At 37.1% G+C, this 288,358-nt stretch overlaps 8 protein-coding genes and 1 long non-coding RNA gene across 9 annotated transcripts in view; all 9 read left to right on the top strand.

Moving 5' to 3' along the window:
* Nucleotides 1-108,918, top strand: part of cacna1bb (calcium channel, voltage-dependent, N type, alpha 1B subunit, b) — a 336,559-nt gene extending 227,641 nt beyond the window's left edge. The window contains exons 28-50 of the mRNA XM_059357455.1: nt 4,690-4,786; nt 9,867-10,027; nt 10,211-10,348; nt 15,401-15,602; nt 18,557-18,721; nt 47,595-47,705; nt 49,982-50,065; nt 55,892-56,008; nt 56,709-56,774; nt 59,474-59,565; nt 61,421-61,571; nt 62,522-62,649; nt 69,957-70,053; nt 81,968-82,073; nt 82,200-82,307; nt 84,659-84,768; nt 85,773-85,963; nt 86,650-86,782; nt 87,572-87,682; nt 92,262-92,300; nt 96,383-96,623; nt 105,349-105,569; nt 108,150-108,918. Of these exons, the coding sequence (XP_059213438.1) occupies nt 4,690-4,786; nt 9,867-10,027; nt 10,211-10,348; nt 15,401-15,602; nt 18,557-18,721; nt 47,595-47,705; nt 49,982-50,065; nt 55,892-56,008; nt 56,709-56,774; nt 59,474-59,565; nt 61,421-61,571; nt 62,522-62,649; nt 69,957-70,053; nt 81,968-82,073; nt 82,200-82,307; nt 84,659-84,768; nt 85,773-85,963; nt 86,650-86,782; nt 87,572-87,682; nt 92,262-92,300; nt 96,383-96,623; nt 105,349-105,569; nt 108,150-108,689 (3,409 nt within the window). The 3' untranslated portion in view covers nt 108,690-108,918. The remainder of the gene's footprint in view (nt 1-4,689; nt 4,787-9,866; nt 10,028-10,210; nt 10,349-15,400; nt 15,603-18,556; nt 18,722-47,594; nt 47,706-49,981; nt 50,066-55,891; nt 56,009-56,708; nt 56,775-59,473; nt 59,566-61,420; nt 61,572-62,521; nt 62,650-69,956; nt 70,054-81,967; nt 82,074-82,199; nt 82,308-84,658; nt 84,769-85,772; nt 85,964-86,649; nt 86,783-87,571; nt 87,683-92,261; nt 92,301-96,382; nt 96,624-105,348; nt 105,570-108,149) is intronic.
* On the top strand, nt 21,009-22,715 carry LOC131992069 (tripartite motif-containing protein 16-like). Its single transcript, XM_059357449.1, has one exon. It carries the CDS (start codon nt 21,027-21,029, stop codon nt 22,713-22,715), a length of 1,689 nt encoding a protein of 562 aa, XP_059213432.1. The 5' UTR covers nt 21,009-21,026.
* Nucleotides 24,535-26,715, top strand: LOC131992065 (tripartite motif-containing protein 16-like). The gene has a single exon (XM_059357445.1). The coding sequence runs from the start codon at nt 24,917-24,919 to the stop codon at nt 26,660-26,662; it is 1,746 nt and encodes a 581-aa protein (XP_059213428.1). The 5' UTR covers nt 24,535-24,916; the 3' UTR covers nt 26,663-26,715.
* Nucleotides 37,687-39,466, top strand: LOC131992066 (tripartite motif-containing protein 16-like). Its single transcript, XM_059357446.1, has one exon. It carries the CDS (start codon nt 37,687-37,689, stop codon nt 39,373-39,375), a length of 1,689 nt encoding a protein of 562 aa, XP_059213429.1. The 3' UTR covers nt 39,376-39,466.
* An 8,318-nt stretch (nt 108,919-117,236) lies between the features above and the next one.
* LOC131992895 (collagen alpha-3(V) chain-like) lies at nt 117,237-172,698 on the top strand. The gene is made up of 6 exons (XM_059358606.1): nt 117,237-117,645; nt 161,973-162,120; nt 163,156-163,314; nt 166,228-166,420; nt 171,287-171,421; nt 172,582-172,698. The coding sequence occupies exons 1-6, from the start codon at nt 117,510-117,512 to the stop codon at nt 172,696-172,698; spliced, it is 888 nt and encodes a 295-aa protein (XP_059214589.1). The 5' UTR covers nt 117,237-117,509.
* LOC131992894 (uncharacterized) lies at nt 172,458-205,590 on the top strand. Its single transcript, XM_059358605.1, has 3 exons — nt 172,458-172,662; nt 203,175-203,759; nt 205,459-205,590. Exons 2-3 carry the CDS (start codon nt 203,178-203,180, stop codon nt 205,588-205,590), a joined length of 714 nt encoding a protein of 237 aa, XP_059214588.1. The 5' UTR covers nt 172,458-172,662; nt 203,175-203,177.
* Nucleotides 205,591-210,269: 4,679 nt separating this feature from the next.
* Nucleotides 210,270-214,274, top strand: LOC131992547 (uncharacterized). Its single transcript, XR_009396223.1, has 3 exons — nt 210,270-210,360; nt 214,079-214,117; nt 214,220-214,274. It is a non-coding gene; the product is annotated as an uncharacterized LOC131992547 (long non-coding RNA).
* A 433-nt stretch (nt 214,275-214,707) lies between these two features.
* On the top strand, nt 214,708-271,717 carry si:ch211-196i2.1 (collagen alpha-1(I) chain). Its single transcript, XM_059358603.1, has 46 exons — nt 214,708-214,722; nt 218,984-219,091; nt 219,187-219,240; nt 220,809-220,862; nt 221,030-221,074; nt 223,048-223,101; nt 224,044-224,088; nt 224,185-224,238; nt 226,080-226,124; nt 226,218-226,271; nt 226,367-226,411; nt 227,228-227,281; nt 228,950-228,955; nt 229,070-229,123; nt 229,268-229,375; nt 230,010-230,063; nt 231,447-231,500; nt 231,634-231,678; nt 237,324-237,443; nt 238,907-238,960; nt 240,619-240,672; nt 240,778-240,831; nt 241,723-241,776; nt 247,418-247,462; nt 248,317-248,361; nt 249,891-250,002; nt 250,143-250,330; nt 251,835-251,888; nt 258,317-258,424; nt 261,093-261,146; nt 261,673-261,780; nt 262,210-262,263; nt 262,400-262,453; nt 263,327-263,380; nt 263,476-263,529; nt 264,555-264,662; nt 265,429-265,482; nt 265,607-265,660; nt 266,518-266,571; nt 267,287-267,340; nt 268,545-268,598; nt 268,715-268,768; nt 268,938-268,991; nt 269,684-269,737; nt 271,152-271,205; nt 271,703-271,717. Exons 1-46 carry the CDS (start codon nt 214,708-214,710, stop codon nt 271,715-271,717), a joined length of 2,823 nt encoding a protein of 940 aa, XP_059214586.1.
* Nucleotides 271,718-271,960: 243 nt separating this feature from the next.
* LOC131992533 (collagen alpha-2(I) chain-like) lies at nt 271,961-284,519 on the top strand. The gene is made up of 9 exons (XM_059358143.1): nt 271,961-272,010; nt 274,107-274,124; nt 275,341-275,394; nt 276,137-276,199; nt 276,330-276,495; nt 277,543-277,652; nt 281,146-281,226; nt 282,692-282,874; nt 283,897-284,519. The coding sequence occupies exons 1-9, from the start codon at nt 271,996-271,998 to the stop codon at nt 284,044-284,046; spliced, it is 840 nt and encodes a 279-aa protein (XP_059214126.1). The 5' UTR covers nt 271,961-271,995; the 3' UTR covers nt 284,047-284,519.
* The last annotated feature ends 3,839 nt before the right edge of the window (nt 284,520-288,358 follow it).

Genomic DNA, 288,358 nt, shown 5'->3' with positions numbered 1-288,358 from the left:
TCAGAAATGACCTTGTGCTTTACAAATAAAATGTATTATTAATATTATTATTATTATTATTATTATTATTATTATTATTATTATTATTATTATACTTTGTTTCAAATCATTACTTTAGCTGTAAGAGGGGTCAAACACTCATATATTTAACATATTTAACATGTTTATGTATCATTTTGTCACACATACAGTGTATCTGGAAGGTATTCACAGCACGTCACTTTTTCCACATTTTATTATTATTATTATTATTTGAGTATATGTGTAACTATGTTTGTCTTATTTTGAAGGTTTAACTTTAAAAGAGTTGTTAGAATCACCAGATTACATTTAAAAAATCACATATTTTAACATCTGAGACTTATTAGAGCCACAAAATAATAATTTCCATTGGAAAAAAACACCAATTTAACAAAATAGGATAGTTTTTTATTCAAAAAGTAAAAAATGAAAAGAAAAAATGAGGATGTATGATGATCAAAAACAAGTTGATAGAGGAAAACCTGCAATACTGAATGATGAAATTAATTTATTGCAAAGATATAGAATATAAAAACTAAAAAGTCGGGTCACTTTAGACCATGTTGTGCATCAAAGGGTTAAAATAGAGTCCAGGTGTGTGTGTGTGTGTGTGTGTGTGTGTGTGTGTGTGTGTGTGACAGGTACTTTAGTTTCTTCATTATTTCCCAGAAAGCAGCCGACACCCTATTTTCATGGAACTTTCAAGGACAATTTGGTCCCAATCGTTGGGAAATTATCCTCCATTACATGACTGATTTATTTGAGTTTATAAGGAAATGAGCAGTTAAATAGAAAACAGAAGAGCTCAGCTGGGTGGAGTTTATATTTCTACTGTATTTTCTGGAGGAATCAGTTCTGTAACCTAATGTTCAGTGGTCATTAGAAACTTGATTCTCTGTTTGTTGTGTTTAGAAGATTTAACTAAGTGGCTTTTAGCACCAACAGGAAGTTTATACGCCTTTTTATTCTTGTTTACAGTAAAACCAGCAGGAGATTTAAAGTCTCAGTGTTATTAGTCATTTTTTAAACAATGGTTCTTGTGAACTTGTGAAATGACTCCACTAAAGTAAAAGTGCAAAAGTATCAGCATCACAATGTACTTAAAGTATCAAAAGTAAAAGCACTCGTTATGCAGATCATTATGGTCCCACTCAGATTGTTTTATATATTTAAAATATATTATAAGAATATTATTATTGATGCAATTATGTAAGCAGCAGTTTTAACCACTAAATATGTGGTTTAATGTAATAAAATGTCTATAGATAGATAGATCGATGGAAAAGGGTCCTATGTGCCCCATTGTTGTGACTTCAACTTTTACTCATTATTTTGACTATTTTCTCGTTATTTTTTACTTTTTTCGTGATTTCGACTTTTTTTTCTCATTTTGAATAATTTCTCATTATTTTGACGATTTTCTCGTTATTTCATGATTTCAATTTTTTTTTTGTCATTTTGACTATTTTCTCGTTATTTCGACTTTTTTTCGTGATTTCAACTTTTTTTGTCATTTTGACTTTCTTCTCGTGACTTCAACTTTTTCTCATTATTTTGATGATTTTCTCGTCAATTTGACTTTTTTGTAATTTCGACTTTTTTTCACATATCGAATCATTTTTAGTGACTTCGACTTTTTTCATTATTTTGACTATTTTGTCGTTATTTTGACTTTTTCTCGTGACTTCAACTTTTTTTCATTATTTTGACTATTTTCTCAGTATTTTGACTTTTTTCGTGATTCCGACTTTTTTTTTCTCATTTCGAATCACTTCTCGTGACTTCGACTTTTTCTCATTATTTTGATGATTTTCTCGTTATTTTGCCTTTTTTTCTCGTGACTTCAACCGTTTTCTTTTCATAGGACCCTTTTTGGGAAAAACAGGGGAAAAGGGTCCTATGTTCCCCCATGCATGCTAACGTTAGCTTAGGGTTAGCTTTTTCCTTCCTTACATGACCCCTAGAGACCTGTAAAACACAACTAAATGCAGTTCTTACAATCCTTTTTTTTTTTTTTAAAGCCTGTGGGTGTATTTTTAATTTCTCCAGTTTGGATGAAGAGCAGTGTTTTTACAGGAGGAGTTGTTTTTGTCCCCTGAGGATGAACAGAGTGGTCGGTCTCTAACTCCTCATGCTGCTGTAAGAAACAGCCGGGGCCCCCAGGGGCCACGAACAGGGCTTTGTCCTTCTCCACATCCTTCACACATGAAATTATTGCTCTGCACACACACACACACACACACACAGATAAATACACACGCTAACACTTTACAATAACCAACTAAATTATGTTTTTAAATGGTTTATAAACCAATTATTAACTGTTTTACAAAGTGCTACACATATTTAATCTTTAAATGTTTTCAACCAATTTCTTAAATGTATATGAATCATTTCAAAAGCATTAACATACGTAATATGGTGTTAAGAATTTTATAATAAGTGCAATTAAAACTATTAAATGTACAGTTAGATCTGCATTTATTATTTATTTTATTTATTGTATAATCTATACCTATATATACTGCATTTTTATACAATTCATTCCTGTATATATTGCAATATGATTCACAATTACTGCTTAATGCACTTCTGGTTAGATGCTATCTGCATTTCGTTGTTTTGTACTTGTGACATGTGCAAAGACAATAAAGTTGAATCTAATCTAATCTAATCTAAATTAAACTATTAATTTAAATGTAATTGTTAATGGTAAAGTAACTACAAACTTACATTAATACACCATCTATTAGCCATTTATAAATGATTTAGTTAGTTAAACATTAATAAATTATGTATTTACCGTTCTAAATGGCCTATATATGGTTTATAAATGATGATTAAACATTAATAAACTATCTGTTTACCATTTATAAATGGTGGTTATTGTTAAGTGTTACCATAAACACTCTTATTTTGTACTTCTCAGATGTTTTAGAAGTCAAGAAGAACCAAATGAGAAAGCCTTTTAATGGAGAGTGACAGCCACATTGTGTGTCCGTGTGACGGATTAATTAGGAGAGCGTCTCCGACTGTCCTTGGCCAATGTCAGTGTGTGAGTGAATGATGGCTCAGCTGTATGTCATTAGCATAACAGCTAGTTTATAAACCCCCACACCCTCCTCCCACTCTGTGACCAGTTAACAAAACCTGCAGCGTCTGCAATGACTGACAGCAGTGGTTCCTGCAAAGAAGCTGCGCCCTCGACGGGCCTGATTCTTTGTGCTTTTAGTTTGAAATGTCTGCATGTTATTCTCCAGAAGCAGCATGGAGGCCTGTTGTGGGGGCTGACTTGTAGAAAAAAGGTCTTCAGTAGGTTAAAAAACAAAAAGAAGCAAAACCACAGTGGAAAATGTATCTCAGGTTAACATCCTGTATTAATAATTAGTAATAAACAAGTGTTTATAGTTAAATGATCTAATGGTTGAAGAAGAGATGAGTTTAGAAGGTTGGAATGAAAGAAAGGTAGAAAACAAGGGAGGAAAATTAGATTAAATACAAGAAGGATAGAAGGAAAGGGATGGAAATGATGGAAGGATGGATGGATGGAGGGAAGGGAGAAAGGATGGATGGATGGATGGATGGATGAAGGAGGGAAAGACAGGACGGATGACACGATGGAAAAAGGTGAGAGGGGAGGAGAGAGATGGATGGAAAAGACGAATGGAAAGAGAGATGAAATGGAAGCATGGCAGAAAGATGGAAATAATGGAGGAAGGAGGGGAGAAAGGGAGAATGGATGGATGGATTTATGAATAATTGGATGGATGGATGGATGGATAAATGGATGGATGAATAATTGGATAAATGGATGAATAAATGGATGGATAAATGGATGGATGGATGGATGGATGGATGGATAAATGGATGGGTGGATGAATAATTGGATAAATGGATGAATAAATGGATGGATAAATGGATGGATGGATGGATGAAGGAGGGAAAGACAGGAGGGATGACATGATGGAAAAAGGTAAGAAAGGAGGAGAGAGATGAAATGGAGGAATGGCAGAATGATGGAAATAATGGAAGGAAGGAAGGAAGGAAGGAAGGAAGGAAGGAAGGAAGGAAGGAAGGAAGGATGGATGGATGGAAAGAGGGATCACATGGAAAAAGGATGGAATGAAAGGGATGGAAATGATGGAAAGAAAGAAGGAAGGAAGGAAGAAAAGAAGGGTTGAAATGGAACAAGAAGGAAAGAAAGAGGGATCAAAGAGTGGAAGAAGGGAGGAAGGAAGGAAAGAAAGAGATCAAACAATAGAAGAAGTAAGGAAGGAAAAGGGAAGGACTGAAAAGCTTAAGGGAATGAATAGATGGAAGAGAAGATAGAGGGACATAAAAATAAAAAGGAATGTAAGAATAGCTAAAAAAACAGATAAATAAAAGGAAGGAAGGGAAGAAAACCTGTCCTTATTTATATTATCAGAGTAAAAGTACTGTGGTTCCTCTGAATAAATGAACGTTCCTTTACTGCCCCATGCTTCTGTAGAACAACATGAACTCACCTGCATGTTCTCTACTAACAGAACATAAAGAACCATTGACAGTAACAGTTTACCTGCTAGCTGCTAGCTGCTAGCTGCTCGTGTTCCTGGACGACTGGATGGAAGGTTTACATGGTGTCACAACGCCACATCACCACACTAACTGTCCTCTCAATCTGCACAGAGGGACCAAAGGCAAGGACATCAACACCATCAAGTCCCTGAGGGTCCTCAGAGTCCTGCGGCCACTCAAGACCATTAAACGCCTCCCCAAGCTCAAGGTACAGTAATCCAATCTGTCAGTCAGCCAGTGCATTATGAGAAAAAAACAAAAACAGAGCAGCTGGAGCCACATCCGGTGTCAGTCACACAATATCATGAGTCAAATGCATTTATAGGAAACCAAGGAGGAATGGATCCAGCTGATTTACATTTAACCCTTTGGAGTTTGGGGCTATTCTGTTGGTTTTTGACTCCTTTTTTTCATTCTGCCTATATAAACGACTTAAGAAATGTTCACCCTGCCATGCTGGTATTATTGTTTTCAGCACAACCTCGCCTATATGACCTGATTACTATTTTTTGAACACAAAAACACACACAAAAAATACAAAAAACACACCAAAAAACATAAAAAAACACAATAAAATGACAAAAAAACACATAAAAAATGACAAAAACACACAAAAATGCACAAGAAAACATAAATTGCAAAAAAAACATAAAAAATGACAAAAACCACACAAAAATGCACAACAAAACACACAAAATTGCAAAAAAAACACACAAAAAAACATTAGACACAAAAGACTGCATTAAAAAAACCATTGAAATGCTGAATGCACACTGCAGAATTTGAAATAATCTCTGCAAAAACTTAATTTAAGATTATAAAATCATGTTACACTTGGTCAAGGTGGTTTTTATCTTTGCTGAAGGATCATGGAAACTTCTCGAAAAGCCAGAACTTTATAGAGGGAAGCTGACCGCACTGCTTTCTGGCGCTTTCGTGGACTCCAGAGGGTTAAAACAGTTATGTTTTAGATTATATATAAATCTAGCTCTCTTAGGAAATATTTCAGCTGTTTGACCTCTGGTGCTGCTTTGAATTGCAGAGAGACGGGAGAAGTTAAAGTCGCACAAATTGGATGTAAGTGACTGAAAATTGCTTCCTTTGCTGCAGTAGTTTTCTGCGCAGGGAGGCTTATTGACAGCCTGCATCTCCCAGAACATACAGTCGTCAAAAGACAAGAACACAAAAGGCAGATAAAATCATTGCGAGGTGTGGAAGGTGGCTCTGAAAAGTTTCTAGCTGCTTCTTTGTAGTTGGCATGGATTCACAGGAGGTGCAATTAATTTTAATGAAAGCAGGGCCAGAGGGGAAAACAGTGTCAAATTATAAATAGTGTGGCGGCATAGCTTAATATATCATACCAGTTGTTCTTTTTGTGGTAAAAGCACCAAATTTGGCAGAAGTGTTGATAAATATATTGGGAACAAAACTGGATATTGGGCCATCAAAAACTCAGACCCTGGTTCCCGTGGCAGCCATTTTTTTTAAATAGGCTCACTTTTTCAGCGTATTACGTCAACTTCCTGATATGATATCCTGGCATGATTTTTACCAACGGATTCCTTAGATCTTTTTTCATAAGATAGTTTCATAAGATAGATATGATGATAAAATGAAGCGGACAGAACATCAGAACGCCAACGAGTCCATTTATTACAATAACATGCAGAGGAGATCTCAACATTTTGTTGCATTTTCTTTAATTTGTTATTGTTTTAAATTGTCAAAAAACATATTTTCACTTGAACTTTTCTGTGATTAATATTTATGGTGTTGTAACCATGGTAACAGCAGCTTGGAGGCCCGGGTTCTATCTACTTGTAACAGCTGGCCGCCATTTTGAAAAAAAATTGGCGGCCATGGTCGTCAGAATGTCAATATGCGATGGTCCAAATATTTCCAAATATTTTAAGCTATATATGTACCATATTTGGTGCTTTTATCATAAGAAGAACAATAGGAGGAGCTGGACGTTGTGGCTCGGGAGACGGGCGCCTGGAATGCCCTTCTTAGCCTGCTGCCCCCGCGACCCGGCCCTGGATAAGCGGAGGAGAATGGATGGATAATGGCTTGAGACATTAGAGAGGGCGTGGCCTGAGACTTTAGAGAGGGTGTGGCCTGAGACTTTAGAGGGGGCGTGGCCTGAGACTTTAGAGAGGGCGTGGCCTGAGACGTTAGAGTGGGCGTGGCCTGAGACGTTAGAGTGGGCGTGGCCTGAGACTTTTGGACACTTTTCCCCCCTAGTTGAAACACGACTATAGCTTTACGATAAAAACTCCCCAGGCTTGTGTGAATAATAATCTCTTCGTGGATTGTGACCCCTCATCAAGGCAAAACCTTTCACTGTTTGTACTGGTGCAGAAGAGACAGCTTCCCTCTGGTGCATGAAGGCAACTGATCATCCAAAAGTAATGGATCTGACAAAAGATGAAAGATCTGATTGGAGTAGTAGAAAGGAGATGATTGAGACGGATCGGAGCTGACAGACAGGCAGCAACTCTTCTCGGATACTTGTCCGGAGTGGTTTGACGGACAGGCTGGTGGAGGAAGGGAGAAATATGCTCCGTCCTCCTCCTGCTGGAGACAAAAGCCTTGATGGCGATCATTCATGCAGAAGAATATTCATCGGTTAGATTGCATACATGTCAGGTTAGATAGACAGAACACTCAATCTCACAGAGAGATCCGAGCTCACGCTGACAGGAGAAAACAACCAGTGACAGGCAGCCAGACTGAGAGGCGGACCTGGTGTAAAGGTGTGTTCATGTACTCTGTCGGCATTGATTTGGCAGTGTGCAGGTCGTAAGCTGTCATAAGCTCATGATGTAAAAGCTTTTTCAGTCAGGGACAAAACCTTTTAACCAGAAACTTGCACAGCAGCTGCAACACCATATCACATCAGAGACCACTTCCCTTATATCTCGTCTAGCTCCTGTTATTTCCACCTGAGAAATATCAGCAAAGTGAGAAAAGTAATTTAAAATGCTGAACGTGAGATGCTTCTATATGCCTTCATCTCATCCCGTATCGACTACTGTAACTCACTGTTCTCCTCACTCAGTATGTCCGCTTTAAACTGTCTACAGTCAATTCAAAATTACTTACATCTGGCACTGTATCGTGGACCAGACTGATCTTTAAAACTTCGCCTTCATTTTGATCTCAACTATGCATCTGTTGTCAGGCCAGGCTCAATTCAGGACTCAGACGCAGAGCAGGTGAAGTTAAAGTATTTTTATTTAAGAAGGCAGCAGAGATAATCCTCAAAGAGTGAAAACAAAGTGGCTATAAAACTCCTGAATCTGAGCTGTGAACTAAACGAAGAAAGAAAAGTCGCTCCAAAGGAGGAAAAACACTGAAAACCTATCTACACTAATAAACTACTTGATAAATGCTAATCTAAGAATGGGGAATAATATATAACTCTCAAGGGAAAAAATAAAAATAAAAAAACTCCAACAAACAAAAGGTGCTCCAAAAGGGAGGGACCAACCTGAAAGGGTAAATAAGGAAATCTACAAAACAGGGCCCCAGCACTAACAGTTTGAGGACCATGTTGAGATTGGTCCGTTTATTATTATAACGGCAAATTAATGGCCTTTTTGAGGGCTTTATCATATTCCAAAACACACCAAACTTGGCACAAAATTCAATCCCATTGACAATTTACGTATTTAGTTAGTTTGAGAAATGGGCGTGGCTAAATGACCTACTAGCGCCCCCTAGAATTTAGCCCCTAAAACAGGTTTGTCGTAGAGACACGAAATTTGGTTCATCCATGTGTCATTGGAAGACGCACCAAAAAGTCTCAAGAAGCCATACCCAAAAATGAACAGGAAGTCGGCCATCTTGGGTCAAAAATGGTGTTTTAGACATTTTTCGCCATTTCCGTGCCGCATACTTTAATGAACTCATCCTACAGATTTAATCTGATCAGCTTCAGACTTGTTCAGTACCATCACAAGGCCTTTGACATAAACCTTTGGTTATTTTTCCATCTGCGATGTAGAAACTAAATTACTCAGATATTTTGGTGTCATGAATATCCAGTCAGCACGGCTTTGTTCATTGGTGTTATTCTCCATTTGAGCTTACTCATAGGTTATGCAATAGGTTAAGCACACAATGTAATCTACCATCTGTTGCACTTAGAAAAGGTGAAACTTTGAATCAAAATAATATTTATCAATATATATTTCACCTTGTTTGAATGAAAATTTGAGTTTCAAAGAAAGTTATTGGCAGCCCTCATTTAAAGAAAAGGTACATACATGCATCATGGGAAGATGCACCAAAAAGTCTCAAGAAGCCATACCCAAAAACGAACAGGAAGTCGGCCATCTTGGATCAAATATGGCGTTTTAGACATTTTCGCCATTTCCACGCCGCATACTTTAACATACTCCTCCTACAGATTTAATCCGATCAACTTCAGACTTGTTCAGTACCATCAAAAGGCCTTTGACATCAAAACGTATTAAAAGCTTTGCAGACTGTCACACTATGGGGGCGTGGCATGGCGGCAAAATATGGCGTTTTGGCATAAACCACAAGACTGTATAACTTGACCATACATTGTCCAATCTGCCTCAAACTTGTCATGCATGATGATGGTCCATCACTGAACAGTTCTACTTAACAATATTTCATAAAGTCCCCCCTTTTTTGATTAGCCATACCCCCTTTTCCCAACTAATGAACCGTTTGTCATAGAGATCTGCAGGGTTTGCTATAAGGGCGTGGCTACCTTGTGATTGACAAAAAAATGGGGCTATCACTAGTCAAGTCAACAAAATCAAACTAACAAATTATGTTTAATGTTTAATTGAATGCTACCACAATCACAAACTGAACACACTTTTTCTTTTCTTTTTTACGTCTCCAAACAGCTTTATCCTTGTTGGTTATTTTTCCATCTGCTGTGTAGAAACTAAATTACTCAGATACTTTGGTGTCATGAATATCCAGTCAGCACAGCTTTACTCATTAGTGTTATTCTCCATTTGAGCCTACTCAGAGGTTATGCAATAGGTTAAGCTGGACCACAATGTAATCTACCATCTGTTGCACTGAGAAAAGGTGAAACTTTGACTCAAAATAATATTTATTTATACGTATTTCACCTTGTTTGAATGAAAATTTGAGTTTCAAAGAAAGTTATTGGCAGCCCTCATTAAAAAAAATAAAAATAAAATGTATCTCTGTATAATAACTGGCTTCCTGCGAATTAAGAGATGTACATTAATTAGTAGCTTACATTTATTCACCTCTGTGTGTATGTTTTGCAGGCGGTATTCGACTGTGTTGTGAACTCTCTGAAGAACGTTCTGAACATCCTCATCGTCTACATCCTCTTCATGTTCATCTTCGCCGTCATCGCTGTGCAGCTCTTTAAGGGCAAATTCTTCTACTGCACAGACGAGTCCAAAGGTCTGGAGAAAGACTGCAGGTACAAGCATAATTAAACTATTTTCTGAAAATGTCTTCATCCATCATTTAACTGACTTTTCTTAGACTCCACTACATTCAGCCATGGTAGTTTCCATGTGGTGACACACAAATTTATACTGAACTTCTCAGCCTCTCCTTTTTGATGTTCTAGTTTATATCCCTGGTTCTGTTTCTGTCTCAGGGGTCAGTTTCTGGACTATGAAAAGGATGGCGTGGAAGCTCAGCCCAGAGAGTGGAAGAAGTACGAGTTCCACTACGATAACGTTCTCTGGGCCTTCCTGACGCTCTTCACCGTGTCCACCGGAGAGGGCTGGCCACTGTAAGTCACAACTCAGGAACCTTATATATACAATGCCACTTTTAAGTCAGCTCTATAGACCCCTTTTCAGCCGATGTCACAAAATGGGGAGCATGTCTATGTTCCCCTCTTTGTATGAGACTGGGGAAAATAGGACCCTTTTTCCCCGCTTTTCCCAAAAAAAGGTCCTATGTTCCCCGGTCTGTTACTTTTTCCACCAATTGCTGCCAAATTCCATGGCAAATAGGCCTATGTAGGCCTACGGGCTGTTTGACACGCATATGCAAATAACCCAACCCTACCCTAACCCTAACCACACAACAGTGGGTAACATAGGACCGTTTTTCAGAAAAAGGGTCCTATGTTACCTGGCATGTATTGCTACAGGGGAACATAGGACCTTTTTGTGGAAAAATGGGGAACATAAGACCTTTTTTCTAAAAAAGGGTCCTATGCTCCCCGGGCGGGGGAACATAGGTCCCGGGGAACATAGGGATGACCCCACAAAATGTTGCATGCACATTCTGGCATCAGAAGTGTTGTTGTTCTCCAGTCGTTCTGACTGACAAAGAAGCATTTTAAAGCATTTACAAACTGTTCCCAGCATCAACATGTCTGGTTGTTGCGTATACGGTTGTACGAATAACTTTTCCACCGCTGGACTAAAGTTTTATATGATTCCAAAAGGATCACGACCATTTCAGATCAACCAGCGGCTTCTGTGGCTGCAGGAGATTAAATGTGACGACTGGATGAGGACATAATCATTGGACTCTAGTAGTCCTGATGTTGTGCCTTCTGTGTTTATGTACACAAAACAACAAAGCCTCTAGAGTCCAGTGACGCCTCGCCTGCAAATAAAACACAAGTACGTTTGTTTAGCTTAGCAGGCTATTAGTCAAATGCTAGCTTATCAAACTTTAGCTGCATTTGATGACTATTCTACATAGAACAGACAATCACTCCTGTAAACAAAGCTTCCCGTTAAACCAAAGAGTAGATAAATAACTTGACCTGATATAAAGTGGGTGTATTTCTGATTATTTCCTCATTCCAGTCCACACGTTTAGTCACCTGCCTCAGACGTCGCCAGTTGCTCTGAAATGGTGGTGAGCCTGTCGGGATCCTATAAAACTTTATTCCAGCAGTGGAATAGCAATTTGTACAACCATATATGCAACAACCAGACATGTTGATGCTGGGAACAGTTTGTAAATGCTTCTAAATGCTTCTTTGTCAGTCAGAACGACTGGAGAACAACAACACTTCTGTTGCCAGAACGTTCTACGTCATCATTGTGCACAAAAGAGTAAAAGGTTCTATCAGTGCATTTTTAACTTTGTGGATTTAACCTGGCTACTTGTTTCTGGTAAAGTAAATGCTTTGATTTTGCTCTTCTGTTTGCTCCTGGTATTTGCTGTATTTTTGCTGGCTTTACCTTAGATTTTGGCTCGTCTTTGTTTTGGTTATTGAGGCTAATTGACCTGTTAAGAGCTGTTGTTCTCTAGTTTCTGTGCGAGTGGAAAAACCTAAAAATTGTAAGTCACTTTCGACAAAGGCGTCAGCTAAATGACATGTAATGCAATGTAATATAGATTCATATATATGGGTAATTTATTGGTTAAAAAAATGCCACAATACATATCTAAAGTAGTGTTAAATGCCAGTGTTGGAGTAGCTGAAGTATTATGGAATTATTTATCACCTTTCATGTTAATACTTCATTCAGTGACTTGCAGTGAAATGCAAATGAAGTGAAACACCTGGAGGCTGATGGTAGAGTGTAGATTAAACCCAACTGATTTCTCCCAGGAACAATTACTGTGCATTCTCTAAAGATGCAATCAAGGCGCTTTACATTGATGCCTGAACGACAGTACCACTGGCAGGTTTATCATCATCATCATCATCATCATCATTATTATTGTCTCTGTCAAGGACTGTTGATGGATGTTCATTATTTCATTCATTGCATTTATCTGACAATGAAAAGTTGATTGTTAGACTGACTAAACTTGTCATGATCATCTAAAATCACACACTGCAAATCACGTAGTGACAGCACAGGAACACCACAATCACAAGATTCATTTTACACTTAAATATACATTTTATATACTTTCTGAATGCCCCTAAGAGCCTACTTTATTATGTTTTGTTTCTGTAATTAGAGTCTATCATTTTAATTGGAGTTAACATGTTTTTCCATTTTTCCATTAGCTCTGTGTTTCTGTTACCGCTAGGTGAGGTTACCGCTAGGCGAGGTTACAGCTAGATGAGATTACCGCTAGGTGAGGTTACTGCTAGGTGAGGTTACCGCTAGGTGAGGCTACCGCTAGGTGAGGTTACCGCCAGGTGAGGTTACCGCCAGGTGAGGTTACCGCTAGGTGAGGTTACCTCTAGGCGAGGCTACCGCTAGGTGAAGTTACCGCTAGGTGAGGTTACCGCTAGGTGAGGTTAGAGCTAGGTGAGGTTACCACTATGTGATGTTACCGCTATGTGACGTTTCCTCTAGGTGAGGTTACCACAAGGTGAGGTTACCGCTAGGTGAGGTTACCGCTAGGTGAGGTTACCGCTAGGCGAAGTTACCGCTAGGTGAGGTTACCGCTAGGTGAAGTTACTGCTAGGTGAGGTTACCGCTAGGTGAAGTTACCGCTAGGTGAGGTTACAGCTAGGTGAAGTTACCGCTAGGTGAGGTTACCGCGAGGTGAGGTTACCGCGAGGTGAGGTTACCGCGAGGTGAAGTTACCGCTAGGTGAGGTTACAGCTAGGTGAGGTTACCTCTAGGTGAGGTTACCGCTAGGTGAGGTTACCGCGAGGTGAAGTTACCGCTAGGTGAGGTTACAGCTAGGTGAGGTTACCTCTAGGTGAGGTTACCGCTAGGTGAGGTTACCGCGAGGTGAAGTTACCGCTAGGTGAGGTTACCGCTAGGTGAGGTTACCGCTAGGTGAGGTTACCGCTAGGTGAAGTTACCACTAGGTGAGGTTACCGCTAGGTAGATCAGATCAGATCTCTACAATTCATTTAGCTGCTAGATAAATTAATTGTAGATTAATTTAGATAAATGTAGTCGAGTAAAAAGTATTAGTAAAATAGTATTAGTATTAGTATAGTAAAGTATTGTTACTATTAAATTACTATTAGTAATATTCTAGATATATTATTAGATTATTTGTATTGATGCATTTATGTAATAAGTGTTTTAATTCCCTCAAGAAAGGGCTCAATTTAACTACTCAATAAATTGTTATGAGGTTTAATTTTAAAAGAAAAACATCATAATTTTAAATCATACTAAACTAAACTAAAGCTGTAAAAAGTAAAAAGTAAAAAAGTACAATATTTGCCTAAAAATATAGTGAAGTAGAAGTATAAAGTTTCATAAAATGGAAATACTCAAGTAAAGTACAAGTACCTCAAAATTGTACTTAAGTACAGTACTTGAGTAAATGTACTTAGTTACTTTCCACCATTGCAATCAAACTTAATAAAATCTGAACTATCCCTTTCACTTCTACAGACTCTGGAGGTTTGTACTTGATGTTGCCGCTCTTCTCATCATTGTTATTTGTAGGACACAGCTTAAAAGTTACAAAGTGCTTTGCACACAGCAGCAAATTATAAACCAACTGAGGGAAAGTGTGCAGACAGTGCTCAACAAGTTTGTGTCTGTGTGTGTCAAGCACTTGCTGATTTCACAGCAGGAGAGTGGTGAGGCCTCATTAATTGACTGGAGGCACCTGTTATAACACCTGTTATAATCTGTGAGCCCACAGCAGCAGCACCAAACCCTCTGCTGAGGCAGCTCCACTCATTTAGCCTTTTATAAATATCCTCTGTGAGAAATGTCTACAGGCTGCAGGTTGTTGGGATATTTAAGGACCGGTTCCCAATCTGATTGTTATTTCATCAAGAGGGCTTGATTCCACTTCCAGGATTTATTTCAGTGAGTTTCAGGGTAAAGTGGGGTGAAGGTAGAGGTGAGCTGCTTTTCTGCTTTTCTTTTGTTAGAAGTGATGTCATAGACTGTGTAGGTCTAGAGCAGGGGTCTCAAACTCAAATTACCTGGGGGCTGCTGGAGGCAGTATAAAAAAAAAAAGACACAAAATTACAAAAAAAAAGACATAAAATTACAAAAAAGACACAACGTTACTAAAAAAAAGACACAAAATTATAAAAAAAAGACACAAAATTACAAAAAAGACACACAATGACAAAAAAGACCCAAAATGACAAAAAAAGACATAAAAATGACTAAAAAAACACTTAAAAAAAAAAAAAAAACCTTTTCAAAACTTGGACATGTGCCCTAACAGGCTTAGACAAGAGTAAACTAGAGTGCGAGATGTGAAAAAATAAAACTTTATCATAGAGCTAAACCAAATACATCACGGAAAGGTCTTGGTCTGGAGAGTAACATATATCAATTTCAAGGTTCTATAATATTCTTGCTTTGAGATATTGACCTTTGAACCTTAACCCTGGGGCATATTTGAAGGATTATAACTAAGGGACAAAAAGGGTTACAGACATGAGACCTACTGTTATAGAAAGGTGTTGACATGGACTATAATGTGAGCATAGTCACTAAGGGGTGGGGGTGGGGGGGCTTTAGGATATGCTGAAAAAATAAAAAATTCCCAATGAACAAGACAATATTTAAAGTCTGATGCCAAAAATGTGATTGACATCCCCTCAACCCCCTGGAAAGCCACTAATTAAGTATTTCCAACTTCCAATTTTAGCTTTTCAAATGTGAGTGTGAGGCTTTTCTTGGTTGTACATTAAGTTTATTTAAAAGTTTGGGGTTTTGGCATTGTTTCAAAATATCTGAAAATGTGTCATTGTGATATGTGTTTTCCTTGTTCTCTGTTTGTTTGTTCTCTGATGTTTTTTTAGACCAAACAGTTAATAGATCAAGAAAATCAACAGATGAATCAGTAATGAAAATAATAGTTAGTTACAGTGCTACTATGGAATAGTTGATTACATAATGTTAAGAGTGAATTTATTATTATTATAACGTGTTCCTCAGGTTGTTTCAGCCTCTTTCCTCCTTATCCTTCCTCTCAGGGTCTTGAAACATTCTGTGGACGCCACTTACGAGGACCAGGGTCCCAGCCCTGGCTTCCGCATGGAGACATCCATCTTTTATGTGGTCTACTTCGTGGTGTTCCCTTTCTTCTTTGTCAACATATTTGTGGCTTTGATCATCATCACGTTCCAGGAGCAGGGAGACAAGGCCATGTCGGAGTGCAGCCTGGAGAAGAACGAGGTGAGGGAGTGGTGCAAAGTGATGCATTATCTTTGTTTTAGTCCTGGAAAAAACAATGACCTGTCTCTTCTCCCCTATATATACACTCAAAAAAAAGACACAAAATGACCAGAAAAGACACAAAATGACCAAAAAAAGACACAAAATGACCAGAAAAGACACAAAATGACAAGAAAAGACACAAAATTACCAAATAAGACACAAAATGACCAACAAAAAGACACAAAATGACCAAAAAAGGACACAAAATGACCAGAAAAGACACAAAATGACCAAAAAAAGACACAAAATGACCAAAAAAGGACACAAAATGACCAAAAAAAGACACAAAATGACCAAAAAGACACAAAATGACCAAAAAAAGACACAAAATGACCAGAAAAGACACAAAATGACCAAAAAAGACACAAAATGACAAAATAGACACAAAATGACCAAAAAAAGACACAAAATGACCAGAAAAGACACAAAATGACCAAAAAAGACACAAAATGACAAAATAGACACAAAATGACCAAAAAAAGACACAAAATGACCAAAAAAAGACACAAAATGACCAAAAAAACCCACAAAATGACCAGAAAAGACAAAATTACCAGAAAAGACACAAAATGACCAAAAAAAACCCACAAAATGACCAGAAAAGACAAAATTACCAGAAAAGACACAAAATTACCCAAAAAAAAGACACAAAATTACCAGAAAATACACAAAATTACAATAACACAATAACCTCCCTCCTCTCCCCTATATACAACAAGAACACATCCGATCTGCAGAGGCACTCTTTTCTGAAAATGTTTGTCTCTTGCATCACAGATGCTTTCTTCATTAGAAAACAGAGCACACGCTGATCCACTTCTAAACATTCACTTCCAGGCAAATCATATCTAACATGACGTACAATTCCCTCAAACAGAACAAAGCACTAAAAGAGAAAGCAGTGGGATTTATCTTCTCCGCTCTCTCTTCATCTCCACTTCACACAGACTTTGTTAAAATCATGCTGTTTTTTTTGTCGGTAACGTATTGGCCGGTGATCAGAGAGTTTGTAGTTTCATCTTTTGATTTTGCAAAACGCTATGAAAAGTCCTCATGTGGCAGCTGTCTTTCATGTTTTTTAATTTTGATTCCCCTGCACTTCTTCTATGAAGAAGAACAGTGTGAAGTTCCTGCATCAGAGAGGATTCATCCACAGTGTGTTTGTTTTGTTGTAGAAAATCTTTGTAATAAAGTATCAAATTAATGGAAGGTTTTTGATCAAATCAAAGATGGCGGAAAATCCAATATGGCCGAAAAAACCCATTGAGGATGCATTGAGTGGTCTGCTGTTAAATTATTACAATATTGGGGAATTATTACATTATCAGGACTTGTGAAATGAAGGCTTACCTGATAATGTAATAACCTCCCATTAATGTTATATTTTATCACATTATTGTAAAAAAAAAAGTGTATTACATTATTGGGAAATGCACTTTATTACATTATCGGGGTTATTACATTATCTGGAATTTATTACATTATCAGGTTCTACAGTATTCCCTATAAATTTAGTTCGAAAATATGGTTTCTATGTGTTTATAGGGGTTACAAGTGATTAAGCACCTTGCTGACAACATTTATTATTGTAAAAGCAAAACTATAAAGCCTTAATTTGTGTGTAATATATATACATTTAGCTGCTACTTCTGTTACATGATACGCAAATGGATTATATATATATATATATATATATATATATATATATAGATGGTCGCCATATAAAGTCTATGAGAACCAATATAACTTCCAAGCCACTTAGAAGGTCAATCTGAGTGTCAAAATCTAAATTTTTTGTGTCAAAAAATAATTTAAAGCTATTGAGAATATCACTAGATGACTCACTGTAAATAATTTGTTGATCAAGATCTGACATGAGATGAAAGCATTCCCTTAATTTTTTTGAGCAGTGTACATGGCAGCTAATCTGCACTCTCCCATGAACATAGACTCCAAACATTTTGAGCTCAGGATTCCCTGCTGCGGCACTTGCAGACCTACCAGTCTGGGTGAAAATGAACATATCTATTTGATCAAATAATCATGATAGTGATATTCTCAATAGCTTTAAATGATTTCTTGACCCAGAAAATGTAGATTTAGACACCCAGATTGACCTTCTAAGTGGCTTAGAAAATATAGAATTCCTCATTGACTTTATATGGCTGCCATCTCCGATCCACAATCTTGATGAAGTGGCTCCTACAAAAAATTTAAACCTATGGGGATAGAGTATGTGGAAAAAATGTGGTGCTTTTGTCCGGCGTGTCCAACATGATCTCACAGGAATCCGTGAAATAGCCACGGATTTGCTTAACTCAAAATCCATGGAATAGCCACGGAATCACTCAAATTTCCATGAAACTGACACGGATTTCGCTACAATGCAAATTAATGACAGTCATATCCCGTGGCTATTCCAACATACAAAGTGATTATGTACATTCACTGAGTGAATATTTAGAAAATAAAACATATATTTCTCGCTAAAAATGTGATCAAAATCCATTTTTATGCAGAAACTAAGTCAAAATATTGACTTTTTCACTAAAAATGAGAGAACTGTCCGCCATGTTTTTTGTTCTGACCGCCGGAACCTTGAAAGTCACGTGACTTGGAACAAACCAATAGCCACGGGATATGACTGTCATTAACCTGCATTGTAGCGAAATCCGTGTCAGTTTCACGGAAATTTGAGTTATTCCGTGGCTATTTCACGGATTCCTGTGAGACCAGGTTCGGCATGTCCCCTTTATTTGGCTAAGCCGTCTGACTAATATGCTCAGCTTGTGAGATCCAGATTTCTGTGTGTTTATCAAAACATGTTTGACGCATATCTAAACCGTTATATGTCTGATATTTTAAGACATCTTCAAATTAATTCATGACAGTTTTGTCTCCTCATCAAACAGAGGGCTTGTATCGACTTTGCCATCAACGCCAGGCCGCTGACGAGATACATGCCAGAGAACAAGCAGTCCTTCCAGTACAAGATGTGGAAGTTTGTGGTGTCGCCTCCGTTCGAGTACGCCATCATGACTCTAATCGCTCTCAACACAGTCGTGCTGATGATGAAGGTCAGTGATTCCTCCCGCTAACGACGCTAAACGCCAGTTCCTCTCAGATCCCTCTCAGCCAGACAGAAAGTAGTGCATTGGCTCTGTGATTCTTCAGTTCCCAACATGATGCAGCACACTGTTGAAATGTTAAAGAAGATTTGTTAAAATCATGCTGGTTTTTTTGTCGGTAACGTATTGGCCGGTGATCAGAGAGTTTGTAGTTTCATCTTTTGATTTTGCAAAACGCTATGAAAAATCCTCATGTGGCAGCTGTCTTTCATGTTTTCTAATTTTGATTTCCCTGCACTTCTATGAAGAAGAACAGTGTGAAGTTCCTGCATCAGAGAGGATTCATCCACACAAAATGACCAAAAAAAGACACAAAATGACCAGAAAACACACAAAATGACCAAAAAAGACACAAATTGACCACAAAATGATCTAAAAAAGACACAAAATGACCAAAAAAGACACAAAATTACCCAAAAAACCCACAAAATTACCAGAAAACACACAAGTTGACCACACAATGGTCATTAATCCCATTAATGTTATACTTTATTACATTATTGGTAAAAAGTGTATTACATTATTGGGAAATGCACTTTAGTACATTGTCGTGCTGATGATGAAGGTCAGTGATTCCTCCCGCTAACGACGCTAAACGCCAGTTCCTCTCAGATCCCTCTCAGCCAGAGAGAAAGTAGTGCATTGGCTCTGTGATTCTTCAGTTCCCAACATGATGCAGCACACTGTTGAAATATTAAAGAAGATTTTTAGCAGCAGTTTCCATAAATCTGTAGCATTTAATAATTTATTTCTTAAGGCAGAGATGCAATTACAACAACAACGCTGCTCTGGCCTTGAGACTTGGTCCACAATGAAAAAAATCAAACCCCACCACCGTCTCACTGCTGTGACACTGCTGCCAAACAGTGCTCGCTGCTCGCTGCTATCAGAGGGAAGTGCTCGTGTCTTGGCAGTTCCATTATTCATCTCAGAGGAGAAAATCTCTGACGGGATGGAAGAGCCAGTTTGAGTGATGCAAGCTGGTGCCAGAGAGGAGCTCTGATCGTCTGGTGTTTGCAGTTTCATTTACATAATCTAACAATATCTCTGATTTTAATCTCTTTGTCAGATTATGATCATAAAAATGTGAAAAGTTATTTAAGGAAATGGTTTGAAAGGAGGTTCAGATAAGCTGCTACAGTGTGATTTTGTGGTTGAAATCAGGTTCAAAACTAAACCATTTTTAGTATATTTTCAAAAGTCACAATAATAATAATAATAATAATAATATAAATCCTATTGAACCTGCATTTGTTTCCCACATTGAAAATTTAAGTAACATGTCAGTCACTCAGGCACATATTGTTAAAGGAAGAATAGTATACAGACATATTTAAAGTGCCAAAAATAAACATTATTTAATCAGATAAAAAATTGACTTCCAAAGTTTAAACCACGTACATTCCAAAAAAGTTGGGACGCTGTGAAAAATGGAAATAAAACAGAATGCCATAATATGCTAATTATTTTATTATATATATATTCAAATGAAGACCGTACAAAGATATTTAATGTAACACCGTTCATACTCAATAACATTCATTTTTGTGAATATATATGTAAATGTATACTTATTCTGAAGTTGATGCCAGTAACACAGCATTTCAAAACAGTTGGTAAAGGAGGAAGTTGTGGAAAACTCTAAAAACACCTGGAACATTCCACAGGTGAACCGGTTCTCTGGTAACATGTGATGTTATCATGAGTTGGTTTTAAAGAGGCAGCAAGTAAAAATGGGGCAAAGTTCAACACTCAACTGTCAAAGAACAAAATGTTTCAACCCACAATTCAGAGAACCCTGAAAAATCTCTGCAGATAAGGGGCAAAGCCAAAAAACCAACACTTGATGTCTATGACTTTCGATCCTTCAGGCAGTACTGCATTAAAGACCAACATGATTAAATAAAGGACTTTTAACTATTTAAAAAACTTCTTTATCTACGAAGACATACAAACTGTCCGACTTGACTGCAGCTTTTTGTCACCCCTTACTGCCTTCCTCTTCAGGCGAGGTGCAGTTCATGTGGAACGTTAACTGCACCCACTGGAATGTGTCAAAACCTAAAAAACCCTCATTCCTCTCCCTGCTCTACAGTACAGCCACTCCCACTCAGTCCACTGCTTCCTCCACCCATTACATAGCTAAATGTTTACGGATGGGTGTAACCAACATGTCATGAAAGGAAAAGTTCCCAGCTCCTTATCTGTATGAGTAAGTGAAACTATTTGACATTCACTGTCTCTGAGAGGTGAAATGGCGCAGCGAGGAATTCAGATGGAGAAGGAAAAAGTCTGCTGTGCGATTTGTTTGGATTTACTGAAGGATCCAGTGGGGATTCCCTGTGGACACAGCTACTGTATGAACTATATTAAAAGACACTGGGATGAAGAGGATCAGAGGACAATCCCCAGTTGTCCTCAGTGCAGACAGATCTTCGGATCGAGGCCTGTCCTGAAGAAAAACACCATGTTGGCAGATTTAGTGGAGCTACTAAAGAAGACTGGTCTCCAAGCTGCTCCAGCTGACCACTGCTATGCTGGACCTGAAGATGTGGGATGTGATGTCTGCACTGGGAGAAAGCTGAAAGCTCTCAAGTCCTGTGAGCAGTGTCTGGTCTCTTACTGTGAGCAACACCTCCAGCCTCACTATGAATCCCCTGCCTTTGCAAAACACAAGCTGGTTGACCCCTCCAAGAAGCTTAAGGAGAACGTCTGTACTCGCCACAATGAGGTGATGAAGATTTTCTGCCGCACTGATCAGAAGTGTATCTGTTATCTGTGTTCCATGGATGAACATAAAGGCCACAGAACAGTTTCAGCTGCAGCAGAACGGACTAAAAGGCAGAAAGACTTCGGGGTGAGTCAACAAAAGATCCAGCAGAGAATGCAGAAGAGAGAGAAAGATGTAAAGCTTCTTCAGCAGGAGATGAAGACTCTCAATCATTCTGCTGATAAAGCTGTGGAGGACAGTGAGAAGATCTTCACAGATCTGATCCGTCTCATTGAGAAAAGAAGCTCTGATGTGAAGCAGCAGATCAGATCTAAGCAGCAAACTGAAGTCAGACGAGTCAAAGAGCTTCAGGAGGAGCTGGAGGAGGAGATCTCTGATCTGAGGAGGAATGGCATCGAACTGGAACAACTCACACACACAGAGGATAACATCCAGTTTCTACAGAACTGCCCCTCACTGTCAAATCTCACAGATTCTAAAGACTCATCCATCATCAATATCCATCCTGCACGACACTTTGAGGATGTGAATGCAGTTGTGGCAGAGATCAGAGACAAACTACAGGACATTCTTAGTGAGTCGTGGACCAAGACATCACTGATGAAGACTCAAGTGGATGTTTTCCTGCCGCAGGCAGAGCCCAGGTCCAGAGCTGATTTCTTACAATATTCATGTCGAATAACGTTAGCTCCAAACACAGCAAACACAGAGATGTCATTATCTAAAGGGAACAGAAAAGCAACAATGATGCATTCTGAAAATGCAGGAAGTGTAGTTATGGCACTGAATTTAGCCTGTCCTGAACCACTTTCACGAGACTACCTCTGCAGGTTTCAGGTTCTGAGCAGAGAGAGTTTGACTGGAAGATGTTACTGGGAGGTGGAGTGGAGCGGGCGTTTTCTTTCAGTAGCAGTCACATACCCACCAATCAGAAGAGCAGGATACCAAAGTGTATTTGGGACCAATGACAAGTCTTGGGCATTATGCTATTTGAACAGCCGTTATGAGTTGACACATAACAACATCACAATTTTAGTCTCTGGTCCATACTCCTCCACAGTGGGAGTGTACCTGGATCACAGTGCAGGTATTCTGTCCTTCTACAGCGTCTCTAAAACCATGACCCTCATCCACAGAGTCCAGACCAAATTCACTCAGCCCCTCTATGCTGGAATTTTTGTAGGTTATGGAAGCACAGGTGAGCTCAAGTAGAAAGAAGTGACTAAGTGGATAGGTGAGATTCTGTTTTGCATCTAAAAATGTTTTTTCCTCAAAATGTACCTCTTATTCTATGCTGTACCACTAATTGTGACTATATTCTATATTTGATTATCTGGATATTGTTTGTTTTAGTAAGTTTTGGTTAGAATGTATGAAATCACAGTATATTGTTAAAATATCTAAAAAATATAATTATCATATTTAATTGAATAATTGCTAGTTAAATCTCTAATTAAAATGTCCTGATCTTTATATTGATAGTGGTTGATTTTTCCCTCACAGTGATAATGTATTGAATTTACAGACTGTTTTAGTAAATGAAGGATTGAACCACTCCTGTACAAAGATGTACTAATTGTATGTAAACAAAATCAGTTAATAAATTAGATTCCTGCTTGGAATGAATGGCATATTCCTTGTTAGTTTATTTCAAAAACTCTTTGTGGGCTGATGGAGAAAAGAAAAGACGGTTTGTGCACTTGATTAATAAAGATTTTTTTTCACTCAGTCTGAAAAGCAGGGACTGTAGTGTACAGTGCACTGGACTGTTACTTGAAAAAATAAAGAGATGAAAAGACTACAAAACAGAAATACAAGAGGGGAAAAGCAGCAGCTCATCCTACAGTGACACTGATTTTATCACTTCATTGCATCGGTTAAAATGAAGATTGAAAGATTAAAAACATCATGACAGTCAGCATCACATGGTTGTAATAACATCTGCACTAAAACATTCCACAGATAACTTTGGTCATGATGAACAATAAACCAGTCCTGTGACTACTTTTACCATTGTCAACATAGTAATCTATCTGCACCGGATGGTGAGATAATGAGTAAAACAAAGAATCAACAGGCTACAATGGAGGTGAATTAAATGTCCACAGATCTCAGTAAAGTGTTTTAACAGGTACTATTTTTCAGTTTAGTCTATTTCCTTGCTCCTACAAAATATTTTAACTGTGTACTGTGGATCATCCGTAGTTAAAGGGACATTTTATGAAAGGAAATACAGCTAAATTCAATAATATAATTTATTACATCAGGAGAAAAAAGTTCACCACTGTAAACTTCCATACCATAAAAGAAGTCAGCATCCCAAATATTTGTGCAGTATATATGTAGCCCTAAATAAGATGATATCCTTTTTTTTAAAGTTAATTTATGTTTCACAAAACACCGACATTTCTCATTATTTATTGAGGCAGCAATCATCATACTGTTTATTTACTTATTTATGAGCTGAGACGGTGAGGTTGTTTGGCGGGAAGGACAGGAATAGCTGGGTATCATCGGCGTAACAGTGGTATGAGAAACCATGATTGCGGATGATTGCACCAAGTGGAGTGGTGTAAATTGAAAAGAGAAGGGGACCTAGCACTGACCCTTGAGGCACGCCTTTGGATAACATGATTGACCAGCTGCTTCAGCCACAGACGGTGATTCTGTTAAGGCAACAGCACAATAGGTTTCTACTTCAATATTCATTAAGTGGAGCACTCTTCCAAAGGGCAGAATTGGGGAATCTTGTTTCTTTTATTAAAGCCTAAGAGAATAAATTACAGGTTGTTGTGGCTTGTCCTGGCTGGTGTGGGAGGAGTTTAGCTGTTTGCTTCTGGAACAAATTTGTGTTATCTTTGACATACATCTTAATGTGTTCAAAGTTCAACTACTGTGAGATTTTATTGGTTTGTTTATTCATCATTCAACGTGAATGATCTATTGAAAAGGAAAAAAATACTTAGTGACTTTCTCATCCAGAGTTTCATGGATAAATTGCACACAGCATCATATTTTTTAAACAAGAATCACATGGATCTTTCCTGTTGTTGTATAATAGCTACAGGTTACTCTACTGATAATGGAGCACCCTAAACTGAAACCTAGATAAGTCACACAGCTTTTGCAAGCAGACTGACCTGTTTTTCTGAAAGGATAGGGTGTGGACACGATGGAAATATTTATCTTTGCAATGAGTTGAAACTGTTTCCTGAGCGAGAAAAAAGCAATATGATCTTTGCTCAATGTTGTAAAAAGGGGCTATAAACACATTCCAAGTCCAAACTATTCATCGCATAGGAATAAACCAAAGTATGATCTGATAAGCGCCTCTATCTTTTTCTCATAAATGCACTGAAAGTCATTCAGTTGACTTATTTCAGTCCAGACATTCACTGTCTCTGAGAGGTGAAATGGCTCAGCGAGGAATTCAGATGGAGGAGGAAAAACTCTGCTGTTCAATCTGTCTGGATCGACTGAAGGATCCAGTGACTATTCCCTGTGGACACAGCTACTGTATGAGCTGTATTAAAAGTCACTGGGATACTGAGGATCAGAAGAAAGTTTACAGCTGTCCTCAATGCAGACAAACCTTTGGATCGAGGCCTGTCCTGAAGAAAAACACCATGTTGGCAGATTTAGTGGAGGAACTGAAGAAAACTGGTCTCCAACCTGTTCGTGCAGACTACTGCTTTGCTGGACCTGAAGATGTGGGATGTGATGTCTGCACTGGGAGAAAGCTGAAAGCTATCAAGTCCTGTGAGCAGTGTCTGGTCTCTTACTGTGAGCAACACCTCCAGCCTCACTATGAATCCCCTGCCTTTGAAAAACACAAGCTGGTCGACCTCTCCAAGAAGCTTCAGGAGAACATCTGTACTCGTCACAAAGAGGTGATGAAGATTTTCTGCCGCACTGATCAGCAGCTAATCTGTTATCTGTGCTCCATGGATGAACATAAAGGCCACAGAACAGTGACAGCAGCAGCAGAACGGGCTGAGAGGCAGAAAGAGGCTGGATTGAGTCAAATAAAAATCCAGCAGAGAATCCAGAACAGAGAGAAAAATGTGAAGCTTCTTCAGCAGGAGATGAAGGCTCTCAATCACTATGCTGATAAAGCTGTGGAGGACAATGAGAAGATGTTCAGAGATCTGATCCGTCTCATTAAGGAAAGAAGCTCCGATGTGAAGCAGCAGATCAGATCTCAGCAGAAAACTGAAGTCAGTCGAGTCAAAGAGCTTCAGGAGGAGCTGGAGGAGGAGATTTCTGATCTGAGGAGGAAATGCATCAAACTGGAACAACTGAAACGCACAGAGGATGACACCAACTTTCTTCTTCAATATCCCTCTCTGACACATTTTCGTGAATCCACAGACTTACCCAGTTCAAAAAGCACTCCACTGCAACACTTTGATGATGTGGCTGCAGCTGTGTCAGAGGCCAGAGACAAAATTGAGGAAATTCTTCGTGAGGAATGGACCAAAATCTCACATGCATTGACCAACGTGGATGTCTTTCTGCCAGAAGCAGAGCCAGAGACCAGAGAGGATTTATTAAAATATTCACAAAGAATTACATTGGATCCAAACACAGCAAACAGAAAGCTGTTGTTATCCAAGGGGAACAGAAAAGCATCAAACACAGGGAAAAAACATGTCTACTCCAGTCACCCAGACAGATTTATGAAAAGGTCCCAAGTCCTGAGTAATGAGAGTCTGACTGGACGTCATTACTGGGAGGTCAAGAGGAGTGGGATAGGAATGTATTTAGCTGTCGCATACAAGGATATTAGCAGAATAGGTTCAGAAAGTGAATTTGGAGTGAATGACAAGTCTTGGGCTTTGGAATGTGTAGGGTTTGCATTTGAATTCAGTCATGACAACATCAAAACTTCAGTCTCTGGTCCTGAGTCTGACACAATGGGAGTGTACCTGGATCACAGGGCAGGTATCCTGTCCTTCTACAGCGTCTCTGAAACCATGACCCTCCTCCACAGAGTCCAGACCACATTTACTCAGCCTCTCTATGCTGGACTCAGGGCCGATCATTTTTTGGGTGTGGGATCATCCGGAGAGTTTTGTGAGCCAAAAGACAAAATCAACGAAAGATTCTGTTGTGAGTTTGTTAATATAGGGTTCTCCAACTGCTCAACCAATGTTTGATCCCAATCAATGCTCATATACGTAACTAGAGGATTTTTGTCTTTTGTTCAGAAATAGACAAAGAGTTAAAAACTGAGAAATGATCTAAAATATAAAGGCAAAGTGTTAATGCTGAAACAACAAATCATTTTTAGGGATTAGGTTTTTCTGTTTTCTCGTTTATATATCTGTGTTGTTCTAAAAGAATGGGCAGACAGTCAGAAGGGAATTTACAATACTTTCATTTGTGGACACAGAATGTTTTTTTTTAAATATCACAATCTCCTTGTTAGATCATAGGCTTTCTGTAGATAAATAACTTTACTTGTATAACAAATCAGATTCCTTTACCATGTTAAGCAAGATTTACTGATTTTTTATATGAACAAAATCAACAAATAAAGTTTAATTTTTTGAGTACAATGACTACGGTATCCCTGTATGTTTATTCCAGGAACTATCATTATTAGCTACAGAAGAAAATAGGAGTATAAGTATAACTTAAAGCATTTGCCCACAGAACATACAATTAGCCAAATATAGACAAGAAACCAACAATATTTATGTTGCTTTATAGCAATACGTGTTAATTGTTCATAATAAAGCATACATATAATTACATAAAGTCAAGTATCATATATTTTTCTTTACCAGTGAAATTATGTGTTGTCCAACTTTAGTGTAAAGGATTGTGATGTTTATTGCAACTACAGACTGGTGACTGACAGAAAGAGCCTAAGTATTGCACTTTTTATTGTTTTTATTTTATGTGCAGTCGGCACAAAAATAATATGAGTATGTAGAACACTGGACTCACAGACCCAACAAAGTCTCTAGTCAGGTATGTGGTAGCAGTTTGCATCCTCTGAATGAGTGGTTACTGTTTGCCATAAAACAGACACAAGAATGAACTATGCATTTTTAAAGCAGGAAGTACCATGATGAATAAACACGGTTCTGAACAGCACAGACTGTAGTGTAGTGTAGAATACATTGGACTGTTACTTGGAAACATAAAAGAGGTGTAAAGACTACAAAACAGAAATACAAGAGGGGAAAAGCAGCAGCTCATCCTACACTGACACTGACTTTCTGCATCAGTTAAAATAAAGATTGAAAGATTAAAAACTGCATGACAGTCAGTGTCAAGTGGTTGTTATAACATCTGCACAAAAACATTCCACGGATAACTTTAGTCATGACGAACAATAAACCAGTCCTGTGACTACTTTTACCATTATAAACATAGTTATCTATCTGCACCGGCTGGTGAGATAATGAGTAAAACAAAGAATCAACAGGCTACAATGGAGGTGAATTAAATGTCCACAGATCTCAGTAAATGGTTTGAACAGGGACTATTTTTTTTGCTTAGTCTATTTCCTTGTTCCTACTAAATCTGTTAACGGTGTTCTGTGGATTATCCAGATTTATTACAATTTATTGCATGAGGAGAAAAAAGTTCACCACTGTAAACTTCCATACCATAAAAGAAGTCAGCATCCCAAATATTTGTGCAGTATATATGTAACCATAAATAAGATGATATCCTTTTTTTAAGTTAACTTATGTGCCACAAAACACTGACATTTGTCATTGTTTATTGAGGCAGCAATCATAATACTGTTTATTTACTTATTCATGAGCTGAGACGGTGAGGTTGTTTGGCGGGAAGGACAGGAATAGCTGGGTATCATCGGCGTAACAGTTGTATGATAAACCATGATTGCAGATGATTGCACCAAGTGGAGTGGTGTAAATTGAAAAGAGAAGGGGACCTAGCACTGACCCTTGAGGCACACCTTTGGATAAGACGATTGACCATCTGCTTCAGCCCCACACGGTGATTCTGTTAAGGCGACAGCACAATCAGTTTCTACTTCAATATTCATTAAGTGGAGAACTATTCCAAAGGGCAGAATTGGAGAACCTTGTTTCTTTTATTAAAGCCTGAGAGAATAATTTACAGGTTGTCGTGGCTTGTCGTGGCTGGTTTGGGAGGAGTTTAGCTGTTTGCTTCTGGAACAACTTTGTTTTATCTTTGACATACATCTTAATGTGTTCAAAGTTCAACTACTGTTAGGTTTTATTCATTTGTTTATTCATTAACGTGAATGATCTATTGAAAAAGAAAAAAATACTTAGTGACTTTCTCATCCAGAGTTTCATGTGTAAATAGCACACAGCAGCATATTTTTTAAAGGAGAATCATTTGGATCTTTCCTGTTGTTGTATAATAGCTACAGGTCACTCTACTGATAATGGAGCACCCTAAACTGAAACCTAGATAAGTCACACAGCTTTTACAAGCAGACTGACCTGTTTTTCTGAAAGGATAGGGTGTGGACACGATGGAAATATTGATCTGCGCAGTGAGTTGAAGCTGTATACTGAGCGAGAAAAAAGCAATATGATCTTTGCTCAATGTTGTAAAAAGGGGCTATAAACACACATTCCAAGTCCAAACTATTCAACGCATAGGAAGAAACCAAAGTGTGATCTGATAAGCGTCTCTATCTTGTTCTCATAAATGCACTGAAAGTCATTCAGTCGACTTATTTCAGTCCAGACATTCACTGTCTCTGAGAGGTGAAATGGCGCAGCGACGAATTCAGATGGAAGAGGGAAAAGTCTGCTGTTCGATCTGTCTGGATCGACTGAAGGATCCAGTGACGATTCCCTGTGGACACAGTTACTGTATGAACTGTATTAAAAGACACTGGGATGAAGAGAACCAGAGGACAATCCCCAGCTGTCCTCAGTGCAGACAGATCTTCGGATTGAGGCCTGTCCTGGTGAAAAACACCATGTTGGCAGATTTAGTGGAGGAACTGAAGAAGACTGGTCTCCTACCTGTTCGTGCTGACCACTGCTATGCTGGACCTGAAGATGTGGGATGTGATGTCTGTACCGGGAGAAAGCTGAAAGCTCTCAAGTCCTGTGAGCAGTGTCTCGTCTCTTACTGTGAACAACACCTCCAGCCTCATTATGAATCCCCTGCCTTCGAAAAACACAAGTTGGTCAGTCCCTCCAAGAAAATTCAGGAGAACGTCTGTACTCGCCACAACGAGGTGATGAAGATTTTCTGCCGCACTGATCAGAAGTGTATCTGTTATCTTTGCTCCATGGAAGAACACGAAGGCCACAACACAGTGACAGCTGCAGTAGAACGGGCTGAGTGGCAGAAAGACCTCGAGGTGAGTCAACAAAAGATCCAGCAGAGAATCAAGAACAGAGAGAAAGATGTGAAGCTTCTTCAGCAGGAGGTGAAGGATCTCAATCATTCTGCTGATAAAGCTGTGGAGGACAGTGAGAAGATCTTCACAGATCTGATCCGTCTCATTGAGAAAAGAAGCTCTGATGTGAAGCAGCAGATCAAATCTAAACAGACAACTGAAGTAAGTCGAGTCAAAGAGCTTCAGGAGGAGCTGGAGGAGGAGATCTCTCATCTGAGGAGGAAAGACATCGAATTGGAACAACTGAAACGCACAGAGGATGACACCAAGTTTCTACTTCGATACCCCTCTCCGACACATATTCGTGAATCCAGAGACTTACCCAGTTCCACCGGCGGTCCTCTGCGATACTTTGATGATGTGGCTGAAGCTGTGTCAGAGGCCAGAGACAAACTTGAGGAAATTCTTGGTGAGGAATGGACCATGATCTCACATGCGTTGATCAACGTGGATGTGTTTCTGCCTGAAGCAGAACCAAGGACCAGAGGTGAATTTTTAAAATATTCACACAGAATTACACTGGATCCAAACACAGCAAATAGAAAGCTGTTGTTATCTGAGGGGGACAGAAAAGCAACAAACACAGGGAAAAAACAGTTGTACTCTAGTCACCCAGACAGATTTATGAACAGGTCCCAAGTCCTCAGTAATAAGAGTCTGACTGGACGTCATTACTGGGAGGTCAAATCGAGTGGGATTGGAGTGTATGTAGCTGTCGCATACAAAGATATCAGCAGAATAGGAGCAGAAAGTGAATTTGGAATGAATGACAAGTCTTGGGCTTTCCAATGTTTAGGGCCTGATCATAGATTGAGTCATGACAACTATACAACTCCAGTCTCTGGTTGTCAGTCTGACACAGTGGGAGTGTACCTGGATCACAGGGCAGGTATCATGTGCTTCTATAGCGTCTCTGAAACCATGACCCTCCTCCATAGAGTCCAGACCACGTTCACTCAGCCTCTTTATGCTGGACTCAGGGCCTATAGTCTTTTGGGTTTGGGATCATCTGCAGAGTTTTGTGAGCCAAAAGACAAAATCAACTAAATATTCCATTAATTGAGAGTTCTCCAACTGCTATACCAATGTTTGATCCTCATCACTGCTCATGTATCCAACTAGAGGATTTTTGTCAGAATAGATAAATTCAAGTTAAAAACTAAGAAATGATTTAAAAGATAAAGACAATTTAAGTAATGATTAATGCTGAAAAAACAAATCATTTTTAGGGATTAGGTTTTTCTGTTTTCTAGTTTATATATCTGTGATTTTCTAAAAGAATGGGCAAACAGCCAGAAGGGGATTTACAATACTTTCATTTGTGGACACAAAATGTTTTTAAATCACACATATAAATATCATTACCAGTCAAAAGTTTGGACACACCTTCTCATTCAATGGCTTTTATTTATTTTTCATATTTTCAACATTGTAGACACTGAAGTCATCAAAACTGTGAAAGAACACATGGAATTATGTAGTTAACAGAAAAGTTAAAAGAAAAGTGATGTACAAATCAGCATATGTTTAATATTTTAGATTGGAGCCACCTTTTGTTTTGATGACAGCTTTGCACACTTCTGTTATTCTCTCAGTCAGATTCATGAGGTGTTCACCTGGATTGTTTTCAGTTAACAGGTGTGTCTAAAAACCATGGAATTAGAAGGTGTGTCCAAACTTTTGACTGGTAGTGTATATTCAAATGAAAACTCTACACAGATGATATATTTAATGTTTCACCATTCACACTCAACATTCATATTTCATTTTTGTAATGTACTTATTCTGAATTTGATGCAAGTAACATACTTCAAAACAGTTGGTACAGGAGCAAGTTGGAATAAAGGAATATTCCACAGGTAAACCGGTTCACTGGTTATGGTATCATGACTGTGTTTTAAAGAGGCAGCAAGTAAAAATGGGTTTAGGTGAAACACTTTGTGAAAAACTGCAAGGGACAACAAGAACAACATTTTTAACCCACAATTGCAAGGAATTTGGGGATTTTTAAAAAATGTATTGTTAATTTATTTTATCTACAATCAACATAATTTATTCTATTCAAGATTCAGATAATCCTGAAAAATCTCTGCAGGGCAAAACCGAAAATCAACACTGGGTGTCCGTGATCTTTTATCCCAAGGCGGTACAGCATTAAAAAACAACAGGATCTTATAAAGAACATTATGACATGTGCTCAGAAACACTTTAAAAACTGTTGTAAACACAATTAATTTCTGCATCTCCAAATGCAAGTAAAGACTTGCAGTGTGAAAACCATGTGTTATAAACAATATCCAGACATGCAAACTGTCTGACTTGACTGCAGCTTTTTGTCACCGCTTACTGCATATTACTGCTTACTGCTGTATTGTTCATATGAAATGGGCAGAACAACATGTTGACTCACTTTAGCCACTCCTAGTTAAAGTGACCACTCCTGGTTAAAGTGAGTCAACATGTTGGCTCACTTTAACCACTCCTAATTAGATTGACCGCTCCTGATTAAAGTGAGTCAAAACCTGAAAAACCCTCCTTCCACTCCCTGGTTTACGGTACAGCCGCTCCCACTCAGTCCCCTGCTTCCTCCACCCATTACAGAGCTACACGTATATAGATGGGTGTTACCAACATGTCATGAAAGGACAAGTTCCCAGCTCCTTACCTGTATGAGTAAGTAAAGCAATTTGACATTCACTGTCTCTGAGAGGTGAAATGGCACAGCGAGGAATTCAGATGGAGGAGGAAAAACTCTGCTGTTCGATTTGTTTGGATTTACTGAAGGATCCAGTGACGATTCCCTGTGGACACAGTTACTGTAAGAACTGTATTAAAAGACACTGGGATGGAGAGGATCAGAAGGAGGTTTACAGTTGTCCTCAGTGCAGACAAACCTTTGGATCGAGGCCTGTCCTGAAGAAAAACACCATAATAGGAGATTTAGTGGAGGAACTGAAGAAGACTGGTCTCCAACCTGTTCGTGCTGATCCCACCTACCCTGAAGATGTGGGATGTGATGTCTGCACTGGGAGTAAGCTGAAAGCCATCAAGTCCTGTCAGCAATGTCTGGTCTCTTACTGTGAGCAGCACCTCCAGCCTCACTATAAATCCCCTGCCTTTAAAAAACACAAGCTGGTCGATCCCTCCAAGAAGCTTCAGGAGAACATCTGTACTCGTCACAATGAGGTGATGAAGATTTTCTGCCGCACTGATCAGCAGCTAATCTGTTATCTGTGTTCCATGGAAGAACATAAAGGCCACAACACAGTGACAGCTGCAGCAGAACGGACTGAGAGGCAGAAAGAGGTTGGGGTGAGTCAACAAAAGATCCAGCAGAGAATCCACAACAGAGAGAAAGATGTAAAGCTTCTTCAGCAGGAAATGAAGGCTCTCAATCACTCTGCTGATAAAGCTGTGGAGGACAGTGAGAAGATCCTCACAGATCTGATCCATCTTATTGAGAAAAGAAGCTCTGATGTGAAGCAGCAGATCAGATCTCAGCAGAAAACTGAAGTCAGTCGAGTCAAAGAGCTTCAGAAGGAGCTGGAGGAGGAGATCTCTGATCTGAGGAGGAAAGGCATCGAATTGGAACAACTGAAACGCACAGAGGATGACACCACGTTTCTACTTCAATACCCCTCTCTGACACATATTCATGAATCCACAGGCTTACCCAGTTCCACCAAGGCTCCACTGCGATACTTTGATGATGTGGCTGCAGCTGTGTCAGAGGCCAGAGACAAACTTGAGGAAATTCTTGGTGAGGAATGGACCAAGATCTCACATGCATTGACCAGCGTGGATGTGTTTCTGACAGAAGCAGAGCCAAAGACGAGAGGTGAATTTTTAAAATATTCACAAAGAATTACATTGGATCCAAACACAGCAAACAGAAAGCTGTTGTTATCCGAGGGGAACAGAAAAGCAACAAACACAGGGAAAAAACATGTCTACTCCAGTCACCCAGACAGATTTATGAACAGGTCCCAAGTCCTGAGTAATGAGAGTCTGACTGGACGTCATTACTGGGAGGTCGACGCAAGTCAGTTTGGAGTTTATTCTGTCGCATACAAGAATATTAGCAGAGTAGGAACAGAAAGTGAATTTGGAATGAATGACAAGTCTTGGGCTTTGGAATGTAGCGGGCCTAATTACACATTTAGTCATAACAACATCCAAACTAGATTCTCTAGTCCTAAGTCTGACACAGTGGGAGTGTACCTGGATCACAGGGCAGGTATTCTGTCCTTCTACAGGATCTCTGAAACCATGACCCTCCTCCACAGAGTCCAGACCAGATTCACTCAGCCTCTCTATGCTGGAGCCAGGGCCTATCGTCTTTTGGGTTTTGGATCGTCTGCAGAGTTTTATGAGACAAAAGATGAAATTAACTAAATATTCTGTTGTGAGTTTGTTAATTGAGGGTTCTCAAACTGCTCTACTTCTGTCTTTCGTTCAGATATAGATAAAGAGTTAAAAACTGAGAAATGTTATAAAAGATAAAGACAATTTAAGTAAGGGTTAATGCAGAAACAACAAATCATTTTTAGGGAATAGGTTTTTCTGTTTTCTAGTTTATATATCTGTGATTTTCTAAAATAATTGGCAAACAGCCAGAAGGGAATTTACAATACTTTCATTTGTGGACACAGAATGTTTTTTAAATCACAAATATAAATACCACAATTTCCTTGTTAGAATATAGGCTTTCTGTACATGAATACCTTTACTTGTATAATTAATGTATTTACAATATTAAGCAAGAATTACTGATTGAACAAAATCAACGAATAAAGTAAATTTTTTTGAGTGCAATGACTGGGGTATCATTATTAGCTACACAAGAAAATATGAGTATGGTTATAACTAAAGGCATTTGCCCACAGAACATACAATTTGACAAAACATACAGAAGAAACCAACAATCTTTATGTTGCTCTATAGCAATATGTGTTAATTGTTTATAATAAAGCATACCTATAATTACATTAAGTCAAGTATCATATATTTTTCTTTACCAGTGAAATGATGTGTTTTCCAACTTTAGTGTAAAGGATTGTGATGTTTATTGCAACTACATATTGGTGGCTGACAGAAAGATCCTCAGTAGTGCACTTTTTTAATGTATTTATTTTATGTGCAGTCGGCACAAAAAGAATGTGATTATGTAGAACACTGGACTCACAGACCCAACAAAGTCTCTCAGGTATGTGGTAGCAGTTTGCATCCTCTGAATGAGTGGTTACTGTTTGCCATAAAACAGACACAAGAATGAACTATGCATGTTTAAAGCAGGAAGTACCATGATGAACAAACACAGTGCTGAACAGCACAGACTGTAGTGTAGTGTACAATACATTGGACTGTTACTTGGAAAAATAAAAGAGGTGTAAAGACTACAAAACATAAATACAAGAGGGTAAAAGCAGCAGCTCATCCTACACTGACACTGACTTTCTGCATCAGTTAAAATAAAGATTGAAAGATTAAAAACTGCATGACAGTCAGTGTCAAGTGGTTGTGATAACATCTGCACTAAAACATTCCACAGATAACTTTAGTCATGACGAACAATAAACCAGTCCTGTGACTACATTTGCCATTATAAACATAGTTATCTATCTGCACCGGCTGGTGAGATAATGAGTAAAACAAAGAATCAACAGGCTACAATGGAGGTGAATTAAATGTCCACAGATCTCAGTCAATGGTTTGAACAGGGACTATTTTTTTGCTTAGTCTATTTCCTTGTTCCTACTGAATCTGTTAATGGTGTTCTGTGGATTATCCAGATTTATTACAATTTATTGCATGAGGAGAAAAAAGTTCACCACTGTAAACTTCCATACCATAAAATAAGTCAGCATCCCAAATATTTGTGCAGTATATATGTAACCATAAATAAGATGATAACCTTTTTTTAAGTTAACTTATGTACCACAAAACACTGACATTTGTCATTGTTTATTGAGGCAGCAATCATAATACTGTTTATTTACTTATTCATGAGCTGAGACGGTGAGGTTGTTTGGCTTGAAGGACAGGAATAGCTGGGTATCATCGGCGTAAGAGTGGTATGATAAACCATGATTGCAGATGATTGCACCAAGTGGAGTGGTGTAACTTGAAAAGAGAAGGGGACCTAGCACTGACCCTTGAGGCACACCTTTGGATAAGACGATTGACCAGCTGCTCCAGCCACACACGGTGATTCTGTTAAGGCGACAGCACAATCAGTTTCTACTTCAATATTCATTAAGTGGAGCACTATTCCAAAGGGCCGAATTGGAGAATCTTGTTTCTTTTATTAAAGCCTGAGATAATAATTTACAGGTTGTCATGGCTTGTCGTGGCTGGTGTGGGAGGAGTTTAGCTGTTTGCTTCTGAAACAACTTTGTCTTATCTTTGACATACATCTTAATGTGTTCAAAGTTCAACTACTGTGAGATTTTATTGGTTTGTTTATTCATTAAAGTGAATGATCTATTGAAAAGAAAAAAAATAATTAGTGACTTTCTCATCCAGAGTTTCATGTATAAATTGCACACAGCAGCATATTTTTTAAAAGAGAATCACATGGATATTTCCTGTTGTTGTATAATAGCTACAGGTCACTCTACTGATAATGAAGCACCCTAAACTGAAACCTAGATAAGTCACACAGCTATTGCAAGCAGACTGACCTGTTTTTCTGGGAATCATCGACGTAACAGTGGTATGAGAAACCGTGATTGTGGATTATTGCACCAAGTGGAGTGGTGTAAATTGAAAAGAGAAGGGGACCTAGCACTGACCCTTGAGGCACACCTATGGATAAGATGATTTACCAGCTGGTTCAGCCACACACGGTGATTCTGTTAAGGCAGGCATGTCTAAACTATTCCACAAAGGGCCGTGTGGCTGCAGGTTTTCGTTCCAACCAAGCAGCAGCACACCACACTTGACTCACTTAATCAACTGATCTCAGTCTTCAGACAGTTGATTGGTAAAACTGTGTGCCTTTGCTTGGTTGAAACGAAAACCTGCAGCCACACGGCCCTTTGTTGAATAGTTTGGACATGCCTGTGTTAAGGCGACAGCACAATCAGTTTCTACTTCAATATTCATTAAGTGGAGCACTATTCCAAAAGGCAGAATTGGAGAACCTTGTTTCTTTTATTAAAGCCTGAGAGAATAATTTACAGGTTGTCGTGGCTTGTCGTGGCTGGTTTGGGAGGAGTTTAGCTGTTTGCTTCTGGAACAACTTTGTTTTATCTTTGACATACATCTTAATGTGTTCAAAGTTCAACTACTGTTAGGTTTTATTCATTTGTTTATTCATTAACGTGAATGATCTATTGAAAAAGAAAAAAATACTTAGTGACTTTCTCATCCAGAGTTTCATGTGTAAATTGCACACAGCAGCATATTTTTTAAAGGAGAATCATTTGGATCTTTCCTGTTGTTGTATAATAGCTACAGGTCACTCTACTGATAATGGAGCACCCTAAACTGAAACCTAGATAAGTCACACAGCTTTTACAAGCAGACTGACCTGTTTTTCTGAAAGGATAGGGTGTGGACACGATGGAAATATTGATCTGCGCAGTGAGTTGAAGCTGTATACTGAGCGAGAAAAAAGCAATATGGTCTTTGCTCAATGTTGTAAAAAGGGGCTATAAACACACATTCCAAGTCCAAACTATTCAACGCATAGGAAGAAACCAAAGTGTGATCTGATAAGCGTCTCTATCTTGTTCTCATAAATGCACTGAAAGTCATTCAGTCGACTTATTTCAGTCCAGACATTCACTGTCTCTGAGAGGTGAAATGGCGCGGCGACGAATTCAGATGGAAGAGGGAAAAGTCTGCTGTTCGATCTGTCTGGATCGACTGAAGGATCCAGTGACGATTCCCTGTGGACACAGTTACTGTATGAACTGTATTAAAAGACACTGGGATGAAGAGAACCAGAGGACAATCCCCAGCTGTCCTCAGTGCAGACAGATCTTCGGATTGAGGCCTGTCCTGGTGAAAAACACCATGTTGGCAGATTTAGTGGAGGAACTGAAGAAGACTGGTCTCCTACCTGTTCGTGCTGACCACTGCTATGCTGGACCTGAAGATGTGGGATGTGATGTCTGTACCGGGAGAAAGCTGAAAGCTCTCAAGTCCTGTGAGCAGTGTCTCGTCTCTTACTGTGAACAACACCTCCAGCCTCATTATGAATCCCCTGCCTTCGAAAAACACAAGTTGGTCAGTCCCTCCAAGAAAATTCAGGAGAACGTCTGTACTCGCCACAACGAGGTGATGAAGATTTTCTGCCGCACTGATCAGAAGTGTATCTGTTATCTTTGCTCCATGGAAGAACACGAAGGCCACAACACAGTGACAGCTGCAGTAGAACGGGCTGAGTGGCAGAAAGACCTCGAGGTGAGTCAACAAAAGATCCAGCAGAGAATCAAGAACAGAGAGAAAGATGTGAAGCTTCTTCAGCAGGAGGTGAAGGATCTCAATCATTCTGCTGATAAAGCTGTGGAGGACAGTGAGAAGATCTTCACAGATCTGATCCGTCTCATTGAGAAAAGAAGCTCTGATGTGAAGCAGCAGATCAAATCTAAACAGACAACTGAAGTAAGTCGAGTCAAAGAGCTTCAGGAGGAGCTGGAGGAGGAGATCTCTCATCTGAGGAGGAAAGACATCGAATTGGAACAACTGAAACGCACAGAGGATGACACCAAGTTTCTACTTCGATACCCCTCTCCGACACATATTCGTGAATCCAGAGACTTACCCAGTTCCACCGGCGGTCCTCTGCGATACTTTGATGATGTGGCTGAAGCTGTGTCAGAGGCCAGAGACAAACTTGAGGAAATTCTTGGTGAGGAATGGACCATGATCTCACATGCGTTGATCAACGTGGATGTGTTTCTGCCTGAAGCAGAACCAAGGACCAGAGGTGAATTTTTAAAATATTCACACAGAATTACACTGGATCCAAACACAGCAAATAGAAAGCTGTTGTTATCTGAGGGGGACAGAAAAGCATTAAACACAGGGAAAAAACAGTTGTACTCTAGTCACCCAGACAGATTTATGAACAGGTCCCAAGTCCTCAGTAATAAGAGTCTGACTGGACGTCATTACTGGGAGGTCAAATCGAGTGGGATTGGAGTGTATGTAGCTGTCGCATACAAAGATATCAGCAGAATAGGAGCAGAAAGTGAATTTGGAATGAATGACAAGTCTTGGGCTTTCCAATGTTTAGGGCCTGATCATAGATTGAGTCATGACAACTATACAACTCCAGTCTCTGGTTGTCAGTCTGACACAGTGGGAGTGTACCTGGATCACAGGGCAGGTATCATGTGCTTCTATAGCGTCTCTGAAACCATGACCCTCCTCCATAGAGTCCAGACCACGTTCACTCAGCCTCTTTATGCTGGACTCAGGGCCTATAGTCTTTTGGGTTTGGGATCATCTGCAGAGTTTTGTGAGCCAAAAGACAAAATCAACTAAATATTCCATTAATTGAGAGTTCTCCAACTGCTATACCAATGTTTGATCCTCATCACTGCTCATGTATCCAACTAGAGGATTTTTGTCAGAATAGATAAATTCAAGTTAAAAACTAAGAAATTATTTAAAAGATAAAGACAATTTAAGTAATGATTAATGCTGAAAAAACAAATAATTTCTAGGGATTAGGTTTTTCTGTTTTCTAGTTTAAATATCTGTGATTTTCTAAAATAATGGGCAAACAGCCAGAAGGGAATTTACAATACTTTCATTTGTGGACACAGAATGTTTTTTAAATCACACATATAAATATCATTTCCAGTCAAAAGTTTGGACACACCTTCTCATTCAATGGCTTTTATTTATTTTTCATATTTTCAACATTGTAGACACTGAAGTCATCAAAACTGTGAAAGAACACATGGAATTATGTAGTTAACAGAAAAGTTAAAAGAAAAGTGATGTACAAATCAGCATATGTTTAATATTTTAGATTGGAGTCACCTTTTGTTTTGATGACAGTTCTGCACACTTCTGTTATTCTCTCAGTCAGATTCATGAGGTGTTCACCTGGATTGTTTTCAGTTAACAGGTGTGTCTAAAAACCATGGAATAAGAAGGTGTGTCCAAACTTTTGACTGGTAGTGTATATTCAAATGAAAACTCTTATCAGATGATATATTTAATGTTTCACCATTCACACTCAACATTCATATTTCATTTTTGTAATACACTTATTCTGAATTTGATGCAAGTAACATATTTCAAAACAGTTGGTACAGGAGCAAGTTGGAATAAAGGAATATTCCACAGGTAAACCGGTTCACTGGTTATGGTATCATAACTGTGTTTTAAAGAGGCAGCAAGTAAAAACGGGCCGAGGTTAAACATTTTGTGAAAAACTGCAAGGGACAACAAGAACAACATTTTTAACCCACAATTGCAAGGAATTTGGGGATTTAAAAAAATGTATTGTTAATTTATTTTATCTACAATCAATAACATAATTTATTCTATTCAAGATTCAGATAATCCTGAAAAATCTCTGCAGGGTAAAACCGAAAATCAACACTGGATGTCCGTGATCTTTTATCCCAAGGCGGCACTGTATTAAAAAACAACAGGATCTTATAAAGAACATTATGACATGTGATCAGAAACACTTTAAAAACTGTTATAAACACAATTAATTTCTGCATCTCCAAATGCAAGTAAAGACTTGCAGTGTGAAAACGATGTGTTATAAACAATATCCAGACATGCAAACTGTCTGACTTGACTGCAGCTTTTTGTCTTCGCTTACTGCCTTCCTCTACAGGCAAGGTATTGTTCATATGAAATGGGCAGAACAACATGTTGACTCACTTTAGCCACTCCTAGTTAAAGTGACCACTCCTGGTTAAAGTGAGTCAACATGTTGGCTCACTTTAACCACTCCTAATTAGATTGACCGCTCCTGATTAAAGTGAGTCAAAACCTGAAAAACCCTCCTTCCACTCCCTGGTTTACGGTACAGCCGCTCCCACTCAGTCCCCTGCTTCCTCCACCCATTACAGAGCTACACGTATATAGATGGGTGTTACCAACATGTCATGAAAGGACAAGTTCCCAGCTCCTTACCTGTATGAGTAAGTAAAGCAATTTGACATTCACTGTCTCTGAGAGGTGAAATGGCACAGCGAGGAATTCAGATGGAGGAGGAAAAACTCTGCTGTTCGATTTGTTTGGATTTACTGAAGGATCCAGTGACGATTCCCTGTGGACACAGCTACTGTAAGAACTGTATTAAAAGACACTGGGATGGAGAGGATCAGAAGGAGGTTTACAGCTGTCCTCAGTGCAGACAGACCTTTGGATTGAGGCCTGTCCTGAAGAAAAACACCATAATAGGAGATTTAGTGGAGGAATTGAAGAAGACTGGTCTCCAACCTGTTCGTGCTGATCCCACCTACCCTGAAGATGTGGGATGTGATGTCTGCACTGGGAGTAAGCTGAAAGCTATCAAGTCCTGTCAGCAGTGTCTGGTCTCTTACTGTGAGCAGCACCTCCAGCCTCACTATGAATCCCCTGCCTTTAAAAAACACAAGCTGGTCGACCCCTCCAAGAAGCTTCAGGAGAACATCTGTACTCGTCACAATGAGGTGATGAAGATTTTCTGCCGCACTGATCAGCTGCTAATCTGTTATCTTTGCTCCATGGAAGAACATAAAGGCCACAACACAGTGACAGCTGCAGCAGAACGGACTGAGAGGCAGAAAGAGGTCGGGGTGAGTCAACAAAAGATCCAGCAGAGAATCAAGAACAGAGAGAAAGATGTGAGGCTGCTTCAGCAAGAGTTGAAGGCTCTCGATCACTATGCTGATAAAGCTGTGGGGGACAGTGAGAAGATCTTTAGAGATCTGATCCGTCTCATTGAGAAAAGAAGCTCTGATGTGAAGCAGCAGATCAGATCTAAGCAGAAAACTGAAGTCAGTCGAGTGAAAGAGCTTCAGGAGAAGCTGGAGGAGGAGATCTCTGATCTGAGGAGGAAAGGCATCGAACTGGAACAACTGAAATGCACAGAGGATGACGCCAAGTTTCTGCTTCAATACCCCCCTCTGACACGTATTCGTGAATCCACGGACTTTCCCAGTTCAACCAGCGGTCCTCTGCGATACTTTGAGGATGTTACTGCAGCTGTGTCAGAGGCCAGAGACAAACTTGAGGAAATTCTTGGTGAGGAATGGACCAAGATCTCACATGCGTTGACCAACGTGGATGTGTTTCTGCCAGGAGCAGAGCCAAAGACCAGAGGTGAATTTTTAAAATATTCACAAAGAATTACATTGGATCCAAACACAGCAAACCCACAGCTGTTGTTATCCGAGGGGAACAGAAAAGCAACAAACAGGGGGAAAAAACAGTTGTACTCTAGTCACCCAGACAGATTTATGAACAGGTCCCAAGTCCTGAGTAATGAGAGTCTGACTGGACGTCATTACTGGGAGGTCAAGGGGAATGGGTTAAGAATGTCTGTAGCTGTTGCATACAAGGATATTAGCAGAATAGGAGCAGAAAGTGAATTTGGAATGAATGACAAGTCTTGGGCTTTCCAATGTTTAGGGCCTGATTATAGATTGAGTCATGACAACTATACAACTCCAGTCTCTGGTCGTCAGTCCGACACAGTGGGAGTGTACCTGGATCACAGGGCAGGTATCATGTGCTTCTATAGCGTCTCTGACACCATGACCCTCCTCCACAGAGTCCAGACCACATTCACTCAGCCCCTCTATGCTGGACTCAGGGCTTATAGTCTTTTGGGTTTGGGATCATCTGCAGAGTTTTGTGAGCCAAAAGACAAAATCAACTAAAGATTCTGTTGTGAGTTTGATCCCAATCACTGCTCATATACGTTAGAGGATTTTTGTCTTTTGTTCAGAAATACATAAAGAGTTAAAAACTGAGATTTGATTTAAAAGATAAAGACAATTTAAGTAAGTGTTAATGCTGAATAGGGGTGGGCGATATGGCCCTAAAAGATTATCATGATATTTCAGGGTATTTTTGCCATAACAATAATCTAGACGATACTAAAAAATACTGAAAAATATATCAAAAAGGATTTTTAAGTCTGTATAAATAAATATAAATCATACAAGAAAATAAAAATCAATCATAAATCTAAATTAAGTGTAAATTGCAAACCTCAACAGTTGCCAAATACAAAAAAAATGCTCTTGAGTTGGATTAGCAAATAATAAAAATAACCATCCAGGGGGTACATTTTGTACATTTTATTGCACAATTTGATCAACTTTGAGAGTGTGAGCAAATGTGAAATGTGAGCAAATGTGAGCAAACACATGGAGCAGCCAGATAGTGTAGAAAAATAGCTGGCTAGGGGTATTTTTTTTTTTTTCATAAAAGCTATTACTATTTCATCAGATACACTGATCTTAATCATTGCATATTTTAATTAATTGTTGTAAAGGAGAATAAGGGTTCTTGTATGTTTTATTTAATTGATCTTATTTTGACAGTCTTCTTGTAAATTCTGTGGTGGATGCTGTGCTCTTATTTTTAATACCTTTATAGCTTTCTGTGATTAAAACAACTTTAATTGTTGGCTAATCTTAGCTCCCGGCTAAGGAACGGCATAATGCAGCAGTGTGTTTGGACCGTTTGGTCCTCTGACAGGCCCGGACAGGTTGATAGGATAGGATTTGACTGGTAGGTTCAATGCAAAATAACTTTATATAATGAATAGTGTGAATAAACTTTCAGTAGGTTGAAATGTGACGTTAGTGCAGCACATGAGACTCTGGAGCTCCACAGTCTAGCTCATTAATGGAAATTCTTACACCACTACGGCAACAAGTAGGAATGTTGCCAATATCATGATATGCATTTTTTTTTACTCATAAAAAAATATACCGGCATAATCGTGAACGATATGGCTCACCCCAAACAACAAATCATTTTTAGGGACAAGGTTTTCCTGTTTTCTAGTTTATATATCTGTGTTTTTCTAAAATAATGGGCAAATAGCCAGAAGGGAATTTACAATACTTTCATTTGTGGACACAGAATGTTATTTTTTGTAAATACCTTTACTTGTATAATGAATCAGATTCCTTTACCATGTTAAGCAAGACTTACTGATTTTCTACATGAACAGAAGCAACAAATAAAGTTTAAACTTTTCAGTACAATGACTACGGTATCGTTGTGTGTTTATTCTAGGAACTATCATTATTAGCTACAGAAGTAGAATAGAAGAAATAATCATGATGCTTTGTAGCAATACTTGTTAATTCTTCATAAGTCAAGTATCATAATATTTTTTTCATTTACCAAGTGTGTGTTTTTCCCAAGTTTACTGTAAATGATTGTGGTGTTTATTGCAACAGCAGATTGGTGACTGACAGAAATATTTTATGTGCAGTCGGCACAAAAAGAATGTGATTGTGTGGAACACTGGACTCACAGACCCAAAAGTCCTAAAAGTCTCTGGTGAAGTATGTGGTATCAGTTTGCAACCTCAGATTGGTTTCTGACTGCCATAAAACAGACATGAGAATAAACTATGCATGTTTAAAGCAGAAAGTACCATAATTAAATGAACAAAAGGCTAGAATGGGTGTGTACCTGTCTGTGCTCTATGATTGCATGATTACTCATCACTCAGACAATGAGAGGTGGCTGCCTTGGAGTGAAAATATGCAGAAAAAAATCCCCAGGATGCAGCAAATGAAGTGCTTAAGGCTACAAATATCCAGACCCCCTGCTGCGTATGTGTCCCTCCAGATATTGGACTCATGCTCTTGCTATGACCTCAAAAATAATTGTACCAAAACATATACCAGGGGATGTGTGTGTGATGCACAACATATTAACACCTCTTCTAATGCAAAAAAAATGATCCTCATTCATTCCCTTCATGTTATTTAATGCTGCTATGTGTTTCTGTGCTCTATCTTTTGATATCAACTTAGTATATGATTGAATATTCCAAGTATGCTTTGAATATCTTGTTTTTGATAACAGCAGATCATTATTTCCATTTGCCTGTCATACTTTATGAAGAAAAACAGTTTTTGTATTATTACATAGCTAACTACTTGGCTAACAACTTAGCCAAGAAGTTAGCTAAGTAGTTAGCCTAGCAAGCTACTTAGCCAATAAGTTAGCTAAGTAGTTAGCTAAGTAGTGTGAAGGAAATTTGGTACTTCCTGTCATGGTGGTACAAGAAGTAGGCGGCGACCTACTTGATATTCAAGACACAAGGCCTTGTGGGAACTCACTAGGGCCTTTACTCTGATAACACCATTACTGAGGGGAACATGTAGACCAGGGGGCTCTGTCCTGATGTGATGTATAGGGCAGGAAGATAGGGCCGCATTGAGTCTTGCTGAAAAGCCAATGCTGAAAAATGCAACAGTCATAAGTCAAGCGGTGTACGGGACTTTGTTATATTGTAAAATAGCCATTCGGAATTGTGCGGTGTATGGAATACGAATGTGCGAATAAAACTTGCTGAACAGAGTATAGAGTGCTTTGTGTTTGACCAGCTCACCCATTAATTGAGTGCAGTTGTTAAAATTGCCATGACAGTAGTTAGCTTAGCAAGCTACTTAGCCAAGAAGTTAGCTAAGTAGTTAGCTTTGCAAGCTACTTCGCCAAGAAGTTAGCTAATTAGTTAGCTTAGCAAGCTACTTAGCTAAAAAATAGATACGGGTCATTTTTGACCCATGTTGTGCATTAGAAGAGTAGTGACACAAAAATATTTTGTTTAAAAAAAATAATAAAGTAAAACATAAAATTAGGATGTATGATGATCAAAAACAAACTAATTGAGGAAAGCCTGGAATACTGAATGATGAAAATAATTTATTGCAAAGATATAGAACATAAAAACTCATACATATCGGGTCACTTTAGAGCCATGTTGTGCATCAAAGGGTTAGTGGGGGCAATAGTGTGTTGAAAATAATAAGATGATGCTGAATAATGACAAGGGGCTAACCCCCAGATCTTCAATAATGCTAAAATCAGTCTGGTTGTAGCTTAAACTGTAAACAGAAGGATTGCACCCGACCTGTGACTTGTGAATAGTTAAATCCAGTTATACCAGATAGTTTTTTGACAGACCAAACATTTTGCCCATGTTTATGATCAGATGGTTTATCCCTTATTATAACTGATGCAACTGTGAAACTTAATTTTTTTCATGTTGACACGAGCAGAGGACTTAAAAAGTGCATTAAAAACACAAACTGGTGCACAAAAAATCCCCAGAATGCAGGAAATTAAGTATTTGACACTGACAATCTCCTGGGGGAGGACCCCAAGACCCCTGCCACATTTTTTTATCCTCCACAATGTTGAGTCTGCTGGCAAGGACTCCCTTTTTTTCCACAGTAAAGGGGGCAACCCAAGCCCTGAGCTCTCACATTGGATGCTGAGATTGGGCCAGAGATTGGATGGATAATATAGAACTCTTGTCCAATGTGATTGCACCTAAATTATTTTACTGAAATGCTGAAAAATTGTACTTTTTAATGCATTATAACTGTTGTATATTACTGCATTTTAAGCAGATATTACAGCTGTTTTTGTCTGTTTGTGTTTTTTGTTGTAATGTTCACGCTACCTGCTTGCACAGGACGTCATTGGAAATTAGATTTTAATTTTAATTAGCCTTTTTCTGGTTAATAAATGATATGCATTGCACAAGTTTCTTCCTTGCTCACCGACTGGAGTGCTGCTCCATATTCAACATTAATTAGTTGCTTATTATCCTGCAAATAAGTAACATATTGTCTCTTAATGAGTCATTATTCAGTAGTTATTAATGCCTTATTCTGCATGGCCTTATTATACAACCAGTAAGACATTAACTAAGAGTTTTCCCTCAATAACCTCAGAATTATTGCTTATTAGTAGTAAGTAAGGAAGTTGTTGTATATGAGTTATGATCTTAATATGCTTTACTTTGTATGGAATTTATAATCTCTACATAGCGGTGAAGGAAACCATGGAAACGAAATGGCAAAGTGAGCCACTTTGCACCAGTGTTAGTCTACCAGTGATCCACTTTGTAGAGTAATGATTGACATTACAATCTACCAATCACCATCCAATCATCCAAAAGGAGCCACCAGTCACGTCAAAGGTCTGGAGAAGGTGTTTGCTATTTGCAGTTTCCATGGTTTCCTTCACCGCTATGTAGAGATTATAAAGAATAAGGCATTAATAACTACTTAATAATGACTAATTAAGAGCCAATATGTTACTTATTTGCATGCTAATAAGCAACTAATTAATGTTGAATATGTGTTCCCTAATATAAAGTGTTACCTTCTAATTGACTGAAATGTTAAGAGTCCCTCTGAGAGTCTGCAATGACTGTGACACATTCAGGCTCGGATGATTATTTCAGTGCTGCAATCAGCTGCCATTATCACAATGAGAAGTCACAATGCCTACTGATGCTATGTTATATTATTAAATGTATGTATGCAGATGGCACAGACAAATGCACATTTACTTTTTATATATCTTGCTTAAGTGCGTCTGAGCATTCGGCTATAATTGGTCTGAAGAATCATAAAGAGATGTGATCTGTACGCTGCTGAAGTAAACAGTAAATGGGGGTAAATGACGATGCTTTTACACACTTCTCTAGTTCATCTTTCCAGAATATTAAATGTCCTTTTTTTGCCTTCTGTCCTCAGTTCTACGGAGCTCCAGACCTGTACGAGTCCATGCTGAAATACTTAAACATCGTCTTCACAGCGCTCTTCACACTGGAGTGCATCCTCAAGATTATTGCCTTCGGTCCACTGGTGAGACCATATGTTACTCTGCAAACACTCGACAATTATTCACTGTTTCTGTTTACACACATTAGGGGAAATGTCTCTTTGGATATGCAAATCAGCCAAAAAAAGACACAAAATGACACAGAATAAGCAAAGGAAGACACAGAATGACTAAAAAAGACACAAAATGACCAAAAAAGAAACAAAATGACTAATAAAAAGACACAGAAAGACACAAAATAACTAAAAAAATACATAAAAAGACACAAAATAACCAAAGGAAGACACAACATGACGAAAAAAGACACAAAATGACTTACAAAGACACAAAAATGATTAAAAAATGGACAAAATAGCCCTATAAGACTCCACAGTTAATAAAGAAACTATAGTTGTAGTCACATTTTGAGAGACATGGACGGATATTTGAAGGATTTTGTTTGTATCGCAGGATGTATAACGTGTCACAAAACAGTAAAAATATAAGGCGGAAATCCTTAAATCCAGGAGTGAGGAGGGTGAGAGAAAGAAGGGATGAATAGAAGAGAGCAGAAATAGAATAAATCTCCTCCCAGCATGGGGCCGTCCAGCCTGCAGCGAGGCGTTACGTCTCCGACTCCGTTCAAAAAAGACACAAAATGACCAAAAAAAGACAGAATGACTAAAAAAAGACACAAAATGACCAAAAAAGACACAAAAAGACAAAAAAAAGACAGAATGACAAAAAAAAGACACAAAATGACTAAAAAAAGACACAAAATGACTAAAAAAAGACACAAAAAAGACACAAAACGACTTAAAAAGACACAAAAAATATAGTCACGTTTTGAGAGACACAGACGGATATTTGAAGGATTTTGTTTGTATCGCAGGATGTATAACGTGTCACAAAACAGTAAAAATATAAGGCGGAAATCCTTAAATCCAGGCGTGAGGAGTGTGAGAGAAAGAAGGGATGGATGGAAGAATGAACAGAAAGAATAAATCTCCTCCCAGCGTGGGGCCGTCCAGCCTGCAGCGAGGCGTTACGTCTCTGACTCCGTTCCATTTACCAGGCCCATTTATTAAATAGCTTTTCTCACACTCCACTTGCCTCCACCTGTTTAGCTGTTAAGCCCAGACGGATGAGCTCACATCTGCTGGTATAAACACGGGGCCCCTGGCAGCAGCCTCGGCCCTCAGGGGCCCCGTGATGGAGCGTCTGAGGGACACCAGGCTGCAGCTCAGCTCTCAGTTTATGCAGAGCATGGAGTCAGCATTTGTTTCTGGTTATATATGCACATATAGACTGGTGTGCCCAAAGGGAAGGCATGGTTTTGGCTTGTTTGTGTGTTTTTTGTGATTGTATTTCCTTTATTTTTTTATGCACCCTGTGACTTTAGCAGATCTACATCTGTAAATCTCACCAAATACACACTGCAAAAAGGTGTTTAGTCTAAAAACAAGTTAAAAACAGTAAATCTGAGGGAAATGATCTTGCTGCATGGACAGATAATTTACCTTGACAAGATTTCTTAAATTAAGATTATTAAATCTAGAAATAAGCATGTTGAACACTTAAAATAAGAAATTAACTCTTAAAACAAGATAAATTAATATTGTGTTAATATTTAGTGTTAATATTTTTAATAGTGTTAAATTTAAAGTTTATGACACCACATAAGTGCACTTTTAACTCCAAATCGTGTTATTGCTTTTCACTTTGAGAGTTAATTTTTAACATAAATTGTGTTACTTTGACACATTAAAGTGTATTTTTAACCCTAAAATCATGTTATTTCCTTTCACTAATATGATAATTATTTCATGTCATTTTGTGTCTGTTTTTGGTAATTTTGTGTCTTTTTTGGTCATTTTGTGTCTTTTTTTGTCATTTTGTGTCTTTTTTTTGTCATTTTGTGTATTTTTTTGGTCATTTTATTTTTTTTTTGTTCATTTTATCTCTTTTTTGGCCACTTTGCGTCTTTTTTTTGTAATTTTGTGTGTTTGTCCATAATTTTTATGTCTTTTTTAATATTCATTGTTTTGTTTTACAACACATTAAAAGTACATTCTGTCTTTAGCCGAACATACAAGTGACAAAATCTAAAAAATCAACTCCAGCTGAAGTGAATCTAACTCAGATGTTAACATTAAACAACGCTGGCAGAAGCTTTTTGATCACAGCAATGTTAAAACAACTCCAAAATCATCAAATTATTAACACTGAAAAAACAACGCTACAGATTTTGCTGTGCAGAACGTGACCAAAGAAGCTGAAGATTTCAAAGTGTGAGTAACTTTCTGTTTTTGTCTCTCAGAACTACCTGAAAGCAGCCTGGAACGTGTTTGACTTTGTGACGGTGCTCGGCAGCATCACAGACATCCTGGTCACAGAGATCAAGGTAAGAGCTGCAGACATCTTCAGCTCCTTCACCAGTCACTTAGTACAGGAGTACCAGGAGTACCAGGAGTACCAGGAGAACCAGGAGTACCAGGACCCTGTGGTGCTGCAGCATGCTCTGATACAGGACGTAGAACTGTCATAATGGAAAAGTAGAAGTTGGAAAGTTAGTTCATATGCTATTCTGCCCTACAAAGTCTAACTGCAGTAGCTACATTTTTGGTGAAAATTGAGTTTTAACTAAAAATGAACCCCTTGTGATTGTGTTTTATCTTGTGACAAAGTTTTAGATTTCAGTTTTGCTTTATTTCAGAGAAATAATGATATAAAAACCACAAAATCAAAACTCAAAACCAAGCAGTAATTGCACTTAGCATGGTCTGCTTTGGATATATAAACTAATTTAAACATAAAAATAATAGAAAACTAGGAGGAGTTAGAAAAAGTAGGTTTGTGACATTTCACGAATTTGCGGAAAAAAAATTCTAGGCGAAAATGGGTGTGGCCTATATCATATATAAGGTTTCTGAATATGCGATAAAGTATATGGGAGTTATTAGCCAAAACGCACTTTCCTTTATTATAACGCCACCTAGTGGTGGAAATTCAGAATGGCAATAGATTATACATTTTTTCGCCATGTGTGGCTTATAATTAAAGTTTCATGAGTTTTGGGGTACGTTCAGGCAGTGAAAAATGCAATAATTTGGGACTAAGAATAAAAATAAATAAATAATAAACATATTATAAATTATATAATAAATAAACATAGTAACTATGTTTTTGGGGTCAAAGGTCAAATAAATCGTCATGATTTTTTTTGCATAAAAATGATCATCATCAATACATGTAGAAATAAGTGTCATATCACTGACCTACATGTAACCAATTTGGCTGGCCAGTTAAAAAACGTTAAAAACCTTTAAAGCAGTTTTACCTTTTGCGTTGTTACTGCAGTTAGACTTTGCAGGACATAATAGTTTATTTATGCAGGAAATATTAGGATTGCAAGTAATTTTAATAATCTTTTTTGTCTCTCCATATGCTTTCGATTGATTCCCAAGTTGACAAAATCTTGACGTCTTTAAAAAAATATTATCAAGAAATGGCACTAATTTACATGTGATTGATTTCATTATAGATGGGTCTTTTTTTAAAAACTTTTTCCCAAAAAATTTCCAACGTGTAGACACAACTTCAGCCTCAAGAACATGAATGAAGAATCCTGGATTGTATAAAAGAAGTTGACGAAGCCACAGATCACTGAACTAAAAGACATTTTTAGTCAACCAAAATGTTACAGTGTTGATGTTATGATGTGAAAACACACATTGAAAAGGGGTCAAAGACAAAAAAACACAAAAAAATGCTGTGGTAGTGACCTGTCAATCACTAGATAATAAGCCCCGCCCCAAGGCATTCCCTGCATTATTGTCTATTTTACTGTAAATAGACTTACAAATGAACATCATGGTGTATTAAGGAAGAGTTGAACTAGCGACTGAGACCATAAAATCATTAGGAAAATGTTTTCCTGAGGTAATAAATCAAGTGAGAAGTAGGGTTGTTTTCTCATAGACTTCTATGCAGACTTCTATATCATACCAAGGCAGTGCCCCCTGCTGGCCATTAGAAGGACTACAGATTTAACACACTTTCACATTAGTTTCACTTTTTTAGACCCGGAGGCTTTATCCACTTCTTTTATACAGTCTGGGTGTTGAAGCCATGCTTTGCTATGCTCGTACAGTCTCAGCCCTCCAATCAAAAGCTCAGCCAAGAAAACTGTGAGCCAAAAAAAAAAGGAATTAGTCATAAAACTCATGAAATCACGAAAATAAAATATCAAAAACCTAAACATTAAAACAAATGTATCCACAGAGCGAAGGCTGCTACAACCTGCAGCGTCTTGTTTCGTCTGTTGAGTTCCAGCAGATGAAACATGAACACATTGATTGTGTAAATGGAGGGCTGAGGCAGAGAACTGTTGCTTTCTCTGTGGCTCTTTCTTTCTGTGACTTTCTTTTCATGTGATCATTAGTCTTCTTTTCTGTCTCTTCTCTTTCGCTTCCCTTCTCTGCTTCTTTTTTCTTCCTCCTTTGCTGTTTCCATCCTCTGCTGTGCCCTCACTCTGCCCCCTCTGTCACATCTGACACCTCTAGACGGTAAGTGGCTTTTCTTGTTGCCCGCTGATATTGTCAATTCCCCCGCCAGCGTGTGTTGTTCTCTCCCACAGTCTTAGTTTAAATTGCCTACCTACTGAATCTTCAATGTGACATGATATAACAGAAAAAAAACACATTTTAAACTGTTAGAACTTTGTCTTCCGAAGCGTTTTCTTCCCACTTGCATAAGGTCTGACGTTGAAATGTATACCGCAAAAAAAGTTTTTACTTTTCAGAAGTTGTTTAGTGTTATAATGAGCCGATGAAGTTTCTGTGGTTTGCATCAAAATCCTGCACTATGACAGGATCAGTGCACTGGTATAGAAAAATGACTTGATTCTACAAAATCCTTGAAATTGGTTGGTTTGTATTGCAGCTATATTGCATTATTATCTCAGCAGCCTGCTGCCATGTTTTTGTGCTTGTTAAACACTATTTTTAGACTTTAACTGTCTGAATCTGGTGAAGTCAGACATGTTTGGCATTGCAAGTATCCAACTCTTCAACTTGAATTAAACATTTAAAGGAAAGAGAATAAAAAACACTTACTGGGAGCCGAATCTGGTCTGTGCTGCTCAGGTTCAGGAACCAGTAAGAGTCTGTTTATGTCTTGTTCGTCTCTATAAACTGATAAATGCATATGGATGCAAACACACAATGCTGGCAACGTGACAAGATTTTGGTATTGGCATTCTGTTTGTTGTACAGCATGGGTCTCAAACTCGTGGCCCGCGGGGCCAATTGTGGCCCTCGTGGCGATATTTTGTGGCCCCCACCTTGATATGAAAGTTTAATGTGAGTTTTATATGAATGGGTGTGGAAGGTCCCTTTATTTACTTTTTTTGGGGAATTTTGTGTCTTTTTTTGGTAATTTTGTGACTTTTTAAATAATTTTGTGTCTTTTCTTAGTAATTTTGTGTCCTTTTTTTGGTAATTTTGTCTTTTTTTGTAATTTTGTGTCCTTTTTTAGTAATTCTGTATCTTTTTTTGGTAATTTTGTGTCTTTTTGTAATAATTCTTTGTATTTTTTGGTAATTTTGTGTCCTTTTTTAGTAATTCTGTATCTTTTTTGGTAATTTTGTGTCTTTTTTGGTAATTTTTTTTTTTTTTTTTGGTCACTTTGTGTCTTTTTTGGTCATTTTGTGTCTTTTTTAAGTAATTTAGGGGTTTTTTTCTGTAATTTTGTGTCTTTTTTTGGTCATTTTGATACGGCCTCCAGCGGCCCCAAGATAATTTGAGTTTGAGACCCCTGTTGTAGAGTATTATTGACTAATCAGCAGGTTTTATGAACGCAGGTACACAGTCTGTGTGGAGGCAAAAGAGGCGAGACACACTGGCAGAGATACAACCGCGGATCCCAATTCAGACAATTCAGCTTTTATTACTTTTATTTTTCTGCAATAATGTGCAGATATACGTTTATAGAGATAAGCCAAAATGTCGTACGGATCGAAAACAGATTAAAAAAAAGTACAGATAAAGTTGCTCATTGGACAGTAAACAACATCTGTAAATCAAGTAAATTTAATTTCATTTATCCTTTATTTATTTCTGGAGGAATCATTGAGGGCAACGCCTCATTTACAATGATGTCGAGAGTCCAGAGAAAACACAAAACAGTGAACAGAGAAAACACATGAAAAACATTAAAAACAGTTCCAGTGAAAGGCAGTTATTGGTTATCATAGTTTAGTTATTGGTTATCATAGTTTAGTTATTGGTTATCATAGTTTAGTTATTGGTTATCATAGTTTAGTTATTGTTATCATGGTTTAGTTATTGGTTATCATAGTTTAGTTATTGGTTATCATAGTTTAGTTATTGGTTATTATAGTTTAGTTATATCATGGTTTAATTATTGGTTATCATAGTTTAGTTATTGGGTTTCATGGTTTAGTTATTGGATATCATGGTTTAGTTATTGGTTTTCATAGTTTAGTTATTGGTTATCATGGTTTAGTTATTGGTTATCATAGTTTAGTTATTGGTTATCATAGTTTAGTTATTGGTTATCATGGTTTAGTTATTGGTTATATCATGGTTTAGTTATTGGTTATATCATGGTTTAGTTATTGGTTATCATGGTTTAGTTATTGGTTCTCATAGTTTAGTTATTGGTTATCATAGTTTAGTTATTGGTTATCATAGTTTAGTTATTGGTTCTTATGGTTTAGTTATTGGTTATATCATGGTTTAGTTATTGGTTATCATGGTTTAGTTATTGGTTCTCATAGTTTAGTAATTGGTTATCATAGTTTAGTTATTGGTTATCATAGTTTAGTTATTGGTTATTATAGTTTAATTATTGGTTATCATAGTTTAGTTATTGGTTATCATAGTTTAGTTATTGGTTATCATGGTTTAGTTATTGGTTATTATAGTTTAGTTATTGGTTATCATAGTTTAGTTATTGGTCATCATGGTTTAGTTATTGGTCATCATAGTTTAGTTATTGGTTATCATGGTTTAGTTATTGGTTATTATAGTTTAGTTATTGGTTATCATAGTTTAGTTATTGGTTATCATGGTTTAGTTATTGGTTATCATGGTTTAGTTATTGGTTATCATGGTTTAGTTATTGGTTTTCATAGTTTAATTATTGGTTATCATGGTTTAGTTATTGGTTATCATGGTTTAGTTATTGGTTATCATGGTTTAGTTATTGGTTTTCATAGTTTAATTATTGGTTATCATGGTTTAGTTATAGGTTATCATGGTTTAGTTATTGGTTTTCATAGTTTAATTATTGGTTATCATGGTTTAGTTATTGGTTATCATGGTTTAGTTATTGGTTATCATGGTTTAGTTATTGGTTTTCATAGTTTAATTATTGGTTATCATGGTTTAGTTATTGGTCATCATGGTTTAGTTATTGGTCATCATAGTTTAGTTATTGGTTATCATGGTTTAGTTATTGGTTATTATAGTTTAGTTATTGGTTATCATAGTTTAGTTATTGGTTATCATGGTTTAGTTATTGGTTATCATGGTTTAGTTATTGGTTATCATGGTTTAGTTATTGGTTTTCATAGTTTAATTATTGGTTATCATGGTTTAGTTATTGGTTATCATGGTTTAGTTATTGGTTATCATGGTTTAGTTATTGGTTTTTCATAGTTTAATTATTGGTTATCATGGTTTAGTTATAGGTTATCATGGTTTAGTTATTGGTTTTCATAGTTTAATTATTGGTTATCATGGTTTAGTTATTGGTTATCATGGTTTAGTTATTGGTTATCATGGTTTAGTTATTGGTTTTCATAGTTTAATTATTGGTTATCATGGTTTAGTTATTGGTCATCATGGTTTAGTTATTGGTCATCATAGTTTAGTTATTGGTTATCATGGTTTAGTTATTGGTTATTATAGTTTAGTTATTGGTTATCATAGTTTAGTTATTGGTTATCATGGTTTAGTTATTGGTTATCATGGTTTAGTTATTGGTTATCATGGTTTAGTTATTGGTTTTCATAGTTTAATTATTGGTTATCATGGTTTAGTTATTGGTTATCATGGTTTAGTTATTGGTTATCATGGTTTAGTTATTGGTTTTCATAGTTTAATTATTGGTTATCATGGTTTAGTTATAGGTTATCATGGTTTAGTTATTGGTTATCCTGTGTTCACTATCGTACCTCACTCTGTCTCTGTTTCCTCTCCAGGACAAGATGATCAACTTGAGTTTTCTGAGGCTGTTCAGAGCAGCTCGTCTCATCAAGCTGCTCCGTCAGGGCTACACCATCCGCATCCTGCTCTGGACCTTCGTCCAGTCCTTCAAGGTGAACAAACACAAACAATAAACACACAACTAGCAGTATGAGCCTCTAGACAAACATTTAAAAACCTGTAAATAACTTGATTTATGCTGCACGTTTCAAAACAAACAGTTTGTTCCAGAAAAGGAGAAATTCAGTGACATATGAGACAGGGAAATAAAAAAGAAATGTGTTTATTAATCAGACTTGTAGTTGAATAATAGATATCACATTTAATACAAACAGTATCACAGAGGGCTCAGCAGCAGACAGAGGCGTGTTTCATTCTTCTCCTGTTCAAATGGAAGTGAGTATCTCTCAGCAGACAGTAACTCAGAGTTTCTCCCAGCGCCGCTCGCTTCGCTCTGCAAACCCCCCGAGACCCGTTGAGTTAAATGCTGCAGCAGAGGGAATCTGGAGCAAGTTTAATGTCAGTGGTGAGAGCTTTTAAGCCCGATGAAAATGGACAGTAGCTGTTAAAAGGTGGCTATTTAATTACAACAAATGTTCGTCTCGTCCTCGCAGAGATATAAATAGCTGGTTAAAAGAATCGACCCTGCAGGTCAGCAAGGCTGCTTAAATAAGACTGTAACATCTTACAAGGACGCCTGTCCTCTGTGGAGAATAACAGAGTGTGTGTGTGTGTGTGTGTGTGAGGGAGAGGTTGTAACATGTATCTGTTTGTTCTCTGAGAGCCTTAAACTGTATTTCTTTTTGTTTTCAGGCTCTGCCGTACGTCTGTCTGCTCATCGCCATGTTGTTCTTCATCTACGCCATCATTGGGATGCAGGTGAGTCGATAGATAGATAGATGGATAGATGGATAGATAGATAGATAGATAGATAGATAGATAGATAGATAGATAGATGCATGTTTTTTATGTTAAATCTCGACCTGAAAAGAAACTAAAGCTGTCAGCTAAATTTAGTGGAGTAAAAAGTTCAATATTTGCCTCTGAAATGTAGTGGAGTAGAAGTATAAAATTACATAAAATGGAAAATAGCACAGGACCGCTTTTCGGGAAAAGGGTCCTATGTTCCCCACTGTTGTGACTTTGTCGTTGTTTTGACTTTTTTTCTTGTGAATTTTGACAATTTTCTCGTAATTTTTTTTTTTTTTCGTGATTCCGACTTTTTTCTCATTTTGAATCATTTCTTGTGACTTCGACTTTTTTCTCATTATTTTGACTATTTTCTCGTTATTTCAATTTTTTTTCCATGATTTCAACTTTTTTTTCTCATTTTGACTCTTTTCTTGTGACTGCAACTTTTTTCTCATTATTTTGAAGATTTTCTCATCAATTTGACTTTTTTTTTTTGTAATTTTTGCCTTTTTTTTCAGTTCGACTTTTCCTCGAGAGTTCAACTTTTTTTCATTATTATTATTTTTTTATTTTACTGTTCTTTTTCGCTCATTTTTTTCCGGCCGTCCCATTCACTTCAATACAAAATTTTGGCCAGTTTTTCGCGGTTTACGTCGCCAAAAATTCGTATTCCGTAGAGAAAAGTAATAGCACACCGATCCTGATCAAACCGCACATTTTGACATATAATTTGACGAAATTGTATCTGGAAGAGAAAGAAAAAAAATATTTTCCCTGAGCAGTGCTCGGTGCGATTGCCCCATGGCCCAAATAAATAATGACTTAATTCATTAAGTTATTTTTTCTTAGATATTTTTAACCAGAACAACTTGACACACAGTGCTGATCTTCATCCTAAATTAATCTTCAGGTTCTCAGCTTTCAGATGATGTCAACCTCTTCTATGAGGCATTTATGGTTGACCTGCTATCTCCCCCTAAACATCCACTGCCCACAGCCACCAATTCTGAGTAAAAGGACCTTGAATAATAACTAGCTTAGCTAACTAGCTGTCGTAGCTATGCTAATGCTACAATGTGTTTTCCAGCGTTGTGACTGTTGGTTTTATTGGCACCATATTATTGTCTCTGACTGTATGAGCTCAAATCTCAGCAGTGGACACAAACTGAGACCTTCTCTCCTCTGGAGACACATAAAAGAGGAAGACAGAATAAATTACATCAGTAAAATACCAACCCAGCACAGCAGCCCTGTAATAAACACGACTGTACCTCTGTAACCTCATAATGTCAGCAAGCATCCGTCTCTAATAATGCTGCACACACACATTTCTATTTTTTTCCATTTTATATTCTATATTTCACAAACTAAGTACCTATTGCATGGGTTTTACCTTTGATTGCATGAGATAGTACAGTTTTTTTGTTTTTTTGAGGTGGATTTTTAGCTGATTTAAGAGTTTGTTTTTTTTACAGTATTTGTGCTGAATCAGTCAGTTGCTGCTGTTGTTAACAGGGTCCTGACATTACTTACATATTTGACGTCTGTCAAAGCTCTCTGGGGTCCAGCAGAAAGTGTTTATAAGCCAGCAGAATGAACACGCCGAGGGGCAAATAAATATTTAAAAAGACACCTCCGGGTTGTTTTACAAGAGTCACAGTGGGGCATCACAAGCTGTGGCAGTTATCTTCTCTCAGTTTCATTTCAAATAAATGAGGATTTATTGGCTGCAGTTTGAAATACTAACATGTTGACAAAGCAAATAAAGTTCATAAACTGACTGACAGTTCAGGTAAATGATACAAAAGTACAATTTATAAACAAGTCATAGCTGTTAATGCATATATTAAGTAATTGTAAATGTACGTACAGACTTTCTGTGATAATTTTTGTCTGTAATTTGCATTATTCTAGTGCAGCCAAAGCTGTTAGTAAAAGGGAAACATAGGCAGAAGCTTTTATTTTTTTTAAATGGCGTGCATGACATACTGTTGTAGTGCATTGTATACTGTAAAAGTCTATGAAAAAAATTTTATTTTAAGGATAGCAGGATATAGTATATTGTTGAATATTTTTAAAATGAATGAATTTTTATGTGTGAGTTCTGTGTGTTTTCATGTCTTTTTGGTAATTTTTTTATGTGTGTTTTTGTGTGTTTCTTGTGTGTTTTTTTATTTGTTTTTCTGAGTGTTATTGTATTTTTTGTGTCTGTGTTTTGTCTGTTTTTTCGTGGTTTTTATGTATATTCTGTGTTTTTTCTGCGATTTTTTGGTTTTTACGTGTGTGTTCTGTGTTTTTCTATTTTTTTTTTAATTTTTTGTGTGTTTTTGTGTTTCTTGTGTGTTTTTCATGTGTGTTTCTGTGTGTTATATTTGGTTTTCATGTGTGTTTTTGTGTGTGTCTTGGGGGTTTTTTTTCTGTGTGTTTCAGTGTGTTTTTTTGTAATTTTTGTGTGTTTTTTTGTGTTTTTGTGTGTTTTTTGTGTTCCAAAATTTTTATACAGTAAATCAAAATAACAAAATAATAATGAGGTTGAGCTGAAAAAGATGATAGCAGCATGACATGGAGATCATTATTTAAGATGCATATACAGACAGAATGAAAAAGAGTCAAAAACCAACAAAATAGCCCCAAACTCCAAAGGGTTAACGTTTGATCTCCTGCAGGTGTTTGGGAACATCGAGCTGAACGACGATACCGCAATAAATCACCACAACAACTTCCAGACCTTTTTCCAGGCCTTGACTCTTCTCTTCAGGTAATCTCCTCTTCCTCACTATAATAATCCTGCTCCACAAATAATCCAGTGACACTGATACTATGAGCCGTGTGTGTGTGTGTGTGTGTGTGTGTGTGTGTGTGTGTGTGTGTGTGTGTGTGTGTGTGTGTGATTGCTTCAAGGTTTGAACTGAAGTTTTACTATTTTTGCAAATTCCACAATTATAGAATTGGCTTCTTAGAAAATAATCTGTGTAAAATATGCTAATTAATGTAAATGATGTACCCTGAAAGAAGGTTTACTGGTTTTTCCGGATGTCCCCATAAAGCCTGGTTAAAACATCACTTCATCATTTCAGAGGTTTGTATAGGCTAACTGAGCTATGGCAAGTTCACTCAATTTTTTTCAGCTCTCTACAACCTCTAGAAAGGGTGGTCCCCACAAGTGAGATTTAAAACCAGAGTCCCCATGATGTATGAAAACCAGTGTGTGTTTGTGTGTGTGTGATAGCTTCAGGTTTGAACTGAAGTTTTACTATTTTTTGCAAATTCCAAAATTATCGAACTGGCTTCTTAGAAAATAATCTGTGTGAAATATGCTAATTAACATAAATGATGTACCCTGAAAGCATGTTTACTAGTTTTTCCGGATGTTCCCATAAAGCCTGATTAAAACATCACTTCATCATTTCAGAGGTTTGAAAGCGTGTATAGGTTAAGTAAGCTATGGCGAGTTCACTCAATTTTTTCCAGCTCTCTACAACCTCTAGAAAGGGTGGTCCCCATAAGTGAGGATTAAAAGGAGTCCCCATGATGTATGAAAACCAGTGTGTGTGTGTGTGTGTGTGTGTGTGTGTGTGTGTAAGATTGCCTCGAGGTTTGAACTGAAATTTTTCTATTTTTGCAAATTCCACAATTATAGAATTGGCTTTTTAGAAAATAATCTGTGTGAAATATGCAAATTAATGTAAATGATGTACCCTGAACGCATGTTCACTAGTTTTTCCGGATGTCCCCATAAAGCCCGATTAAAACATCACTTCATCATTTCAGAGGTTTGTATAGGCTAACTAAGCTATGGCAAGTTCACTCAATTTTTTTCAGCTCTCTACAACCTCTAGAAAGGGTGGTCCCCACAAGGGATGATTAAAACTGGAGTCCCCATGATGTATGAAAATCAGTATGTGTGTGTGATTGTTTCAAGGTTTGAACTGAAGTTGTACTTTTTTTACAAATTCCACAATTATAGAATTGGCTTCTTAGAAAATAATCTGTATGAAATATGCTAATTAATGTAGATGATGTACTCTGAAAGCATGTTTACTGGTTTTTCCGGATGTCCCCATAAAGCCTGATTAAAACATCACTTCATCATTTCCGAGGTTTGAAGGTGTGTATAGGCTAACTGAGCTGTGGCAAGTTGACTCATTTTTTTTTCAGCTCTCTACAACCTTTGGAAAGGGTGGTCCCCACAAGTGAGGATTAAAATTAGAGTCCCCATGATGTATGAAAACCAGTTTGTGTGTGTGCATGTGTGTGTGTGATTGCTTCAAGGTTTGAACTGAAGTTTTACTATTTTTGCAGATTCCACAATTATAGAATTGGCTTCTTAGAAAATAATCTGTATGAAATATGCTAATTAATGTAGATGATGTACTCTGAAAGCATGTTTACTGGTTTTTCCGGATGTCCCCATAAAGCCTGATTAAAACATCACTTCATCATTTCAGAGGTTTGAAGGCGTTTATAGGTTAACTAAGCTATGGCAAGTCCACTCAATTTTTTTCAGCTCTCTACAACCTCTAGAAAGGGTGGTCCCCACAAGCGATGATTAAGACTGGAGTCCCCATGATGTATGAAAACCAGTATGTGTTTTTTTTTGTTTTGTTTTTCAGGAGTGCGACCGGCGAGACGTGGCATGAGATCATGCTGGCGTGTCTCAGTAACCGGCCCTGTGACAGACTCTCAGGAACAGCAGGGAAGGAGTGTGGGAGCGACTTCGCCTACTTCTACTTCGTCTCCTTCATCTTCCTCTGCTCCTTCCTGGTCAGTATAAAGGAAAACACACTTCTGATTGACAGAAATCACACTCTAGTTTTGTGGGTTTGCATGTTTTAAAAACATCAGCTACTAGTTGGTGAACAAGCTTGGATCACTGGAGCTAATGCTCATCATTTTAGTTTTAAATGTAAAAAAAAAAAAATCCTTTTTTTATCCCTTTGATGCACAACATGGTCTAAAGTGACCCGACTAAGTTGTTATATTCTATATTTTTGCAATAAATTAATTTCATCATTCAGTATTGCAGGTTTTCCTCAAATAACTAGTTTTTTTTCATCAAAGTGCTGTACAGTTATTAAAATACAATAAAATCATACATAAATATAGTAATAAATGCATAATTAAAAAAACAATGAATACAATAAAATGATACCAAAAACAACAAAATAATACTGTGAAATGACTCAACTACAGTAAAAGTCCTGCATTCAAAACTTACTGAAGTAAAAGTACAAAAGTATCAGCATCAAAATGTACTTAAAATCAAAAGTAAAAGTACTCTTAATGCAGAATGAACCCACTCAGACGGTTTTATATATTCTGAATGTATTATTAGTTTATTATTTGTATTGATGTTTTTTGTAAGTAATGTATTAATTTTGTATAGATATCGCTCATTTAATAACTTAATATACTGCTATAAGAATTAATTTTTAAAAAAGTCTAATCCCTTTAAATGTATCATGTTTTAAGTTAAATCTCGACCTGAAAAGTAACTAAAGCTGTCAGATAAATGTAGTGGAGTAGAAGTATAAAGTTACATAAAATGGAAATACTCAAATAAAGTACAAGTACCTCAAAACTGTACTTAAGTACAGTACTGCTGCCAATTAGTTACTGTAAAAATCACAGTAAATTCTTTACAATGCATACAAACATCTGTTCATCTTCATTATTGATTTGTTTTCCACACTTTTTTTATTTTCATCCTGTAGATGTTGAACCTGTTTGTTGCCGTCATCATGGACAACTTTGAGTATCTGACGCGGGACGCCTCCATCCTGGGACCTCATCACCTCGATGAATTCATCCGCGTGTGGGCGGAGTACGACCCCGCTGCCTGGTGAGTGACCTTTGACCCCCTACAGCTCCAGTTTAATGTGTCAGTGGTAGAGAGGAAGCTGTTTGTGTTTTAAAGAGAGTACAGTATGATAGGAAACAGTTCCTACCGTAGTATATGTATAATGTATATAAATTTATATAAATAATGGATGTAGCTGAGCAGGGAGGCAAACCAGGAAGTGCCTTAAGCTGCATTCTATCAAACATTCCAGCAGGGGGCGCTAAGTGTGGCTGCAAAAGCCTTTTAGTCCGTTCATTTTAATGCAAAATGAGAAAACTTCTCACTTGATTTATTACCTCAGAAATGTTTTTGACAGACACAAAATGACTACAAAGAGACACAAGAGACTACAAAAACACCAAAATAACAACAAATAAACCCCAAATTACCACAAATAGACACAAAACAACTACAAAGAGACACAAAAGCAACTACAAAGAGACACAAAAGCGCCCCCTGCTGGAATTTTTGTGTGGGTCTTTGTGGTCATTTTTTTTTGTCTCTTTGTCATTGTTTTATGTCTCTTTGTATTTGTTGTGTGTCTCTTCTGGTCATTTTTTGTTTCTTTGTAGTTGTTTTGTGTCTCTTTTTAGTTGTTTTGTGTCTCTTTGTAGTCTTTTTGTGTCTCTTTGTCGTTGTTTAGTGTCTCTTTGTATTTGTTTTTTTTATATCTTTGTATTTGTTGTGTGTCTCTTTGTGGTCATTGTGTGTCTTTTTGTGGTTTTTTGGTTTCTGGCATCTTTTTGTGTCTCTTTGTTGTCATTTGGGGTTTCTTTCATTTTGCATTGAAATGAATGGACTAAAACGCTTTTGCAGCCACACTTAGCGCCCCCTGCTGGAATTTTTATGGTAGAATGCAGCTTAAGGCACTTCCTGGGTTGCCTCCCTGCTCAGACCAGGAGGTTGCCGCCTGGTTCCAACTTTGTGAAGTGTAACAGGGGAATCCGGTCTCAGCAGCGTGGGGTGAATGACATTAATCTGATCCCAGAGCTGTCTGAGGCTGCTGACGAGCCCCCTGTCGGCCGCCTGATGCATGTAAATCCGGCGTTCCGCTTGGCGTCCACTCAGCCCTCGCCGCCGCTAAGCCGGCGCCGCCAAATCTCCTCCGTCTGTCTCTGAACGGGGATACAGGTTGATGTCAGAGCCCTCTGACACTGTTTAACTAGACTGAAGCACAATACTACACTGTAAAAAATGTCTGTAGAAATTACAGTAAAACACTGTCAAATTGCATCAGAAATAGGTCGTAAAATTAAAATTGTTACATCACTGTAGATGATTATTTCATTACCGTAAATCAAGGAATAGTACAAAACTTTAAAACTGTAGGAAACACACAGTCATGTCAAATTAATGGAGAAATACCAAACACTGTATAAAAAATAAATAAAAAACCCTGCTGTTTTTACGGTAAAAACCAGCAGCTGTGGTTGCCAGAACTTTACCGTAATAAATACGGTGCAACTTTTTTTAACATTACGGTACAGTATATTTTTGTTACAAACACGGTGCCAGTGTATTTTTCAGTGGAGTAATTAATTTTCTTTTAAACTGTGAAAAAATGTAGTAATTTTTTGTGTCTTTTCAAAAAATTCATTTTACATCTTTTTTTTTTGGTAATTTGGTGTCTTTTTTATTCATTTAATGTCCTTTTTTAGTAATTTATGTATTTTTTTATTCATTTCACATCCTTTTTTGGTTTGGTCAATTTTTTATTAATTTTTAAAAGTCAATTAACAAACAGACACGCAAACAATATTAATAATTACAAAATAATATTAATATATATTTATAATACAATAATTTGATAAAAATAACAAAATATATATAAAAACTAGGACTGCGCGCAGTACTGAACGGGCCCTCGCAGGACACGCGTGTCGGGGCATGCTGCCGTCGGGGTTTGTGCATTACGGGGACCAGTCTATACCACCCCTATGAATTTCATTGCCTTAAGTCTTATGGTGTGGGCACAGTGGCACTTATTAAATTAAACTGCCGCCAGAGCGCCACCTAGGGGCCAATCAATTAAATCTTCAAGGGTTATCCTCAGGAGGGCATTGACAATAAGTATACCAAGTTTGGTGTTAATCCGACCAACCGATTTGGAGAAATAAAATACTTCAATTTAAAGAGCGCCACCTAGGGGTAATCGGCCATAATTTTGCGGAGAGCCTCAGGGCCTCATGGGGAAGTAGTAACCTGAGTTTCATGTCATTCAGACACACCAATGTGGAGATATGCAACACTTCGTGTTTTGTGTTGAAAATAGCGCCACCTGCAGGAAGTTGTTATTTAATAACTTGAGTATTTTTTGGGTAATCAAAATTCTTTTAATAACTTTTTGTCATGAGGGTCCATAGATGCTGTGTGCAAAGTTTGGTGCAAAACGATGAAATTGCCTAGGAGGAGTTCGAAAAAGTAGGTTTGCGACATTTCGCGAATTTGCGAAAAAAATCTCCAGGCGAAAATCGGCGTGGCTTATATGACGAGATTCAGCACAACTCAGTGAACGCGTGGATATAAGTTTTTTGAATGTGCGATGAAATATGTGGGAGTTATTAGCCAAAACGCACTTTCCTTTATTATAGCGCCACCTAGTGGTGGAAATTCAGGATGACAATAGATTATAAAATTTTTCGCCAGGTGTGACTTATATTCAAAGTTTCATGAGTTTTGGGGTATGTTCAGGCAGTGAAATATGCGATCATTTGGGTACGAGAATAATAAAAAAAAAAAAAATCATTCGAAATACAATAGGGACCTCGCAGGTCGTTGCCTGCTCGGGCCCTAATAAAATAAAAAACTCTGGTATCTTACTTATGCACATATTTATACATACATTTTGTGTCTTTTTTAATTAATTTTACATCCTTTTTTAGTAATTTTGTGTCTTTTGTTACAAACACAGTGCCAATGTATTTTAATGTGATGTAATTTATTTTAAAAAATTAAAAAAACATAATGTCACTAGGACACAATTACCCTAAAAATAACAGGAATATTCAGTCTAAATGGCAGCGTTTCCTGATATTTACATTTAAATTTACAGTAGAAAACCCACTCTGGCAACCACAGCTGCTGGTATTTAACTGTAAATTAAACAGATGTTTTTTTACTGTAAATGAAACATATTTTTTTACTGTAAATGAAACATAATATTTTTACTGTAAATGAAACATAATATTTTTACTGTAAATGAAACATTTTTTTTTTACTGTAAATGAAACATAACATTTTTACTGTAAATGAAACATATTTTTTACAGTGTATTTCTGTGTGAGACAGTGTGAGGCGTAATCTGTCTCAGATTATGTAAGGCTCATTAAGTTTTAACGAAGGCTTCGCAGGAGCCTTGTCAGTGAGTCAGGACTCCAGGAGAGGTGTGAGATGTGAAATATGAAAATTGCCATCTCCTGACAGACATTACGGGGGAGGAATTATTATTTATTCCTTTGAATATAAATGAGCTGCTCAGAGATGTGCCTACAGGAACGCTCACTTGACTTTACTCATTTCTCTGTTGGCTTAAAGCAACCAGTGTATTTATGCATCAGGTGTTTTTTTTTTTACAGATTTCTTTCAAATGAGCAGATGCTTTGGAGTGATTTTTACCATTTGATGTCTCTTCTACATTCAAACGTTTGAAGAAAATTAACATTTTGGTTTACAGAAACACAGGGCTGGAGCCTTTAAAGACTTTAAAGGAAAAGTTCAACCCAAAAAAATCAAAAACACATTTTCACTCTTACCTGTAGAGCTTTTTTTTAGGTGTGGGTTGCCGGGTGTTGCCGGGTGTTACCGGGTTTTTGGAGGTTTTGGCAGTAGAGATGTCTGTGTCTCTCTTTGATGGAACTAGATGGAATTTCGGTTGTTTTGGTGCTCAAACTGCCAAAAAAATCACTTTTGAAAATCTCAAATGACGTCTCAAGAAACCATGACTCTACTCAAGATAATCCATTATCTTTGTTGGGAGCAGCTTGTCATTTGGTTGTTGTTGTTTTTTGTCTGTAGTTGTTTTGCCCCTTTTGTAGTTCACTTTCACTCTTTTTGTGGTTGTTTTGTGTCTCTTTGTTGATGTTTTTGTCTCTTTGTGGTAATTTTTTGTCTCTTTGTAGTTGTTTTGTGTCTCTTTGTGGTCATTTTTTGTCTCTTTGTGGTCATTTGGGGGTTCTTTGTTGTTGTTTTGGTCTCTTTGTAGTCTTTTTGTGTCTCTTTGTGGTTATTTTGTGTCACTTTGTAGTCTTTTTGTGTCTCTTTGTTGTTGTTTTGTGTCTCTTTGTAGTTGATTTGTGTCTCTTTGTAGTTTTTTTGTGTTTCTTTGTAGTTGTTTTGTGTCTCTTTGTGGTAATTTGGGGGTTCTTTGTTGTTGTTTTGTGTCTCTTTGTAGTCTTTTTGTGTCTCTTTGTTGTTGTTTTGTGTCTCTTTGTAGTTGATTTGTGTCTCTTTGTAGTTTTTTGTGTTTCTTTGTAGTTGTTTTGTGTCTCTTTGTGGTAATTTGGGGGTTCTTTGTTGTTGTTTTGTGTGTCTTTGTAGTCTTTTTGTGTCTCTTTGTTGTTGTTTTGTGTCTCTTTGTAGTCTTTTTGTGTCTCTTTGTGGTTATTTTGTGTCACTTTAGTAGTTATTTTGTGTCACTTAGTAGTTGTTTTGTGTCTCTTTGTGGTAATTTTGTCTGTCTTTGTAGTTGTTTTGTGTCTCTTTGTGATCATTTTTTGTCTCTTTGTAGTTGTTTTGTGTCTCTGTGTGGTCATTTTGTGTCTCTTTGTAGTTGTTTGGTTTCTGACATCTTTTTGTGTCAATTTGTAGTCATTTTCTGTCTCTTTATGGTAATTTTGTGTGTCTTTGTAGTCATTTTCTGTCTCTTTGTTTTGTTTCTTTGCAGTTGATGTGTGTCTCGTTGTGGTATTTTGGGGTTTCTTTGTTATTATTTTGGTCTTTTTGTAGTGTCTTTGTTTCTCTTTGTAGTTGTTTTGTGTCTCTTTGTGGTAATTTAAGGTTTCATTGTTCTTGTTTGTGTCTCTTTGTAGTCTTTTTGTGTCTCTTTAAAGTTGTTTTGTGTCTCTGACTGGTTGTCATGTGTCTCTTTGAAGTGACATGTTGTCGGTGAAGGCCAGGTGGAGCTCTGAGCAGAGACGTAAACATTAATGATGTCTTCTAGCTTCTTCCTTCTTCTGCACAGAGAAACAGCTGGCAGCTGTAGTTTGGTAGAAATAAAATAGTAGCTACATTGAACTGCTCCGTGGATTATATTGAGCAACTGGGTCATGTTTTCTGGTAAAAGACGTTGCTTTTGAGTTTATAAAATGCAACGTTTTTAAAGTCATAAATCTCTGATATCTCACACCAAACCATGTTGATTAACAAATATCAATACATGTAAGAGGAAAATGTGTATTTTTGTTTTGGGGGTGAGCCGTCCCTTTAAGATGATGTTTAACATAAAAAAAATATTTATTTTGATTTTGAAAATGAACATGAACATCCATATTTAGACTAATATAATTAACTTTGACTACTTTAATGTCAGCTGAAAAGTTTTCCTGGTTTTCAAACACTATTTTTAAAGTAAGTTAAAAAAAATAATGAAGAATTAAATAATTATTCTGGAGATTTCATCCCTTTTGTTATTTAAAAATCTGTCTAAAACTGCCAGCAGACCTCAGTGTTTGTAATAATCTGGCTTCAGCAGATACTGAGGATTTGTTTTGATGAGTAATAAAAAAGGAAAATGGGGAGAAAATAGAGAAAAGCCATGCAGAGATAATGTGTCAGACTCCCCTTTATGTCTTTAAGTAAGTCAGAAACAGTGAATCATTAATGAAATTAGACCTTTCAATCGATAAAATAAACACAACAAATGTACACATCTGGTTTTGTTTTCTTTATGCTGCTACTCATTGAGTATTAATGTCCACTGACAGATAACAAGTTATGGTAACACTTTATATTAGGGAATACATATTCAACATGAATTAGTTGCTTATTAGCATGCAAATAAGTAGTTCTAGTAATGTTCATGTATGTTTTCTCAAGTACATAATTGTGTTTTTTAGTGTTCTACAGCTACAGTAGCTTGTTGAGAAGCCGTCCATTATTGATTTATTATTATTTTGTTACTTAAAAACAAATCTGAAATGGAATTTGTTGTCTAACGGAACTTTTAAAGTCACAGTTTTGATATATCTTATGGAGATGAAAACAAAAAGGCAAATGGTTATTTGTTTTTATTTATTATTGATTTAATATTATTTTGTTACTTAAAAACAAATCTAAAAAATAATTTATTGTTAAACAGCACTATTAATGTCACAATTTTAATTCTGTGTCTTTTTTGTCATTTTGTGTCTTTTTTTAAAGTAATTTAGTGTTTTTTCAGTCATTTTGTGTCTTTTTTTTTAGTAATATTGTGTCTTTTTTTGGTCATTTTGATACTGCCTCCAGCGGCCCACATGTATCAATAACCAAAAGGAGCCACCAGTCAGTCAAAGGTCTGGAGAAGGTGTTTGATATTTTCTGTTTCCATGGTTTCCTTCACCGCTATGTAGAGATTATAAAGTCCATACAAAGTAAAGCATATTAAGATCATAACTCATATACAACAACTTCCTTACTTACTACTAATAGTCAATAATTCTGAGGTTATTGAGGGAAAACTCTTAGTTAATGTCTTACTGGTTGTATAATAAGGCCATGCAGAATAAGGCATTAATCCTCTTGAGTCAGTGAAATCTAAAGTTTTGGCCAAATATATCAAATCCATATATCGTCAAATATATATCGTATAAAATGTAGAACTTATATGTTATACTTGCAACCTGTAAACACATTTGCAACATTTAAAACTCATTGAGTGTTATTGTTACCAAAGGGGGAAAAAAACACAATTTTCAAAATCAGATTTTAACGTTTGTTGTTTTTTAGTTTCTTTTGGGTTCAAAATGTTAATCCAGTAAATCAAAGTGAAAAAATAATCATCAGGTTACATAAATGAGATTGTGCAAAAAATTAAAGTATCATAGCAATGTTAAATATGTTAAATATGCATGTTACACATTTTTTTTCCCCCAGGTGGCAGAATGAAAAGTATTTAAAAAATGGACAAAATAGCCCAAGACTCCGAAGGGTTTATAACTACTTAATAATGACTCATTAAGAGACAATATGTTACTTATTTGCATGCTAATAAGCAGCAAATTAATGTTAAATATATATGTTCCCTAATATAAAGTGTTACCCAAGTTATTCTAGATATGAAGAGATGAAATAATGTGTGTCCTAACCTTTTGAACGTGTCTTATCTTTTACAGCGGGAGGATTTGCTATCAGGATATGTACAAATTGTTGCGTTTTATCTCCCCTCCCCTGGGCCTGGGCAAGAAGTGCCCCAACAGGGTGGCTTATAAGGTTTGCACTCCCACACAGTCCTTTTGTTCTCCAAAGGGGCCGTGGTGGTTTGGGACTGTGGATGTCTGTTCTCATTCGCTGCGGTGGCAGAGAATGACCTGAACCACACACACACACAAACACACAAACACACCTTGATCCTCCACTAACCAGCTGGCAGGTAACCATGGCGAGGGCAGGAAACAATGCCACAAGTCAGCCTCCAACAAAAAGACATTTAATGTGATGTTGATTCTGTTTGTGCTGCTTCTAAACACAGCAGCAGTGAAACAGGAGAGCATTGTGTGCCTTGTTTCCACTTTGGTTACTGCTAATGTCTCTTAGCATGCAGATTCAGAGGGCATCTTAAAGGGATACTCCACAGGAAATCCATCTGTAGACGGACATGATAACAACCTGGAGAGGAGGCTCTTAAAAAGAAGTGTGGAGCTGCTTCTTTGACAAGGACAGTTGCTATTCTCGGCTTGGATTCCAATGATTGATGGCAAAAAAGAAAGAGAAAAGAATCAAAATAGTCACAGAAAAGCATAATCCACTAATCCCCTGTTAAACCATATGGAAAGTATGTTCCAAAAACATATTTTCTGAACGGTGTAGACAAGAATATTAACAGCTATGGGACATAATAAAAATGTATTATCCCTTTGATGCACAACATGGGTCACATTAATCCCCATGTTATTTAATGCTGCTGTGTGTTTCTGTGCTCTATCTTTTGATATCAACTTATTTTATGATTTGATATTCCAAGTATTCTTTAAATATCCTGTTTTTGATAACAACAGATCATTATTTCCATTTTGCTTCTCATACTTTGTGAAGAAAACATGTTTTTGTATTATAACATGGCTAACTACATGGCTAGGTAGCTTGCTAAGCTAACTAAGAAGTTAGCTTAGCAAGCTACTTAGCCAATAACTTAGCTAAGTAGCTAGCTTAACAAGCTATTTAGCCAAGAAGTTAGCTAAGTAGTTAGTTTAGCAAGCTATTTGGCCAAGAAGTTAGCTAAGTAGTTAGCTTAGCAAGCTACTTAGCCAAAAAGTTACCTAAGTAGTTAGCTTAGCAAGCTATTTAGCCAAGAATATAGCTAAGTAGTTAGCTTAGCAAGCTACTTAGCCAAGAAGTTAGCTTAGTAGTTAGCTTAGCAAGCCACTTAGCCAAGAAGTTAGCTTAGCAAGCTACTTAGCCAAGAAGTTACCTAAGTAGTTAGCTTAGCAAGCTACTTAGCCAAGAAGTTAGCTTAGTAGCTAGCTTAGCAAGCTACTTAGCTAAAAAATGGATATGGGTCATTTTTGACCCATGTTGTGCATTAGAAGAGTAGTGACACAAAAAGGGATTTTATTAAAAAATGAATGAAGGAAAACATAAAATTAGGATGTATGATGATCAGAAACAAACTAATTGAGGAAAACCTGGAATACTGAATGATGAAAATAATTTATTGCAAAGATATAGAACATAAAAACTCATACATATCGGGTTACTTTAGACCATGTTGTGCATCAAAGGGAAGATCCACCAATTTCACAAAATGAAGTCTCACAGTTTGTATTTATACGTATGTTAAGTAATTCACTATATGTAGTCAGATGATGTGGTATAAAGAGTGACAAAGTCTGCATATGGAAAAGGTCAAGTCAAGTCAATTTTAGTTATATAGCCTAAAATTTGCCCAAAATCCCTCAACAACCTAACACTATTCTTTGGAAGAAAACAAATGAATTAATGAAAATTAAAACACAATGAGCGGCATTTAGTTTACATAGTAATCTACTGAAAAGGCGTCATTTATTAATGGAGGTTTTGAGTCTTTTTATGCTGTGAATGAGTTGCCTTCAACTATAACTTTCTATGAATCCAAACTACAACTAACCAACAAACCTTCAGCTTGTTTCAGATTGTTTGAAAAGATCCACCAATTTCACAAATCAAAGTCTCATTAAGTAATTCACTATGTAGTCAGATTATGTGGTATAAAGAGTGACAAAGTCAGCATATGGAAAAGGTCAAGTCAAGTCAATTTTATTTATATAGCCCAAAATTTGCCCAAAATCCCTGAACAACCCAACAGTGTTCTTTGGAAGAAAACAAATGAATTAATGAAAATTTAAAAATCTTTACTTTCAAAATTGTTATAGTTTCTTGACAACACACATGCATCCAGTGTCCATAATAATCTACTGAAAAGGCATAATTTATTTATGGACGTTTTGAGTCTTTTTATGCTGTGAATGAGTTGCCATCAACTAAAACTTTGAATGAATCCAACCTACAAACTTTTCAGAGCCAACCAACAAACCTTCAGCTTGTTTCAGATGGTTTAAAAGATGGATTTTCGCTGCAGTAAGCCTTCGTTATAAATGCTCTCTTGTTACCAGCATATATCTCACCATGATCCTCCATCCAGCATCTCTGCACAGGGAAAACCTCCTCCTCCTCCTCCTCCCCCTCCTCCTCCTCCTCCTCCTCCGGGATCCACTCCTGACTCCTTAAACCCGACCAGGATGGAATTCCACATCATGATTTCCTGGAAATCTTATTAACAAGGATTTCTGTGTTCTCCCTCTTCTCTCCCCCTCCTTCTCATTGTCACTTTTTTTTTATTCTATAACTCCTCCCCAACCCCCGTTTTACTCCTCCTCCTCCTCCTCTTCCTCACATGGGAACTCCTCCTCCTCCTCCTCCTACCATCTTTCCCTCCGGGAAGCGGCCGCATGAATTACCGTGATATGTACGAGATGCTCCGGGACATGTCCCCTCCTCTCGGGTTGGGGAAGAAATGTCCGCCCCGAGTCGCCTATAAGGTAGAACCACTCCTTCCTCCTCTTCCTCCTCCTCTTCCTCCTCCTGGTTCTCCTGCTTCTCCTGTCAAACATCTCCAGGCTTCTGTCAGTGTTGTTCTTTCTGTTCGTCTTGTTCTGCTCTGCAAGGCTTTGTTGTAAACTCCATCCAGCAGAGAAGCTTAGAAATAAAAATAGATCAGAGGGCCGAGCTATAATGTTTGACACGTCCCCACAAAGTGTTTTTAATGAGCCTCTTTTAGCTCGTAGGTTTGGTTTTATGGCCGTCTCAGAGCTCTCTTCAACCCTGTTTACAGCTCTATACTCTACCTGGTCAGCTTCAAACAGCAGAGAGATGAAGTTAGAGACTATCAGGAGAGGAGAGTCAAACATCAAGCAGATAAAGAGACAAATATTTTCTCAGGAGCCGTTTACAGGCCAAAAGTTTGGAAGCAAGATCAAATTTTTTACAGAAAAAGATCATCATTGCTAGACTTTGCAACAGAATCAAGGTGATTTTGATATGAAGAGTCACTTATTAGAACACATGTTGACTCAGGTCTTTGGTTATCAGGTCTTTGGGGTTTTTTTTGTCAGAGATATGAACACAGTTGAGATTTATTGGGATTTTTGGATCCAAAAGTTTGTGTGTTTTTTTTGTCATTTAGTGTCTTCTTTTGGTAATTTTGCGTCTTTTTGTGGTCAATTTGTGTCTTTTTTTTGTCAATTTGTGTCTTTTTTTGGTCATTTTATGTCTTTTTTTGTCAATTTGTGTCTTTTTTGTCATTTTGTGTCTTTTTTGTGTCTTTTTGTGTCATTTTGTGTCTTTTTTTGGTCACTTTCCGTCTTTTCTGCTCATGTTATATTTTTTTGGTCATTTTGTGTCTTTCTTGGTCACTTTCCGTCTTTTCTGCTCATGTTATGTCTTTTTTTGGCCATTTTGTGTCTTTTTGTGGTCACTTTCCGTCTTTTCTGCTCATTATATGTCTTTTTTTTTGTCAATTTCTGTCTTTTTTGGTCATTTTTGTCTCCAAACTCTCAAAAGCCAAAGAGCTAAAGTGAATAATACAAACTGTGATTTGTTTTTTTAAACTTTTGAACTGAAGTTGTGACTCTTCCTAATCTCCTCCACCCTAAAACTAAGCCCTTCTTTTCTTTTGGTAACATTTATTCACCAATGGTCTGATAACATCAATGTTTACCTAAAGGTCAATGGAGGAAAATGGTTCAATTCAATAAAGGTAAAGTCTGATCATGTAGTAAACACATCCAGAAATACACACATTACACACTGGTTTTTAAGAAAGCCAGAAAATTTAAGTTTCTTCCAAACTTTTGGCCTGTAGCGTAGCTGCCAGTGAAGAAGATCTAAAACTTTGGTCCTCCCCGAACAGTTCCTCTGTTACAGCCTGTTGATGAGCAGCTTTAGGGATTTCAATGTCTGCGTGAGTTGCCATGAAATTTTGAACCATCAGCCACCATCAGATTGACATATTTGGTTCAGAGTGAGACGCCTCGACAACTGTTTGATGGATTGCCATGAAATTTCCTTCTTTCTGTCACCATGATTAGTGATCATCATGATGATCACTGAACTTCTCATCAGGCCCAGAGTTAACTTTGTCCAATACTTTACTGGTTTATGGCCACATAAACACAGTTAGCTAAGAGTGAACATCATCAGCCTCACATGTAGCTTGTGTTTAATGCTATTTAGTAGTGATGTGCCAATGAAGCCTCATTAACCATTTCCCTTTATCTTCTGAGTCCACTAGATGGCGCGTTTGGTTTAAAGAAAAAGGCTCAAGAAATGGTAATTGAGTGAACTTTCTGCTCTTTGTTGAACAGAGAGCACCATCTAGTGGGATCAGAAAATAAAGGAAATGGTTCATGAAGCTTCATTGGCATATAACTACTTTTTTGCATGGTAGCACGCTAAAATTTACCTTCTTAACATCAACATGTTTACATTGTCATAGTGATCATGTTAACATTCGGATGTTAGCATTTAGCTTAAACTATCAACCCAGTGTGGCTGTATTCTTGTTTACCAGGTTTGCATTGGGAACACCATGTTACTGAATCACTAAGGAGTAACATTTGGTGCTGAAGTTGCAAATGGGGCTTACATACGGTGTCCCTGAGAGCTCACAGCGCTGCAACTTAAGAAAACACATGAAAATACACAAAACACAAGCAAACTGAGAAAACATCTTCATCAGTCTGACAACACAAGAGCAGCATTTAGAAAACAAAGACCACAACACAACAGAAGTGTTTCCAGAGGACACTTAAAAGTGATGCACACATCTGGACATGCTTGTTGTATTATCACGTTATATTCAATGATAATTTCACGTTATAACATTATAACGAGCATAGCGTGCTAGCGTTAGCAGGCTAGCAAGACCAAGACCAACTGGGTGCCGTTGAGAGAGACCAACTAAAATGTGAATCATTAATTTATTTGATTTGTTTAACTGCAATGTTATTGATACGGGCTAGCGGGCTAACGCTAGCAGGCTAGCGATAGCGGGCTGACGCTAGTAGGCTAACGCTAGTAGGCTAACGCTAGCGGGCTAATGCTAGTAGGCTAACGCTTGTGGGCTAACACTAGCGGGCTAATGCTAGCAGGCTAACGCTAGCAGGCTAATGCTATAAATCAAGTTATAACATGAAAACATCATTATCATGAAATAATGTGATGATTTCACGTTATAACTTTATAATGTGAAATTATAATTATCTTGAAATAACTTACCAAGGCAAGGCATATTTATTTTTACAGCACATTTCATACACGTAGCAATTCAATGTGCTTAACACAAAAACAATGACAAAATAAAAAAATAAAAATATGGAACCATACACAGTTTTAGCAATAATAAAGGTAAAAAGTAAAAAAAAAAAAAAACATATATATATATATTTACATGGAACACCAACAGCAAAGAGGCAGTTTAAAAGTAAATTGAGAGAATAAAAAAAAGACATAAAACATAAAAACAATGTGCATTAACTACAGAAAGCATCCAGAAAGAGTTTGCTTTAACTTTTGTTTTGAAAATGGCGATAGTTGGAGCGTTTTTGATGAAGCTGGTTCCAGAGACGGGGCGTTCAAGAACACCGTCTCCATCTTCTTCTCATCACGTTTATCTCCTGCTAGACTTCCTACCAGTGGAGTCAACAATCCTCAGGTATTCTCTGCTGCAGCTGCTCACCTCTCACACTTCATGTGAAGGTTTTAGTGCATCACAGCTGTCTAGATGAATTAAGTTAAAGCAGCTCTGCCCTTGCCCCAGCTAAACCCGTCTGGCTCTGACGTGGTCCACATCCAAATATAACTCTGTTTTAGTGAATCGTCATGAACAAAGACACACAGAGCAGCAAAGCTTTCCCCGTCTTCTGTTTCTCTACTTCTCCCTCTCGCTCCTTGTTAACTTCTCCCTGATAGTCACATCTGTCCCCGTTACCCTCTCATCTTCTCTCTCCGGGCGAACATCCACTTTTCTGTTTTGGATGATCTTTCTTTCACCCTCTCTCGGGATTTATTTTCTTCTTTATTCTCCTTCCTCCCACTTCACCGTGTCTACCTGTGTGTATGTGCATGCACTGCAAAAAGAAAGGTGTTTAAAAACCAGATCAAACAGTAAATCTGAGGGAAATGATCTTGCTGCATGCACAGATGATTTACCTTGACAAGATTTATTACATTAAGATTATTAATCTAGAAATAAGCATGTTGAACGCTTGAAATAAGAAATTAACATTTAAAACAAGATAAAAAACAGGGAAAAAATAGTCAGAAAAACAGGAAAGAAATTACTGTGAAAAACAGAAAAATAGTCAAAAAACAGGAAAAAAAATAGTTGGAAAAACAGAAAAATTTGTCAGAAAAGCAGAAAAAAATACTCTGAAAAACAGAAAAATAGTCAGAATAAAAGGACAGAAAATATAGCCTGGCTAACACCAGACCAAATCTCATTGGAGATTAGGTCTGGACACCTTCAATGCTTTTCTCCGTAGAGGAGGTGTGGTTTACGATCCTCCGGAGCCGTTTATTGGACGCTTAGAATGTCTATCAAAGCGTCTGTAGGTAGCTCTTAGCCAATCAGATCAGTTATACCAGATGACGTAGTAGAGCGACAGAGATGGATGTTTGTTGTGTGTGTGTCTGTGAGAGAGTGTTGCTGCTGCTTTGCTTCTCCAGTTCTCGCTTTCTGCAAGATTATTTATTTTCACGCTTTATTCCCCCTCATGTCATTCAGCCACACATCCACTGATTTTATGGGCAACAAACAAGCTGCTGCGGGTCTCTGGGGGCTCCGCTGTCCCCCGATTCGTAGCGAGATCACCGGCGGTGACCAGCGGTCTCACCGGCTCGGCGCAACGAGCCGCAGAAACCGCCCGTGCGGCGCTAATAGCCCCACTACCGGTGATCTCGCTACGAGCCGGGGGACAGCGGAGCTGCCGAGAGACCTTTCGCCTTTCAACTTTCGCTCTAAACTATTTAAAACACCATCTACAGCTAAAGAGAGTTTCGCGTCTGCAGCAGCCATGTTGGATCCGGAAAGCTTCCAAGTGCCGAGTAGTACGCGTCATCGTCTCACCGTCCCTCCCCGCTCTGTGATTGGATCCCTAAAACAGGGCTAGGGAAATCGCTTAGTTTCCAGACCGCCTGGAGGTTCGAAATCAAATTCGAGCGCGCAAGGCAGTCTGGGTATACCCAGGCTACAGAAAATAGTCAGAAAAACAGAAAAAAAATTGTTAGAAAAACAGAAAAATAGTCAGAAAAACAGAAAAAAATAGTCAGAAAAACAGGGAAAAAATAGTCAGAAAAAAGGAAAAAATGTCCTAAAAATAATAAATTAACTCTTGTAAATCTAGAAATAAACATGTTGAACACTTAAAATAATAAATTAACTCTTAAAACCAGATAAATTAAAGCTGCCAGCAGTGATGAACTGGCCCGAGCAGAGTGACCTGATGATTTTAAGCGTTCAACATGCTTATTTCTAGATTTAATAATCTTAATCCAATAAATCCATGAAGCAAGATAATTTCCCTCAGATTTAGTCTTTTTATCTTGTTTTTTTATCCCCTTTCTTGCAGTGTGTTGAGTCTGCAGGCATGCGTGCAAAGATGCTTTTTGATGATGTTTCTGTTTCTTTATCTGTCTGATAAACTGCAACAGTTTACATGTGTAGATGCCAGTTAAAGCATATCTTCACCACATCCTTCCAATCCATTTTTAGTAATTTTGTGTCTTTTTTTAATTCATTTTATATCGTTTTTTGGTAATTTTGTGTCTCTTTTTTATTAATTTTGCATCATTTTTTGGGAATTCTGTGTCTTTTTAATTCATTTTACATTATTTTTTGGTCATTTTGTGTCTTTTTTACTTTCTTTTTTTCTTTTACTTTTACTTTACTTTCACTTTAATTCTTCTGGGTTTTTTATCTCGCCTTTCAGTCTTTTTTTTTCCCTTTATTACCAGTTCTATATCTATATCTATATCTCTATCTCAGCCTCCCTGTCAGTGTGCCGTTCTAACTCCAACATGCATGAATCATCTCATGGCAGCATTGATCCAGGAGTTCTGCATGCTCTGGATTTATGCTCATCAATTTCTACATTTCACCATTAATGTCTGATGCATTATGGATTCCTAAGCCGACTGTAGAAATTCTGATGAATTAATAATAATTGAGTCTCTGTGCTGCCGAGCAATTGTTACGAGTAAATTACTAGATTTTAGTTGCAAGCAGCACACTGTAATTTAGGCGGGCCATAACTTTTTTAATTAACTGATTAATCATTTAGGCTGTAAAATGCTAGAAAATAGTCCAAACCCCAAAGATTCTGGGTCTTTTTTATAAGGATATAAAACAGAAACAAAGCAGCAAATCATCACATTGGAGAAGCAAGAACCTGCAAATGTTTGAAAGTGTTGAAAATGTTAGAAATGACTGAAGCAAGGTAACTGGGAATGGTTTATTAGGAACTATTTAAACATCACTGGTAGAGTTCTTTATTTATTTTTGATAAAATATTGTTTTTATGTCGAGAATACGGCAAAATAAACAGAATAAATACAGACACAGACACCACTTGATTATTTTTATATGAGTCTATACATTATTTAGTAGGAAAAACTTACACATTATGTCTTTAACGGTTTGAATGTATTATTTATTAGCTTCAGCTGAACTTCTCTGCAAAACAAACTGACAAAAAATAAGAAATAAATAACTAGAATAAAGCAAATACATGCTTGAAACAAGTCAAATTATCTGCCAGTGTAGTAAGTAAATGTTTCTTAGTAAGAATTATTTAAATAAGTAAAAATATCTCGGCACTGGAAAAACAATGATGTCTTAAAATAAATCCAAATATGCTTATTTTGAGCAATCGTGGCTTGAAAAGCTTATTAAAATAAGCCAGAAATACTTGAAACGAGCACGTTTTGGTGCAGAAAATGCTTTTGAAATAACATTTAAACTCCATGCAACTGAAACTCTCAACTGGAGCCAAAATTTTAGGTAAAAACTCACCATATTCAACAGTTGAATAGATTGAAAAGCATGAAAAAGCTCACAATGCCAATCCTAAAAACAAGTCTTTACACCAGACTGAAATCCCTGTGAAGAGGTTATTCACTCAATTTGTTACATAATAAAAATATTTGTTTTTGTTTGTTCATTTTGTGTCTTTTTTTTTGTAATTTTGTGTCTATTTTTTGTCTTTTTGTCTCTTTTTTGTGTCTTTTTTGCCATTTTGTGTCTTTTTTTAGTCATTTTGTGTCTATTTTTTGTCTTTTTGTCTTTTTGTGGTCATTTTGTGTCTATTTTTTGTCTCTTTTTTCAGTCATTTTGTGTCTATTTTTTGTCTCTTTTTTCAGTCATTTTGTGTCTTTTTTTAGTCATTTTGTGTCTATTTTTTGTCTTTTTGTCTCATTTTTGTGTCTTTTTTGTCTTTTTGTGTCTTTTTTTGTAATTTTGTGTCTTTTTTTTAGTGCTTTAGTCAAGACTGAAATCCCTGTAAAGAGGTTATTCACTCATTTCTGTTACAAAAAGACACGTTGTTAAAATAAGCACATAAAGCTATGGTCAGTAAGTAAATTATACTCAAAACAAGATAATAAATATTCTATTGCTAGATATAAATAGAAAATATTTGGTAAGCTTCATGTTTTTTGCAGTGTAGAATGCATTTTTGCACCAAGTGATGATAAATGTGGATTTACTTTTTACAGTGTGGTCGCACTAATATCTTTACAGCTAGCATGGAGAGGAATTATTTCACCAAGCCAAAGCTCTTTAATATACAAACAGTAAAAAAAGATCTGAGTAATGTGAAGCTGCAGTGTTTTTAAGTCCAGTAGTGATGTGAAGGGTAGTTTTCTCTCTCTCTCTCTCTCTCTCTCCTCAGGCCTCAAGTCTTTATTATTTCCAGGACAAAGACGTGCAGCAGCAGCAGCACAGAGAGCTTAGCATGTTCTCCAGCATCACAACTTAATCATATTTCAGCTTTTAGCAGATGCACGCTTCACTTCCGGTGGATTTGCAATAGTAACATAGCAACAGCAGCAGCAGCACAAACAGCACTGAGCTGCAAGGATTCATCTCTTTAGAGCTGTTGGCTTCAAATAACAGCGTGTTTGGAGGCCGAGAGTCACATTATTTATTGACAAACGGAGTAAAGATTTGACTGGAAATGATTAACAAGCAATAAGATAATATAATAACAGACAGAAAGCCAAACAGTGGCTGGTTCAGCTTCTCTAATGTCTTTGGTTTGAGATTGTTTCACAAATAAAACAAGAAATTCACAAGTTACATATAGTTCTGTCAACATAACACGTTCTTTCGGACGATATATTTTCCCAGAATTTCACGAGAAACGATAGTATAGAGTTGAGATATACTGTTCAAATTCTGACTTCAACAAAAATACATGTTTTCTTTTACTTGAAAATTTGCATTTGTGTACAAAAATATTTGGCAAAAATATATATATATATATTTATAAGAAAATATGCATCAGCATCCTTCTTTTAGTGATCAAAACAGCCAAATATGACTCATCTTTATAAAGTAAAACCAGTGAGAATATTTATGTTTGCAAAGTTTGAGTTTGTTTGTGAATTCACAAGATAAATAAAATAAATGTGAGATAGTTTCAGGGTGCAGATCACAAAAACCACATTCCACCTCAACGTGGAACCAAACAACTCTCCTTTTTATTTGACCCGTAGTGACATCATCAACCCGTAGTGACATCATGAACCCGTAGTGACATCATGAACCCGTAGTGACATCATCAACCCGTAGTGACATCATCAACCCGTAGTGACATCATTAACCCGTAGTGACATCATTAACCCGTAGTGACATCATTAAACCTGTAGTGACATCATCGACCCGTAGTGACATCATCAACCCGTAGTGACATCATCAACCCGTAGTGACATCATTAAACCCGTAGTGACATCATTAACCCGTAGTGACATCATTAACCCGTAGTGACATCATGAACCCGTAGTGACATCATCAACCCGTAGTGACATCATTAAACCCGTAGTGACATCATTAAACCCGTAGTGACATCATGAACCCGTAGTGACATCATGAACCCGTAGTGACATCATCAACCCGTAGTGACACCATGAACCCGTAGTGACATCATCAACCCGTAGTGACATCATCAACCCGTAGTGACATCATCAACCCGTAGTGACATCATAAACCCGTAGTGACATCATCAACCCGTAGTGACATCATTAACCCGTAGTGACATCATCAACCCGTAGTGACATCATTAACCCGTAGTGACATCATGAACCCGTAGTGACATCATGAACCCGTAGTGACATCATGAACCCGTAGTGACATCATCAACCCGTAGTGACACCATGAACCCGTAGTGACATCATCAACCCGTAGTGACATCATCAACCCGTAGTGACATCATCAACCCGTAGTGACATCATAAACCCGTAGTGACATCATCAACCCGTAGTGACATCATTAACCCGTAGTGACATCATCAACCCATAGTGACATCATCAACCCTCCAGCTGCAGCCTATTTGTATCTGATTTAAGTCCCGCCCGTTCTCTCCCTTCCCCTCAGCGGTTGGTGAAGATGAACATGCCGATCGCTGAAGACAAGACGGTTCATTTCACGTCGACGCTGATGGCTCTGATCCGCACGGCGCTGGAGATCAAACTGGCCTCCGGTGAGAGACGAGAACCACTGGATCCACTAGATCCAGTGGATCCACTGGATCCAGAGCCCTGGAGCTCTGGTCTCAGAGTGATCTGATGTGATCTGATGTGACGTGGTTTTGTTTTTTCCTCCTCAGGCGTTCTGGCTCAGCATCTGTGTGACGCCGACCTGAAGAGGGAGATCAACCGAGTCTGGCCGAACCTGTCGCAGAAGACTGTCGACCTGCTGGTGACGCCGCCCAAATGTGAGACGCCGTTCTGGTTCTGTTTGGTTCTGGTTCAGTTCTACTGAATCACATTATAGCATGTTTTTAACTCTATGGAGTCTTATTGGGCTATTTTGTCCATTTTTGAATCCTTTTCATGTCTTTTCGTGTTTTTGCAAGTCGTTTTGTGTCTTTTTTTGGTCATTTGTGTCTTTTTCATCATTTTGTGTGTTTTTGTGTCTTTTTAGCCATTTTGTGTCTTTTTTTGTAGTTTTGTGTCTCTTTTTAGTCATTTTGTGTCTATGTTTGGTCATTTTGTGTCTTTTTAGCCATTTAGTGTCTTTTTAGTCATTTTATGTCTTTTTGTGTCTTTTTAGTCATTTTATGTCTTTTTTTGTCATTTTGTGTCTTTTTTAGTCATTTTATGTCTTTTTTTTGTCATTTTTTGTCTTTTTTTGTCATTTTGTGTCTTCTGTGGGGTTTTTTTTTGGTCATTCTGTCTTCTCATTTTGTGTCTTTTGGTCATATTGTGTCTTTTTTTCGTCATTTTTTGTCTTTTAAAATTCTAAATTATAGTATTATAAAAATATTTAGGAGTCTTGAGTAGTAATTATTTAGCAGATAGTTTTGAGCCACTTGTAATTTGTTTAAAGCCTGTTTGATGCAGCAGACCAAACAACTGAACAGTAATCAAGACGACATAAAACCAACTTGATGAAACAACTGTGGGTGGAGAAACGGAGCACAGTTTTTACTTGCTGTATTGTTTAACGTCTATTTGTACATTAATTTTAGGTCAGAATATCCACGTGCTATAAAATGCTCCCAGATGCAGTAGGACATCCTGGTGTTTTTGTGCTTTTGACATCCATTGAACTGGGACAAACTAAATCTTTCCCTGGCATTAATAGCCTGGTAGTGAGCGTATTGGAACACACCCCCAGTTGTTTGCTTGTCTCCTTGTTGACCTCTTCCTGTTAGTTTTCCGGTTATTCTTTATTTAGCAACATGCACAGACCTCCCTCCTGGTTATTTCTGTCTGCCTTGTCTTTTTGACTCCCTACATGTTTTATTTTACTAAAAGAAAAGAAACATTTTAAAGAGTCTGTTGAGCTGAGAGATACTTTTATTTTATTTTTCTTTCAGTCTGGAATTAACAATGAAATGTCTAGATGCTGAGACAAGTTTACATATTTCTGTAAAGTATTTGATTTGTTTTGGACACCAGCTAAATAGAAAACAAGACTTTTAGGATGTCATAAATTAGATTAACCTGCTGAGATGCTGAGAGATTCTTCTCTAGTTTCTGTCTGTTATTGAATTTATCAAAACAAGTTTTTAACTCTAATGACTTCTTCATGAGGTAAAAAGGTTCAGCAGCATGTTTCCTGCTGTCAGCTCAACTCTAAAGTTTTGGCTTTTACACAAGTTTCCATGTCACATTTAGAGCCTCAACTCTTTTTCAGCAAAGGTTCAAATCACCACCACCAAGTGGAACATGACTTTACTGTTTTTGCAGAAACTTGCAGATTTTGCAGTGTTGCAACATGTTTAATGCAATCTTTTGTGTTTACTGGTTTTGTGTGTAATTTTGGGCTATTTTTTGTGTGTTTTTTGTATTTTTTTTGTGTTTTCATCTGTTTTTTTTTTGTGTGTTTTTGTAATTTTCGTTTTTTATGGTTTTTATGTCTGTGTTCTGTGTGTTTTTATGGGTTTTTTTATTTTCTATTTTTTGGTGTGTTTCTATGTATCTTTTGTTTGTTTCTGTGTGTTTTTTGTTTAAAAAAGTATGTTTTTTATTTGTGTTTTTTGAATTTTTTATGTGTTTCTTGTGTGTTTTTTTCTGTGTTTTTATGTGTGTTTTTTATGGATTTTTTTTTGTATTTTTGGTGTGTTTTTGTGTGTTTCTTGTGTGTTTATGGTTGTTTCTGTGTGATTTTTGTTTTTAGAAAAAAGTGTTTTTTGTATATTTTTTATTTGTGTTTTTTGTGAAAAAAAAATGTGTGTGTTTTTGTGTGTTGATCCAGTAAGTCAAAATTATATAAATAATAATGAGGTTGAGCTGAAAAAGATGCTACCAGCATGACATGGTGATTATTATTTAAGTTGCATATACAGACAGAATGAAAAAGAGTCAAAAACCAACAAAATAGACCCAAACTCCAAAGGGTTAAACATCCTGCCAGTGTAGTTTTGCGTCATTTCAGCTTGTTTTCAACACAAACTTTTCCTTCTTCTCAACACTTTGATGGTTCAATAACAGACAAGTGATAATGAGTCTTAATGACTGTTAACCTGTCAGAGCAGCTCAGATCTCTGTTATATTTTATTCTGGCTCCATCTACTGTCCACATGGAGGAACATCCTGTTTCTAATCTCTCCTCCTGCAGACAATGAGCTGACGGTGGGGAAAGTCTACGCTGCTCTCATGATCTTTGACTATTATAAACAGACGTGTGTTAAGAGACTCCAGCAGCAGAACTCCACAGGAGGACCTCAGGTAACACACAAACACACAAACATGGACAAACAGACTACAGAACACTTTCTTTCCTGCAGCAATACATCACTAAATGGACAATAACACATAATTTGCATCCATGGCCACTTTATCTTTGACCTTTAAGCTATTTATTATCTTTTTTTTGACTATTTATTTAATGTGCATAATGTCTGAATGTCTTTTTTAAGCACCTTATATATGAGATTTTTGGCCTGTCAAATTTCTACAATGCATCTTTTTGAGTGATGCAATACTTTAAAAAAGAGGGAAGAGTATAGGGAACCAATAGCAATGCTTTGATTTGTCACATGACCTCCAATACTTTTCCAAAGGAAACAGCTTCGCCATTATGCGCCACAAAAAACTCACTCAAAACGTAATTTCCTGTAAAAAAAAAAATATATATATATATTCCTACTGATAGGAGAGTAAACCTTCACTGTTGAAGACATTCATTTCAATGGGTTGTTGGTTCAATGCCCTACAGGCAACATTCAGACAAAAAAACGGTTAAAAAAAGTTTTTTGGGGTCATTTTTAGACTTTATTTGGTCTTTTTGGGGTAATTTAGCGTCTTTTTTGGCAATTTTGGCAATTTTATGTTTTTTTTGGGTCATCTTGTGACTTTTTGGGGTAATTTAGCATCTTTTTTGGTAATTTCACATGTTTTTTAAGGTAATTTTGTGACTTTTTTGGTCTTTTTTGGGTAATTTAGCGTCTTAGTGGTAACCTCACCTAGCGGCAACTTCACCTAGTGGTAATGGTAACCTCACCTAGCGGTAACCTCACCTAGCGGTATTTCGGCTTCATAGAAGCAATGGACAATGGGGGGGGTCGCCAAAGTTTACAATGGTAAAAATGTGGGTCCCTCAAGAAAAAAGTTGGGAACTACTACCATAGAGGGTTAAAGGATACATGTTGTTGTTATTTATGCTGCTACCTCCATCAGGTTGTTGGTTTAATGTCCCTCTAATGACTCGGTTTCTGCCGTTTGTCCCTCAGAGTAAACTGGGAGCGTTGTTCCGACCTGTTCTGGCCATCACTCACATCCATGGGGCGGAGCCGAGGATCTGCAGCCCCAAACAGCCGTTTCCACTCGAGCCGAAGCCTGAAGCCAAAGCAGAGCCGCTGCCCTCCACCACCATCCCCTCCACCCTGCCCTCCCCCCTCCCCCCGGTTAACAGGGACGCCATGTACGTCACACAAACAGGAAGTTATTCACTAGACAGGTCAACATAGTGTTAGAAAGTGAAACTCGTATATTATATAGATTCATTACACATAGAGTGAAATATTTCTTGTAATTTTGATGATTCTGGATTAGAGATAATGAAAACACAAAACTTAGTGTCTCAGAAAATTAGAATATTGTGAAAAAGTTCAATTTTGGAGTCCACAGTTGGTATTTTGTTTCTCTTTTGGTAAATTTAATATCTCTTTTTGGTCATTTTGTGTCTTTTTTTGGTCATTTTTGTGTTTTTTTGGTCATTTTATGTGTTTTCTTTGTTATGTTGTGTCTCTTTTGGTAATTTTGTCTTTTTTGGGGGGGTCATTTTTGTGTCTTTTTGGGTTATTTTTGCATCTATTTTTGGTCATTGAAGGCTATAATAGTAACATGGTGCTGTATGCTGATCTCCTCCATGCCACCAAGTATTAATGCACTAATTCATGCAAAAGGAGCCCAACCAAGTATTGATGTATAGAAATTAACAGACTTTTCAGAAGCCTGACATTTGTGTTTAAAATATCCTTTTTTTTTTTTTAAATCTTATGTATAATTCTAATTTACTGAGACACTGAGTTTGGTGTTTTCATTATTATCTCTTATATGTGGTCCTACAGACTGATCAGCTGCCAGTATTTGTGTGTTTGTCCCCAGTTTAAACCAGAGAAGTGCCATCAAACATTCCCAGTCTGGAGACGTTTCTCAGGCAGCGCAGCAGAGACCCAAAGGACGGAGGAAACTCCAGAGAGGCCAGTCGGAGGACGTCCCGTACTCCACCAGACCTCAGGTACTCCACGCCAACGTTATCAGAGTTCAGGATGTTTCAGTAGTTTTAGTTTTAAAACGTTGTGATTTTTTGTTTTCAAATTCAGTTATTTTTAATGATTTTTTAGAGTGAGTTTGCTAGTTTTAATTAGTTTTTATTTTTTGGAAAATGCTTTAGTTTTAGTTTAGCTTTTATTAGTTGTAGTTTTTTTGTAATGGGGTATTTATTGGGTGCCAGATTCAATAAGGTCACAATAAATGTTGCCTGTTTGTCATTTTTTTTCTTGTAAATTTGTCACTTTTTTCCCATTAATTCCTCACTTTTTTGTTATAAATTTGTCACTTTTTAGTTTTTTCACTTTTTTCTCCTTAATTAATTTTTTTCTTTTTGAATTTGTCACTTTTTTTCCTGTGAATTTGACAATATTTTCCCTTAATTCCTCACTTTTTTGTTATAAATTTGTCACTGTTTTTTCCGTAAATTCGTCACTTTTTTCTTGTAAATTTGTCACTTTTTTTCTTGTGAATTTCACAATTTTTTCCCGTTAATTCCTCACTTTTTTCTTATAAATTTGTCACTTTTTTCTTATAAATGTGTCACTTTTTTTTTGTAAATTCGTCACTTTTTTCTTGAAAATTTGTCACTTTTTTCTCTTGAATTTGACAATATATTCCTGTTAATTCCTCACTTTTTTCTTGTAAATTTGTCCCTTTTTTTCTCGTAAATTTGAGAATTTTTTTAAAATTAGTTTTAGTTTAATTGTATTTCTTCTTCTTCTTCTTCTTCTTCTTCTTCTTCTCCTCCATGCAGGAATATGTTGAACTGAAGCAGGTGGAGAACACCTCAGACTCAGAGACGTATCCGAGCCTGGAGGGCCACAACAGGGCGGCGTCTCTGCCCCGCCTCAACGCTGAGTACTACGTAAGACCCTCAGTGTTCAACGCCTCGTCTTTCATTGCTCACACAAAAAAAATATTTGGCTCATTTAGGCCGTTTATATGGAGACGATCTGGACAGGAAACACACTAGTGGCGTTGCGTTTTTTAGTTTTTAGTCCGCGTTTAGACGAGCGTCTTTGGGGCGAAATCTGCTGCATACGGTGACGCAAAAGTCTGTAAAAAAGTAAAAAATACAGTACATATGTCAACATCTTTACAGAACAACTTGTAAATTTTCACCTGTAGTAATTCAAAAAAATATATACATTTTAAAGTTGTAGATTATAGCGTCCTTTACTGCTAATTTAACAGGATGATGCTGCTTTTATACTCATTATTTATGCAGAATTTACATGCAGATTTAGCTTATTGTGCATTGAATTCTAGTAAATTAACATTCAGTTACTATTTATTGTACACTGAATACCAGTAAAATTCACAAGTTGTTCTGTAAAGTTGTTTACATTTGTACTGTATTTTTTGCAGAATTATCCTGGTAACCACAGCTGACAGTTTTTTTCTGTAAAAGCAACAGCATTTTTTTACAGTGTACAGACACGATGGATACTTTAGGTTTTTCGTAATGAAATAATCAAACAATAGCTTCTTCAGTGTAAAATATGAAACAATAAAACAGGAACCAGTGTGTGTCAGTGAACAGGTTGTCGGCTGTAAGAGGCTGAGAGGAAGCAGCTTAGTGAAAGCAGCCGAGAGCGAACAGAGGCGTTCTGTCAGTCCGCATCTCTTCATCCTGCTGACCTCTGACCTCTCCACTCGCTCACATTTATTACAGAAGAGGACATCCAGGGTGGAGAACGCCTCAGCAGAGAGCAGCGTACAGTAGATCTGTTCTGATCGATCGGATCAGAGAGGAAATCTCTGCAGAATACAAATGATGCAGCAAAGCTGTGGGCTGAAATATTTGAATTTGAATTATTTATATTTGAATTTGAATTGCTTAACTTTAATAATGGCATTAAAAAGCTGAATTTCAATCACATAATTTGAATTTGTATCGTTCAATTTGAATCATTGCATTGGAAAAACTGAATCTGAATTGTAATTTGAAATTGAATTTATTAGTTTGGAACTGAACATTCAGTTCTCACAATTCAAATTCAGTTCACAAAAAACGGAGGTGCTGATTGGCCGAAGAGGTGCTATGGCAACCGGCTGGCAACTAATGTTACAAAAGAAAACGGAGGTGCTGATTGGCCGAAGAGGCGCTATGGCAACCGGGTAGCAACAAATGTTACAAAAGAAAACGGAGGTGCTGATTGGCCTAAGAGGCGCTATGGCAACCGGGTAGCAACAAATGTTACAAAAGAAAACGGAGGTGGTGATTGGCCGAAGAGGCGCTATGGCAACCGGGTAGCAACAAATGTTACAAAAGAAAACGGAGGTGCTGATTGGCCTAAGAGGCGCTATGGCAACCGGGTAGCAACAAATGTTACAAAAGAAAACGGAGGTGCTGATTGGCTGAAGAGGCGCTCTGTGTATCTGAGCTCGATTGCTCTGCCTCAACTACCTGGATGTTCATCGCAGAAAATTTAAATTGAATGTCGCAAACTGAATTTGAATGTTCAGTTCTCACAATTCAAATTCAGTTTACAAAATTCAAATTCAAATAAATGTTTTTTCAATTCTAGTTTTCGTTTTTTCGTTAGTTTTCGTTAGTTTTCATTATTTCGCTAGTTTTTGTTATTTCGCTAGCTTTCATTATTTCATTAGTTTTCGTTATTTCGCTAGTTTCGTTACTTCGTTAGTTTTCCTTATTTCGTTAGTTTTCCTTATTTCGCTAGTTTTCATTATTTAGTTAGTTTTCATTATTTCGCTACTTTTCGTTATTTCGTTAGTTTTCATTATTTAGTTAGTTTTCGTTATTTCGCTAGTTTTCGTTATTTCGTTAGTTTTCATTATTTAGTTAGTTTTCGTTAGTATTAGTTTTTTCACTAGTTTTTGTGACTTAGGTAAATTTTTGTGACTTCGTTAGTTTTCGTTATTTCACTAGTTTTCGTTATTTCGTTCCAGATTTTAAAAAGTCACAATAAATTTTCCTTTATCTTTAAATAGATTTCATATCAAACTAAAAAAGGTTTATGTATGAAAAAGTTGACAAAGACGAAAACGAAGGAAATTTTCACTATAATTTTAATTAGTTTTAGTTAGTTTAGTAACCACAAAAGTGAGTTATCGTTTTTTTTTTTTTTAAATCCTCTCGTTTTTATTTGTATTTCGGTTAACGAAAATGTTTTTTTTAAAACTAGTTTTCGTTATTTCGCTAGTTTTCGTGAACTATAATAACCTTGATTCTGACTACAGAAGGTTCTGATCTAACGTCTGACTGTAATAATTAATTATTGTCACTATATGTTTAATTTTGACTTCTCTACTGTCTCTGTATGTATGTTTATAGTCGCTGCTCTGTCTGCTGCATATGGATGTTCATGTCAGGATGATGTTTCTGTCCATCACCTCCTGGATTGTCTCACCTGTCTGATTTTGTCTCTTTAGCTTCGCTGTCTGTCTCTTTGTTTTTGTCTGTTTCTTTCCCACAACACTTAACATGTGCTTTCCTTATATTTATGTTGCTTTTTGATCTCTCACTCTCTCTTTTTCTTTAATCCTCCTGTTATGTTCGTTTCTCTGGATCAGAGATAATGTTCGTGGGTCAGTTTAGTTCGTGGGTCACTCATATATTTAACATATTTAATGTGTTTATGTATAATTTTGGAAGGTATTCACAGCACGTCACTTTTACCACAGGTTGTTATGTTTCAGCCTTATTCCAAAATGTATTAATTAATCTCCATTACTAACCATTTTAATCAAAATTTAATGCAATGGTGTTATTTACCTCTCATAGATCAGTTTTAATGAGGAGAATTCACTCGTTTTTCATAAAAAAAATAGCATGTTAAAACTTTTTCAAATGTACATTGGAAAGACCAACATATAAAGTATATTGGTTTTACATGATGTTGATTTTTGTAAATTTATTTTACATAATTATTTTAATATATAATTATTACAATAAATTATATAATTATTATTTTTTATTATTTTATTTTTTTGAAAAAAATAATTTTAACTGTTTTTTATTGTTGTTTTTTTTTTTTTTTTTTATACTTTGAAATGGGTCAATTTGACCCACAACATAACAGGAGGGTTAAAGGATAATGCTGGTGTTATTCTGTGTTTTTGTGATTGCCAACAAATCCCATGAAAAGACCGCTAGGCTAACAACAACACGCAAGTCCATCACTTAATACTTTCCGGTAGTGAAGTGCCAATGAAGCCTTATGAACCATTTCCATTATTTTCTTGCGCTTTCTGATCAACAAAGAGCTGAAAGCGCACTCAGTTAATATAGCTTGAGCCTTTTTCTTCAAATCAAGAGCACCATCTAGTGGACTCAGAAGATAAAGAAAATGGTTCATGAAGCTTCATTGGCACATCACTACCTGTAACAGCTGGACGCCATTTTGAAAATTTGCTGGTCATCATAATTGCAAATATCCAATGGCCCAATATCCAGTTTTTATCCAAATATATTAAGCTACATCTGTACCAAATTTGGTGCTTTTATCACAAAATGAACAATAGGTTAGCTATGCCGCCACACTATTCAGTTTTTGGACAGTACACTGTAAAAAATGTCTGTAGATTTTAGGGTGAAAAACTGCTAAACCATGACAGTAAAAGACGTAAAATGATAAATGAGTTAATTCAGTCTCAGTAACAATGAAACACTGTAAATGTATATATCAGCCAAAACAGGATTTTTTACAGATTTACTTTTTGAAAAATACATTACTCCACTGTAAAATACACTGTAAAAAATACTTTCTCTCACTGTTAAATGTACTAAACACCATATCTGTAACAAAAATATCCTGTAATATTTAATGGTAAAATCTTTTGAAATGGCAAATCAAATTTTTGCGGCATTTATAAAGTATTTTCTTGTCAATTATATGGCAAAACAGCATTTCTTTTGATGGAAAAACGTTTTATTTTTTACGGTAAAAAATGGAATAAAATGGCAATCTTAGATTGGCTCACTTTGCAGCGTATTACGTCAACTTGTAAAAATACTTTTTCTCACTGTTAAATGTCCTAAACACCATATCAATAACATAAATATACTGTAATATTTAATGGTAAAATCTTTAATTTATGCATCATTTATAAAGTATTTTCTTGTCAATCATATGGCAGAACAGCGTTTCTTTTGATGGAAAAACTTTTTATTCATACAGTAAAAAATGGAATAAATGGCAATCTTAAACGTGAAATCAGCAGTGCTAATATCATTTTACCATAATATAAAAAAAAGGTGCACCATATTTATTACGGTAAAGTTCTGGCAACCACAGCTGCTGGTTTTTACCATAAAAACAACAGTTGTTTTTTTTTTACATTGTAAGTAAATCCAGACTAGCACCAGCCTCCTCCTCCTGAAGTCTCTCCTTCTCCTCCTCTTCCTGTCCTCCCTCTCTCATTGATCCGATGCCCACTGCTAATGTTTTGCCCACCTCCTCTTGTGTGCTGTCTGATAGCGGAGCCACCCTCGCCACGCCCCCGGGACCCACCTGGCAGTATGTACCACCTGTTGAGCCACCTCTCTCTCTCTTTTATCTTCTGCTCTTCCTCCTCTCGTCCTCTCCCTCTTTTATCTTCTTATCTTCTTCATGTCCGTGTTGGCCTCCATGTCTCATCTCAGTGCCGAGTTCACACCATCACCATGACGCCCTCATGGACAAAGTGACATATTAAACACCATCAGACTGCTGATACATTACACGCAACATGCAAATTTACACTGAACATCCCTGGAGGAGAATTTATGGTAACACTTTATATCAGGGAACACATATTCAACATTAATTAGTTGCTTGTTAGCATGTAAATCAGTAACATATTGTCTCTTAATGAGTCATTATTCAGTAGTTATTAATGCCTTATTCTGCATGGCCTTATTATACAACCAGTAAGACATTAACTAAGAGTTTTCCCTCAATAACCTCAGAATTATTGATTATTAGTAGTAGATAAGGAAGGACATTTCACTGCAAAAAGCCACCTCTCAAAACGAGGAAAAAAAGTACAAAAATGAGGTGTATTTTGCTTAAAAATAGCAGAATTATCTATAATAGAAAATTAGTCTTGTCAAGACTTTCCAAAACAAGTAAAAATATCTAATCTTAACAAACCCAAAAATATCTTAGAATGAATGTATTCTAACTAACAAGTGACTTTTTTTATGGTTGATGTTGAATGTTTCATGTTAAATGTTTAAATATCAAGTGTCAGTTTACAGCTATGTGCCAATGTACTAGTTAATTACATACACACCACACAACAATACACACTTCTATTGTTTCATTGACACAAAATGTACTAAAAAAATACACAAAATGAATAAAAAATACACAAAATGACTAAAAAAGACACAAAATGACTAAAAAAAAGACACAAAATGGAAAAAAAAAAAGACACAAAATGACCAAAAAAAGACACAAAATGAATAAAAAAGACACAAAATGAATTAAAAAAAGACACAAAATGACTAAAAAATAGCACAAAATGACTAAAAAAAGACAAATCTCCATCTTAAAAAGGCACAAAATGACTAAAAAAGACACAAAATGACTTTATACTTGTAAGTTTTGATGAAACAGCTTTATAACTTTTGATAGTATAGGTCAAAAAATCTCAGTAACAAGCTGTAATATCTGATTTAGATAATTAAGGACCAAAACACTTAAATACAACAGCTTCCTTACTTACTACTAATAATCAATAATTCTGAGGTTATTGAGGGAAAACTCTTAGTTAATGTCTTACTGGTTGTATAATAAGGCCATGCAGAATAAGGCATTAATAACTACTGAATAATGACTCATTAAGAGACAATATGTTACTTATTTACATGCTAATAAGCAGCTAATTAATGTTGAATATATGTTCCCTGATATAAAGTGTTACTGTATTTGTCCAGCTCTCTGTCCTGTTCATCACTACATCACTAGTACTTCACTACTCTCTGGTCAGATGTGGTTGTGTGTACTGTGTGTGAGTTTCATCATGTTGTGGTGTAGTAGTGTGTGTTTTTGTGAGTCTGTGTGTGTGATGGTGGAACAAGGCAGGGAGTTCTGCTGCTTTCTCGCTTTGAAATAACTCTTTTCTTTCAATGACGCCACAAAAAACCCACTTATCAGTCATTTTATGTTACTTTCAGTCTTAAAATCTTATTTTTCATGAAAACATAAAGGTGCAAATATGGTTTAACCCTAAAAAACATTCTAACAAAAGGTTTCTCAGTGGTTTACAGTATCAGATGGACTTAAAAACAGACAAAAATGTTTTTGGTCTTTTGGGTAATTTAGCGCCTTTTTTTTGGTAATTTCACACATTGTTTTAGGGTCATTTTGTGACTTTTTGGGGTAATTTAGCGTCTTTTTTGTCTTTTTGGGCAATTTGTTTTTACAAGTTTAACTATCTAATTTCTTGATAATCACTTTTAGATTGTCATTTAGATTTTGCAACACATTAACTAAAAAATAATGTGACTATTCAGTCTAAATTACACTTTTTTGATCATATTTACATTTTAATTTACAGTAGAAAACCCACTCACTGTATTATTTCTTTTTAAGTCTGTTTTTGGTCATTTTGAGTGGGGTTTTATTTGTAATTTGGCCAAGCATTTATGTCATTTCCAACTCATTAATATAGGTCATATGCGGTGCATATATTCAGAAAAAAACATGAATAACATGCATACATTTAATTGAACTTTATTAGCTTCTCGTATTATTTATTACATTTATAGCCACAAAGATGTGATCCAGTGTTCCAGTGAGCCTTCCTGCAACAGTTTCCCTTCAGTAATTATTATTATTATTATTATTATTATTATTATTATTATTATGGCTTCCTTTGTAATAGTTAGATTTTAGTAAACTTTTAGTATATTATTAAGGACATCTAATACTACAAAAATCAGCAGAGAAACCTTTTGGTAGAATCTTTTTAGGGCAATTGGTTATTTTTTTCATATTTGCAGCCTCCTAAAACATCTCTGATTAATATTTAACTCTTGAATCTCCTACAAAAACATTCACTTTTAGTCTCTTTGACTTTCTTTTTAATAGACTATTCTGACCTTTCTCTAAGACTTTAAGACTGTGTGTGATATAAAATGACGTGGTAATGTGGATATTTTCTGCAGTGTTGTGATATTGTTGTTGTCTGGCTGCAGCTCCAGGTTCAGCTGTGGTAGGAACAAGAGGAACAGCTCAACCAACATCTGTCTGGAAAAAACAGCATTTCATACAAAAAAAGAGTTCATCTTGTGGATATTTACTGAATACATTTTTATCCCATACAATTCTGATAAACACTGATATATTTGGAAGCTAAATTCCTGAAAACTCTCATGGTAAATGCTGAGCTGTGATCCAGGCGGTGACCAGCAGGGGGCGCTGTAACTTCACGGCTGTTCCTGTTTTCTACCATCAGCTGTTTCCTGCTAGCTGAAGCAGTCAGTCAGATCAGGAGGAGGAGGAGGAGTCAGAGGCCTCAAAGCATCAATAAACTATTACAGTATGGAGAGAAATACAAGATTTTAAGGGAACACCTTTAAATACTTAAAGAGACGATAATCTACACGACAGGCCAAAACCAAAGTTTGGAAGCAACTTAAATGTTGTGTTCTCAGTGTTTTTCTTATAAAAACCAGTGTGTATTCTGTGTATTTCTGGATGTGTTTACTACATGATCAGACTTTACCTTTATTGAATTGAACCATTGTCCTCCATTGACCTTTAGGGAAACATTGATGTTATTTATTTATTTTTATATGGAAAGAAAGAAAAACAATTCAAAATTATGAGATATAATGTCAAAATTATGAGATAAACAGTTGAATTTATGAGATAAAAAGTAGAAATGATGAGATCAAAAGTCAAAATTATGAGATAAAAAGTCATAATTGAGATAAAAAGTCAAAATTATAAGATAAAAAGTCGAAATTATGAGATAAAAAGTCGACAGTCTTTTTCTTTTTCTGAAATATTTATATTTATACGAGAAAAGAAAAACGAACATTACAAAATAACTAAATATGACAAACCCTAGTAAGGGTAGCATTTATATATATAAATAAAAAAAATTAACTATATCGATAGATGTGATATGGTCTAATTCCATATCACATTTTAAAATATATCAATATATTATATTTTATATTGATATATCACCCAGCCCTATTCATGAGGCTTCATTGGTACATCACTACTATTTACAGAAATATTAGATTTCATTCTAAAGTGACAAGTTTCATGTTAAAAAGCCTAAAAATGCCACCAAGGCCAGTGTCCTCCCCCCTCCTCCTCTTTGTTCTCCAGCAGAGATTATAGATTATAGATTATAGATTATAAACGTTCTGTAACAGTAAGTATTGAAGCTCCGTCTCAGATCTGTGTTCATTCTTCTCAAACCTCTCTACATCTGGAGAAGAACGGCTACAACGTCGCTCTTAAGACGACAGTTTGGTTTCATTTGTGTGTTTCTGTGTTTCTATATTTCTGGTGATCCAGTTCAGACGTCTCGGTCCTCTGAATGTTCTCCGTCCTCACGTCTCTCTGTTCTTCTTCTCACCTTCTCACCTCCTCAGCCCATCGTGGACCTCAGCCCCATCAGGCGCTCCGCCTCCTCTCTGACTCCTCAGCTGAGGGAGTTTGACCTGGAGCGTCCGGGCGGGGCCCCCCAGTCCTCGGGGGGGCCGGGCCAGGGGCCGGAGAGGGCCCACCACCACCACCACCACCACCGCTGCCACCGACGCAGAGACAAGGACAAAGACAAGAAGCAGAAGTCTCTGGACAGAGCTTCATCGGTGCAGCCGTCCAGCACCGTCGGTGAGACATTTTCTCTACCGTTCAGTCTGAGAAAGCAGCATTTAGATATGGAATTGCTTTTTATTTTATCTTTTAATTTTTATTAATTTTTGTTTATTTTATTATCTTATTTATTTATTTTTTTATTTTTTATTTTATTCATTTATTTTTTATTTTTTCATTTTTTTATTTTTTTTATTTATTTATATTTTATTTATTTTTTTTTTTTTTTTTAATTTTTTTTTATTTATTAGGGCCACGGGACAATCGCACCGAGCACTACTGTTATACTGTGGATTTTTTCTTCTTCCTCTTCCGGACGCAATTTCCTCCGGACAACTACAAAAGTCCTACAACTTGAAGAGTTGCAGGACAAATTATATATCAAAACGTGCGGTTTGATCGGGATCGGTGTGCTATTACTTTTCTCTACAGAATATGAATTTTGCCCAAAAACTGCCCAAAATTTTGCATTGAAGTGAATGGGACAGCCGGAAAAAAATTAGGGAAAAGGAACAATAATTGGAGATTTTTAAACGTCTACTTCTCCGGCATAATTTCACCTAGAGACTCCATTTAAACTTTAAACAGTAGACACAAGTCTTGTGTATCGGTGTATTAATCCACGCTTCGATAGGTCACATAGTTTTTTATCAATCCCTGTTCAATGACCATGATCATTTTTGGAGAAATTCTGAGATTATAATGGGTGTGTATTGCACGGAATGTTCGTGTCACAGTGTGTGACATCATCACCAGAGTGTAGAGGGAGAGAAGAAACTGTCAAAAAATAAATTTGAAAACTGCGCTCCAGGCCGCAAATTCCACTCTACAGAAATAATTTATACATACAGTATCTCACAAAAGTGAGTACACCCCTCTCATTTCTGCAATGTTTTAATTATATCTTGTCATGGGACAACACTGAAGAAATGACACTTTGATACAATGTTAAGTAGTCACTGTAGAGCTTGGATAGCAAAGTAAATTTATTGTTACTTCAAAGTAACTCAAAATACAACAATGAATGTGTAAAATGCTGGCAACAAAAGTGAGTACACCCCAAGTGAAAATCTCAAAATTAAGCCAAAATTGGGACCAATTAGGCATTTTTCCTCCCTGTTTAATGCGACTAGTTAGTGTAACAAGGTGTCAGGTGTGATTGGGGAGCAGGTGTATTAAATTAGGTATTTTCACTCTCATACTGGTCACAGGAAGTTCAACATGGCACCTCATGGCAAAGAACTCTCTGAGGATCTAAAAAAAAAAGAATTATTGCTCTACATAAAGATGGCCTAGGCTATAAGAAGATTGCCAACACCCTGAAACTGAGCTGTAGCACGGTGGCTAAGACCATACAGCGGTTTAAGAGGACAAGTTCCATTCAAAACAGGCCTCGCCATGGTCGACCAAAGAAGTTGAGTGCGCGCGCTCAGCGTCATATTCAGAGGTTGGCTTTGGAGAACAGGCGTATGAGTGCAGCCAGCATTGCTGTAGAGGTTGAAGGGGTGGGGGGTCAGTCTGTCAGTGCTCAGACCATACGCCGCACACTGCATTCAATTGGTCTGCATGGCTGTCGTCCCAGGAAAAAGCCTCTTCTAAAAAAGATGCACAAGAAAGCTCGCAAAAGGTTTGCTGATGACAAGCAGACTAAGGATATGGGTTACTGGAACCATGTCCTGTGGTCTGATGAAACCAAGATAAACATATTTGGTTCAGATGGTGTCCAGCGTGTGTGGCGGCAACCAGGTGAAGAGTACAAAGACAAGTGTGTCTTGCCTACAGTCAAGCATGGTGGTGGTAGTGTCATGGTCTGGGGCTGTATGAGTGCTGCTGGCACTGGGGAGCTACAGTTCATTGAGGGAACAATGAATGCCAACATGTACTGTGGAATACTGAAGCAGAGCATGATCCCCTCCCTCCGTAAACTGGGCCGCGGAGCAGTATTCCAACACGATAACGACCCCAAACACACCTCCAAGACGACCACTGCCTTCCTAAAGAAGCTGAGGGTGAAGGTGATGGACTGGCCAAGCATGTCCTCAGACCTAAACCCTATTGAACATCTGTGGGGCATCCTCAAACGGCAGGTGGAGGAGCGCAAGGTCTCCAACATCCACCAGCTCCGTGATGTCATCATGGAAGAGTGGAAGAGGATTCCAGCGGCGACCTGTGAAGCTCTGGTGAACTCCATGCCTAAAAGGGTTACGGCGGTGCTGGAAAATAATGGTGGCCACACAAAATATTGACATTTGGGTCCAATTTTGACATTTACAGTTGGGGTGTACTCACTTTTGTTGCCAGCATTTTACACATTCATTGTTGTATTTTGAGTTACTTTGAAGTAACAATAAATTTACTTTGCTATCCAAGCTCTACAGTGACTACTTAACATTGTATCAAAGTGTCATTTCTTCAGTGTTGTCCCATGACAAGATATAATTAAAACATTGCAGAAATGAGAGGGGTGTACTCACTTTTGTGAGATACTGTAGAAACGTAGGAAAATTAGTCTTCTCCCTCACAATCCTCTGGTAAAGCTGTCAGAGTTATAGTTTGGGCGTAGGACGCACAGATGATCCACCAACACGCACCAACAGCCTCATTGGCTCCCATATTAAAAACACAGGAAGATTTCTGAAAAAGGGAGATGTAACAGTTTTTTCAGATCGCTCTAACAAAGCTATTTTTTTATCTAGAAATAAGCATGTTGAACACTTAAAATAAGAAATTAACTCTCAAACCAGATAAATGATCTAACAATTCTAAATCTAAAATTTTTTTTTATCTTGGTAAGAACCAAATAATCATCAGGTCACTCTGCTCGGGCCAGTTCATCACTGCTTGCAGTTTTAATTTATCTTGTTTTAAGAGTTAATTTCTCATTTTAAGTGTTCAACATGCTTATTTCTAGATTTATCATCTGAATTTAATAAATCTTGTCAAGGTAAATTATCTGTCCATGCAGCAAGATCATTTCCCTCAGATTTACTGTTTGATCTGGTTTTTAGACTAAACACCCTTTTTTGCAGTGTAGCTTAATATCATAAAAGTATTTTAAAAAAGCCAATAAAGGGAGCATATTCTGGGCTGCTGAGAGATTAATTCAAGCTGTATTAATTCATATAATACAGAGGAGAATATCCTCAGAGAAACGTTGACAGAGACAGAGACGGAGGTCTCCTTCTAGATTACTGGGATGTCTCAACGAGCTGCACAAATTCTTTATAGGATTAAAGTTCCATGATCGGGTTAGAGAGGTGACGGGGTTTTCTACATGTCAGCCTCTCGTCTGATTAGCAGAGAGAGCTGTGAGCTCTCAGAGGAAAATCTGCTTTTTACTTCAGTACGTTCAGTATCAGTCGCTGCTTTAGGGCAGTAGTTCTCAACCTTTTTGAGTCGCGACCCCAAATTTAACATGCATGTTGTCAGTGATCCCCACTCACTGAACAGAATTTCACGCGCACAGTTCAGATAAAAAAAAGACACAAAATGACCCAAAAAATACTAAAAATTAAGCAAAAAAGGACTCAAATTGACCAAAAAATGACTACAAAAATACACAAAATGACCAAAAAAAGACACAAAATGACCAAAAAAAGACAAATTGTCAGAAAAAAGACACAAAATGACCAAAAAATACATTAAATTACCAAAAAAGACATAAAATGACCAAAAAAGACACAAAATGACCCAAAGAAGAAACAAAATGACCAAAAAAAGACACAAATTGTCTAAAAAAAGACACAAATGACCAAAAAAGGCACAAAATTACCAAAAAAAAAAGACACAAAGTCACCAAAAAAAGACATTAAATGACCAAAAAGATTAAAACACATGAACGCTTTAACACAGTGGAGACAGAGCTGACTTCCAAAATGATTTGGTGACCCCCAGAAATCATCTCGCGACCCCAATTGGGGCCAGGACCCCCAGGTTGAGAATAGCTGCCTTAGGGAACACATATTCAACATTAATTAGTTGCTTATTAGCATGTAAATCAGTAACATATTGTCTCTTAATGAGTCATTATTCAGTAGTTATTAATGCCTTATTCTGCATGACCTTATTATACAACCAGTAAGACATTAACTAAGAGTTTTTCCTCAATAACCTCAGAATTATTGATTATTAGTAGTAAGTAAGGAAGTTGTTGTATATGAGTTATGATCTTAATATGCTTTACTTTGTATGGACTTTATAATCTCTACATAGCAGTGAAGGAAACCATGGAAACGGCTGCAGGGGTCTCAAACTCAAATTACCTGACACAAAATGAAAGAAAAAAAGAAAATAACTTAAAGGAGAAACAAAATGACCCAAAAAAGACACATAATTATTAAAATAAGACACATTTGCGGCCGTGGTGACGATATTTTGTGGCCCCCACCTTGATATGAAAGTTTAATGTGAGTTTTATATGAATGGCACTTTACCGTGTTGTGTGTGGAAGGTCCCTTTAATTACTTTTTTTGGTATTTTTGTGTCTTTTTTTGGTCATTTTGTGTCTTTTTTTTAAAAACTTTGTGTCTTTTTTTAATCATTTTGTGTCATTTTAAAAATTATTTTGTGTCTTTTTTACTAATTTTGTGTCTTTTTTTAATCATTTTCTGTCCTTTTAAAAATATTTTTGTGTCTTTTTTAATAATTTTCTGTCTTTTTTAAAATAACTGTGTCTTTTTTTAATAATTTTGTGTCTTTTTAAAATAATTATGTGTCTTTTATGGCCATTTTGTGTCTTTTTTTTAGTAATTTTGTGTCTTTTTTGTAATTTTGTGTCTTTTTTTAGTCATTTTGTGTCTTTTTTTTGTAATTTTGTCTTTTTTTAGTCATTTTGTGTCTTTTTTTGTCATTTTGTGTCTTTTTTAAGTACTTTCGTTTTTTTCTGTCATTTTGTGTCTTTTTTCTGTCATTTTGTGCCTTTTTTTAAGTAATTTTGTGTCTTTTTTTGTCATTTTGTGTCTTTTTTCGGTCATTTTGTGCCTTTTTTTTTTGTAATTTTGTGTCTTTTTTTGGTCATTTTGATACTGCCTCCAACGGACACCAGGTAATCTGAGTTTGAGACCCCTGGTTTTGAGGGTTTTGAGGGTCCGGAGGGCCGTCGGGGGTCGTCTGCTGCAGCGATCAGAGCTGGTTTTCAGGGTGTTTTTAGTGGGAACACTGGAGGGCAGCAGCTGGACTTTATGGCGGAGATAAAAGGCCACAGTGGACAGGTCCTGGACAGGGATTTATGGGACGCTCTGGGTGAGACAGCAGAACATCCAGCAGCCCCCTCGACATCCATTAAACCTGCAGAAACAGCCAGAGAGAGTCTCACAACTCTAAGCTTGTCACTCTGGAGGCACATCTGACACATCGGCATGATGAATAGGCTTCTGTGTTTCTGTCATCGCGCTTTTAATCTGAAAACTGGAGTTATTCCAGCAGAGAGAGTCGTTTCTTCACAGGGCTTTGCTTCATGGCACACACACACATATATAATAGATAGAAACACACACAGAAAGAAGAGACATTTGCCTTTAATCAGAGTTGTAATTAAATATCATGGAGTAGTATTTCACAGAACAAAAACATGAAACGTATAGTACAACTAAAAAATGGATCAGAATATAGCCTGAGTCACTTGGCTGAGGTTCACTTTCACCACAAAATGATGAGCAAGGTAAATTTAGAAATAACATGAAGAGAAATGACCACAAACAGACATAAAAAAGTACAAACAGACACAAAATGACTAAAAACTGATAAGAAATTACCACAAACAGACACAAAACAAGTACAAAGAGACAAAAAACAAGTACAAAAAGCACAAAACAAGTACAAAGAGACACAAAATGACTACAAACAGTTAAGAAAATACCTCAAACAGGCACAAAACAACTACAAACAGACACAAAAAAGGCTACAAACAGATAAGAATGACCACAAACAGGCACAAAACAAGTACAAAGAAACACAAAACAAGTACAAACAGACACAAAATGACTAAAAACGAATAAAAATGACCACAAACAGAAACAAAATAACTACAAAGAGACACAAAACAACTACAAAGAGACACAAAAACTGTATGGAACAGTCAATGAACCACATGTTTTTACTGAGACAGAAGATGTCTTTTATTATATATTATCGATTTATTATCTAATCTACTACTGTTTTTAAATGTGTATATAGTTCCCATTGACTGTGTTTGCATATGGTTGCAGGTATACATATTTATTTGCTTTGTAAATACAACTGAATCTAACATGTCTGAAGAATATGGTCCAAGTAAATTCAAATTCTGGCTCTTTATCCCAATGAAGACATTCTTATCTCGGTGTTTTACATTCTTCAGTCTGGATTAGTGCAGTCTGTTACGGGCGTTGCGTATCGAATCTATATGACAAATGTAATTGAAAACAGAGTTTTTGCCTCAGGAATTTATTATTATAATTATTATAGGTTTATTTTACAGCCATAGTTGAGCTTCACTTAAAACCTTTCAGTGTACGCCCCAATGTTAGGAAACTCAGACACCCAGAGACTCGCAACAACTATGGAAAAGGTCAAAACAGCCACAAAGAGACAGAGATGACTACAACAAGACACAAAGCAGCTACAAAGAGACGAAAACTGAACACAAAGAGACACAAAATGACTACAATCGGATAAGAAATTACCTCAAACAGACACAAAACAACCACAAAGAGACACAAAAAGGCTACAAACAAATAAGAAATGACCACAAATAGACACAAAATAAGTACAAACAGATACAAAATGACTAAAAACAGATAAGAAAGGGCCACAAATAGACACAAAACTACTACAAACGGACACAAATTGACTAAAACGGATAAGAAACAACCTCAAACAGATGCAAAACAACTACAAAGAGACACAAAACAAGTACAAAGACACACAAAACAACTACAAACAGATAAGATTTGTTACTGTCCACAAGGGGGTGCCACAGGGTTCTGTATTGGGGCCCCTCTTATTTATCATTTATATCAATGACTTGGGTCTAAATGTGTCCGATTGCAAATGTGCATTTCTATGCTGACGACACAGTTTTTTACTGCTATGGATCAACTGTTGTTCAGGCTGTTGAATTTTTGCAGAAACCTTTAGTAGCTGTGCAACACTCATTAATTCACTTGAAACTGATTCTCAATGCTGACAAAAACAAAGCTAATGTTGTTTTCCAACAGTGAAAAATGCCTCAAATGGTTCCCCCAGTGTCCACTGTTGAGGGCAGTGAAATAGAGGTGGTAAATATGTACAAATACTTATATAAGGAGTCTTAATTGATGACTCACTCACCTTCAAGCCACATGGAGAAAATCTTGTGAAGAAGCTGAGGCTGAAATTGGGTTTTTATTTTCGAAATAAGTTGTGTTTTTCTTTTAATGTAAAAAAATTGTCTTGTCACTGCAACATTTTTATCTGTGTTGCATTATGGAGATCTTTTGTACATGAATGCTGCTGCTCAATGTCTTAGAATGATTGATACTGTTTATCATCTTCTTTGAGGTTCATTACTAATTGTAAGACTGTGAATGATACTCTGGTTAACTTCAAAGAGACGCAAAACAAGTACAAAGAGACACAAAATGACTACAAAGAGACACAAAACAAGTTCAAAGAGACACAAAATGACTACAAAGAGACAAAACAAGTACAAATAGACACAAAATGACTACAAAGAGACACAAAACAAGTTCAAAGAGACACAAAATGACTACAAATAGACACAAAACAAGTTCAAAGAGACACAAAACAAGTACAAATAGACACAAAACAAGTTCAAAGAGACACAAAATGACTACAAAGAGACACAAAACAAGTTCAAAGAGACACAAAACAAGTACAAATAGACACAAAATGACTACAAAGAAACACAAAACAAGTTCAAAGAGACACAAAATGACTACAAATAGACACAAAACAAGTTCAAAGAGACACAAAACAAGTTCAAATAGATACAAAACAAGTTCAAAGAGACACAAAATGACTACAAAGAGACACAAAACAAGTTCAAAGAGACACAAAATGACTACAAATAGACACAAAACAAGTTCAAAGAGACACAAAACAAGTTCAAAGAGACACAAAACAAGTACAAATAGACACAAAATGACTACAAAGAGACAAAACAAGTTCAAAGAGACACAAAATGACTACAAAGAGACACAAAACAAGTTCAAAGAGACACAAAATGACTACAAATAGACACAAAACAAGTTCAAAGAGACACAAAATGACTACAAAGAGACACAAAACAAGTTCAAAGAGACACAAAATGACTACAAATAGACACAAAACAAGTTCAAAGAGACACAAAACAAGTTCAAAGAGACACAAAACAAGTACAAATAGACACAAAATGACTACAAAGAGACACAAAACAAGTACAAATAGACACAAAATGACTACAAATAGACACAAAACAAGTTCAAAGAGACAAAACAAGTACAAATAGACACAAAATGACTACAAAGAGACAAAACAAGTTCAAAGAGACACAAAAAAAGTACAAAGAGACACAAAATTACTACAAAGAGACACAAAACAAGTTAAAAGAGACACAAAATATAAAGAGAGGTTAAACAACTAAACTCTGTGTCTTGCTCCATGTAGAGGAGGTGTTGGGCCCTCCTGCATGTCTGGGGCCTGTTTCTCTTGTAACCTGCTGATGTTCATAGTGTCCAACAGCTCCTCATTGTATCTGACCTGCTCTTTATGGCATCTCCTCCAGATTCGTTCACCGACCCGTCGGCTGAAGGTTTGTCCAGAGAGCGAGCGAGGGAGCGTGACCGGAGCCGTCCTCATGAGAGGAGGCACCACTCCTCCGCCGGGGAGAAGCAGCGCTACTACTCCTGTGAGCGTTACGGCAGCAGGGAGCAGTGTCACACCAAGTCAGCCGGGCCGAGTCGCTCCACGTCTCCTGGAGAGGGACAGGAGGCGGCTTTCAGACAGGTGAGGGACCTGAGGCATCCAAAAAAAAAAAAAAAAGAAGTTGTTTTTACAGTAAAAAACGGGATAATTCAGTTTCAGTAACAATAAAACACCGTAAATGTACATATCAGCCAAAACAGTATTTTTTAAATTTTTTTTAAATACATTACTCCACTATAAATTACACTGGCAACGTGTTTGTAGCAGAAAAGAAGGTGCAAAAGTCAGGTTGCTTACATAGAAATGTAACTTGAAACATTGAGTAGATACAGTAACAGTTGTGTAACTTATAAATTCTAATTTAGATACTCAGATCTGTTTTTGGATATATGCTTCACATGTAACAACTACAATCAGGAAAATAAATCAACAAATGTAGGAAACATACGCTGTAAAAAATGTCTGTAGATTTTAAGGTGAAAAACTGCTAAACCATGACAGTAAAAGACGTGAAATGATAAATGAGTTAATTCAGTTTCAGTAACAATAAAACACCGTAAATGTATATATCAGCCAAAACAGTATTTTTTACATTTAAAAAAAAAAATACATTACTCCACTGTAAAACACACTGGCACCGTTTGTAGCAAAAAATATACTGTAATTTATATACAAGCCATGATTTTTGCATTTATTTTTTGTAAAAATATTTTTGTCTCACTGTTAAATGTGCTAAACACCATATCTCTAACAGAAATATACTTTAATATTTAATGGTAAAAAAAATGCAAAAATGATGCAAAAAATGATTTTAAATATTTGACAGTGGAGTAATGTATTTTAAAAAATAAAAAGTAAAAAATACTGTTTTGGCTGATTATATACATTTACAGTGTTTCATTGTTACTGAAACTGAATTAACCCATTTATCATTTTACGTCTTTTACTGTCATGGTTTAGCAGTTTTTCACCGTAAAATCTACAGACATTTTTTACAGTGTAGCTCGCTGTGCACATCCTGCAGCCTGTACGTTTGGTTTCTGTTCTCCAGCATGTTGGATTAACAATAAAAACAGAGACTCTGAGGTTAAAGTGCTGACTTTCAGTTGATGTATTTGGGTAGTTTAGGACTTGGTGCTGCAGAACAATGTGTGTTTTATGTTCCTGTGATTATAGTTGTTTTTAAACTTTATATTTAGTTCATATCCCATATTTTATTGATACTGTGTTATTTGCTTTGATTACCTTTCTCTATTTCGTGTGAGTACGACATATTTTATGTATTGTTTTATGACAAAAACCAAAACCAACTCAAACTGTAAAATTAAAGGGGAGATTATATAATATGAAACAACTACAACTGCTACAATAGACTGTCTAAATTATAGCTCCAATTTAAAAGTTAAAAGAGTAACTTAACACCACCACAACCACACCCACACTGCAAAAAAAGGGGTGAGCCAGCAGTCACGTCAAAGGTCTGGAGAAGGTGTTTGCTATTTGCGGTTTCCATGGTTTCGTTCACCGCTATAGAATAGAATAGAATAGAATAGAATAGAATTCTTTATTGTCATTGCACAGAATACAACAAAACTGGATGGCAGTCCTCTTCTCGGTGCTTATAGATTAAAAATAAAAATAAATAAATAAAACAAAATAGTGTTCTAACATAATACAAGACAATATAAAACATACATGTCCATCTATGTAGATATTATGAAGTCCATACAAAGTAAAGCATAATTAAGATCATAACTCGTATACAACAACTTCCTTACTTACTACTAATAATCAATAATTCTGAGGTTATTGATCAACCAATCTTACTGGTTGTATAATAAGGCCATGCAGAATAAGGCATTAATAACTACTTAATAATGACTAATTAAGAGCCAATATGTTACTTATTTGCATGCTAATAAGCAACTAATTAATGTTGAATATGTGTTCCCTAATATACATTTTTACCTTCATATCTTTTGGCATAATTTCTGATGCTGACTTTTACACACTGACGAGACTCGGCCTGCAACATGGATATCTATCCTTAACTTACAGCAGAAGTTAATTAAAATTAACAGAAAATATTAGTGATGTGCCAATGAAGCCTCAAGAACCATTTTCTGTCCACTGTTGAGTCCACTAGATGGCGCTCTTGGTTTTAAAAACAAAAGAGGCTCAAGCAATAGTAACTGCTTTCAGCCATTTGTTGAACAGAGAGCGCCATCTAGTGGACTCAGAAAATAAAGTAAATGGTTCATGAGGCTTCATTGGTACATCACTAAAAAAAACTAAAACGAACACCAAAACTAATATTCATACTTTGAAAGCCTGATTAAAGATGTGGTTTTTAATAGCTTCAGTACTTTGAATATATAATAAACAGATTGTGTTGTTTAAATCACATCACATTGAAAAAGCTAGTACTTTTGATTAGTGATGTGCCAATGAAGCCTCGTGAAACATTTTCTTTATCTTCTGAGTCCACTAGATGGCGCTCTTGATTTAAAGAAAAAGACTCAAGCTATAGTAACTGAGTGAAGTTTCAGGTCTTGTTGAACAGAGAGCGCCATCTAGTGGACTCAGGAAATAAAGACAATCACTAGAAAATATACCACAATATTCTGATTCATTGAGATGCTCCTGTGTTTGTGTCCTCAGCATGGTAGCAGTGTGGTGAAAGCTGGAGCAGGAACTCTCCCGTCTGGGTCGAGTACTCCGGGTCGTGGTCGCCGGCAGCTCCCCCAGACGCCCCTCACCCCTCGCCCTGCCGTGACCTACAAGACCGCCAACTCCTCGCCTCTCCCGCCCGTCGCTCCGATGGGACACCAGACTCGCTTCAGCCGTGGCCTTTCAGAGCACGAACGCTTGTACTGGGGCCCGGACGAGTCCCCGGTCCCGGTCACCCGCATCGGTTCGGACCCCAACCTAAACCGGCAGCAGCAGGCGCTTCTGGAGGAAGACTTCCAGGACACAGTGAGCAGCCTGGGAGGGGGCCGCTCCGCCAGGACCGCCACCGCCACCACAGCCTCAGCGTCACACGGGACGGCTGCTGCGCCCGCCACAGCCGCCGCCACACAGGGTCGGGCCGGGGTGGTGCCCAACGGGTTCCACTTCACCCTCGGGGTCAACTCCGCATCTGGGCCGGGGGGCCGGGGAACAGGAAGTCTCAGGGAGCGGGAGGAGGAGGACTGGTGCTAACGGGGAGGTCCAGAGCTGTGATCCGATACCCATACTTCCTGTTCTTACTATACTTAGTTTGAGTACGCAGCGTGTTCCGATTCCGATCGCAGCGAAAAGAAGTGTACCTAATCATTACCTGCAGTCTCTCCCAGCTGCAGAGCCGGAGGGGATGCTAACCCCTTAGCGTCCAGTCTGCAAATTGCTAATAGGCTAACAGTTAGCTCTGTAGCAGTACAGTGTGTATGTGCTAACAGGCTAACAGTTAGCTCTGTAGCAGTACAGTGTGTATGTGCTAACAGGCTAACAGTTAGCTCTGTAGCAGTACAGCAAGTATGTGCTAACAGGCTAACAGTTAGCTCTGTAGCAGTACAGTGTGTATGTGCTAACAGGCTAACAGTTAGCTCTGTAGCAGTACAGTGTGTATGTGCTGCTGCTGCAGGAGGTGTTCACTTAGCGATCTCTGTTTGTTTACAACAAGCACCAGACACTAAAAACTGTTACTATTGTTTGTTTAAAAGTAGTGCAAGAAAAATACAGATGTTTTCCCTAACATGATGAATAATCGTGGTTGCTGATTGGATAGAACGCTAAGCAGGATGTGACATAGTACTCAACGGCACAACAACACGCAACATTTGTAAAAGCCGGCAAAGCAGTGTTGCCTACTTAGCAACTTCGTTGCTATATTTAGCGACTTTTCAGACCCCCTTAGAGACTATTTTTCAAAAAAGCGACTGGAGACAAATCCAGCAACTTTTTCTGGTGTTATTGGAGACTTTTGGAGACTCGTTCTTACTCTACTCGTAAGAACGAGTCGAAGCGGCACAGTCCTCCTGCAGCAGTCTCTCCCAGCTGCAGAGCCGGAGGGGATTTTAACCCCTAAGCGTCCAGTCTGCAAATTGCTAACAGTTAGCTCTGTAGCAGTACAGTGTGTCTGTGCTTCTGCTGCAGGTTAAATAACACAAAGGGTTTTTTTTTTTCGCCATTCAAAGCGCAATGTTTTTGGCGGGTTAAATTTGCTGAAATCTGCGTACTTAGTAAGTGCGGATAGTGTGCTGCGTTCAGGTGTACTCATGGAAGTATGGATATCGGAACACCGCTCAGGTCCAGGAAGCCAGGAGGGAAAAAGCCAGTGGAACGTGCTGTAAAAGGGGATCAGAAATCATTCCAGCTTTGTAGTGTTACTCTCCTTTTTTTATACAAGAAACTTTTAAGGAAAAAAAAGACACTGATGACTTTTTCTACCCCCTTTACTTGCACTGAAATTCTCGCACCTGTGAAGACCCTTATTAAGTATTTTGCCTTGGCCAGTAAAATCAGTGATGGAGCAGAAGACAAAAGCCAAAACCTCCTCAATCTTTGAGTGAAACTGTCAAGTGTTTTCAGACTGATCTGAACGCCTCATTCCTGGTATTGATATGGCTGCTCACAACACTGTTTTTATTTTTCTATGTTTGTTTTATGGTTGCCATGTAGGTGAGAGAAGAGTTGATCATATTGATGCTTCCAGCTAATTATCTTTTCCTCATCAGCTTTTACTTCAGGTTTAAAACCAAATTCTGACCAGAAACGATATAAGGAATAGTGGGGCGGCATATCTTAATATATATAATACCAGTTGTTCATTTTGTGATAAAAGCACCACATTTAGCAGCTGTGTTGATAAATATATTGGGAAAAAAACTGGATATCAGACCATCACAAACTCAGACCCTGGTTGCCGTGGCAGCCATTTTTTAACCCTTTGATGCACAACATGTGTCAAAAATGACCTGCATTAATTATCATGTTATTTAATGTTGCTATGTGTTTCTGTGCTCTATCTTTTGATATCAACTTATTTTATGATTGAATATTCCAAGTATTCTTTAAATATCTTGTTTTTTATAACAACAGATCATTATTTCCATTTTGCCCCGTATACTTTATGAATAAAAAACGTTTTTATGTTATTACATAGCTAACTACTTGGCTAAGTAGCTTGCTAAGCTAACTACTTGGGCAAGACGTTAGCTAAGTAGTTAGCTTAGCAAGCTACTTAGCCAAGAAAGTAGCTAAGTAGTTAGCTTAGCAAGCTACTTAGCCAAGAAGTTAGCAAAGTAGTTAGCTTAGCAAGCTACTTAGCTAAAAATGGATATGGGTCACAAAAAGGGATTTTATTAAAAAAATAATCAAGGAAAACATAAAATTAGGATGTATGATGATCAAAAACATAAGATCGTTTCGTAAGATAGATATGATGATAAAATGAAGCCAAAGTTGCCGTGGACAGAACATCAGAACACCAACGAATTCATTTATTACAATAACATCCAGAGGCAATCTCAACATATTGTTGCATTTTCTGTAATTTGGGCCTGGGCACTAACAGTGTGAGGACCCTGTTTAAATTGGTCTGTTTATTATTATAATGGCAAACGAATCACGTTTTTGAGGGCTTTATCATATTCCAAAACTCACCAAATATGCCGAATATGTACGTATTTCATTGGTTTCAGAAATGGGCGTGGTTAAATGACCTACTAGCGCCCCCTAGAATTGGGCCTCTAAAACAGGTTTATCGCAGAGACCCGAAATTTGGTACATCCATGTATCATGGGAAGACGCACCAAAAAGTCTCAAGAAGCCATTCCCAAAAACGAACAGGAAGTCGGCCATCTTGGATCGAAAATGGCGTTTTAGACATTTTTCGCCATTTCCACGCCGCATACTTTAACAAACTCCTCCTACAGATTTAATCCGATCCACTTCAGACTTATTCAGTACCATCAAAAGGCCTTTGACATCAAAAGTTTTTAAAAGCTTTGCAGACCGTCACACTATGTGGGCGTGGCATGGCGGCAAAATATGGCGTTTTGGCATAAAACACAAGATCAAAACATTATCAAAAAACATATTTTCACTTCAACTTTTATGTGATTAATATTTGTGGTGCTGTAAACATGGTAACAGCAGCTTGGAGGCCCAGGTTCTATCTACTTGTAACATCTGGCATGTTCACATTCTGATGACCATGGCCGCCAATTTTCCAAGATGGCGGCCATGGTCATCAGAATGTGAACATGCGATGGAACAATATCCAGTCTTTTTCCAAATATATTAAGCTACATATGTACCAAATTTGGTGCCTTTTTATCACAAAATGAACAAGAGGTTAGCTATGTCGCCCCACTATAACTCATTTATGGATTTAAAGTCTGCCATGATACCGAAGGGACCAGTGAGTAATGTGATAAGAACAACAGGAGGGGTTAGAATAGGACTAGAGCCCAGTTTTCATGATCACGTTTTTGTAAATTGTACCAGATGTAAATTTTATTGAGTGCACATAGGGACTAGATATCTCTTTTCTGACGTGATGTGGCTGAATACTAAGTGCCTCGTTTTCCAAGATGTATTAAGATGCAGCCTGGTCAGATGGACTTGAATATACAGTAGACGGTGTAAGTATGTACACGGCTGAGAAAAAGTGTAGAGAACAAAATCTAGACAGAATGCAAAAAAGAAAAAAACACTTTTTGTACTGAATCTTGTGGTAGGTTTAAATCCGAATTACAGATCCAAAGTAAGCAATGTAGTGCATGCCGGGGTCTTGAACTTGTCGAAAAATAGTGTCTGTACTTTTGCTTAAGGGTGTGTGGTAAGCATTTGCCTTTCTCTTTCAAATATACTGCCAGCCAGTTGGTAGAAATGGTGTCTGAATGCAGAAAAGTGCCATTTTTTGATTTCGTATCAACAAAAATGTCTCATATTCAGAAACACTTGCCTCCTCCAAGCAAAGCATACAGTATATATCTCATCTCTGCCATATTTACCCAGACGCCTTGGGTCTCCTTTCTCTTGGTATCTCCTTCCTCTGAGAGCAGTATTGTGTGACCTGTTGTGTATTCACAGGTCCAATAAAGAGTTGTGTTGTTGCTGCTGACTGTTGACTTCTAATAGGGCTATGCAACAAGACGACACTTCATCTGCCCTGTAGCTTTACCCTCTGGATTCTCCAGGTTCAGGCTTTAGTGTGACTGCGACCAAATTTTACATTTATGTATGAAGAGTTGTAATTTGTAAATGTATAGTTATGATGTACAGTTAACTGACAACACAACACTGAGGCACAACTGCTGATATCAAAGCTGATATTTATGTGAATCACAGGGCATTTTTAAAGGTTGGCAAGTTGGCTGCATGACGCCTACCCAGATAGAATTACATTACCCAGAATATAAAACTGTTTTCTCTGCAGACTTGGGTCAAGTTGTGTTTGAAAATGATTTTTTTTTGTGGTTTTTAAACTTGCTTGCAAATCCAGATGAATAGTGATTTGAGTATGAGGGATTCTGTAGTGATAAATCATGTGAAAATGAGTCTAAATCAAGTAAAAATGAAGTAAAAACGAGTCTAAATTACTGAAAAAGTATTCTAAATGAAGTGAAAACGAGTCAAAATTAAGTAAAAACGAGTCTAAATCACGTATAGACAAGTCCAAATCAAGTTCAGCTATCTCAGCTATAATGTGATGATCTTATTCAAACGTAACGTACTGCAGAGTTTACACTTTATAAGAAATGATTTGTGTTTGTCTCCTGGAGCTCCAACACCAACAACCTGCTTCATGAGGCTGCAGCAGTTCAAGACGACAAGTCGGAATCAAATAAAAACGGGTATAAATCAAGTAAAAACGAGTTTAAATCAAGTAAAAATCAAGTAAAAAGAGTCTAAATCAAGTAAAAATTAGTCAAAATCAAGTAAAAGTCAAGAAAAAAGAGTCTCAATCACGTAAAAACGAGTCTAAATCAAGTCAAAATCAATTACAAATAGTCTAAATTAAGTAAAAATCTAGTAAAAATTAGTCTTTATCAAGTCAAAATCAAGTAAAAAGTAGTGATGTGCCAATGAAGCTTCATGAACCATTTTCCCTTATCTTCTGATCCCACTAGATGGCGCTCTATGTTTAAAGAAAAGGGCTCAAGAAATGGTAATTAAGTGAGAGAGCGCCATCTAGTGGACTCAGAAAATAAAGAAAATAGTTCATGAGGTTATTTATAATCGTGGTTTGAGTATGAGGGATTCTGTAGTGATAAATCATGTGAAAATGGGTCTAAATCAAGTAAGAAAACAGGCTGACATCAAGCTTTCAAGTGAAAGTACAAAAGTATCAGCATCAAAATGTACTTAAAGTATCAAAAGTAAAAGTACTCGTTATGCAGAATGGACCCACTCAGATTGTTATTTATGTATCCCATATATATTATTACTGGTAGATTATTTATATTGATGCATTTTTGTAAGCGCTTTAATTTAGTAAAGTAAATTTAGTTAACTACTTAATAGAATTTTATGTGGTTAAATTAAAAAAACAAGTCGAATCCCTTTAAATGTATTTTTTGTGTTTAATCTCGACCTGTAAAGTAACTAAAGCTGTCAGCTAAATGTAGTGGAGTAGAAGTATAAAGTTACATTAAATGGAAATACTCAAGTAAAGTACAAGTACCTTAAAAATTGTACTTAAGTACAGTACTTGAGTAAATGTACTTAGTTACTTTCCACCACTGGACCCGAGGCTGTATTTGACTCATTTCAATACCGTCGAAAAACATTTAAAATGCAGTTTTCTGGCATAAAACTTTAAAATTCAACAGAAAATAGCTTAATAGTTGTTGGTGCACATATATTATATATTATCTTATTATGTATTTTGTATCAAAATACAGATTAGATCAAAATAAATGACGAATAAATCTATCGGTGCTCTTCGTTTTGACTCCAAGCATCCATTTTCCTCCACTTATCCGGGGCCGGGTTGCGGGGGCAGCAGGATAAGCATAAATTATTTTCAAATATAACTTGATCCAAGTCTAATTTGTTCCCTTGTGTTTTAATTTCACTTCCCCGTTGTCTCATATTCGTGCAATCTATTTGATGGATGATCTAAAAAAGAGACATTTTAGACTGTAAAGTCTGAGTGTGGCTCCGTTCGTTGTCATGGTAACGTGATAGATTGCTTTGCTGTCTGACTGTGTGTGAACATTGCTGTAAGTTGCCATATTGGAGCAGAGATTTGTGTTCATCTATCCGGTAGATTTTTTAAAAAACATTTCCAGACCTCCAACGAGCCCGACATCAACAGGGTTGCCAGGTTTTACTATGACTGCCCCCTTCTGGACATGTCCTGTTTGCATGTTCTGAAATGAAAATGTGCATGTGCAAAAACAAAAAAAACAAAAAAAAGAGGCAATGTTTGACTTCATTAAGTCCATGATTTGTAAGATTTGTTTCCTGGTTGTATTTTCTGATTATCTAAACACACAAATGTATCTGTATCAGGTAAAGACAAAAAAAAAAAGAGCTTGAATAACATTTTATCAGAAAAGCACCAAAGTGGAAAGACGGCTCTTTGTCAGAAAGAGGTTCTGGAGTGGCTGAATCCTTCGCTGCCTGATCTGTTACTTGACTGTCTCTCCCACAGTCATTTCGACTGTACCTATAGATTTTATATGAATATAAGTCCTTGAATAAAGAGGTATGATTATGAAATTGCACCATGTTGCTCTGAAGATTGCTTTGAAATGTGTTGAAGAAGTTATGCAGAATCAAGAGTCTAAATCAAGTAAAAAAGAGTCTTAATCACGTAAAAATGAGTATAAATCAGGTAAAAATCAAGTAAAAGAATCTAAATCAAGTAAAAGTCGAGAAAAAAAGAGTCTAAATCAAGTCAAAATTAGTCAAAAATAAGTAAAAAAGAGTCTAAATTCAATCAAAATTAGTCAAAAACGAGTAAAAAGAGTCTAAATCAAGTCAAAATTAGTCTAAATCAAGTAGAAACAAGTCTAAATCAAGTAGAAACGAGTCTAAATCAAGTAAAAATCAAGTAAAAAGAGTCTCAATCACGTAAAAATTTGTCTAAATCAAGTAAAAAGAGTCTCAATCACGTAAAAATTTGTCTAAATCAAGTAAAAAGAGTCTCAATCACGTAAAAATGTGTCTAAATCAAGTAAAAACGAGTCTTAATCAAGTAAAAATTAAGTAAGAGAGTCTAAATTAAGTAAAAGTCAAGAAAAAGAGTTTCAATCACGTATAAAAGAGTCTAAATCAAGTAAAAATCAAGAAAAAAGTCTCAATCACATAAAAATCGATATAAACTATGAGTTTCACTTTCTGAAATGATTGACAAAAAATATTGAACTTTTTCACAATATTCTCATTTTCTTTTTTAAATGTACCTGTATATATAAAGCACTTATATCTGGTACTTTTTTTTAAATTGAGGGGTCTTTTCAACACAACCAATCAGCAAAGAGATCAGGATCATGTGACTGTTTATTGGTCATTTAGCTGCAGTGATAAAAAAACAAAAAAGGTGATAAAAATGTCTCCAAATCTGTCTTTAAACACTTGGGAAATGGATCAATCATCAATCAATCAGACTTTATTCGTATAGAACTTTTCATAAAAGAGAGATGCAACACAAAGTGTTTTACATAAAAAAGGAGAAAGTAATAATAATAATAACAATAATAATAATAATAATAACAAAACATAGAAACAAGTAAACACACTCAATCCCATTAAAAACAAGGAGAAACTGAGGAAACACTGGAGGCAGTTTAGAGATTATTTAGATTAAATAAATTAAAATAAAGTAAGGTCAAATAAAATAAAATACAAAATAAAAGTAAAGTAAATAATACGTACAATAAAAAGTTAATTAAAATATTAGTTTAAAAATATAAAAACAATAAATGAATAATTAAATTAAAAAAATATGTTTATATTTTTTTCTCTCTTCTCTTTCTTTTCCTCAATCAAATAATTGAATAAGCAAACAATTAAACTTGAATATTTATTTACTTATTTATTATTTTTATTTGCACTGCCTCTTGTAAAAAATGCATAAATGTGGCAGAATGAATTGAATATGTGATGAAGCTGCTAATATTTGTAATCTCATAGCCTGCAATAAAGTAAGAAAAAAAGAATAATTAATTAAGTAGAGCATGATAAAAAAAATATATAAATAGACTAATAAATAGTAGCAAATAAATAAATAAAATGAATAAATAAATACATAAGTAAATGAATGAATAAATAAATAAATAAATAAAAGAGAAGATGTTATAACACTAAGATGCATGAGCAGAAAAATATCTAAAAAATGGTTCAACTAAAAGGCAAATCAAAAAGATAAATCTTCAAATTAAAACCAAAGAATCAATTTATTCATCTTTAATCTGTGTAATTTTGTAATGGTAACATCCAATCACAACACAAATCAGTTTAAATGAAACATATGGCTTCTGAATCATCTAACCTGCAATAAAGTAATAAAAAAAAGAATAAGTAGAGCATGATAATAAAAAAATAATATATAAGTAGACTAATACATTTTAGCAAATAAATAAATAAATAAATAAATGAGAATATGTTATAAAATCTCTAAAAAATGGTTCAAGTAAAAGCTAAATTAAAAAGATAAATCTTCAAATTAAAACCAAAGAATGATCTTATTAGTTGCAGACGTGCTGTTAGACAGAATGGGTGGAGGCCCTGCTGGGTTCTAATTGGTCCAGATGACAGAGGGGGCGGGGCTTGTGTTGGCTCCTCTGATGCGATGCAGCTGCAGGAGGAGAGAGGAGCTGCTGTCTGAGGAGCAGGAGGAGAAGAAGAAGGAGGAGGTGAAGAGGAGGAGAAGTTAGTCGTTTGCGCCAAGTTTAAGAACAAAAACAGAACAATGTTCCTCAGTGTCTGACTCCTCGAGCCTCATTAGAACTGTTCCAGGTGCAGAACCAGTCTGGACTCTGGTTCTGCATGACTTTATGTTCATTCTAAAGGTGATTAAAGCTGATGAAGATGATGAAGATGTTCTCCTGGTTGCTATGTTGGACTCTTTGTCTCGTCGGGCTGGTGGAGACCTCCTCCTCACCTGGAGACGCTCCGGCGGAGTTTGGAGGCGAGTCCGGCTCCGGAAGTCTGCAGACAGGTAAGAGGGGCGGCGGTGCACCTGTGGATCTCTGTAGTCCAGCAGTTCTCAACCTTTATGAGTCTCGACCCCCAATCTAACATCATGTTGTCTCACTGAACACAATCTCACAGTTCAGATCAGACAAACTCAGTTGATACGATGAATTTTGGACAAATAATGAAGCAGACAACAACTAAAACATCTCTCTGTCTGTGCATTTATATATTTTTTATATTTTATTGTTACTTTTAATCTAAGTGCTTTGCTATCAGTTTAAAGGTCCATTCTGACCTCCTGAGTGTGTCACAGTCAGCTTCAAGCCAGAGACTCCTTGGAAAGTAACAACTTGATACTTTGGGATTTGTCAGAAAAGACACAAAATTACCCAAAAAAGAATCAAATTGACCACAAAATGACACAAAATGATCAAAAAAGACACACAATGACCAAAAAATTACATAAAATTAAGCACAAAAGGACTCAAATTGACCACAAAATGACCAAAAAAGACACAAAAAGACACAAAATGACCAAAAAGACACAAAATGACCAAAAAAAAGAATCTAATTGACCACAAAATGACAATGGTCAAAAAAGACACAAAACGACCAAAATAATTACATAAAATGAAGCACAAAAAGACACAAATTGACCAAAAAAGACACAAAATGACCAAAAAAAACCACAAAATGACCAAAAAAGGAAACAAAATGAATATAAAAGACACAAATTGACCACAAAATAACAAAAAAAGACACAAAATGACCCAAAAAAAAGGACATTAAATGACCAAAAAGACTAAAACACATGAACACATGAACACTTTAACACAGAGCTGACTTCCAAAATGATTTGTCGACCCCCAGAAATCATCTCGCGACCCTAATTGGGGCCGGGACCCCCAGGTTGAGAATAGCTGCTGTAGTAGAACACTAGTTGACAACAAACTGTGTCATTATATTTAGAAAGTGTAACATTCACAACTCCTGCAGCAGCTCGTGTTGCTCCTTCTGTTCTCAGAGTGAAACGAGGCTAATTCAGCGTATTAATAAATTCCTCTGAGTGTTTTACCACACACTTAACATTTTTACCCTACAAAGACTGAACTAAAGCCCCCAACACAACCCCCCTCAGAGAGATTTACTTGGAAGTAGAGTTACTACTGCAACTACATTAATTTTATTTTCATTAGCTAGAAATGACAAAACAGTTCCTGTTTGAATCTGCTTTCTGTTGGGTTCTTCCCTTTAAACTCAAGAAATGCTCTGTAGCTTCTTGTGCAGAGTTTTGTAGTTCATTTTATTAATATACTTGCATGCAAAACCTGAAATGTCCACCAGAAAATACTGATAGCTGATGTAAAAGTGTATTTCAAATGCCACTACTGTTGTTTCAAGAAATCACAAAATAATAAATGACTTAAGTAGGAAATGTCCAGGTGTAAATAATTAAATTAACTTGTTATGTGCATGGTGCAGGGTGAAAAAAATCTGTTCTGTGCACAATCTGCACAATATGGACCCCACCAGCAGGAAAAAGCTCTGATGCATCATATAGATGAATTAGTCCTCATCCTTGATTATGATTAGCATTAAGATAAAGGAGATCCAGATCAAAGTAATTAATGATATGGTACTGACATTTTTAAGTAAAATGCATCAATCTTGTGCACTTTGAGAGCTAATTAAGAGCAAAAACCTCACATAACATTTTGCACAGTTCTGTGATACTGTAATATAGAATCTCTAGAGGGCACATCATCATAATTTATTGTATGAAGGGGAACCCTAGAGGGCACTCAATAATTTTCTTAATTTGTAAAAGGCAGCCAATAAGGTACTTTCTCTCGTTTTCACCACTCTAGAGGCACTTTAGCAACACTTTTTCAACCATGGAGGCACCAAACAGGAAAAAGGGCACTAGAAGGGCACTCATTAAGGCATGTTATCAATGTTTTCAATCCTGGATGCTTTTTCATGTGTTGTGAGCTTGTAGATTGGCTTTTTAAAAAATGTATAGGTATAGATGTATATATTTAACCCGTTAAATGTATTTCACCCCAAGAGGGCTTCGCGACCTTTTTTTTTTTTGCACATGTGAAGAGCAGCCAATAAGGCACTTCCTCTTGTTTTCACCACTCTAGAGGCACTATAGCACTTTTTCAACCATGGATAACACAAATTCAGTTTTTAGACATTAAATCAAGAAAAGGTTGCCAGATTTTAAAAAAGATATCCTCTTTAGCAGATATGATGTACCTGTAATACATTTCCCAGCTCTCTCAGCCACATTTCAAATGTAGGAGCCCTTTCAGATTTCCAAGAGTGTAAAATTAACTTTCTGGCTAACAATGTTGAAAGGGAGATAGCCTTAGCTTCATCACTACTTTTTACACTATCTGGATTAGCCGCTCCAAACAACACAGTGAACGGGTTACATGGATGATTAAGGGCCTTAGTGAAGAACTCAAACAAGGATGACCAGAATGGTTGTAGCTTATGACACGAAAAAAATAAGTGGGATAGTGTTCCCTCTTCACTTTGACACCTGATACATTGGGGGGACACATCCCGAAATATTTTCTGTAGTCTTGAGGGAGAATAATGTAGTCTATGTACTACCTTGAATTGAATCAAATGATGTCTTGCATTGATTGAGCTACCATGGATATTGTTGATACAATTTTCCTCACTGTCACTCTTAATGAAACAGTTGAATCAAACAGTGTCATGTTAATCTCATTACAAACACCTGTTCCTTTCTTACTATGATAATTCCACATATCTGCTTTAATAAGGAGCTTTTATCCTCATATTATCCTCCTATTGGCTCCGTTCTCACCGTCCCCAGTATTCAGAGATGTCTCCAGTCATGCCAGGTGTGCTGATGCACTAATAACAGCTAAATCACCTGTGAAGAGTCTCTAACACCCAGTCATAACAGCACTCTGATGTATGAGTCAGATGCTATCAGCTGGAGCTCATTACATCATTTATTCACAGTCCAGATGAAAATCTTCCCTCAGTCCAACTTTGATGCTGCGACTCTAAAACCAGAATTCATTTCATGGTTCTCTGGTGTGAGTGTGAAGCCGCAACACGTGCAGACTGAGTGAATTAGTTTGTTTGGAAAGCAGAAGACGGAGTTCAGACCACAATGAAACAATGAGACTTCTTCCTGTTCAGGCCCATTGCATTTAATGGCTTCTCTTTTAATTGTTGTAACAGCTCCTCAAAGTAAAAGAACACCAATTAAGAACTGTTGTAGTTCATATTATCAGCTTGTTTGTATTTATTCAACATTAACCCTTTGATGCACAACATGGGTCACATTCATTCCCATGTTATTTAATGCTGCTGTGTATTTCTGTTGATATCTTTTGATATCAACTCATTTTATGATTGAATATTCCAAGTATTTTTTTAAATATCTTGTTTTTGATGACAACAGATCATTATTTCCATTTTGCCTCTCATACTTTATGAAGAAAAAAAGTTTTTTGTATTATTACATAGCTAACTAACTTGGCTAACTACTAAGTAGTTAGCTTAGCAAGCTACTTAGCTAAGTAGTTATCTTAGCAAGCTATTTAGCCAAGAAGTTAGCTAAGTAGTTATCTTAGCAAGCTATTTAGCCAAGAAGTTAGCTAAGTAGTTATCTTAGCAAGCTATTTAGCCAAGAAGTTAGCTAAGTAGTTAGCTTAGCAAGCTATTTAGCCAAGAAGTTAGCTAAGTAGTTAGCTTGGCAAGCTACTTATCCAAGAAGTTAGCTAAGTAGTCAGCTTAGCAAGCTATTTAGCCAAGAAGTTAGATAAGTAACTAATTGAATTTCCCCTTGGGAATGAATGAAGTAGTTTTGATTTGATTTTTTTTTTGAAGTAGTTAGTTTAGCAAGCTATTTACCAAATAAATTAGCTAAGTAGGTAGCTTAGCAAACTACTTAGCTACAAAATGGATATGCGTCATTTTTCACCTATGTTGTGCATTAGAAGAGTAGTGACAAAAATGGATTTTATTAAAAAATGAATAAAGGAAAACTAATGATGATGATCAAAAACAAACTAATTGAGGAAAACCTGGAATACTGAATGATGAAAATAATTTATTGCAAAGATAAAGAACATAAAACTCAAACATATCGGGTCACTTTAGACCATGTTGTGCATCAAAGGGTTAAAAGTCTATGCCTCATAAATGTAAATCCCTTTAAAACTAAAATCTGAGGTGTTTCATTAATGTGCTGTAAAATCTTCCAGTCACTCTGCAACCATAAACAGCCTTAACTTTATATTATTGCTGCTGTCTTTCCTCTCACTATGCACCTTTTATCCTAAAACCACACGGCTGGTGTTGCCAAACCCTTTAAATCAGTTTGAGCCAAGATAAAATCTCTCAGTGAATTAAAGTCTGACATCCATAAAGGAACACACACAGTTTTATTGATAACTTTCCTTTTACACGGCCCAAAAGAGATGTTTTGACTTGCTGACTACATCATGCACACGAAATGTCTTTCTGCATGAAACATATGTGGAAACTGAAGCCAAAACTCATCCAGCGTTATTAAATCAGGAGGAATGCTTTCATTCTGCCAGCAGGCTTCAATCACAACATGCTTCTCCACAGCCAGCTCTGTTGTCTCATCATTGGTTTTAGAGTCTGGATCCCCATTGTTTTATTAGCTCTGTTGGTTCAGTGACAGCTGCAGCGCTACATTGTCTCTCTGAGCTCCACTGGAGCTGTTTCATCCATGCATGACTTGTTGAAATTGATCTGAGATTGGAGCTCCGCCAGGCGCCGACGATGTCATATCTGGATTCCACAGCATCACACACACGTTTATTTTCCAGTTTGGGTTTCATCACTTTTCCTCGTTGCCATCTTCTGGCTGTTGGAGACCCAAACAGAGCTGTCAGAGAGCTGGGAACCAGCTGAGAGTTTGGATTAGAGCCCTGAGCTTGTTGATTGAAGCGGCCATGTTGAATGTTTTCTCAGAGTTACTGTAGATGGCAGAGTGTGAAAGTCTGGTGTAAACTTTCACTGGATATCTTGATACAGGCTGGTGCTTATGTAGCACCTGCTATAATCTACTCACATTTACTTTGTTGTTGTTAGGCTTTCTGTTCTGAATGTAGTTGAGCTTGTCTGGGATGTTCATAGCCATGGCGTAGGGCTGCACGATTATGGCCAAAATGATAATCACGATTATTCATCATGTTAGGTAAACATACAGTAAACATCTGTATTTTTATTGATCTACTTTTAAACAAACAACAGGAACAGTTTTTAGTGTCTGGTGCTTGTTGTAAACAAACAGAGATCGCTAAGTGAACACCTCCTGCAGCAGCAGCACATACACACTGTACTGCTACAGAGCTAACTGTTAGCCTGTTAGCACATACACACTGTACTGCTACAGAGCTAACTGCTAGCACATACACACTGTACTGCTACAGAGCTAACTGTTAGCCTGTTAGCACATACACACTGTACTGCTACAGAGCTAACTGTTAGCCTGTTAGCACATACACACTGTACTGCTACAGAGCTAACTGTTAGCCTGTTAGCACATACACACTGTACTGCTACAGAGCTAACTGTTAGCCTGTTAGCACATACACACTGTACTGCTACAGAGCTAACTGTTAGCCTGTTAGCACATACACACTGTACTGCTACGGAGCTAACTGTTAGCCTGTTAGCACATACACACTGTACTGCTACAGAGCTAACTGTTAGCCTGTTAGCACATACACACTGTACTGCTACAGAGCTAGCTGTTAGCCTGTTAGCACATACACACTGTACTGCTACAGAGCTAACTGTTAGCCTGTTAGCAATTTGCAGACTGGACACTAAGGGGTTAACATCCCCTCCGGCTCTGCAGCTGGGAGAGACTGCTGCAGGAGGACTCCTTCTTAAGAAGAGTAAGAACGAGTCTCGAAAAGTCTCCAATAACACCAGAAAAAGTCGCTGGATTTGTCTCCATTCGCTTTTTTTGAAAAATAGTCTCTAAGGGGTCTGAAAAGTCACCAAATATATCAACAAAGAGCAAAAAAGAGAGAGAATTTTTTTGTTTAGAAGTGTTACATAATTTATCCTGTTTTAAGAGTTAATTTCTTATTTTAAGCGTTCAACATGCTCATTTCTAGATTTAATAATCTTAATTTAATAAATCTTGTCAAGGTAAATTATCTGTCCATGCAGCAAGATCATTTCCCTCAGATTTACTGTTTGATCTGGTTTTTAAACACCTTTTTTTGCAGTCAACAACTTGAAGTGACTAGCAAAGTGCAGTAACTTGTTTCTAAATTGTCCAGAAACAGTTTTCTGACTCCAAGAGGAAATTATTCCAGCTGACTTGGAAATCAATCCGTCCTTGAACATTATGATAGTGTAATTATACATTTTATATCCCTGCAGCATGAACAGCTGTGGCTGCAGGCTTTGTGTTCTCATGTTGTGCATACGTACAGAACATCTTATTCTTTTAAATGCATCTTTTAGGATCTTGTGGTGCAGCAGAGCGTAGCTGATCACTAATCCATACGGATCAACATCACTATTATGGGCTGATCGCTGCGGATTAGAGCACATTGTGTCTTGCACGTTTTTATACCTAACACACATTCTAAATTCACTTTTATTGGTTGGATGTTTAAGATAGAATCTGATCCAAGTCTCACCCTATCATTATCCTGGTGATTATTTCTCTCTTTTGAAAGTTGTCTCCCTTTTGTTTTTGCTGATCATAACTGTGATACACATCAGCATTTTGTGATGTGACTCCAAGAAGGCCTGGAGGACGTTTTCTTAACATTTGGCAGAAATTCCCTTTTGCACTCAGTGATGAACCAGTTAGATTTTGGAGGCCAAAGGTCAGTCGTGTTGAAGATGCACTGATGTTTTCCAAAATTTGCCCTTGAGCAAGGCACCTAACCCCCCATGCAGCTCCCCGGCTGCAGTAATGTGCAGCCTACTGCTCCATGCATGGTTTGTTGACTTGTGTGTAAAAAAAGAAAAAAAAAAGAAAAATAGGATGGATTAAATACAGAGGTTGAATTTCCCCATTGTGGGATTAATGAAGGAAAGATCTTATCTCTTAATCTACAGTTGCATGTCTGCACAGACTACACAGGCTGGTTGGAAAAGGCATAAAACTGCTTTACTCCTGTTTTGTTCCTTTGCTGAAGGTTTTATTCTATGGATGAGGCAGCTCTTAGACCTACAGTTGTAAACTGATTTGTTCTGTGGTGTGAAAAACCATTATGTTTGATTATATTATTATTATATTATATTAGCATTATTACATTCGTGGGCGTTACAGAGGTCCATAAATAAATAGTAGTAACTTAACCCTTTGGAGTTTGGGGCTATTTTGTTGGTTTTTGACTCTTTTTCATTCTTAAAGAATGATCACCATGCCATGCTGGTATCATATTTTTCAGCACAACCTCACCTGATTATTATTTTGTAATTTTGACTTACTGGATCAACATTTTGAAACACAAAAAACACACAAAAACACACAAAAAACACAAAAAATAGCCCAAAATCCCTGTAAAACAGTAAAATCATGTTCCACTTGGTGGTGGTGGTTTTAACCTTTGCTGAAAAAGAGTTGAGGCTCTAAATGTGACATGGAAACTTTTGGAAAAGTCAAAACTTTAGAGTTGAGCTGACAGCAGGAAACATGGTGCTGAACCTTTTTACCTCATGAAGAAGTTTCTGGACTCTAGACGGTTAACTCTTTGTACAGTGAACAGTGGTTAAGAAGGATTTTGGGCACTGTTGCCTCCTTTAAACCTCTGCAGCTCCTTGAATTTAGCATCAGGCGTCTCTGTCACTTCCAATCCATCTATAGATCCAACCATCCATCCATCGGTCCAGTCAGCCATGATATGTGAGGAGTAGGTTACTGTAACCTCTGACTCTGAGAGATAGTATCTCTGGAGCACAACATGCACAACAGCTGTTGGGAGAAGTCGTGTGATGTTTGAAGGAGGTGTTTCTGTGTCTGAGTGTCTCCATCCACTCACCTTACTGCTGCACAAACTCTTTCCTCAGATGTGGAAATTGCTGACTAACCTTGCTGACCTCCTGTTTGAGTGTATGTGGAGCTCTGACAGTGTGAGTCTCGAGTGCACACTTTGGGAATTTGGGAAGGAATCATTTCACAGACTGTGTTTTTGATTATCCAACTTCAAAAACTCTTTTCCCTGCTAACAAAGGGGCCTAAAGGATGTCTGCTACATGAAACCACACAGAAGAAACCTTCAACACTACCAGCCTGGGCGATATATCGATATAAAAGATGTATCGATATATTTTTAAATGTGATATGGAATTAGACCATATTGCATATATCGATATAGTCATGGAAAAAATGATTACACCACCCTTGTTAGGGCCACTATTGTTATACTGTCTGTCCACCTCTGGCTGCTGTCACTGTTCCAGGACCTTCTACAGCGGCAGTTAATTCTGTTGATTGCTCTGGAATTTCTGGCCTCGAACAGAAAGCATTTTTGGCAAAACCATAATACCTATCATTGATCCGACTTCACTTTGAGCGTCCTGAGTTCTTCCTGAACGTCTACATATGTTTTTTGTGAAGAAAAATGAAAAAATAGCTTTGTTAGAGCGATCTAAAAAAACTGTTACATCTCCCTTTTTCAGAAATCTTCCTGCGTTTTTAATATGGGAGCCAATGAGGCTGTTGGTGGTGTTGGTGGATCATCTGTGCGTCCTACGCCCAAACTATAACTCTGACAGCTTTACCAGAGGATTGTGAGGGAGAAGACTAATTTTCCTACGTTTCTATGTATAAATTATTTCTGTAGAGTGGAATTTGCGGCCTGGAGCGCAGTTTTCAAATTTATTTTTTGACAATTTTTTCTCTCCCTCTACACTCTGGCGATGATGTCACACACTGTGGCACGAACATTCCGTGCAATACACACCCATTATAATCTCAGAATTTCTCCAAAAGTGATCATGGTCATTGAACAGGGATTGATAAAAAACTATATGACCTATCGAAACCTGGATTAATACACCGATACACAAGACTTGTGTCTACTGTTTAAAGTTTAAATGGAGTCTCTAGGTGAAATTATGCCGGAGAAGTAGACGTTTAAAGATCTCCAATTATTGTTCTTTTTCGCTCATTTTTTGTCGGCCGTCCCATTCATTTCAATGCAAAATTTTTGGCAGTTTTTTATGACTTACGTCGCGAAAAAATTAGTATTCTGTAGAGAAAAGTAATAGCACACCGATCCCGATCAAACAGCATGTTTTGATATATAATTAGCGGGACGAAATTACGTCCAAAAGAGTAAGAAGAAAAAATCCACAGTATTACATAACAACAGGTCTATGAAAGTGGGTTTTAAGAAGTGATTTAACAGAAGTTAGTGACTCTGAGAGCCTTATCTCCTCTATTTAAAGTCTAAATATGAGCTTAACTACATTTTTCAAATACCACTTTTTCTTTTCTGGATGCTTGATCCACTCGATTTCTGAACCTAAATTCAAACAGTGGTAAGAAGGTGTTATTTTATCTACAAATGTGATAACCAGATTGTTAAAAGCGTAAAACAGAAGTCTGACAGATACACAATTGTTGTTTTTTTTTCACTTTAGTACGCTTTGCAACACATCATGAAGCCCTCAGACCAGATCAAACACAGCTCCAGCCGTGTCACTCACACTCTGAGCTCATGATGTCATTGCCAATATAACGCCAGATCCATAAGCAGGCATCTGCATCCAATGAAACGTGATCCGGGGCCTTAGAGCGTGGTGAGCCCTGATCTGGGGCCCATTAGCCAGCTTTAACCAGGCTGAGGCCCACATGCTGGAACTCTAGTCTGAGGCTATTTAGTCAATGTCTGACTCCTTTCCATCCTGCCTGTATTCACCTTAAAACATGTTTGAATGCCATGTTGGTATATTTTTTCACCTATATGACCTGATAATAATAATTGATTTTTTATTCTGACTTACTGGATCAACATTTAGAACCAAAAAGAAACAAAGAAAAACCAACATAAATGTGATCTTGTGATTGTGTGTGATCCTGTCATCAACTCTGGTTTTTATTCTAGTGGGACTCTGTTTGATTTGGGTTTATTTTTCTTGTGTGTTTAGTGGAACAATTTTGGTCATCTTGTGTATTTTGTTGTGTCTTTTTTTTTTAAAGTTATTTTGTGTCTTTTTTGGTCATTTTGTGTATTGGTTTGGTCATTTTGTCTTTTTTTTGTCTTTTTGTGTCTTTTTTTGGTTATTTTGTGTCTTGTTGTGTCTTTTCTAGTTATTTTGTATCTTTTTTTGGTCATTTTGTGTCATTTTTTAGTGATTTTGTGTCTTTTTTTAGTGATTTTGTGTCTTTTTAGTCATTTTGTGTCTTCTGTGTGTTTTTTGGTCATTCTGTCTTCTCATTTTGTGTCTTTTTTTGGTCATTTTGTCCCTTTTTTTAGTGATTTTGTGTCTTTTTAGTCATTTTGTGTCTTCTGTGGGTTTTTTTGGTCATTCTGTCTTCTCATTTTGTGTCTTTTTTTAGTCCTTTTGTGTCCTTTTGTGTCTTTTTTAGTCATGTTGTGTCTTTTTAGGTAATTTTGTCTTTTTTTGTGATTTTGTGTCTTTTTTAGTCATTTTGTGTCTATTTTGTCATTTTGTGTCTTCTGTGTTTTTTTTTGGTCATTCTGTCTTCTCATTTTGTGTCTTTTTTTGTCATTTTGTGTCTTTTTTTGTCCTTTAGTCCAACATAAAATGTAAATTTTAGTAGTAGGGCTCCACACTGCTTTGTTTTCTAGTCTGGATTTGGAGCTTTTGGTGACTCCACAGGGCTAACATTTCTCCAGAGCGGGTCAGCGGCCTGGTTCCTGGTTCCTGGTTCCTGGTTCCTGGTTCCTGGTTCCTGGTTCCTGGTTCCTGGTTCTGGGTGTGCAGCAGGTCACAGCTTGTGGTTAGCTCTGTGTGGAACGGTTCTAGGTGTAGACCACATGTTGGACCAGAACCTCCTCCCTGCTCTCTAATCTCTCCTGCAGCCAACTGGAACCAGATGTCAGATCCAGCGGTTGATAGTGTTCAGTCGCTCACATGTTTGAGGTTAGAGATGAATAAAAAGGATTTTATTTTTTATTTTATTTACATTTACAACGTTACCTCAGTGACCACTTTGTAGTGTCGTTCCTCAATATGTCTCCCATCAGCCTGCAGACACGTTACAGCCTGTCGGACACAAACACTCAGATTTATGTGGAAAGGGCATTTTAATGATCTGGTGTTTGTGGTTCTGCAACATTCAAGTGTTGACGTATTTAATTGTGTCCATTCTCTCTCTCTCCACCACTTGTAAGTCTCTTTCTGGCGTGCAAATGTTAAACAGCGGCCTTGTGGTGTTGAAAACAGAGCTAATGGTGACAATATGCAGCAGGTGCCTCAGGTAGTGGTGCCTCAGCTTTGTTTCTGTCTGGTTGAGGTGTGTCCGTTTACATTCCTACGTGTTGAACAACCTCATTTAGTGGTTTTGATTGGAAACATTTGGCCATTTAAGTACAATTTTAGGATGGACTGCAGCAGCTCAACTCCTGATAAAGTCGTGTCCTTGTTTTAGTCTCTCAGATTTGGCTGTTTAAGCCTTGTTAGTCCTCCCATTGACTCCTATGGTCCTCAGGGGTCAAAAAGGACCCGGTGACTGTTTTTAGGACATGTAGAAAAAAAAATATTACCAATTTTTTTCCCACCTTTTAAGGCAACTCATGACCAACACATGACCAAAATTAGGGCCTCATTTCAAGAGAAAAAAAAGGTGATAAAACCTGAATATTTTTTTCAACAGATATAGTGGGAAAACAAAAATCTTGATGGCAATGCACAGAGTAGGTTATGTCAACTTTAAGTGAAAGTTATGTTTTGGAAACATTGTTCATTTTTAGATGACAGCAAAAAAAAGGTTAAAAAAATCACAAGAAACAGTGTGCTAACGTGTCGCTCCATTGTGAAAGTTGAAATTATTTCCACCGGAAGATGATGAAACGTCATTCAGACCAATGTGGTTTGTTTGCATGTGTGTCTGTATGCTACAATGTAACAATTTTACTGCCTGGTGCGGACCAAATAATCCAACTAGCGGTGTGAAAGCACACTAAGAAACGTAAGGAGGGGACCCACTCCAATACTTGGCCATTAACCCCTTACCAGGCTAAGAACTATATTTGGTAACTTCAGGTAATCTTTCGAGAAAAAAGTTGCAAATTTACTAGATTAAAGTGGCAAATCTACAAGAAAAAAAAGTTGCAGATTTAAGAGATTTAAAGTGTCAAATCTGTGCGAAAAAAGTTGCAGATTTACGAGAAAAAAGTGTGAAAAAAGCAACTTTTTTCTCCCAGATTCTCCACTTTAAATCTCATAAATCTACACATTTTTTTCTCGTGGATTTGCCACTTTAATCTCGTAAACTTTTTTCTCAAAATATTATTTTCTTATTTTTTGTTTTTTTTCACACATTCTGGCTGTATGTAATACCCTCCAATATTCTCTAGGGTTGAAATTTGGAATTTGCAAGTATTTCAATGAGTGTCCTATTAAGGGTAAAAGTGGTGAATCTGGGAGAAAAAAGCTGCTTTTCCCCCACTTTTTTCGCACAGATTTGCCACTTTAAATCTCTTAAATTTGCAACTTTTTTCTCGAAATATTACATGAAGTTACCAAATATAGTTATTTGCCTGATAAAGGGTTAATGGAGATGGGAACGTGCTGCCTGGCTTAGTCAACTATGAGTCCTTTAGTTTTGGTCGCATTCAGGATTAGGATATGAGGCCTAAAACAGTGGTGTCATCTGCAAACTTCAGTATCTTGACAGATGCAGAATTAGATGTACAGTTGTTTGTATAGAGCAGGGATGGGCAACTGGAGGCCCGGGGGCCACATACGGCCCGCACCCTCACTTGAAGTGGCCCTCAGTACAACTACATGCATTTGAGCATGAAATCTTAAAAGTGCAGTGTAAAAATGCACAAAATGACTTCTTGTAATTAATGTTGGTCTGCTGTTCTTGCACTGAGAAAAAAATAATGTTGCAAGCAATGTTGTTTCATACCAGTCACACACACACACACACACACACACACACACACACACACACACACACACACACACACAAACTTTGTCCTGTCCTTGCCACACAGTCTCTTATTTTACCTCATCGTTCAGGAATTTTTCTCTTGTAACATAAAAAGTTAAGCACATTTTAAACCCGTTTATAGTTAATTGTCAGATATTTATTTGAGCCCTTGGCTGTTACACAGACTTCCTGATCCAGACACACAGAAACTCTGTTCTGCTGACCATCTGTCTCACCATTGGTGTTGACCCCTGTGTGACATCACTAAGGTGTTCTGCATGGTGAAATAAATTAGATATGTACAACTCTGGCTGTCTCCATCGTGCACAAAATGACTTCTTGCAATTAATGTTGCTCTGCTGTTCTTGCACTGAGAAAAAAATAAATAATAAACAGTAAGTGGTTATTTTTTATTTGCTTCAAACCTTTTGTATTCCTATTCATACTGTTAAACATGCATTTGAGCATGAAATATGTTAAGTTACTGCACTGTAAACAAATAGACACAAAATAAACAAATAGACACAAAATGACCAAAAAAAGACACAAAATGAACAAAAAAACACAAAATTAACAAAAAGACACAAAATTAGCAAAAAAGACACAAAATGACCAAAAAAAGACACAAAATTAAGAAAAGAAAAAAGACAAAAGCACGCAAAAAAAACCCCAATGTTGCCCTATGGAGAGGCTAGAGTGATGACATCTTGAAAAAAGGACAGAAAATGAACATAAAAAGACACAAAATGACCAAAAACATGAAATCTTAAAAGTGCAGTGTAAAAATGCACAAAATTACTTCTTGTAATTAATGTTGGTCTGCTGTTCTTGCACTGAAAAAAAGAAAAGAAACCACAGTAAGTGGCTATTTTTTATTTGCTTCAAACCTTTTGTATTCCTATTTATACTGTTACTGTTACTGTTACGTTAAGTTACTGCACTGTAAACATATTTAAAATTGCAGTTTCATCATATCTGGTTAAGTGCACGCTCCTATATGTGGCCCTGTGGTAGTGAACATGAAAAATTGTGCCCCCCTGCAGCATTTAAGTTGGTATAGAGAGAAAATAACAGAGGTGCCAAGACACACCCTTGTGGGGCACCAGTGTTCACAACATTGTCCTGGATTTTAACACACTGTCAGTGGATACTAAACTTCCTGTCATGTAGGAAACAGAGGATTAACTCTACCAGGAGATAATTGTACAGTTGATGTTGATTTGAAACATTTGGCCATTTAAGGACAATTTTAGGATGCACTGAAGCCGCTCGACACTCGTGCAAAGTCGTGTCCTTGTTTTTGTGTCAGATTTGGCTGTTTAAGCTTGTGTGTTGTGTGTTGTGTACATCTCGTCTTGTCGAGGTAGAAACCAAAACGTTTCCTGCTGACTCCAACAAACATCCTGAGTGGAGGTTCAGTAACAGACCTTGGCACCAGTTTGGCTGAGTGTCTTCACCCTGGCAGGCGTGCAGACGGTAATCTGGTGCAGATTGGCGTCTAATAGCAGGACCTGACTTTATTTGGCAACCATGGGCCCCGTGGGACGCATTTAAACTATCATATTATTGTTAGTCATCATTAAATAAAGAGAGGAGGAGGAGGCAGGAGGCCAGTTTACTGCTGCAGCTGGGACATGTGGAGCTGCCTTCATCGCTCGTGTTCCACAGAATAGATGCCAGGTGATGCAATGTTGTTTCATACCAGTCACACACACACACACACACACACACACACACTCTTTATTCCTGTCCTTGCCACACAGTCTCTTATTTTACCTCATCGTTCAGGAATTTTTCTCTTGAAACATAAAAAGTTAAGCACATTTTAAACCCGTTTATAGTTAATTGTCAGATATTTATTTGAGCCCTTGGCTGTTACACAGACTTCCTGATCCAGACACACAGACACTCTGTTCTGCTGACCATCTGTCTCACCATTGGTGTTGACCCCTGTGTGACATCACTAAGGTGCTCTGCATGGTGAAATAAACTACAACTCTGGTTGTCTCAGTGGTGTTCAATGCTCACGAGGCCTTGATGAGCTGAAACAAGTTCTACAAAGCTTCACAAGGTTTTTTTTAGAATGTGCTACACCTTGCATGTTCTGCAAGTTGAAGTATCCTTGATCAAGATACTGAACCCCAAATTGCTCCTGATGCTGCGTTCATCTGTGTGTGAATGAATTCCCAATGGTGGCAGGTGGCAACAGTGTGCCCTGGTAGCCCCTAACACCAGTATGAATGTGTGTGTGAATGGGTGAATGAGCGTAGTGTGTAGTGTAAAGCTCTTTGGATAAAAGTGCACTCCATTTAGCATTTAACCCTAACTAATGAGAATGTGAACTAAGCTAACTAACTACTTTTTTGCCTCTGAGGCTGAAATGAGATTTAACCATCGTATTTTGACTGACACCTCTCATATCCAGCTGAAACGAGAGGAGAGTTACTATTTCAAAATAAAACACGAAATAACAAGACCAGAACACAAAATAAAACACAACCTCACCGCGGTGTGACATGGGTTATTGAATTGAAAATTGAATGATTAGAACGAATGATAATGTAGAACAACAAAGATATTAATTTCAGGCCACTGGACCCAAAAAAAAACTGTTTTGGGGGGTAACCCTGAAAATCCTAAAAAGTTGGTATTCCTTCAATCCTCCTACATATCGTCTGTGAGATTATTGTTTTTATACATGTTCCCTGACAATTAAAATAAATATATGATTCTCTTTTTATCCTGGTATCTGTGTAGATAACCAGTCTCTATATTTCTGCTTGGGCTAAATTCAAGTTTCCTTTTTCTTTTTTTTTTTGTTTGTCTGTTTTCGTTTTGTGGCTTTGTACCGGTGTATCGTCGTTTTCGTTGTTGTTGTTGTTGTGGTTGTCCTTTATATTATTCTATGTATGTTATTTGTGTTTACGTTACGTCTAATTTTTTTAATATGTTTCTGAGTCTTTGTTGTCTAGAATTGTGTTTTAGTGTCTTGTTTTCATATTGTGGCTCCTCATAAGTAATCCGCTGTTATTTTTTGTTTATTCGTTAACAAAAAAATTAAATTAAATTAAAAATTAAAAAATTAAATAAATAAAATTAAATAATAAAAAATTAAAAAATTAAAAAATTAAAAATTAAAAAAAATTAAAAAAAATAAAAATTAAAAAATAAAGTGGCCGGTGAGGTCATAAAAAAAAAATATTTAAAAAAACTGTTCCCTGACACTTGAATGTAGTAACCTAAATGTCTCCACCTTCTGGCTGGTTGGAGAGGCTTTCTGCTTGGTGAAATGTCTTTCTGTTGATGAATAATGTGATAGTTTGAACTGAATAGGCCTTGACAAGTTCATAAAGGCCCTCCATCATGATGAACATGTGCAGATGTTATCTTTATTGGTTTGGCTGAAGTTGACTGATGAAGACAACTCTGTTATGACTAACAGAACTCCAGCAGATCGGCCAGAAGGAAAGACGACAAATGAGTTTTGTTTTCTTTCTTTCTTTTTTTTAATGTATTTTCTGTGCATGAACCATGGCCTCACCTTTAAACTCTATCAGCCTGAACCTGCTGGACCTGTTAGCTGTTGTTTACTTTAATGTGATTGATTTGTTTGGAAGTCTCGGCTCAGACCGGTGTCACGTTTAGTCCAGACCACTTCGAGGTTTATCAGCCCTGGAGGGTTTGTGTCTGGGTCTGCTGGCTGGTTGCGTTCTTTATTCACTGGCTGCATGGCACCGCGCCACTAAACAGCCAATGTTCCAATAGAGACATTAACCCTTTGGAGTTTGGGGCTTTTTTGTAGGTTTTTGACGACTTTTCATTCTGCCTGTATAAGTTATTTCATGTCGTGTTGGTATTATTGTTTTCAGCATAACCTCACCTGTATGACGTGATTATTTTTTTTCATTTTGACTTACTGGATCAACATTTTCAACACAAAGAAACACACACCAAATTACAAAACACACATAAAAAACACTATTTTTTTTTTTTGCAAAATTTGAAAAACCTCTGCAAAAACTTATACTTGGTCAAGGTTTTTTTTTTTTTTTTAACCTTTGCTGAAAAGGGTTGATGCAATAAATTGCACATCGAAACTAATAAAAAAGCTTACAGCAGGGCTCCATGCTGCTTTGTTTCTGCGTTGCAATGTCATGAAGAAGTCTTGCGCCAGTTTTTCTGTTCATTGTGAGCATGAAGTGTGTCTGTAGGTTTGTCTGCTGGACAGATTTGACCAATTAGTGCCACTAATTGGTGTCGAGGGCATCAGAAAACTATTCAAATTCTTAAAAACACATTTTCTTAAAACAACTAAAGTAGGTAACACTTTATATTAGGGAACACATATTCAGCATTAATTAGCTGCTTATTAGCATGCAAATAAGTAACATATTGGCTCTTAATTAGTCATTATTAAGTAGTTATTAATGCCTTAAACCTTTGAGGTGACTGGTGGCTCCTTTTGGATGATTGGATGAGGATTGGTAGATTATAATGTCAATCATTACTCTACAAAGTGAGCCACTTTGTAGAGTAATGATTGACATTACAATCTACCAATCCTCAGTCTATTTAAGTCAGATTGAAGGATGATCTGCACTTCCGATGGGGCAGATTTTGATGTATAGATGACCGTGTCATCGGCATACAGTTGAACAGAGGAATAAGTGAAGATGGATGGTAAATAATTTACCTATCTAGAAAAAAGAAGGGGTCCCAAGGTAGAACCTTGTGGCACTCCTCCTGGATCAGACAGTCAGAAAATTTGCCATCTAATACAACACATTATTATTGCATTATTAGATGGACCTATTTTATAAAGTTTATCTAATAACAAATAATGGTCATACTGCTTTCCTCCAGACTTATAAAGTCCATACAAAGTAAAGCATATGAAGGTCATAACTCGTACACAACAACTATTGATTATTAGTAGTAAGTAAGGATACTTACTACTAATAATCAATAATTCTGAGGTTATTGAGGGAAAACTCTTAGTTAATGTCTTACTGGTTGTATAATAAGGCCATGCAGAATAAGGCATTAATAACTACTGAATAATGACTCATTAAGAGGCAATATGTTACTTATTTGCATGCTAATAAGCAACTAATTCATGTTGAATATGTGTTCCCTAATATAAAGTGACTCCTCATCTTTTTATTTAACTTAAATTATTTGGAAAAAGTTGCCAAAATAGAGAAATTATTGTCAAAAATGACAATGGACACAAGTAAAAACTGCTTTTAAAACTTGATTTACCACAGTACGTGCATGCCAGACACAAGACTGAAAGAAATGTCTTCATCACTTTATTAGCATTGAACATTGGCTCTAGATATTATCATTCCATATATTCTGGGTTCTTGTCTTTCATCTCCACCATGACCTCATGTTATGTCTCTGTCTGTAACGCTACAGTAGATGTGGAGGCTGCAGCAGCAGGAACATGCTGACAGTAAATCCTGTGAACAATGAACAATGGAAAGACAGTCGGGATGCACACAAAGCAGCTGATTGTCCTTATTTCAGCCTTTCAGTCTGCAGCGCTGCATTCTCCAGAGACATGAGCTGTACGTCTGCAGACTGACAGCTCACAGATAAAGGATAAAGGCCCAGCAGCCACATTCCTCTCACACTTTATACAAGCTCCATTTACATACATATGATCCCCTTTAACACACACATACATACAGACGGTGTGTTGAAGTAACATGGAGGAACTGAGGAAGATCAAACTTGTACTTTGATGTGCAGAAGTTGCAGCTAATAGTGCTCGTGTTGACTCACATTGCAATGGATTGACAACTTACTGTGGCTCCCCATCCTCTACAACAGGGGTCTCAAACTCTAATTACCTGGGGGCCGCTGGAGGCAGCATCAAAATGACCAAAAAAAGACACAAAATTACTAAAAAAAGACACAAAATGACCAAAAAAGATACAAAATTATTTTAAAAAGACACACATTTATTAGAAAAGACACAAAATTACCAAAAAAGACACAAAATGACTGAAAAAAAATCACTAAATTACTTAAAAAATAAACAAAATTACCTACCAAAAAAAGACACAGAATTACCCAAAGAGACACTAAATTATTTAAAAAAGACACAAACTTACACAAAAAGACAAAAAATGACCAAAGAAATGACACAAAATGACAAAAAAAGACTCAAAATGACAAAAAAGACAAAGAATTACTAAAAAAAAGACTCAAAATGCCCTCAAAAACCAAAATGACCAAAAAAGACACAAAATGACTGAAAAAACACTAAATTATTTTAAAAAGACACAAAATTACAAAAAAAGGCACACAATTATTTAAAAAAGACACACAATTATTAAAAAAGACACACAATTATTAAAAAAAAGACACAAAATGACTGAAAAAGACACAAAATTACCAAAAAAGTAATTAAAGGGACCTTCCACACACAACACGGTAAAGTGCCATTCATATAAAACTCACATTAAACTTTCATATCAAGGTGGGGGCAACAAAATCGAACTGAATGACCTCTGCTGGTTAACAATTTTCTTTTGTCTCTCTATTGCATATATTGTCATAAGGTCCGACGTCTTTCCGACTTTTAATCTTAAAATAAATGAGGCTGATACCTCCTTGGATATCTCCTAGCTGTGCAAAACCTACTGTTTTGTGCATCACTATCATTGCGTCCTTGTCTGTGTTCTCCTGGTTTTCTTTGCCTCCGTCTCTAAGTTCCAGTGAGGAGAACCTGGTTCTCATGACCCGCCGTGTTCTCCTCTCCTGATTAGGTGACAGTGAGGTAATCTGCTGAGGTCTGAGCTGCTGACAGACATGAAGGGAAGCTCTGGTATCTAACAAGCAGACGTTAGCCTGTCAGGATGTTGGAGTGGTTACCATTACCTCGTTCCAGCTCAGACTGGATGTAAATGAGTTTCCATCAGCTTATGCACAAGAGGTCAGTCTGAGGACAAAGAGGACGCCAGAACTCATCTTACAGGGTTCATGAAGTTCTGTCAGAATGATGTTAGACATGTTCATCTGAGTCCAAACCAGCATGTTGACGTAGTTTAAAAAGTTGACAGTAACGGAGAACATCAGTAGCTTTTGAGGTCACTGTGAGAGCAGATATCCACCAAGGCAGAATGTGCTACCCTGTAATATTAATGCAAACAAAATGGCCAAAATGATAATCACGATTATTTTGATCAATATTGTAATCAGGATTATTAATCATGATTATTCATCATGTTAGGGAAAACATCTGTATTTTTATTGATCTACTTTTAAACAAACAACAGGAACAGTTTTTAGTGTCTGGTGCTTGTTGTAAACAAACAGAGATCACTAAGTGAACACCTCCTGCAGCAGCAGCACATACACACTGTACTGCTACAGAGCTAACTGTTAGCCTGTTAGCACATACACACTGTACTGCTACAGAGCTAACTGTTAGCCTGTTAGCACATACACACTGTACTGCTACAGAGCTAACTGTTAGCCTGTTAGCACATACACACTGTACTGCTACAGAGTTAACTGTTAGCCTGTTAGCACCTGCACACTGTACTGCTACAGTGCTAACTGTTAGCCTGTTAGCACATACACACTGTACTGCTACAGAGCTAACTGTTAGCCTGTTAGCACATACACACTGTACTGCTACAGAGCTAACTGTTTGCCTGTTAGCACATACACACTGTACTGCTACAGAGCTAACTGTTAGCCTGTTAGCACATACACACTGTACTGCTACAGCGCTAACTGTTAGCCTGTTAGCACATACACACTGTACTGCTACAGAGCTAACTGTTAGCCTGTTAGCACATACACACTGTACTGCTACAGAGCTAACTGTTAGCCTGTTAGCACATACACACTGTACTGCTACAGAGCTAACTGTTAGCCTGTTAGCACATACACACTGTACTGCTACAGAGTTAACTGTTAGCCTGTTAGCACATACACACTGTACTGCTACAGAGCTAACTGTTAGCCTGTTAGCACATACACACTGTACTGCTACAGAGCTAACTGTTAGCCTGTTAGCACATACACACTGTACTGCTACAGAGCTAACTGTTAGCCTGTTAGCAATTTGCAGACTTGACGCTAAGGGGTTAACATCCCCTCCGGCTCTGCAGCAGGGAGAGACTGCTGCAGGAGGACTGTGCCGCTTGTTTGTTTAAAAGTAGTTCAATAAAAATACACATGTTTTCCCTAACATGATGAATAATCCTGATTAATAATCGTGATTACAATATCAACCAAAATAATCATGATCATCATTTTGGCCATGATTTTGCAGCCCTAATTGTGGGTTCTTTCTTGGTCCATGCTACACAAGTTTAATGAAAATCGGGCCAGTAGTTTTTTCCTAATCCTGCTAACAGAAATCCAAACCTAAAACATAACTAGATTAGATATCTTATGTATGTAAGCATAGAGACAACTCTCTTCCTATCCTGCAGGTCGGACCGGTAAACGTTCTGGTTTCCAGAGACCTCATGTTGATCCAGATGTCTTTATTGCTTTTCCAACACAGAGTGTGACAGAAAAGAGGAATGGGGAATTAACGACCATGTTGCTTTGTCACTCTGTCACCTGTTAATCTGTGACTGATCTCTCCTTTACTAGTGTGACCTGTCAGCCAGTCCTCTTGTTAACTGGAGACCTGAAGAGGAACCACCGTTTGACAGTGCTAAGCGAGTCTTGTAAAGCTTTTACAAGAGTTTCTTTTACAAGCACTTTAATGACTTTGTCAATGTAACTATGGTGTTTTCTTCCCCCATCACTGAGGTCTGTACCATAACGATGACCCTAACAAGACAGGCTGCTGGTTATGAGGCCAGTGGAGACTTGACGTCAGGAGAGATCACTAGTTTAATGTCCTTTCTGTCAAACTCTCATTTTAATATTTGTTCAACTTCACCAATAACACCCTGTTGAGTATCACAAATAAAAATCAATTTAAGACAGTTGGGAAAGACGAAAAAACACCTTACAGTATACTGTCCTACAAAGTCTAACTGCAGTAACTACATTTTTGGTCAAAAATTTAGTTATAACTAAAAATGAAGTCATTGATGTCTGTTTTATCTTGTGACAAAGTTTTAGATTTCAATTTTGCTTTATTTCAGAGAAAAAATGATATAAAAACCACGAAATCCAACTCAAAACCAAGCAGTAATTGCACTTACTGCTGTCTGCTTTGGATATATATATATATATATATGTAGGCTATATTTATGTATGTATGTATGTATGTATGTATGGATGTATGTATACTACTTAAGTAGTTAGCTTAGCAAGCTACTTAGCCAAAAAGTTAGCTAAGTAGTTAGTTTAGCAAGCTACTTAGCCGAGAAGTTAGCTAAGGAGTTAGCTTAGCAAGCTACTTAGCTAAATACTTAGCCGAGAAGTTAGCTAAGGAGTTAGTTTAGCAACTTAGCGAAATACTTAGCCAAGTAGTTAGCTATGTAATAATACAAAAACTTTTTTTTCTTCATAAAGTATGAGAGGCAAAATGTAAATAATGATCTGTTGTTATCAAAAACAAGATATTTAAAGAATATTGGAATATTCAATCATAAAATAAGTTAATATCAAAAGATAGAGCACAGAAACACACAGCAGCATTAAATTACATGAGGAATGAATGTGGTTCATTTTTTACCCATGTCAAAGGGTTAAAAAGCACACTGCGTCATCCTAACTTGGGTTTTTAACTCTTACTTCATGAGAACTGGACTAGTTGGAGATCCAGTTTTCACCTGACAGCAGCATCATGAGTATTATTCACAGAACGGCTCTATTCCACACCATGTTTGACTTGTCTGTGGCGTGTTTGCCACATGCAGACAGACGGAGTGCAGTAGTGATGTTGTAGTGTTTGTTCAGAGGTGACAGCAGCAGCTCTGAGTGGCGCTCTGCCAGGATTATTCTGGCGTTCCCATACACTGATCGGCCTGGACCCGATTTAATGTGTCAGTCTGGAAACACAGTCAGGTTCCAGCTTGAAAAGAAGGCGCATAAGTCATTCTGCTTACATAGAAATGTAACTTGAAACACAGAGTAGATACAGTATCAGTTAGAAACTCTAATTTAGAAACTCAGATCTGTGTTTGGTTCACGGATATAGCTATGTTTCATATGTAACAACTACAATCAGGAAAATAAATCAACAAACATGTGAAACGTACACTGTAAAAAATGTCCGTAGATTTTACGGTGAAAAACTGCTAAACCATGAAACCATTTGTGGTTACAAAACTAACTAAAATTATAGTGAAAATGTCCTTCGTTTTCGTCTTTGTCAACTTTTTTCATCCGTAAACCTTTTTGGTTGATATGAAATCTATTTCATCTATCTGGTTTTATGACTTAATAAACTTATTGGGGCTGAGATGGATCAGACAAAGGAAATAAAGGAAACATTTATTGTGACCTTATTGAATCTGGACCCAACAAATACCCCATTACAAAACAACTACAACTAATAAAAACTAAACTAAAACTAAGCATTTTCCAGAAAATAAATACTACTGAAAACCAGCAAACTCACTCTAAAAACTCATTAAAACTAACTGAATTTGAAAACAAAACTTGACAACGAAATTAAAACTAATGAAAATTCCAAAACTATTCTAACCTTGTTACATAGAAATGTAACCTGAAACACAGACAGTATCAGTTATGTAACTTAGAAACTCTAATTTAGAAACTCAGATCTGTTTTTGGTTCACGGATATATGTTTCACAGGTAATCATGATAATAAATCAACAAACTTCAGGGGGCTGCAAATGAAAAGTTAATTTCTTTCTGTTGGGGGAGTGTTTGAAGCTAATATTAATGTTTTCTGTGGAAATAGAGTGGCCTCTTTGTTGGAAAAGGTTTTTTTTTCTTCTTTCCCATCCCCTGATCATCTCTCAGTGGGTGCTTGGATCTGCTGGTGCCTCTTCTATCCAACACACTCCACGTTTTCCTCCTCGGGTTTCCACTCCAGTGGAGATAGTTCCTCCTCCAGTGTTCCAGCAGGCTCATTACCTGACTCAACTCCCTCGACCGTCCAAAAGCCCCTTCTCTGCTTTCCTCATCTCATGTAAAATACTAATTTACAGGCCATTCTACCCTCCCCTCCCACTGCACATTTATTTTTCTAACCGGTATGTAAGACACATGTAGCACAAAGGTTCTTTCCCTCCATCTGTTTGCATGTTCGACTCACACATTCCTCATCTGGATGTGAGCTTCTTGGAACTGCAAAACGGCAATTTTGAACATGGCAGTGAACACACAATCATTTAGATGGCCTTAATGAGCATGTAATCACAAATAATTGCCTCATATTCCCACATTTCTGTTGTTCTGAAGCTAAAGCCTTTAACCCTTTGATGCTCAACATGGTCTAAAGTGACCCCATATGTATGAGTTTTTATGTTCTATATCTTTGCAATAAATTATTTTCATCATTCAGTATTCCAGGTTTTCCTCAATTAGTTTGTTTTTGATCATCATGCATCCTAATTTTATGTTTTCCTTGATTATTTTTTTAAAATAAAATCCCTTTTTGTGTCTCTTTTAATGCACAACATGGGTGAAAAAGTACCCATATCTATTTTTTTTTAGCTAAGTAGCTTGCTAAGCTAACTCCTTAGCTAACTTCTTGGCTAAGTATTTAGCTAAGTAGCTTGCTAAGCTAACTCCTTAGCTAACTTCTTGGTTAAGTACTTAGTTAAGTAGCTTGCTAAGCTAACTCCTTAGCTAACTTCTTGGCTAAGTAGCTTGCTAAACTAACTACTTAGCTAACTAGGTAGTTAGCTTAGCAAGCTACTTAGCCAAGTAGTTAGCTACGTAATAATACAAAAACAGTTTTTCTTCATAAAGTATGAGAGGCAAACTGGAAATAATGACAAACAACAATCCCTTTTTGGATTTACACTCACTTTACATTTTGCCTCTCATGCTTTATGAAGAAAAACAGTTTTTGTATGATTACAGAGCTAACTACTTGGCAAAGCTAGCTAAGTAGTTAGCTTAGCAAGCTACTTCGCCAAGAAGTTAGCTATGGAGTTAGCTTACCAAGCTACTTAGCTAAATACTTAGCCAAGAAGTTAGCTAAGTAATAATACAAAAACTTTTTCTCTTCATAAAGCATGAGAGGCAAAATGGAAATAATAATCGGTTGCTTTCAAAAACAAGATATTTAAAGAATACTTGGAATATTCAATCATAAAATAAGTTGATATCAAAAGATAGAGCACAGAAACACACAGCAGCATTAAATAACATGAAGGGAATGAATGAAGGTCATTTTTGCCCCATGTTGTGCATTGGAAGGGGGGCCAATATGTTGTGCATCAAAGGGTTAAGGAGTAAATCTCTCTAAATAGCCGGCTTGACATGGTTAAAGATGTGCTCTTGTTGCTTGTAGGAACCAGGCCAGTGGATTACCACAGGTGCTGTTTATGTCTCTGACGGCTTTTGGGACCGGCTGTTTGCAGAGTCGACTTCTCCAGATGTACTTGGAGCTCGTCTGTTAAAGCCCTTTCAGCCCGGTCATGTGTTGTGAGCCTCCACACAGTGAGGTGGGGTCCAGGATGGATCCCGGCCCAGGAGCTCCAGGAGCATTGTGCCGATGTGTCCGCTCGCTGAGAAATGAAACGTCTCTCATGCAAAGCAAACTGTCAGGATCACATCTGTGAAAACATACAGATTATTTAGTTTTTGCTAGAATCTTTGCAATTGTGTTCACTGCTTCTAAAATAAAGCCTCAAAGTCCTGCAGGTTAACCCTTCTAATGCACAACATGGGTCACATTCATTCCCTTCATGTTATTTAATGCTGCTGTGTGTTTCTGTGCTTTTGATATCAACTTATTTTATGATTGAATATTCCAAGTATTCTTTAAATATCTTATTTTTGATAACAACAGATCATTATTTCCATTTTGCCTCTCATACTTTATGAAGAAAAAAGGTTTTGTATTATTACATAGCTAACTACTAGGCTAAGTAGCTTGCTAAGCTAACTACTTAAGTAGTTAGCTTAGCAAGCTACTTAGCTAAATACTTAGCCAAAAAGTTAGCTAAGGAGTAAGCTTAGCAAGCTACTTAGCTAAATGGTTAGCCAAGACGTTAGCTAAGGAGTTAGCTTAGCAAGCTCACTTTAGACCATGTTGTGCATCAAAGGGTTAAACTAAAGCTGCAACATGATCATTGTCGGTATATATTTATTTGTGTTAATTTCTTTTATCTTGATTTCTCATTTTTATTAATTTAACACGAGCTGAGATCAGACTGAGATCTGATCCTCCGCTCACATCCAGACTGATAAATGCCGAGCCTTGTAGAAATGATCGTACGCCCACTTTACACTCACTTTCTGTCGTACGCTCGTTTCATAAATGAGGACCACTGTGTGTTTCTAATCATTCTTTGAGGACTGGCCTTTAAAATGCAGCGTGGTGACCTGTCATGCAGCTATAAATCAGCCTATCAGGCTGTTTTAGGTTGTTAGATGGATCCTAAAGTCCTCTTTGGTTTTGTGTTTAGTCGCACTAACATTGACCTTAACCTCAGAGACCTGAGGGTCTTCATGCTGAGGGGGTGGAACAACCTCTGATGGATGACCTGGGTTTCCCCTGTCAGACTCTCTCTCTCTCTCTCTCTCTCTCTCTCTCTCTCTCTCTCTCTCTCTTGCCCTCTGCTCTTCTGTCACTCTCTGAACATGTGAGGCTAATGTTACACTGCCCTGAGTTATCTCATTTGGTTGTTTTACGCATTTTTAAGCATGTTTTAAGCATTACCGCATCTCTACCATTAAAATCTGTTGGGTGCTGTTGTGTTATTCTACCATTAAAGCAGAAAGAGGATACGTCGTTTTGTAGTATTTGTAGTTTTTTCCACCTATTTTCGGTCTCTTGGCCAATGAAATGCATCAGAATACATGTGGGAGTGTCGCAATGCATCATGGGACTTTTCCACAACTTTGAAATAATCACCAAAAAGACACAAAATGAACATAAAAAGACACAAAATGACTAAAAAAGACACAAAATGACCAACAAAAGACACAAAATGACCAACAAAAGACACAAAATTACCAAAAAAAAGACACATAAAGACACAAAATGACTAAAAAAAGACACAAAATGACCAAAAAAGAAACAAAATTACCAAAAAAGACACATCAAGACACAAAATGACCAAAAAAGAAACAACATTACCAAAAAAAAAGACACAAAGACACAAAATGACTAAAAAAAGGACCCAAAAGACACAAAATGACCAACAAAAGACACAAAATGACAGAAAAAAATACACAAAATGACCAAAAAAGAAACAAAATTACCAAAAAAAGACACATCAAGACACAAAATGACTAATAAAAGACACAAAATGACCAACAAAAAGACACAAAATGACCAAAAAAAGACACAAAATGACCAATAAAAGACACAAAATGACCAAAAAAAGACACTAAATGACTAAAAAAAGACACAAAATGACCAAAAAAAGACACATAAAGACACAAAATGACCAAAAAGAAACAAAATGATAAAGTATGAGTATATGATGAGTATTTGACATTGGTGACTCAACTGTCTGCACAATTTTGACATAAATTAGTACCACCAAGCTCTACAGGACCATAAGAACATAATGAGTGCTCTTCACTCCTGTAGAACCAGCAGGAATGTGACCCGAGGGCCTGTTCATCTCTCCGTCCACTTCCTTTGGTTTCCTCTGATGAATTTTTCACTAAGGCCAGTTTAAAGCCGAGCAGGGCGAGTGTTGACTGGTGCTCTTCTGTTTCCTCTCCCTGAAGCTACGTTTCCTCCGCCATCGTCTCTGGGAAGCTGTTGTGTGGAGGTTGGAGTTTTTGAACCAGTGGTCATTTTTCACCGTGGATCCATTGTGTCGTAAAATGGGATTCTGACGTTCACACAAAGTGTTTGTATTAGCTGCTCCCCAGGGTCATACTCCAATATTATTCATCCCCAGAGGGGAAATGAGAAAATGTTCTCAGTGGCTCAGAGGAGCATAAAAAACCTATGTTTATTATTCTCACCTTGGTTGTTATCCAGTAAGTTTGTGATGATGGATTTCATGTGTTTTCTTTAAAAAAATTTAAATCTTTAATAAGTTCTTTATAATTTCACTTAAAAAATCCAAACATTTTTTAACCCTCTGGAGTCCAGGATGACTTCTTCATGAGATAAAAACTCCTTCCACAAGTTTCCATGTCACATTTAGAGCCTCAACTCTTTTCCAGCAAAGGTTAAAATCACCACCACCAAGTGGAACATGATTTTACTGTTTTAAAGAGATTTTTCAGATTTTGCATTGTGTTTCAACATTTTTAATGCAATCTTCTGTGTTTACTGTTTTTTGTGTGTTTTTGGGCCGTTTTTTGTGTGTTTTTTTGTAATTTTTGTGTGTTTCTTGCGTTTTTTATGTGAGTTTCAGATTTTTTTAAAATGTTTTTTGTACGTTTTTTTTTATTTCTTTTTTGTGATCTTGTGTGTGTTTTTATTTTTTCACATGTTTTTTGTATTTTTTGTGTTTTATGTTTTTTTAAATTTTTGTAATTTCTTTTGTTTTTTGTGTGTGTTTTTATGTTGTTTTTTTTGTATTTTTTTTGGTGTGTTTTTGTGTGTTTTTTGTGTTTCCACACAAAATTCCACACACTCTTTTGTGAAAGATGATACCAGCATGACATGGTGATCATTATTTAAGTTACATATACAGGACGGTACAGCTGAGGCAGATGGGAAACCAAAGTGACAAAAAATGACTCAATCAGAAAATTCTGTCTGTACAAAATGTTGCAAATCTATCAAGTTGATGAGATATTTAACTGGAAAAGTGAAAATTCTGAAGTCCTGTTGTCCTGCAGGTGAAACGCTCCGTTGAGCTTTAAACATCAGACAGGAACTCTTCGTCCATAATGTTTAATTTACTCTGCTGATGACTGGCTCCAGTCTTCTTCAGGCCTCTTTGAAGAGATTATAACGGCAGTTAAGAGAGAGAAAACCAGCACAGGAAGTTTTTAGGTCTGCCTCAGCCCTCCAGGAGTGATTAGTCCTTCTGGATAAGAACGAGAGGAAGAGAAGCAGTCGCTCTGGATTTACTGTCTGTCCAGTCAGGGACAAAGGTGCTTTAAAAATGATTCAGCCACGGAAACAGACAGAAATAGGTATGTATGCCGGTATAAGTGAGAGCAGACTGGAGTGAAAGCAGACACATTAAAACTTTAAAGTTTCCAGAAGTTCACATTATAAAGAACTTGTTCTAGCGTCCATGTTAAATATCTTTTACTAACTACTGCTACAACTCTGGTTTTAATCTGCGTCCAGGTCCCTCCTGGTGCTCCAGCCGTTACTTTCTAACATCATTCCTGTTAAACATGCTCCTCGTGGCGCCGTAATTTCCCCCTCAACATATTTCCTACTTTTCCAGATGGGGTTTAAAAAAGGACTCATATCTACTTTGTTCTGAGCAGGTCGTGGGCCTTGTTAGGCTAACAGTCAGGGGCTCAGATGGGATTTAAGGGGTTTCTTTAGTAGGGGGGACTGGGGACATGCTTCCCCGGAGAACATTTTTGCCCTAAAAGCCTAAATTTGGTGCCTCTCGCACTTTCTAATGCCACTATTCAATCTTAATCATTGCATTTTTTAGAGAATTATTGTAAAGGAGAATAAGGGTTCTTCTATGCTTTATTTAATGCATCTTATTTTGACAGTCTTCTTGCAAATTCTGTGGTGGATTCTGCTAACACATCCATGTGCTCTTATTTTAAAAGCTACATGTGTTTGATTTTATTGTACAGGCTCTTACTGAAACGCCTTATGGTGTGTTCAATTTATACTAAAAGTTTGAACTTGGAGCTTGGAACAACGTCGAAAAATTCTGACATTCGTGTAGACCTTGAACGCACCATTAGTCACCGGACTCTCTATGTCAGGGGTCTCAAACTTGCGGCCTGCGGGCAAATTGTGGCCCTCGTGATGATATTTTGTGGCCCCCACCTTGATATGAAAGTTTGATGTGAGTTTTATATGAATGGCACTTTACCGTGTTGTGTGTGGAAGGTCCCTTTAATTCCTTTTTTGGTAATTTTGTGTCTTATTTAGTAATGTTGTGTCTTTTGGGGTCATTTTGCGTCTTTTTTTAACAAAATTAGTTTTTTTCTGTCATTTTGTGTCTTTTGTAGTGAATTTGTGTCTTTTTTTGGTAATTTTGATACTGCCTCCAGCGGCCCCCAGGTAATGTGAGTTTGAGACCCCTGCTCTATTTGCTGCAATGTTAATTTGTAACTAATGGAACATTAATCCTCTGTTTTACCGGCAATTGTTTGTCGCTGAAAGGGGGGGGTGGATCGGGATCACTATGAATCTGTGGGACATGTCCCCCTGTCCCTAGTAACATCTGTACACATGCTAACAGTATAGCTGTTATATCCATTCAGCCCAGTTATTCCCTCTGTGTCCAGGCCCAGTTAACAAGGCTGTCTTCACACAAACACAAATTTGTCTTAAGCTCACTCTATCCTCTGTTAGGGACTCCTCCTGAAACCGTAAGCCAACATTTGCCCTCTTATAGTCCTCTGATAGTCAGGCTCATAAAGTCAGCAGTCTAACAGGAGGTTTTTCCATCAGGCTGCTGCGTCTGTGAGCGTTTCCCAACCTGTCTGAGCTCCGTGTGGCCGTCGGTGTGTTCATCACTCAGAGCTCTGATGATGACTGGCTGATTGAGATGTTTAGGAACACACCGTTTCTTCTGTTTCCTGTGTTCACTCCAACTTTCCATCTCTCGTTTCCTACTTTATCTGGCCCGCTGATTCCCCTTCCCTTCCCTTTACTTTCCACCAGGGCAGGTGGAAGTCTTTAATCTTCTACCTACTGGTCCTAGCCCGTCTACCAGAGCAGATCCCAGTAATTGGACCAGTGCAGTAATTGGTCTATCTGTTGGTCCGTCTCAGACTATTAGAGTAACGTGATCCCACCACATCACTTCCCCTGATTACTGCTGCTGGAGGTCGGCCAGACCGGGAAGAGTTAGCTTTAGATTGGAGGGGGGATGTCTTATCATGTCCCTGTGGTTATCACCGCGGCAACCAGCCGCTGAAAACAACAACTGGGTCTGCACAGACAAAGGAAGGCCCTCTTCTAACCTGTAGGAAGGGGGGCAGAATTAGTTTTCAACAAGCTGACAGACTTCTGACATATTACTGATTCAACCCATTTAGTAGGGCTGCACAATATGGAATGTAAATAATTTTTTTTTACTATTTTGCCTGATGTTGTAATGTGTTATACCCAGTGGTGGAATGTAACTAATTAGGGCCTCGGGGCAATCGCACCGAGCACTACTGTTATACTGTGGATTTTTTCTTCTTCCTCTACCGGACACAATTTCGTCCCGCTACTAGTCAAATTATATATCAAAACGTGTGGTTTGATCGGGATTGGTGTGCTATTACTTTTCTCTACTGCATTGAAATCAATTGGACGGCTGGAAAAAAATGAGCAAAAAAGAACAATAATTGGAGATTTTTAAACGTCTACTTCTCCGGCATCATTTCACCTAGAGACTCCATTTAAACTTTAAACAGTAGACACAAGTCTTGTGTATCTGTGTATTAATCCACATTTCGATAGGTCATATAGTTTTTTATCAATCCCTGTTCAATGACCATGATCATTTTTGGAGAAATTCTGAGATTATAATGGGTGTGTATTGCACGGAATGTTCGTGTCACAGTGTGTGACATCATCACCAGAGTGTAGAGGGAGAGAAAAAATTGTCAAAATATAAATTTGAAAACTGCGCTCCAGGCCGCAAATTCCACTCTACAGAAATAATTTATACATAGAAACGTAGGAAAATTAGTCTTCTCCCTCACAATCCTCTGGTAAAGCTGTCAGAGTTATAGTTTGGGCGTAGGACGCACAGATGATCCACCAACACCACCAACATCCTCATTGGCTCCCATATTAAAAACGCAGGGAGATTTCTGAAAAAGGGAGATGTAACAGTTTTTTTAGATCGCTCTAACAAAGCTATTTCTTCATTTCTCTTCACAAAAAACATATTTAGATGTTCAGGAAGAACTCAGGACGCTCAAAGTGAAGTCGGATCAATGATAGGTATAATGGTTTTGCCAAAAATGCTTTCTGTTCGAGGACAGAAATTCCATTTTCTTCAATTTTGAGGAACTTTACTTGAGTATTTCCATTTAATGTAAGTTTATACTTCTACTTCACTACATTTTCGAGGCAAATATTGTTCTTTTTACTCCACTACATGTAGCTCATTCAAATATATAAAATGGCATATATAGGGTTAAAATTCTGAAAACGATTTCATGTTTGGTAATTTTGAACAAGTCTGAAGTTGTTTAATAGATTCATGGGGGGAAAAATCTGAACAAAATATCAATGTATGGTGATTTAATAGCAGTTTTAGTGTGCGTTGCCTTTTTTGGCCACGTGGGTCACCAGAGGGTAGTAAGGAGGAGGAGGGCACAAAGGTAAACAAAAATAGATTGTCTTTTTCTGCTTTAACTATGAACTGACAGTATCAGAGGCTTCAACTAAGTAGACCACAGACATCTACTTTAACAATCTGCTTCAGCAGAGAACAGAAACGTGTGCACACTAATCCATCTGCTGCTGTTTGTATGGTACGTTGTTCTGATATCTGCAGGAGGCTGCTAGCTAGTGTGAACAGATTCAAACAAATAGATTCAAGTCACATGAACAGAGAAAATAAGCCCCAATTACATAATAAACCCCTAAGTTTGAACCATTTCTCAAAATTAGGATTAAGTCCATCATCTTGGCTTTAACTGGGGCTTTTAACAGTAATGAAAGGCTTAGTGGAGGTTGGAACATTGTCAGATCTGACAGTGTTGAAAGGATTAATTAAAGAGTCTTTACAATACGATACAGTGTTTCTGTTTAACTTTGATTCGTCTCATAAAGAAAGTGGAAAAGTCCACTCAAGATGTTCACATGGATCTCCTCAGAACAACACAAAACAGGAAGTCAAAAGAGAAACCACAGTTTCCGTATTCATGAGCTGCCAAGACCAGCAACTAGACAAACTGTGACGAGGAAATCCCCATCCTCCAGAATATTCCTGCACTGTCAGGACCGGAAGTTGATTTGAAGCCTTTCAAAATAAAAGCGAGTGTACTGGAAGCACGTATTTTTCGTTCCCCGTGTTTGTTTCATGGGTCTTTATTTTATGTATACATTTTATGTGTAATTTAAAAAAAAAAAGTAAAAAAACCTGATTCTTTCAAATTAATATAACTTTACAGGGCAATGTATAGTGTGCAATGTAACGTTCTAGTGTTAAGACTGTTCTCTTGACACAAACTCCATGAGGACTCTCTGACTGGGAAATATAACAAAACAACCATGGGTTTATTCCTCTTTCTGACACACTACGGTGACCTGGACTTCACAGCATGGTTGTGATTAGATTAGTGTTAGATTGTGGGTGTAAACTGTGTAAATCATGAATGAACTCCAACGAGGTGGGCCGCTAGCGGCTGGTCACTACAACAGATGTTGAAACATCAACAATATGATAGTTTTAATCATGACTAGGGGGCGGGGTCTTTTTTCTCCCCTGTAAACAGCCTGGTTACTGATTGGATAGAACGCTAAGCAGGATGTGACGTAGTACTCGACGCCACAACAACACGCGCCATTTGTAAAAGCCGGTGAAGCAGTGTTGGCAACTTAGCAACTTTGTTGCTATATTTAGCGACTTTTCAGACCCCCTTAGAGACTATTTTTCAAGAAAGCGACTGGAGACAAATCCAGAGACTTTTTCTGGTGTTATTGGAGACTTTTGGAGACTCGTTCTTACTCTTCTTAACGAGCCGCGGGGGCCGGAGGCTCTTCTTAACGAGCCGCGGGGGCCGCGGGCTCTTCTTAATGAGCCGCGGGGGCCGGAGGCTCTTCTTAACGAGCCGCGGGGGCCAGCGATCTCTGTTTGTTTACAACAAGCACCGGACACAAAAAACCTGCTATTGTTGTTTAAAAGTAGTACAATAAAAACACAGATGTTTTCCCTAACATGATGAATAATCGTGATTACAATATTGATCAAAATAATTGTGATTATCATTATATATATAACATAATAAACATCATCGTGCAGCCTTATGTCAGAAATGCAATATTTCCCTGTGTTTAAAGGGTAAAACATGCTGTATATCCATCTGACAGGGATCAGACAATAGACAGTCCAGTTATGGTTTAAATCACAATCTATACCTGTACTCTGAACCTCGTCAAGTCCTAAATCTTTCTCTCTTTACAGCAACTCTGTCTCTTTCTGCTCCACACAGTATGAGCTATAAATTAATAAACAGGAGGACCTCCGTTCTCCCCCTGGAGGTCCGTCACGGTTCACAGCGAGTAGAAAAGTCTAAACAGTAGAAACGTGCCTGTCTGAGCTGGAGAAGGAAACGTGGCCCCTCTGATGAGCTCACAGCCAATGTGGCATAGAGGAGCAGATCTAGTCCGAGTGGAGACTAGACTCAGTGTTGTCCTGTATCAGTGACCCTCAGTGGCCCCTGCATGCCGCTCTGACACTCGCTGACTGACGGCTTCACCTCCAGAGCTGCTACTGATCCACTGGAGGACCAGGGGACAGTCCAGATAGAAACCCTTCCCTTCAGGACCAAAATTTTGCATTGTAGTGAATGGGACGGCCGAAAAAAAAGGAGCGAAAAAGAACAATAATTGGAGATTTTCAAACGTCTACTTCTCCGGCATGATTTCACCTAGAGACTCCATTTAAACTTTAAACAGTAGACACAAGTCTCGTGTATCGGTGTATTAATCCACGTTTCGATAGGTCATATAGTTTTTTATCAATCCCTGTTCAATGACCATGATCATTTTTGGAGAAATTCTGAGATTATAATGGGTGTGTATTGCACGGAATGTTCGTGTCACAGTGTGTGACATCATCACCAGAGTGTAGAGGGAGAGAAAAAACCTGTCAAAGAAGAACTCAGGACGCTCAAAGTGAAGTCGGATCAATGATAGGTATTATGGTTTTGCCAAAAATGCTTTCTGTTCGACGCCAGAAATTCCAGTCTGTCCACCTCTGGACAGAATATGACATGCTCATATTCTGTTTGATGCCAAGAAGCTTTGCTTTCAATCTAAAGTAACGCTGAAGAATAAATACATTTAATTCAATCTGTACTCATCAGTACAGACGTCAGTCGTACTAACACGTTTTCATGCACTTCAGTTGTCCAGTTATAGCCAAATTAAGGCAATTTTCTTTTTTTTTTTTTCAAGTGTCATGAAAACGTACTGAGTGTCTTTGGGCCAGTTCTTTTTTTTTTTTTGTCTCACTTTTCCATTTATTTTAAACATAACATACATTGGAACCACGAAAACAATATAGAACATGTATGTTATGCTGTAAACCAGCAATTTATTAGGTTAATGCAAAAAGACCAAAAAAGACACAAAATTACCAAAAAAGACACAACAGGACCCAAAAAGATGTAAAATGACCAAAAAAGACACAAATTGAACAATTAAGACACAAAATGATCCATCAAGATGTAAATTGCCCAAAAAACCCACAAAATAACCAATAAAGACTTAAAATGACCCAAAAGAAAAGACGTAAAATTACCAATTTTTTATCACTCTCGTTTCTTTTCACCTTCAAAATAAAAGCACTGCGGTTGTGCTGATTGACTGGTTCCCTCTTTGTTTTGACCCTTTTGTATTGGGCAGAACTTGGCACCTCCTTGCGAGTTTTTCCTTTTTTCAAATTGGCAAACATGGACTGAGTCAGACTTGGACATCAGCCAACCCCATAATCACTGCAAAAATAGAGGAAGTTTAGACTGGCTTTATTCTGGCCCCGTGCCATTCTCTATTGTTGGCTCCTGGTGGACCACAGCTCTGGTACCTACTGTAACAGTCTGACATAAAGTCTGCAAGCTCCTTTCATGCTCCACTGATGTCTGAGCCAAAAGAAATTAGACCAATCAGGAGAGGTGTGTCCAAGGCCTGACGCTGTGGGAGTTAGTGTCCGGCTGTCAATCTGTTCGACAACTCAAAATAAAATCCTGCTCCGAGTGTGTTCATGTTCACGCTGCAGCGTCATCCTTCTGGAATGAGAAATTAGAATATTTGAGGTTTTTCACTCAGAAACATGCTTACAGTTTCTCTTTCTTCCCCCTCATGTCAAAACGTTTCTGGGTTTAACTCTATGGAGTCTTATTGGGCTATTTTTGTCTTTTTTTTTGTCATTTTGTGTCTTTTTTGATCATTTTGTGTCTTTTTTAGTCCTTTAGTCCAACATAAAATGTGATTTTGAATCTTTTTTTTTACTTTCAAAACACTATCATGCTCAATAAAGAATTTTAAATGTGTCAAATGTGACCAAAGGTGTCAAATCTAACATATAAGAGGGTTCCATCCAGTTCTATCATTTGATACTAAATCTATTTGAGCTTGTCTCCAGTTTTACTTGGTATATCATCATCAAACTGAAACTGGCCTCATGGAGTTTACAGCCAGAACTTTAGAGGTACATTTACAGTAGAAGAAGTCTGGATTTGGAGCTTTTGGAGACTCCACAGGGTTAAATCGCTCCATGTGTTGAACGTTTCAAAGAATCATTTTTCAGTGCTGTCAAAGTCATTTTTATCAAATAATGTATGACAGCATTGTAAGACAGTATTCTTTTCTTTAGGATAATGAGGTGGGCACAGCCTGTGATTTATATACTGTGGTTAGTGCAGGGGAATGAATTGGACGGATGCCGTGTGGAGCTGGCAGCGACACAGTTTACAGTGTGTGAATAAGAGCCTTAAACAATGGAGCTCATCCAAGAGCAAACAAGTATGCAGCAGCAGTGCCAGAGAACGCTCTGATTGTTGCCTTTTGTTGTCTTGGTTAATGGACGTATAGGTCTTGTTTGCATTAGTCGACCATATGTGTGTATGTTTATATGTTGTACAGCTGTTCAGGCTGAGTACCTGAGCAGCTTTGGACAGGTTCACTGGCTGTAGCGTTAAGGTGTATGACTGTTTCACCATCGATGCCTCTGGCGGAATAATTGATACAAATCTCAGCGTTGGGTCTCACGCTCTGATAGCACCATTGAACCACTAACTGGATGTGTTGTAGCTACATTATCAGGTTGTCTTGTGTTTGAGTCATCCATCACACAGTAATTATGTTCTTTCATTCATTACGTGACATGGAGCATGGATGGCAGGAGTCTCAAACTTAAACTACCTGAGGGCCGCTGGAGACAGTATCAAAATGGCCAATGAAAGACACAAAATTACTAAAAAAAGACACAAAATTACAAAAAAGGACACTAAGTTACAAAAAACAAACATAAAATGACCCAAAAAAGACACAAAATGACCAAAAAAGACACAATATTACTAAAAAAGACAAAATGATTAAGGTGTATGACTGTTTCACCATCGATGCCTCTGGCGGAATAATTGATCCAAATCTCAGCGTTGGGTCTCACGCTCTGATAGCAGCACTGAAACACTAACTGGATGTGTTGTAGCTACATTATCAGGTTGTGTCGTGTTTGAGTCATCCATCATACAGTAATTATGTTCTTTTATTTATTACGTGACATGGAGCATGGGTGGGATCTGGCCCGTCTTGTGCATCTTGTGTATCTTGTGAGGATACACATTAACATCTCTGTGCAAAGACGCTGAGGAGGGTGTTCTGGGTAGCTGGAGGTTGTAGAGGCTGGCAGAGGAGCTGACGTTTGGCTTTGGGCACCAAACAAGTTGAGAAGTTAATTAAAGTCCCTGTTAGGGCTGAAACTAAAAACAATATCATCATCACCATCATTCATCAACATCTAAGTGTTTCACCTAATTAGGGCCACGGGGCAATCGCACCGAGCACTGGTCCCATACAGCAATAGCTTTTTTGCGACTGAGCGAAAAAGAACAACAACTGGAGATTTTTAAACGTCTACTTCTCCGGCATACTTTCACCTAGAGACTCCATTTAAACTTTAAACAGTAGACACAAGTCTTGTGTATCGGTGTATTAATCCATGTTTCGATAGGTCATATAGTTTTTTATCAATCCCTGTTCAATGACCATGATCATTTTTGGAGGAATTCTGAGATTATAATGGGTGTGTATTGCACGGAATGTTCGTGTCACAGTGTGTGACATCATCGCCAGAGTGTAGAGGGAGAGAAAAAACTGTCAAAAAATAAATTTGAAAACTGCGCTCCAGGCCGCAAATTCCACTCTACAGAAATAATTTATACATAGAAACATAGGAAAATTAGTCTTCTCCCTCACAATCCTCTGGTAAAGCTGTCAGAGTTATAGTTTGGGCGTAGGACGCACAGATGATCCACCAACACCACCAACAGCCTCATTGGCTCCCATATTAAAAACACAGGAAGATTTCTGAAAAAGGGAGATGTAACAGTTTTTTTTAGATCGCTCTAACAAAGCTATTTTTTCATTTTTCTTCACAAAAAACATATGTAGACGTTCAGGAAGAACTCAGGACGCTCAAAGTGAAGTCGGATCAATGATAGGTATTATGGTTTTGCCAAAAATGCTTTCTGTTCAAGGCCAGAAATTCCAGTCTGTCCACCTCTGGCTGCTGTCACTGTTCTAGAACATTCAGGTGTCAGTTAATTCTGTTGATTGCTCTGATTGTCTTTGATCTTTGATGTGATTACAGTTACAGATACACACACACACATGGAGAATGAATGTGACCCATGTTGTGCATCAAAGGGTTAACATTCAGAAGTGGAGACCCTTTCTCTCTCTGACTTGTGGTGAAATCGTGGTGAATAATGGAATTTATGTAGCTTCATAGTGACATTCAGAATGCATGTGAACCATATGTGTGTCTCATAAACACAGAACATTTCAAAAAGATCATAGATGAGTTACATATGATCCTCCTGTCACAGAGTTTTCCCACATTATTAACTCTGTGTTTTGTTTAAACTACAAGCGTATACATTTCTGGAGTGTCATCAAGGAGGAAAAAGCTGTTAACTCTTTATCTGAAACTGTCTATTGTTGTCACCCTCTGGGCTCATTATCTTTCAACTCAATCAAAATAGTTCTTCCAGATCATTGCAGTAGTAGCTATTGAAGTAGAGAAAACACAGCATTACTGGAGTCTTTTTACTATCCGTCTCTGGAGGCTTTTGTATTCTTTTGTTTGACAATAGTGGATCATCATGAAGGCCTTTATTTACTGAGCATATTATCACTTTCCCTCATCAGAAGGAGCTGAAGAGATTTATGAAGAATCAGAATATGGACAAGATGCTTTACAATGACTGGGAGCATTTAGAGAAGATCATAAACAGCTGTATAATGTTCTGTCTTTGGTTGGTTCTTGTTCTTCCCCCATAGAAACAGGACAACATATGGTCTTAATATTCATTATTATTTATTATTAGTATTACAAGGTTTTCAGCAGCCCTGCTTAAAGTGATAGCTTGGGCTTTGAAGAACATCGCTGTTTTTCCTCTATAACCAGTGTCACACATGCAATTTAAAGTGACTGATAATAAGCTAATTTTGTCATGCTACAACACAAAGCTAAGCTGTTGAACTTTATCATAGCATGTTAGCATGTTCAAGGCATGTCTTTGCCTGGATTCAGTCTCACAGACTCACAGAATGCTGATACAGATTATTTTGACATCAGTCTTAACCGATCCCTGATATGTGCTGCTGATTTTTTTTTTTTTTATGGGCCGATTCTTGTAGCCTTTTCTCCCTCCATTTACATGATAAAAATGACACAATGGTAACAAAATGTTGCACAAGAGTCAATTTAAACAAAAAAGAAACATTCATAACAAAACAAACTAAACATATGAACAGTTGGATATGAAACAATGTGTATGTTGTTCTAGGCCTGGAGGCGGTGGCGCCTCAGATGATCCACATATTTGATGTGTTTTTCTTTCTTCTGGTATCAGCAGCAGCTCACCAGAGACTGGAGGTGTTGCACACAGCCTTGCCTAAAATGACTAAAAAAGACACAAAATGACCAAAAAAAGACACAACAAAAGACACAACAGACACAAAATGACCAAAAAAGACACAAAATGAGAAGACAGACATATTTGATGTGATTTTCTTTTTTCTCATACAAGTAAAAAACGCAAATAAAAAAAAAACGCAGCCAGATATATCGGCCGGCCCATATATTGGTCGACCTCTAGTTCAGACTGTGGCCTGCGAAGGGTTTTATACCTGTTTTTGGTTTTGGATGGAAGTTTCCATCCATCAAACGAAGTCCTGAAAAGTCTGAAACCAAATGAGGTGTGAAAGGGTTTAGTTAGTTCTGTTAGTTAGATGAGATGACCCAGGATTTCACTCATTTTTAGACTGTAACTTTAACATGCAACATGCATTGTTGATTTTAATTAACTGAGCTGATTTTACTCATTTTGGGTCTTTTTTGATCATTTTTACATCTATTTTTGCTCATTTTGTTCCTTTTTTAGTCATTTTTACATCTATTTTGCTAATTTTGTCTTTGGTGTGACTATCCAGGATTTCTCTCATTTTTAGATCGTAATTTTAACATGCAACATGCATTGTTGCGTTTAATTAATTCAGCTAATTTTACTGGTCACACTCTATTGTCAAAGTTTCTGTAGTTACCTTCCCTCTGCACAGAAAAGTCCATCTGACAATGTGCAAATAGGACAAATTGCAAAATGACCTAAAGACTGATCCAACGCTGGAAGTCTTCATTGTTCACACGTTTCTTCTGATGCGGGACTCAAACATCTGTTTCACTTTTGCAGGAAACAAACCAGGCCCCCCCCCCCCCCCCCCCCCCCCGTCCCCATGGTAATGGCTTGATCCTTTTGATTATAGTGTTGGTGGAGAAAAGCACATGAGTAGTTCCTCAGTTTTCCTGGAGGGCAAATGAGTGAAATGTTCTTTCATGAACACTCCCGCACAAGTGGGTCTTAATAAAGACCATCGGAGCGTCAGATCAGTGAGTGTGTGTGAGAACATTTTCCAGTTCCTGAGGCAGTAAATTACTGCTCATTAGATAATGTAGCATCAGCAGAGCCACACACTTGTTCTCATGCTGACAGGGGAGATTGATGTTAATGTCCTTATTATGCTTCGTTGCAATTTGTAAATTGTTGGGAGGTTGTGTCATTGTGAGCCTGATAAATTAGGGTTTTTTTCTGCTGAACTGTGCAGGATGGAGATCTGATGCCGATCTAAACACACATTTCTGAAGATTGATCCGTTGCTGTCGGGCAAAAAAAAAAATCAATTTAATATCAGAGTGGTCTTGGTTGAAGTTTAAAGCAAACAAGTATGTATATAAAACTGTAAAGCTGAAACATTAGACTGAAGAAAAATGAATGATTCTACCTTTGATATCATTGTTTCCACATTAATATCAATCAAACTGCCTTTTGGGTCATTGCATCCCTAAGTGGAAGAATCATTTGTCAACTGAGGGACGAAAAATTAACGATTATCCACTTGGTGGCTTTTGATCATTATTACATCATTTATTGCTCAATTTCGTCTTTTTTAGTCATTTGTACATCTATTTTTGCTCATTTTATGTAGTTTTTAGTCATTTTTACATCTTTTTTGGTCATTTTGCATCATTTTTTTTTTCATTTTTTCGTCTACAGTCATTTTTTCATATATCTTTTTAATTTTGTGTTATTTTTAGTCATTTTTACACCTATTTTTGGTAATTTTATGTAGTTTTTAGTCATTTTTACATCTTTTTTTGGTCATTTTGCGTCATTTTTTTTTTCATTTTTTCGTCTACAGTCATGGAAACATTCTTGATAATAACCAAAATCGTGATAATAAAACCATGTTAAATGTCTAGATATCAGCTCTTAAATTAAACTCTTATCAGATATTTTTGTTGTTATCATTATATTTGTCCAAACAAATGAACCTTTAGTTGAACCAGACATTAAAATGAACATAAACTGAAGAAAACAAGATGGTCTAAAAAACAACATCTGCAGAAAATTGAGATTAAAATCTGAATTTGGACTGATCAGGTGTTCTGTTGGTCACCTGGGTTCTGAGATATAATATTTCTGTATTAACTGTCTCTTGTGCCACTGAGACCCTTTTAAACCTAAAAAGTTGACTTCCTGTTTACCTGATTAGCAACTATTTGACCTCACATTCCTCCCGGCTGTTAACTAAAGGTTAAAGTTCAAAGCAAACTCTTATGCAAATCACTTCTCCTCCCAGTGGTTCTCCTCCAGATATCTCTGAGGATCCTGGAGGTTTCTGGTATGTTGGAATGTTTAGTGTGACACCAGATCTGTTCCTGGTGTCGTTCCTCAGGCAGCAGAGTGAGACCACGTAGACCAGAGACCAGTCTGGATCTGCTGTCTGTCAAAGAGAAAGAAAGAGAGACGGGTCTATTAACCCATTTAAGGCGGGAAAGCATCACCTCATTTCTACCATTAAAACCTGTTGGGCGCTGTTGTTATTCTACCATTAAAGAGGATATGTGGTTTTGTAGTATTTGTAGTTTTTTCCACCTATTTTTGCTCTCTTGGCCAATGAAATGCATCAGAATACATGTGGGAGTGTCGCAATGCATCATGGGGCTTTTCCAGAACTTTTAAATCATCACAAAAATAAGACACAAAATGACTAAAAATAGACACAAAATGACTAAAAAAAGGACACAAAAACACAAAATGACTAAAAAAAGACATAAAATGACACAAAATGGGAATACATGTGGGAGTGTCCCAATGCATCATGGGACTTTTTCCAGAACAGAAAATCATGGCGGAAGACGACTATAGCGGAGGGAGCTCAGATATAACAGCTATAAGCTGAAAATCTATTATTTAGTAGAAGAGTTGACACTTCTGTTGAATTTACAGAAAAACTTCAGGTTTTAGGGGCTGATTTTAAAATCGCCCAGAGGCTTTACAGACATTTTAGGCCTCAGTGGGTTAAAGGCTGACAGACATGAATTAATTTCTAAAAGTGGTGCAGAGAAGGAGCGTTTAATCCTTTGAGAAGAGTCCTCAGGCAGCCTGAGACACGCTCAGATAGTCTTTAAATCCCAGAGACTCGTGTTAAAGTGCAGCTATTGTAATCTTCAGACACCCTTAAACTCATGTAGATCTCTCTAACATCAACAGGCTTCACTTCATTACATTGATTTATTCTCCTGCATGTGACTAAAGTTCTCCTTCTCTGTTGGTCTAATGGTTCTCAGTCCGGCCTTTTACATAATGACATTGACATTCAGGTTTTAAATGATTTCAGTCACTTCTCAGGTTAAAGTGTACAACAATATATAGTCTATGAGTGATGAGTCATTTTCTCCAGATATGATCAAGAGCTGTATTAATAATCCTCAGGAGGAGTTGTTAGAGCTCCGAGTTAATCAACTAAACCACCTGTGGAAGGATACGACCAACAGCTCTGTACCTGCTACAGGAGTTAAAGTAAAGCTGCTAATGAGGTGAAAGAAGTCAGTGGGTGAGGAGCAGAGTTTGGTCCTGTCGGGGAGAAAAAACCTCTTTAACTGGTTTGGAAGTGAGAGCAGCTCTGTGCAGCTCTTAAAGCCAATGGTCCCGTTAGTGGTTTTCCGCTTTCCAGGAATGCCTCCCTGGTCTGTTGAGTCTGTTCACAGCATGTTCAGGTTGTTTCTGCAGGAGAATGATGTGGTTGGTTGCTGCAGATGGTTGCCATCGAGGTTCCCTCATCTAAAAAACGTAGCAGAAACTACACAGAATGGCCAAAAGTATGTGGACAACTGATAGGGATGCCTCAGTAAGGGCATTTTTCTAGGGTTGCAGGGCTCCAGACTAACTCATTTTACTAGCAGCACTGGTGCTACGAACACCTTAAATCGACCTGCAATGCAATTATTCACATTTAGCCCATTTTAACTATATCCCAAGGCTCTGCAATGAATCTAAACGTTACAGAAACTCTTTTCATTACTTTACATTATTTATTATCTTTGTCATTTTATGTTAATAGAACTGTGCAAATAAACCTAAACCTAAACCTAAAAACAAGCAGATAGTACACTGTTTTCTTATATTGAGGCAGAAATTGGTCTGTATTTGATTGGGTTTATGTTAAATGTGTCCATGAAGCTGTGTTTAAAGTGTGTTTTCTCCTGATGTGTGTCTCCAGATGAGCTGAACGTCCTGCAGCAGCTCTCCCTGCAGCTGTCAGACAGCAGCAACGCCTCAGTGACTGTAGACGACAGCAGCTGTCTGGTCCTCCAGGTGGGACAGTATTCAACCCTGGCTCTTCCTCTGCAACATCTCCTCACTGACAGGTACACTTTTATATGCAACTCAACTGAATGCAATGGTTTGAAAATCCTAGAATCGGGATTTTGCATCTCCATCAGTGTGTTTACGTGCACAGTTTAACAGAGCTATGCTTAAAAATCAACACTTTGTGCCGTCGCTAATGACCGGCGACCGGCTAATGCGACTGGCTAATGTGACCAGCTAATGTTTGACCGGCTAATGTGACTAGCTAATGTGACGGGCTAATGTGACTGGCTAATGTGACCGGCTAATGTGACCAGCTAATGTGACCGGCTAATGTGACTGGCTAATGTGCGACTGGCTAATGTGACTGGCTAATGTGACCGGCTAATGTGACCGGCTTATGTGACCGGTTAATGTGCGACCGGCTAATGTGACTGGCTAATGTGCGACCGGCTAATGTGACTGGCTAATGTGCGACCGGCTAAAGTGACCGGCTAATGTTTGACCGGCTAATGTGACTGGCTAATATGCGACCGGCTAATGTGCGACCAGCTAATGTGACCGGCTAATGTGCGACCAGCTAATGTGCAACCAGCTAATGTGCGACCAGCTAATGTGCAACCAGCTAATGTGCAACCGGCTAATGTGAGACCGGCTAATGTGACTGGCTAATATGCGACCGGCTAATGTGACCGGCTAATGTGCGACCAGCTAATGTGACCGGCTAATGTGCGACCAGCTAATGTGACCGGCTAATGTGCAACCGGCTAATGTGACCGGTTTGCTTGGATATTTTTGTTCAGGGATCATACTCCTGTGTTGTTTTGTCATACATGGCGGTGTAAATCCTATTCCAATCATATCTGGGCGTCTTAATCAGAGTTGGAGAACTCCGACATCAGTCGGACTAACACGTTTACATGCTCTTCAGTTGTTTAGTTATAGTCAGATTAAGGCAATAATTCAGTTTTTTTCAAGTGTCATATAAACGTACTGCATATATTAACTCTATTTATCGTGCCTTATGTGGAGGTTTTGGACCAACAAGTATACAGATACAGAGCTAAATGTTGTGTGTCTGTGTGTGTGTTCAGGTTTCCAGATGAGTTCAGTTTGCTGGTGCAGCTGCAGAGTTCTCAGAGAGAAGAACGCAGCGTCTTCACGGTGCTGAGCCCCGACAGCCACGTCACGCTGCAGCTCAGGATCAGCTCCTCCGCCATCATCTTCATAGGAACTCAGCAGAGACACTACGAGTGAGTCAAGACAAGTCAAATTTACGGCTGAGCCGCATTAAAGTGCTTCACATAAAAGTGCACGAAGTTCAATAAAATACAGAATTGACAAAGGTGAAGAAACAAAAACAAGAACCAAACACAAAAAGGGTTAAAAGACTTTGCCTGCAAGAGTTAAAATAAATTAAAAGAAGAAGGGGTCATTTTAATCGAAGGCAAGAGAAAAGAGGCGGGGCTTCAAGTAAGACTTAAAAACATTTATGGACTGTAGAGGTCTGGAGGGGGTGTTTTTCTTTCTTTTTGTTTTCCAAGGAAAGGAAGAGGAAACTTTTATTCATGATTAATTGGCTAAAATTGCCAACATCTGCCTCTTAGTCAAACAAATACACACTTTTGACTTTTATTGCATTACCTATTAGCCAAAAAAATTCCACACATATTCAGGTGGTTACAACTTCTACTGTCCTACAAAGTCTAACTGCAGCACATTTTTACTACATTTACTTCATTTTTAAAAATGTTTTGGTCGAAATTAAGTTTTAACTAAAAAATTAACTCCTTGATATCTGTTTTTTCTTGTGACAAAGTTTTAGATTTTAGTTTAGTTTTAGTTCAAGACCGCAGTAAGTTCACTTAACATGGTCTGGTGTGTGTGTGTGTGTGTGTGTGTGTGTGTGTGTGTGTGTGTGTATACACTGATAACAAAGTAAATTTGAAAATGTTTATTGAAAACTAAATATAAAAGCTGAAAGAAGACAACATTATAGTTACTGCTCTCTGGTTTTGCTGTAAAAAGGTTCTAATAGTAATGATAAACAGAGTGCAGTAACTACTTTTTTGGGGTCAAAGGTCAAATAAATCATCATGATTTTTTAGAATAAAAATGACATCATCAATACATGTAGAAATAAGTGTCACATCACTGACCTACATATAAAACATTTGGCTGGACAGTTAAAAACTCTTTTCTTAGTTTAACCCTTTGTTAGTTACTGCAGTTAGTCCTCATAGGGCAGATCTACTTCAGGTAATTAATGACGTCTCATGCTGGTTCCTGCTTGGCTAAAGTTTATGCAAATGTTTTGTGTGTCAGACGGAGGGAATCCCTGGTGAAGTGGGTCTGTCTGCAGCCTCTGAGTGTCTCATGGTGGAATGATTTATTAGAGACTCTTGGCAGGTTTCTCTTCTTCATGAACCACGAAGCTCAAAGTAATCCATCACTGGAACCATCAGACAGAACTGGGCCAACAGACAGAAACTCAGATATTAGACTTATCTTGTCCTCTTGACATATGCTTGATAGTATGTTTCACCTTATTTTGGCTTCAGGCAGCATCGTGTCTGTTGGTGGCCCCCACCTACAAGGTTCAGTCAGCCTGGCCCCTAGAGGGCGCTAGTGGCTCTTTTAGATATTAGTGTGGCAGCATAGCTTAATATCTCATACCAGCTGTTCATTTTGTGATAAAAGCACCAAATTTGGCAGATATGTCGATAAATATATTGGTAACAAAACTGGATATTGGGCCATCACAAACTCAGACCCTGGTTGCCGTGGCAGCCATTTTTTTGCTGGCCATGGTCATCAGAATGTGAATATGCGTCGGCCCAATATCCAGTCTTTTTCCAAGTATATTAAGCTACATATGTACCAAATTTGGTGCTTTTATCACAAAATGAACAATAGGTTAGCTATGCTATGCCACTTTATCAAAGCTCCACTCATTAGTATAGAGTAGTGATGTCCCAATGAAGCCTCATGAACCATTTTCTTTATTTTCTGAGTCCACTAGATGGCGCTCTTAGTTTAAAGAAAAAAGCTCAAGCTATAGTAATAAACATGCACACTGTCCTGCTACAGAGCTAACTGTTAGCCTGTTAGCAACTTGCAGACTGGACGCTAAGGGGTTAACATCCCCTCCGGGCTCTGCAGCTGGGAGAGACTGCTGCAGGAGGACTGTGCCGATTCGACTCATTCTTACTCTTCTTAACGAGCCTCCGGCCCCCGCAGCTCGTTAAGAAGAGCCTCCGGCCCCCGCGGCTCGTTAAGAAGAGCCTCCGGCCCCCGTGGCTCGTTAAGAAGAGTCAGAACGAGTCTACAAAAGTCTCCAATAACACCAGAAATAGTCACTAAGGGGGTCTGAAAAGTCACTAAATATAGCAACAAAGTTGCTAAGTTGTCAACACTGCTTCACCGGCTTTTACAAATGTTGCGTGTTGTTGTGGCGTCCAGTACTACGTCACATCCTGCTTAGTGTTCTATCCAATCAACAACCAGGATTTTTTCAGGGTAGAAACACGGCCCCGCCCCCTGGTGGTTGGTGGACTACTGGTGTAGAAAGTGTTGATTAGATATGCAGGAGAGACGCATTTTAAAATGGAAATATCACCGACAATCAGGTTAATTTAATCATGGCTGCCAAAATCATGATCACGTTTAAAATTAAATTAATTGTGCAGCCCTGGTATGACTAATGTTGCTTTTTCTGTATAAAAGCCACATTTAGCCAACACTGTAGCTATATTTATGTCAGATGTCTCTTTGTCAGCTTGTTATGGACTTTTTATCCCCTAAAACTAACAACAAAGAAATCCGTTAATGAGACTTTATTGTTGTTTGAATTTCTGCCTTAAATCAGATTTAACATGGATTCCACTTGTGTTTTATCTATAGACATGATGCAGAAAGATGCATATGTTTGCATTCAAGGATGCAGCCATTAAATCTTCAAACATAATCTTTGACATCCTACTATTCATCAAAGCAAATAAAGACTTTAACTTTAACCAACATCTGTATTCAGAGCCTGATGTGAACTCTCTAGATTTATTCATGCAGTCATTTCATCTGAAGACACCAGAACCAAAGTCATGTGATACATAATGGAGCCTGTGTCTCTGTGTCTCTGTGTCTCTGTGTCTCTGTGTCTCTGTCAGGTTCCCGTTCAGCGGTCTGTCTGATGGGAGGTGGCATCATGTGGCGGTCAGCGTGTCCTCCAGGCGGTTGGCGCTCTACGTGGACTGTTCCCTGCTGGAGAGCGTGGACTGGGTCCACCACGGGACGGGGGTCGGGGAGGACGGGCTGCTCATGGTGGGAGGCATCATAGAGGGCTTCGAGACGCCGTTTGAGGTGAGAAGCTCCACAAACTAGAGACCTGGAGCATTCAGAGGATGAGCAGCTTTCCCAGGTTTATAGACAATCAGAGGGTTTCTCAACAGTTTGTAGAACAGAAGTACTCGTCATCCAATCGCTGAAAATACAGAAATCTACAAAATGACCAAAAGTTTCTGAACCCAAATCCCTGCATGGATTCTTCTCTGTTGTTCCAAAGGTCTTTAAATATTGATGTTATATTCTGGAGGGTTTTTATCACCATTTCTATCCATTCTCAGTAGGAATAAAATTGCATTAAAATTGTTGCAACAACTTCTGGTTCACAGTTGAACCTGGACTGGATTTTATAAAGCGTCCCCTAATGTTTTGAACCTTTATTCACCATAATATGTTTCAATAAATAAATAATTCATTCATTAAGTCATTTTAATTGGATATTTTTGACCAGAACAACTTGACTCACAGTGCTGAGCTTCATCGCAAATTATTTTCAGATTCACAGCTTTCAGATTATGTCCATCTCTTCTATGATTGTTCTTCTTTCTTTTATTGTTGCTCTTTGAACAATAGCAGGTTAAAGGACATTAGAACACATGAAAACAACCCCACCTATAGTTTCAACCCTTCAGCCTGTAACACATTCTATTCATACTCTATTCTACTAGATGCCCCAAAACTGAATTAATGATATTTTATTCTACCAACAGCAGGTCAGACTCTCAGATGACCTGACAATGAACTGTCTGAATGGACCTTGTTGGATTTAAAAACCTCGACTTTTACAGTATTGGGCTGTAGCTTTATGTTGCGTGTTAGTGTGTGTGTGTGTGTGTGTGTGTGTGTGTGTGTGTGCGTGTGTGTGTGTGTGTGTAATGACACACACATTATGTGAGCAGATGGTTGTGTAACAGCCAGATGATATTTAAAACAACTGTTGCCTGGTAATAAGCCTCATGTGTACAGTCAAATTAATCTGAATGTAGCTCGGAAAGACATGCTCGTCCACACACACACACACACACACACACACACACACACACACACACACATTCTTGTACTTCTATCTATGTGAGGACCCTCATTGGAACAGTGAATTCCCTTGCAAGGTTATAATAGTTTGGGTTTTTCATTAGTTTTAGTTTGAATTTGAAAACAAAAATTCACAACAAAATTAAGTTAGCTTTAATTAGTTTTTAAAGTGAGTTTGCTAGTATTTAGTTTTTTAAAATGCTTTAGTTTTAGTTTAGTTTTTATTAGTTGTAGTTTTTTGTAATGGGGTATTTGTTGGGTGGGAGATTAAAAGAGGTCACAGTAAATTTGCCTTTATTTCTTTTGTCTGATCCATCTTCATTATGTATGAAAAAAGATGAAAACGAAGGACATTTTCACTATGATTTTAGTTAGTTTTGTAACCACACAATACAGTTTCAGTTAATTATCATTATCATGTAACCTTTAACCCTTAAAACAAAGTCTGAAATCTAAAAAAGCCTATAAAGGAGTGAGGACCGGCCGAAATGTCCTCACTTTGCAAAAATGTCCTCACTCTGTTGGTTAAAAACATGTTCCGGTCCTCACTATGTAGGAAGTACAAGAACACACACACACACACACACACACACACACACACACACACACACACACACAGAGACTGTAAAGAACACACAAGTAGATCTCCCACCCTGTTCCCTTTCCATCACAGACACAAAAACACACAGACATGTATCCTATAATGCTTAGAAACCATCTGTTTGTTTTCATAAAGAATGCAAAGAAATCCCTCAACCACAGCCTCCATTACCTCCCAGTGTTAAAATTACAGAGGAACCCTGATGAGTGTTTAGACAGAAGATGAATCAGCATCTCCAGCCAACATCAGGACATCTCACTTCACTTAAAGCTCAAATAGAGAACATTTGTGCCTTTTTAAATGTCTAAAAAAGACCTGAGACCTTTGTTATATATTTAGTTAGCCTGTTATTGTTCAAAGAGCTTTCTGGTGGTTGTGGGCAGTCCTCCTGCAGCAGTCTCTCCCAGCTGCAGAGCCGGAGGGGATGTTAACCCCTTAGCGCCCAGTCTGCAAATTGCTAACAGGCTAACAGTTAGCTCTGTAGCAGTACAGTGTGTATGTGCTAACAGGCTAACAGTTAGCTCTGTAGCAGTACAGTGTGTATGTGCTAACAGGCTAACAGTTAGCTCTGTAGCAGTACAGTGTGTATGTGCTAACAGGCTAACTGTTATATATATAGAGGCATCTGGATTTGTTCTTACACCAGATAAAGTAGATTCTCCGTCGTCTTGTTTCCCTGGTGACAGAGTTTTACTGAGCTCTGAGGACGGAGAACCTCCAGCTCAGAGGTGGTGACAGACTGTTCTCCGGATGATCTTTGGTGTTAGGAAACATGAAACCATCATCACTGTATCTGCTTTTATCTAGAAGTCTATATGTAATCCACTGTTGCAGAACGACACGGACACATTGAGCTTTATATTCATGGCTTTATTTTAAGACCAAAGTAGGATATAGACCATATATAAATAGTGTTTGTAGTGGCGTCTGGTTGGTTTGTGTCCCGTTGGAAGCATCAGTTCATTGTTCCACTCTTAGTCTCCATCTTGTTTCTGATCTGGGGATCGGACCATATCTGGACTGTGGAGGAGGAGAGGGATGTGATCACTGACTACAGCCTCTCTACACCTCAACCTGACCCACTCATGTTAGCTGACTCAAAATGACAAAAAAATAAAAAATACAGAATCGCCCAAAAAATGACAAAAAAGACACAAAATGACAAAAAAGACACAAAATGACCCAAAAAGACATAAAACCAGCCATATATGGCCCAAAAATGACCCAAAATGACCAAAAAAAGACAAAATGACCAAAAAAAGTCTACAAAAAGACACAAAATCACCCAAAAATGACACAAAATGACCAAAACATGACACAAAATCAACCAAAAATTACACAAAATTACCAAAAAAAATGACATAAAATGGCCAAAAAAGGCACAAAATTACAAAAAAATTACAAAAAAGACTGCACTGCACTGAAATGAATGGACTAAAATGCTTTTGCAGCCATTAGCGCCCCCTGCTGGAATTTTCGGTAGAATGCAGCTTAAAGCACTTCCTGGTTTGCCTCCCTGCTCAGACCAGGAGGTTGCCGCCTGATATGAATATGTATTTGGTTGCCATAGTTACACATAGGGCTGGGCTATATGGACCAAAAGTCATATCCCGATATATTTAGGCTGAATATCAATATACGATATATATCACAATATTTTTATCGCAAAGTGAGAGCAAATGTTTGGTCAAAGCCAAATATGACATGTTTTATGTTTTCTGTCATCTGTGTTTGGTTTTTAGAGCAGCCTGTAACATAAATCCTGACCAGTCGCCACGAAAATTAGTCTAAATTCCTCCTACAGGAGAAAATGCCGCAGATGTCTGTGTTTAGAGGACATGTGTGCAGTTTGATCTATTTTTAGAGTATTTCTGGAGAGGTGCCTGAGGTTTGGATTTCTGCAGAAAACATGAAACATTATCATTTTTATATACAGCAATGCATTTCTGCTTTTAATAAAGAAAAACATACTTCTCACATGGCGCTCCTTGGAACACTTAGGTCTCTTTTTAAAGTCTCCCTGGGTTTGATTTAAAAAATGAGAGATCAAACAGCTTCATTAAATGAATTACAACCTTCAATATTACCTTTCTGATGTGTTCCAGCAATCTGGATTAAGACAAAATGAGCAATTTATATTCCAATATTACAGATTTATTTGATTCTAAGTAGTTGGTTTGTGGCTTCACACACACACACACACACACACACACATTCTTGGACAGTTTGAGGTTTTTAAATGTCTTCTGATGTTTTATTTATCATGTTTTGTTAAATAATCTGCTGGTTCCACTGGAGGATCTGTCATCACTGCATGAAAACTTCATATCTGCAGATGTTTGATGTTGTTATATGGAAAGAAATTTATTTTGTATCTTTGAGGGAAATGTTGAAAGGAAAGTCAAAGTTTTTATTGGCTAAAAATATTAGGTTTTATATGTTTTTGTTAGTTCAAGAAAAACAAACTGTGAGCAACAAATTGCACCAAAAGACCTGATGTATCAAATATGATACAAATTAGAATTCATATATGCAAATTGATATATATATATTAAATGTGTAAGCAGGTTCAATAAACACTCCAATATTTGACGTAGAGCCAAATATTCAGGGTGTGCAATGCCTCAATATCCGTTGCGTTGTACATCAAACATCAAATGACATCATTTTTCCATGTTCTACATCGGGGGGGGGGCAACCTTTACTAACTAAAGAGCCACTGTTGGCCAAAAAAAAGAGAAAATTGCGAAATGGAGCCGCAAACCTTACATTGAGCCTAAAATGAAAATTAAACAGCCTAATAAGTCTAAATGAGCCTACCAACATTATTAATAGTCATATTGAGCATTTATTAATATGATTTTGAAAACTAGTCTATCTAGGGGAACTCAAAACTAAACTCAAAGTTGACAAAACTTAAAAAATAAGGTGCCGGGCCGGAGACTTTCGGAAGCTATGAAGCACAATTTAGTTAGTAAAACTTTTTTAATATGCTGTAAAAAGGCTATACAATTTAACAATTGAGGAATACAAATGGTTTTGGTCTACAACACTGACAAATGAAAATTTTAATGTAAAAATATGTATATCATTTTTTTGTCTCAGCCACTGGGAGCCCCTGCAGGCCGCCTAAAGAGCCACATGAGGCTCTGGAGCCACAGGTTGACCACCCCTGGTCTACATGAAGAGCATTAACGTCTTCACACTGTGTGCATTAGCGCTCTGATTGTGTTTAATGTTTCCGTCTGCAGGGTCGTCTCCGCCAGCTGAGCTTCCTGATGGGCGACCCGGACGGCGCCCAGCACCACTGCAGCCTCCACCCGCCCCGCTGTGGAGAGACCGCCCCCAAGCCCCCCCGCTCGCCACGCACCAACTACGCCCTGGAGGTGAGGAAACACGGAGGGAAAAGAAAACAAGACATCAGGGAAATTCCTCTCATTTCCACCAGTGAACTGAACTCTCAGCGTTGCTGCTGTGACTCATGTTAACAGCTCTGAACTGCACAAAACATGAAGCTCACCAAGTATTTTCTTCCTCTATCTATCAATAGTATCTTAATTATCTTGTTTTGAGTACAATTTACCTACTGACCATAGCTTTATGTGCTTATTTTAAGAATATGTGTCTTTTTGGAACTAAAATGAGTGAATAACCTCTTCACAGGGATTTCAGTCTTGACTAAAGCACTAAAAAAGACACAAAATGACCAAAAAAGAGACAAATAGACAAAAAATAGACACAAAATGACCAAAAAAATATACAAAAAGACACAAAATGTACAAAAAAAGACACAAAATGACAAAAAAGGACAAAAAAAGACACAAAATGACTAAAAAAAGACACAAAAACACAAAAAATAGACACAAAATGACAAAAAAAGAGACAAAAAGACTAAAAAAGACAAAAAATGACCAAAAAAGACACAAGATTACTAAAAAAAAACTCAAAATGACAAAAAAGACACAAAATGACCAAAAAAGACACAAAATGACCAAAAAGACACAAAATGACCAAAAAAAAGACACAACAAAAGACACAAAATGATCAAAAAACTCACACAAAAAGACATGAAAAGGATTCAAAAATGGACAAAATAGCCCCAGACTCTATAGAGTTAAGACATCATTGTTTTTCCAGTGTCTAGATATTTTGACTTACTTAAAGAATTCTTACAAAGAAACATTTACTTTCTGCACTGGCAGATAATTTGACTTGTTTCAAGCATGTATTTACTTATTTCTAGTTATTTATTTCTCATTAATTGTCAGTTTGTTTTTGCAGTGTGACTCGTCACTGAGGGCTTTAAGGTGAAAGCAGGTTTCCTGTTGAAGCTCAGACATTCAGACTCCTGCGGTTAATACTCAGATCTTCTTATATGCAATGAATCATGATAAAAGATCATCAGAGGATTTAGAATAAAAACTGCACTGACTCCTGTGGTTTTGATCCAGTCTGGTGGATTTAACAACTCTGGATGTTTAGCTGATCATCACTTCAGCTCTTTATTTTTACATTTAGAAACTGTCCCTCTTCTGTTTCCACACAGAATATTCTGCTGTCCTCAAACGACCTGGAGGACCTGTTGGGGGACCCCGAGGACGAGTCCTTCCTGAGCTCCGCCAGGACTGTGAGTAGATCTTTGGGCTCCTGCTGTGTGTTTTAAAGCCGAGGTGTTAAAAACAAACAGAAACAGTTGCCTGGTTTCCCAGCTGTAGTCTGTAGGAGGGTGTGGCCAGCTGACCGGTCGTCATGGTGATTAGATCCAGCTGTGGACAGGCAGGCGGCTACACCAACCACTGGTCTGGTTTCTGCTGGCTTCATTTTCTTTAATCAGTCTTTGTCTGTAAAACCACCAAGAGTCTGTTATTAATTAGTGTGTGTGTGTGTGTGTGTGTGTGTGTGTGTGACCCCGGAACAAAAACATCCAAAAAAGCTGGTCGCACTAGCCCGTGGCTTTAGCCAGTCACATTAGCCGGTCACATTAGCCGGTGGCAGAATCCGGTCACACTAGCCGGTGGCAGTGGCTGGTCACATTAGTCGGTTGCACAGTAGCCGGTTGCACATTAGCCGGTCACATTAGCTGGTTGCACATTAGCCGGTCACATTAGCCAGTTGCACATTAGCCGGTCTTATTAGCCGGTCACATTGAACGGTGGCAGTAGCCGGTCACATTAGCCTGTGGCAGTGGCCGGTCACATTAGCTGGTGGCATTAGCTGGTCACATTAGCCAATCACATTAGTCGGTCGCACATTAGCCGATCACATTAGCCGGTCTTATTAGCCAGTCGCATTGAACGGTGACAGTAGCGGGTGGCAGTAGCCGGTCACATTAGCGGGTGGCAGTAGCCGGTCACATTAGCCGGTGGCAGTAGCTAGTCGCATTAGCCGGTCGCAGTAGCCAGTCGCACATTAGCCGGTCGCACATTAGCCGGTTGCATTAGCCAGTCGCACATTAGCCGGTCACATTAACTGGTCACATTAGCCAGTCACATTAGCCGGTTGCCCGTTAGCCGGTCACATTAGCCAGTTGCAAGTTAGCCGGTCATATTAGCCAGTTGTATTAAATTGTGGTAGTAGCCGGTCACATTAGCCGGTCAAATTAGCTGGTTGCACGTTAGCCGGTCATATTAGCCAGTTGTATTAAATTGTGGTAGTAACTGGTCACATTAGCCGGTCACATTAGCCGGTAGCTGGTAAGTATAGCGATGGCACCAAGTGTCAAACTGAGGTCAACAGAAAGGGCGCCATATTCACCTGCTGAAAAGCACCCATGAAGTCCTATCAGACACCAAAATCGATTTTTAAGCATAGCTCGATTAAACTGTGCATGTAAACACACTGTGAGTGTTGAGTGTCTTCTTGCCGGTCTTTGTTGTGGTTCTGGTTCTAAGTGTTCCTCTGGGTTCTGAAGCTTAACGTCTGTTTTCATTAATTATAGTGAGGGCACATTTTTCATGGTTTTAATATGTAAATGAACAATTACGGAATTTATTGGTGTTGTTGTTTTGGATGTTACACAATAGGTTAAAAAAATATGAAAAAACAACAAAACCAAAAACCAAAGAGGGATTTAAAACTCAACCACTGTGTAATTTTACTCTTCTTGTTTAATTATTCATGGTGTATAATCACTGGTTGTATTTCTTCTCACTACATTCCACATCCACAGCCGGAGTATTTCTGAGCTCTGTTCTGGGGATCATTGTGGTCTTTTCTACTGTATTTTCTCAACTTTTCTTAGACTTTATGCTTTTTCTTAGTTGGTCGGACAAAATAAGACATTTGAAGCTGTCACTGTCTGTTTTTAACAGCAATGAAAACAAATGTCAGAGCAGTGGATACATTAAATAAAAAGGAAAATGACTGTTGGTTGCAGCCCTGATCATTATACAATGAAAACAAGTGATGAGCTGCTGCTGCTTTCTATTCACTTCCTATGAAAAGTGTTCAATCAGCCAATGGTGAAAAACAGACAAGTAGTATGAATGACTAAGTTGAAATAATACAGTCATGGACAAAAATTATTAGACCATTTTTTTCTTCAAATTCTTTGTTGTTCATTTAAATGTCTGGTACAACTAAAGATACATTTGTTTGGACAAATATAATAATAACAAAAATGTTTAATTTAAGAGCTGATATCTAGACATTTAACATGATTTTATTGATACTGATTTTGGTTATTATCAACAAAACCATGGAAAATGGATAGATAAACGATTGCATTAAATTGAAACTTGAAGTTCCTCTGGCGTGCATCTTCTGCTGAGACCTGTATCTCAATTTGATAATGGATGCAACAAAAAAGTCCCTATAAAACTGACAAGACACGAAATGGATTAAGCTGATTTGACTCATTCTGAAGTCATATTGCTCACTGGTTACCACTTAAGATTGATTCCTTAATTATGGCCACGGGGCAATCGCACCGAGCACTATTGTTATACTGTGGATCTTTTCTTCTTCCTCTTCCGGACACAATTTCGAATTGCAGGACTAGTTGCGACACGAAAAACTGCCCAAAATTTTGCATTGAAGTGAATGGGAAAGCTGAAAAAAAATTAGTGAAAAAGAACAATAATTGGAGATTTTTAAACGTCTACTTCTCCGGCATAATTTCACCTAGAGACTCCATTTAAACTTTAAACAGTAGACACAAGTCTTGTGTATCGGTGTATTAATCCACGTTTCGATAGGTCATATAGTTTTTTATCAATCCCTGTTCAAGGACCATGATCATTTTTGGAGAAATTCTGAGATTATAATGGGTGTGTATTGCAGGGAATGTTCGTGTGTGACATCATCGCCAGAGTGTAGAGGGAGAGAAAAAACTGTCAAAAATAAATTTGAAAACTGCGCTCCAGGCCGCAAATTCCACTCTACAGAAATAATTTATACATAGAAACGTAGGAAAATTAGTCTTCTCCCTCACAATCCTCTGGTAAAGCTGTCAGAGTTATAGTTTGGGCGTAGGACGCACAGATGATCCACCAACACCACCAACAGCCTCATTGGCTCCCATATTAAAAACGCAGGGAGATTTCTGAAAAAGGGAGATGTAACAGTTTTTTTAGATCGCTCTAACAAAGCTATTTTTTCATTTTTCTTTAAAAAAAAACATATGTAGATGTTCAGGAAGAACTCAGGACGCTCAAAGTGAAGTCGGATCAATGATAGGTATTATGGTTTAGCCAAAAATGCTTTCTGTTCGAGGCCAGAAATTCCACTCTGTCCACCTCTGGCTGCTGTCACTGTGCCGGAACATTCAGGTGGCAGTTCATTTTAATGTTAATTAATGTTGATTGCTTTGATCTGATTGGTCGACCGCAAAGCCTTTGATGCTTTGATGTGATAACAGTTACAGATACATGCACGCACACTCCTTCAGATACACATGCTTCACACACACACACACACACACACACACAGGTAACTTTATGTGATTTTTGTTACACACACACACACACACACACACACACACACACATGCGCGCGTAAGCACGCACATTCCGATACACATGTTTCACACACACACATTTTGAGGTTAAAGGTCATAGGTTGCTGTATAAATAAATACTTGTAAAGGAATGCTTGTTGTAGGTGTGCTCCTTGAATATTATATAGTATCATAACATTACTAGTATTAATTGTTTGAAATCTCTGAAGAATCTCATCATAGTGTACACACACTGGCAATAGCCCCCTTGGCCCTTTCAGAATTTCCCCAGAGGAAATTTTCTAGTGTTAAATATCCATTTTCCAAAAGGAAGTAATGATAACATTCAGTTCTGTGTTTAGAAGTTGAATTGATGATAAAAAGTAATTTCACTTAAATCCTCAATGAGCGAGCTTCTACATTCTGTTGTGTTATGACTGAACATGCTGCAGTTTAATCTTTCAGACCAAACAGAATAAAGTCCTTATGGTCCAAATACATATGGTTGTTTACACTGGCACTCTCAGAATAAACCATGTTTCTGGAATCTGCACATGCATGGAAACAAAGTGAAGGCAGCGTGCTTGGAAAGGAAGGAAAAGCAAAGCTGGTTTGAATTTGCATTTGTTAAACGTCTGAAGTAATGAGCTAGACCTGGTTCTGGTTCCAGTCTACAGTAGTGTCCTGTAGTAGAGGAGAACAGTGCCGTGCCAGCTCCAGCAGGCACACAGTGTATCCATCAGGATGGCATCAGGATGCCTCAGTGATGATGTAGCGCCGCAGACTTCTCCTGCTGGTTTCAGTTGTGGAGAATGTTTTGAGGAACAAGCTGCTCCAGATCTGTCTAATAGTTAGAGAAACCTCCTGCATCTCCTTCTCATTATCTGTCTCTCTCTTCATCTGCTTTTATTTTTCTCTCTTTTATTGTGTCTGATTCTGTCTCGTCTGTCTGTCTGTCTGTCTCTGTCTGTCTCTGTGTCTGTCTGTCTCTGTGTCTCCACGATTAGCTCCACCTTTAGCTCCACCTTTAGCTCTGCGCTTAGCTCCACGTTAGCTCCATGCTTAGCTCCACGTTTAGCTCCACGTTTAGCTCCACGCTTAGCTCCACGCTTAGCTCCACTATTAGCTCCACGTTTAGCTCCACGTTTAGCTCCATGTTTAGCTCCACGCTTAGCTCCACGTTTAGCTCCACGTTTAGCTCCACGTTTAGCTCCACGTTTAGCTCCACGTTTAGCTCCACGCTTAGCTCCACGTTAAGCTCCACGCTTAGCTCCACGCTTAGCTCCACTATTAGCTCCACGTTTAGCTCCACATTTAGCTCCACGCTTAGCTCCACGTTTAGCTCCGTGCTTAGCTCTGCGCTTAGCTCCACGTTAGCTCCATGCTTAGCTCCACGTTTAGCTCCACGTTTAGCTCCGTGCTTAGCTCTGCGCTTAGCTCCACGTTAGCTCCATGCTTAGCTCCACGTTTAGCTCCACGTTTAGCTCCACGTTAGCTCCACATTTAGCTCCACGTTAGCTCCACGTTGGCTCCACGTTTAGCTCCACGTTTAACCCCACGTTAGCTCCACATTTAGCTCCACGTTTGCTCCACGTTAGCTCCACGTTAGCTCCACGTTAGCTCCACGTTAGCTCCACATTTAGCTCCACGTTAGCTCCACGTTAGCTCCACGTTTAGCTCCACGTTTAGCTCCACGTTTAGCTCCACGTTAGCTCCACGTTTAGCTCCACGTTTAGATCCACGTTTAGCTCCACGTTTAGCTCCACGTTTAGCTCCACGTTAGCTCCACGTTAGCTCCACGTTTAGCTCCACGTTTAGCTCCACGTTTAGCTCCACGTTAGCTCCACGTTAGCTCCACGTTTAGCTCCACGTTTAGCTCCACGCTTAGCTCCACGCTTAGCTCCACGTTTAGCTCCACGCTTAGCTCCACGCTTAGCTCCACGTTTAGCGCCACGCTTAGCTCCACGCTTAGCTCCACGTTTAGCTCCACGCTTAGCTCCACGTTTAGCTCCACGCTTAGCTCCACGTTTAGCTCCATGTTAAGCTTCACGTTTAGCTCCATGCTTAGCTCCACGTCCGGTCTTTCTGTTTTCTTTTCTAGCAACTACTCTGACATGTTTGATCGAGTAAATCTGCTAACAGTTGATCACTGTAATCCACCTGAAATTTATCTCAATCACTAATCGGATCATATAACTACCCAGGCCTAACATAAAGTTTATTTTCTTCTAACCAGTTCAGTGGTAGACGTCTCAACTCCAAGTCCATTCTCAAGTCCTAAGTTGCTAATTGGACTGTATCAATGACCAGCAGGTGAAGAGGCCGTCTTAGCCGGATATCTGTTAACTGAATATTCACCAGAACCCACAAAACATGGCCGTCGCCCCTGGAGGCTGAATTGTCGTCAGACTGATAGCCGATGGGATCTCAGAGTCTTTTTTCTTCTCACTTCTTCTCTCTCTCATTCTGACCACGCTGCTTACACGGCCAGAGGCATCAGCTGGCTAAAGCTAAGGTCAAAGGTCACGGCCAGGTCAGAGTCATCCAGCTGGGTTGTATGAAACTGTTGCAGGCCTGCAGGCTGCTTTTCACCATATTTGACTGTTGATGTGTTCAAAAATCACCACTGAAACTCTTGCCAATGCATTTAGTATTAAACCGTTCTATCCAGTCTGGATTATTAGACTCTGACTGGGCTGCAGCCCTCAACAGGTGAGAGTCTGAGTTCTCTGCAGCTCATCATGTAACAAACAGTGATTGAGGCAGTGATTCTGGACTCAGGCCTGGTTTCTCTGCAGCCTGTTTCTCATTAAACCCTCCCAGAGCAGAGCTGAGGAGGCTCTGGCTCTCCTCACAACCTGAACATTTGAAAGAGAAGAAATAAAACGAGGTTCCTCCATTAGCAGGTCTGTTCCTCCTGGCTAAGGTCTGCTGCTGTCGTCATTGAAGCGGAACCTTTCTCAGCGCGGGGCCACGTTGTTGGGGTTTCCTGACTTTGATGCATGTCCTGTCTGGGGGCCAGCGGGCCCCTGACAGACAGGTGCTCTCTGTAGAGACGGGGCCCTCGCCCGGTTAATCTACTGCTGCTGCAGTCTGCACTAAGATGTTAAACAGTGGTGGAGGTCAGGGACCCAAAATAAACATCAACTCCAGCGTATGTTGAAGGCTTTGAACCCTCATAATGGAAAAACTACTGTATTAGTCACAATCACTTTCTTTTCTAAATTCTACCACTTATGTGTATCTTTAACCCTCTGAGACCACTCGGGACATTTTCAGCCATGTTTGCCAAAACAATAGTGATTTTGTCAATTGATTTTGTCAAGTGATTTTGACAATTTTTTTCAGTGTTTCTGACAATTTTTTTCCTGTTTTTCTGACTATTTTTTTTCTCTTTTTCAGAGTATTTTTTCCCTGTTTTTCTGACTTTTTTTCTGTTTTTCAAAGTCATTTTTTTCAGTTTTTCTGACTATTTTTTTCTCTTTTTCAGAGTATTTTTTCCCTGTTTTTCTGACTATTTTTTTCTGATTTTCTGACTAATTTTTTTCAGTTTTTCTGACTAATTTTTTTCCTGTTTTTCTGACTTTTTTCAGTTTTTCTGAGTAATTTTTTTCCTGTTTTTCCGACTTTTTTTCAGTTTTTCTGACTATTTTTCTTTTTAATTAAATCTAGAAAAAAGCATGTTGAACGCTTAAGATAAGAAATTAACTCTTAAAACAATAATTTAAATTAAAGTGACCAGAGGGTCAAATCTTTTTAGCAATGATGAAATGCTGAACATTTCTTCCTTCTACCTTTCCAGATGTAAAAAATGTTTCTTTTTTATAATTGTAAATCAAATCATTTCAGACTTTTGGTCTTAAGACATCATTTTATGGAGCAGATAATTGAACCAGCTGACTAACTGCAGCCCTACAGTTTTTATTCTCCTAAATGATGTGTAGAAATGTGGATTCTCCTGCATATACAGTCAGCCTGTGTGTGTCAGAGAGAGGGAGAGATGGAGCATGACACAACTTGTGTTTGATTTGTTTTTTTACCACAAGAGTGAATCCAGTTTGTCTGACGGCTTTTAGCTTTATAAATAGTTATAACACGACTTACACTGGATCCCTAAAGCTGCATCTGTCAGACACACACACACACACACACACACACACACACACACACACACCCCTCTGGTCATAATATTCCTTGTTCCATATCAAGTGTTTCCACTCGGTCTCTGGAGACGCCTCTTTCATAAAACTTGTCAAACAATGACGGGCTGAGAGGAAAACAAAGAGGTGGAAAAAAATGATCCATCATTCTGACACTTCTCCATGACTCCGTCAGTCCTCAAGGGACCAGGTTTATTATATATATATATATGTATATATATGTATATTCTAGAGCAGGAGGGGCTTATTAAATGAGTTTACCGTAGGTGGAGTTTTCATGTCCTAGCAAAGTTTTAGTGTTTAGTGAGTCGTGTTTCCTTATTTACATGTGGAGTAAACACAAACTTCAGCTTTGTCAAGTTGTATTTCTGCCCACCTAGACACTGCAAAAAACATGAAGCTAGCCAAGTATTTTCTTCTTATATCTAGCAATAGTATCTTAATTATCTTGTTTTGAGTATAATTTGGCTACTGACATACATACTAACGTGTCTTTTTGTATGAAATATTGGTTCCACTTGAGAGTTTGCATGTAGTTTAAATTCTATTTCAAAAGCAAACATTTTTTTTGTAATTTTTGTCTGTGTTTCTTGTGTGTTTTTAGTGTGTTTCTGTGTGTTTTTTGTATGTTTTTTATTCATGTTTTTTTGTAATTTTGTGTGCGTTTTTGTTTTGTGTTTTTGTGTTTTTTTTCTGTGTCAAAATGTTGATCCAGTAAGTCAAAATGACTTGATAATAATGAGGTTGAGCTGAAAAAGATGATAGCAGCATGACATGGTGATCATTATTTAAATTGCATATACAGACAGAATGAAAAAGAGTCAAAAACTAACAAAGTAGACCCAAACTACAAAGGGTTAAACTATGTACGTTATGCAGTGGCAATTTCAATTTTGTTGTTTGTCGCCTATATAATGACAATAAAGGCGGTGATTTGATTTGATTTGATCGATTTATTAAGATTGTTGTAAAAGCTGTTGGTGCTCTCTGTGATGATGCAGCTGAACTGGTTTGGAAGCTGGCTGGTAATTCTCTCATCACTAAATCTTCCCCATTACACATAATTACCTGATACATTGTTGATACAACAGTTTTGATTAGAGAGGCTTGAAGGAAGTCTTTTAATCTTCATGGCATTTTGTTTTGTGTATTGCTAAAAGTTGTAGTTTGATCCGGAACAATATTAATTCCACTGAATTTAAACATCAAAGCCTGTGTGCAGGTGTTGATGAATATAACAGCATTTTCAATTATCTGATTAAGTTTTGTAGCAAACAAACTAGACGTGACATTTTTACTTTTCTCTATGGAATACCAATTGTGAAAACTGCCCAAAATTTTTGCATTGAAGTGAATGGGACGGCCGGAAAAAAATGAGGGAAAAAGAACAATAATTGTAGATTTTTAAACGTCTACTTCTCCGGCATAATTTCACCTAGAGACTCCATTTAAACTTTAAACAGTAGACACAAGTCTTGTGTATCGGTGTATTAATCCACGTTTCGATAGGTCATATAGTTTTTTTATCAATCCCTGTTCAATGACCATGATCATTTTTGGAGGAATTCTGAGATTATAATGGGTGTGAGAAAAAACTGTCAAAAAATAAATTTGAAAACTGCGCTCCAGGCCGCAAATTCCACTCTACAGAAATAATTTATACATAGAAACGTAGGAAAATTAGTCTTCTCCCTCACAATCCTCTGGTAAAGCTGTCAGAGTTATAGTTTGGGCGTAGGACGCACAGATGATCCACCAACACCACCAACAGCCTCATTGGCTCCCATATTAAAAACGCAGGAAGATTTCTGAAAAAGGGAGATATAACAGTTTTTTTAGATCGCTCTAACAAAGCAATTTTTTCATTTTTCTTAAAAATAGCATATGTAGACGTTCAGGAAGAACTCTCAAACGAACGCTCAAAGTGAAGTCGGATCAATGATAGGTATTATGGTTTTGCCATAAATGCTTTCTGTTCGAGGCCTCTGATTGGTCGAATCCACCTAGCCACCTGGTTGCTTAGCTACCAAAGCAGAGGCAAGCACACAATCAAAATTTCTTTAGAAATTTTCTAGTTTTATTATTATTAGACCGATAGCCAATGGGTTCTGAGATTGTCTCCTCTCTGAGTCTTTTCTTCTCACTTCTTCTCTGTTTCATTCTGGCCAGAGGCATCAGCTGGCTAAAGCCAAGGTCAAAGGTCACGGCCAGGTCAGAGTCATCCAGCTGGGTAGTAAAGCAACAGAGTGACAGGTTAACATGTGTTCACCTCTTAGAGGGATATGAACTTCTCCTACTAGACTATCATTACTGTCATTGTGGAGCTCTGGATATCATCTGGCTGTCAGAGAGACGATTCTCTCTGTGTTCAGATGAAAAGCTGATATCATTCCTTCACTGTCAGAACTAGAATCAATGGTTCTCTATGTTACATTCCTGGCATGTTCTCTACGTCGGCCAAAAACAACAAGCATCACATTCCTTTATTGATCTCAAAACTGCACTGCAAAAAACATCAAGCTAACCAAGTATTTTATTCTTATATCCAACAATAGTATCTTAATTATCTTGTTTTGAGTATAATTTACCTACTGACCATAGCTTTATGTGCTTATTTTAACAACTAAAATGTGTCTTTTTGTAACTAAAATGAGTGAATAACCTCTTCACAGGGATTTCAGTCTTGACTAAAGCACAAAAAAGAATCATGTGACCAAATGTCCAAAAAAGAGACACTAAATGACTAAAAATAGAGACAAAAAGACACAAAATGACAAAAAAAAGACAAAATGACCAAAAAGGAACAACACAAAATTACTAAAAAAAGACAGAAAATGAGTAAAAAAAAAGACACAGAATGACTAAAAAAGACACAAATGAGAAGACAGAGTGACCAAAAAAAATCATCACAAAATGACTAAAAAAAGACACAAAGACACAAAATGACTAAAAAAACCCCACAAAATAACCAAAAAACCCCCACAAAATGACCAAAAAAGACACAAAATGACTTTAAAAAGACACAAAATGACCAAAAAAGACATGCAGAGGATTCAAAAATGGACAAAATAGCCCAGACTCCATGGAGATAAAGTATTTCTGGCTTATTTTAATGTTACTACAGTCGGGCTTTTCAAGCCACAATTGCTTGAAATTAGTATTTTGGATTTATTTTAAGACATCATTGTTTTTCCAGTACCTAGATATTTTAACTTACTTAAAGAATTCTAACAAAGAAACATTTACTTACTGCACTGGCAGATAATTTAACTTGTTTCAAGCATGTATTTGCTTAATTCTAGTTATTTATTTCTCATTTTTTGTCAGTTGGTTTTTGCAGTGTATCATTTAGTCCTGTCTTAGTGCTCTTGTTCTCCTCTAAACGTTGCTCTGGTAAAAACAAGTTGGCTCAGAACACATAAATCCAGGTTTCATAGCAACAAAGCGATGGGAGCAGGTAGAGGTGCTGACAGACTCAAGATGTCTTTAAATATTTGCTGAAGTCAGCCAAGAAGCTCCAGTTCGACCAGCAGTAGATGAGTGAAACACGTCACTTTCTATTTGTGATATTTTACAGTTTGCCAGCGTGCAGAATGTAAATCCTGCTGTTAGTCTCAGATGATGGATCTGCTGAAAGGCGAGGTCCAGATCTCTCAGGATCTCTGGCTCTGTGCTCAGAGCCTTAAAGATCGTATCAGAGACAAAGAAAAGCAAATAATTTAAACAGTGTTGAACATTTGGGTGATATAATGTAATATTCCCTTAATTATCATGCTGAAAGATCAGGACCATGTGGTACTGGAGGAGAAATACAGACATGCAAACTCCCTTCATAGTTGGCTTCATATATTTTCAGTTTTGGTTTGTCAGGGTTATTATGAGGAGCGTAATAATAAAAGGAAAAGGAAGTTTTCTTTTGGCTCTTTAGGTGGTTCTTGTGGTTCTTAGGTGGTTCTTGTGATCCTTTAGGTGGTTTTTGTGATCCTTTAGGTGGTCCTTGTGGTCATTTAGGTGGTTCTTCTGGTTCTTTAGGTGTTTTTTGTGGTCCTTTAGGTGGTTCTTTTGGTGCTTTAGGTGGTTTTTGTGGTCATTTAGGTGGTTCTTCTGGTTCTTTAGGTGTTTTTTGTGGTCCTTTTAGGTGGTTCTTGTGGTCCTTTAGGTGGTTCTTGTGGTTCTTTACGTGGTTCTTTTGGTTCTTTAGGTGGTTCTTTAGGTGCTTTTTGTGGTCCTTTAGGTGGTTATTGTGGTTTTATTGTCTTATGGTTCTTTAGGTGGTTCTTGTGGTTCTTTAGGTGGTCCTTTTGGTTCTGTAGGTGGTTCTTGAGGTGGTTCTTTTGGTTCTTTAGGTGCTTTTTGTGGTCCTTTAGGTGGTTGTTTTGGTTCTTTAGGTGGTTCTTGTGGTTCTTTAGGTGGTTATTTTGGTTCTTTAGGTGGTTCTTGTGGTCCTTTAGATGCTTTTTGTGGTCCTTTAGGTGGTTCTTTTGGTCATTTGGGTGGTTCTTTTGGTCCTTTAGGTGGTTCTTTTAGTCCTTTAGGAGGTTCTACTGGTGCTTTAGGTGGTTCTACTGGTCCTTTAGGTGGTTCTTGTGGTTCTTTAGGTGGTTCTTGTGGTCAAAATACAGTGAAAGGGTCAAAGATATGAGACCAAACCGATCCGTTTTTATATCTATCTAACGTTATATATAACTTTATTGACATGTTGCCGTGGATACGCATTGTTCTGCTTCTCTCCTGATGACGGCTCGCCTTGTTAGTGACCTGTCAATCAAAGGTAGCCCCGCCCCAAATCATACGATTCTTTATCTTCTATTTTCTTCTAAATGGGGCCATTATTAGAACTATTGACATCAGATTGTCTTGAAGAAGATTTTTACTAGTGATTGAGACCATAGTGTTGTCCTGAAAACATTTCTGAGCTAATAAATCAAGTGACAAGTTTTCTCATTTTGCATTGAAATGAATGGACTAAAACGCTTTTGCAGCCTGGACCTGACCTGGAGGTTGCCACCTGGACTGGAACCAGTAAGATGACTCCAGTCCACTTAGTGGTGGTGAAGCACCTTCAAGCTGGTTTGAAGAAGAAAGGGGCAGAAATAATGAGGTTCTCCTCTTTTATCCACAAGATATTGGCTCAGTTTTAGTCGTGTGGTCTCCCACTAAAGACACATGGACTTTCTAGTAAACAAACACGCTTCTTCAGCAGATTTATGGACGTCTTTCCCTTCGTCCCCCCTCTTTAAGTTTCCCTCACAGTTTTGTTACAAGACAATAAAATAGTTCACAGGTGCTTATATAAGTCTATGAATGATATATAGTTTAGAGGAGAGGAGTTAATTTGTTATTTGCTTAAAGAACAAAAAAGATTGGAGCCACATGATCCCTCATCAATCGTTTTCAGAGAGATTTTTAAAATGCCAACACAATTAATTAAGGGTTTCATGAAACACTCTGAGGTCTTTGACCAAACCGTTGGCATCGCAGCGAGATGACGAACTGCAACACGAACATGTCAGAGCAGCAACAGAAGGGAGGCAGCAGGACACAGAGCTCTCATTGCCCCAAACGGTATAATGAAGAAAAGACTTAAACGCTCCCATCAATCCATCTGGTGGGATGGACTCTGATGTTGTTCTGGGGTTTCCTCTGTGCTGCATGATGCATCAAACACTCATCAAAGGGAAAACAACATTCTGAACAAACTATTTGCTAAGTGAATCCCAAGGACGAGGAGGAAACATGCTTTGTGTTTGCTGTAAAAATATGAAAGAGCAGATGAGTGCCAGACCTTTTGCTTTTTCAATCAACAGGACGTTTCTGCACAGTGTCAAGCTTTTCTTTTATGCACATTACCAGAGATTGAGCAGTTACTTATTTCATCTGATTGGCAATGCTCATAACTGTTTCCAATATAAAAACGAGGTGGCAACCTCCTGGTCTGAGCAGGGAGGCAAACCAGGAAGTGCCTTAATCTGCATTCTACCAAAAATTCCTGCAGGGGGCGCTAAATGTGGCTGCAAAAACATTTCTGTCCATTCATCCATCCATCCATCCATCCATCCATTTCCCTCCGCTTATCCGGGGCCGGGTCGCGGGGGCAGCAGGTTAAGCAGGGCATGTTTTTTAGGACAACACTATGGTCTCAATCACTAGTAAAAAAAATCTTCTTCAAGACAATCTGATGTCAATAGTTCTAATAATGGCCCCATTTAGAAGAAAATAGAAGATAAAGAATCGTATGATTTGGGGCGGGGCTACCTTTGATTGACAGGTCACTAACAAGGCGAGCCGTCATCAGGAGAGAAGCAGAACAATGTGTATCCATGGCAACGTGTCAATAAAGTTATATATAACGTTACATATAGATAGAAAAAAGGACGTTTAGCGGTTTGGTCTCATAACTTTGACCCTTTCACTGTATTTTGACTTAATGACGTATTATTAGATATGGAGATGGAGACTAAGAGTGGAACGCAGAACTGATGCTTCCAACGGGCCACAAACCAACCAGACGTCACGCTCACTACAAACATTATGCATATACAGTCTATGCTTTTACAGACAAACCAGGAGGCCCTCAAATCATGGAAGAGCAAGTGGCTTGATGAAAGAGAAGGATGTTCAGATAAAAGAGAAAGAGGAGGATTTAGAAAGAAACAGAGGAAAGGAAAAGTTGCCCCAGTTGTGTCACTAAGAGGCGTAGAATCATTCTCAAAGACAGGAGTTCAAACATGCTCCAACTAATAATTTTCCTCTCCAAAACGGTAATTTAGTATGGGCCATGTACGCGGTGAAGATAAATCAGCTGGTTAAATGCTGGGTGATGGCACCTTGTCACAATAGTGCTACATCAGCAACTTGCCATCACGCTCCTTTCTGTTTCTTCCCTGCACTACAGAGTCTAACTGCAGTAACTATGTAAAGGGTAAAACTGAGAAAAACTGCTTTAAAGTTTTTTAACTGGCCAGCCAAATTGGTTATAGGTCAAATAAACTTGTCAAATATCACCATTATAGTCACTTTTAATTACCATAAATCAAGGAATTGTAAAAAACTTTGGAAAAACTTTTGAAAACACACAGTTTTACTGTAAAAATGTAGAAATGTTGATGTAAAATTAATGGAGAAATACCATAATGTCACAAGGACATAATTACCCTAAAAAAAAGGGAATATTCAGTCAAAATGACAGTTTTTCCTGATATTTACATTTTTAGGGCCACGGGGCAATCGCACCGAGCACTATTGTTATACTGTGGATTAAAAACGCAGGAAGATTTCTGAAAAAGGGAGATGTAACAGTTTTTTTTAGATCGCTCTAACAAAGCTATTTTTTCATTTTTCTTAAAAAAAACATATGTAGACGTTCAGGAAGAACTCAGGACGCTCAAAGTGAAGTTGGATCAATGATAGGTGTTATGGTTTTGCCAAAAATGCTTTCTGTTCGAGGCCAGAAATTCCAGTCTGTCTACATCTGGTTGCTGTCACTGCTACGGTGCATTGGCAGTTGGTGGCAGTTAATTCTGTTGATTGCTCTGATTGCCTTTGATCTTTGCTGTGATTACAGTTACAGATACACACACACACACACACATGCGTAAGCGCACACACTCCTCCAAATACACATGCTTCAAACACACGCATGCACGCACGCACGCACACGCGCACACACATTTTGAGGTTAAAGGTCATAGGTTGCTGTATAAATAAATACTTGTAAAGGAATGCTTGTTGTAGGTGTGCTCCTTGTATATAATATAGTATCATAACATTACTAGTATTAATTGTTTGAAATCTCTGAAGAATCTCATCATAGTGTGAACACACCGGCAGTAGCCCCCGTGGCCCTTTCAGAGTTTCCCAGAGGAAATTTCATAGTAAAATTTACAGTAGAAAACCCACTCACTGTAATTTTTACGGTGAAGTTCTGCCAACCACAGCTGCCGGTATTTTACCGTAAATTTAACATATTTTCTTTTACAATGTATATGTATATTCATCCAAATCAGACAGTTGTAAGTGAAGCTACTGCAGTCTGCTTTGGTTTTGAGTTTGAATCTATAGTTACTGCAATTTTTGTTTCAATTTTTGTTTCTCTGAAATAAAGCAAAATTGAAACCTAAAACTTTGTCACAGATAATACAGACATCAAGGAGTTCATTTTTAGTCCAAAATTGTCAGTTTTGCCCAAAAATCTAGTTACTGCAGTTAGACTTTGTAGGGTAGTGTAGGTCCCGCTCTTAACCCTTAATAGGACACTAATACTAACTAGGATACTAGGAGACAAATACTTGCAAATTCCAAATTTCAATCCTAGAGAATATTGGAGGATATTACATACAGCCAGAATGTGCAAAAAACATACAGACTCGGGGGAGGGGGGTAATATTTTGAGAAAAAAGTTTAGGAGATTAAAGCGTCAAATCAACAAGAAAAAATGTGCAGATTTATGAGATTTAAAGTGGTGAATCTGGGAGAAAATTTTTTCTCGTAAATCTGCAACTTTTTTCGTGCAGATTTGCCACTTTAAAGCTCTTAAATCTGCGACTTTTTTTCTTGTAGATTTCTAGGAAATTTGCTACTTTTTTCTCTAAATATTACAAATCCATGTGGTTCTACGACCTCACAGAGAGACATGGGGACCCCATTTTGATGTCCATTGAAGTTAGCAAATATAGTTCTTCGCCTGATAAAGAGTTAAAACCCAACACGGATTAGATTCTGAGCGCAGATATTGTAGATCTCTGGAAGCCATTATGTGGCGGGAAGGAGGACGAAGATGTGCCGGGAAGTTGTTTAGTTGTTATTAAAAAGAGATCATTGATTTTTTCCCCCCTGCACATCTGTCCTGCAGTTTTAAAGCCCCACTGAGGTTGTGTTCACCCCGACTCCACCTCCCTCTGCTCTCTCTATTTATACTGCTGTTTATGCAACAGCAGCTCTCCTTTTGTTCCTAACAGACATGAAGTAATGCTTCCTGTGACACGGAGCTGCCCTGCTGTTCTTCACTTTCATGCAGAGGAGGTCTCCTCTGTAAATCAAGCCGACCTCAGAGGATTCTAGCTGAATATTTCCCTTCAAATCTCTCCTCAGCTGTGGTTGCCTGGCTGACTCTGGGCCCTGTGGCTTCCCTCGCCTCCAGAGATTTCTTTTCTTTCAGCTTTAATTGTGTGCGGGCTCCCTCCGACCCAAATCCCTCCACGTGTGAAGGCATCTGGGATTCCCTCACACCATCCCCGTCCCTGTTTCTCTTCCTTCTGCTTCCTCCACTTGGAAGAGGCACTTATTCACTCGTTTTGTTCACTCACATCTCGCTTGGTTAGCTGCCAAACAACTAGAGGATTTAATGTTCTGTAATGTGTCACGCCTATGGTCTGACTTTTGGTTGGTACAAGTGGAAGAATGTATTTATTATTAAAGACTTTGGCTTGTTTTGACATTTAAATTGTCCCAGATTTTACGCGGATTGTTGCTTTCTTCTAAAGGGCGGGCTCCTGTCTCCTCCATATGTCACTAGGCTTGTCATGATAATCAATATATCAACTTATCGTTCGATGTATAAAATTGGATGTGATAGTTTTTGTGGACTCTATAATTGTTGTTAACATAAGACAGACCTCCTCACTGTCTCATGGTAAATATCTTCTTAAAACTCCCCTCTTCTCTTTGGCTTTTAACACCACGTAGAGTGTTGATTTTATGTTTTTAGATTTTTGTATTTGCATACATGCATATTTTAGTTTGTGCGGGCAGGAGGTTTTATTTATTTTCTCTTATTTTATTTTATTCTATTTTAATTTAATTTATCTCATTGTATTTTACTGTTTTATCGTTTACTTCATCATGCATCATTTGCTGCTTGTTGTAAAAAAAAGCATGCTAACTGTACACAAAGTGTCCGCCGCTTATTGTAAACAAACCAGCATGCTAACTGTACACAAAGTGTCCGCCGCTTATTACAAACAAACCAGCATGCTAACTGTACACAAAGTGTCCGCCGCTTATTGTAAACAAACCAGCATGCTAACTGTACACAAAGTGTCCGCCGCTTATTACAAACAAACCAGCATGCTAACTATACACAAAGTGTCCGCCGCTTATTGTAAACAAACCAGCCTGCTTACTGTACACAAAGTGTCTGCCGCTTATTGTAAACAAACCAGCATGCTAACTGTACACAAAGTGTCCGCAATTTATTGTAAACAAACAGCATGCTAACTGGTCACAAAGTGTCCGCCGCTTATTGTAAACAAACCAGCATGCTAACTGTACAAAAAGTGTCCACCACTTATTGTAAACAACCAGCATGATAACTGTACACAAAGTGTCTGCTGCTTATTGTAAACAAACCAGCATGCTAACTGTACAAAAAGTGTCCACCGTTTATTGTAAACAAACCAGCATGCTAACTGTACAAAAAGTGTCCACCACTTATTGTAAACAACCAGCATGCTAACTGTACACAGTGTTGCCGCTTATTTTAAACAAACCAGCATGCTAACTGTACACAGTGTTGCCGCTTATTTTAAACAAATCAGCATGCTAACTGTACACAAAGTGTCCATCGCTTATAGTAAACAACCAGCATGCTAACTGTACACAAAGTGTCCGCCGCTTATTGTAAACAAACAAGCATGCTAATTGTACAAAAGTATCCACCGCTTATTGTTAACAAACCAGCATGCTAACTGTACACAAAGTGTCCGCCGCTTATTGTAAATGGTAAATGGACCTGCACTTATATAGCGATTTTCTAGTCGCCTTGCGACCACTCAAAACGCTTTACACTACAGACTGCGCTCATTCACCCTTTCATAATGGTGGCAGAGGCTACCCTAAACGGTCCCACCTGCCACCATTGGAAATTCATTCACACACCGATGAACACAGCATCGGGAGCAATTTGGGGTTCAGTATCTTGCTCAAGGATACTTCGACATGTAGGCTGCGACGGTCAGGGATCGAACCACCAACCCTTCGGTTGGGGGCCAACCAACTCTACCAACTGAGCCACAGCCGCCCTATGGCCCTACAAACCAGCCTGCTAACTGTACAAAAAGTGTCTGCCGCTTATTGTAAACAAACCAGCATGCTAACTGTACACAAAGTTTCCACCGCTTATTGGACCCAGTTGGTGTGGGTGTGTACCCAGTAGATGTGGGTGTGCGCCCAGTAGGTGTGGACCTAGTAGGTGTGGGTGTGGACCCAGTAGGTGTGTCTGCTGGAGCTGGACCAGCCTCCTGTAGAGGTCTGGCTGTGGAACAATGTGAGCAGAGCTGAGGTGCAGACAGAGCTGCAGTCATGCTCCATGTTGGATGGTACCTGCTGCTGGGATTGTTGCTGGATTTAGATGGATTGCACGTTGACGGAGGAAGGCTCCGGGAGGGAAAGGTACTGCCTGGTGTCACCCTGCTGTACACATGTTGAGATTATCACTGTAGAGTTTTTTCCCTTTGCTTTTGTTCCACACTGACGTAAAGCAGGGTGTGTAATGCTCTGCAGACTGTTGTATAGCACACAATGTGGCAATGCTTTTTATTTTACTGGGATGTTTTTCTTCTATCAGCACGGATATTTTCAGGATTAACACACTTGCAATCAGGGAGCTTGAAGATTTGACTTTGATGTTTAAAGTTCACGGATCTGCACCTGCAGATCTTAATCTGTGTGAAGAATGTCCTGTAGGTGATGTCATGGTTGGTGATGTCAGTTTAAACAGTGTTTAGCAGCCCTTTATATTAATAACAGTCAAATATTTGTACAGAGCAAAATTCAAATGTGTGCTCCGTTTCTCTGTTCTCTATATGCTGATGTCTCTCCAAGCTGCAGGAGTTTCATTTTACAGACTAACTGACTCATAAACACTTTCAGTTAGCCTGCGGCATAGAATGCCTTTTAACCAGATACTGTTGATTTTGCCAGCTTTGGCTAATTTGATCTGTTATTTCAGTTCTTCCTAATACAGTCAGATGGCACTTTAATGGCCCTCGCCTCACAATCTGCACACTATGAAAGCTATATTTATTTCATGGTGCAGGTGAGGGCTGCACAATTAATCGAATTTTAATCATGATCACGATTTTGGCCCCCACAATTAAGAAGCAGTGTTGCCAACTTAACAACTTTGTTGCTATATTTAACCACTTTTTAGACCCCCTGAGCAACTATTTTTCAAAAAAGGGACTGGAGACAAATCCAGTGACTTTTTCTGGTGTTATTGTTATAAGAGCCGCGGGGGTCGGAGGCTCATTAAGAAGAGTAAGAACGAGTCAAAGCGGCACAGTCTTCCTGCAGCAGTCTCTCCCAGCTGCAGAGCCGGAGGGGATGTTAACCCCTTAGCGTCCAGTCTGCAGATTGCTAACAGGCTAACAGTTAGCTCTGTAGCAGTACAGTGTGTATGTGCTAACAGGCTAACAGTTAGCTCTGTAGCAGTACAGTGTGTATGTGCTAACAGGCTAACAGTTAGCTCTGTAGCAGTACAGTGTGTATGTGTTAATAGGCTAACAGTTAAACAGAAGTTAACAGAAAAGATGGAAAGTCACCAAAAAAAGACACAAAGTGATCCAAAAAGATGCAAAATTACCACAAAAGACACAAAATGACATAAAAACCCACAAACTTTTGGATCCAAAAATCCCAATAAATCTCAACTGTGTTGAAAAAGACATAAAATGACCGAAAAAGATGGAAAATGACCAGAAAAGATGGAAAATGACCAAAAAAGACACAACTTGACCACATGTTTATTTTGTTGCAAAGTAAAGCAATGATGATCTTTTTTTGTACACATTTGATCTTGCTTCCAAACTTTTGGCCTGTAGTGTATATACATGGACTTTTTTAACGTCCAGATGAGTTTAGTCTTGCAATACGTGCGGCTTCAGATTTTGACCCTCAGAGACGTATAGTAGAACAATAAAACTCTGTATATAAGACCTGCAGCTGACTCTCTGTGGCTCTCTAAGCCTGCATATGAACATAGCTAGAGGTTGAACAGCAATCTGATTGTTTTAAACATTTCGAGGTCTTTCTTTTGTCCTCCCAACATGCTTCATGATCTTATTTCCAGGACCACCACTGGTGATCTTGCGGCCGCTTTGATCCCAACAACCAACAGTTGTATTTCTACCATGGGTGGTCCTGCTGCGGGATCAAACCCCCGACCGTGACGGCGTTAATGCCGCGCACGACCTGCTGAGCTCTGATCAACACACAGTCACAACAGAAAGTCACACGATCATTTCAGTTCACATGACATTGAAGTAGACATGCAGGTTTTAACATGCTAACAGTGAGTTAACACGTTGGCTCTTTGCCTCGTGCACATCACAGCAGAGGCAGAAACACACACACACACACGCACACACACCACTCACTGGCTGTTTGCCTTGTTGCTGTTTGCAGGCTTCTGTTGCTGCTTTTCCTTTGCGTTTGTTTCAAGTTCCTTGGCAACATTTGTTATTTGCAGCATTGTACCAATCCCCAAAAAACACTTTATATTAGGGAACACATATTCAACATTAATTTGTTGCTTATTAGCATGCAAATAAGTAACTATTTATTTATAAGTGGCTCTTTATTAGGGCCACGGGGCAATTGCACCGAGCACTACTGTTATACTGTGGATTTCTTCTTCTACCTCGTCTGGACACAATTTCGTCCCACTACTAGTCCTACAACTTGAAGAGTTGCAGGACAAATTATATATCAAAACGTGCGGTTTGATCGGGATCGGTGTGCTATTACTTTTCTCTACGGAATATGAATTTTTCTCTATGTAAGTCGTGTAAAACTGCCCAAAATTTTGCATTGAAGTGAATGGGACGGCCCAAAAAAATGTGTGAATTTTTAAACGTATACTTCTCCGGCATAATTTCACCTAGAGACTCCATTTAAACTTTAATCAGTAGACACAAGTCCTGTGTATCGGTGATTTCTGTAGAAAAGCATATTTAACAGTTTTTCAGATCGCTCTTACAAAGCTATTTCTTAATTTTTCGTTCAGGAAGAACTCAGGACGCTCAAAGTGAAGTCGGATCAATGATAGGTATTATGGTTTTGCCAAAAATGCTTTCTGTTCGAGGACAGAAATTCCAGTCTGTCCACCTCTGGCTGCTGTCACTGTTCCGGAACATTCTACAGCGGCAGTTAATTCTGTTTATTGCCCTGCTCTGATTGGTCGACCCCAACGCCTTTGATCTTTGCTTTGATTGCCTTTGATCCTTTGATGTGATTACAGTTACAGATACATGCGAAAGCGCACACTCCTCCAGATACACATGCAATGACAATAAATACTCTATTCTATTCTATTCTATTTGCATGCTAAGAAGCAACTCATCAATGTTGAATATGTGTTCCCTAATATAAAGTGTTACCCATTTTTTAAATTCTGCTTAAATCAAACTGCTGAACCATCATCAGACTACTGTCATCAGGCTTTCTGCTGCAGCTAAATTACTTTCTGCTGCTTTGCAAGACCCAGCCAGTCTGCATACCTGTGTCTTGGCTAGATTTACGGACCTTGCCATTTGATTAGCCCTTTGTAGAAGCAAGTGTTCATTGTCTGTGTGTGTGTGTGTGTGTGTGTGTGTGTGTGTGTGTTGATATGCTGTAGCCTGCAGCATGTGTCAGGCTGTGAGGCCTCCGTAGATTTCTCATTGCTCTCAACGGGAGGATCTTTCAGACAGACTCCTGAGGAGACTTGTACTGATAGAAGGACACGGTGCTTTGTCATAACTATTAATCTAGTCCAGGTGTTCCCTGTCAACATCTCCACTAATTATCATTTACTGTGTTTTCCAACAAATATTGTTGAGTTGCAAAGAAGTTGAGTCACGAGCTTCATGTTCTCACAGATAATCACATTTTACTGGAACTCTGCGGGTGGTAAGTATCCGCCTCATTAAGCTGTTATTTCCTATTTCTTTTCATTTAATTGCAGTCTAAAGTCACCAGTGCTTCATTTAAATAAGAACAAAATGTCTCCAACATTGTATCATGCAGTGTTTCTGTAACTGAGACAATGGTAAACAGAACCAGTGACAGTGTGATTGATTGGAGAGGTTCAAGTCTTTGCAGGTCGCAGCAGTAGCTGCCTGGAAGGTTTAAAAAACAAAAACACTCTCATGGCGTTAGTCCTTCTAGTGTGAGATGTCTTCATTCACTGTAATGTTTTCTATTATGTGATATGTGTCAACAATTTCACTAGGGCTGCATGATAAATTGTTTTAAAAAATCGCGATCTCGATTCGCACAGACCTCATTTCTGCACACATTGATTCTGAAGCATTTTATATCTCGAGCTGCATCAGAAACAAATGCTCCTGTTTCCTCACAGATTTTTTCAAGCGCCCCCAAACGCAGCACTGCCACCATCAGAAATGGTAGCCATATAAAATGTATGAGAACCAATATATCTTCCAAGACATTCAGAAGGTCAATCTTGGTTCTCATAGACTTTATATGGCTGCCATCTCCGATCCACAATCTTGATGAAGTGGCTCCCATCAAAAATTTAAACTTATGGTGATAGAGAGCATGTGGAAAAAAATTCTGTGCTTTTGTCCGACGTGTCCCCTTTATTTATCTTAAGTTCTCAGACACATTGTGTGGGCAAAGTCACAATTAGTTTGTGCCAAAATGTGCTAATGAGTTTGTAAAAGCAGAAGAAATGAGATACCTTAAGTGTTAGATTAGTGCGTCTGTTTCCAGCCTCGACTCTGCTCTGTTACAAAGTGAAGTCTGACTGACTCACAACAGACATTTAAACTGTGTTGTGATCCTGCAACAGTGTCACTGTTTGCTGCTGCAGGGGAGAATCTAAACCTTCAGTAATGTTGCACCATATGAGCTAGTAGGCATTCTGAACATCTGATGATCTGAGCAGAATATTATTCACACAAAGAAACATACACCCTGAGCAACACTTGCATCTGCATGAAAACTTGTCATCATGGAAACTAACCAACACATTCCATTCGTTCTAAAATGCTGAGTCACTTAGTTGTTGAGTTGATTAACCCTTTGATGCTCAACGTATAAACACCTTCTAATGCACAACATGGCTCCAAAATGACCTGCATTCATTTCCCATGTTATTTCATGCTGGCTGCGTGTTTGAATATATATTTTTTAAATTACATATTCATTATTTCTGACTTAATTCTGTAATTTTTTGACTAATTTTTCTCCCCCTCTCCACTCTAGCGATGATGTCATCCACTCTAGCCTCTCCATAGGGTAACATTGGGGGGATGTTTTGGAAAAAACTGAAGAATAAAATCTCGGACTAAGCCTGGTGAATAGTATAAAGTGAGCTCTTTCAAGCAGACTCAATGAATCAATCATTCTTTGATGCTTTTTATTCAAGCTGAATGACTTATTTTTTTAGTTGAGGACATCCCCAGATGTATCACCATTTCACAGACTAATTCTAAATAAGAAAAAAATATTCAATAGATGAATCAATAAGTATAATGACTGATAATCATTAGTTGCAGCCCTAGTTGGCATAAGCGGACAATAAATTGGGTGAAATTTAGAGGTCGACCAAAACATCAGCTGGCCGATATATTGGGACGAGATACAATAACATTTCACCAACATGTGATTGTTAAACATGGACACAACAAGGGGAAGATGAAAAGCAACCTGTGACCAAAAATATGTGCACTGGGTGTTATTTTTGGATAAATGGTGTACGTAACACATTATTATAACATTATAAATTAGGTTTCAGGGGCCTGAGGGTTTAAAAACTGATAAAGCACAGACGCATGACCATGAAAGCTTTAAAGACTTATGATCTGACAGGAGCTTTAGGAAACATTATGGAGCCTGTAAATGTTCCCTGTGTTCATCAGCCTGCAGCTATAAACACTGAAACACACTGAAACACTTGGTACTCTGTCATTCTTTCACCTATGGATCATATATTCACGTTGAGCCTCCACTCAGACTGTTGTTAGGATACAAAGACATGAACACACATGCCTTTGTATCCTTTTAATAGGCCCAGTGTCCTTACCTGCTACTGCAGAGCAGATAGAGAGTAAACATCATCGTCATAAAGATTTAAAGAGTTACTTTCTGACAGTATTAGAGTTTATTTGACAAGATAAATACTCTGATGCATGCCATGCAGCGCCAGCTCTGCACTGCAATAAAAAGTGTTTATTCTAAAAAAACAGATAAAACAGTAAATCTGAGGGAAATGATCTTCCTGCATGGACAGATAATTTACCTTGACAAGATTTATTAAATTAAGATTATTAAATCTAGAAATAAGCATGTTGAACACTCAAAATAATAAATTAACTCTTTTCTCTACAGAATACAAATTTGCATTGAAGTGAATGGGACGGCCGGAAAAAAAATGAGCGAAAAAGAACAATAATTGGAGATTTTTAAACGTCTACTTCTCCAGCATAATTTCACCTAGAGACTCCATTTAAACTTTAAACAGTAGACACAAGTCTTGTGTATCGGTGTATTAATCCACGTTTCGATAGGTCATATAGTTTTTTATCAATCCCTGTTCAATGAACATGATCATTTTTGGAGAAATTCTGAGATTATAATGGGTGTGTATTGCACGGAATGTTCGTGTCACAGTGTGTGACATCATCGGCAGAGTGTAGAGGGAGAGAAAAAATTGTCAAAAAATAAATTTGAAAACTGCGCTCCAGGCCGCAAATTCCACTCTACAGAAATAATTTATACATAGAAACGTAGGAAAATTAGTCTTCTCCCTCACAATCCTCTGGTAAAGCTGTCAGAGTTATAGTTTGGGCGTAGGACGCACAGATGATCCACCAACACCACCAACAGCCTCATTGGCTCCCATATTAAAAACACAGGAAGATTTCTGAAAAAGGGAGATGTGACAGTTTTTTTAGATCGCTCTAACAAAGCTATTTTTTCATTTTTCTGAAAAAAATCCATATGTAGACGTTTAGGAAGAACTCAGGACGCTCAAAGTGAAGTCGGATCAATGATAGGTATTATGGTTTTGCCAAAAATGCTTTCTGTTCGAGGCCAAAAATTCCAGTCTGTCCACCTCTGCTGTCACTGTGCCAGAACAGGTGTCAGTTAATTCTGTTGATTGCTTTGATCTGATTGCCTTTGATCTTTGATGTGATTACAGTTACAAATACACACACACACAGACATGCGCTTAAGCGCGCACACTCCTCACACATGCATACACATGCTTCAAACACGCACGCATTCAAGCACGCACACACACACACACACACACACACACACAGGTAACTTTATGTGATTTAAATTACACACACATACACGCACACGCACACACACACGTAACTTTATTTCGCTACACACACACACACAAATGTGCGCGTAAGCACGCACACTCCTCCTGATACACGTTTCACACACTCACTCACTCACACACACACACACACACACACACACACACACACACAAACACACATTTTGAGGTTAAAGGGCAAAGTTTGAAATCTCTGAAGAATCTCATCATAGTGTACACACACCGGCAGTAGCCCCCGTGGCCCTTTCAGAATTTCCCCAGAGGAAATTTTCTAGTTATTATTATTCTTGTTGAGCCTCTGCTGTAGAAGAAGATTCCCCTAAAATATATAATTCTTTGGTACTTCATGAGGTTCCGTGGTTTGGAGTGTCTGACAGCTGTCGGCTCCTGACTGACTCGTAGTCCTCCAGATACATTAAGTCGGGGGGTCTGGGGGTCCTGGTCCTGTCTGACAGACTGGAGGCCGATAAGGGGACGGTGTTGTCCAGAGGAGATCTAGTGTCAGCTGATGGAGCGGGGCAGACTATGTCCTGGTTCACAGGAAGAGAAAGGCTCTTTGTTTCCAGCTCCATGTTTGTCTCAGACCCCCCCTCCCTCCTCCAGGGCTGGGTTTCACTGCAAATACACTATTTAAGACTAACTATTGTTCTAATATTTCAAGGTTGAATTAATAAAAGCTGGGTAACATTTGGGCATCTAATTCTTTCTGATAACACAATCAGAGCATGCTCAATTGATTTCTGGCCCGAACTAAAGCCTGAAACCAGATATGGAACCTGAGAGCCTTCAGTAATAACTGGAATAATTCACAACATGCAGATGTTTCCAGTCTATAGTGGGAACTCTCAAAGACGTATCATATGGTCACTTGGTCATTATGATAGTATTTGGATCGCCACACATACAGAACCAGTTTTGCAGACCAAACATACACCTATACACTAGTCATTAAATATGTTGTTCAGGGATTGAGTGCAGGATTTTTCAGATGAGTTGACAACATTAGCCTGGAATCCAGAAGAATCTGCAAAGCTTTTACTTTATTTGCTTTGGCTGATATGTTAGCTGCCTCTCCTATTCAGAGAGAATTACAGCCGACCAATCACAGTCATGTATCTCATACGGGGTGAGTTTTATGTGATGTCTTTACAGTACAAACTGCATTCATACTCACACACATTCATACTGGTGGCAGAGGCTAACTTTTTTACGACCAGATAATAGTGGATAAAATAATCTACTTCAACAATATTATTGTGATATGTATGGACAATTGAGGGGGAAAAAATAGTCAAACAAAAGTATCTGAAAAGAACAAAGTGTGTTTGAGCAGACTGATAATGGTTTAAAATGACTAAAAATAACTATTTGGCTCCGGATCATATTTAATGACGTGATGCCTTTGATGTATGAGAAGAGAAGAAAGGGGAAATGACAGGGGGAACAAAAAAGACTATTATTTCCAGTGCTGTGCTGTATTTTACCTGTAAGCTTTCTAAACTCTTCTCTGCTCTGAGAAACTAAATCTGTGAGCCCTGCTTCTCTTTCCTCACTGTAAAAAAAAAGTTGTTTTTATGGTAAAAACCAGTAGAACTTTACCGTAATAAATGCGGTGCAACTTTTTCTAATATTACTGTAAAATTATATTAACACTGTTGATTTCACGTTTAAGATTGCCATTTAATTCCATATTTTACCATAAAAAAATAAAAAAATTCCATCAAAAGAAACGCTGTTCTGCCATTTAATTGACAAGAAAATACTTTATAAATGCTGCATAAATTAATGATTTTACCATTAAATATTACAGTATATTGCTGTTAGAGATATGGTGTTTAGTACATTTAACAGTGAGAAAAAGTATTTTTACAAAAAAATAAATGCAAAAATGATGGCTTACAGTATATTTTTGCTACAAACACGGTGCCAGAGTATTTTATAGTGGAGTAATTTATTGAAAAGAAAACTAATTTTTTTTAGTAATTTTGTGTCTTTTTTATTCATTTTACATCCTTTTTTTGGTATTTTGTGTCATTTGTTCCCAACACGGTGCCAGTGCATTTTACAGTGGTGTAATTTATTTAAAAAAATGAAAAAATGTATAAAAATACAGTTTTGGCTGATATAAACATTCATGGTGTTTCATTGTTACTGAAACTGAATTAATTATCCTTTTACGTCTTTTACTGTCATGTTTTAGCAGTTTTTCACTGTAAAATCTACATTTGTACATGTTCTCCAGTGTTCCTGGTGTCCTCCTGCTCTCTATTTGCCTCTCAGCTCCACTTTATCGTCTCCACTCAGCCCGTTAGGGTTATTAAACTAGATTTACAGCCCCTCGGTCCTTCCTGAGGGGCCACGGGTCCCCGGGGCCCAAACATGTGATGTGTTGAGAGTGTCGGCTGGTCGGAGGGTTCCAGCGTGTTGTTGAGTGTTTCTCCGTCACCTCTGGACACCACATATCACTTTACAGTGCTGTTTGTTGTGGAAGATGTTTGAAGGACTTCATGAGAGTCAATAATAATAATGAGTAACACTGTGACAGATGATGTTCCTCACCAGGCTGATTTACAGTGAGAACAATTATAGAATAGTTAGAACATTAGTCAGTTTTATTCCAGAGACAGAAACTGGAGGCTTTGCTGTCAGGACGAGGTTAGACAGCAGGAAGTGGCAGTTTTTTGCATATTTATTTATAAATATATTCATCTTTCCCACTTGCTGTCCAAATCTTTTCATGATTTTTTTTTTTACAGTTAACTCTCAGCTCCATTCTAACAACACAAGACACTCTGATAAACTTCATCTACTACGCATACCTTTTGTTTTCTTTTGCTTACAGAGGCTCCATACTTTGAATTTTCATATTCATGTAGTTAAATTATCTTCATAACTCAATAGTTTAAAGTTAAGACTGAAAGCTGTTAAACCTGTTAAATTAAGATTCCTTATAGTTTCTTTTCCAGTCTAGTTGTTATTGGATCATTATCTCTTATTGCTCATACACTCAAATACAATTATCTAAGTTGAAATGATGAGATGAAAAGTCAAAATTATGAGATAAAAAGTCGAAATGATGAAATATAAAAGTCAAAATTATGAGATAAAAAGTCAAAATTTAGAGATAAAAAGTCAAAATTTAGAGATAAGTCAAAATTATGAGATAAAAAGTGTAAAATATCTGATAAAAAGTCAGAATTATGACATAAAAATTATGTGATAAAAAGTGAAAATATGAGATAAAAAGTCAACATTTCTTTTCCAGTCTAGTTGTCATTGGATCATTATCTCTCATACACTCAAATACAAATATTTTACCTTTATACACACCCATGTTTGTGTTTCTGACTTTTTTGTGTCTGTGCTGTAAAATGGCACTTGTATTGATTTCTTTTTTGTTTTTATTTGTTGTTGCTTTCTCTCATTGTTGATTGAGTTTTTGTACATTTCTTGGGGAGGTGTTTTTTATAAGCCCATTTACGTTTTTTTAACCTCTCCCGCACTTACTATTCTTGTTTCATTTCTGTTTTTTGTAATAGTCCTTTCTTATGGTGCAAATAAATAAATACATACAAATACAGAAAATTGGAACTAGGATTGTGGATGTGAGAAAGAAGATTGTTTGTTGTTTGTTAGAAGTGCAAACCTGCAGATCTGCAGTGGGTCTTTAATGCAGAGTAATCTTAATAGACAAGAAACAAGAGTTTCTAGAAAGACTGCCCTTTAATGACAAGTATCACAGAACAGATACAATATTCAAGATACACTAAAACAGGTCCTTGGTCTTCATCAAGCAGGAGTTTCCTGTAAAGAGACTGTTGGTCAAATTTTCTGCCATGTCTGATATTTTAATACATCTTTACATTACTCTGCTATGTTTAACTCTCATTTGTGCGTCGTTTTGGATAAACGCGTCAAATGACAAATGACATTGTAGAATTGTAGAATCACAGAAGTGTTAACACCAAACATATTGAGTGTTTTGGCTCCAACAGGGAACTCTGTGAGAACCATGAGATGTTAATTAGAGACAGAAGAGTCGAGTGTTTGGGAGGAAACGTGACCAAGTCAGTAGTGATGTTCAGAGTTTGATGAAACGAGTCGAGGCGACCTGTCATGTAGAGAAGAGAAACTAATGGACTTGAAGGCAGAAGAACTGAAGCCAGATGTGAGAGAGGAGCTGATGACAGAGTTAAAGAAGGGAGACTGTCTGCTGCAGGGTTTATAAGAGACAATTTAGGTCTTTTTAGATTATTTATGCTTTTCTCCTTTGTCAAAACATGATCACCGGAAATCCTCTGTTGAAACATCTTTCTTTTTTTTTTTTTTTTTTTTTTATTGTGCAATAATACAATACAGTGACATAGACAGACATAGAGTGAATATTAAACAACGACAATAATGGTACGTGCAAACGTGCATGCATGTTTCAGTTATAGATCTAGCAGTTAAGTATTAATATATGATAATAAATATTATGTATCATTATTGGGCAGAGAAAACGGTACTACTAAAATGTAAGTAGAATTTAAAAATTAAAAATAAATAAATACATAAATGAATAAATGAATAAATAAATTTAAAAAAAAAAATATATATATATATATAATTAGAAAAAAGAGCATGCATGAGTAACAATAATACTAATAATGATAATTGAGGAGAAAAATAAGACAAAAAAAACCAAAACAGTTGAAACATCTGACAGGCTGATCTTGAATGACTGATTCTTGTTTTGTTTCTCATCAGAACATGTTCCTTCGTCGGGGGAGTTCTCGAGGGGACGGGACGGTGCCTTCAGGGTCCAACCGGAAAGGTTCGGTGGGCCGTGGGGACGTCTTTGTGGTGGACGAGGACACTGACTTGTTGGATCCGATTTTCCAAAATGGCGGACGAGTCAACCCTCAGTGGAAACCTTCCAGAAATGGACTTAAAGGAAGCCAGAAGGGAAAGCCTGAACAGTCCTCGAAACATCTGGAGGAGAACATCACCACAGACAAGAAGGCCACCTCAGACGGGAGGACGTCCTCCCTGTTTCCAGGGAAACCGACAGCAGACATCATCGACCTGGACGACGTCAGAGGGGCTCCCAAAAAGCCCTCAGTGGAATATCCTGTAGCCAAAACCCCCCAAGATCCTAGAACGTCCACAGAGTCTGCTAAGGTCGGAGTAGAGGACCGGAGACCCATCACCAACGGGAGACAACCGGAGAAGGAGCACCCTGCCATCGTTACCATGGTAACCAGAGACGGGGACCTGGTCCTGGGCTCGGATGGGAAAACGTACCGGCTACAGAGAGGACCAGCAGGCCGGATGGGTCCTCCAGGGGAAGAGGTGAGAGGTCCATAATTGGTGGTCCAATTATCCACCATGCCTGTCTGTTGCTTTAATACTAGGGATGTGCATGTCAGGCAAAAGTACTATTCGTTAAGAAGAGCCGCCGTTAGCATCAGTTAGCTACAGTTAGCTCTGTAGCAGTACAGTGTCTTCCTGTAAGTCGCTTTGGATAAAACAGTCTGCTAAATGTAAATGTAAACAGTGTGTTAGCTCTGTAGCAGTACAGTGTGTATGTGCTAACAGGCTAACAGTTAGCTCTGTAGCAGTACAGTGTGTATGTGCTGCTGCTGCAGGAGGTGTTCACTTAGCGATCTCTGTTTGTTTACAACAAGCACCAGACACTCTGTGCACAGTTAGTGATGCCGGTTAATTCACGATCACAATGTTTATCATCATTGGAGACATTGGAGACTGCATAATTAGCCATGCTGGTTTGTTTATGATCAGCGGAGACTCTGTGCATAATTAGCCATGCTGCTTTCAGACGTCCAGATATGATGAACTATTTGATTTTTGTATGATTTAATGACTATTCGAATATTCGAAGATTGATGCCCATCCCTATTTAATTCCCCTGTACACTACAGGCCAAACGTTTAGAAGCAATTTAAGTGTTGTATTCACAGTGTCTTTGTTAAAAACCAGTGTGTATTCTTTTTTTATTTTTTATTTCTGGATGTGTTTACTACATGATCAGACTTAACCTTTATTGAATTGAACCATTTTCCTCCATTGACCTTTAGGTAGTGATGTGCCACATTGGCACATCACTACCTAAAGGTATACAGTGATGTTATCAGACCATTGGTGAATAAATGTTACCAAAAGAAAAGAAGGGCTTAGTTTTAGGGTTGAGAAGATTTGGAAGAGTCACAAACAAATCACAGTTTGCATTATTCTCTTTATCTCTTTGTCTTTTGAGAGTTTGGAGACAAAAGATCCCAATAAATCTCAACTGTGTTCATATCTCTGACAAAAGAAACAAGAGTTCAGATTTATACATTAAGGAAAGAAGGAAACACAAAGTCTAAGCAATAAAAACTCAAAGACCTGATAATTAGAGTCAAAATGTGTTCTAATAAGTGACTCTTTATTTAATAATCACCTTTATTTTGTTGCAAAGTATAGCAATGAAACTATGATCTTTTTTGTACAAATATGATCTTGCTTTTAAACTTTTGGCCTGTAGTGTATCTATAAAAGTCTTATCAATGCATTTCTCCCCAAACAACAGTAAGGAGAGCAGGTTCCTCTGTCTGATGTTTTAACTTTCTATTGTTTCAAATTGTTGGAGACATTGAATCACAATCCGAGGCTCGTTTCTCGCTGATTTAACTGGACATTTGATCCTATCAGAGCTATCTGGTGTCGGCTGAGATAAAACCGTGAGGACAGGCATTGTGAATGAAGAAAGTGTGACGTCTGCTTTTGCTTTACGGCTTACAAGAGCTGTTCCCCATCAGCCGCCATCTGACTCTGATCAGGGAGGTTCTCTGCTCCGACATGTGTTGATCCACATGTCTTTGATGCAGAGATTGGAGCATTAAGGAACCGCAACGTGAAGGAGTCTCAACAGTTTGTCATAGCATTACTCATGGTGACAATCTGCACCGCTGGCTGCCAAGAGATCCGATTGGTGCAAAGGAAATAAAGTCTTTTTATTCAATCCAATGGGGTTGTTTACCTGGTGTAAGAGGTGGGCCATCACACGGACTACAGAGGACACAGAACCAGAACCAGACTGCACATCTGGTCCGGTCTGGGCTGGCCTCTGGAGTCACGCTGCCATAAAATCCACACCATCACTCAGGACGATTACTGTGATTGAAGGCGGCTGTAGGGAACATGAAGGAGGACGTCCTGTTGGCTCCCAACACCGTCCAGACTCCTTCTCATCTGCTGTTTCATGTCCTGCTTGCTTAGCGTTTTCTAGTATTTGTGTGGGAAAAAATTGCAGATTCATGAGATTAAAATCATCAAATTTGCCAAGAAAAAGCTTGCAGATTGAGAAGATAAAAAGCGGCAAATCTTTGGAAAAAAAGATGCAGATTTACAAGATAAAAAGTGGCAAATCTGTGAAAAAATGTTGCAGATTTATGAGGTTAAAAGTGACAAATCTGCAAAGAAAAAACTTGCAGATTGAGAAGGTAAAAAGCGGCAAATCTGTGGAAAAAAAGCTGCAGATTTACAAGATAAAAAGTGGCAAATCTGTGAAAAAAAGTCACAGATTTACGAGATTAAAAGTGGCAAATCTGTGAAAAAAAGTCACAGATTTACGAGATTAAAAGTGGCAAATCTGTGGAAAAAATGTTGCAGATTTATGAGGTTAAAAGTGGCAAAACTGTGATAAAAAAAAGTTGCAGATTTACAAGATTAAAATTGTCAAATCTGCAGAAAAAGAAACCTTGCAGATTTACAAGGTTAAAATCGGCAAATCTGTGGAAAAAATGTTGCAGATTTACGAGATTTTAAAAAAGTGGCTAATCTTTTAGAAAAAAGTTGCATTTACGAGATAAAAAATGGCAAATCTGTGAGAAAAAACTTGCAGATTTACCACACCATCACTCAGGACGATTACTGTGATTGAAGGCGGCTGTAGGGAACATGAAGGAGGACGTCCTGTTGGCTCCCAACACCGTCCAGACTCCTTCTCATCTGCTGTTTCATGTCCTGCTTGCTTAGCGTTTTCTAGTATTCGTGTGGGAAAAAATTGCAGATTCATCAGATTAAAATCATCAAATCTGCAAAGAAAAAACTTGCAGATTGAGAAGATAAAAAGCGGCAAATCTGTGGGGAAAAAAAGCTGCAGATTTACAAGATAAAAAGTGGCAAATCTGTGAAAAAAAGTCACAGATTTACGAGATTAAAAGTGGCAAATCTGTGGAAAAAATGTTGCAGATTTACAAGATAAAAAGTGGCAAATCAGTGGAAAAAAGTTGCAGATTTATAAGATAAAAAGTGCCAAATCTGTGAGAAAAAAGGTGCAGATTTACAAGATTAAAATCGGCAAATCTGTGAGAAAAAACTTGCAGATTTACCACACAAACACTCAGGACGATTACTGTGATTGAAGGCGGCTGTAGGGAACATGAAGGAGGACGTCCTGTTGGCTCCCAACACCGTCCAGACTCCTTCTCATCTGCTGTTTCATGTCCTGCTTGCTTAGCGTTTTCTAGTATTCGTGTGGGAAAAAATTGCAGATTCATGAGATTAAAATCATCAAATCTGCAAAGAAAAAACTTGCAGATTGAGAAGATTAAAAGCGGCAAAATCTGTGGAAAAAAGTTGCAGATTTACAAGATAAAAAGTGGCAAATCTGTGAAAAAAAAGTCACAGATTTACGAGATTAAAAGTGGCAAATCTGTGGAAAAAATGTTGCAGATTTATGAGGTTAAAAGTGGGAAAACTGTGATAAAAAAAAGTTGCAGATTTACAAGATTAAAATTGTCAAATCTGCAGAAAAAGAAACCTTGCAGATTTACAAGGTTAAAATCGGCAAATCTGTGGAAAAAAATGTTGCAGATTTACGAGATTTAAAAAAAGTGGCTAATCTTTTAGAAAAAAGTTGCATTTATGAGATAAAAAGTGGCAAATCTGTGAGAAAAAAAAATGCAGATTTACAAGATTAAAATCTGCAAATCTGTGAGAAAAAACTTGCAGATTTACCACACGATCACTCAGGACGATTACTGTGATTGAAGGCGGCTGTAGGGAACATGAAGGAGGACGTCCTGTTGGCTCCCAACACCGTCCAGACTCCTTCTCATCTGCTGTTTCATGTCCTGCTTGCTTAGCGTTTTCTAGTATTCGTCAGCCTCAAGTATCGTGCCAAACTAAATATTTTAGTCAAAAGCATGTGCATTTTGGGGAGTACAGTAGAATGTTACATTGGCAGGTGCATTAAAATAGTATTGTTGATTGCTGTTATATTAGTTCACTAGTTGATGTAGAAAATCATTTGCGTGGCGTTTTCTGGTATTCGTGTTGAAAAAAACGTGCAGATTTATAAGATAAAAAGTGGCAAATCAGTGGAAAAAAGTTGCAGATTTACGAGATTAAAATCGTCAAATCTGCAAAAAAGAAACCTTGCAGATTTACGAGATTAAAAGTGGCAAATCTTCGAGAGAAAAAAATGCAGATTTAAGAAATTTAAAGTGTCAAATCTGGGAGAAAAAAGATGCAGATTTACAAGATTAAAAGTGGCAAATTAAAAGTGTCAAATCTGTGGAAAAAAAGTTGCAGATTTACGAGATTGAAAGTGGCAAATCAGTGAGAAAAAAGTTGCATTTACGAGATAAAAAGTGTCAAATATACGAGAAAAAAGTCCTTGGTCTGAGCAGCAACTGCACAGTTTTACTATTTCTGTTACTACATATCTAATGTTTGTGCGTCAGGATTCTTGTTTTCCTGTTATTGTTCCAAATGGTGCAGTGGGATTTCCTCACTCAAGGCTGCTCTGATCTTAATCAAGTATCTTCAAAGTAATTCACAACAATATTTGTGAAGACCCTGGATAAAAAAGGAGATTGCTTGGGAAAAGAAAGCAAAGAAGTTGGACTATCAGCTAAACTCTGGAAATACCGGAATAAATAAGAAGTGAGATTCATTAGATTGATACATTTGTTAAGATCTCACAGGAAATTGCACTTAAAAAGACAATAAAACATGTAATTACTGTACATCCCAATGCTTTTTAAGCCATGAAATCTGACTGTTTCATTAGTATTTCAGGTGTTCAGCAGTGAGACCTTTAAATTGAGTCTTTTTGCCTTTTAACAGGCAGTGAAACAGGCAACAAACTGATGTTTTACAAGGACCCAGTGTTCTGCTTGTCTCTGAGGTCACAGTAGTAAAGTCTCTGGGTTTAAACCGCGGAGATAAACAGTTTGAGCAGTCGTTTCCTCGAGGTTTTGAAGCATGACTTGAGTTTCTATTTATCTTGAGGAGTAGTTGTTGTTTTATTGGGACTGTCTTGTCTTGGCAGGGCTGTCCTGGTGAACCCGGCCCGCCGGGATTTAAAGGTGATAAGGTAAGAGAAACTGGTTTACGACATAATAACCTCTGATGATGTGTTAAGTCCACTTGACTGCTTGGAATTTAAGTACACACTGTAAAAAAGGTGTTTAGTCTAAAACCAGATCAAACAGTAAATCTGAGGGAAATGATCTTGCTGCATGGACAGATAATTTACCTTGACAAGATTTCTTATATTAAGATTATTAAATCTAGAAATAAGCATGTTGCACACTTAATAAATAACTCTTAAAACCAGATAAATTAAAGCTGCCAGCAGTGATGAACTGGCCCGAGCAGAGTGACCTGATGATTATTTGGTTCTTACCAAGATAAGATTTTTTTGTCTTTTTATGTCTTTTTTTTTTTTTTTTACTTTTTTGTGTCTTTTTTTGTCTTTTTGTGTGTTTTTTTTTTTGTCTTATGTATTTTTTGGTCATTTTACGTCTTTTTTGTGTTGTTTTTTGGTCTTTTTGTGTCTTTTTTTGTCTTTTTAGTGGTCTTTTTTGTATTTTTTTCGTCTATCTTGCCTTTTTTTGGTCTTTTTTTTGTTTTTTGTCTTTTTTTGTCATTTTACATCTTTTTTGTGTCTTTCTGTGTCTGTTTTTGTGTTTTTTGTGTTTTTTTGTCTCTTTATGTATTTTTTGGTCATTGTATGTCTTTTTGTGTCTTTTTTTGGTCTTTTTATTGGTCTATCTTGTCTTTTTTTTGGCTTTTTGGTCATTTTGTGTCTTTTTACATCTTCTCTTGGCCACAAAATGACCAAAAAAGACAAAAAATTTACAAAAGAGATAAAAGGAAAGCTGCCAGCAGTGATGAACTGGCCCACGCAGAGTGACCTGATGATTATTTGGTTCTTACCAAGATAAAAAAAACAACTTTAGATTTAGAAGTGTTAAATGTAGTTAATTTCTTATTTTAAGTGTTCAACCTGCTTATTTCTAGATTGAACAATCTTAATTTAATAAATCTTGTCAAGGTAAATTATCTGTCCATGCAGCAAGATCATTTCCCTCAGATTTACTGTTTGATCTGGTTTTAGACCTTTAGATTTACTGTTTGATCTGGTTTTAGACCTTTAGATTTACTGTTTGATCTGGTTTTAGACCTTTAGATTTACTGTTTGATCTGGTTTTAGACCTTTAGATTTACTGTTTGATCTGGTTTTAGACCTTTAGATTTACTGTTTGATCTGGTTTTTAGACTAAACACCTTTTTTGCAGTGCAACTCTTAAAATAACATCCGAGTCTGTCTTGTTCTAAAGCTCAGTCTCACCTTTGACATGTTAAAACTCTCTGCTATAAACTCGTGTCTCTTCCTGCATTAAGCTCTTGTGTCTATTATTAATGCTGCATCCAATCACTTTCATGGTGCCACATTATAAAACAAGGCTGCACTATGGAACTAAATATTCCATATAAATCCATTTGTCTTGCATAAACGTTTCCTTTCCATCTGTCAAAGGGGATGTTGGGCCCTGGGGGGCGTTCAGGAAAAACAGGGTCTCCAGGACCTCCAGGACCTGCAGGACTACCAACCCTGTACCTGTGGAGGAACACAGCAGAGGAATGGGCGGCCTTCCAGGTAACATGTAACCACCATGTGTTCCTTCTTTTGTTTAGTCAAATCATTACAGTTAGTAGTTTTCCCTCTCTCTTTCTGAGAGCTCGGCTCTGTTAAGTGCTTTCCAACAACTTTAAAGCTGTCAAATCTCATGACTTCACAAATAATTACCAAGGTTATAATACATTGACACTAGACGTCAAACACAGTTGATCATTCTGGCATAAAACTTGCAGAGTTACAAGATTAAAAGTGTCATATCTGCAAGAAAAAAATTGTAGATTTACGAGATTAAAAGTGGCAAATCTACAGGAAAAAAAAAAATGCAGATTAAGGAGATTAAAAGTGGCAAATCTCCAAGAAAAAAATTCACATTTACGAGATAAAAAGTGTCAAATCTGTGAGAAAAAAGTTGCAGATTTACAAGATTAAAGGTGTCAAATGTACGAGTAAAAAAGTCGCAAATTTATGAGGTTTAAAGTTGCAAATCTGCGAGAAAAAATATGCAGATTTACGAGATAAAAAGTGGCAAATCTGCAAGAAAAAAAATGCAGATTTACGAGATAAAAAGTGGCAAATCTGCAAGAGAAAAAAGTTGCAGATTTATGAGATTAAAAGTAGCAAATCTGCAAGAAAAAGTTGCAGTTTCACAAGATTAAATGTAGCAAATCTACGAGAAAAAAGGCACAGATTTATGAGGTTTAAAGTTGCGAATCTGCAAGAAAAAAATGCAGATTTACGAGATAAAAAGTGGCAAATCTACGAGAAAAAAGTTGCAGATTTTCACGATTAAAAGTGGCAAATCTGTGTGAAAAAAAGTCACATTTTCACAGTGTTTCATTATGTTTTGTTAAATATTATGATTTTTCCTGCCCAATAATAAGGTTTGTTATATTACCTTATTATACTAAAACCCATTGTAGCTGACATTTCACCACTCTGTGACACTTAAGAGAAGTTTTGTCCAGCTGGTGCAACAAGCTGCTGCTCTTCAGTGAATATCTGCCCATAAATCATGACTGTGAAATGACACTCTGGCAGATAATAAAAATAATTGGTCATTTCATAACTTGAGCTTGAAAAAAATCAGGTCAAGCATTTATTTTTTATGGTTTGTATGACCACTAGCTATTGTTCCAGTATTCTGTTAGAGACAGAGAGTCTGACAGGGACTTTCCACTAACAGTTTATATTCTCTGGACTTACAGGAAGACATGTTGACTAAAGTATGAAAAAACTGAAAAAATTAGCCAGAAAATTTGAAAAAGGAGTAAAAAAAAAACAGAAAAAATAGTCAGAAAAACAGAAAAAAAAATTACTTTGAAAAACAAAAAATATAGTCAGAAAAATAGGGAAAAAATAGTCAGAAAAACAGAAAAAAATAGTTTAAAAAAACAGGAAAAATTGTCCTTAAAATAAGAAATTAACTCTTAGAAACAAGATAAATTAAAGCTGCCAGCAGCGATGAACTGGCCCGATTTAATAATCTTAATTTAAGAAATCTTAGTGTTTTATCAGTTTTTAGACACACCTTTTTTCAGTGTATAAATATTCGCCAACTTGTAGCTGCTTGTAGAAACCAAATACATCACTTCTTGGATATCGACAAGAATTAGGGAGTTTTCCTCATTATTGAATTAAAGACTTTTATAGTTTTTGCACTTCATTAGTATTGTTAGTCATACTTGCTGTATTCATGTTCCTGTTCAGTGATCTCAACATTTCATGCAGAGACAGCAGAGCATGAGTTTTAGTCAAAGACTGGATGCAGAAAGGAAGCGGTAGCTCGGCTCTGTCAAGAGCTTTCTGACAACTTTAAAGCTGTCAAATCTCTTGACTTCACAAAGAATTATTAGCGTTCCAATCGGGACTATTTACTGAACAGAAAGTGGACGCTAGAGACAGAAACATCTGACTAGTCTTCGTTTCATAGAGAGAAAACCAGCTGTTTGCTGGATGCCAGGGGAGCTAGTGTGCTAACAAGACATCAAATAAAACTAGAACATATACTAGAACCAATACATTATTATATTACAATTTTAACTGTCTACACCCCAAACTAGAACTCTGACAGCTTTACCACACCATTGTGAGGGAGAAGGCACATTTTACTACGTTTCTTTGTATAAATTATTTTTGTAGAGTGGTATCTGTGTCCTTGAGCACAGTTTCCAAATTTATTTTTGACAATTTTTCTCTCCCTCTGCACTCTAGTAATGATGTCATGCACTCTAGCCTCTCCATAGGGTACCACTGGGAGATTTGTGGCGTATTTTTGCCGAATAATTTGAAAACCACTAGCTGAAACCCTTAAAAACATCATAACACACTTGTCATGGGCGAGCCGGTCGATTTGATACCTTTTTAGTGTATGGGACCAAAACTCTGGGAGGAGTAGTCGACCAAAAAAAACACGGAAGAAACAGAAGAATAAAATCTAGGATTAAGCCCGGTGAATAACATATAGTGTGCTTTTTCAAGCACACTCAAAAAGTAACATTTTTAAGTTCTTAAAAGATAAACTGTCCCACTATTTAAGGAGGCTGACTGTAACTGCAAGCTAGGCTGAACACATCCTGGACTGATCTCTTCATCTAAACCCTGCTAAGCTATCACATTTCCTGGCGTTTCTTTTAACATATTTCCAGTCGACATCTAGAGACAAGAGGAGTTTCCCCTTTGCTCTTTCTCTCTCTGAGCCTTTGACTCATTCATCCATTGTAAGTCATCTAAAAGAAACACTTGACATGAAATGTTCCTGGAGTCTGATCCAGAAGATCCCAGACTGTCTGTAGAACCTCTGACCTGCAGTCTCGGTGCGTGAGTCTGTTTCATGTCTCTGTAGCGACCACAGCTGCAGCTGATAGAGGCTGTCAGCATGATGGAGAACTGCCCTTTAAGAAGAAAGACAACGGAAATAAAGTCTGCTAGTCGTTTGTGAAGACGATTTGTTGCTGTGTGCTTTGAACCTGCAGAGTTCATTCAGGATTTCATTTATTCTGGGTGAGGCTCATTAATGAGGCAGTGAGAGAGTTTTAACAGGAGGAGAAGGTGGAATTCAAGTTATGAGGATTGCTTTCATACATGTATTCTTTTTATTTCTCTGTTAACAGTTTAACTGGCAAAAGTGGCAAATCTATAAGGAAAAAAATGCAGATTTATGAGATTAAAAGTGTCAAATCTGCAAGAAAAAAGTTGCAGATTTACAGGAAAAGGGGTCAAATCTGCAAGAAAAAAGTTGCCAATTAACAAGATAAAAAGTGTCAAATCTGCAAAAAAAATTGTTGCAGATTTATGAGATAAAAAGTGTCAAATCTGCAAGAAAAAAGTGTGAGAAAAGTTGCAGATTTTCAAGATTAAAGTGGCAAATCTGCGAGAAGAAAGTTGCAGATTTATGAGATAAAAAGTGTCAAATCTGCAAGAAAAATGTTGCAGATTTATGAGATAAAAAGTGTCAAATCTGCAAGAAAAAAGTTGCAGATTTACAGGATAAAAAGTGTCAAATCTGCAAAAAAAAGTTACATTTTTCGAGATTAAAAGTGGATTTACAAGATGAAAAGTGTCAAATCTGCGAGAAGAAAATTGCACATTAATGAGAATAAAAGTAAAAAAAAAATGTGTTTTGTATTTGTCAAGGAAATTTGAACCTTTTATTGAAGTTAAATGCTGCTTGAAGTTAAATACACTTTAACTGATTCTGGATGTGTAACTGGTCCTGTGTGTCTCCATTCTCTTGTAGCAAACCAACTTCTACCAGTTGCTGCGTGCTGGTTGGCCTGTAAGTATGCTGTGACCATTAATATCCTTTTTAAATATGGATTTAAGTTGGTTTGTTGCTTCCTGCTGACCTGAGGCTGGTTTCTTCTTTGTGAGCTTGCAGAGTAAAGAAGGCCCTGCAGGACCACCTGGAGAGATGGGCAAACTGGGATTACAGGTCAGAGATCCTGAATAAATTATGTGGGAAAAAAGTTGCAGATTTACGAGATAAAAAGTGTCAAATCTGCGAGAAAAAGTTACAGATTTACCAGATTAAAAAGTGGCATATCTGTAAGAAAAAAGTTGCAGATTTACGAGATTCAAAGTGGCAAATCTGTGAGAAAAAATTGCAGATTTAGGAGATATAAAGTGGCAAATCTTCAAGAAAAAAATTTAGATTTAGGAGATAAAAAGTGTCAAATCTGCAAGAAAAAGTTGCAGATTTACGAGATTTAAAGTGGCAAATCTGCGAGAAAAAATGTGCACAATAAATTCTACAGTTATAATAATCTCTAGCTGTTGAGTAATCCTGAATAAGTGGATGGTTTCTATTTTTTTGTCACTTTTTCTCAGGGACCTCCTGGTGATGCCGGGGATCGAGGACAACCAGGGATGCCGGGAGAGATGGTGAGCAGCCAAACGCTTTCTGAACCAGAAGTAACGCTAACGTGATGTTTCACAGATGTTTCAAAGCCTCAAATTTGATGGAAATTTCTTGCCAAAATCTTTATACATCCAGAAAATCTATATCCGCCAGGCAGCAGCCTTCTACGACGGCGTATTAGGGCCAAGTATGAAAAAATAAATAAATACAGACCCAGGAGAAGGGGTAATAATTCGAGAAAAAAGTCGCAAATTTATTAGATTAAAGTGGTAAATCTGCGAGAAAAAAAATGCAGATTTACGAGATTAAAAGTCGCAAATCTACAAGAAAAAAATGCAGATTAAGCAGATTAAAAGTGTCAAATGTCTGAGAAGAAGTTGCAGATTTACAAGATAAAAAGTGGAAAATCTACGAGAAAAAAAAATGCTGATTTACGAGAAAGTGTCAAAACTGTGAGAAAAAGTTGCAGATTTACGAGATAAAAAGTGTCAAATCTGCAAGAAAAAATATGCAGATTTACGAGATCAAAAGTGTCAAATATCTGAGAAAAAAGTTGCAGATTTACAAGATTAAAAGTGTCAAATCTGCAAGAAAAAAGTCTCAGATTTAGGTGATTAAATGTGGTGAATGTACAAGAAAAAAATGCAGATTTAGGAGATTAAAGTGTCAAATCTGCGAGAAAAAAGTTGCAGATTTACAAGATAAAAATGGCAAATCTGCAAGAAGAAAATTGCATATTAATGATGAAAAAAAGTTGAAAAAATAGTGTTTTGTATTAGTCAAGCAAATTTTTAACCCTTTATTGAAGTTAAATGATGCTTGCAGGTAAATACAGTCATATAAGACTCCACATTTTTTGGAAGTTTAATGGCATCAAGAGGAAATACTGCAGATATTTGGGACATTATTTAAAGTCAAAGTCAAATTCATTAATATAGCGCATTTACAGACAGCTGAGCCGCACCAAAGTGCTTCACATAAAAGTGCGAAAAGTGCAATAAAATACAGAATTGAAGGTAAAAAGAAACAAACAAAAAAAACAAAATATAACAAAATTAAATTTCCCTTTAATAAAATCTGACTTATTTGACGACATCTTTGCAATGCCGATAAAAGTTTAAAATTAATATCTGTGGAATGAAACAATGCCCGTCCATACAATATGAGAAGTAGACTCAGCAGTAAGAGAGTTAAATAAAGTGTAATATAAGTAATATAATTTGTGGAGCAGAGTGAGTGTGGTATAAAGGGAGTGGGAGTTTGAAGCCCTCGTTCATGGAACTCCCTATGATGTCACCATTCTCATATTGGGAGAATAAACAATGAAAGTATTTTTATTGCCAAATTAAATTTGATTACAGTGAGCTGTAGTGGATCCAGTTTTAACTCGTGTTATTTCATAAGTTCCACATGTCTCAGTTGGTCACGTCACATTTGAGAAGCTTTGACTTTATGTGTTTGTGTGAGCGGCTCGTAAAGGTAAATCAGCTGTTAGATCCATCTTAAAATACATAAACATGGAGCTGGAAGTCCACTGGGAGCAGATGGAAACCTGAACCTGCTGCCATGTCGTGTGTGTGAGGTCTCAGCTGGTAATGAGCTGGTTCTGAGGACCAAACACTGGTCTGGAAACCCTCGATAGGAACAGGAACCTTTGGTGTTTCTCTGTTTAGAACACAGAATATAGATCCTCTGTTTGTGTTTGAGTCACTGTGGTGTTTCTGTTTGTTTCTGAATTAATCAGAGGTGATCTAGTTAGTGATGTCACCTCCTCGTCTCATCAGCTCTCATATTTCTGTCATAAATGTAGCAGACGGCTTTCTGCTCTCGCACTCTGTGTTGTAATATTTGGGGAAAAAAGTTGCAAATTTATTAGATTAAAGTGGCAAATCTACGCGGAAAAAAATGCAGATTTACAAGAAAAAAATGCAGATTTATGAGACTAAAAGTGGCAAATCTGTGACAAGAAACTTGCATATTTACAAGATTAAAAGAGTCAAATCTGCGAGAAAAAACTTGCAGATTTAAGAGATAAAAAGTGGCAAATCTGAGAGAGAAACTTGCAGATTTTCAATTTAAAAGGTGTCAAATCTGCAAGAAAAAAATTGCACATTGACAACATAAAAAGTGGCAAATCGACAAGAAAAAAGTTGCAGATTTACGAGACTAAAAGTGGCAAATCTGTGACAAGAAACGTGCATATTTACAAGATTAAAAGAGTCAAATCTGTGAGAAAAACCTTGCAGATTTACGAGATAAAAAGTGGCAAATTTACAAGAAAAAAGTTGCAGATTTATGTGATTAAAAGTATGAAATCTGTGATAAGAATGTCGCATATTTACAAGATTAAAAGTGGCAAATTTAACAGGAAAAAGTTGCAGATTTACAAGATTAAAAATGTCAAATCTGCGAGAATTTTTTTTTTCAGATTTACAAGATTAAAAGTGGCAAATGTGCGAGAAAAAAATTGCAAATTTAAGAGATTCAAAGTGGTAAATCTGTGAGAAAAAAATGCAGATTTATGAGATTAAAAGTGGCAAATTTATGAGAAAAAAGTTGCAGATTCATGAGATTAAAAGTGGAAAATCTGCGAGAAAAAAATGCAGATTCACAAGATTAAAATTGGGAAATCTGCGACAAAAAAAATCTGATTTACACTATTAAAAGTGGCAAATTTACAAGAAAAAAGTTGCAGATTTAGAGATTAAAAGTGTCAAATCTGCGAGAAGAAAACTGCAGATTAATGAGAAAAAAAGTAGAAAAAATTGTGTTTTGTATTAATCAAGGACAAAGTTTTAGAATTCAATTTTGCTTTATTTCAGATAAATATTATTGTAAAAAAAATGCAGTGACAAAATACAAAGTACAAAATCCAGAAAAAGGTGATATAAAAATTATTTCAAGACTAAAATATAACATTACTTTATAATATCAAGTCTAAAACACACAAATCTTGAGAAAAATAGAGTTGTTAAAAACTTTTAAATATACTTACAACAAAAATCAAATTGATTGAATGATGATTTACTGAAAACAAAATACAACATTGTAGTTACTGAACTCCTGAACCTGTTATTGCAATGCAAACCCAGAGTGCAATAATTGATTTTTGAGCATAAAAATTACATTATCAATACATGTAGAAATAAATGTCATATCACTCACCTACCTATAACTAATTTGGCTGTATTGATCTTACGTAGTAATGCACGCTTTATCATTTAAATGTATGCTTGTAGGAAGCTACATTTCATGTGAGCAGTCTGATGTTTTACACAGTTTAGAGTCTAAATGCAGCAACAGGAGGTATAAATAAAGGCTGAAGATCTCACTCATCATGCTGGTCAGACCCTGAGGAACACCACATCCATCATCCTCTGCAGCCTGAACAGAACTGTGTCCACCGCCAGTAGAACAGGTGGTGGAGCCATTCTCTGTCACTATGTTCATGTTTTCTCCTGTTACAGAGAGAATTATTAGAGCTGCAGGCTTCATGACACTGTGTTGTTGTTCAGGTGATTCCTGTCTGAAAGATGAACGATGAACGCCTCCACTGAGTCGAGTCTCCACGCTGAAACATCTAGTTTATAACGGAGCTTCACACTCAGTGGTGGAAGAAGCATTCAGGTCCTTTACTGCAGTAAAAGTACTAATACACACTGTGAATTGAAAAAAGTCACAGATTTACGAGATTAAAAGTGGCAAATCTCTGAGAAAAAAGTTGCAGATTTATGTGAAATGCATTTTTTGGTAATTGTAAATCTTTTTTTGTAATTTTGTCTTTTTTTGAAAATTGTGTCATTATTTTGTGTATTTTTTTTGTAATTTTGTGTCTTTTTTGGTCATTTTAATAATTTTTTGTAATTTTGTTTATTTTTTTGAATTTTTTGGGGGGGTTATGCCTGTAATTTTGTGTCTTTTTACGTATTTTTTGGAACTTTTATAACCTTTTTTTAAGGTAATTTTGTTTATTTTTTGGGTTATTTTACCTCGTCTTTGGTCATTTTTGGTAAATATTGGTTTTACTGAAATAAAAGTACAAAAGTATCAGCGTGAAAATGTACTTAAAGTATCAAAGTAAAAGTTGACAAAGACCAAAACGAAGGACATTTTCACTATAATTTTAGTTAGTTTTAGTTTGTTTTGTAACCACAAAATAGAGTTTGGTAAAAACCTTGGTAAAAACTCTAATTTTTATTTTTACTTCAGTTAACGAAAATGTTTTTCTAAATTCTAGTTATTTTGTTAGTTTTCATTAACTATAATAACATTGATGTCTTCCAGGGCGAGCGGGGTCTCAGGGGCCCCTCTGGACCCTCGGGGGCCCCGGGGAGAGACGGGCTGAATGGAGAAGACGGTCAGCCGGGTTCACCTGGAGCTCCTGGACCTCCGGTGGGTTCATCATCTGTGGTCATCAGTTACATGGTTCATTTATAGCACAGTATAGAGTGTGTTATAGCAGGTAAACTGTGTTTTTTTTTTTTCAGGGCCTGTGGGGCTACAGAGGAGAACGAGGGTCCGAAGGGGAAAAAGGTGATGAGGTGAGGAATTAAACTGAACAGCTGTTTCTGTAAGAACGACCAGTCGGTCCTGCTTCAATTCTAGATTTACTGTTTGTGAAATTAGAGCCCAGAAGGAATGTTTCACCTTTTCATGCCACTGTGTCTACGTAATACAGCTGCTGTTTTTGTTGTTTTTTAAAAAAAAGAAAAGTTTTCTTTATCCTAAATGGTAGGTTGTTTTCCCACCGTCAGGGATATGTCAATTATTTTTGATGCAGTTTTCTTTTCCATAATAACCTTAATGGAAACCATGAAAAAGCATGCATTTGCGCCATAGGACAAACATGATAAAATGTGCTCAAACTGGATGAAAGATTTCAAAAACTACAATTTTCTAGATCGAAAGCCTGATATGATAAATTGCATGATTCCTTGCTGTAATTGGTGCACGTGGGATCAAATATTGTGGTTTTATGAGTTTCTATGGGGACGTTTTTGTCCTTAAGGGACTTATTATAGCAGCGGTTCCAGAATTATTTAAAAAGAAAAGCTTACACCTGGCTAAAATGACAACAGATGCATTAACAAATCCAAAATGATCAAAAAAATGGAGATGAAAAAGCTAAAAATGTCCTAATTAAGGCTGAAGGGTTAAGTGAATACAGTTTGAGCTGCAGGTCATGTTTCCATTCTGCACTTAAACTGTCATTTACTGGATGTTTTTGCAGAGAAGTTTTACATTCAAGTAGCTGTCATGATTGTCCAAAGCAGTCACATATCCTAATAAAATGTATAGATTACAACAATATCTCAAACCTAAACAACAGAATCAGTTGTTTGTCAACAATCCACCCATGACGACCCATATGTACGGTGTCCCTGAGAGCTCACAGCGCTGCAACTTAAGAAAACACATGCAAATACACAAAACACAACAAACTGAGGAAACATCTTCATCAATCTGACAACACAAGAGCAGCATTTAGAAAACAAAGACAGACATTGCAGTTAAACAATCAAATGAATGATTCACATTTTAGTTGGTCTCCCTCAACGACACAGAGTTGGTCTTGGTCTTGCTAGCATGCTAACATTAGCATGCTATCAATCGCCCACTAACATTAGCATGCTATCAATTGCCCGCTAACATAAGCATGATTTCATTTAAGATTCATTTAGATTTCAGAATATTGTGAAAAGTGAAACTCATACATTATACAGATTCATTACACATAGAGTTAAATATTAAATATCATTTTGATGATTCTGGTTTAGAGATAATGAAAACACTAAACTCAGTGTGTCAGTATAAAATTAGAATATTACATAAGATCAATAAAAAGGATATTTTAAACACAAATGTCATGCTTCTGAAATAAGAAGTTTGAGGGTTTTTTTTCTCATAAATTTGTATTTTTCTCATGATTTTTTAGATTATTTTTTTTTGTCTTAAATTTTTTATTTATTTTCTCACATAATTTGTGAGACTCCATGTGTAATGAACCTATATAATGTATGAGTTTCATGATATTCTAATGTTTTGAAATGTACCTGTAAATGCCTTTTCCATTGTTTTGTTTTTTTGTTTTTTTGGTCTACCTGTCCAGGGTCTCATTGGTCTGAAGGGTCCCAGAGGGGACGTTGGTGAACCTGGTGAGAAGGTACTCTATTTAATTAATGATCATCCATCCTCAATCCTTGACATTTGAATTGTTCCACAGGAAAAAAAATTCTCCTCAGTGACTAGATTACTTTAATACAGATCATACAGCATCTCTTCTTTTTGACCAATAAGATCTAACTGGACTGTTTTTTTTTCTCTGTTTAGGGTTCTACTGGTCTACCGGGTCCTCCTGGTCCTGTTGGACGCCCAGTGAGTTCTCTCCTTGTTTAGCTGCTTTTTATAAATCGAGACTTTCTGCAAGGATTTAATATGATCATATGACAAGACAAATTTTCTTGTTCCATTGGCAGAAAATTTTGATATTTTTAAGCAAAATACACCTAACTTTTGTACTTTTTTCTTGTTTTTAACTCTATGGAGTTTTGGGCTATTTTGTCCATTTTTGAATCCTTTTCATCCTGTATACACCACTTGTGTCTTTTTGTTGGTCTTTTGTGTCTTTTTTTGTCATTTTGTGGCTTTATTTTAGTCTTTTTGTGTCTTTTTTTTAGTTATTTTGTGTCTTTTTTTGTCATTTTGTGTCTTTATTTTAGTCTTTTTTTTTCTAGTTATTTTTTGTATTTATTTTAAGTCATTTTAGTCCTTTAGTCCAACATAAAATGTGATTTTGAATCTTTTTTTTACTGTTTGAACAAAAAATAGGTAAGAATTGTTCCGTCGTCCATTGTTATAAATTGATCATTTCATTATTAATTTGACTCAGGGGCCAAAGGCTTCTTTATAGGGGCAGTGGTCCCCGGAGGCCCCTGTGTAGAACCGCCACTGTTTAGCTCCTTTTTATAAATCGAGAGTTTCTGCAGGGATTTAATATGATATTTATAAGCATGCAGAGAGAGCAGGCGGTTCGTTAGCGAGCAGCGTTTCTCCTTTTATCTGTGACGTTAAGCTGCTTATGAATTATGAACATTTCATGAATCTGTTGACACATTTCACATTACAGGAGCAGTTTAAAACAATAAGCATGAGAGGAACAGCTGTCCTTGTGTAGAACATTTATTAAACATCACTCTGGTGTGAAATTAAGAGGAAGAAAACAAACAATCAGCTTTTTGTGAAAGGAAGACTTGTGAATCCTGTTTAATCCCTAATCCGGTCCCTCTTTAACTCCAGGCAGCCAGAAACTGGCTCTATTCTCGGGTTTACTTTGATTCTACTACACTGCAAAAAGTGAAGTCTAAGTCAGATGAAATATCTCAGATCAAAGGGTTTTATATGCTTATTTTTTGTCTGATAAGATAGTTCTTCTTAGTCAGCAGTTTTTATTTTAGACTGTTTCACTTGTTTGATATAAAGATTCCACGGCTTTTGCCTTATTTCAAGAATTTTAAGAAAAATATTCTACATACAGTTAAAAATCTTTGTAGCTGTATCAAGAAAATGACCAAAAAAAGACACAAAATGATCAAAAGAAGACACAAAATGACCAAAAAAGACACAAAATGGCCAAAAATAGACGCAAAACGACCAAAAAAGACAAAATAACCAAAAAAATGACACAAAACGACCAAAAAAGACAAAATAACCAAAAAAATGACACAAAATGGCCAAAAAAGAAACAAAAAAAGACACAAACTTACCAAAAAAACCGCAAAATGGCCCAAAATAGACGCAAAATGACCAAAAAAAGACACAAAATGACAAAAAAAAGACACAGATTATTTATAGTTTTTAGTTTTTAGTGTGACTTTGCTGGTTTCTATAAATATAATGCCTATCATATCATTATGTCAAGATGATGGCTCTAGCATTTACTGATTATTAATTCAAGAATATTTTTCCACATATTGAGAAAATAGGTCACATGTATTTCATTAGAATCCAGAAAAAGTCACTTGTTATTAGTCAGAATACACTAATTCTAAGGTATTTGTGGTTCATTTAGATTTTTACTTGTTTTGGAAAGTCTTGACAAGACAAATATTCTTGTTCCATTGGCAGATAATTTAGCTATTTTTAAGCAAAGTACACCTCATTTTTGTACTTTTTTTCTTGTTTTTAAGAGCTGACTTTTTACAGTGTAGGGCTGAAATCAGAAACTGCCTCCTAGTATTAAGACCGGCCCTCTGACCGGCTCTTTGATTAATCCTCACTGTGAATACAGCCTTTTCTCTGTGTTTTAATGATAAATTGTTGTTAACTTGACACTTGATTCTTCTCTGCAGGGGCCTCAGGGGATCCGCGGTGGCTACGGGCCAGAGGGGCCTCGGGGGCCCGATGTGAGTAAAGTTGCATCCAACTGAAGCCCTGAAAGAAGTTTTTCTTAAGCTTTTAAAAAAAAACGTTTTTACTTTTCACTATACTGAATGATTTTTCTATAAGTTATCATGGCATTCTCACTGGTTCACCACTGCTCACTTTACTGTCATGGAATTAACTTTTAAAGGATTACCTATAAAAACAAGTGTAGCAAAACGTGTCTGTCACGTGACGTAACCTGACCTATGTGACACCGATCTGACCGTCTAAAGGGGGGCAAAGCAATGACCACACTTCACGTGACTCAGCACCACAAGTGACAAAATGTCATTGTTTATCTGTTTCTTTCTTTCTTTCTTTCTTTCTTTCTTTCTTTCTTTCTTTATTTATTAGATAAGATATATCAAAACATAATTTGTCTGTCACGTGACCTGACCTCTGTGACAGCGATCTGACCGTCTAAAGGGGGGCAAGGCAATGACCGTCACATGACTCAGCACCACAAGTGACAAAATGTCATTGTTTATCTGTTTCTTTATTTTGTTAATATTTATTATTTTCAAGACAGAACACGAATCGAAGGCGACAATGGGCATTGAAAATTATTAGTTGTTTTTTTTTTTACTTTTTTTGTGACTGGCGGCGCCCCTCCAGCAGATGGCGCTCTAGGCGACCACCTATGTCACCTAGAGCCCTGAGTATTTGTGAGACATCCAACCATTTTCAAAACTGTTTTACAGTATGTTTTTGGCCAGAAGACACAGATCTTTTAGCTGCATTTTGTTCAGCTGAACCAACTGTGTCAATGCTGTGAGTGAAGGTTGAGGAACGCCTGCTGTGTTTGGCTTTAATACAAACTTTAATGGAGTGATTAATGCCTGATTATTATTATTTGTAAGTGAATTGAAAGAGATTCTTCAGACGATGTGTCTCTTATCATCTTGTGAACATGTGGTCCCCAGGGGGAGAGTGGACTGGACGGGCCCCCAGGTCTGACCGGCCCCACGGTGAGCACACAGTAGATAAATAATGTATTTGTCTGTTAGTAGCAATATGAATATATGCATCATACCTGTGTGTGTGTGTGTGTGTGTGTGTCGCAGGGTGCAGCAGGGATTACAGGACGAGTTGGAGCTCAAGGAGTTAATGGCTCCAGGGTAAGTTTACACCACAACAGGAATATAAAAGTTATGAAAAAGGGGGTTTCCCCAGGCCATGAAATTAACGAGTACTTAAGTTTTTCAGTGTTTATTGTTAGAGCGTTAAATGTTAAAGAGGCTGTAGGCAACATTCCTTCAACTATTTGTTGTGTAAACACGTAGTGGAGTAATGGAGAATAAAGTCACATTCGACCGTGATCCATGATCACATGAGACGGATTAAACACGGGAGACGCAACTGTGGCCGCCGTCATTAACTGTGCACAAAGTTAGCAGCTGATCATAAACAAACCGGCATGGCTAATTATGCACAGCGTCTCCGCTGATCAAAAACATAGTGATCGTGAATTAACCAGCATCACTAACTGTGCACAGAGTGTCTGGTGCTTGTTGTAAACAAACAGAGATCGCTAAGTGAACACCTCCTGCAGCAGCAGCACATACACACTGTACTGCTACAGAGCTAACTGTTAGCCTGTTAGCACATACACACTGTACTGCTACAGAACTAACTGTTAGCCTGTTAGCACCTACACACTGTACTGCTACAGAGCTAACTGTTAGCCTGTTAGCACATACACACTGTACTGCTACAGAGCTAACTGTTAGCCTGTTAGCACATACACACTGTACTGCTACAGAACTAACTGTTAGCCTGTTAGCACCTACACACTGTACTGCTACAGAGCTAACTGTTAGCCTGTTAGCACATACACACTGTACTGCTACAGAGCTAACTGTTAGCCTGTTAGCACATACACACTGTACTGCTACAGAGCTCACTGTTAGCCTGTTAGCACATACACACTGTACTGCTACAGAGCTAACTGTTAGCCTGTTAGCACATACACACTGTACTGCTACAGAACTAACTGTTAGCCTGTTAGCACATACACACTGTACTGCTACAGAGCTAGCTGTTAGCCTGTTAACACATACACTCTGTACTGCTACAGAGCTAACTGTTAGCCTGTTAGCACATACACACTGTACTGCTAAAGAGCTATCTGTTGGCCTGTTAGCACATACACACTGTACTGCTACAGAGCTATCTGTTAGCCTGTTAGCACATACACACTGTACTGCTACAGAGCTAACTGTTAGCCTGTTAGCAATTTGCAGACTGGACGCTAAGGGGTTAACATCCCCTCCGGCTCTGCAGCTGGGAGAGACTGCTGCAGGAGGACTGTGCCGCTTCAACGTCGGGGCCGAAAAATAGTCTCTAAGGGGGTCTGAAAAATCTCTAAATATAGCAACAAAGTTGCTAAGTTGGCAACACTGCTTCACCAGCTTTTACAAATGTTGCGTGTTGTTGTGGCATTGAGTTCTACATCCTGCTTAATGATCTATCCAATCAGCAACCAGGCTTTTTTCAGGGGAGAAAAATGTCCCTGCTCTTCTACAGGGACGAAAAAAGTCCTGACAAAAGACCGCTAGGACGGCTCATATTCTAATTAGGGCCGTTTCGGCGAGTGAGACCCAAAATGAAAGATCATTTCCCTCAAATTTAGTGTTTTTATCTGGTTTTTAGACACACCTTTTTTGCAGTGTATTATCACAAATGCCAGGTCTTTCAATGTTTCTGAAAGTGAAAGCTAAAGTGTGTTTTCAGCCTCACTCATAAATTAACAGGGTTCCTCTTTAGGCCTCGTCCACCCAGTTTCATGAAAATTAAAAATTGGGCCAAAAGAAAAATAACACAAACAAACAGCAGTTGAAGCCTCCTTAGTGGAGGTAATAAAGCACATGTCATGTTATTGACTGTATACTTTGTGTCGTTGACATTAAACAGAGTTTCTGCAGGTTTCTCTCTGTTTAAATGGTTTATTGTGTTTCAGGGGGACCTGGGACCTGCTGGCAGTCTGGGTCCCAAAGGGCCACAGGTATATATATATTTATATATAGATTCTGCTGCAGGATTTTTTACTTGCTGGACATGTTTAGAGACATTGTTTGACACTGTTTCTCTTGAATAGGGGCCCCCGGGTTTAGAGGGACAGGTGGGACCTCCAGGACTCCGAGGACTCCAAGTGAGTTCACTTTAATGGGACGTTTGACTCTTTTTGTGTTGCTGCTGCGTTCAGTGAAGTGCAGGAGGTGAAAGTCACTGTGTTCATGTTAACAGGGACATCAGGGACCGGTCGGGGCCCCCGGACCTAAAGGAGACCCTGTAAGTTTATTCTTGTTTTGTTTCATAAACTCTTTAACCCTGTGGAGAGTCCAAAGCTCCAAATAATCAGACTTGTTGCCTCCATCCAGACTAGAAAACAAAGCATTGTGGAGCCCTACTGTAAATTTACATTTTATGTTGGACTGAAGGACTAAAAAAGACACTAAATGACCAGAAAAAGACACGGAATGACAAAAAAATGACAAAAAGACACAAAAGACACAAAATGACAAAAAAAGACACAAAATGAGAAGACAAAATAACCAAAGAAAAAAGACACAAAATGACAAAAAAAAAGACACAAAGAGAGTAAAAAAAAGACACAAAATGACAAAAAAAGACACAAAAAGAGTAAAAAAAGACACAAAAAACTCTGTTATTAATCATCTCAATCAATATTTGTTGCAGTGATTTTCTTTATCTCTCACACATCAGGTTCAATGAGGATAATTCACTTGTTTTTCATATCAAAAAATGCATGTTTAAACTTTTTTATGTACATTGGAAAGACAGAAGATATGTAAACTGAACCATTTTATATGTTGATTACTTATTTAGCCCAGCAGAAGAAGTTTCATCCTTTTGAAATGCAACATAAAAGGATGGTTAATTATTGATTATTGATTCTGACTGGAAACAGTCTGAGATCAGAGCAGGTTGTATCTGTTGTATCTTCTATAAATAGATAAATATTCAGTAATATAGAGTAATAAATCACCATGTGAAGCAGCTGATGTCAGTCTGACCACCTGACAACAGAACGTTCAGTTTATCTTGTTCCAGTTTTAACTTCTGTGTTGTTTGTGTTGGTATCAGGGGCCGGTGGGGCCCATGGGGGCCCGGGGGGACCCCGGCTTTGAGGGCCCGATGGTGAGTTCTCCAGAATAAAACTTCACACAAACTAAAGACTTCTCTTTTTAATTTAGCATTTACTTGAACCAATTTAAAATATGTTCATCTTAGTGTTACAACATCTTCTATTGTATTTATTTGCTATTTTTTATTATTTATTAGTCTATATATATATATATATATATATATATAATCATGCTCTACTTTTTAATTATTTATTTAATTTTTAAACTTTTTTATCAAGCTCTTTTACTTTTTATTTGTTATTACTATTTACTTTTGTTTTTATTTGTATTTATTTTTATCTGTGTAATTTTTATTATTTTCTTCTTTTTATCTGTCTTTTTTACTTTTTATTGTTATTACTATTTACTTTTGTTTTTCATTTTATTTTATCTTACCTTACTTTATTTTATTTTTTATTTTATATGTTTATTATTTTTTATTTTGTTTTCATTTTTTACCTAGGTTTATTACTTTTTATCATTATTATTATTATTATTATTATTATTATTATTATTATTATTATTATAACTTTTCCTTTATTTTATTTTATTTTATATTTATCTTATCTTACTTTATTTTTATGTATTTTATCTAATTAATTTCTAACCTGCATCCAGTGTTTCCTCAGTTTCTGCTTTGTTTATAAAGGGATGGAGGCTGTTTGCTTGTTTCTATGTTTTATTATTATAATATTATTATTATTATTATTTCCTCTTTTATGTGAAGCACTTTGTGTTACATTTCTCTTGTATGAAAAGTGTTCTACAGATAAAGTCTGATTGATTGATTGATTGATTGGCTGAAGGCTCACATATTGTCTGAAGAGACTACATTAGATGTAGATCAGATCTGCAGCCTCTCAGCTCCATCTAGTGGCTGAAGTGTGTCAGTGGATCAGAACCTGAAGCTGTTTTCATTCTTGTGATGCGAGATGAATGTCAGAATAATCTGATTCTCTTCTTCACTTCACTATTCTGTCTTACAAAGTCTAACTGCAGTAGCTACATTTTTGGTCAAAACTGAGTTAAAAAAAAAAGAACTCTTTGATGTCTGTTTAATCTGACAAAGTTTTAGATTTCAATTTTGCTTTTTTTCAGAGAAATAATGATATAAAAACCACACAATCCAACTCAAAACCAAGCAGTAATTACACTTACCACAGTCTGCTTTGGATATATATTTATATACTAATATAAACATAAAAATAATAAACATTACTTTATGATATTAAGTCTAAAATACACAAGTATCTTTGAATAGAGTTGTTAAACACTTCTAAATACATTTATAACAAAATCAATCTGAAAATGTTTATTCAGTGAAAACTAAATATAAAAGCTGAAAGAAGACAACAACATTATAGTTCCTGCTCTCTGTTTATTATCACTATTAGAACCTTTTACAGCAAAAATGTCAAATAAATCTTCATGATTTTTTTTTATAACATCAATACATGTAGAAATAATTGGCATATTACTAAACCTACCTATAACACATGTGGCTGGCCAGTTAAAAAACAGTTTTTCTCAGTTTAACCCTTTGTTAGTTACTGCAGTTAGACTTTTTTCCACATACGTATTGTGTATTAATTTAGCCATTTCATCTTTATTTGTATTTCTATTCAGAATAAATAGATGTGATCATTTCTTAATCCTCTGTCTCTGGTTTTCTCTCCTGTAGGGTCCTGTAGGGAGAGCCGGTCCCATGGGGTTTCTAGGACTAACAGTAGGTTCCTGTTCCTCATTTATAAAGTTATTTACTGCTGAATATTATTATCTTTGACGGGTTTCTTCTCCACAGGGTCCCAGAGGACCAGACGGGGACAAGGGGGACCCAGGACCTAAAGGGGACAAAGTAGGAGACAAGTCCTCTTAAATACAGTCACAGAGCTCATTAAAGGGACAGTTCAGCATTTTGGGAAATAGATTATATATTTTTCTGTGTGTTTCTGCTTCAGAAGGTCTCGTGACTAAATGTCCTTTGTGTTTTCTGTGTCAGGGTGTTGAGGGGCCAGCAGGTATCAGGGGCCCTCAGGGAGAGAGGGGCCCCTCCGGCTTCCAGGGGTTTGAAGGCCTGAAGGGCCAGCCAGGCCCTAAAGGCCCCGAGGTACCGCAGAGACTGTTCATCCTATGAAAGAGAAGAAAACTTGATGCGCTGTATATTCCTCTCTGTCTCATGTTAAATCTCTTCTTGGGTTTTTTATGATTATGATTTAATGTTTTTATGTGTATACATGCATGTTTTATTTTGTGCAGGCAGTACATTTTATTGTTATATTGTTTACTCCATCTCTTTTTATTGTGCTTTTATTGTGTTATCTATTTATTGTTGTGCAGCACTTTGGAAACCTTGTGTTTGCTAAAATTGTGCTCAATAAATAGATTTTGGATTAGATATATTAGACTTAACAATTACCAAAAGTACTAAAAATGCACCAAGTTTTTCCAAGTAAATAAGATTTGTCCTGAAATAATTCACAATATTTTGCATGCATATATATATATATATATATATATATATATATATAAACTAGTATGTATGATGGTGTTTCAGGTAAAATAACACTTTTAGTTTTTACAGGCATTAAGCAAAATAAACGTCACAGCCACATATTGTATAGAGTATTGTATAGTGTATTGTATAGTATTTCCAGTTTAATATTGTGTCCGTGCCCTTTCAGCTGACTGCTGAAGGTGAAAGAAGCAGATAAGCTTGACTGCTTTTATATTTCTTCATCCAGGGCACCAACGGAGAAACGGGACCTCAGGGGAAACAAGGCGGCCGGGGGTCAAAGGTCAGTGGAGGTTTGTTCGTCTGAAACACCAAGAAATGTCAGATTATGACTTCATGTGTTGATCCAAACGTCACATTTAACGGTGAAACACGAGAACCAGCAGCCTCCTGCAGCTCCAAATAACAGGCCAACACTGAGAAGAGAAAGAACAAGTTTAGACTGAAATAACATGAATTAACACGTTTCTGGTTCTAAACCTGGTCAGGAATATTTATCAATGTGTCGTCTGTGTTGAGGGATCATAAACATCTCTGACATATTTTATTTTAAAACAAGAAAAGTGAACTTAGTGGAGTCAGGATGTTAATAGAGTAGTGTTATAGCAGCTGAGCATCCAGAGTTTTTTTTAAGCTACATTAAATTAAATTAAATTAATAAGGGTGAACAATTTGGGGAAACATCTAATTGTGGTTTGACTTATATATATATATATATATATATATATATGATTCACAGCGCTGCAACTTAAGAAAACACATGCAAATACACAAAACACAACAAACTGAGAAAACATCTTCATCAACTTGACAACACAAGAGCAGCATTTAGAAAACAAAGACCACAACACAACAGAAGTGTTTCCAGAGGACACTTAAAAGTGATGCACACGTCTGGACACGCTTGATATTATTGCGCTATTTCAACATAATTATAATTTCAATTTATCAAGTTATAACGTCAAAACACCACGTTATTTTATGATAATGATATTTTCATGATAAACGTAGTATATAATGATAGCCTGCTAGCTTTAGCCTGCTAGCCTGTATAAATCACATTGCAGTTAAACAAATCAAATAAATGAATGATACACGTTTTAGTTGGTCTCTCTCAATAGCACCCAGTTGGTCTTGGTCTTGCTAGCCCGCTAACGTTAGCATGCTAAGTGATGCACACGTCTGGAAACACTTGTGATATTATTACGTCATTTCAATATAATGATAATCTCAATGTTATAGCATGAAATGATCATGTTATTTCATATTTAATGACATTTTCATGTTATAACGTGATATTTAGTGTTAGCCTGCTAGCCCGTATCAATCACATTGCAGTTACACAAATCAAATAAATGAATGATTAACATTTTAGTTGGTCTCTTTCAACAGTTGGTTTTGGTCTTGCTAGCCTGCTAACGCTAGCATGCTATCGATTATCTGCTAACGTTAGCATGCTATCAATCAGCCACTAACGTTAGCATGCTATGATCATCATTTTGTTGAAATAACATGATAATATGAAGTGTGTCCAGACGTGTGCGTCACTTTTAAGTGTCCTCTGGAAACACTTGTGTTGTGTTGTGGTCTTTGTTTTCTAAATGCTGCTCTTGTGTTGTTGTTGATGTTTGACTTGAGTTGACTAATATTCTGAACTTATTTAAAGGGAAACAGGGGACCAGATGGACGTAACGGCAAACCAGGACCCAGAGGGAACAAGGTAACAACACGATCCAAATAATAGAAGAATATAAACACAGTGTTCATTTTCCTTTAGATCTCTGTTGTATAAGTTGATTTATTTCCCTCCTTTTGACGTGGTAGTGATGTCATCTTGTGTCTTCTCGTCTCAGGGCCGGACGGGGAAGAAAGGCCACGCTGGACAACCAGGTCCATCGGTAAACTCACAACACATTCTCACAATGTCACAAAATAAATCACATGTAGTTTGTAGTTTGAATTGGATATCATTCAGAATGCAGTCTTTATTTAAACGCCCACATCTACGGAGCCAAAAAAAACCTATAAATGTACAGTCATGGAAAAATTATTACACCACCTTTGTTTTCTTCAGTTTCTTGTTCATTTTAATGTCTGGTACAACTAAAGGTTTATTAGTTTGGATAAATATAACGATAACAACAAGAATATCTGATAAGAGTTTAATTTAAGAGCTGATATCTAGACATTTAACATGGTTTTATTGATCATGATTTGGTTATTATCAAGAAGTTTCAATGATTGTAGATTTAAAAACGACTAAAAAAAGACACAAACTGACAAAAAAAAAGATGAAAAAATTATACAAATTTTTCGAAATAGTAACAAACATTCTATGTCTTTTTTTAATCATTTTTACATTAATTTGTTCCTATTTCGATAATTTGTTGTCATTTTTTGGTCATTTTTTCATCTATTTTTTTGGTCATTTTGTGTCTTTTTTGGTCATTTTGTTTGTTTGTTTTCGTAATTTAGTGTTTATTCTGTCATTTTGTGTCTTTGTTTGTAATTTTGTGTCTTTTCTTGGTCATTTTTGGTCATTTTGTGTCTTTTTTGCTAATTTTGTTTCTTTTTTTTGATCATTTTAACATCTATTTTTGGTCAATTTGTTCCTATTTCGATAATTTGGTGTCATTTTTTGGTCATATTTTCATCTATTTTTTGTCATTTTGTGTGTGTGTGTGTGTGTGTGTGTGTGTGTGTGTGTGTGTGTGTGTGTGTGTGTGTGTGTGTGTGTCTGTAGGGTTTGCCGGGGCCTCCAGGACCAGAGGGAGCAGAAGGAAAGCCTGGTACACAGGTTCCCATTCTCTATCATATTTCAATCCATCGCCTCTAAATGTTTTTATGTCTGTGTGTTCATTTCCTTCTCTTCACATCCTGTACCAGCTTTAAACCTTCTTCACTACAATATTACTATTCCCTGGAGAAAGAAAAAGCAGAAGAGTTTTTAAAATACTTCCTAATAGGACAATTGGTTTATGGATACACACATTTTTTTACAAGATAAAGTAAAGCTGCCAGCAGTGATGAACTGGCCCGAGCAGAGTGACCTGATGATTATTTGGTTCTTACCAAGATAAAAAAAACTTTAGATTTAGAAGTGTTAGATCATTTATCTGGTTTTAAGAGTTAATTTCTTATTTTAAGTGTTCAACATGCTTATTTCTAGATTTTATAAAAAACAGAAAAAGATAGTCAGAAAAACAGGAAAAAATTAATTCGAAAAACAGAAAAAAGAGTCAGAAAAACAGAAAAAAGTCAGAATAAAAAGAGCAAAAAAAGTTTTAAAAAAACTGAAAAAAGTCAGAAAAACAGTAAAAATATTACTTCGAAAAACAGAAAAAAGAGTCAGAAAAACAGAAAAAAGAGTCAAAAAAACAGGAAAAAAATTACTTCAAAAAACAGAAAAAATAGTCAGAAAAACAGAAAAAAGTCAGGATAAAAAGAGGGAAAAAAAGTTAAAAGAAACAGAAGAAAAGTCAGAAAAACTGGGGAAAAAATACTCAGAAAAACAGGAAAAAATTACTTGGAAAAACAAAAAAAATTGTCAGAAAAACTGAAAAAAAAATTCAGAAAAACAGGAAAGAAAATTACTTCGAAAAACAGAAAAAATCGTCAGAAAAACAATTTAGCTCTTCAACCAAATCATCTCCTGCTGTAGATGGAACATAAAAGATGTTTTCTCACTTCAGTAACACAGAGTGAAGTTATGAAGGTTAAACAAAGAGAATCACACACTTCACTTCTTTAAATTCTTCTCCCAGTACCAGAGTTTCTGTCTGTTTCTGTCTGTTTCTGACTGTTTCTGACAGACTGAAGCTGAGATGGAAATAACCTCAAACTGTCAAAAATGACTCTCAAATGAAGTCAGTTCCTCCAGTGTAGTAATAACTAATGTAACCAGCAGGAGGCAGTCTATGTTCAGTAGAGCAGCTCTGAGCTCTAGATCTCTTTCAGCTCTGCAGGAAGTTGTTGAGTTCATGTTTTATCTCATTTATTCATCACTGTTTGATCCATTATTCAATGATTACACTTACAGTAACTTGACTGTGTGTTAAATTAATATAATAAAGTGACACATTTAAAAGAGGTTCTCTCCTAATAATCAGTTACATAAACAGTTAGTTGATTCATTGAGTTGTAGATTGATAAATAGTTAATTGTTGTCATTTTGATACTTATTAACTTTTACTTATTAAACATTCTCTGGTTCTGTTTTCTCAAATGTGACGATTTGCTGCTTTTCTTTGTTTTATATCACTTTGTTGTTTGACCCATCAGCCTTTTTGAAATCACCTTGGCCTCTTGGGACTCGAGAAAAATGCTAAAAAAAAGATTAATGGATATTAAAAAGAATCAACTCTAAATAAAGTCAATAAGTCTCCACTACAGTTTCACTTGGATAAAGACATTGTAGTCCAGTTGTCAGCCCATAGAGCCTCACTGTGGACCCGGAAATGTTGAGTGCACCAAAGTTTTATGATATAAATATATAGTATGGGTTCCCAGCATGCAGAAACTGCTGGATGCTAATTTGCATATGTTCAAAGTCAAAGTCAAATTTATTTCTATAGCATTAACAGACGGCTGAGCCACCAAAGTGCTTCACATAAAAGTGCAAAAAGTGCAATAAAATACAGAATTGACAAAGGTAAAAAGAAACAAACAAAAAACTAAACAAACAAAATTGAATTTAAAATAAATTAAAAGAAGAAGGGATCATTTTAAAAGCACTGTGGGATTACTAGGGGACACTATTCACTAGCACTTGCCGGAGGAAAAAACTTTAATTTAACTTTAAGGCAAGAGAAAAGAGGCGGGTTTTTAAGTGAGATTTAAAAACATTTAGGGACTGCACTGCATGTTGGGCAATTTGTGTAATTGAGCGAATTAGCATAAATTAGCATAATCACCTATATTGATCATATTATAGGAGCTGCTTGGCTAAATGATACAATCTGTCCAGTCTGGAGAAGATGACGACAGGACAAATTATTGTGGAATTCAGAAATAACTTGAGGATCCAAATTATTCCTGACACATTTTTATCCTCCAAAAATCTGTCTAAATTGCCCCAAAAAACTCAGCAAAATCAGCTTAATGAGAGTAAAAATGTGATCAAACCAGGTTTAAACAGTGATTTTGAATCTTAAAAATGTCAGATATGGACTCAGCATCTCCAGTAACCCCTAAAAACATACTAACATTGTCCATTTTGGCCAAGCAGCTCCTATAATATGATCAATATATGTGATTATGCTAATTTATGCTAATTAGCATAATTACACAAATTGCCCAACATATGCAAATTAGCATCTGGCAGTTTCTACATGCTGGGAACCCATACTATATATTTCTATCATAAAACTTTCAAAATATCCGGGTCCATCTTTCTGTCAACTGGACTATTTATTGTGTTGGTTTTTGAAAAAAATGTGTAGAAAACTTTTGAAACTGACATTTTGGAAAATAGAATTTGTCATGTTTTCGCCGAAAGGTGACCTAAGAAGTTCACAAATACTCTCTTATCTGTCCAGGAAATATGAAGCTACAGCCAGGAGACAGTTAGTTCCTCCAACCACCGGACTAATAAACATAAATAAACATAAATAAACACACATTTACATTTAAAGTTGTAAAGAGTGTTGTCTGGTTGTGAGCGAGGGATTATAGCTGGATTATTTCTCGGCCAGAAGCAGAAACTGGAGTCTGGTCTTCACCCTAAAGGTTGTCAGATATAAAGTTAGAGTCCAGAATATAAAATGCCTGCAGATCTTTTTAACCTTTAGACAGAGCAGACTTTAGTGTTTATCCTCCGTAGTCAGCCGTCGCAGGCTAACACCTTCCTGCCCCGAGGCTGTTGGAGCTGCAGCATCAACGCTACACTGGGTTTTATTTATGAGAAGAGAGCAAAACAGCAGCATCATGACCTGATCACCTCTATCGCCTCGCAATGGATTTTTTTCTTTGTTATCATGTAGATCATACGTCTTATCAACAGGGGAAATTTCAGAGTAAGAATGAGTAAAAATGACACATAATGCTTAATTCCACCTTAGAAGTTGTACATTTGCATGTATATATACATTAAAAATGCACTATATCCTTGCTCTGACCCTTGACTATCGATCTAGAAACTTAATTTCCTCATCTTGATTGCCTACTTACAAAAAACTAGGGGGAAATGGTCCAATGACTGTGCAAGATGGGCAATTTGGCAGCCATTTTGATATGCAAATTAGAAGGTCAAAAACTCAAAATTTTGCTTGGGAACCATTTTTTTTTTGGATTCAGCACCCTTGAAATATGTAAAGTAGGCCGGTTCCCGACTTGTACCCATAAATGCTCCTCACTTCTTATAGAACACAAAACACAAGCAAACTGAGGAAACATCTTCATCAATCTGGCATTTAGAAAACGCTGCAAAGACCACAACACAACAGAAGTGTTTCCAGAGGACACTTAAAAGTGATGCACTTGTCTGGACACGCTTGATATTATCAAGTTATTTCAAGATAATGATCATTTCAATGTTATAACGTTATAACGATCGATAGCATGCTAACGTTAACAGCCGATTGCCAGCATGCTAACGTTAGTCGCAATTGATAGCATGCTAAAGTTAGCCACTATCGATAGCATTCATTTATTTGATTTTTTTGTTGATTTCTTTAACTGCAATGTGATTGATACGGGCTAGCAGGCTAACACTATATACTACGTTACATCATGAAAATATCATTTTCATGAAATAACGTGATATGTTGACATTATAACTTGATAAAGTGAAATTATCTTATCATATGCATGTGATATTATCACGTTATTTCAAGATAATTATAATTTCCATGTTATAGCGTTATAACAATTGATAGCATGCTAACGTTAACAGCCGATCAGCAGCATGCTAACATTAGCCGCGATCGATAGCATAGCAACATGAATCATTCATTTATTTGATTTGTTTCACTGCAATGTGATTGATACGGGCTAGCGGGCTAACGCTATATATCACGTTATATCATGAAAATATCATTATCATGAAATGATGTGATAATATCAAGCGTGTCCAGACGTGTGTATCAGTTTTAAGTGTCCTCTGGAAACATTTCTGTTGTGTTGTGGTCTTTGTTTTCTAAATGCTGCTCTTGTGTTGTCAGATGATGAAGATGTTTTCTCAGTTTGCTTGTGTTTTGTGTATTTGCATGTGTTTTTTCTTAAGTTGCATCACTGTGAGCCTTCAGGGACACCGTAGCCATGACTCGATATAATATTGCCACGCAAAATATCGCCATATCGTTTTTTTTTCCCTGACGTCTGGTAAACATCTTGTGGTTGTAGCATCATATTTACGGTAATAAGCAGATATATCAGAGTGGAATCGATCTTCTTAGTTATTTAAAGTTAAATGGCTTGATAAGATAAGAGATTCATGAGTTAATCATTTAATGAAATAAAGTGATGATATTGACTATGTGCACTCTGAATGACCTCTTAATGCTTCTGGGGAGAAATCTCATTGTTGGTGTTTTCTGTGTTTCAGGGTCCTTCGGGTGCAGCCGGCGGCGGCGGCAGTAAAGGATTGGCGGTAAGGAACCTCACGGTGACCTCAGCCTTCAGTCCTCCAGCTCGGCTTCTCGCCTCTTTGCCACAAAGCTGCAGGGTTCACAGAATAAAAACACATTGTAACAGTTTTACAAGACAGGCCGGATTAAATATGGAGGACTCTGGTGACTCATGAGCCGGCAAACACAACAAAACACTGACAGAAAGAAACAGTTTTACTAGTTTAACCAGACCTGCAGCCAGACACTTAAAGAGATCAGGTGTTCATAAATACATGTTTATATATCACACACATGCTTACACTGCAAAAAAGGTGTTTAAAAACCAGATAACACAGTAAATCTAAAGGTCTAAAACCAGATCAAACAGTAAATCTGAGGGAAATGATCTTGCTGCATGGACAGATAATTTACCTTGACAAGATTTATTAAATTTAGATTATTAAATCTAGAAATAAGCATGTTGAACACTTAAAATAAGAAATTAACTCTTAAAACAAGATGAATTATCTAACACTTCTAAATGTAAAGTTTTTTTTTTTTATCTTGGTAAGAAACAAATAATTGGTCATTTTGTGACCAAAAGAAGATGTAAAAAGACACAAAAGGACCAAAAAAAGACACAAAAAAGACGTAAAATGACCAAAAAAGAAACAAAAGTCGTAAAATGACCAAAAAAGACAAAAAAAACAGCAAAAAAGACACAAAAAGACAAGAAACACCAAAAGAATACACAAAAAGGCGCAAAATGACCAAAAAAGAAACAAAAGAGGTAAAATAACCAAAAAAGACAAAAAACCCACAAAAAAGACACAAAAGATGTAAAATAACCAACAAAAGACACAAAAAGACAAAAACACCAAAAAAGACACACAAAAAAGATACAAAAGATGAAAAATGACCAAAAAAGAAACAAAAGACGTAAAATAACCAAAAAAGGCATAAAAAAGACAAAAAAAGACACAAAAACACAAAAAAAAAACACAAAGAAAGACACAAAGTGTTTTTTATCTTGTTTTTAGACACCATTTTTGCAGTGCAGGAAAGGACCATCTATTGCCCCCAAGCCCGAGCTAACTGTTGCTAAGCTAAAATGCCATTTTATGCTGAAATTAATGATTGAACCTGGCTGAAACCATGACAAACATCTTCAGACAAAAGTCTTGCGGTGACCAGAGGAAACGACTTTATTACCACTTAAAAACTGCAGAATTTCAGCTGCTGGGTAATAAGTTTGGTTTTACAAAATGGACTTAGAGAGTTAAATTAAACTCCTAATCACCGATACATTATATATATAATGACACGAACGAATTAAATGACCAAGAAGCAATTAAACAGCAGATTAAGCAACAGTCAGGAAAATTCTGACTCGACGTATTTAAACTAATAATTTAGCAGCTCAGTGCTCGTTTGTTAATTACTAGAAATAAATGAGTTTGTTCCACATTTGCACTTTTCTATTATTGGTCAGCTTTGCAACTCATGATGTTTTCTCTCATTCTTCTAAGTTTTCACTTCTTTTCTTCCAACTCTTTGATTACTTTTTCTACTTTTTCAGGGTTTTCAAGGATTGGCCGGGGAGAGAGGAGCCGACGGCCCACCAGGATCTCTGGTACGCTATAAATATATATATATATATATATATATATATATATATATATATATATATATATATATATATATATCTGTATTCTACCTCTGTGTCTGTGGGAAGACACTAACTATTGTGTGAAACTGAGTTTTCCAGAGACAGGCAGGAAGTTTTTGTGGAAATGAAGAGATCCACTGAAGCATATGGCTCGAGAGAGAGAGAGAGAGCAGATGGGTTGATTGTAAATCTATTTCCTGTGAAAAAGCCAACAGCCAACAGGGTTTTGCTCAAAGTTTGTTCAAACTTCTGTGAAACTAAAACTGGGCAGAAACGTGACGCTCATACAAACCAACCAATCTAACCTCCAGTCTGGCAGCCCTCCTGATTTTAAGGGATGTGTTAAATATAGATGAGTCAGCATTTCATTCATTAGTGAGACAAAAACAACTAAATAAGGGCTACATTAAACGTTTATTCATTTATTTAAATAGAAAATCACTATAGAAAAGTTTAAAAATAAAGGCCATATCACAAGAATAAGGACATGTAACATCCCTCCTGCAGTATACACAGGTAACCTCACGTAGCGGTAACCTCACCTAGTGGTAATCTCACCTAGCGGTAACCTCACCTAGCGGTAATCTCACCTAGCGGTAACCTCACGTAGCGGTAACCTCACCTAGCGGTAATCTCACCTAGCGGTAACCTCACGTAGCGGTAACCTCACCTAGCGGTAATCTCACCTAGCGGTAACCTCACCTAGCGGTAACCTCACCTAGCGGTTAACTTACCTAGCTTTAACCTCACCTAGCGGTAATCTCACCTAGCAGTAACCTCGCCTAGCGGTAACCTCACCTAGCGGTAACCTCACCCAGCGGTAACCTCGCCTAGCGGTAACCTCGCCTAGCGGTAACCTCGCCTAGTGGTAACCTCACCTAGCATGAACCTCGCCTAGTGGTAACCTCACCTAGCGGTAACCTCGCCTAGCGGTAACCTCGCCTAGTGGTAACCTCACCTAGCGGTAACCTCGCCTAGTGGTAACCTCACCTAGCATGAACCTCGCCTAGTGGTAACCTCACCTAGTGTCAACCTCACCTAGCGGTAACCTCACCTAGCGGTAACCTCGCCTAGCGGTAACCTCACCTAGCAGTAACCACGCCTAGCGGTAACCTCACCTAGCGGTAACCTCACCTAGCGGTTACCTCGCCTAGCGCTAACCTCACCTAGCGGTAACCTCACCTAGCTGTAACCTCACCTAGCGGTAACCTCACCTAGCGGTAACCTCACCTAGCGGTAACCTCACCCAGCGGTAACCTCACCTAGCGGTAACCTCACCCAGCGGTAACCTCGCATAGCGGTAACCTCACCTAGCGGTAACCTCGCATAGCGGTAACCTCCCCTAGTGGTAACCTCACCTAGTGGTAACCTCACCTAGCGGTAGCCTCACCTAGCGGTAACCTCACCTAGTGGTAACCTCACCTAGCGGTAACCTCACCTAACAACAGAAACACAGAGCTAATGGAAAAATGGCAACGCGTCAGGGAGACGAAAATGCTGAATATCTCAAAAAGAAAAAGAGAGGGTCGCCAAAGTTTACAATGGTAAAAACGTGGTTCCCTCATGTAAAAGGTTGGGAACCAGTGAAACAGATGGTATTGATCAGGTGTTTTATGTGACAGGGGCCAGCAGGGAAACCAGGACCTCCAGGACCACCAGGACCCCCCGGAGACAAGGTGAGCCTTGACCTGCATCACATCAACACACTCAGGAATCTGTCTGTTTATATTACCAACATGTTATTATTGTTATTTAGATGTGTCTCTCTGTGTTTCTGTCAGGGTTTCACAGGGAAGCCGGGCGTGGAGGGACCTCAGGGCCCAGTAGGCATGTATGTAAGTGATTGACTTTTTTAAATAATCTTGTGTCTTTTTTTAGTAATTTTGTGTGGTTTATTTGGTAATTTTGTGTCTTTTTTAGTAATTTTGTGTCTTTTTAGTAATTTTGCGGTTTGTTTTTGGTCATTTTGTCTTTTTTTTGGAATTTTGTGTCTTTTTTGGTAATTATGTCTTTTTAAAATAATTTTGTGTCTTTTTTAGTAATTTTGTGTCTATTTTTGGTAATTTAGTATCTTTTTTTGGAATTTTGTGGGGGGTTTTTGGTCATCTTGTGTCTTTTTTGGTCACTTTGTGTCTTTTTTGGTCACTTTGTGTCTTTTTTGGTCTTTTTGTGTCTTTTTTTTTGTAATTTTGTGTCTTTTTTTGGGTAATTTCGTGTCATATTGTGTCTTTTTTTGTGATTTTGTTGTTTTTTCTGGGCGTTTTGTGTCTTCTTTTGTAATTTTGTGGGGTTTTTTGGTCATTTTGTGTCTTTTTTTGGTCTTTTTGTGTCTTTTTTTGGTCATTTTGATACTGCCTCCAGCAGCCCCCAGGTAATTTGAGTTTGAGACCCCTGCTCCATTCAAGTACATGATTTCATAAAAGCACACCACAGTACAAATCAAGTTTACAACTGTAGGTCTAAGAGCTGCCTTATCCAGAGAATAAAACCCTCAGCAAAGGAACAAAACAGGAGTAAACAGCTCCCACATTCTGCTCTTATTTATTGCGTTATTACAGGTTATTACAGGTTATTAGGAAAATCACCATGTACCCTACACATTGCACATTAAATCAGCCTTCCTGAGCCTTATATTACTACCTACAGTCTGTACAGATTCTATCAATATCCAGGTATGTTCCAGATATGTTTGAATGAAATTCTTCCACCTGTTCCTTCCCCATCAGGGTCTCCAGGGGAACCTGGGCATGCGTGGGCCGACGGGGTTCTCAGGAGAACGGGTACGTTCTTTCTTTTTCCCCTTTTTTTCTATTTCAAATGTCAAAGGCAGCTGGTAAAAGTGATCTTTGTTGACTGGAGAAAGGAACAGGAGGAGAGGCTGAAACATGTGCAGCGGAGTGAAAAGATCGTTTAGAAGGAAAGTTAATCACAAGAAGGAAATTAATATTCAGACGTTTTCTGACATTTTTGACATTATAGGTCAGTGAAGACTATTTAGAAATACCTTGAAATCCTTTTAGTGAGCAGAAACCTCACAACTAAACCAGATCAAACAGTAAATCTGAGGGAAATGATCTTGCTGCATGGACAGATAATTTACCTTGACAAGATTTATTAGATTAGGATTATTAAATCTAGAAATAAGCATGTTGAACACTTAAAATAAGAAATTAACTCTTAAAACAAGATAAATGATCTAACACTTCTAAATCTTTTTTGTTGTGTTTTTTTTGTCTTCTTTGTTTTTTTATCTTTATTTTCTTATCTTCTATTTATCTAATTTTAAGAGTTCATTTCTTATTTTTTATTTTAAATTTTTTCAGTTTTTCTGACAATTTTTTTCTGTGTTTCTGACTAATTTTTTTCTCTTTTTTTTTGACTATTTTTTCTGTTTTTTCTGACTATTTTTTTTGTTTCTGACTGTTTTTTTTTTCTGTTTTTCTGACTATTTTTTTCTGTTTTTTATTAAATTTAGAAATATGGTCACTCTGCTCGGGCCAGTTCATCACTGCTGGCAGCTTTAATTTATCTATCAGGCACAGATGCCTACAGACATAAAAGGTCAGATAGTGGAGACAGTGGACAAGTACAAATACCTTGGCACCATTATTGACAACAAGCTCACATTTGAGGCAAATTGTGAAGCTGTCTTTAAAAAGGCCAACCAGCGCCTGTACTTTATGAGGAAACTGTCCTATCTACACATAGACCGAACCCTACTGACTCTTTTTTACCGTGCTTTTATTGAATCTATTTTATCCTTTTGCTTGGTGTGCTGGTTTAGCAATCTGTCTCTTAAAAATAAAAACTCCCTCAAACAAATAGTCAGGTGGTCTAGCAGGCTGATTGGTGAGACGCAACTTAACCCTGAAGCTCTCTACACTAGGCAGTTGCAGAGGATAGCTGGTTCCATTCTGCGAGATGGCTCCCACCCACTACACAAACTATTTCAGCTTCTCCCATCTGGCCGCAGATACAAATTGCCTACATGTAAAACGAAGCGATTTAGAGAAAGCTTTGTTCCCTCTGCCATCAGGGAAGTAAATAAAACATACCATTTACTAAGGCCATGACAGTTGCTTTTTAATTATCCATCCTTACCATCATAAAATTTTTATCTACTTATTTATTCGATTTACTTTTTATCTATGGCATTCAATGGGATGCAGTGGTGCACTTCTTTGAGTTTTTATTTTTTTTTATTTTTTATTTTCTTAATGGTTACTGTGTCTTTCATCTGTCTGTTGTGTTCTTAATGTCTGTATGCTGTGTGTTTTGTGCTGAGACATCTCACTCGACTGCACACCAAATCTACCTCTTGGTATAAATAAAGTATCAAATCAAAATCAAAAATCTGGTTTTGAGAGTTAATTTCTTATTTTAAGTGTTCAACATGCTTTTTTCTAGATTTAATAATCTTAATTTAATAAATCTTGTCAAGGTAAATTATCTGTCCATGCAGCAAGATCATTTCCCTCAGATTTACTGTTTGATCTGGTTTTAGTCCTTTAGATTTACTGTTTGATCTGGTTTTAGACCTTTAGATTTACTGTTTGATCTGGTTTTAGACCTTTAGATTTACTGTTTGATCTGGTTTTAGACCTTTAGATTTACTGTTTGATCTGGTTTTAGACCTTTAGATTTACTGTTTGATCTGGTTTTAGACCTTTAGATTTACTGTTTGATCTGGTTTTAGACCTTTAGATTTACTGTTTGATCTGGTTTTAGACCTTTAGATTTACTGTTTGATCTGGTTTTTAAACACCTTTTTTACAGTGTGCAGAAGAAGGAAATTGATATTCAGACATTTTCTGACATTTTTAACAATATAGGTCAGTGCAGACTTTTTAGAAATACCTTGAAATCCTTTTAGTGAGCAGAAAGCCCTCACCATTACCTGTGTGTGTGTGTGTGTGTGTGTGTGTGTGTGTGTGTGTGTGTGTGTGTGTGTGTGTGTGTGTGTGTGTGTGTGTGTGTTGTGGTGCAGGGCGAGCCGGGTCTCCGAGGTTTCCCGGGGCCTGTTGGGAAGCCAGGAGCTGCAGTAAGTCCACATTTATTTAGTTTTCCTGTAGTATTTCTCTCTGTGACCCTGGGGAACCATTAGAGCTGCAGGAGGCTGCAGCCAGTATTGTTGAGAGGATTTGATAAAGACAGCAGCTGTGTCGGGGTCACAGAGAGGAGCTTCTGGTAAATGAAGGTAAACCAGTGAAGTGTGCTGCTGGTGTGCAGGGAGCAGGTATTTCTAGAGGAGAACAGGTCACAGTGATCGATTCTGTCGGGGTCAAATCTGATGTTAGACTGTTAGAGGACAGAGACACTCTGCTGCAGTCTGCTCTGCAGAAACAACTGGGGAAAAATGAGAAATAAATGACTAGAATTAGGAAATGCATGCTTGAAACGGGTAAAATGATCTGCCAGTGCAGTAAGTACATTTTTCTTTGTAATGACATCATATAATCTACACTGTAAAAAAAAAATTAACTCTATGGAGTCTTATAGGGCTATAAGATAGCAAGAAATATGTTGCTTTAACAGAAAAAAACTGTCAGCTGATTACCAGAATAATTCTGCAAAAAATACAGTACAAATGTAAACAACTTTAAAGAACAACTTGTAAATTTAACTGAAAAAAAGACAAAAAAGACCAAAAAAGACCAAGAAAAGACACAAAAAGACACAAAATGACCAAAAGAGACACAAAAAAAGACCAAAAAAGACCAAAAAGAGACACAAAAAGATCAAAAAAGACACAAAAAAGACACAAAAAAACCCAAAAGAGACACAAAAAGACACAAAAAGACCAAAAACAGACACAAATAAGACCAAAAAAAGACCAAAAAAGACACAAGAAAGACCAAAAAAGACATAAAAAAGACACAAAAAGACCAAAAACAGACACAAATAAGACCAAAAAAGACCAAAAAAGACACTAAAAAGACACAAAAAGACCAAAAAAAGACACCAAAAAGACAAAAATGACCAAAAAAGACACCAAAAAAGACGTCATATTTTGACAGTCTTCTTGTAAATTCTGTGGTGGATTCTGCTAACACATCCATGTGCTCTTATTTTGAAGGTGGGTCTAACACTAACATACGGTGTTCCTACTGTAACACCGTATGTTGTGTTTAATTTACACTCAAAGTCAGAACTTGAAAGTCGGAACTTGGAGCTTGGAACAACGTGGTTTCGTGTAGACCTTGAACGCACCATCAGCTGACAGACTCTCTATGTGCTCTAATGTAAATAGTCTAACTATACAAACATCATTGGTAAAACAGGATTAATGTTCTGTTAAACTCCCACAGGAACTCTACAGCAGGCAGTGGAACCTTTATTTCTACATTAAACAGACTCTTTGCTGGTGGTTGGGGAAGTTTTACATGAAGTTAAAAGGTCAAACTTTCTCCTTTAAACTCGTCAGAGTCTCTGCGCCCCATAAATCACTCCTCCTCTGTGGTTGGTTACATCTGGGTATGAGAAAGTCCCTGTTGCATGGAAAGAGTCACTTTGAGTAAATGTTCGCTGGGACTGTTTCCTGAGTTCACTTCTTGTCATTGGACAAACTTACTGCTCACTCACATGGTGGCACAGAGAGATCCATCAATCTGTCACAGAGGGAAGTTACATAGAGAATTCATCAGCTGTACTGCAAAAACCAACTGACAAAAAATAAGAAATAATTAGTTAGAATTAAACAAATACATGCTACCTGACTCAAAATGAGAAAAAAGAGGCACAAAATGACCAAAGAAGACACAATATGACAAAAAAATTTACAAAAAAGACACAGAATTACCAAAAAAAAAGACAAAACAGACACAAAATCACCCAAAAATGAAAAAAAAATGTCAAAAAAGACACAAAATCACCCAAAAAAGACACAAAACCACCCATAAATGACCAAAAAATTACACAAAAAGACATCAAATAACCCAAAAAAAACCACAAAACCACCCATAAATGACACAATGCCATAGTTTAGTTAGTTTGTAACCACAAAATACAGTTTCAGTTAGTTATTGTTTTTAAAAAAACTTTTATTTCAGTTAACGAAAATGTTTTGTTCAATTCTAGTTGTGGTTATTTTGTTAGTTTTCGTTAAGTATAATAACATTGTCGCCCTAAATCCATCACTGAATGAATGGAAAGCTTCACTCATCATGGTAGAAAATAATCCTGTGAACAAAAAGGGCCAAATGGAGCCTGAGTAGGTTTAATCTCCATGTTTTATTCTTGGAGGAATAAAGAGAAAGTAATTAGAGCTGGTTGGACACGGAGTCTGTGGGAACATTGTTATCAAAAAGTGATTTTTTTAAACCTGTGATTTCTTGTTAAAGGTGACAATAAGCTCAACATGTCAGTGAAAAACTTTCTTTAGTCAGAGGGAAGGAGCTTTAAAGCCTCTGGCTGGATAACAACTTAGTGTTTTTCAAAGAAAGATATTCAGTAATATTTAATCTCTCCACCTAAAAACAACATTATTCTGAGATATACAGACAGTTTTTACATAGTAAGTAGGATGTTTATGTTCAGCGTTTATAGGAGAATATTAATAATACAGTGAGAATGTGTTGGGACAATAAAAAGCATCACCAAACAGTTCCACATTAATGATTAAATGTTATTTTCAGTCATGATTTGTGTTATATTTGTATATATGTATGCATGTGCATGTGCATATTATGTATATATTTTTCCAAATTTATAATAATAATTGTGTTAACAAGTCTTTATCTCAATATTGACTTTTGAGTATAAAATATCTGAAAAGCAGAAAATAGAAAATTTTCAGATACATTTTTATTTAATATATTATAATAATAATAATAATAATATATATAAATAATAAAAATAAAAAAATATAGAAATAATATATGTATAAATTAAAAAAATATATATATATATATAATACATACATATATTATATACTATTTATATATATTTTTTATAATTTATATATCATATTTTTGTAAAGACATACCTGTTCAGTATATATATATTATATATATATATATATATATATATATATATATATATACATATATTTTATTTTTTTTTATTTTATTTTATTATATTTTGTAACATCACAGTTATACTCGTTGCCATGGTTTGTGGAGCACTTGTCACTTGTTTAATTGCTTTTTATTATATTTAGTATCATTTCTGTTCTGAACAACAGAAAAAAAAAATCATGCAGTTGTGAAAGTGTTAAGAGCGACTTGGGTATAAATAATATTTAGAATATTTAGAGCTTACACAAAGATCTTCTCTTTTTCCTCACCCAGACAGACAGACAGACAGACAGACAGACAGACAGACAGACAGACAGACAGACAGACAGACAGACAGACAGACGTGTCAGTAGACGTGTTAATAATCTCCATGTTCAGACTTGTTTTCTGTGTTTCTGTGTGTCAGGGCCTGCCGGGTCCTCCAGGAGACTCGGGCCCCCGGGGGCCTCAGGTGAGACAAACCTCTAACAGGAGAGAGTCGACATAAATAAGAAAGAACCACATATTTTATTTATTCTGCATGTTGTTGATGGGTTTAACCTGTAAAACCAGTAATCAGTGTTACAAACTATCACTTACTGGAAACTGTGTTTTAATTTGAAAAACCAGCGCAGAAAATATCAAACACACAAACTCACAAAGTTCATAAATAAAGCATCCCTTTTTTATTTCTGCACAGTCGCGCATAAAGTTACAATAACTTAGTTTTCAGACTTAATTCTCTGTTAGTTATGGTTTCAGTTTCATTGTGATATGTTTGGAAGAGATTGATTAATAACGTTTAGAGAAGATAAACACTTTATCTGTCAAGAATAAATCACATTGTCACAATCGTTTCATGGAAAGAGCTAAAAAAATAAATTTAATTCCAACTTTATGGGCGACCATGTAATAATGTAAGTAAGTAAACTTTATTTATAATATCACCTTTCGCAGACAGAAGTCACAAAGTGCTTCACATTAACAGGATAAATACGTTAAAAAGAATAAAATCAAATAACATACAAATAAAATAAAAATGTACATGCAAGTTTTAAAAGACCAAAACAATGTTCAGAGAAAACCAATTAACCTTAAACATACCAAACTACAATATTGATTTATGTACCTAATGATAATGTTTTCTGGTTGTATTGTGTTTTTCTGTGTTTTATTCTCTTGTGAAGCATTTTAAATGACTGTTTGCCTGTGAAAAGTGCTGACTAATAGAATTACATGTCATTACATAGGACATTTATATTATTACAAGAGAAAACTTTTTATCAGCTTTGAGCTTTTAAAGATACTTTTGTTTTTTGCTCTCAGGGTCGTCATGGAGACGAAGGATCCAAAGGGATTCAGGGAGCTCCAGTAAGTTACAGTTCACAGTGACACGTTCTTGTGTGTTACAGGACTGTTGTGTTTGCATCTAAGTGGTTTTAAATTGGAAACACAGTATTTAATTAATTCTGCTTTAATTTGACTGATATTGAAGAGAGACGAGGAGCACCGAGAGCAACAAAGTTCATGTTTGGTGTCAGACATCAGATATTTCTCTTGCTGCTGTCAGGAATCTGTCAACAGCTGTTTGTGTGTTGTGAACAAAAAAAAAGCTGTTTAATTTCAATTTATTCCCTCAACCAGTAAGACGTCTCATCGTTTTTCCGTTCCTGAAAAGGGCGCGTTCTATAAAGAAAGCCCTGTGTGGGATTTATTGACAAGTATTACAAAACAGATACAATATTCAAGATACACAAAAACAGGTTCATGGTTCAAACAGCAAGTCCCAGTAATCCTAATTTCTGTCTCTATTATATCTAATATTTGTGCGTCAGGTCTCTTGCTTGCCTGTTATTGTTCCAAATGGTGCAGTGGGATTTCCTAACTGAAACTGTTGGTCAGATTTCTGTGTGTTTATCAAAACATGTTTGATGCATATTTAAACTGCTATATGTCAGATATTTTAATACATCTTCAAATTAATACACCACACCTTCAGCTCTTGATTTAACAGGATTCTGTTCAAAAGTCTCAATACAGCATCAATAATATTTCCTTAATAAGATTACATATGACCAAATCACTCAATCATAATGAAAAATAGTGATTTTATTGATTATATGTCACTGATGCTGATAATGTATCATTATAAAATCTATAAAATGTCAGCTCGTCTCGATCTGGATCACTGATTCATCAAATCTAGTCCAACCTGTGTTTGTGTTTATGTGCACTGACATGCATCTCATTATATACCTGATTTTAAAACAAACTGACGATGAATTGACTGACTATTACAAAATTACCAAAAAAGACACAAAATTATTAAAAAAAGACACAAAATTACCAAAAAAGACACAAAATTATTAAAAAAAGACACAAAATTATGACAAAAAACTAAATTATGACAAAAAAGACACAAAATTACTAAAAAAAGACACACAATTATCAAAAAAGACACAAAATTATGACAAAAAAGACACAAAAATAATTAAAAAAAGGCACACAATTACAAAAAGAAAAGACACAGGATTATTAAAATAGACACAAAATAATTTAATAAAAGACACAAAATTACCAAAAAAGACACAAAATAATTAAAAAAGACACAAATTTACAAAAAAAGACGCAAAATTACCAAAAAAAAGACACAAAATGACCAAAACAGTAATTAAAGGGACCTTCCACACACAACACAGTAAAGTGCCATTCATATAAAACTCACATTAAACTTTCATATCAAGGTGGGGGCCACAAAATATCGTCACGAGGGCCACAATTGGCCCTATTTAGTCTATTTTAAGACAAAAAACACACACAAAAAAAACCACAAACATTTTTTCCTAACTTGCATATAATGCGTACTATAGAGGGTTAAAAAAGCTTTCTGTCTCCTCCAGGGCCCTCCAGGTCTCCCAGGAGGTGACGGGGCAGCTGGTAAACCTGGACCCAGAGGAAGCTCCGGGCCCCCAGGACCTCAGGGGCCTCAGGGGCCCGCAGGAATCCCAGTGAGTGGGTACCTACCATCACATGCTGCTTTATTCATGTTTTATAGGCCAGAAAAGGGGCAAATCATCGATATCTGTGTTTACATACGAGTGTGTCTCAACATAAACTATTTAAAGTTATTAAATGTTTGTTGACGTCCTCAGGGGCCGACGGGGGCCGACGGGTTATCAGGAGCAGCAGGGGAACGGGGCCACAAGGTAAACTATGTAACAGTGAAGATGTTCAGTGTGAAACCTTCATTAATGTTCAGTTAGTAATGCTGCTGCTGATCCTGCAGGGTTTACCTGGATCACCTGGGGATGCTGGACCCACAGGACAGGACGGAGAACAGGTGAGTGAGTTTCTGTCTCTCCATGTCAATAAAGCCTTCAAAATGGCCGAAAAATAAATAAGAAAAGCTTTAGAGTTTGAATTAATTATCTTTTAGAGGATTATAGTTTGCAACAAGGTCTAAGAAGATACAAGCTGCTAAATGGACCTTGAGTCCTGCACAAACATGTTATTATTTAGAATAAACTGGCACACAAAAAACACACAAAATTATTAAAAAAAGACACAAAATTATTCAAAAAGACACATATGTTTTTCTTTATTGTTTTACTATTTATTCTGTTTGTTTTGAGACATATCTATGGTGAAACCAAAGAGGAATGTCCACTCAGTGGATAATAAAGTCTTCGTATTCATATTCGTATTCGTATTTGTATTCGTATTCGTATTCGTAAAATTACCAAAAAAGACACAAAATTATTTAAAAAAGACACAAAATTGTTTAAAAAAGACACAAAATTACCAAAAAAGACACAAAATTATTTAAAAAAGACACAAAATTGTAAAACTGTATACAAATTAAACAAAAATCAAATATTTATCCTCCAGGCTTCACATGTACGGGATGATTATCACTTTGACATTTATTGTTTTTAAGGATGCATTTCGTTTCAGAGACATGTTTGACCTTAAAATAAATCAATCAATCAATCAATCAATCAGAAGCCTTTATTGTCATTGCACAGGGTAGTACAACCCGTCCAAAACGTATAAAAATCACACAAACAATCTGACAGAAGACAGAGATGAAGATAAAGAAATACAGCACAACATGAGGAGAGGAAAGGAGGAAAAAACAATGAAAAAACCTCAAAAACATAAGCATAATATACTTCATAAACCAGTAAATGTCATCTGTTTCTCTGCAGAGCGTTTGTTTTTATCTCCTCACGTCTGCAGGTGATCAGTGGGTTAGTTTCTCCTCTGAGTTAACAACAAGACACTGAAACTATGCTTCAACAGAATGAAGCAAAGAGCTTAGAAACCAGTGTAAACTCTGCATGAATACACCTGGAAACATGCAGCTTCACTCCCATTACTGAACGCTGTTTTCTGTTTAAAGTGCAGAAATATTCAATTTAAGGTTATTTTCTGCACCATTTTTTTGCCAGTTATGATTAGCTGCAGTCACCCTAAACTTTTACCCGAAATAAGGACAGGCACATAATTTATGTGATAACCCTTTCTCCAAATGTACCATATTTTTCATTCTGGAATTTAAACAGAATAATGCAACCACACGTACTTGAATGGAAACTATTTAAGTTAAGTTAGTCAGATATTATTTAAAAAGTTAAACTACATTTCATTGGCTGAAGCAGCCTCAATCCCCCTTTCATCCTTGTTGTATTTTCAGAATAAAATTGTTGATATGGACTGAAACAAAGAAAATAGAATGAATTAGTCACCTTAATCACCTTTATATTATTTCAAAGGGAGTTGACAGTTTTGCAGAAATCCCCAGTGTGTTTGTTTACATTTATTGTGTATTGTGTCATCATCAGGGTCTCCCTGGACAAACAGGAAATGAAGGACCTCCTGGACGAAAAGGAGACCAGGTCAGCTATCCTCTTACTGTTCAAAGAGCTTTCTGATGGTTGTTTAGGGGGAGATAGCAGGTCAACAATAAATGTCATAGAAGAGGTTGACATAATCTGAAATCTGTGAACCTGAAGATTAATCTGAGATGAAGCTCAGCACTGAGAGTCATGTTGTTCTGGTCAAAAATATCTAATTAAAATGACTTAATGGATTAATTATTTATGTATTGAAGCCTATTATGGTGAATGTTCAACTGGGTCCCAGAAGTTGTTGCAGCAATTTTTGGGTTGTTAGCATTTGTTAAACACATTTGGTGCTCAATAATGCAAATTTTATTCATATGGAAATTGGATTTACATTTACATTTAGTCATTTAGCAGACGCTTTTATCCAAAGCGACTTACAGGAAGAGTAAAAACAAACAATCAAGGTATAGTGCAATAATAATTAGTGCATTAATAAGTGCTAGTGACAATTCTTTAAGGAGTAGAATTATCGTGTGGTGCTAGGAGAGAAGATGCTCTCTGAAGAGATGGGTCTTCAGGAGTTTTTTAAAGGTAGAAGAAATGGATAAAAATGGTGATAAAACCCCTCTAGAATATAACATCAATATATAAAGACCTTTGTAACAACAGAGAAGAATCCATGCTGAGATTTGGGTTCAAAAACTTTTGGTCATTTTGTAGATTTCTGTATTTTCTGTGATTGGATGACGAGCACTTCGGTTCTACAAACGGCTGAGAAACCGTATTATTGTTAATGAACCTAGGAAAGCTGCTCATCCTCTGAATGCTCCAGGTCTCTAGTTTGGGGTTGTAAAGTTTCAAAATGGCAAATTTGTGCTACATAAGAAAAACTATGTGGGTTTTGCCTTAAACTGCGTTAAAATGTCTGCAGTTCATCACTGATAGCTGTCTGATACATATTGCTGATGTTACTAATACATGTTGATGATACGTGTTGATGATACGTGTTGCTGATACGTGTTGATGATACGTGTTGATGATACATGTTGATGATACGTGTTGATGATACATGTTGATGATACGTGTTGATGATACGTGTTGATGATACGTGTTGATGATACGTGTTGATGATACATGTTGATGATACGTGTTGATGATACGTGTTGATGATACATGTTGATGATACGTGTTGATGATACATGATGATGATACGTGTTGATGATACGTGTTGATGATACGTGTTGATGATACATGATGATGATACGTGTTGATGATACGTGTTGATGATACGTGTTGATGATACATGTTGATGATACGTGTTGATGATACATGATGATGATACGTGTTGATGATACGTGTTGATGATACGTGTTGATGATACATGATGATGATACGTGTTGATGATACGTGTTGATGATACGTGTTGATGATACGTGTTGATGATACATGTTGATGATACGTGTTGATGATACGTGTTGATGATACATGATGATGATACGTGTTGATGATACGTGTTGATGATACATGTTGATGATACGTGTTGATGATACGTGTTGATGATACGTGTTGATGATACATGATGATGATACGTGTTGATGATACGTGTTGATGATACATGTTGATGATACGTGTTGATGATGCATGTTGATGATACGTGTTGATGATACATGTTGATGATACATGATGATGATACATGATGATGATACGTGTTGATGATACATGTTGATGATACGTGTTGATGATACATGTTGATGATACGTGTTGATGATGCATGTTGATGATACATGTTGATGATACATGTTGATGATACGTGTTGATGATACGTGTTGCTGATACGTGTTGATGATACGTGTTGATGATACATGTTGATGATACGTGTTGATGATACGTGTTGATGATACGTGTTGATGATACGTGTTGATGATACGTGTTGATGATACGTGTTGATGATACATGTTGATGATACGTGTTGATGATACGTGTTGATGATACATGTTGATGATACGTGTTGATGATACATGATGATGATACGTGTTGATGATACGTGTTGATGATACATGATGATGATACGTGTTGATGATACGTGTTGATGATACATGTTGATGATACGTGTTGATGATACGTGTTGATGATACGTGTTGATGATACATGATGATGATACGTGTTGATGATACGTGTTGATGATACATGTTGATGATACGTGTTGATGATACATGTTGATGATACGTGTTGATGATACGTGTTGATGATACGTGTTGATGATACGTGTTGATGATACATGATGATGATACGTGTTGATGATACGTGTTGATGATACGTGTTGATGATACGTGTTGATGATACATGTTGATGATACGTGTTGATGATACGTGTTGATGATACATGATGATGATACGTGTTGATGATACGTGTTGATGATACATGTTGATGATACGTGTTGATGATACGTGTTGATGATACGTGTTGATGATACATGATGATGATACGTGTTGATGATACGTGTTGATGATACATGTTGATGATACGTGTTGATGATGCATGTTGATGATACGTGTTGATGATACATGTTGATGATACATGATGATGATACATGATGATGATACGTGTTGATGATACATGTTGATGATACGTGTTGATGATACATGTTGATGATACGTGTTGATGATGCATGTTGATGATACATGTTGATGATACATGTTGATGATACGTGTTGATGATACGTGTTGCTGATACGTGTTGATGATACGTGTTGATGATACATGTTGATGATACGTGTTGATGATACATGTTGATGATACGTGTTGATGATACGTGTTGATGATACGTGTTGATGATACGTGTTGATGATACATGTTGATGATACGTGTTGATGATACGTGTTGATGATACATGTTGATGATACGTGTTGATGATACATGATGATGATACGTGTTGATGATACGTGTTGATGATACGTGTTGATGATACATGATGATGATACGTGTTGATGATACGTGTTGATGATACGTGTTGATGATACATGTTGATGATACGTGTTGATGATACATGATGATGATACGTGTTGATGATACGTGTTGATGATACGTGTTGATGATACATGATGATGATACGTGTTGATGATACGTGTTGATGATACGTGTTGATGATACGTGTTGATGATACATGTTGATGATACGTGTTGATGATACGTGTTGATGATACATGATGATGATACGTGTTGATGATACGTGTTGATGATACATGTTGATGATACGTGTTGATGATACGTGTTGATGATACGTGTTGATGATACATGATGATGATACGTGTTGATGATACGTGTTGATGATACATGTTGATGATACGTGTTGATGATGCATGTTGATGATACGTGTTGATGATACATGTTGATGATACATGATGATGATACATGATGATGATACGTGTTGATGATACATGTTGATGATACGTGTTGATGATACGTGTTGATGATACGTGTTGATGATACATGATGATGATACATGATGATGATACATGATGATGATACGTGTTGATGATACGTGTTGATGATACATGTTGATGATACATGTTGATGATACATGATGATGATACATGATGATGATACATGATGATGATACATGATGATGATACATGATGATGATACGTGTTGATGATACATGATGATGATACGTGTTGATGATACGTGTTGATGATACGTGTCGATGATGCGTGTCGATGATACGTGTTGATGATACGTGTTGATGATACGTGTTGATGATACATGTTGATGATACGTGTTGATGATACGTGTTGATGATACATGATGATGATACGTGTTGATGATACGTGTTGATGATACATGTTGATGATACGTGTTGATGATACGTGTTGATGATACGTGTTGATGATACATGATGATGATACGTGTTGATGATACGTGTTGATGATACATGTTGATGATACGTGTTGATGATGCATGTTGATGATACGTGTTGATGATACATGATGATGATACATGTTGATGATACGTGTTGATGATACATGATGATGATACGTGTTGATGATACGTGTTGATGATACATGTTGATGATACATGATGATGATACATGATGATGATACGTGTTGATGATACATGTTGATGATACGTGTTGATGATACGTGTTGATGATACGTGTTGATGATACATGATGATGATACATGATGATGATACATGATGATGATACGTGTTGATGATACGTGTTGATGATACATGTTGATGATACATGATGATGATACATGATGATGATACATGATGATGATACATGATGATGATACATGATGATGATACGTGTTGATGATACATGATGATGATACGTGTTGATGATACGTGTTGATGATACGTGTCGATGATGCGTGTCGATGATACGTGTTGATGATACGTGTTGATGATACGTGTCGATGATGCGTGTCGATGATGCGTGTCGATGATGCGTGTTGATGATGCGTGTCGATGATGCGTGTCGATGATGCGTGTTGATGATGATACGTGTTGATGATGCGTGTTGATGATGCGTGTCGATGATGCGTGTTGATGATGATACGTGTTGATGATGCGTGTTGATGATGCGTGTCGATGATGCGTGTCCATGATACGTGTCGATGATAAATGTTGATGATACATGTTGATGATACATGTTGATGATACATGTTGATGATAAATGTTGATGATACGTGTTGCTGATACGTGTTGATGATACGTGTTGATGATACGTGTTGATGATACATGTTGATACATGTTGATGATACGTGTTGATGATACGTGTTGATGATGATACGTGTTGATGATACGTGTTGATGATACATGTTGATGATACGTGTTGATGATACGTGTTGATTATACGTGTTGATGATACGTGTTGATGATACGTGTTGATGATACGTGTTGATGATACATGTTGATACATGTTGATGATACATGTTGATACATGTTGATGATACGTGTTGATGATACGTGTTGCTGATACGTGTTGATGATACGTGTTGATGATACGTGTTGATGATACATGTTGATGATACGTGTTGATGATACGTGTTGATGATACGTGTTGATGATACATGTTGATACGTGTTGATGATACATGTTGATGATACGTGTTGATACATGTTGATGATACGTGTTGATGATACGTGTTGATGATACGTGTTGATGATACGTGTTGATGATACATGTTGATACGTGTTGATGATACATGTTGATGATACGTGTTGATGATACGTGTTGATGATACATGTTGATGATACGTGTTGATGATACGTGTTGATGATACGTGTTGATGATACGTGTTGATGATACATGATGATACATGTTGATGATACGTGTTGATGATACGTGTTGATGATACATGTTGATGATACGTGTTGATACATGTTGATGATACGTGTTGATGATACGTGTTGATGATACGTGTTGATGATACGTGTTGATGATACGTGTTGATGATACGTGTTGATGATACATGTTGATACGTGTTGATGATACATGTTGATGATACGTGTTGATGATACATGTTGATGATACATGTTGATGATACGTGTTGATGATACGTGTTGATGATACGTGTTGATGATACGTGTTGATGATACATGATGATACATGTTGATGATACATGTTGATACATGTTGATGATACGTGTTGCTGATACGTGTTGCTGATACGTGTTGATGATACGTGTTGATGATACGTGTTGATGATACGTGTTGATGATACGTGTTGATGATACGTGTTGCTGATACGTGTTGATGATACGTGTTGCTGATACGTGTTGATGATACGTGTTGATGATACGTGTTGATGATACGTGTTGATGATACGTGTTGATGATACGTGTTGATGATACGTGTTGATGATACATGTTGATGATACGTGTTGATGATACGTGTTGATGATACGTGTTGATGATACGTGTTGATGATACGTGTTGATGATACATGTTGATGATACGTGTTGATGATACGTGTTGATGATACATGTTGATGATACATGTTGCTGATACATGTTGCTGATACATGTTGATGATACATGTTGATACATGTTGATGATACGTGTTGATGATACTTGTTGATGATACATGTTGCTGATACATGTTGCTGATACATGTTGATGATACGTGTTGATGATACGTGTTGATGATACTTGTTGATGATACATGTTGCTGATACATGTTGCTGATACATGTTGATGATACATGTTGATACATGTTGATGATACGTGTTGATGATACATGTTGATGATGCATGTTGCTGATACATGTTGCTGATACATGTTGATGATACGCGTTGATGATACATGTTGCTGATACATGTTGCTGATACATGTTGATGACACATGTTGATGATACATGTTGCTGATACATGTTGATGATACATGTTACTGATACATGTTGCTGATACATGTTGATGATACGTGTTGCTGATACATGTTGCTGATACGTGTTGCTGATCCATGTTGCCGTGTCCAACAGGGGGACCAGGGCTCCTGTGGTAAACTTGGTCCTCCGGGGCCCCCAGGAGAGAGAGGAGTCGGGGGCCTGAAAGGCTCCCAGGGCCCCCCGGGACCAGCAGGTAAAGAGGTAGGTGACTCTGTCTGCTCTTTATATAAAGATGATCCAGATGTTCCACATGTTCTCCTGCTGGCTCATAAAGTGTTTAACAGAAGGTGATTTTACAATTAAAAAAAAAACAAAAAAATTCTTTATTGACAATTAAGGAACATTACAATCATGAGGTCAGACAAAAAGGGATGAAAAGAAACAAATGTCACCAAACAAAGAACTAATCAGGAGAAATAGTAGTAAAAAGTAAAATAAATACAAATAATTTAAAAGAAAAGAAAGAAAAAGAGCTCCATACATTGGTCACACAGAGAATACGAAGTACATAAACTTTGTGCATTCACTGATGATGATAAAAAATCATATAGTTATTAGAAATTAAGGTTATACATTCATCATAATATTGAAGAAATAGTTCATTTTTTTTGTCGTTTATAATTCTGAGAGACTTCAGAAGATCGTTGAATTCAAGTAGAAATTCCTTAAACTTTGGCTTCGCTTTGAGAAATCTGTGTTTGTGTCCCTGAATAGACATTTTGCACATTTTCCATAGTTTTGTGGCTTTTTTTTCTTCTTTTCATGTATTATTTGGTTGTTTTTTGTTGTTCTTTTATGTCTAATCACTTTAAATTTATCATGTTTCTTGTATCTATGGTCATGGATGAAATTATTAGACCATTGTTTTATATATATATATATATATATATATATATATATATATATACACACACACACACACATTGACAAAATGGTTGGTACCCCTCGGTTAATGAAAGAAAAACTCACAATGGTCACAGAAATAACTTGAATCTGACAAAAGTAAAAATAAATAAAAATTCTATGAAAATTAACAAATGAAAATCTGACATTGATTTTGAACCGTGGTTCAACAGAATTATTTTATAAAAAATAAACTCATGAAACAGGCTTGGACTTTTCCATATATATATATATATATATATATATAACGCCTCTTTTTAGACCTTTTATGTCTATTTTTTGGGACATTTTTTGCATCTTTTGGTGCAAACTTGGTGTAAACTTAGTCTTCGCTTTGAGAAATCTCTGTTTGTGTATAAAGAACTTTATTTTCCTATTCAGTGAAGAATTTAAAGACCTGATGACATCATCCTGTTTATTTTATAGCATCTCACAAACTGTTTTATATGGTGAACAGATGTGCTTGTAGTATTTTTTATTTCTTGTTAGTATTCTCATTATCGTCAGCCTGACGTCGATTTCTATTTGCTCCATAAAAAAACATCTAAAACTGGTTTGAAAGGCGTTAAAGCACCATCACTGTTATATAAAGCATGAAATGAGATTTGTCCTGATAATGGGATGATGGCGGAGTTTATCTCTGCTTCTTCTTCTTCAGGGTTTTCACATTATTTAACATTGAGGAGAGAATTTCCTGCTTGATGAAAACCTGAAAACGTTCCTTCTACCTTGAGAAAACAAAACACTGAGAACAAGTAGAGTGTGTAATTGCTTTTTAAAACACAATTTTTCATCCCACACTGGATGTAAAAAGCAGTGTTGAAAAGCAGAAACAACCTGCTGGTAGCTTTTAATTCATGTTGCCTTCAGGGACCAACCTTGGTGTAAAAAATCACTCTAAAGAAATAAAAATAAAACACCAACAAGAGATAAAAAGACAGAATGCAGATTCATGTTTCACTTTATCGTCTTAACCCTAAAAAGCCGAATGAATCATATTTGATACAGGAGTTTTTGAGACCTTTACATCATCAGGGTGATATTTATATTCCTGAAAAACCTGATTTATATAATCAGATCCATGCAGTAGCTGATAATCCACTAGGGATCAATAATTAATGCAGAGTCAATCAGTGAGCCACATGTCATTTTTTAAGAATATTGCTGTCAGTTTTTAAAAAGTTAAGATGAGAAAAACTTTCAAATTGTTACTGAAACTTCAATAGGAATATTTAATGGACTGATGTTATGTAAAATTAATTAATATTTCATAACTTAATTTATAGTAAAACCCTGTTGAAAATGTGTGTATCAAATTTGATACAGCGGGTATTTTGTGTCTTTTTAGTAATTTTGTGTCTTTTTGTGTATTTTTTTTATAGTAATTTTGTGTCTTTTTGGTCATTTTGTGTCTTTTTGTCTTTTTTTTGTAATTTTGTGTCTTTTTGGTCATTTTGTGTCTTTTTTGGTCGTTTTGTCTTTTTTTGGTCGTTTTGTGTCATTTTGTGTCTTTTTTAGTCATTTTGTGTCTTTTTGAGTCTTTTTTTAGTCATTTTGTGTCTTTTTTGGTCATTTTGTGTCTTTTTGTGTGTTTTTTAGTCATTTTGTGTGTTCTTGGTCATTTTGTGTCTTTTTTGGCATTTTTTGTCTTTTTTTTTTGGTCATTTTGTGTCTTTGCAAAAGTTTTTGACAAATTGCACCAAAAGAACTGATGTATCAAATATGATACAAATTAGAATTCATATATGCAAATTGATAATTATTTATTTATTTATTTTCTAATTTGTCAGCAGGTTTAAAAAACACTCCAGTTTTAAAAAAAATAGATTTTTCTGGCAAATATATCATGGTTCGGGCTTTATCGTCTTAAAATATAACTATTCTTGTCTTACTCTTGGCATGTTTCCCAAACTGTTGAACTATTCTTTGAAACGAGGAGCTCTCTAAGTCTCTGGTTCCTCTGCAGGGTGATGTGGGACATCCTGGAGACTCTGGAGACCCTGGACCTAAAGGAGACAAGGTACTGTAGCTCTGCTACAGCTTGTCACTACTTCAGTGCATCTGCTTGCTGTGGAATCTGAGAGGGGATTTGCTTCATTTAAGCTTTAATTTCCTCTTTTTGTTTGCCTTCAAACATTGTCTCCATCACTTCAGTCATGCATTCTCTTATTATGTATATATATATTTTTTTATGTATTTTATGCATCTTTTTTGTTTTTTTATTTCTCTTTCTAGTTGATTTATGTCCCTGAATAGACATTTTGCACATTTTTCATATTTTTGTGGGTTTTTTTTCTTCTTTTCATGTATTTTTTGATTGTTTTTTGTCATTTTTATGTCTAATCACTTTACATGTATCATGTTTCTTGTAGTAGGGTCACTTTCTCATAGACTTCTATAGAATCTTCTTTTTACAGCCGGTGGAGTCGCCCCCTGCTGGCCGTTAGACAGAATGCAGGTTTAAGGATGTTCCTGTTGGTCTGACTCTAAATGTTTGTTGTAGTTTCTCTTCACACTGTGCTTGTTGTTGTTGTTGTTGTTGTCAGGGTGAGGGGGGTCCTCAGGGTCTGTCTGGTCGAGAAGGCCCCTGGGGAGATCTGGGAGAAAATGGAGGAAGGGGCCCGAAAGGGGAGAAGGGCCACATCGGACTGATGGTGAGGGCAGCTCAATGTTATAATAGTTTTGGATTTTTCATCAGTTTTAATTTTTATTTCGTTGTGATTTTTTGTTTTCAAATTCAGTTAGTTTTAGTGAGTTTTTAGAGTGATTTTGCTAGTTTTAGTTAGTTTTTATTTTTTGGAAAATGCTTGGTTTTAGTTTAGTTTGTATTAGTTGAAGTGTTAATTTTAGATTTTTTTGTAATGGGGTATTTCACAAAATACAGTTTCAGTTAGTTATCGGCTTTTTAAAAACTCTTTTTTTATTTTTATTTTTATTTTTTATTTCTGTTAACGAAAATGTTTTTCCAATTCTAGTTTTCATTATTTCGTTAGTTTTCTGAACTATAAGATTAGAGAGATTTGTTCTCTATAAATGTAATAAATGAAACTGATGAGTCATATTGATGTTGTCATGGTGATCAGGGTGAACCGGGGCTGATGGGAGAAGTGGGACCTGCAGGTCTGAGGGGTTTACAGGTGAGTTGATACATTAACCCTTTATTGATCTGCTGGGATCCACTCTGATGGATTTGTTTTTGTCTCCACACATGTTCACAGTGTTGTCAATATCATTTTTCTTTTGCGTGTTTGTTTGTGTTTATGTTTATTTTAGGGAATCACAGGCTCCAGGGGCCTCCCGGGGCCAGACGGACCTCAGGGACACAAGGTGAGATTATGCTGCTGACAGACACTCTAAATGTTAATAGAATTGTTTGATTTAAGCAGTGGTGGATTGTAAGCCTGTTTTGATAATGGACGCTTTTATTTTGAAAGGACAAAAAGAGACTTCCTGTCGATCTTAAAACTAACTCAGTGACATTAAACTGTAAAGGTAACGTCAAGGAGTTCAATGTTTTATGTTTTAGCCCCGAAGAGACATGAGGTTAGTTTTCACATTAATATTCATATTTAAATGTGTTTTGTACATTTACTCAAGTACTGTACTTAAGTACAATTTTGAGGTACTTGTACTTTACTTGAGTATTTCCATTTAATGCAACTTTATACTTCTACTCCACTAGATTTTTATTTTAGATTTTTTTTTTTGGTAAATATTGAACTTTTTACTTCACTACATTTATCTGACAGCTTTAGTTACTTTTCAGGTCGAGATTTAACATAAAAACATGATGAATTTAAAGTGATTAGACATTTTTGTTTAGATTAAACAGTATATAAAGTAGTTAAAATGAGCCCTATCTTGAGAAAATGAAAACACTGTTTACATAAATGCATCAATAATAATAATAATCCAATAATATATTTAGAATATATAAAACAATCTGAGTGGGTTCATTCTGCATAACAAGTACTTTTACTTTTGATACTTTAAGTACATTTTGATGCTGATACTTTTGTACTTTTACTTCAGTAAGTTTTGAATGCAGGATTTTTACTGTAGTGGAGTCATTTCACAGTGTGGTATTAGTACTTTTACTGCAGTAAAGGCTCTGAATACTTCTTCCACCACTAGATTTAAGAACATGAATCTGAAATTTCAAAGGAATAATGAAACTGAATCTGTCCTCTTTCTCTCCAGGGGGAGTCTGGACCTGCAGGACTGACTGGAGCTCCGGGGTCAGGAGGTCTTCAGGTAATCTGGGATTCAATTTAATATTTTTTGCACAACAGAAGCAGTACAGCTACATGAGGAAAGCCAATAATCTGCTCTGTTTGCCTTGAACACAGGGAATGAGAGGAGCTGGTGGTGTCAGAGGAGACTCAGGGGGGATGGGCCCTCCTGTAAGTATCACAAACTATCAGAAACTAATTCACTATATTTGGTTTGTTGCCATGTACAAGTACACACAAATATTTAATGTGTTACTATAACAATATCCTCACAGTTGACAGGACTAATCCGTCTGCACTACGGATGGGAATAATTAATCGATGATCGATTAATGGTCTTTAAGAATTTGGTCAATGAGGTGGAATTTTTAATCAATCTGTGTATTTTTTAATCAATCTGTGTATTTTTTTATTTTAACTTTATCTCTAACTGTGTATCAGTATCACTGAACTGAAACACCTCAAACATATAAAAAGAGAATGGAAATATAAATGTGGGTGTCATCTGCATAAAAATTTACATTAATTTGGAGCAGGCGGTTGCCAGTTGGGAGCATGTGGAATGAGAAAAGCAGTGGTGCTATAATAGAGCCTTGGGGTACCCCACAAGGTGGGACATGTCATTCAGAGTGTTTATAAATAACAGTGTGCGTTCACTCAAACGTGTTAACGCTATTTTCAGAAAGATTACTTCCAGAAAACTCTAAATGAGGACCAAAAGCTAGAACACGGTCAGAGATATTCCAATTAAATTATAGCAGGTTTTGAGTCTTGATTTAAAAATCTCAATCCCTGATAGGACAAAGTAAATTATTTGTATTTTAAGTAAGAAAACGCATGGAAACATATAAAAAGAGAATTGAAATAAAAATCTGGGTGTCATCTGCATAAAAATAGAAATTTACATTCATTTTGAGCAGGCGGTTGCCAGTTGGGAGCATGTGGAATGAGAAAAGCAGTGGTTCTATAGTAGAGCCTTGGGGTACCCCACAGGGTGGGACATGTCAATGTCTGTTGTAAATAATAGTGTGTGACCTATCAAATTATTAGTGCTGTTAACATTATTTTCAGAAAAGATTACTTCCAGAAAACTCTAAATGAGAGGATGAATTCTTCTGACTGTGGTGATTCCCTTTGCGTTTCCTTTTTTTATTTTCCATCATTTTTTGTCTGATTTTGTGATGTCTGATTTCCAGGGTCCAGTAGGACAGGTTGGACCTCAGGGAGACCAGGGAGCTAAAGGGGAAGAGGGCCCACCAGGACTGAAGGGAGAACCAGGAGCTCCAGGTCCAGCTGGGGAACAGGTCAGTGAGGTTTTCACAATATACAAAATGACCAAAAATAGATGCAAAAATGACCAAAAACACACAAAAAATGACCACAAAAAGACACAAAAATGACCAAAAAGACACAAAAATTACCAAAAAAGGACATAAAATTACCAAAAGAGACAACATAACAAAGAAAATACATAACATGACCAAAATAGACACAAAAATGACCAAAAAGACACAAAAATGACCAAAAAGAGACATCAATTTACCAAAAGAGACACAAAATACCAACTGTGGACTCACATTTTCAACTTCTTCACAACATTCTAATTTTCTGACACACTGAGTTTAGTGTTTTCATCATCTCTAAGCCAGAATCATCAAAATGACAAGAAAAACAGGCTTGAAATGTTTCACTCTATATGTAATGAATCTATATATTATCTACGAGTTTCACTTTTTGAAATAATTGACAAAAAATATTGAACTTTTTCACAAGATTTGAATTTTTTTGAGATGTACCTGTATGCATCTACTATAGGACATTTATAAAACTGAAGTGGAAGTGTATGTCTGCATGATACCGACCTCAATAATGTGGATTTTTTTTTTTTTCGTTTGTTTTGTATCTTTTTGTTTTGTTTGCGGCGGGGTGATGGTTGAGGGTTTTTCTTTTTGCTGTCATACATTTCATATTCATGCCTTTGTTGTTTGCACTGGTTGTCATTGAGTATATCAACAACGTGCTGTACATTATTTTGAAAATAATAATAATAATAATGTGTGTTTCCTGCAGGGTGAGGAGGGTCTCCCGGGGGTCCAGGGTCCTCCAGCTCTGCCGGGGTTAGAGGTGAAAACTAACTCAATACTTAGTCTCATGTTAGAACCATTGCAGACTATTGTTTGTTTGTTTGTTTGTTTGTTTCTCTTAACAACTTGAACTGTATTTGTTCCTCTTCCTTCTTCCTTTTCAGGGGCCTCCTGGAGAGATGGGCCCCCAGGGCCCCCCAGGTCCCTCAGGGGCTCCTGTAAGTGTGCAGATAAAAAACACTGTGGATGATGAAATCATGTCTCAGTCTATAATCAGACCATTTGTTTGACCGTGATTAATTATTGAGGATGAAAATGAATTATTTGTGTGTGCACCCAGAGTGTGTGTCTGACCTCAGTATTTTCATGTATGAGTTTAAAATTAATTCCCTGAAGATGCCTGAAAAGACACAAAAAACTGTATCTGACATATGATGTAAAACCTGCCTGAGGTAGAGAAATGTTTCTCTCCTGACTCCAATTCCATCCTGAAGAGAAAATACAGAATCAGATTTAATCCACAGGCTGAAGGAGTTCCTCTTTAAAATTCATTCTTCACCATTCTGCACAAAATTTAAAAATAGATAACCAACAATTAGACAGAAGAACACGACTTCCCCGAGGAGAAAACAGTGTTGTGGTGTAATCAATCTTTGAAATGTAACTTCAAGATTATATGTTTTATAATTAAAGCTTCGCTGAAGTAAATGTTCCTGCATGTACTTCTGATTTGCAAGAAAAGCATTATTTATTCTGAATTAAAGTGGCCATGTTTATTTTTGTTTTTATAACTAAGAATATTTCTGAATATGAGTTAATTATTAATTTTGAAAAGAAACAGAAAATGTTTGTGAAAACAAACTCACCAGGTGAAATAATGTGTAGAAGTAGTTCCACTGCAGGATGTGACTTCAATCAGGAGCTCAAATCTCCTCTTGGGAATTTCTTTTTTATTATTATTATATAAAAATTTGCAGTAATATTTTTGTGTTGGTAATATTAGACGGTGATTGTTCATGTGTGTGTGTTTTGTTCATGTGAAAGTTTTAGTGTTAACAGTGAAATGATGTTCCAGGGTGTGATAGGAAGACCTGGACCTGAGGGGAACCAGGGCTCAGCAGGGGAGAAGGTAAGAGATTCAAGTTCCAGTCTCATCTGTTCTCTTGACTATGATAACAACAAAAATAGCTCATAAGATTTTAATATAAGAGCTGATATCTAGACATTTTACACAGTTTTCTTGATAATAACTAAAATCATCATCAATAAAACCATGTTAAATGTCTAGATATCAGCTCTTAAATTAAACTCTTATCAGATATTTTTGTTGTTATCATTATATTTGTCCAAACAAATGAACCTTTAGTTGAACCAGACATTAAAATGCATTGAAGAAAACAACAACCTTTTGACCAAAAAATATGTAAAATTACCATAAAAGACACAAACTGAACAAAAAAAGACACAAAATGACCAAAAAAGACATAAAATAACCAATAAAAAGACACAAACTGACCAAAAAAGACTTATAATAACCAATAAAAAGACACAAAATGACCAAAAAAGACTTATAATAACCAATAAAAAGACAAATTGACCCAAAAAAGACACAAAATTACCAAAAAAAGACGTATAATGACCAATGAAAACATATATTGTCTGCGTTGTTGGTTTCTTACCGTTGAACTTTAAACTTGTTCTGACAATGTTTTTTTTTTCATTTTGTGCTCTATTAATTAGATTATCAACAGCTCCTTTTGCAGCTGATTAATGTCTGCTTTTCCAGTTAGAAGTTGTCCACTAACTTATTATTTACTGATCAGTTTTTTGTTTGATCTTTACAGGGAGACGACGGCAAAGATGGATCATCAGGGAGGACGGGTCATGTTGGAAGGAGGGTGAGTTAAATGTTAAATCACTTCTTAAAGCCCACTTTTATACACTTGCTTAGACTTTCCTAAGCGTTTCTGCATAGTTTTCAAATTATTCAGCAAAAAAACGCCCAAAAAAACCCTATGTTACCCTATGGAGAGGCTAGAGTGATGACATCATCACTAGAGTGCAGAGGGAGAGAAAAAATTGTCAAAAAATGAATTTGGATCTGTGTATCTGAGAATGTCTTGTGATTGTTCCTGCTCTGTCTTTAATTGTTTTTTCTTTTAATGTAAGAATTATTTTTAGCCTGATGGCAACGTTCTATTCTCAACAGCTTTAAATGATTCTTTGACCCAGAAAATGTATATTTTGACACCAAGATTAACCTTCTGAGTGGCTTGGAAGCTATATTGGTTCTCATAGACTTTATATGGCTGCCATAAGAGACACAAAATACCAACTGTGGACTCACATATTCAACTTCTTCACAACATTCTAATTTCCTGACACACTGAGTTTTGTGTTTTTATTTTCTCTAAGCCAGAATCATCAAAATGACAAGAAATACAGAAATACTCTATGTGTAATGAATCTATATAATCTACGAGTTTGAAATAATTGACCAAAAATATTGAACATTACATTTTTAAACATGAAACTTTAAATTATTCTTTGACCCAGAAAATGTATATTTTGACACCAAGATTGACCTTCTGAGTGGCTTGGAAGCTATATTGGTTCTCATAGACTTTATATGGCTGCCATATCCGATCCACAATGTTGATGAAGTGGCTCCCATCAAAAATTGAAACTTATGGTGATAGAGAGCATGTGGAAAAAATTTGGTGCTTTTGTCCGGCGTGTCCCCTTTATTTAGCTAAGCTGCGTGACTATTTGTAAGCTGCTGTTTTTAAAAGGTGCTATATAAATGATATTATTATTATAAGAGCTTTCTGTTTGAGTCTCGTAGACATTTTGCAGGTGAAATGCAGTTCTAAATAATGTAAATATGTTACAAAACCTCCACTATCTCTGATTGTAAAACTAATGCTATGACTTCTATGTGTGGTGCTGAAAACAGGACTTTAAACAGAGATATTGTTGTGTGTTTGGGATAAAAGAAGCTGCAGCATGAACAGATTCATTAATAAAACATGAGCTTGTTCCCTTCGTGTCCCCTCTCACTTTCTGCTGCCTCATTGAAAAACATTACCAACTGGTCCACAGGGGAAACGGGGGAAGGCTGGAGTCAGAGGGACCAGAGGGGACAGAGGACCCAAGGTGGGACATATATAAATATATATAAATATATATATGGAAACCAGCCCACAGGCTGCACGTACATCTACTTTAATTATGATGAATGAGCCAACAGTAGATTGTTTTCTATCGTTCAGGGCCTAAAAGGAGACCCAGGACCGATGGGCGTCCCCGGGTGGCCCGGCCTCATCGTGAGTCCATTTATTACTTCATTTAATATCTGCTTTTATATCAACATTAGCTCTGAAACGTCTAATCAGCCGTATGTGGAGAGAAGAGATCAATAAAGGAATGAATAGCACAATTAATGTGCATTTGATTAGTCAGGGAATTGATCTATTTTTGTATTTTGTCTCCAAGGGAATCCCGGGTCTACGAGGAGAGTCAGGGGATCACGGTGAAAAAGGCAGAGAGGTAAACAGGAATCAATAATAATAAATAATAATAAATAGTTGTGACAAGCTTTACCTTCAGGATCTCACTGCTATCTGATTGTTTATACAAGGCCAGCTTCGTTTTGTATTAGTTCAATTGTGCCAATTGTGGCCCTCGTGATGATATTTTGTGGCCCCCACCTTGATATGAAAGTTTAATGTGAGTTTTATATGAATGGCACTTTACCGTGTTGTGTGTAGAAGGTCCCTTTAATTACTTTTTTTTTGGGTAATTTTGTGTCTTTTTTAATAATTTTGTGTCTTTTTTGGTAATTCTCTATATTTTTTGGTCATTTTGTGTCTTTTTGTAATTTTGTCTTTTTTTTTGTTGTAATTTTGTGTCTTTTTTTGATTATTTTGATACTGCCTCCAGCTGCCCCTAGGTAATTTGAGTTTGAGACCCCTGATCTACAGTAATAAATAGTGTTTTGTACCATTTATTTCTAAGCCCAGCAGCTTCAAATGTAGAAACATTGTAGCTCGTTTATCTCAAGAGAACCAGAGCTGTTTATAATGAAGAATGATTTAATGTGAATATGGTGAATATCTTTATACGGACAAATATTTATATGTTGGTTATCTGTGTGTAAAGATGTATATCCACAGTGTGCTTTGGTATGTTCCTAGTTCTGAGTGAAGGTTCAGGTTGACTGTTGTTGTTTGTGTCCTCAGGGGGAGAAAGGAGACATGGGACTGGTGGGACCAGCTGGAGGTGACGGCATGAAGGTAGGAGAGCTTCCACAGGTCTAAAAACGCTGATAGGAACTTCTGTTTCCACCTAGTAACTCAGTAACATTTTCTCACAGTGCAAACAGTACGAAGAGTACAAACTCAGCCAGGCTGATTTCACACAGTCATTAAGTTAAGAACAGTAACGCTACACAGCAAAGACAGGGAAGGTTTATTAGTATAGCAGCTTTCAACAACAGGGCAATTCAAAGAGCTTTACACAAAACAGTATAAACATTTAAAAGAGACATATATATAAAATTGATATTCAAATATAAAAAATTGTGACGAGAAACAAGCAGATAAAATATTTAGGAAAAATGATAGAAGTACAGTTAAATATAAAAATTTTAAATTGAAAGCTAGCTGATAAAATATATTTTCTTAAATATTAAATTCTCTACTCATATCACTAAACGAGAGGAGTCCCTTATTCTATTCTCTACTATAAATAAAATATATTTGTCTTGGTCAGAGGGCTTTTGTAAGAGCAGCCTGAAGGGGAAGTTAAAACAAGTTCTAAAGGGGATCTGAAGGTCCAGTGAGATGGAGAAACTGATTTAGTCTGATAGAGAACATGGAGCTGCCTGCTGATTTAGCTGCATGATCAGTGACCTGAGAAGGTTTTTTTGCAGTTTTTGCTGCAAACAGGGAGTGATGAAGTTTAGTTTAGTTTTCCAATTTGTCGTTGGTGTTTTAACTCTTTGTAGTTTGGGTCTATTTTGTTGGTTTTTGACTCTTTTTCATTCTGTCTGTATATGCAACTTAAATAATGATCACCATGTCATGCTGCTATCATCTTTTTCAGCTCAACCTCATTATTATCAAGTCATTTTGACTTACTGGGTCTACATTTTGACACACAAAAAACACACAAAAAAATACACAAAAAACACAAAAAAATTACAAAAAACAACAAAAAAAATTAAATAAAACATAAAAACCACAAAAAAACACTCAAAAATTACAAAAAACACAGATAAAAAAACACACAAAAAATTGCCAAAAAATCACACAAAAAAACAGCAAACACAAAAGATTGCATTAAAAATGTTAAAATGCACACTGATAAAATCTGAAAAATCTCTGCAAAAAAAGTAAAATCTGTTCCGGTTCTGCTTATCGGTTCCACTTCTTCCTGTTTCTCCTGATTCTCTTCTTCTTACAGTTCTGTATTAAATATCTCGGGGGAAAAAAGTGTTGTGATACTATAAACCTAAAGGCCTGCTTTACAATTCTTTTTCAAATTTCCAATTAAAACCCTCCATGTGGTTTATAGACTGACTCATGCAGCAAGAGCAGTTATTTTACCATAAATAAATGTTTTATGAATGTTTTTATATGATGAATGTTACGAAAGACTCTCAGGAAACAGTATGCCATTGTCTATAATTTTTTATCTTGTTTTCAGGGTATCCGTGGTGCTGTTGGGTTGTCAGGGCAACCAGGACCAACAGGAGAACAGGTACACAATGAAGACAGCAGTTTGTCTTTTTAGCTTCTTATTGTCCCTCTTGTCTTTTTAACCCATAGGAACCTATGGTGACACCCGTGTAACAAACACTTTGTTTCAACCCATTTAACAATTCAAACCCGTTAATAGGGTCCCTTCAATGCAATCCTATTGCATTTATCTTGTTCTCACCATATTTCCTGAGCAAATTAAAGTCACAATGTTGGTATATGTTATGGAGATGCAAACAAAAAGGCAAATAATTATTTGTTTTTATTTATTATTGATTTATTCTAATTGTTACTTTAAAAACATCTGACAAATAATTTGTTGTTAAACAGCACTATTAATGTCACAATTTTGATATATGTTGTGGAGATGCAAAGAAAAAGGCAAATTTGTGTTTCTGTGAGCAGAAAATGTGTCTAGTTTTTTTTTTATTTTAAAATAAGAAATATCGTAAATATAAATACCATAAACGTCCAATGTAACCGTTTGTTACATCACAGATCTATGACATTTAGGGGTAGAATTAAAAAAAAACAAAAAACATCATAAATGTGTTCTATGTGATCCACTTGTTCTGTTGTGTAACCCCATAATTTTCCTTTAAGGATAACTGGGTCTGGGTTCTTATGGGTTAAAAAGCTTTCATTTTTACTACATTGGAACATGTTTTTATGATGTAAAAACTGTGTACGTCCTCCTCTCTCTGTCTGTCTCTATATTTGTCTCTTTCTGTCTCTGTCTGTCTCTTGTTCAGGGAAACATTGGTCCTCCAGGGCCGAGGGGGACACCAGGGATGCCAGGACTTCCTGTAAGTCTCATGTCAGAATTCAGTGTCTTCTTAAATCTTTTAAAGCATCTTTTCTTCATTCTGCCCCTCTTTAACTGAGCTTCTAACTACTCTTCTGTTCCAGTTCTCCTTGTTTTGTTATTTATGTCGTTTCTTTCTGTCTAACTGTGTTTGAAATTCCCTTTTGGATGCACAAACTCTATCCAGGCTGCATGCATTTTTCTCTTTTTGTTTTTGGATATTTAATAGTTTGAATTCAAACGGTTCATCTGTCACTTTCCAGATTGCGTATGAAAAATGAAGTAAACACTCAAGCGAGCATGTGATGGAAATGTTTTTTTTTTTTTTTTAAGAACTTTCAGAATTCAGTTTCTGTCAGCCAAATAATCATTTCTTCAGCTGCCAGCCTGTTGAATCATTCACAGTTCAGCAGCACATTGTGATTGTGTTCAGCTCTCTGTGTCTCAGGGGGGAAATCTGTTGGATCGGGTTAGAAAAGCTGAAAAACTGTGGCTGATGGTTCTTAACCCTTTGATGCAGGATTATCTTTTTGTATCAACTTATTTTATGATTTAATATTTTAAGTATTCTTTAAATATCTTGTTTTTGATAACAACAGATCATTATTTCCATTTTGCCTCTCATACTTTATGAAGAAAAAAATGTTTTGTATTATTACTTAGCTAACTACTTGGTTAATTATTTAGCTAAGCAGCTTGCTAAGCTAACTACTTAGCCAAGAAGTTAGTAAGTAGTTAGCTTAGCAAGCTACTTAGCCAAGAAGTTAGCTAAGTAGTTGGCTTAGCAATCTACTTAGCCTAAAAGTTAGCTAAGTAGTTAGCTTAGCAGGCTACTTAGCCAAGAAGTTAGCAAGTAGTTAGCTTAGCCAGCTACTTAGCGAAATACTTAGCCAAGACGTTAGCTAAGTAGTTAGCTTAGCAAGATAATTAGCCAAGAAGTTAGCTAAGTAGTTAGCTTAGCAAACTATTTAGCTAAATACTTAGCCAAGAAGTTAGCTAAGTAGTTAGCTTAGCAAGCTATTTAGCTAAATACTTAGCCAAGAAGTTAGCTAAGTAGTTAGCTTAGCAAGCTAATTGGCTATATACTTAGCCAATAAGTTAGCTAAGTAGTTAGCTTAGCAAACTACTTAGCTATATACTTAGCCAAGAAGTTAGCTAGGTAGTTAGCTTAGCAAACTACTTAGCTAAATACTTAGCCAAGAAGTTAGCTAAGTAGTTAGCTTAGAAAGCTATTTAGCTAAATACTTAGCCAAGAAGTTAGCTAAGTAGTTAGCTTAGCAAGCTAATTGGCTATATACTTAGCCAATAAGTTAGCTAAGTAGTTAGCTTAGCAAACTACTTAGCTATATACTTAGCCAAGAAGTTAGCTAGGTAGTTAGCTTAGCAAACTACTTAGCTAAATACTTAGCCAAGAAGTTAGCTAAGTAGTTAGCTTAGCAAGCTATTTAGCTAAATACTTAGCCAAGTAGTTAGCTAAGTAGTTAGCTTAGCAAACTAAGTAGTTAGCTTAGCAAACTACTTAGCTAAATACTTAGCCAATAAGTTAGCTAAGTATTTAGCTTGGCAAGCTACTTAGCTAAATACTTAGCCAAGTAGTTAGCTAAGTAGTTAGCTTAACAAACTAAGTATTTAGCTTGGCAAGCTACTTAGCTAAATACTTCGCCAAGAAGTTGGCTAAGTAGTTAGCTTAGCAAGATACTTAGCCAAGAAGTTAGCAAGTAGTTAGCTTAGCAAGCTACTTAGCTAAAAAAAATGGATATGGGTCATTTTTCACCCATGTTGTGCATTAGAAGAGTAGTGACACAAAAAGGGATTTTCATTAAAAAATAATAAATGAAAACATCAAATTAGGATGTATGATGATCAAAAACAAACTAATTGAGGAAAACCTGTAATACTGAATGATGAAAATAATTTATTGCAAAGATATAGAACATAAAAACTCGTACATATCGGGTCACTTTAGACCATGTTGAGCATCAAAGGGTTAACTAAAGCAGCAGATAAAAACACTCATAAGCTCTTTGTGGATAAACGCTCCTGACAGTGGAGATTCACACTGATTCCCTCTTTCTTCTCTTCTCTTCTCTGTTGCAGGGATTGTTTGGATTAAAGGTATGATATCATCAACTGAATCACAGTCGTCCTGACGGATCACTCTCTCTTTAGCTCTTCCTCTCCGTTATCTGAACGCCCGGAGGCTTTAACGTGAGAGCCGCTCCGGTTTGTGTTGACGGCTCATATAATGATAAAGCTGTCACACTTTGGAGCAGCGATAGGAACCTAATGGGATTCTGCTGCACTCTTTATTTCCATGTCAATGTGTTTTATAGTTTATGGTGTGCTATTACCGTGGAAAACAGAATCCTACACTGTAAAAAAAACCTGTTGTTTTAACGGTAAAAAACGGCAGCTGCAGGAGGTTGCCAGAACTTTACCATTGTTTGCACTTAAAAAACATACAATCTTAAAGAAAAAACAGTACAAGAAAGAGATTAAACTAAAAAATATGCAGGAAAAATCAAAAAGGCTTATAAGAGATCTTCCCTCTATATAACCTATAAATAACTATTCTTTACTTAAATTACAGTGTAAAAAAAACACAAAAAACTGTTGTTTTTACGGTAAAAAATCGGCAGCTGCAGCAGGTTGCCAGAACTTTACCGTAATAAATACAGTGCAACTTTTTATAATATTAGGGTAAAATGATATTAGCACTGTTGATTTCACGATTAAGATTGACATTTTATTCCATATTTTACTGTATAAAATAAAAAGTTTTTCCATCAAAAGAAACGCTGTTTTGACAAGAAAATACTTTATAAATGCTGCATAAATTAAAGATTTTACCATCAAATATTATAGTATAGATAGATAGATAGATAGATAGATAGATAGATAGATAGATAGACAGCCAATACAATGAAATAGAATAAAGTTAGTACCTAGTCATAATGTGCAAAATAAGAGAGTTCGAGACACAATAACAATACAATATAAAAACAAGGTGATATTATAAATGTGTTTAGTACATTTAACAGTGAAAAAAATGAATTTTCTCAAAAGATAAATGCAAAAATGATGCTTGTAAATTTATATTACAGTATATTTTTGCCACAAACATGGTGCTTAGTATTTTACAGTGGAGTAATGTATTTTAAAAAAATAATATGATGATATATACCTTTATGGTGTTTCATTGTTACTGAAACTGAATTAACTCATTTATTTTTTAAAGACTTTTACTGTCATGGTTTAGCAGTTTTTCACCCTAAAAAACAGACATTTTTTACAGTGTGTGTTGTTCTCATAATGTTTTCTTCTTCTTCAGGGTTTGAAAGGATACCAAGGTTTCCCTGGTCTGCCTGGGAGGAGGGGGCTCCCAGTAAGTTCACCACACTGTACATACTGTACATATAAAAAGGAAACGATCTTATAGATTAGGGCTGGGCGATAAGGACCAAAAGTTATATCCTGATATATTTAGGCTGAATATCGATATACAATATATATGCTGATGTTTTTTATCTCAAAGTGAGAGCAAATGTCACAAGTAGTTTTACTGAAATCGTTTTTACATAAATACTGTATAATAACCGAAGTAGCTTTTTTTTTTTTAATCAAAGCTCCAATAACTGCACATTTAAATAAAAATAAAAATTCTTAAATAAAAGCCGCAGCTTGCCTGGAGCAAGGATCACAGTGCAAATTTGAACTAAAGTCATGGAAAACATTATTAGACCACCCTTATTTTCTTCAAATTCTTGTTCATTTTAATGTCTGGTACAACTAAAGGAACATTTATTGTGACAGATATATAATGATGATAACAAAAATAGCTCATAAGAGTTTAATATCAGAGCTGATATCTAGACATTTAACATGGTTTTATTAACCACTGTTGTTTTTGAGATTATCAAAACCTTTTGAAATAAAGATCTTTTAGGTCTTTGCTTCATCACTCAGTAGTTCTATGAATCTAAGATTTGTTTTTAATTTGTTTGTTTGTCAAAAGATACACTTCAAATTTCTATCACTTTCTGATTGATACCACATTTTTCAAAGTATCTTAAGTATTGATGTTTTTGTAGAGTTGACCAAATTTGTGGCTCTTCCTTGTGTGTTAGGGTCCCCCGGGGCTCCCAGGACCCCCCGGAGAGTCTCTGAACATGACGCTGACTCAACTCAAGGCAAGAGATCCATGTCTTCATTGTCCAATTAAATTATGTTGTTGAATGGGGGGTTATAATTACCAAAAGCAATGGTTTGTGTGTGTTTTTTTATTTAATCTGTGTTGATCTCTTCCCTCTCCGTGTCCAGGACCTGATGTACTTGTCCGATAAGCCCAACTACCCTCTGATCCAGACTCTGCTGGACTCTCTGCAGCAGGAGCTCCGTCTGATGGTGGATCCTCCTGACGGCACCAAGGAGCATCCAGCTACAACCTGCATGGAGCTCTGGATCTGTCACCCCGAGTACAGCAGCGGTCAGTCACCACAAACACTCAGATAGGACGAAATACACAATACACAGTTATTTTATTTTTATTATTATCACAGAGCAAGCTGGAGTTCTGGACTTCTTCTCTGTTACATGTGTGTACAATCAAATTAAAATTATTCATTATAACTTTAAATTATGAATGTGCACATTGACCACTGACAAAATATATTGAACTTTTTCATGATATTCAAATTTTTTTGAGATGTACCTGTGTAAAAAAATGTCACAAAATGACCAAAAAGGAAACAAAATGACCAAAAAGACACAAAATGACCAAAAAGACACAACATGACCAAAAATAGATGTAAAAATGAACAAAAAAGACACAAAATGACCGAAAATAGATGTAAAAATGAACGAAAAAGACACAAAATTTACCGAAAATAGATGTATAAATGACTAAAAAAAGACACAAAATGACCCAAAATAGATGTAAAAATGACTAAAAAGACACAAAATGACCAAAAAGACACAAAATGACAAAAAATAAATGTAAAAATGACTAAAAAAGACACAAAAAGACACAAAATGACTCAAAATAGATGTAAAAATGACTAAAAAAGACACAAAATGACCAAAAAGACACAAAATGACTCAAAATAGATGTAAAAATGACTAAAAAAGACACAAAATGACCAAAAATGACCAAAAAAGACACAAAATGACCAAAAAGAGACATAAAATTACGAAAAGACACAAAATACCAAGGAAATACATCAAATTACCAAAAAAAGACAAAATATTTCACTTTCTGCACAATGTTCTTATTTTTTGAGATGTAGCTGTATAATTAATAATTATTCCCTAATGTCTCTTTTTCTTATCAATACAAGTATACCAGTTTACTCTGCAGTTGCTATAGAGCAGAAGTAACAATACTAGTTGGGGTTTTTATACTTTAATATATTCCTTTAGTACCATCCAGTGTGTGAAGTTCCAGTATTTCTCAGCTCTTTTTTGTGTCAGCATGGCTCTCTGCTGTTTCATCCCCGTAGATCTCAATGAGATGTCACTAACCTTTTCTCTGCAGGAATGTATTACATCGACCCCAACCAGGGCAGCCCGGCCGACGCTCTGCTGGCCTTCTGCAGCTTCTCCTCCTCATCAAAACAGACCTGCCTTCATCCTCGACACTCTCAGGTAGAAAGATGTCTCCCGCCAAAGGCTGCAGGAAATTACACCTCTGGATCAATGGCCAGCTCGCTGACTTCACTTAGACCTGTTGTACCAACTGAATCTCAATTTGACAGATTGTCAGTCAGCTCTCAGTTTTTTCCCCAGAGAAGAAACACGACACTGCAAAAAAGGTGTTTGAAGACCAGATAAAACAGTAAATCTGAGGGAAATGATCTTGCTGCATGGACAGATAATTTACCTTGACAAGATTTCTGAAATTAAGATTATTAAATCTAGAAATAAGAACGGTGAACGCTTAAAATAAGAAATTAACTCTTAAAACAAGATAAATTAAAGCTGCCAGCAGTGATGAACTGGCCCGAGCAGAGTGACCTGATGATTATTTGTTTCTTACCAAGATAAAAAAAACTTTAGATTTAGAACAACAAACAACAAACTTACCAAAAAATACGTAAAATGACCAAAAAAGACGTAACGAGGAGCCCATCAATGTTAAGAGACGACTCATTGTTGGGCTTATTCCTCTGTTTATTACACACTGTAAAAAAGGTCTAAAAACCAGATCAAACAGTAAATCTGAGGGAAATGATCTTGCTGCATGGACAGATAATTTACCTTGACAAGATTTCTTAAATTAAGATTATTAAATCTAGAAATAAGCATGTTGAACACTAAAAATAAGAAATTAACTCTTAAAACAAGATAAATTATCTAACACTTCTAAATCTAAAGTTTTTTTTTAAAGTTTTATCTTGTTTTAAGAGTTAATTTATCTTATTTTTTAACCCTGCAGAAGACTAACAAGAACAGAACAGAGTCATCTGCATACTGGAGGACCAGACGTGATGTGATTCAGTTTCTTGTTGTGTTTAGTCTCCGTACTCTTCCTTCAGTAAATATGTGTTTATTTAGAACGAAATTATATGATTCTTTTAGTAAGAAATACCATTGATACACTGAATAACACTTCTTCCTCTTTCAAATTGAAACAGTTATATTCAGGCAGGGCCGGCTCTCGGCATAGGCAACATAGGTCCCCTATAGCGCCATCTGCTGGAGGGGCACCACCAGTCACCCTCAAGGGAGAAAAAAAAAACAATAATAATTTTCGATGCCCATTGTCGCCCTCGCTTTGTGTTCTGTCTTGAAAATAATAAATATTAACAAAAGAAAGAAACAGATAAACAATGACATTTTCTCACTTGTGGTGCTGAGTCATATGACGTGTAGTCATTGCCTTGCCCCCCTTTAGACGGTCAGATCACTGTCACAGAGGTCAGGTCACGTCAAGTGACAGATACGTTATGCTTTGATATATCTTATATAATAAAGAAAGAAAGAAAGTAAGAAACAGATAAACAATTACATTTTCACACTTGTGGTGCTGAGTCACGTGACGTGTGGTCATTAGCTTGCCCCCCTTTAGACGGTCAGATCGCTGTCACAGAGATCAGGTCACGTGACAGACACGTTATGTTTTGATATATCTTATATAATAAATCAATAAATAAACAGATAAACAATTACATTTTTCTCACTTGTGGTGCTGAGTCAAGTGACATGATGTCATTTCCTTGCCCCCCTTTAGACGGTCAGATCACTGTCAAGTAACAGACACGTTATGTTTTGATAAATCTTGCAAGATGAAACGTTCGTCAAAGTTCTCCGGTGCTCAGTATCGAAAGAGAAGAAAAGAGGAGGAGGAGAAGTCTCAATCTTTTTAAATGCCGTTTTGTGTGAAGACGTTTCATTTGTATTAGCTTGCTAGCTAGGTTGAAATAAAGCAACGCTAGCTCAACACAGTTTTGCGTGGTTTGCACTTTGATTGTCTCTCTTGTCTCTAACTTTGTTAGCGTCTCCAGCTGTGCTTCTTTGCAAATTTACTTTACGAGGACACCAAATGGCCTAGAGCCGGTTACACCAACCATTCATACGTCTCCTATCAGGCTTAATTGTTAATTGTTGTTTGGCTTTATGGTTATTTAAGTCACAGTGACAGTCCAACAGGATAGTAGCTTCTCTGAGTGTCAGTCACCTCTGGTTGTCATGGAAACCCCTCAGCGTCTCAGGATGAAGCAGTGGAAAGGTTATCTTCCTGTCTGTCATCTCTTTCTTCACCTGCTGGTATTGATTTTGACATTTGGAGACAGTGAAGGTTCGTGTTAGGGAATAGCATCTTTGAAGTGTTGGTGCCAGGACCTTTACTGTCTTTATACTTCAGGAAGTAATTATGACAGCTCTGGTTCCTATCAGGCCTGTGAGTCCACTGTCTGACCATAGGGATCAGAGAAGATGTCAGAGTTTCAGATTCACTCTGCTAGATTCGATTCAAATGTTTTCGCAGCTGCTAAAATTGCTGCTTTAACAATTAATTAAACATTCTGCTTTTTAATTGAAGCACTGTTTGGCCCAGTCAGGCTGCTGTGTTTTCTGCAGGTTTGTGTGATTTTTATCCAAATCTGTGATGGTTTTATTGATTCTTGCCATTTTTTTTTAATCGAGTTGGGCAGCAAGTATTTGGTTCCCTTTCCTAATCGCTTTCAGGTTTTTGGTTTCATCTGTATATTGTTTTTCTCCTACAGTGTAAAAAATGTCTGTAGATTTTACGGTGAAAAACTGCTAAATCATGACAGTAAAAGATAGATGATAAATGGGTTAATTCAGTTTCAGAAACAATGAAACACTGTAAATGTACATATCAGCCAAAACAGGATCTTAATACTAATATATTTACAAGCCATCACTGTAATTTTTGCATTTATTTATTGTAAAAATGATTTTTCTCACTGTTAAATGTACTAAACACCATATCTCTAACAGTAAATATACTGTAATATTTAATGGTAAAATATTTCATTTATGCAGCATGCAGCAAGTATTTTCTTGTTAATTATATGGCAGAACAGCATTTCTTTTGATGGAAAAACTTTTTATTTTTTACGATAATATATGGAATCAAATGGCAATCTTAAACCTGAAATCAACAGTGCTAATATCATTTTACCGTAATATTAGAAAAAGTTGCACCGTATTTATTACGGTAAAGTTCTGGCAACCACAGCTGCTGGTTTTTACCGTAAAAAAAACGTCTTCTTTTTTTCCACTTTTAAAAAAAAAAGTGAAAATTATAAAAAAGATAGACAGTGTTCAGTAAATAAAGCTCCCAGTGGGAATGTGTGGCTAATTGAGAAATTCAGAGGACACAGATGATAATATTCTTGTTATTTTTGTGCATTTCTGTACTGCAGCGGATGCAAAACATATCCCTCACCTCTCCTGTCAACTCCGATACAGTCAATATTACATAAAAATGGACTCAGTCGACCACAGAATAATAAGAATTGGTCTCAGGTAGCCTGAAGTGAAGGCTCACCACCTGAACTGCATGTTAATCCATCAGCAGCTGTCTGAACATGGCCGCCGGCCCACAGCTCTCTAGGAAAACAGGAGTTGCATTCAGATTTGCAATTGCTTGTCTTGTTTTTTCTGCCTGCAGTTGCCCATGAAAGCCTGGATGGAGGACTTTTCTGAAGAGGGATCCTTCCAGTGGCTCAGCAGGCTGGACCAGGGCTTTCAGGTGAGTGGTGGGGACAACTATAATCTAATATTTACCCTAATTTGTACAGTATGTCCTGTCAAAGATTAGTATATTCACTAAAACCACGTTCATGCTGTTAGTGGACACTTGATAGGCAGTAGAAATCCTGTTTCACTTTGAGCTGTTTCACTGAAAAGGAGTAAAATCATGCTCTCAAACTGAAAATCTACACTCTTCATTAAAGATAGGATAATTAGGGCTACAGCAATAGCTGTAGGGACCAGTGCTCGGGGCGTTTACTTCTCCGGCATAATTTCACCTAGAGACTCCATTTAAACTTTAAACAGTAGACACAAGTCTTGTGTATGGGTGTATTAATCCACGTTTCGATAGGTCATATAGTTTTTTTATCAATCCCTGTTCAATGACCATGATCATTTTTGGAGAAATTCTGAGATTATAATGGGTGTGTATTGCACGGAATGTTCGTGTCACAGTGTGTGACATCATCACCAGAGTGTAGAGGGAGAGAAAAAACATAAATAAATAAATAAAAATAAATTTGAAAACTGCGCTCCAGGCCGCAAATTCCACTCTACAGAAATAATTTATACATAAAAACATAGGAAAATTAGTCTTCTCCCTCACAATCCTCTGGTAAAGCTGTCAGAGTTATAGTCTGGGCGTAGGACGCACAGATGCGCCACCAACACGCACCAACAGCCTCATTGACTCCAATATTAAAAACGCAGGAAGGTTTCTGTTGAAAAGCATATTTAACAGTTTTTCAGATCGCTCTTACAAAGCTATTTCTTCATTTTTCTTCACAAAAAACATATGTAGACGTTCAGGAAGAACTCGGGACGCTCAAAGTGAAGTCGGATCAATGATAGGTATCATGGTTTTGCCAAAAATGCTTTCTGTTCGAGGCCAGAAATTCCAGTCTGTCCACCTCTGGCTGCTGTCACTGTTACGGAACATTCTACAGCTGCAGTTAATTCTGTTGATTGCTCTGATTGGTCCTTTGATGTGATTACAGTTACAGACACACACACACACACACACACACACACACACACACACACACACACACACACATTGAGGTTAAAGGTCATAGGTTGCTGTATAAATAAATACTTGTAAAGGAATGCTTGTTGTAGGTGTGCTCCTTGTATATTATATAGTATCATAACATTACTAGTATTAATTGTTATAAATCTCTGAAGAATCTCATCATAGTGTACACACACCGGCAGTAGCCCCCGTGGCCCTTTCAGAATTTCCCCAGAGGAAATTTTCTCGTTCTTTCATACAACACCTTTCACATTTTCCATTGCAAACCAAGCAATAGAAGATACTGGCATTCTAAAGTAACTATTGTTTTCTGTCACATGATAATTTGATTATGACCTGTTGTCCATTTTACTTTCACTTTAATATTGTTATTGTTTTATACCAGTTGACTGATTGTTAATCCCTTGTGTTCTTTTACCTGTCTTAACAGTTTTACTATCCAGGTGCTAATGTGGTCCAGATGCGTTTCCTGAGGTTACACAGCACCACAGCCATGCAGAACATGACGTACTCCTGTCACCCAGGACATAGACTGGGCCAGACGGACCAAGACGTCAAGTTCCTCACCGACAGCAGGAAGCAAAGTTACCTGGGAACGCTGCAGGACTGTGTGGTATGGAAGACGTTTTATAAACCTCATTTTCATGGTGCTCCAGAGAGGGTGGAGGAAGTACGGGCTATGCTAGATACAGATTTATTTTACAGTCTTAAAATGTACATAATGTTGCTTCACCTGAAGACAGTTATGACATACACTTACAAACTGTTGAGGATTGAATTACACAATATTTTTGAGCCATCTCTTCATAGCCTGCTCCAGTAAGTTACAGAAATACTGGACGTAGTTTTGTTTTATATGTATGTCTATTATATGTATTTCTCAACTCTCGCCTCAGTTTTCCCTGGATGAAGAGACAGCTTCTTATTCAAGAGCCACGTCCCAACATTTTGAAGCTCCACACTCAAAGACATGCTAAATCTTTAACACACGAGAAGAGCTGTATCATCTGCATAGCGCAAGAGTCAGATTATCTGGCTTCTTTAAGTCATAATATTTAATTTAACACTAGGACACTGCCTTGAGGGACTCCACAACTAATAGTTTAAGCTTTAAACTAAAGGCCATTTATTGCTGTCGTTGTTTGTTATATCTTGTTGAGGAAAATTTTTCGCTGGCCTGTGAATAGTCAGCAACTTTAAGTTTTTTCAAAAGCGCCCATGGTGAAAAAGTTATTTCTGGTTATTTATTCTTGTTGTATAATTATTTATAGCAGGAGAAGTTTTTTTTTCTGCTCACTGAAGTTGGATTTTGACCCCGAAAGCTCTGCATGCTAAATCTTAAACACACAAGAAGAGCTGTATCGTCTGCATAGAGAAAGACTCAGATAAACAGGCAGCTTTAGGTCATTTTAATTAATTTAATTTTTTTTATTAAATAAAAAATAAAAAAAACAGTGACACTAAGACACTGCCTTGAGGGACTACTGTGAATAGTCAGCAACATATTTCTATAACTTTTGACAAAACAATGAAACAAAACATGCTTAGGTATTTCTGTCACATAAAAAAATTGTGATTCATGGCATTTAAATGTTAAATGTAATTTAAATGTGGATTCTGTTTCCTGTGGTTCAGCCTGGAGAGGAGACGGTTTCTGGAGCTCGGGAGTCTGTGTTTCAGTTTGAGGACCTCCACCTGCTCCCTCTGAGAGACGTAGCACTAACGGGAAGCAGAAACTTCACACACGAGTTCGGCTTCACGGTCGGGCCGGTGTGTTTCAGCTAGAGGAGCTAACGCCGAGCTGTCCCAGAGAAACTCGCAGGTCCAGGACTCGAACCACGGACACCAAACCTGCAGAGGACGACTGGAACATCTCTTCCATTTTCTGAAGATGTCACTTCCTCTTCCTCTTGTTCTGGGGAGATTTGATCTCTCTTGTTGAATGACTCCGTATTCATGAATTTCAGAGGACACAAGCGTCCTCGGGCTTTTTTTTTTCCACGGAGAAGTCAATTTTGTTTACAGAGACGCTTATCTTGTATTGAATAATTTAAAAATGTATGTTTTTTTTATTCTTTATATACAACGTTTTTTGTTTTTTTCTGTGTTTGATTTTTTTGTTATGTATTTTGGGCTTCTGTCATAGCCGGCCCAGTGTGTATACACTGCAAAAAAGATGTTTAGTCTAAAAACCAGATCAAACAGTAAATCTGAGGGAAATGATCTTGCTGCATGGACAGATAATTTACCTTGACAAGATTTCTTAAATTCAGATTATTAAATCTAGAAATAAGCATGTTGAACGCTATATATACAGTCATGGAAAAAAATATTAGACCACCCTTGTTTTCTCCTTGATTTCTTGTTAATTTAATGTCTGGTACAACTAAAGGTTCAGTTGTTTGGACAAAATTAATGATAACAAAAATATCTGATAAGAGTTTGATTTAAGAGCTGATATCTAGACATTTAACATGGTTTTATTCATAATGATTTGGGTTATTATCATGAATGTTTCCATGACTGTAGATGTAAAAATGACAAAAAAAATACACAAATTGACCAAAAAAAGACACAAAATGATCAAAAAAGACACAAAATTACCAAAAAGATACGTAAAAATAACCACTAAAAAGACACAAATTGACAAAAAGACACAAATTGACAAAAAAAGACACGAAATGACCAAAAAAGACACAAAATGATCAAAAAAGACACAGATTGACCAAAAAAGACTTATAATGACCATTGAAAAGACACAAAATGAACAAAAAAGATGTGAAATGACCAAAAAAAAGACACAAACTGACCAAAAATATTTGTAAAAATGACCACTAAAAACACACAAATTGACAAAAAAAATAATCTTAATTCAATAAATCTTGTCAAGGTAAATCATCTTTCCATGCAGCAAGATCATTTCCCTCAGATTTACTGTTTCATCTGGTTTTTAGACCTTTTTTTCAGTGTATAAAAGCCAGACTGTCCTCACTGACCTCTTAACAATGTGTCTTATGGGGACACAGCTACTGTGGTCCCGTTGGCCGTCTGAGACCAAGCCAGTAAACTCTCGTTGGTACTGTAAGTGACTTCAGATATGGTGCTGATCACATGTTATTGTAAAGAGCATTTAATCTACACACAGTAACAGAGGACAGTCACATTGTCTCATACGTACTTGATGCTGTCGAAGCAAATTCCCTCATTTTGTTCAAATAGGAAACATAGTTTGTTGTTTTTACAGTTTCATGTTAATTGTATGGGTTTATTTTACTTCTCAGGTATGATACATAATGATAAACACATGACATGTTTGGGCTCTGGAGCTGCTGCTGCTGCAGGTTGTTGTTGTTTCTTTAATTTAGTAATTAAACAACACTTATAAATCCATGAAAAGACCAAAACCAACACTGAGTTAGTTCAATCAACACGTATTGTGTATAGTGTTTCTTGTTGATTTTAATGTCTGGTTCAACTAAAGGTTCATTTGTTTGGACAAATATAATGATAACAACAAAAATAGCTGATAAGAGTTTAATTTAAGAGCTGATATCTAGACATTTAACATGGTTTAATTGATAGTGATTTTGGTTATTATCAAGAATGTTTCCATGACTGTAGATGTAAAAATAACCAAAAAAGACACAAACTGACCAAAATAGATGTAAAAATGACCAAAAAGAGACAAAATGAGCAAAAGTAGATTTAAAAATGACTAAAAAGACACAAAATGACCAAAAAATGATCGAAATAGAAACAAACTGACCAAAAATAGATGTAAAAATGACCAAAAAAAGACACAAAATGACCAAAAATAGATGTAAAAGTTACTAAAAAAGACACAAAATGACCAAAAATAGATGTAAAAATGACCAAAAAAGATACAAAAGGACCAAAAATGTATGTAGAAATGACCAAAAAGGACACAAAATGACTAAAAATAGATGTAAAAATGACCAAAAAGACAGTCATGGAAAAGACACAAAAAGACTTACAAAGACACGGAGAGACATGAAAAGGGTTCGAAAATAGACAAAATAGCCCTTTAAGACTCCACAGAGTTAAATAAGACATAAACATCTTAAAAGATGATGAACATGAAGATCATTTCCCTGAGATTTAGTGTTTTTATCTTGTTTTTAGAAACCTTTTTTACAGTGTAGAAGTTTTCCCCAACAATCACATTTTTTTTTACTCCTGCGTAACATCAGCTATAAATCTATATTTTTCCACCCAAGAGGTTGGGAGTGAGTGTTACAGGTTAAAATATGAAAATACTGAGACGGACTAAAGTTCCTGTTGTTGGTTTCGCTCCTTTCATGAGATTAACTGAGAATAAAAACAACACAATAAGACCAGCTGCATCATTTAACAGGTGAACTCCTGCACAGTGTTAGAAAATGTTAAAGCAGTTACAGTTGTAGATCTTTATTAGGCTTTTTTAAAAAAAAAAAAAACAATTATTTAAGCAGCATCTTTATTTTATTTTTTAAAAGCTACATGCTGCATCAAACCATCACAAACATATTAGTGAAAGAGAATTATGAGAAATGGAGGAAAATATTACCTTTCAAACTAAAATCAGCAATCATGAAAAAAATTAATTGAACAAAAATGTCGGTAACACTCTACAATAACCATCATTTATAAATGGTTAATCGATAGTTTATTAATGTACGTCAATAGCTACTTTACCATTACCAAAAAATTCAATTTCTTGTTTAATGTTTATTAATGGACTATTTATTAACGGTTTATAGTTGCACTTATAACATTTTAATCACTATTTTCAGCTTTTGTTAATGATTTCCAAATGATTTATATAGTTAAGAAACTGGTTGTAAAACATCTATAAAGATTAAATATGTAGACCTGATTGTAGTAATTTGTAAATGGTTAATATTTGGCTTATTAACCATCTATAAACATAACTAAAGATGGTTATTGTAAAGTGTTACCAAACTGTCTATTATGATTATGATTTTAATAAAAACATCATGCTGCTGCTGCTTTAATAGCTTTTGTGCTGACTGTGCTACATTTTCATGATATTTCATCTGTTTCTTTACATCAGAACTGGTTTAACAATAGAAATGATAAATGTTTTGAGGAGATTCTGTCTTTTTCTGTTCTTCTCATGTAAACCAAAGACTGAAGTTAAGCTCTGAGCTTCCACCTTTTACCCTCCACAATAATACACAATAATGCTGTAACTCCTTTCACCAGTGGCGGACTCAGGGGGTTGAAATGGTTGAAAAATCGTGCTAAAATGCCCTCAAGAGTGGTGAAAACAAGAGGAAGAGCCTTATTGGCTGCCCTTTACACTTGCAAAAAAATATTGAGTGCCCTCCAGGGTTCCCCTTCATACAATAAATTATGATGATGTGCCCTCTAGATATTCTATAATGCAGTATCACCCAACTGTGAAAAAATGTTATGTGAGGTGTTTGCTCTCATTTAGCTCTCAAAGTGCATAAATTTGCTAGCCTTCGAACGTGCAGGCAGTCTGGCAGCTAAAGCCGTTTCTTAGCCCTGTTTTAGGATCCAATCACAGAACGGGGAGGGACGGCAAGACGATGACACGTTCTATTGGACAGATGGAAGCTTGTAGTTTTGTAGTTTTCTTACAGATCCAACATGGCTGCAGCAGACGCCAAGCTCTCTTTAGCTGTAGATGGTGTTTTAAATAGTTTAGAGCGAAAGTTTATTTTAAAAGAAGAACAACGTTTGGCTGTACACTCCTGTTTCACCACCAAAAAGGATGTTTTAGCCTTAATGCTTCAGACAGGATTTGGCCAAAGCCTAATCTACCAACTAGCCCCGCTACTAGCCCCGCTACTAGCCCCGCTACTAGCCCCGCTACCGCTCGCTGCTGTAACCACGGTGATCTGGCTACGAGCCGGGGGACAGCGGAGCCCCCAGAGACCCCCAGCAGCTCGTCTATTGACCATAAAATCAGTGGATGTGTGTGGCTGAATGACATGAGGGGGAATAAGGCGTAAAAATAAATAATATGGCAAGATCACACACACAGACTAACACTGCCGGTAGACTGTTAGCTGAAACTACGGAGCAGCCAGAGTCAGAACATGCTGCA

This window comes from Centropristis striata, chromosome 19 (assembly GCF_030273125.1).
Source record: "Centropristis striata isolate RG_2023a ecotype Rhode Island chromosome 19, C.striata_1.0, whole genome shotgun sequence".
Classification (NCBI taxonomy): domain Eukaryota; kingdom Metazoa; phylum Chordata; class Actinopteri; order Perciformes; family Serranidae; genus Centropristis; species Centropristis striata.
This window is presented reverse-complemented; position numbering and strand designations above follow the sequence as displayed.

What these genes read in the sequence shown, in the direction of transcription:
- LOC131992069 (XM_059357449.1), top strand. Translation starts at nt 21,027, where the DNA reads ATGGCGCAGCGAGGAATTCAGATGGAGAAGGAAAAAGTCTGCTGTGCG.
- LOC131992533 (XM_059358143.1), top strand. An exon ending in TCACCCCGAGTACAGCAGCG is followed by an intron (nt 276,496 to 277,542) that starts GTCAGTCACCAC and finishes TTTTCTCTGCAG; the next exon opens with GAATGTATTACATCGACCCC. An exon ending in GAACGCTGCAGGACTGTGTG is followed by an intron (nt 282,875 to 283,896) that starts GTATGGAAGACG and finishes CCTGTGGTTCAG; the next exon opens with CCTGGAGAGGAGACGGTTTC.
- LOC131992895 (XM_059358606.1), top strand. Translation starts at nt 117,510, where the DNA reads ATGAAGATGATGAAGATGTTCTCCTGGTTGCTATGTTGGACTCTTTGT. An exon ending in CTCCGGAAGTCTGCAGACAG is followed by an intron (nt 117,646 to 161,972) that starts GTAAGAGGGGCG and finishes GTGTGTCTCCAG; the next exon opens with ATGAGCTGAACGTCCTGCAG. An exon ending in GCACCAACTACGCCCTGGAG is followed by an intron (nt 171,422 to 172,581) that starts GTGAGGAAACAC and finishes GTTTCCACACAG; the next exon opens with AATATTCTGCTGTCCTCAAA.
- LOC131992894 (XM_059358605.1), top strand. Translation starts at nt 203,178, where the DNA reads ATGTTCCTTCGTCGGGGGAGTTCTCGAGGGGACGGGACGGTGCCTTCA. An exon ending in TGGGTCCTCCAGGGGAAGAG is followed by an intron (nt 203,760 to 205,458) that starts GTGAGAGGTCCA and finishes CTGGTGTAAGAG; the next exon opens with GTGGGCCATCACACGGACTA.
- LOC131992066 (XM_059357446.1), top strand. Translation starts at nt 37,687, where the DNA reads ATGGCGCGGCGACGAATTCAGATGGAAGAGGGAAAAGTCTGCTGTTCG.
- si:ch211-196i2.1 (XM_059358603.1), top strand. An exon ending in CAGGACCTAAAGGGGACAAA is followed by an intron (nt 229,124 to 229,267) that starts GTAGGAGACAAG and finishes TTTCTGTGTCAG; the next exon opens with GGTGTTGAGGGGCCAGCAGG. An exon ending in ACGGCCCACCAGGATCTCTG is followed by an intron (nt 238,961 to 240,618) that starts GTACGCTATAAA and finishes TTTATGTGACAG; the next exon opens with GGGCCAGCAGGGAAACCAGG.
- LOC131992065 (XM_059357445.1), top strand. Translation starts at nt 24,917, where the DNA reads ATGGCTCAGCGAGGAATTCAGATGGAGGAGGAAAAACTCTGCTGTTCA.